The sequence below is a fragment of the Falco biarmicus genome, chromosome 1 (assembly GCF_023638135.1).
Source record: "Falco biarmicus isolate bFalBia1 chromosome 1, bFalBia1.pri, whole genome shotgun sequence".
NCBI lineage: Eukaryota > Metazoa > Chordata > Aves > Falconiformes > Falconidae > Falco > Falco biarmicus.
This window is the reverse complement of record NC_079288.1, coordinates 50,952,363-51,221,915: the sequence shown is the minus strand read 5'-3', so window position 1 is coordinate 51,221,915 and position 269,553 is coordinate 50,952,363. Positions and strand designations below refer to the sequence as shown.

Genomic DNA, 269,553 nt, shown 5'->3' with positions numbered 1-269,553 from the left:
TGAACATTTCAGATTTTTCAGTGAACATACATTTTTCAAAGAAGCCAAATAGCTCTCTACCTATACCTGAGGTGTCATCAGCACACACAAACATAACCGTGCACACCGATAATGCACGGGTACTCATACAGTAATTAGAGAGAGCTATTTTCAGATGCACAGAGGTTTATTACTAACAGTGGAAAATAAAATAAACAACTATTAAGAGTAAGAGCTCTATTAACTCCGCAGGAAATATTTGTCCTTTCTGACAGAATGATAGGTTTATACTAATGCTCAAGCCAGTCTTCTAATACAGTCATTTTGTTTCCACAGCTCATTTCCATGAAAATTTTAAGGCCAAAGTTTTGCTGCTTAGATGTCATTTTCTGGTGCATTCAACCCCATCCTTTGGGGCAGATGTGGGCGGCTCACGGGTTTGTAAAATTACAGAAGTGTTTAGGTGGGAAGGGTGCTCTAGGGGTGTCTCTGCTTCTCCTCTCCCCAACACCCTCACAGCCAGGTCAGGTCTGATAGTGGATGGTCCCCAAGGATGGAGATGCCACCATGCCTCTGGACCCTGATCCAGGGCTGCCCTGCTCTCCTGCGACAGATTTCTTTCCTCCTACCCCATCAGTGTTTGTCTTACTTTATGTCTTTGCCCTGATCTCAGCTGGCCTCTCGAGCATGGGCTGTTCCTTATTCTTCTAGATCAAACAGCTCTGGTTGGGCTGTCTACCACCTCCTTTCTCTTGGCTTTGGGGAGAGGAATTATGGGGTTGTCCTAGCACAAGAAAAGAAACAAGGAATGGCAGAGACACCACATTGAAATCTAGCGAGCAGTGTGAAGATCTGAACCTGAGATGCATTAAATGTTCCACTTGTATCCAGGCATACTGTATGTCCCATTTGGACAGCTCTGTATATAGCCTGATTTTTCTAGTATGTGAATCATCTAGGTATGCTCGTTAAAAATGAGGTCATTTAATTGAAATGCTAAATATGGCCTAGGATTCAATTTCTATTTTTACCACATCTGTGTTTAGCACAAATAACATTTTTCTCTTTCTTGACGGTGAGCAGAAAGGTGTTCAAGACATATCACATGGGAATTTTTCTGTCACTTAATAGTGAGCACTGATAGAAAATTCACCACATCAGTTTTGTGTAAGCTCTCCACTACTATGCTGGGGTTTTTTCAACATTTCAGGCACAGGATTCACGTTTGAATGTAAAAGAAACCAAATTGTATTATTAAAAAATAGAAGAGCACCTCAAACTGCATACAGTTGTGCACACTCCAACATGCCTGCTTGGCTGGACAGGTTGTACTTGGCAAATGGTGACTGAGGAATCTGTGAAACCCATGTTGGGAAAGGAAGTTTGGTGACTATTTTTATGTGACTCCTTTCTGGCGAACCCAGTGAAAACACAATGTTCTCCTGATGCAGAAAATCTGCCTTGCCATCAGGAACAGGTATTCATTGCTCACGTTTTAGGGATAGGCTCTGTGCCCGGGGAGGGGTGGATACCAGCTAGGCTAATGTCAGACGTGCTTGTTGGCTGGGTGGGACAAGTGCCTGCTGACTTTTAAGAAAGAACAAACAAGAGATCAATAAAAGCAACAGACATCTAACCTGGTGCACAAGGCGCATGGGGAGAGAAGGGTACTATCAAAATTAACATTTCCAGCCCAGATTCTCAGCACTTTACTGAGACATTTGAGATCTCTCTAGATCACTGGCAAGACCAAGACTCTGCCATAGCAGGTGCCAGGCTGGGATTAAAAACATTACCCTCCAGAAGGAGTTGGTCAACAGGGTCCTTCTGTCAGATACAGACAGATTTTGCATTCAGCAACAGGAGAGTCTTAAATTCAATGAAGGTCAAACCCAGACAGTGGCACTGGAGGAGTCACAGACCAAATGTTGGAGAGGGGCTTGCATAAAACTTAGTGTCTGGAGCATGTCCAGCTTGCTCCCGCAGCTGAATATTCTGGAATCAAACCAAGCTCTGTTACTCAGGTAACACCTGAGCATCTCATCTACTTGCTTCTGTGTGTCAGAGTGCAGACAGACAATGGAGGGGGATAAGACAATGTGGACTTCACTCCTGCCTGGGTCTGCAGGGTTGCTTCCCTTTAACCAGGCTAGTTCCCTCTGCTCTGCTCAACGGGGATCTCTCAGATAAAGGTGATTAAGAGAAGGTGCTAAGTAAAGAAACAGCTTGAATCGGTAGAAGGACTGAAAGACCAAAGTGTTGGAGATATCTTCTCAGGTTCTAGAAGTGACACGTGGGCACCCAATCTCATCATGACAAACCTCATCTCTTGTGCAGGAGCCATGATAAGCCCTCTTTTATGGAAAGAAGAGCCACAAAAACTGGATCATGATGCATTTCTTCTCATTCTCCTGCTCTGTGCATATTTATCCCTTATCTCTATACCCTGTCATCACAGGCATCTGTAAATGTGCAGATGCAGAGCAAATCCAGCCCTGCTGCAGGTAACAGGAATTTCCACCCCAACAACAGCAACTTAATATTAATTTGTGGAATCACATTGGCTCAGGATAAATTATGCAAACCATGATAGCGCACACGGGCTCTACGAGCTTGTTAGTGACTCATGTGTGTTTTAGCCCCTGGGAAGAAAAAATCAACAGGAGGCAGATGGTGCCTTCAAATCAGAGGGGCTGTTGAGGCAAAATGGCATAGCTTTCTTCTCTGCCTCCTCACATTAGCAACAGATCTTGCTCCTGAGGACTGCTCCCTAGGGTTCACAGATTTGGTCCAAAATAAGAAGAAAAGTGGTTTGGTTTTTTTTCTGGGAAGTTTTGTTTGTAGTCTTGCTTGAATATTGCTGCTTGGAGTTGAAGAGAATTTGCCTCATAGGCAGGAAGCTCTGTGCAGGTCTGTGCTATTCCCAGGTCAACATCCCATGGGCGCATATTGACGCCAGACCAGCAATACTCAGCTCATCCATCCTCTCTCTACTAAGGGCCAGGAAGAAAAATGCCCAACAAGAAGTAAAAGCATGTTCTGATACTACCCCAGGGTACTGTCCTGCCCTCCAGGCATGTGGGACCGAGGGAATTCCTGAAGCAGAGACTCTGTCTTTGCAATTAATAGACCTCAATGGATTTTTCTGTCATGAATTTGTCTAATTGCTCTTTGAACCTGTGTGAGCTTTTACCGTGCACAACATCCTGTGGTTCAGTGTGTCTATGCTTTACCTATGTACTGTGCAAAGACGTCTCTTCTTTGGAAACTGTCACTTCGTGTCAGTTGCTTCTTCCAGCCCCTGTGCCGCCCTGGCTTACCAACATGCAAGCCAGACAGCACAGCCTGGGTGCACTTCCCTCGGCGATGCTCCTCCTGCCCACTCTCCTTGAAGAAATTAACCACAAGCACACACAAAAGACAAGATGCTGGATCCAAAGCGGCAGGGAAAGTCAACGTATTTTTAGGACAATTGATCAGTTTTGCAGCTTGGAGCTGGACATCACTGTGGGTGTGATTCAGCCACGTGCTAAGAGTGTGCATGGCTCTGCGTCTAAAACTTTTCCTTTTGTAGTCCTACTGTCTAAGTCAGCTTTAGTAACAGCTTGTGGAATGAGCAAGTCCAGGATAGGATCACAGGAATATTCATAGATACTAGAGAAGACAATCTTTGAACCATGAAGGAAACTGAACTGCAATGAGACATTTTATTCAGAACAATCTCTTCTGAAGGGAGCCCAACTCCTGGCTCACGAGTCTGGGAGAGAGCCTTAGTAGGTTACTTCACTTACAACCTCCGTAACAATACCTGTAGCATCAGTCAGAGTCCTCACATCCAGGATTTGCTGATGGCAGATTGAAAAGGTACATGGTAGGTGATTGGAGATCACTGATAAGAGTAATGACTGTGGCTTAATCCTCTTTTTGCAAACTAAACCTCTCACCTTGTTGGTACCATCAGCTTCAAGCAACCCCCGTACACTAGCTGCAATGCACTGCATGGTAGTAATGGGGCAAGTGCAAAGCTGAGCTGCTGCAATACTCTGTCCTGTTCTCATCAGGTTAAGAGCAGGATCAGGCAAGGAGAAAGACTCACCTTAGAAGGACGTTTGTCAACAAGCCTAAATATCCATCCTCTTTAGAAAGGTGATTTTCTGGTGTAGTTAAAAACAATCAGCCTGGCTGAAGGTGGAATTTTTTCTGTTCCACAGGTAACCTTCATTAAATACACCGATGTCCTCCATGTCCCCGGCTTCCTTTCCACCTGGTTTCTCTGTCCTTTCATTATCTTATAAACTGTTGCATAGTTTTGCAGAAAACTTGTTGTAACTCCTAATCCATTTGGAGAATTCAGGAGGCTTTACCATGTTGCTGAAGGTGATTCATACATCAAATAAGCTTTTGGGGCTTTCTGGGGACACCTTCAAGGATCATGCCTATTGACCTGCACTGTTTATTTCTCTTATTTGTAGAGGAAAGAATGGACCACTTTTGCTGAATGTGTCTATAGTGGCTCCAAAGATCAATGTCTTGGAAGTGGCGCGAAACTTCTGTGATGTTTTCTAGCTGGCTGCATTATGTCTGTAGCAGCTTCTCTGCATTTTCTTCACATCCTGCATGGCCAATCTGACTTGCCTGCTAAATCTGATGCACTGAGGGCCCTTTACCAAAGTCTGAGAGAGCTGAGCAAGGATAACTGCATTTTGTGGGCTTGGATTTTAGGGGTTTAGGTTCTGTTTTTAATGATTCAGTTGTTTTTCCAATAGGTTTGCAAATGCTGTGCTGACTAAGCAATGTCACAGGTGGGATGAGCTATGCTAGGGAGAACAGGAGATGTTTTGGGATTACCTCTTCCTGTTCCCTGGCCAGGCTGGTGTGGCCACCTCAACCCGAGCTCCTGCCTAACTTCCACAGAAGTTCAAGAACAGGGTTTTGAAAAGTGTTCTTACTAAGGACAGGTCAAAGGACATTCCTCATGTGAGAACAGCCCTCAGCTTCTGTGCATTTCTGAAGCTGGAGCAGTTACCCTTATTGGACAGATGGGGAAAGTCAGGTAAAGTCATGACAAAAAAAAAGACTTACCTGAAATTACCCAACAAGCCAGAGTGCTGGCCTCAAACAAGCCAAGACTTCTCATTTGAGCCAGCTCTGGTTATTTATATTGGTGTCTGACCCAAAGCAACATAGACCAGTGGTAGAGGTGCTCCAGCTGTAGCCAAAGAAGCCAGTTCAATTGCATTAATAATGAACCTTCAAAGAAGACTTGCATGGAAAGCGAAGTGTTGGTTAATAGGGTGAGTTTTCTACTGGTCTGAAGAATGCTAAATTAGCCACCTCCTCCTTGTTTGTCTTCCCTGGCAGGCCACTGTGGCTTGTAACTTGAGTGACACCTCCAGCCTGGGTGCCATCCACAATGCAAGCCTCTTCGACTGAAGTGTGGTGGTGCTTAACAGTGACAGCTAAAGGCTAGCCTCCAGCTAAGGTGTTTAACATCACAAACCCACTGTCCCAGCCCAGGGCTCAACACCCTTACACTGGTGTGAAGGCCTGTGTGGAAGATCAAGTCTCAGTAGCTCCTCAGAGTCTTGGGTCAATCTAGACTTAATCTTGCTAAAGGTCTCACATGAGACGGGTAACACCAAAGAGCCAATGTCTCAAAGCAGGACAGCCAAAATCCTGTTGTGGCTGGTGCAGAGGAGCAGACATCTACATCAGATGATTCATCTGAAGTATCTTAGGAAGGATGAATCACTGGCTGGTGGTGGCTGGGTCTCTCTCTTGCCTATGACGTGTGAGATGGCAATCGCAGCCTGGGACTTCAATGTCCCCCATGTCTGCAGATGGACTTTCGCTCACCTCCTGGGACACAGGCTGAGCTACCTGTGCTTTGCTGTCCTGGGAGACAGCAGCAGCCTATGGGTCCCAGCCATGACTTATTTCTGGGTACTGCCTTGAGGAGATCTCTGCCCATGCTGGGTTTTCCATCCTAGGGTACAGAAGGATAGCACACCCCAGGATTTGAAGCGATGGAAGGATAAAACCAGAGAGGAATTGACCGCTGGATGAACAGCTCGTAGGATTGAGCGGGCTCTCTGTCCTGCAGACCTTTACCAGAGCCTGCACATCTCTAGACATGGTGAGCAGTCTTGCCATCACATGCCAAGTACTTCTCTGCCTCACTGGGGTAACAGGAGGCGTCCTGAGTGCTCTGAACAGAGGATGCCCTTCCTAAAGTACTGGTTATTTGCCAGTGATGGGTATTGTCTAGCAACAGCTGACATTTAATACCAAGGCTGAGCCACTGCCTGCCTGGGAAGTACAGAGCTGGGTTCCTGTCAGGTTGTGCTGGTTCTTTCAATTTTATTTTCCTTAATTAGGTGAGCAGTAAGTCTCCAGTGCCTTTTTCCTGATGTCTGAATTAATTACCTACACGTGTGTAAAAAGAGTGTCTTGCCTGAGTTTGATGAGTGGCTGGATGTAAGCAAACGTTGGTAGGAGCCCTGTCCCTTCACTCATTCACTCGTTTAGCTTTGAGTCAATGCCGTGGCAGGGTCTGACTCTGCCTGTGCTTGATCCTAAGCTGAATCAACTCATTTTATATTTCTTCATCACCTCCTCTTTCTTCTCTCTTCTTCCATCTTTCTTCTTAGCTTCACGCTCATCTGTGAAGAGTCATGCATCGTTTTGTGGCTCCATGCTGCATAAGGAGCTGGCAGATGCAGTCCTGGTTCATTTGGCCCATTATCTCATTACAGGTTCCTTTTATGGTCCTCATGTCATCTAGCCTACAGAGAAGCACTCCCATCATCTCGATGAGACGACAGTGACTAGCATACCGGTGATATTTATCATTACTCTTCAATTATTTTTCCTTGGATAGGAACGGCTGTGGCAGCAAATTCCTCTGAAAGCTCCGTTTCCTCCCTGTGCATGCATTTCGGGCACATCCTACCTTGTCATACCGGCACACCAGAGCCCAGTCTTCTGCATACAGGCCTGGCACTGGCATATTCAAGAAAGTTGTGAAGGCACGCCTGCAGCAAACAGCTCTGGGGGCTTAGACCACTTATGCTGCAAGGGTTTGGTGCTTATTGAAGGGCAGGATGAGGCAAAGTCAAAGGAAAATCAAACTTCCGTATCGTCCAGAGGAGGAGGAAGATGGAACACATAGAAAAGGAGGGTGTCAGAACACACTTTGGACCGTAACCTAGAGCAGCGATAGAAAACAGACTAAATACTATGGCACCTGGAAAAGAGTGCTTGTTTCACATTTTAAGTGACTCTTGAATAACATTACCAACACATCAGTGCAAAGGAAACTAGAAGCCACATCCAAGGGCTAGAGAGATGTTTGCGCTGTCTCATGACAGCAGTGCAGAGCAGTGAGCTGCAGCACTGTGTCAGCCCAGGTTCCCCCCTCACTTTCTCTCGGTTCGCCTCCATCTCTCTGCTCCAGTGCCTTGAGGTGCATTGTTTCAAAGGATGATTTAACTCTCAGTGTTTTTCTGCTTGCAAAAAGCACATCTTGTCTCCTCGGGTCAAAACAGACCCTTGCCTGTTGATGGTGAAGGTGTCAAGGTTACAAAGACATCTTATGTGTCAAGACAAGACAGGACAGGATGTCTCCATCTGACTTCAAAATGGGGTTGACTGTCAAAGGGAAGTGGCGACATAGGACACTTCGGCCTTTGAAGGGTGCAGTACACAAGGACACAGCATTGTGCAGGAGCATGAGTGCCATGTAACTCCTCTCAGTTCTCCCCTCTTCTCAGAACCTTTAAATCGGTTGCACATATCAATTAAGCACAGCTCCCACACCCTATGAGGCAACTAAGAGCTGTTTTACTTATTTTATTACAGATGGGGAAACAAATGTGTAGGAAGACCTTCTGACACGTGGCTTCAAAGCCTCTGGCAGGACAGTTTGCTCGCCTTTGCTGCATCCCCTGGGTTACCCCCGTCCCCTGTTGCTCCTCCAGGTGAGACAGGCTCAGTCCAGCACCTTCCCACTGCAGAAGTACCCATCTCCATGAGTGCTCTAGGTCCTTCTTACACAGCCCTGGCTGAGCTAAGGGTGAGCCCCGCACGGCTTGGGCACTGCTTTCCTCGGGCAGCAGAGCATCACGCACCGGCCCAGCAGCCTGTGCCTGGGTCTGCACCGGACCGTGAGGGCACCGGGCACACGGCTGTTATTGCTAGGGGCAGGATAATTGCTTGTACTGATTAACTCTGGGCCTAGTGGGGGTCACATATCAACAATAAACTGGAAATGCCAACTGGGCTGCCTTCGTGCTTGATTGATGTGGCTTGACTTAATTAACCCAGGCTTACATTTGAGCATTGCCCATTAGCACCTGGTATTAAAAACTCTCCAAACTGTCTGAGCTTAGCAGCTACCTTAAGAAAGTCATTTGACATCTATTCAGGAGATTTAATTGTGCCATTATGTGCCTATGTATGGTACCGAGTGCCATTTAGCCATTGCCCTTGCCAGTTGATTAATTACTAAGCCCGAGCGAATAAGTGTGAGAGCTCTCTGCGCGGCTGTCCGTGGCTGAAGCAGAGACAACACCACATCCAAGACAAACACCAGCCTGGCTGTGGCATGCAATGGATAAGTTGGGATCTGCAGGCAAAACCTGTTTGTTTTACTGGAGAGGCAGAAAGTATTAAGAACTGGCATAAGCCAGACAGCAGTGCATGCGGTAACCCAAGAAGCTTTCCAGCTCCAGGGCTTTTTGGAGAAAGAGGCCAGCACTTAAAATAGCTAATGCAAATTAATTTCAACACCAATAGACTATCCCCAGGGAGGGGGAACATTTTAAACCGCATACTATGGACGCCTGTGAGCCTTAGACTGTCAGGATGTCTCCTCCTCCTTTGCTTTCTAGTGCTGCGCTCCCAGGGCTAATGAGACAGCTTCATTCAGTGGCCACCGCTGGGACTGGAAGATGCTGTGGTGGCATCCCCACTTGGGGAGCCAGGCAGAGGCTTAGCGGGCATGGCCATGGCAGAGGGGCGCTCCAGCCTGCAAGCTGGGTGCTTTCTTAACAGCCAAGGCTGTTATTTCTGCAGGCAGTCCCGCTCTCTGTGTTTCACCCTTAAGCAATGCACCTGTAGGAGTCTGTCGAGGCGGTGACCTCGGCAGGTCTCCCGGCATCACCAGCTGACTGACGCCCACCGCAGGGCAGAACCAGCTCCCAAGCATCCCTGCCAAACGTGAGCAGGTCCTGCCCCGCGCACGTGGAGGAGCCCAGGCAGCTGCATGGGCTGTGGGCGACGGGTGGGAGTGGGGTGCAGCGCCTTGGGGCTGGGGCCAGCCGTGGAGGTGCTGGATGGCACTGAGAGCCTCCCTCTTTGGGAATCTGACCCAGCACCTAATGAAGGTGCACAGGCTGGAGTTGCCATGTGTACGATAGAGGCCTGAAATTTAGCAGGCTTCTGCAAAAGGAGGTACATGTGCACGTGCCTCTGCTGGGCTGGACAACTTCTGCCCATGTGCATTCAACTTTCCTCCTCAGATAACGTTACTCCTCTCTTAATTTTTCTGGAAGGAAGCAGATAGCAATTTGGCAGGTCACAAGAGAGCCCAGCATCTCTCCGAGCCCTCAGCAGCCCGTTTCCGGCTGCGGTTTGATCAGGTTTCTATATTCATCACTGTATTTCCTGTGGGGGCATTTCTGATAAGCTTTGCATTTTGCATCCTGTGGTCCCCCCCCTCGCCTCTGGTGCTCACAGGATGTTCGCTGCACTACGAGCAACTCGAGGCTCCTAAATAGGTTGCCAAAAATGAGTAATCGCTGGGTGCTATGGGCATTGTCCCAAGGATGGGGTGAGCTGAGGCACTGGCAGGCAGGGTGGGCTCCAGGGGCTGGGGGCTGGAGGCTGTGCTGAGGCAGTGCTGGGTACTTAACAGCTATGCCCTATGGACTGAGGAGGGTCCCAGGAAATGGTGACTTCAGCCCAGATTTTGCTCAGTCCCTCTTGGGTGTCCCTTTGACTTGTCTCTGCGGAGGCCCCCCGCTCCTGCTGCAATCAGGGACATGCTGAGCTGAAGGTTTCAACCCGGACTACCAATGTACAAAGGCAGAGGCGGAGAAGTGCAGGAAGCAGGGAAATAATGCAAAGAGAAGAATTACGACCACATTTTCAGATGAACCCCATTCTCTCCTGGCAGGTCCATATATCAGTGAATACCACTGACTTCCTCTCATTGCAATTCCAGCAGTGATATTTAACAGCGGAGCTAAAAGTCATCGCCAAAGGGAGATTTAGGGAATTGATGTGATTCCCAAATTGAAGACCGTGGAAAAGCATACTACTTGCTTAATTGACTTTCAGTACAAATTTTTATTCCTCACCACTGGAAAAACATCATCTTCCTTTGACACCTATTACATTTACATGGGATTTCCTTGACTTCTTTCTTTTTTAACCAAAGCCTGAATTCTGTTCTCTCATGCTGGTATAAGCCCAGGCAAGCTTCACCAGTGCTCCCAGACTTGGCTGAGTGCAGTGGCTTGTATGTCAGTGACGCTAGGCATGTCTGCACCCTCCTGCAAATACTTTGCGATGTACTTTCAGGGTCTGAAATGAGGAGTGGGTTTTATCTTTGTGAGACGGCTGGGAAGAAGTTTCCCAGATGGGGACCTTAGCAATGGGGTGCGGTGCTAGGCTGTCGGGAAGGAAATCTGGTCAGCAGTTTGGGTGCCCTGCTCTGGTGAGAAACGGAGCTTACTAGGATGGATGTGAGCAGACTCTGCCACGGGCTGCTCTCAAGGGCAGAGGAAAGGGCATGCAAAGGACCTGGCATTTTTTGTTTTATGAGGCTACACGTAGCTGCCGTCCATCATAGGTACTACGGTCATGGGCTCATAGGAGAAAAGTCATGTCAGACGTTGTAGTTCCCATTGAAAACGGAAGAAAAGCCTCATTAAACAGCTTCTAATTTGTCAGAGGAGATCAGGGGAAAAGCCAAATAAACAACCCCTGATTTCCAAACAAATGCAGTCTCCCACTTTTCCAGGGTGTAACGAATAGCTGTCACACCACCCAAAATCTTGGCGCAGAGAGCCAGGGACTTAGCAAGTGCCAAATATTGTAAGCATTTGTGGAGGAGTGCGCCTTGGCCAAGGGAGCCACCTCTTCGGATGGGAGCCAGGGTGTGACCAGCTCCAACACAGCCGTGACTGCGAGGGCTTAGCCACAGCCCTGCCTTCATCAGCATGTTCCCAGCCCAGGCAAACCCCTTGCACCCCAAACCTGCCCAAGATCTGGGAGGCAGGGCCTGGCATAACCCTCAGGCTGGCTCTGGGCAGGTTCCTGCTGGGCAGCATGACTCCGGTCCATGGGGTGGGGACACAGCTGGGCACGGGCAGAGGCTGGGTGCCTCACATGCCTGGAGCACGGGCACCTCACTGTCCTGCTGGACCCTGCCAGCTCTCCGGGCTGGGTCCCACACACCGGGCAGGTGTGCCCAGCCTTGCCTTCTGGCTTGCCCGCAGAGCATGGATTACTGCACAGACACCAGTAATTAGGGTCATGTGCACTGAAAACAAACAGCCCGTTTCATCAGCACCCGGCCCCCAGCCCTGGCTGTGGTCAGATGCCCAGGAAGCTGCTCGCTGGGATGCATGGCCTCCTTCTCCCACGTTTTACAGCCCATGGGCAGGGACCATGCTATTTGTTTCCTGGCTCCATTGCTCGCAGGGTTTGCCAGGCACTGCAGAGCCAAAAGGAGGTGCCACTTTACCACTGCCCTGCTGCAGCGGGCTGTGAGCATCTTTGGGGTACACAACGGGCAGTGCATGGACATGGACCTTGTACAGCTGTCGGCAGCCAGCTAGCAGAGGTTTTTAAGGTGAACACTATGTGTCCTCCATTCAGCACGAGTGGACCTGGAGCAAGGTCTGGGTTAACCTGGATGTTGCCCTGCATGAGGCAGGTACTGAGCCAAAGTGGGTTTTCGCAGCCCTAAATAGTCCTCGTACTTCTAGCAGCCAAAGAAGCGCAACCTTCCCCTTCTCTGCCCCTCTTCAGGAGTGAGTTTCTCCTGAGAATCCTGCGATGCCCTAGGGATACACTTGGGCTTTTTTGCTGCCCTACACCCAAGCCATGAGAGCCATAGCCACTGGCCTGAGGTGTTGAGACACTTATCTGAATTTGGGATCCTAAGCAAGAGACTGCAACAAAGCAGGCTTAAGCCAGGGACTGGCTGCAGGTGACAGAGGCCAGGCAAGGGCTCTTTCGGGCAGGCACAGAGATAATGATCCAGGAGCCAGAGAGTGAGGCGGGCACGCAGTTATAGCTGGGGACAGAAGAACAAGCCCTGCCTCACTGGCCAGCAAAGGGAGGTGAAAGCAAGGCATGGTCTGGTTGCAAGGCAAGTCCCCTGTAACATCCTTCAAGATGTGACGGCTGAGCAAATAGGAAATACAATGAGTTGGACATGGAAAATACAATTGGGATGGACATTTCACCTTGGGTGATGGAAAAAAACCCATGACACCACCATGCACAAAAAGGAGCAAGTGCGTGTCTATTTATGCTGCTGCCCAGGGCTGTTCCTGTGCCTGGGATGCCATTTCTGCTTTCTGCCACTAATCTGTGTTTCTCAGCTAACCGTTTCAACTGTGTTTCAAAACAGTGCTGTGCCTGGTTTTGGAAAAGACGAGGTCCATGCCAGCCATAGCACTGAAGAGGTGAACAGGCACCTGGTGGGCACAGTCATCTGAGCACCTCTGAGCAGGTTTTTCCTTTGGGCTTCGCTAGCATCCTGACTCATGGCAGTACCTTTCCACAGACAGGAGCGATGCAAATTAGGAGCAGCCTGCTGAAAACCATTAGCAGGCGAGCAGAACAAGCTGTCCCATCTGCTGTTTATTCCTTTCAGCTTCCCCAGGGGGAAACCTAACCATGGGATAATGGCTTCACAGCCCCGGACCCCCAGGCTCAGGCTGGAACTGCTGGGGGTCAAACCTCCCTGTAGCAGCTGCACAGAGTTCAGGCAAAACCCCCAGGGCCTTCCCACTGGAGCCTGGACGATGGTGGCCTGGGATGGTCATCATTTTGTGCCTTCAAGGGAAGCCCAGGGCTGAAAAGTTTCCCTGCTTCCAGGTTATTTCACACAGGAGAAGCCCAAAGCATCGCAGCTCCATAGCCGTGCGTATGTGCATCCTAGAAACAAAAGCTCTGCAGTCAGACAAGCCAAAAGTGGGTCAGGTGGAAATGCGGGAGACCAGTGACTCATCTTGTGGTTGACTGGGCAATTTGGGAGGAGGAAAAAGCGGATGCCTTTAGGAAATGGGAGCACATTTCCAGTCCTTTCTTTCCTCTGCCCCTAATCCTAACATCTCTTCCACCAACAAAATTATAAGGCTAGGGAGTCAGCTCTTAATGCCAAAGAGCACTGGCCCTCAGAGGGAGCATCTAAGGGCCCAAACATGGCAGCAAGGCTGAATGTCTGTTTGAGTGGAAGGGTCTGGGACCCCACCACCCCACACTTGAGTGAGATGGGCGTTAAATTGGTCTGGGTGGCTGAGTATCTGGGCTTAAACACATGCATCCCTACACCATCACATGCTGGGGGGATTTGAGAAGCATGCAATAGGCATAATAACTGCTCTAGCCCAGAAGTTGCAGGGCCAAGGGAAAAGGGCCACAGTGGCTGATGCAGCTCTGGAGAGCATCTCTGCTGGTCCCAGGTTGCAAGCACATGGAGTGGCAAGGAGGGAGACATCTGCCCTGACATTGCCTCTGTGCGTGGAAGCAGGGAGGGCACAAAGCCAGGAGATTACAGCTGCTTGTTAACACTATTTGCTCATTACATCGAGCAAGCAGCAGTCATTCCTGAGCCTGGCCAGCCTTCCCTGCTGGGACCTTGTGTCTCATGGCCAGTGGCCACAGCAGCTACCCAACCTCCCTGCCAGCACCTGCAGTCACGCCAGAAAACTTCCTGCTGAGCGATGGACAATGCAGGATGGCATGGTCTCTGGAGAAAGAAGGGACAAAGAGGACATTTTTCCTGCCAGGGATTTCAAACTAAGGAAGGGATGCTGTGGGAAGGCAAGTCTGCAGCCAGCATCGCTGGGCAGCGAGGAGCTGTCTGTGCTGCTGTGACAGTTAGATGAGGATGAAGAGGGTGTGTTGCAGACAGGACTGACGCTTGGCAGTGTAAAGGCAGGTTAAAAGCTTTAAGCAGATTGCCGTGGCAAAGTGGGCCCCCTCTGCTCCCTCCCCTCTGGCCCCGAGGCCCCCTTTACCGGGGACGGCTTTCAGAGAAGGGGATGTGGCCACCACCCACTTCTTCCTTCCCAAGTGGGTAGGAAACAACACTAATGCAAGACAAGTTTCTCCTGTGTCAGGGAAAAGGAAATGGGCTCATACAAAACCAATTCATGCCAGCTAAGCATGAATCGCTTTGCTCCCCGTGCAACAGGCACTGGCAATGCTCAGGCATGTGTGTGCCCCAGAATACTCAGCATTTAATGGGTAAGACTGTAGCAAAAATTCATGTGTACAATTAAAACCACTGGTTCATCCCAGCCCCTTTCCCCATGAGACCCTGACACGACGGGCACATGCACATCAGAGCTTGCCACATGCCCTGGTTGCACTTTCCTGGGGAGGAAGGATGCTCTGCCCTCACGGTTTTGGTGTTTCCATGCTCTTTACAGATCCCAGTGCTTTGGCATAGCTATTTTTTTCCCGCAGGCTCAATCAAGGAAGTTCAGAAAAAGAAAGCGTGGTACAAGAAATGGACTCTTTCCCCACCGCCCTTTCCTGGTGGACAGGATAGGGTAGGGTGAGATGGGACATCTCAGTGATGCAGGGTGGGCTTCCTCAGTTGTCCAGCAACAAAGCTGACAGGGACATGTGTAACACAGGGAGGGAAGGGTGAAAACTGTCACAACAGATTTGATGAGAATTAGAAAGCGCAGCTTTGTCCTGAGACCTCTGCGGTTTCCCCCAAGCACGCGGAAAGAGGCAGGCCAGCCTCACGCAAGGAAGCAAAAGCACATCCCTGCCTTCTGCAGAGCAGTTGTGTGGCCACATTTACAGACATTTTCCTTGCAGACAAAGCGAGCTTTTACACAAGGTGAAACAAATGCAATGGACAGCTCTGAAAAACCTTTCTGTTGGAAATTTTCCTTTCCTCTTCTGTCTTATACCACACACTTAAGCCCAGGAGAAGTTTTGGGTGGAACTGAAGCCAACGCGAGGTGCAAAGGGGGTGCAGGGACTGCCAGGGGTTGCAATTGCACCTCTGGCTTTGACCTCAGGGGGAGATCCCAGGCACTAACTCTGATTAACGAGGTTCCCTTAATGTGGTGGTAACTCTGTTGAGGTCCTTTCTGGGTATATTTTCTCAGTTTCCCTTCTTCAAACAAAGCCTCCTGTTGGCATCACTGATGCTGGCAGATGGGCCACCCCTCTCCCCTGCCACCAAAAATGTCTGTGAGCCCCTCTTTGTATTGGGATAGTCTCAAGGCTACTTCTGTTAAATAGTGTCTGGCCATCTTTTTAAGGCAGCATTTGGAATTGTAGTTCAGATTAACTTCTCTGAGAGGTGCGTTCACACTCAGGTCAGATCCACCAGTCCTCTATTCAGGAGAGCCCCACGGATGCTGAGAAGTTGTAGGATGCAAGGCAGCAGCTGGCGCTGACTTTCCCAGAAGGGGTGCCAGGTCCCTTCTCTGCATGGAGAAACCTAGCAAATATCGGGAAGGAGGTGGCCATACCCAGGGGAACAATGTGGCTATGACAGCCCCTCCCCCCCTTGCAGCACTGCGTGGGATCAGCGCTAGGCATATGGGGCTCAGGTTTGTGGTACTAGCAAGGGCAGTGCCTCCCGAAAAGACTCCCAGAGCTGGCACAGAAGGGCTGGAGCAGGCAGGTTGGGAGGGCCCCAGCCACCAGCTGGCCACACATTGCTGGATAACGCACTCTGGGGACTTGGACTTGCACACCTTCCCCAGGGGATGCCCAACTGACAGTTCTGCATTTTTTTTCTTCTGCTTCCTCTTTTGTGCACTTTGTCATCGTTGCTCTGCCCTTTTGAGAGCCTGCGGGGCTGCACCGTCTGCGCCCCTTCCTCCTCGCTGCATTTTCCTATGTCAGTCTTTCCTCATGCCCAGCACTGTTACTCACCATGCTCTCCCTCAGCCACTGAGTAATGGTCACACCATGGATACTGAAAGAGAGAGAAGGGGAAATGCTTCATTTTTCAAAAGAAAATAAAAAAGAAAACAACAACCCAAAGATCAAAACCGGGGAAAGTCCACCCAGAGAGAACAGGCCTACCATAGCTTCTCCTTGCTAAAATGCAGAGGTGAAAAGAGATGTCACCAGGGACCTCCCCTTGGAGCACAAGAGGGATGCGGCGTCCGGTGCTGTGGTGCCCACACGTCCTGTGCCTCTGACCGGGGCTGCAGGTGGCTTTCATCTGGCATGGCTGAAATTGCTTTTCTTAGCAAGTTTGGCGGTACGCTGGCTGCAAAGAAGGCAGACTATTCATGCTGGCCTCTGCTAGCTGCCAGCTGTCATGGCAAAACAGATGGCTTTGTCACTGGAGCTGTGTACTGGGGGCTTACAGCCAGAGATACTGAAAACAGGCAAGAGCAACCCCCTGATCTGACATACCTATTTGTGTGCGTGCGTGACATGTCCCACCCATACATTTTGCCTCCTATGCAAAGCTTGTGGAGACTGTTCATTCCTCTTTGCCTTCAGAGCTGGTTGTTTGACCACTTCTCCCTTTATGGTCAGCCACTGGTGAGCGTGTGCTGGCAGCGCAGACCAGCACGAATGTGTGTGAGCTCCCATGTCACGCCAAACTCTGCGAAAACACAGCTTCCTCTCTGCTAACCACGTTACACTCCATGAGCTCACTGAGCTGGAGCTCAGAACCCAGAACCACAGGGCCTGAATAGCCAGTAACCTGGGGAGCCCTCACCTCATAGAAAGACTTTCATTAATTGTTTTCACCCCCCTGAGAAGAGCATGGTGCTGAGGACGATCATCCTCAGAAGATGATGTCCTGACAAAATTACTTAGTGAGTTTTGATGGTGAAGAGCAGCCTACAAATGCTGAGTAGAAACTTATCTACACATCCTTTGTGTGACAAAGCAAATGAGCTGTGAGAAGGGCAATGTTTTCCTGAATTAGTTGGGCAGAATTACACCCTTCTCTTATTAGTTAATTCAGGGCAACACTGTTAGGTCCCCAAATAAAGCAGCAAGTAAGATGCCATTTCTTCTGCTCCCATAGCTGGAGGGAGATTGGTTTGAGATGACCACCTCTTCCAGGACAGACACGGAGAGGAGCAGTGAAACAAGGAGGTGGCAGGTTCAAAGCAAGCCCAAGGAAGTGGCTCTGGCATAATGAAGCAGTGGAACTCCTTGCTGCAGGATGCTGTAGATGCTGAACATTTGCATGAGTTCAAAAACCACCTGGGCCTATTCATGGAGCAAAAATCTCTCAGAGGTTATTAGGGGCACAAATCCCAGCGCTGGCTCAGGAAGTCCCCCAGGCACATTGCAGGAGACGGGAAGAGTCACCTGGGAAGCACTGGCTCACTCGCCCCAGGTTCATGCTGTTTCCAAGGTGCCTGAAGCAGGTTAGTTGCACTTGCAGCCAGGTCATTGATCTGGCTGGACCTTTTCCATCTCTGTATTATGGTTGGAGTACAAACATCCTCTGAGTGCTCCCAGTGCTGTTGGACTGGCTGGGATGTCTACTAAAAGCATCCAAATAGCACATAGTTTTACTTTTTCTGTTGTTCCCGCTGTTCTACTGTTTACTGGTTTTTTTCCTGATTTCTGCTGAGCCAGCACTGCTGGAGCTTGACACCACTTGTGAAGTTAAGCCCTCCAGTTTGGGGGTTGCTGCTTTGAGAGCCATCGGATCCGTGGTGGGCTTTGGCTGGCCTGTACATCAAGGAATCTTTGGAAGTGTTTCCTGTTCTGTTAGGGGTTTTCTTTTCCCTTTAATGAACAAACTCATTGGGCAAAGCGGAGTGCAGAAAGTGTGAGCTCCTGGGAGAGATTTTCAAGGGCATGAACTCCTGCCAGCCAGGCTGTGGTATGAGCCTACCCGTCTGCAAGCCAGCCGCTGCAGAGGTTGATTTCAGCTGCCCGAGCATCTGTTTGGCAGCAGCCTGAAAGTCTGAGGTCTCTGCTGCTTCCCTCTGTCCCTGCTGCAGTTACCAAGCGCCTTGTCATGGCTGCAAAGGCAGCAGAATCAGGCCTTTCTCAGACTGGATCTTTTTTTTTTGTGCAAGAGACCTCGCACTGGCGTCAGGAATCACTAAGAAGCAAACTGCAGGGGGCTGGGACAGTTGTCCAGCCTCGTTTCACGTTCCTGCAGAGACACAGGCCATTTGCCAGCAAAGGTCTCCCCTCCGCCTCCCCCCTGAAAGGTGGCCCAGCGTCAGGGCGCAGGGGGGGCGCTTGGGGCAGCGCCCAGGAACCCTTCACCAACACAACCGTCTGACGCATCTTGGGTGTGAGTCAACGCCTGATGCACCAGGACATGAGGTGAATCAGTCACAGGGCTCTGCTGGGGGTGTCTAGGAGAACACCACCGCGGCTGCCATCACTTCTGACCCCCTGGGCCATCCACACTTGACCCCACGTCTCCTTCATCTCTGGCGGGGGACAGCAGGGCCACATAACCCTGATGGATTTGTGTGATCAGGCCGCAGCAGGAGCTGAGATCATCTGGGAAGCAGGGAAGGAAGACTAGCTGGAGGCACAACGGAGCACCACAGGGATTTCAGAGTTTTTCTTCTTGCGGCAGCCTTGCGCAGACGGCTGTGATGCTCAGGTCTCTGGGGCCCATGGCTGCCGGCACAGGGGCCGTGAGAGGCACCCTGGGAGAAGCAGAGATGTGCAAGTGTTTGCCAGTTGCAATGAGACAGTGCCCAAGGCAGAGCTCAGACTGGGAGGCGATGGAGAAGCAAAAAGCCGGGCTTTAAACTTGAACCCGATTTGGGGTTTTATCTTGTCACAGTTATGATGACTGCTTCTCTGTGCCTCAGAGGTAGTTTCTGGGTTTGAATCTTCATTTGATTTCTTTTATATACAGTTACCATTGTCTTGATCCCAGGCAGGCATCAGGCCACGCCAGCCAAGTCAGACCCACACAGCTAGGGTCTGCATTCTGGTTCAGACCGCACTGCTCAGCAGCACCAATGGTGGGGACAGATATACAGAAGCAGGGCAAGTGTATGCCGTAAAGGTTCCCAGCTACACTTCTAGCCTCTGGACATTTCTGATTCACCAAACTCCTTGTGTTTAGTAACCCCTGATGAGCTTTGATTCCAGGAATTTAACATTTTGGTTTGGAAACCCTGTAAACTCTGAGCACAGACAGGGTCCTGCAGCACAGCGTTCCCCTGGTTAACAGTCCATGTGAGCTGGTGCTCCTGATGCTGGTTTGACCCTGCTAGCTGACACTTTCGGTTCCCTTGCCCTGACACCTGTCAGCACCTCCATGCCTCATAACAGGGCACAGTCCTGTAGAAAGAGCCAGCTCCCACCTGGCCCACTGCTTGAGGGACAAGAGCCCAGGCTCATCGCAGGAAAGGTGGGAGGTTTCCCTTCCTCTGCTCCCTGCCGTTTGGGCCTTGGGATCAGGAATAGGTGCAAGGGAGATCCCTGAAGCCAACTGCACCCACTGTGGCTGTATAAGAAGTGCCAGACACAAGCCACCCCTCCCTCAGTATAATCTGGAGGGGAGTCCCAGTTGCTGCTGACACAGAACAGCACGCATTTCCACTGCTGTTTCAAAATTCAGATAGGTACCACTGTTATATTCATAGAAATTAGTGGGAGATTTGTCATTCATAGCCTGATTGTATGAGTCTGACACGATGTATAAATAGGTTATAGTCACACTTATATAACACTGCCTTATTTATGATCTTAAGCCCAAGGGAGAAATGCCTCTTCCCCAGCCCTTTCTTCCAAGCAAAAAACGTCATTCAAAGCTCAGCTTCAATCCTATCACTGAAGCCGGATGCTTAACCAAACACTGGGAAATTCAAGTGAGGCATTTCTCTTTCAACTTGCAAACAGCAATGTCCCCAAAGGCAGCAGCTGCTAGGATCTGCATGCCTACGATTAAATACAGCACTGGGGCTTGAGAGCTTCCAGGGGTGGTCTCTGGCTTCACAACCATGTAGGACCCAGCGTGTGTTAGAGGCAAAACGTCACATGTTACGTTAAAGGTTAAAATGCCACATCCCTTACTGCCTTCAATCTAGTTTCCAAAGCAGAACCCTTACCCTGAGTCTGTCTTACAGCAAATGGAGAGGAGGCAATCAGCTTGCCTCCACAGATTCACTTCTCTGTCTCTGCTGCATCCCCAAATCCTGCAGCCAAAGATATTAATCTAATCCCCATGGCACTTGAAATTTGGGGATTAAGGGTCCCATGTGTTTGTTTTATCCGCCTCACTTACACATCTGCTTTATAATCCGTGGTTGTAATAACATGATCAGAGACCGTGTGTGTCCTGACACCCGGAGTGGGGAAAGTTTCTGGGCTTCTGAAGAAGGCAGAAGAGTGAAGGATACAAGGTAGTGATGGGATCTGGCAGCCAGCACAGCACCACAGTTGTATCAAAAATAACATAATGTCAAGGACAGCTCACATAGACTCTTATGTCAGGAAGCAGCTTACCAGTGTGGCTTGCCCTCGTCTGCCAAGGCTGTAGAAGCATTTGGCAATGACCTTGCATTCAGCTGGCCACCACTCAAGCTGGACACACGTGCTGGAAGATGCTCTGCCTATGGGACAGCCAGAGTGGTTTTGCACCTGCTGGGCCCCATGTCAGGGCTAGTCTCCGGTCCTGGTGATATCGAGGGGCAAGCCTGCCACATATATAGGGCCACTGGGCTCTTAAGTCCTTCAGAGCTGGAGAGATGCATCAGATCCGTGGGCCCTTACCCACCATATAGTCCTCGGAATGCCACCAGCAGCTGACCTCCAAACCCTGCCGTTTGTCCTCTCACACTTCCCCCCGAAAACCAGCCCGGTCAAAAAGAAACAGCCCCGGGAATTTTGGAGAGAGACCCTCTCTGTTTCCACAGGTGGCATTTAGGCCTGTTGCAGAACACCCCTCCCCACACGGCCAGCCCTAATTAACTGCCTGAGCTAACCACCTAGCAGAAGCCATAGATCTTACTAAAATCCTGATCACTGACCATCCTGGATCAGACCTCACATTTCTCTCCCAGTGTAGTTTGAGCCACATTGACTTTCACAGGCAGAGATGAGGCAGTGGCAGAAGGCAGGGGCATGAGAGAGAGAGGAAACCAAACCTGCAGCAGAAAATGGCCGGGCCACTTTGCATCCTGCTAATTTGAGTGGGTCCTGCCCCGATGACATTTGCATGAGCACAAAACAGCTGCAGCTCTTGAGGTCGGTGGAGTGCCCCATTGCTGTTCTGAAGAAGGGCTGCTTTGCTTTCAGGGATAAAGGCTGGTTTTCCCATCTCCTAATCTAGATCACATCAGGGGCCAGTAACTAGTCTCCTATCTAGTGATTTATACCTGATTTCCCCATGTCTATAAACCCTCGCTCTATCTGCTGTTGCAGGGCAAAAGCAACATATTATTTGTCCCTCTGGAGATAAAATCTGTAGGGCAGTCCACTGGAGTGGGGTTTATAAACTGAGGTCTCAGCAGATAGCAGAGAAAGCAGACCTGGCAAAGCTCCTGGCATCTTTCATGAGCTGCCAGAGGCTTTGGGGCTAGCCTGTGGGGCTGCTGGGGTTTGAGGCAACAAAGGTTCTGGCAGGGTTCAAGCATGTGCTGCAGTTACTTGCAGCCTGGTGTGAAGGAGTAGGGATGGGAAAGGGAGGTCCTTCAGCCCAGCCTGGGTCAAGTCTCCTTCCCTGGCTCCATTGCCCCCTGCACCAAACACAAGGGCTGCTGAAAAGCCCTGAGAGATCCTCTGCTGCAGATGAGTTATGGATGAACTGCTCTGCTGACAGGCCACCAAGAGCGACATTTCATCTGAATTTCTGGGAGGACGGCAATGATCTGGGACATGCTTGCTGAAATCCACTGTTGTGGCCCCGGGATTAACATAATGTCTGGGGCAATGTGAAGCTTAGCCGTGAGAAGCCAGCGCAGGAGGGATGCAGGTGGGTCTCTGAATAGCTACCTGCACTCAGGTACTCCCTTCTCTCCCAGGGTGTCCCAGGCTTGGCCATGCACTGCCCTGGGGCTCAGGGTGCTCACGTGCTTTTGCAGCTGAGGGGTTAGAAGACACTGGAAATGAACATTTTCCCCTCCTCCACCTTCTCAGCCAACCTTGCATAATTTTCCCTTTAGCCTCCCTAGACAGGTTCGTTACAATTCCCCTGCATTAATATGCAAATATGCCCTAGAGGAAAAGAGAGCCTGAATTTATTAACATGAATCTGTTAACTCTTTCACTGCCGCGCTGCCCTTCATGGACAAGAGGATGCTTTTCCCCAGCCTGGAAAGCTGTGAGAGAGATGCCATGAAAGCAGAACTGTAAGGTGCTGCATGAGGACAGGAGCAACGACCCTGCGGTACTCCAGGAAGGCCAGGTTTTGTGGCTAAGGGCAGACTTGCAAGTTGTTAAGACCTTGATTCTGCCTTTCATTTCTGCCAAAGGCTTCCTGCGCATGCCAGGGCAAATCACTCAACCCTTCAGCTAACTGCTGGGGGAAGGTGGCAGCATCCTTACACTGCAACCCCTGCCACGTGCTGAGAGCAGCGGGGGTACAGGTCTGTGCTTTGTCCATCTGCAGCCGTACAGCTGGCTGACCAGGAGGATGGAGGGAATCAAGCTTTTGGGAGAGCTCCAGCGTATCAAACCCTGGCCCGTGTTCCAGCACAGGTGGCACAGAGGCAGGCACATCTGCCAGGTAGTTGAGACCCGTGGCGTGACGCAGCACGCCAGGACCCCACATGTGCACGCCAGGGCCAGGAGCCGGGGAGAGCAGAGCCAGGAAAGCCTGGAGGAGCCCAGAGGGCTCGCTGAGCTCAGCAGTGTACCAGCTGCCCACGGCAGCCATTTGCCCACCCAGGGGGACTCGGGCATCTGCATTTCTTTGGGCAGGAAAAGCCTGTAGATAGGCAAACAAATCGGTATCTATCGGAAGCAAATTTACAGCCGGGCTCTAATTTGGTTTTTGTTGCCACAGTGAGACGAGGCGTAAATTCCTTTTCCTTAATTCAAGGTACATATTGACATTTAATCATCCAAATATGTGCCTTCTTTGACAATTCATTTCCCTCCAGCCTCATTCAACTATTGCCTCTTCTGGCCAGGGCCCTGTAAAAGACGATCCTTTGACTCTGTTGGGAAGGAAAGGAATGTCTCTTGCTCTCTCTCCCTTTTCCTTTGGCTGTTTGTTTTCCAGCAGGGTATACTTCAGTCTGTGCCATACGGATGCCGTTTGACAGGAATATTAGATTTCATGTTTCTCCAGGTTGCAAAGTCAGGCCATGAAGCCGTATGGCCTTCTCCCATCCCTCTCCCTTTCCCCAGTCCTTTCTGCAGCCCCTGCTCCACCACCCCAAGTAATTGCGTTGCTTCTTTTGGCTTGTGGCTTCTGCCACCATTTCAGGTGGCTCTCGCTTGTCCCGCCATAGCACCTCCACAGACAAATTTAACTTTTAAGCTCACTGCAGTGAGGGACATCCCTCTTCTCCTCCAGTGGTGGATCCTGGCTGGGCAGCATTTACTTGGACTGGTTTGGGCACTCTCACCTTCGGATTCAATTTCCCCACTGCCAGCTGTCTGTGAGCCACCATCCTCACCACAGCATCGGCTCCAGAAGTGACCAGCCGGGATCACAGCCGTGAGAATGGCTGGTGTGGGTGCGCAATGGCATTTCCAGCAGCCTGGCTGGGTGCAGTTTATTTTCCAGGAAAAAAGATCCAAGAACCTGCCACCTTCACACAGATTGCAGGAAGGGATGCACAGCATGGAGAGGAGGGTTCAGGCAGTGGAAACACTTGGAAATCTCTGTCAGATGCATGTATATGCACATCCATCCATGCTCCATCCTCAAATAATGTCCTCCGTCAATGCTCATGCAAACATCCAGGGACAGCAGCCCAAATCCCCGCTCCTGCACCCATGACAATGTTGCCTCACTCTTCCACCTCAGGCCGGTTTGGACCTGAAAGGGAAAAATTAGGATGTTAGGCCCTGCCTCCAAGAATATATAATCTGTGCCCTTGGTCATCCAGTTTTAGTGTAAACCCTGGAGTGAATAATGCAGAAAGCATTGAAGACGGCAGGCTAGCTCATCACTTGGTAGCGGCCAATACCTCCTGCCCAAGAAGAGCAAAGAAAATGGCTTATTTTGGCATCAGGTCTTGAGTAAAACTTCCTAAGATGTTTTTGATGCTCCAACTTGAGTTCAAGGTGTGCTGCTATGAGAGCATAATTTTAAATTAGCTTGACAGCAGATTCTCTGTTTGAGGTTTTTGGTGTCTGGCAGGATTCTGCAAAGGAAGAAAGCATGTCCCTGGCATGTTTCTGGCCAGCCAGCATCTGCTTTACTTCAAGTAGAAATAGGTTTTCTTCTTTCCTTGTGTCTGATGTAGTTTGGAACAGGAGAAAATCAGCCTTCTGTCCCTGTTATGTTAGGCAATAGGCACAAATACGTTTGTGTGTTACACAAATGGCAGCTGCGTTACCCCGATAGCTAACCTGATTCAGCTTGGCTGGCAAAGGGTTGGCACCGCAGACAAAAGCCAGTGATGCAAAGATCAGGCTGACGAAGACAGAGGGAAGAACCCAGCAGTGGCCAGAGAGCAGAGTGCAGGGGAGAGGCAGCGGCAGGACACAAGAGTGTCACCAGCTGTAGGCTTTGGACGTGGCAGGCAGGCACAGCAAGGTGTCACCCTGCCTTACCCAAACAAACGCCACAGCAAGGTGTCACCCTGCCTTACCCAAACAAACGGCTGCCAGGCACGCAGGGGAGGGGAGGACAGGCAACTGCAACCCCTGGCAGTCCCTGCACCCCCTTTGCACCTCGCGTTGGCTTCAGTTCCACCCAAAACTTCTCCTGGGCTTAAGTGTGTGGTATAAGACAGAAGAGGAAAGGAAAATTTCCAACAGAAAGGTTTTTCAGAGCTGTCCATTGCATTTGTTTCACCTTGTGTAAAAGCTCGCTTTGTCTGCAAGGAAAATGTCTGTAAATGTGGCCACACAACTGCTCTGCAGAAGGCAGGGATGTGCTTTTGCTTCCTTGCGTGAGGCTGGCCTGCCTCTTTCCGCGTGCTTGGGGGAAACCGCAGAGGTCTCAGGACAAAGCTGCGCTTTCTAATTCTCATCAAATCTGTTGTGGAAAGCAGTAGCTGGGGCAGGTGGGCTTGGGTGACCACTGAGCCCTTAAGCTTACTGCCACCATATCTGGGTCTCCAGTGGGGTGGCTGAGCACCCTGAGGCCCCTGAAGCAGAGTCACCCGGGGCCGGGCATCGCCCATTTGCAGGAGCTGCCCTGCCCTGAGCACACCTGCTGGCACCCGGGTTTGTGGCATTGCTTTAGTTGGAGAGCAGTCGAAAAGGGGACTTCTGGGGGAAATGGCGGCCTGGTGTTTGGGTGGTGGTTATGGGGAAACCCTCTCGGGGTCACTTCAGGACAGTGTGAATTTGCTCCTTCGGCTTTTAGCCGAAAAAGCCTTCCTCCACGTGAGGAACCAAACCGAGGAGCCTCCCAGGGGGCTGCTTCCCTGGCAGGGGGCTGTGGCGTTTGTAAGGCTCTGCGGCCAACGAGCTGTCACTCACCGACGGGGAGAACGTGGCGGCGGCGGCCGGGCCCCCGGAGGGACCCCGCGGAGCCCTCGGTACGCCCCGCTCCCGGCCCCGCTCCCGGCCCGAGCGGGCGCTCAGGGACAAAGGAGGGGGAGGAGCGCGTGCACGTGCGCGTGCCCGGTGGGGGGTGGGGGATGGGGGGCAGGGGTGCGCTCGACCGCGTACGGGTGTGTGCCCCGCAGCGGCCGGCTTGTGTGTATGCCGGTGCCCGCGCGGCGGGGGTGACACGGCGCCGGGGGGAGGGGGGGAGGCCGAGGCGCCGCCCGCCCGCCCGCCGCCCCATTCACGAGACGCTGCGAACATGGCCGGCCGGCGGCCAGGCCGGATTTTTTGTGAATGGAGGCGGTGACGTCGCCCGCGCCCGCCCGCCGCCTTCCGTCCATTCATGCGGCCGCGGCGCGGGATGAATGGGCGGGGCGGGGCGGGGGGCGGGGGCACGCGCCGGCCGCCGCCGGGTAGTAAAGGCGCCGCGGCGCGCGCGGGGGTGCGCGATCGGTACCGGCACCGGGGTCCGGCCCGGCCGCCTCCTCCTTCTCCTCTCCCCCGCCCGCCCCCGCCATGGTGGCCACCGAGGGGCTGCGGGAGATGGAGGGCAGCGCGCTGCGGCGCCTGGTGTGCCGCGACGAGGCCGGCGGCCCCGGGCGCTGCCTGGTGCTGGACTGCCGCCCCTTCCTGGCGCACAGCGCCGGCCACATCCGCGGGGCGCTCAACGTGCGCTGCAACACGATCGTGCGGCGGCGGGCTAAGGGCGCCGTCAGCCTGGAGCAGATCCTGCCGGCCGAGGGCGAGGTGCGGGCGCGGCTGCGCGCCGGGCTCTACGCCGCCGTGGTGGTGTACGACGAGCGCAGCCCGCGCGCCGAGGCCCTGCGCGACGACAGCACCGTGGCGCTGGTGGTGCGCGCGCTCCGCCGCGACACGGCGCGAGCCGACATCCGCCTCCTGGCAGGTACCGCCGGGGGGGAGGAGCGGGCGGGACGTGGCCGCGGGCAGCAACCCCCTCACCCCCCGGGGCTCCCGGCGGCGGGCGCCCCCGCCCGGGGCTGCGGTCTGGCCCCGCTGCGTCCCCGGCCCCGCTGCGCCCCTCCCGGCCGCCCGGGCAGCAGCTGGGAGCCGGCGGCGGGGCTGTGTCCCGGGGCGGGGGTCCTGGGGCGGCCGGCAGCGCCGAGGCTGGGCGGGGGGCGGGGGGGCCGCCCCTGTGCCCCGGGCCCGGCCGGGACACCTGGCGGCGCGAAGCCGGGGGGCAGCGGGGCAGGGACCCCCGCTCTGCGCCCGTGGTCACCCCCCGCCCCGCGGCGGCGACGGCTCGCTCGGGACCCCTTAGCCGCTGTCAGGCGGGTGCCCCGGTGCGGCGGGCGGGACCCCTGTGGTGCCCCGGTGCCGCTGTCGCGGCAGCCCCGGCTCGGCCGCCCCGCTCAGCCGTCGGCGGGTGTTAAAAGAGGCGCTGCGGGCGGCTGGGCCTGGGAAGGGCCGGGAGGTGATTTAGGGCGGCGGGATGCTCGGCTGGGGCTCCTGGATGCGCTCTGTGGGCTCTTCCTTTTTTTTTTTTTTTTTTTTTTTTTTTTATACAGCCCGAGAGTTAATTTATTCCTTGGTTTACTTACAGCAGGGGCGAGGATGCTTATGCAGAGTAGCAAATCCATTAAGGGGCTTGATAGATGGAGGAGCTAGCACTCCTGTTGTACTAGCTACAGTAAAAACAGCGGGAGCCGCTCCGAGGATGCGATAGATGCGATATGATGCTGCGCTGTGGGAGCACCCGCACAGTGAGGGCTCGCTCGGGAACGTGCGATCGGGTCCTTTGCCATGAGCCGTTGCGGTGCCGGGAGCTGCGGATGTGGCAGAAAATGCAGCTGTGCTGCAGGGGTGGCCTTTATCAGCAGCTGAGGGCTTCTGGTGCCCCTGTGGCTCTCGTGGGAGGTTGTTGGGGGTTTCCAGTCCCTTACTTCTAAGGAATGGGCTCCTGCGGACACAGTCTTGGCACTGGAGACTTTTTCCTCGCTTTACCACAGAGCTACTCAAATGGTTCGGCTCGCTCAGATTCCACAAGAGCCCTGCTAACCCAGCACTGTGCGTGTCCAAGTGCAAATGTAATGGCTGCAGGTCACGATGGAAGACCTGGCTCTGTTTTGTGCAGATGGGGCTGCTGCCAGGTTCCTGGCGAAATGGTTCGGCTGGGCGCCGCTTGGCGATGTCTCCTGCCCAGGCTGGCTCCCGTGCCAGGCCCTGCGCGCACAGCCAGGAGCCGCACAGCGCCGGATGGAGGTGCTGGATGTGGTGCTGGGCTGAGCAGGCGTTAGATCTGACGGGATACACTGAAGAGAAATGACTTTGACCGTTTGAAAGGGTTGATCCGCTTTGCCAAGGAGCGAGCCCGTTTCTGTGCATCACCCCGGGCAGCTTCTCCCTCTCAGGATGGCGTGATGGCCACCAGGGCGGGATGTGGTAGGTCCAGGGATTTTGGGATCAGACCTCCTGAAGATGTCTAACAGGCACTTTGTTTTGGGTGCTCTTCCAGATCAAACCGGTAGGACGCAAAGGGATGTCAGGCCCTGGAAACCACAGCCTCTGCAAACTGTCCTGCTCACGTGGGAGGGACAGTGCAAATCTAGCGATGTGTGTGCACGCTTCTGCATTGAGGTGTTAGAGCCCTTCCTTGCGTAGGAGAAGGAGACCATAAAGGATGCCTGAGATGCTGGCAATATTGGTCTCTAGCTGCCTATGGTTTCCTGAGCTGCTTTGCTGGAGGTGATGGCATCCACTGGTCTTTTGAACATCTAGCATTGTTCAGGGCAGCCTCAGAGCTAAGGCTGGATGAGGAATAGGTGTCCTGCTGTGTGTGCTCTGGCACAGCCAAATCTGCAGACACAGGTTGTGCAGCTGGGGCGAGTCTTCCAGGATAACTCCTGGAGTCAGGGCTTGGTCTACCTAGATTCCTGTGGTGGTAGTAAAAAACCCGATTTCTGTTGGTTTTAAGGTTCAAGGTCAGACTCTACAAGGACGTCGGGTTTGTTGATTTGATGTGAATGAGAGAAGGAAATCTCACCAGAAGTGTTTATGTGCAGCCAACACCTCGGTTTCCCTGTCTGGGAAGTTGATGGGGTTTGCTTTTCTTTTGCCTGCCACTAGAAAGACCTGAGGTCACCTTGGCTTGTCCTCCTGGCAGCAGGTCGGAGGAGCAAGCCACTTACCTCCACGTGCAGCTGAGACCCATGTCCTTGAGAAGCAGTGGACACCTCTCTCTGGAGAGCAGCTTTGCTGTGGGATTAGCTTCACTGTACCTGGCCAGTGCCAGGGCTTCCCTGGCCTGTTGTTTTGGGAGCTCTGGGTTGGGGGGTCAGGCTGGGAGAGTGGGAGACCACCCTGGGCTTTGTGGCAGGATGATGTGTGAGGAGGGAACCGAATGGTCTTTGGCCTGGGAGCAGCTTTTCCTGTTAAAGTCGAAGGATGCTGGCAACAAATCCTTTCTCCGTCATCTTAGAGAGCAACCTTGCCCTCGGTCCGGGGTTTTGGCTGACAGCGCGTAGGGGACTAAACCCTGGACCAGAGACTTTGGGCAGCCAATAGCGTTACAGAGGGTTTGCTCCAAGGGAGTGGTGGGAGCTCAAGGATCTCCCCTCTTGCTACCAGGAGCCTGGTTGCTCGTCCTGGGGCAGGAGACCACTCTTCATCACTGTAGCATCATCTAGTGGCGAAGGGCACAGTGAGATGCGTCAGCTCCAGCTATAGGTAGCCTGGCATAACGCTTTGTGCCTCTCCTCTTGCAGGAGGTTACGAGCGCTTCTCCTCGGAGTACCCTGAATTCTGTGCAAAAACCAAGTCCCTGAGCAACGTGTCGCCCCCCACCAGCGCCGAGCCCCTGGATTTGGGCTGCAGTTCCTGTGGGACCCCCCTTCATGACCAGGTACATCTAGAAGCCCAGTGCTCAGCTGTTTTTTTTGACCGCTTCTTCCAGCATTGCAACCTGCTCCTGCTGGAGTCTTTCCGCTGTCCCCTGGCTGAGGACTGCAGAGCCAGAGCCCTGCTTCCTTTCCTCTTGTGGGAGAGCACGGTGGTCCTCCTGGTCCCAGGGTCTCTGCGCTCCCTGGGGAGCAGACAAGCCCAAATCCTGTTAACTACACCTGCCTGTTCCTGCATGGGATGCAGGGGGGGGGACGGACGGACTGCTGAGATGGGTTGAACAGCTCCAAAAGGCAGCCTCTGCTCCCTCTTTTGAGGGCCCTGGATCAGCTGCCAGGTTCCTGCACTGCTCAGGGCATCCGAGCCATCTGTATTTGTGTCCTGCCTACTGCTGTCCCCTGGTCACCCCCATATCTGTTCTTTTTCTCTGGAACAGGGTGGCCCTGTGGAAATCCTCCCCTTCCTCTACCTTGGCAGTGCCTACCACGCTGCCCGGCGGGACATGCTTGATGCGCTGGGCATCACAGCCCTGCTGAACGTCTCCTCAGACTGCCCCAACCACTTTGAGGGGCACTACCAGTACAAGTGTATCCCCGTGGAGGATAACCACAAAGCTGACATCAGCTCCTGGTTCATGGAGGCAATTGAGTACATTGGTGAGTGCCTGAGCAGGGAGCTGCGTCCCTGCATGTTTCACTAGGTGGGGGGAAGCTTCCCCCCTCAAAGACCCAGAGCCTTTGACTCAGAGGGGATGGGGTCCCACAGGGGCCGGGGCTGTTTGTTGCACTGGTGGGAGGGAGGTCAGTCCCCACCAGTGGGTTTGGTGAGGGGTCAGCCTTTGCTGGAAGGGTGCCGGTCTCACGTCTCATCCCCTGTTGCCCTCCAGACTCTGTGAAGGAGTGTTGTGGCCGGGTCCTAGTCCACTGCCAGGCTGGGATCTCCCGCTCAGCCACCATCTGCTTGGCTTACCTGATGATGAAGAAGCGTGTCAAGCTGGAGGAGGCCTTTGAGTTTGTCAAGCAGCGCCGGAGCATCATCTCCCCTAACTTCAGCTTCATGGGGCAGCTGCTGCAGTTCGAGTCGCAGGTGTTGGCCACCTCCTACGCAGTGGAAGCTGTCAGCCCCTCGGGGACACTGCGGGAAAGGGGCAAGGCCACCTCCACCCCCACCTCCCAGTTCGTCTTCAGCTTCCCAGTCTCGGTTGGTGTCCATGCCACCCCCAGCAGCCTCCCATACCTGCACAGCCCCATCACCACGTCGCCCAGCTGTTAGCTCAGGGGCTGGGGCCAGCCAGGCAGCTAGTGCCAGGTGTGGAGGGAGCAGGCAGGCACGGAGCCCCGGTAAGTTAAGCAATAGTGCCGGACACTGCCATTCACCCTGGACTCAACATCTTTTTCGTAGAGAAATTTCTTACCTCATCTTGGGTTTTTTGCTTTTTAATTTTATGTTTTGAAAGCATGAAAGTTGTAAAAGCCACAAACCCTGACACTGTCCAGGCTCTTTGGGGGAGAAAAAAAATAATAGTATACTGGGTTTCCTCAAGTGCCTGGTCTTCATCTCTTTCCATTCCTGTATTATTGTCGTGTTTTTTAAAAAAACCCGCAAGATACACCTCCCCTTCTCCCTGTATTTCTGCCTCTAGCTCACCTGGGTTGAAAAGGGAGCATGCCCTGGGTTCATTGTGCAGCAGCCTTCCCCACGGGGAGGGTGTGGGGTGAGTGCTGCTTGCCTGAGCCCAGTTATGGGGGCCACCAGCAGAGCTGCAGGCAGGGCCTCGGGGCAAGCAGGACACTGCACAGGGCTGCCTGCACTCAGCCTCACCCTGCCACTGCCTGGGGAGGTGACACAGGAGCTGGGAGGTACCTGCCAAGTGACCAGCTGAGCCCATTCCGGGGTGGGGGGGGGGGGGGGGGGGGGGGGAGAGCAATCTCTGGCTGGGGAGATGCCATCCTAAATCCCCTTTTTCTTGCCCCCGTGGTTCCTGCAAAGCTTAGGTCCAACCTCCTGTGGCTTAAGAGAAAGAAGGGGTGGGGGCAGCAGTCCAGGCTGCTTTTGAGTACTCTGTTCAAGTTTTCTCTCCACCAGCCCAGGGCTGTTGCTCTTCCAGAAGGAGCAGGATGGGATGTGGGGGGGCTGTAATGGAAGAAAGCAGCAGTCGGGTGGAGGAGAGGCTGGCCCAAAGAGGTCATCTGCGTGATGCTGCTGCAGCTTTTCATCCAGGCCTAGAAAAGGCCTCATCATGGACATACCCGGAACCTTATTTCCCACCCTACCTCTCTCCTTCCCCCCAGTCCAATCCAACACACAAGATGCCTGTGTGGCTGATGTACATATGTATGGTTTTGTTCCTTTAATTTTTTATTTTTAGAAATTAACTTTTTATTTATTGCCTGAGGGAGGGAGAAAACAGATTGTTTGGAGAAAATAAAAAGAAACCTGTTTTCAACAGTTGTGGCTGCAGCAGGTTTGTCCTAAGACCAAGACGGAAGAGCAGGTTGTGCAAACACTCTCCCTTTCACAGAGCTACTGTTAAAAATGTATTTATTGAATTTTAAACTATTACAAGTATTGCAGATCAGACATTTAGCCAAGCACATTTATAGATCAAACTTGGTTGTTACAGAGATGTTACCTAAAGTCCACCGTGTAGGTAGGCTGAGAACCTGCCCATCATCATCTTTGAGAGAGAGAGGGTAAAGGAAGAAATAAATAAATGGTATTCCAGCTCCAGGTAATTGGCAACCAAGAGAGGAAACATACAGGGCTAGTTATGAAAACAAGTTACACAAAAAAAAGTCTAAAAAGTCAAACCCCAGGTACCTTGCCATCTGGGTTGGCAGAGAAAGCAATCAGGAGTGAAGATGCACAAGCTCACGGGACTGGCACAGAAAAAAATCCCCATTTCAATTTCCAAAGCTGAAGCAAGTTCTACAGATGTTAAGAAATTGTCAAAATCACCTTGTAATACAGAGACTCTTAACCATCTACATTACTAATTAATGTAACCATCACTAAAACTTGCCACCAACAGGTTCAGTAAGACAGAAATAGATCGATCAAAACCAGTCGGACAATAGAACCTGACAGGCATGTGTGTTAGTGTAATGGGAAATGCGTCTGCTTCTCGTGTTCCCTACTGATTCATGGGCTCTTCCACGTTGCTTCAGAAATTTTAATGTGCATATGCTGTCTCCCAAAGTGGGAACACTGCCATTCCATCTCTGCATGTGTCCTGCTGCCCTCTGACTGATCAGGAGAGCATGCCCTGGACTGTGCCGAAGCCACCACCTCTGATCATCCATGGATCCAAGTCTATGGAGGTTCACAAGGCACCCCCTACCTGAGGCTAGAACTGAATCTGCACTTTCCCATGCCTCCCCCAGCAGCACTGCAGCATAGCTTAAAGTGACTGAAGTATGCGTTAGATGCATCTCCTTTTAGATTTCTGTGCTAGATTTTCTGTGGCAAAGCGGCATGGAAAGGGAGAAATCCCACTAAAAATAATTCCACACATTTCCTGACCTTCAGCTTCTGAGAATCATTAGCGATGTTCAAAATAATCTGCTTTGGGGTTGGACTCTTCCTTTTACCCATCTTTTGAAAAAAATCCGTTTTAGGTAATTTCTGTTAACAGTCCCATATGAAAATTCTAGGTCGTGCATGCACTGTGTAGGAGCTCAGACTTCACTGCAGGGATGCAGGACTATTTTTGACAAGATCTGCCACCGTCCAAAGCAGTTCCCACAGGCCACACAGTGGCACAAAATGTTAGCATCCCTCAGCACTTCACACATTCACAGGGAACAGACATCTCTCACCTACAACAAGCTGTCAGATCAGCTGGTTTCCAGAGGTAAGGAAGCACCCTCCTTCAGGAGCTACTCTGACCACATGCCTCCTCTGTGCCTGCTGCCCACCAAAGCCAGCAGTGCAGAACATTTTGCAGGGCTTTCCTTTTGCTTCAGTACAGAATTTTGCTTTGTTATAAACAAGCAAAGTACAAAAGTTTGCAGGCAAAATAAATTCCTGCTGCATAATGCGGTAGGATACTATCGCATCACATGCCAACGTTCAAAACAGAGGTTAGAAAAACCACATTGCTTGTTCCTTGGACTACAGACCAATAGTGACTGCAAAATGGTGGAAGTAGTACAAGAGGTTTGTAACAGTCTCCATGGAGCTGGGATCAAAACGGATTGGCAGATAAAAACAAGGATGAGACAGTAAGACATACCTTATTAAGGTACTATACTCTACTTTTTATCCTAACAGAAGTTTTGTTGACAGCATTCAAGACTGCAATGTCACTCTGCACCAGGTACCTAATTCATCTGTCCCATGGAAACAATTTCCGCAATGGAGAGCAGAACCCTCCCTTCTTTGCTACATGGTAAAGTTTCTTTTTGTTTTGCCTATGAAGGTCATGTCGCAAACTGCGCAGACGTTTCAAAATGCTGCCTCAAAGGGACATGGACAAAAATCAACAGGCCTGACAGGCAACTGTCCCTTTCCCCAGCAGACACCACGTTGTGTCCCAGTGGGAATAGCTCTTTCTGGAGCCAGTGAGAGGCTCTGAACCTGAGGCAGCTCAGCCCAGTGTGTTGCATCCTCAGCTCCTACTGTGCTTCCATTGGTGACCCAATGCTGCAAAGGGGCATCCCATTATCAGGAGACTGCTCTTCGCAGGATGTTGAAAAGCGTCATTTCTCAGTAGGCAGCAGCTGCCTGGTTACGGGGGTGTGCTATTTTTTGAGGTCCCGTTCTCCAGAATTCAGAGGCATCAAGTTAACTCCCCCAGCTAAAGCAGCATCATCTGTACCGTTAACAACCTGCCAAATGCAGCTCTACCACCAAAACCACAACCAGCTTTTCATGGGTAACTTTAATATTGATGGGCAGATCCTCACTTGGTTTTAAACTGTAAGAGGAGCTACAACAACATACACCAGGAGAGGCAGACGCCACTCCTGCACAGGTTTCTACAACACACAGATGCATCATCATCATCAGGCCTGGGTATTCCTCTGTGTCTGGCCACAAATGGATACAAGATCACACCATCACGAGACAAAAACCACTGCAAAATGATTTCCTCACACAGCACCTTTACTCTGCACAGAACATCAGATACGTTAACACTGGCAGTTCAAAGATACCGGACAATCTTTTTTATCTTCTAGAAGTTCAAGGCTGCAGAAGAAATCCAGACTAGCCATGAGTTCAATCAGCACACAGGAAACAACAAGCAAGAACAGAATCTGGTGTGGGCTCGGTGGGGATTTTGGTTTTAGGTTTGTTCTTGTTTTTGAAAGATGTAAAACTTTTTAACTTCCACACCCACATTAACCATTTTGCTCACCTAAGCAGCACAACTGTTTTACCATTTAAAACTATGTCTAACTGGGGATGGTGAGCAACACTCACTCTCACTGCTATTTGAAACCCTAGTGTAGATAGGCACATCCCCCCGCTCTGTTATTAACTAAGCTAAAAACAAACGCCAAACTTAAATGATGAATACAAAGTTTCAAAGCCTAGTGGTGATCTTTGCAATCCTAACACTATTAAACAAGTAGCCAAAATACAAGCACCCAATTTTATCAATGAGATTTGATTAAAAGGACAACTAGGCTAGAGGCTGGCTTGGACTTTGAAGCTACATATTTAATCAGGTCACAAAATGAAGCAAGAACCATATATCCACTGCCAGCTCAAGAAAAATAAAACCCGACGTTCAAGATCTGTTGCAGTATTGCTATTTCTAAGGTTTTCTTTACAAAACAGATGATGTGCAGGTAGCCAGATTGCATCAAATGACTGATTTTACAGTGGGTGAAATTCCTCTGTGAGGATAACGTGCTTCAACATTAGTGTCTTAATGTTACAAATGAAAATGTTGTGTCTTAATGCTGAAAGTGAAAAGCTCTTCAGGTTTAAGTTTGTTTTATCCAAAGATGTCAGCAAAATCCCACTTTTGTGGGGAGCACATATAATTTTATATACTAAAAGCACACTATTCTGTCATTTCCTTGCTTTAAGGGGGATAAAATCTGAACGCATGAACTGCATCATCAGACACTAAATAGTGCTGATTGACAGGGAAATGTACAGCATGTTGTGTTGAAAGGAACATTATTTTTTTTTCCACATCTTTTTTTCTCCAGTCATTACATGCTCAGCACTGGAGCATATCTCCTGGTATTGGTTAATACCAACTACAACCATTTGCTGTAAAAAATCACCATGGTTCGATTTTCAACTTTCTCTGAAGCTGTAAAAAACCCACAAATCCTCCATGAGGGGGACTTGTGAAATTGTTTGATGTTGTGCCATAGTGTGCCATTCTCCTACCCACTGAAATAAAACTGGGAACTTGCAGGGAAGGGGAGTAGAGTGAATAAATCCTAACTTTGTTCTCTGGTATACCTGCAAACAAATCCATTGGCCAACTGATGTTTTAAAAGTTCATTCTCATCAAAATGTTGAATTGATATTTTAAAAAAATAGTATTATTTTTGTAAATCCCTTAAGCTCTTCAACTGTGATGCCACACACAAAGATGTGACATGAAACTGCTATAACACACTCTCCCTTACCAGTCTGAAACCCGTTTACTGGGTCTTGTATTACAGAGGGACATGAACCAGATATGCCCTCGTGTGTGCAATCTTCTGACTTTTCACCTGCTACCTCCCAGCAAAACCATATGCCACTGTAACCGGAGAACGTTTCACAAACTGCATGTACTTAATAGGAGCTTTATAAAAATGTTCTTTTAGAGATGCCAGCAGAGGGCATCGACCTGCTTTTTTAAGTTCTTCCAAGCACAGGACCTGGTTTTACCCTTGTGAACACCTCCTAGGGCTTCCCCCAGAAAACTCACACAGACAAAGCAGCAAACTGATGCAATTTGTTTCCACTCTAAAGTTACGCTCACTCATATTACCCTTTGCTCAGAGGTGTGCAAAAAACCCCTATATTGAAGAACTGGACCTAGCCCCTTCTCAGATGAAATTAATGTTGCATTGTTAATGATTTTAGTCAACTCGACTTTGTGCAAAATTCTTTAAGAAGGTTCTGGCTCAACTTCAGAATACAAAAGGAAAATAAATAGTTGGCTAAGATCTCTTGAAAACATTAAATGCATGGTGTATGCTGAAAAGGAAATTATGGGCTTAATGCAATTTATTTGCGAATAAAATAACTAGAATAGTAGTGTCTGAAATTTTAGCATGTGAGATGGCACTGAAAGATTTCTGTTTGCACAATAATGTTCCTGAAGTCTAGATCAAAACAACATTATTTTACATGTTAACTGCAGACACTAGGAGCCTGAGATATGTTATTAAAAGGCAGTCCCTTGTAAACTTCCCTCAAAAGGAACAGTAGCAGTTGAGTATGCAAGAGTTACTCATATCATATTCATGAAGACAGCAATGCTTTATAAAAGACATACAGCTTATTTCCAGGTTGTTAAGAATTTTATATGATACTGATTTTCTGAAACACATGTCCATCCAGTCCAAGATTAAAGTCACATCCTTCTTCACTGCTCTGTAGCTACTAGGTCTTTTGCTCTGCTGCTGTTGCTGTCTGTGAGGGAGCTTCTGGTTTCACAATCTGGTATGTAATGAGATATTCTGGGTATGCCTGAAAGTAAGTCAAGAAAAAAAAAACACATTGCTTTATGCAAGGGTATGCTTAGCAAGTTTACATTTTGGATTTCACTCAACAGTGACCAGAAAGGACAGTGCAAGAATCAGCTCTGTGTTCACAGAATGCAAAAGAAAAAGCAGATTTCAAACTTATCCAGCACTAATTAGAAACCGTTCGATATAATGAATACCTTCGTTAACAACTACTAGAAAGAAAGATGTTCATTCCATGCAGACACTGCCAGAAATTGTGTGCACAACAGGAATTCAGAGTTACCCTCCTTGTTAGCTAATCCCACAGATCAGCCAGTTATTAAAAAAAACCCCTCAGATGACCAGTGTAGCCTGACCCTAAAATGCTCACTGACTTGCCATGTGATCTGCAAATAATGCTTTTACTGGCAGTAAAATAACTTGGCACACCCAAAGCACATAACCCAGTGTTTTCCTGAGGACCGGTAGGAGGTTTCGTCCCAGAACAAAGCTAAAGTTGCTGGAGGGCAGGGGAACCCAGACAGATCAGAGGAGGCTGGGCTAAAAGAAGCCTAATGAAATCCAGCAAGAGCAAATGCACCTGGGCTGAATTCCTTGTAACACTGCAGGACAGGAAGCAGCTCCGCTGCCAAGGTGCTGGGGGTCCCTGGGTGATGGCAAGCTACAGCAGAATCAAGCATTCCCAGCAGCAATAAAGGCTACCAGCATCCTGTGGTACATCACCAGCAGTGCAGTTAACTGAGGACAGCAATGACTGCCGTTTATTCAATACTCACTCGACCGCATCTAGACAACCACATACAACTTTGGGGTCCTCAAATACAAGAATGATGCCAACAAGCTGAAGCCAAGTTCAGCAAAGGGCCACTAAGAACTGGGGGAGAGAACACAGGATAAACGGGAAGAGGCTGAGGGAGAAGGGCTTGTTCAGTTCAGAAAACAGAAGGCTTTGTGGAACCTCGTAGCAATTGTCCATTATGTATGGAAGGCTATCGAAAAAACAGAGCCAGACTCTTTTTCTGAGCTGCACAGCAGGAGAATGAAATTAATAAAAACAGAGGAATTTCCTATTGGATGCCAAGAATGTATCTTTTACTCTGGGGATAATTAAACGAAGGAGCAAGCTGCTGAAAGAGACTGTGAAGCATCATTCTCTGAGGCCTTCAAGACCTGCCTGGTCAAAGAAAGTCCTCAGCAATCTGGTCTGAATTCAGTGTGAACAAGAGGCTGGCCTAGGTGGCCTCCCCAAGGTTCCTTCCTTCCATCATGGACTTACTTTATAATCTTGGAGCCATCCAGCATAGTAAGCAAACCACTTTTCTAGAGTAAGGGTCTAGCTGAGTTACTCAGATTAAAAATCAACTCCTAAAGATTGCTGTGCTGCTTCAGCTGCCATTTAAGGGTAGTCTCTGGCAGACAGTTACACTGTCACTGTGGGGAATCTACAGGTAAAAAGCCCAGAATCCTCAACATGTACGAGAGCACCAGAAATGCATGTGTCCTTGTTACTGCAGTAATGTCAGTAAAATGCGAGGGAAGAAACAATGCCCACTGAGAGAAACAACAACTCTTAACAGACTCTAGCAATGCTGCACAGGGGGAATTAGGCAATTCTGCATGGTTTAAATCAGAGCAGCTCAGTGGATAGGAATAGCATTTGCTGGCTTGAAGCAGTTCACCGTTTATTTCTACATTTAAACAAAACAAAACAAAAAATGTGTCTGATCAACCAGGTTATCACAGCAGACTCTGTATGGAAGCCAGTCACATCTCTCCAGCTCTAAGCTCTGTCCTTCCAGAAAACCAGTCCTTGCTAACCCACATACCTGTTCTCCTCTATAGATAACATATTCAGCGTATGCGAGTCCATTCACGCTTGGCCTGCCAATAACAGAATGGTGCCCCGGAGGGGCATGAGCCATTTTCATTGTGCTGAACTGAAGAAAGGATTTTCCAAGGGTCACTCTACAGAAGAGCATTTGTCTAAAAGGAAGGAAAAAAAAAGTAACATAATTTTCAAATACCTTACTAGGAGTTGTATGCTTCCAGAATGATTTCAGACTTCTGGGTTTATTTTGTTACAATTAATTTCTTGAGGCTTTTTGGAGAAACACCTTTAGAAACTAGTTCTAAAACTGTACAAAACCTGTCACAAAAAAAAAGTAAAATCTTTCTTGGCATGCAGAAGGGAAAACACACACTTTGTTTAGCCCTCACATGGAGGCCTGTCCTAGTTCATTTTATATAAAGCTGTTGAAAGAAGCTGAAACTCTCTCTGTGTTCCTACCAGCAGGGTACAGACAGGTGTCAAAGTGCGAAAAGCACATTGATCTACTCCAGCACAAAACAAAGCCATGATTAAGTCCTGTTCATTACCTCCAAAATTATCTGATCCATAGTCCAACACTGTACTGCTGACCACCACTTTGCATTGCAGATTTGTTCTGATAGTGCCTGGAATTTAACTGCTATTTTCCCCTGACTCTCCATTTTCAAACTTGCTGTTTTAAGCCTCTTTCCTGAGCCACAATTACTTTGATTTATACTCACTGTATGCTTAGATGTAATTTTTGAGCTTTCTGTGGGACTCGCTGCATTTATATCCTTTTTTGTTCAGCCTTGAAAAATGGAAAACTGCATTTTTCCTGCCACAGCCAAGCTCAAGTGGGTATTCTTTCCCTGCAAATCATCCTGTGCCAGGATCGTAAAAAACAGGACAGCCAGAATTACACAGAGGGTACTCTGCTGGACTCATACCTGTGGCAGATATAACAGGACCTGTCTTTGTGTGTGGGACAGCCTGTTCCTCCTCCTATCCCATACACATATTGGTTGCTTTTTGAGGAGTTTTCAGCAAAGTAAATTCCAGCTCCAAACATTCCTCCAATGTATGCATGCCTTTCATCAAATCCTTTGTGAATGATAGCATTAATAAAAGGAGACCCTAGAACAGAATGACACAAAATTATACATACTTGTTAAGCTCTATAGTAATACAGGACTATGTCAAGAGGAGCTTGTCTGCCTCAGACAGACCATTAAATACCAGAAAGTGTGCTCAGTCAGCTGGAAGGGGGCGATACCCAGCAGGATGTAGTGATGTGTGGGATTTATCGTTATATACCAAGATCCTACGTGTGACTCATGTCTCTTACTCATTTCACAAATCTCATTAAATGGCTTTCCCCCCACTCACATTTCAGTGCAGTTTATCTTGTCAATGCACACCTTCTCCAGCAATCAGTATTGGTTAAGATGGGGCGAGATGTCAGGACAATCATACCCAAACCCAACTTCCTATGCATAATCATAGAAGGATCTAGGGCAGAAGGACCCTCAGGCAACTGTCATTTGTAGGCCCTTCTGGATGCTTCTAGAGAACACCTTGCTGAAACTCCTGGTTGGTTGTGGCTCCTTTCCCTGAGGATTGCCTGAAGCACGAGAGCAGAACACTGTGCTACTCCCCTGTTTCAGAAGATACTCTGTCTTTTTCACAGCTACGTAACATCCTCCCAGAAGCTTTACTGGAAATGACTAAGATACGGCTTAGCAAAAAAACCCTTTTTTTAAAAAAAAAATATTTTTTTTATCTACTGTAGCTTTTTGGATTGCAGTAACCACACAGACTAACTCCACCACCCTCACACACCTGCATTTCCAGTGTAGAAATAAAATTACTGTACAGGATGAAGACATAGCAACATTAACATTGCCTGTGGGTCCTTGTAAGCTTTTTTCTTTTTTTGTTAAAAATAGAGATCACTTCCTTACCATGAAACAACATGCGTTCATTGTGATGATTATGATTCTCCTCTGAGACCTCTTTCTGTCTGTGACAGAATCTCTCTCGCAACTTCTTGTTCACAACCTTTTGAATCTGCAGTGGTACAACAGGTCCAACCACACTTGAATTGGCATTGAAATAGAATACAGTTTCACAGAGTTTGCATAAATTGGACAGGGAAACTGAGAGTAAGGCATATGAATGGTATGAAGAAACCTCATGGCTGTTCTGTATGCGAGGCTGAAGTCTTTCAAACAAGCTGGTAGCACACACTTACAGATGGTTAAATTGCAGCTTAAGATCTCAGGTTTAAGGAAGACTTTCAGGTTTCTTCCCTCTGAGCTTGTAATACCACCAAGAACTACAAACTGGAACACCCTCCCTCTCTGCTTTGAGTTCTGTTGAAACAATCTGTGCTAGCTTTTTGAAGCTTGCTGTCTGGTTTAGGTTGAAATTTTATGAAAAGAAACAACTTCTGAGGAAAGAAATAAGATGATGTGCTGTTTAATCTATACTGAGATATCATTCCAGCCACATGCTCTAATATCACTGTGGCTTCTGTATAGGACTTCACCTTTGGTTGGGAGTAGGATGGAAGCAGAGTTTGCTTCAGGACATGTATCTACTGGGCCAAGTTGCAAAGGCTCTGCACAGGCTTACTTTTCCAACAGACAGGCTGCAGGGGTTTGCTGGAGCTCAGGAACAGAGTTCTGCTCTGATACCCTCCATTTCCTCCTCGCCCCTCCCCACCCCCCCCCCCCCCCACCCCCAAAAAAAAAGAATCAGAAAAGTGTACTTTCCCTCAGAAAGATGACACTCCATTTTCTGATACGCCAGAACCTGTAAAAGGTATTTTTCTAGTTGGCAGCATCAAAGAATGAGCTGTCAAGATCCAAAGCAGCATAGGGAGATAGAAACTTTTAATAAAAATTAATGCTCATCCTTTTCCCCTGCCAAAAATCCCCTTTCAAAAGGCAAGAAAAGACTAACACCAGGAAAAAGAAATCTGTGCTGCAAAATCAAATACAGAAGTTATAGACCTCTGAAATTAAATTGGGTTGTGAAACGTAAGTCAGGCTCTTCACCACCTCTGTCTTCAGTATCAGTTCTTCAGATTCCTTTAAGAACACAAGTGGACGCTTCTCCCTCATTGTGTGCAGTGCACATGATCAGTCTAATTTTAACATTTAGCACTTGCTTTAATTCTGTTCCTGAATACTATTTCAAGGAAGAACTTTAAATATAAAAGGATGATCCATTAAACCAATTCTGCCTGCTTGCATAAGTATCAACTTATTTTACCACATAGGATTAAGAGGTTTTAAAACTTACCCTGATGACATTGTACCTGTTGAAGATCCCACCAGCATTTCCACCATCCCGATGCTCCCGGATTGTACTTTGCATCTACATAAACGAACACAACCGAATGTTCAGCACACAAAGCTTGCTAGCAAGGCAAAGTATTCATGTAATATCTTAGCTTATCACTGGCAACAACAGACAGTCTTGATTGAAAATTAATTGTCAAAAAAACCCAAAATATCTCAATTTTAAAGTGAGATAACACTCTTATTTCTCAGGCACCCAACATGCTATGCTGCTCCCCACCAGAGAAGGTGGATGATACAATTATCCAATCTTGTAATAAAAACCTGCGCAGGAAAAAAAATAGTGGCACTTGCTACCAAAATTATACACAACTAGAAAACCTGCTTTAGATGAGAAAAAAACAATCTTTGAAAATGAATATACAAAACCATAATTTTGAAGTAATAACAAATGTGTTTCTAATGAGTACAGTTTGTATTTCTTAGTGACAGGAAAATGCTTGCACTGTAGATTTTCCTATGTCATTAGCAGCCCCTGAGAATTTCAATGGTTTCATTGTGTCTTTTCCAGAGTTGTTTATGGCTACAACAACAACATTTAGTAACAGCTCAAATAAATATCCCAATTTACTGTGGCAGACAAGTGACCCTTTCTGTCAGAAGTTTATTAAAACAATCTGCACAACCTCCAGTTCACAGCGTTAATAATAAAAAATATTCCAGGCTCAGCTGGCAGCAACCCTGAATATCTAGACTTTTTAAAGAAGTCTCCAAACACTTCTGTGCTACAGTGTGGGAACACTACACAAATAGCAAATGCACAGTAAAATGGAGTTTCTTCCCAACACAACTCTTCAGAAAGTCTCTGTTATGATTTTTCTTTCAAAATGGTATCTGCTTGTAGTTTACTTAAATAAAAGAGCATGTGTGTGTGGGAGGCAAAATTACAGTCAATTCTCAATTATCCGAGAGCTGTTTATCTGGGTTACAGATTAACTAAGCCACTGAGACAAGAGAAAACAAGCTGGTTCACATGCAGAAACAGCCCGAGCACAGAGAATGGCTCGCAAGGCCTCGGATCCTTGGTCTCCACTCACCGCCTTTGATTTTCACAGGTCCACCTATCTACGGAAAGCTGTGGCAACCCTTGCTATGAGATAACATCCAAGACACAAAACAAAGCAAAACTGGGATAACACTAAGCGAGCAAACATACTACTTATTAAAAAAAAATCGGCAGGACACAGCAAAATTATTTCCATCATTGCTCTATATAAAAAGACAAAGGAAGAGCCCTAAACGACATGTCAGATGTACGCAGTTTGTACACCTATGTGTTGCACGCTTTAGCTCTGAGGGGTTATAAGTGAAAAGAAAAACACACTGTCACCACAGCATCAAAAAAGGTACTTGCAATACCTCCTCTTCTACAGACTGATACTCCTTATCGTCAGGAGCAAGGTCAAGGAGAATAGTCCCCTGACTCACACAGTGGAAAGTTAAATAAGGATTGGTGCCTGCAAAGAGAAAGAAACAAAGAAGTGAAAATCAACAGGAGGAAACAACATCAGCTCTATTTGTATCCAGCACCCTCACTGTTCTTAAATAACCCCAGTATGGCAGGAAATGCAAAATTAACACAAGGCAGAAGCACAACCTTGAAAAAATAAAAGTGCTTTTGTTAGCAGCAGAGGCTTTAAAAGAGAAAAGGAAAACGCATGTGGGACATAATTGCATTTTATTGATTCTGCTTTCAAGAGAAGGATCTGAGAAGTGTGGGGCAGCAAAAAACTCCATCAGATTCACCCTTCAGGATACAACTGGCCTGCGGGCAGATACATAGGGCAAATCAATCTAAAAGCTCTTGCCTGGGTGAAAGAGTCCTGGGAAATGGGCACAGCTGTCTCAGGGGTGTCCACTCTCTGGAAAGGCAAGTGATCACTCAGTCCTGTATCTCCACAATATTTTCTTTTCATGTCATGACCCACCCAGCCACCACGTCTGCCAGCAAGTACATTTCCTTGATATCCAGATTCTTTCAAGTCCTGGTGACAATGTCTACATTTACAGAAGGTGACCTCTGGGAGCCTGCTGTATACAACATGTAAGATTAACCGTAAGCATCATATTTACCTTGCTGCCCTCCTAGAAGTCTCTCCACACCTTTTATTAATTTGTGACGGTGTCCATATGCATTGATCCCAATTTCTTTAAGCTCCTCATGCCCCATGTCTGCCAACACATCCAGGGTTATCTGGAAAGGTGAAAGACCACAAGAATCACTTGCCAAACCCAGCCTGATTCCCAAGGCTGAAGATCCATCAGTTTCAAAAAGGGAACATATTCATGGTGCAACCAAGAGTATGTATTTTTTTTTTTTATCTTTTGCTGCACTTCTAATTGCTGCCATCTTCTGGCAAGCCTCTCCCTACCACAGGACCATCCCCAGTGGCTACAGCCTGAAGCTGTGCAAAACTTTTACTTCTCTTACAGGACTCAACAAGAGTTGGTTCTCAAAAACATTTTTACTTTATGTAGGAGGAGGATGCATGGAAATGCTGGGACAAAGCTTGGAGTATTTTTAAAGCATTCCAAGTCTCACATTGCACACCATTGTGCAATTCATTGTTTTCATTACACAAACTGAAATGAATATTCTGTAAGCTTACTAATAAATGTTAAGTGTGTTTCCCATCAACATTATGCTGTGTGCTTATACTCTGTGTGTGTATCCATGTGTGCAATCAAACCAGTGGGTCAGCTATGCTAAGTCATGCTCAACCAACCCCCTATTTTTGGAAATAATTAACATTGTGAGGACACATACAACTAACTATTAGTTATTCATATTGCAATATATGAATACATCTACAATCACCTGACAAGGTTTTAAATCTCAAGCTCATGGAGATTACTAATGGAAGCAGAAAGGTAATAAAACATCATGTCAAATAATTTTTTTAAAAAACAGGAGATAAAGGCTAAATAAAGTACACATTTTTATTGCTATAAAGCAATTATGCACTGAGGTGATTCTGTGAAAAACAGAGATTTCATCTGGAGGTGATAATTACATAAAAATCTTATTTCCACATTTACACACTGAACTATAATGGGAAGCTCAGCAAATAATGGGAAACCATACAATTTGATTCAAAAGAAGCTGTATTGTTAGCACAACTGGACTTGCAGGTATGAAACTCCGTCTACTACAAACTGAATATCATTAATTCAAAAGAAAGCAACTCAAGCAAGGAATTAATGGCTACACTGAACATCTGTCCAACTGAGCAGAAAACAACCCTACTGGGATTGCTGTGGAAAAGCCACTGAAGACATCAATAATGTGCAGTGTGACATTAAAAAAAATACAGAGGAAACCCAGATATTATAAAGCATAAGGAGGAGGTAATACCCAAGGGGTTAAAAGTGCACATGAAAGTACTGCAGTGATTGGAAAAAGCAGCTTAAAACAATAAGCTTAAAGGAAGATGAGCTTGTTTTCACTAGAAAAACTTACAAGAGGAGCTAAACAGTTTCAAAATGATGAATGAATACAGTGAATCTGATCTGCATTATTAAATCTTATTAGCAGGGGAAGATCTTAAAAGCAGGTTAGGAGTTAAGGCAGCAAAAGCAGAAAAAAACCAGCATGGTAACAGGAAGGTGTGAAAAATAGTAAGACAAAAAGAAATGTGAATAGGATACACCTTGGTTTGAGATTGGTTTGCTGCTTATTAAGAAGCAGCTCTAAATTAAAGAAAAGAGCTTATGTTTCATATATAAGAAAGATTATACAGCATTTTAACTCTGGGGAGATACCTCCTGTAACATTTCATGGAAACAGCTGGAATTTTTTCTGTAAGCAACACATTATATTTCAAACATTTGTTTTCCTGACCACCCCTTATAAAAGATTAGCAGCAGAGGTCTGGGGAAAAAATAACCATCAAATCCCATCTGTTGCACTTGTACCTTTTACTTCCACCAATGTGCCCATCTCACGTGAACAAATAATCTATTTAACTTTATCACATTAAATTCAAGAAACAGTAGATAAAAAGTCTACAAATACATTAGAGGTACTTCTGATCTAAATAGTCATGTAAGCTTGAGAAGCTGTTAAAGTGGCAATATTCTTTTCATATATTGTGAACTAATGATAAGTCCATGGGATTTTTTCCCCCATCTCTCAATTCCATTTGAAACTCATTAGCCCTGCAAAACCCAATTAATGCTATAGTCCTAACCTACTAGGAAACAGTTTCTGCATTCTCTAATGTGACTACACCCTGGTAAACTACATTTTTATTTCAGCTTATAGTCAAACTGGAGGGTTTCCTAGATCTAACCAACGTATACGTGCAGCACTACAGGTGGTGAAAGGCTTGTTTAGATATCAGACGGCTGAAGGCCAAGTGCACGTGACAAACCTAACTTTGTTATAGCCATCATGTTCAAAGTTCACAGGGACCAATGTAACTCTCAGAATACAAGCCAAGTTGGCAATCATCATGTATGTATAAGAAAGTGAAAGACACTGGATATCTGAATCAAACAACAAAAGAGATTTTCAGATTCCTCAACTTCACCACGAAGTATCTGGCAACTCATATGCAGTTTTCCTGGTCATACTTGTCTTTCTGTACATGTGAAGTTGTAGTTTTTTGTTTCCCTTTTTCAATTAGAAAATGAAAAAGTCCCTCTAATTAGATTAGTTTATCTTTTAAGCATGCAAAGAAAAATGAGGCTTGCTACTTACCTGTTCTGTCTCAAAAATGTCTCGAAGGTGTTCAAGACCCAGGCTTTTCAGAAACTGGGTAATATTCATGTCAAGACCTGAGACTGTAAGAGAAAAAACAAGTCATTGTATCCTATGCACCCAAATTAAAAAAAACCAAACAACAAAACAAACCAAAAAAACACACGCAAACCTCTCTTAAAAAAAAAAAGTATAAATACCGCTGATTCTCTCAAAATTCCAAACTCTTGATTCTTTTTACAATCAATTTGTCTACGTCTATAATAAACAATCTAGTTCCATTGTGTGAAATATCATTGTAAAGTCCATCGCTGTTTCCTTCTCAGAATCAACTATTAAAAAGCATAAATGTTCTGTGGCAAACACAGGCTCATATTGCAAAGAGAAGGAAAGGAAGGGTGGGTGTATTTTTGCTATGGATGCTGACATAAAGCATGCATTCCAGATACTAATCAAAGAGTTTAAAAAGCCTTAGCAAAATCCCCCAGCCATCACAATCATAAGAATTCTCATTGGATTTTCTGTATAAAATCAACAATGAACATCTGGGCACCTAATCAGATCTGCCTTTTAGTCAGACCTAATCATACATTTGATAGCAAACATAAATGAAAAGCTAACAACGCTCCTAGGCAGAGCACATGAAAACAGAGCAAGCATCGGGCACTTTAAGATGCAGATAACAGTTCAAGCTCTATGACATTTTCTAGCTAGTCAGAAATGTTTTCCAGATAAAAGTAAGGCCTATTGTGATACTAAGCTACTGTACTTCTGGCAATGTAAACTTGTCCAGCAGCAAATGCACCTTCTCCTTCCTTCCTTTCAGTTCCTGCTGCTCCATCACCAGCATTTGATGCCCCTCCTACGGCTAGTTCTGCCAGTGGCCCAGTGAGGTTATCTATACTGCTGGCAGCGGAGAGGCAGGACGGCGTAGATGCTGGTGAGATCACAGAGGCACTAACGACAGTAGCTTGAGGCTTAAAGCACGTAGGCAAAGCTTCTGGAGGCATCGCATCTATCAGCAAAGCTCGGATATCATCAGCCTGAAAAACAGAAATAACATTCAACATGAGGTTCTATTATCACAAGTCACCGATCTCTGGAAAGAATGTTTCTTTGAATTAGTTTTAATTGATTGCTCCATTTCCCCATTAAAAAGAAACTGCCAAATTCTGGAACACAGAAGGTTGCAAGAACCTTCTGATTTAATGCTCAGGCACAGGTGAATGGGGTTCTCTGCATTTCTAAAAGTATTTGAGAAGGTACATCCAACTTCATTTTGTGGCAAAATGACTTTATGGATGTTAAAAGCCAGGAAGAGCGATGCAGCAACTTTATCTGACACAACCTAGGCCAGGCAATGGCACCTCGTAATTTCTGTCAGACAACTTCTAGTGAAGCATTTTGCACCGGATCAAGATTTCATGAAACACTACCACTGCCTTTGCTATAATCACATCTTGCCATATTACAATAGAGAAAAAAAAAACAGCAGCTACAGGAGAAGTATGAACTTTGCTAACAATTGGATTTAGCCTCTGTTCACTAAATCAATCAGGCCCCTCATTTTCAAGAATTTTCTCCTTGCATGTTCTTGTAGGACATGATTAAGACTTCCTTTTTTCCCCTCAGAGAAATTATATAGTTTTCATATCCCTCATCACAATGTAAGTTTTTAATAGCTCAGATTATTCTGGAGAATATTTCTTGAACTCTCCATAAATCAATCAGTAGCCTTAAAAGACACCCACACTATACAGACAGAGCATCCAATTTGGTTGCATTATCTATTCCATCAAGATTGGCTAACCTGGGACACAGAGGTTCTTGTAACCTTATTAGGCTTTTTTAACCAGCCACCACTGCCACCATTAACAAGAATGTTTCTGGATGCTAGTTTTAGAAAAAGTTTGATAGCCACCTGCAAATCTTAGAGTGTTGTTTTAGAGTTAGACTTAAAAGAACGAAGGTAATATGCAGGCACCGAGCATAATTATCCTATCCTCTAAATGATCCTGTTCCTCTAAAGGTCCATCTGATTTTCCTCCTAGGTTCAAAGAAATGGTCACTAACAGTACACAGGTTGATCATCGTCAAGGACGTTTCAGAGAGGTTTATTTCTGGCAATGAGGAGATTGATCCCAGAAGTGAATCCTTAAGCAGAAGGAAACCTTAAATCACAAGCCATGTTAAGTTCTCAGCCAAAGGAAAAAGCCTGGACCCACAGGTAAAACGTTACAAACGGGCACCCTGGAGATGCTCATCTCCCTCTACCTCAGCACAGAAAAAGCTGAGGACTGCTGATGCCATGGAGCCATAGAAAGTCATTTAATATGCAGAGCAAATCCTCCAGAGCAGCCCGTGGCTGGCATGCCAACACGAACTTACTGTTGCCAGGTCTAGTGGTGTCTGACCCTCTTGATTCTTCATGGTTGGATCTGCTCCATGAGCTAACAGCAGAGCACAGAGCTGCGTCCTTCCTTTTTGCGCAGCTTCATGCAGCGGTGTGAACGCCCATTTATCTGTTGCGTTTACGCATGTATTGTATTTGATCAACAGCGCTGCTATATCCACATGCTGGAAAACACAAGAACATCTTAATCAACATGACACTGGTAAAACAGATAACTCCTTTTCATGCCGGAGGTAATGGTGCTTAGAAACCCCTGAAATTTCTCTTTCCTTTAACTTACTTCTCTGCCTCCTGTGTCTACACAGCAGCACACCTCTTCAGATAGCACTTTACACTGCAGCTCCACAGTCAGATGATCCACCAGCACACGTATAACTTGGATCAGACACAGGATTATATTTCTGTCAAATCACCCCAAGTACATAGCACGAAGTCTGTGTCAGCTACAGGAGCAGCCATGATGCTTGATCCAGCATAAAACTGATAAGAGTTAACTATCAAAATATTTGTAGACAAATTTGAACTGGCGATATGAATTCACAGGGCTGCAACTTTTGTGATACAGTATTAGAAGTTCTAAAGACCAATGTGTTGTACTGCTGAGCCACCACTTAAATGTCTGTACACAGAAGTCTTTGTCATACTTTCATTGCTTTCTTTCAAGACTTTGAACCCATCCGTGCCAGAACAAATGTGCTCCTTCTCCAATGAGACAACTGTAATTGATAAAAAGCATTGAGTGTCATAAGGGACAACTGTTTTACATGGGCTATAAAAGCAATGATCTTCTATGCCCACACTTCCATCAATATCCCATCCTTGAAGTCTGCCAAGTTAAAAATAACAGAACAGAAAACTGGCAAAGAAATTTTTTGGCTGCCTCTGACCATATAGGTTACTTGTGCAATACAGCTAAGAAATAAAAAAGCTGGTAGTCAAAATGAGTAGGTAGGAGCATGAAACACTGAAACTGTAAGAAGTGCAAATATTTGCCAATAGATTTCATTTTTCCTCCTGATGGCAATTAAGTGACTCTCAGCACCTCTCGCCAAAGGGCCTGCTCTCTGAATAAGCATGGTTTGGAAAGGCTGCTGAGCTTACCTTTCCTCTCTGCCAAACTCTTAGAGCAATTGCTGTTTCTGTGACTTTTCTGCCACATGAAACCCTACCGAGGGACACGCAGCATGAAGTGCTAGCTGAAAGAACTGAAGACACTGTGAGGAAAAGGTTGAGCCCATGAAACCTGCCAGCTATGAACCTGTGAAACCAGCACTCATCTCCTCTTTACCTCCCATCACAGAGATCTGAACAGCCCGATGACAGCTCAGAGAGAAGCGTGGGCCATCACGGTAAAGTATACAACAAGTCTTAACTTATAAGCTGGTGGAAAAGCACCGAACAGTGCTCTGTCAACCTTCCCTAGAGAAAGTAAAGCAACCAGACTGGATTGACATTACAGTTTTTAGAAGTGATAATCAGCTTGAACCAATCTCTGACATTTTCCTGTGCCAGTAAGGAATGTTTGCCTTTGTGTAAAATGTGTGTTCTGGTTTCTCATGCTTGAAAAGAACAAATGCAATCTTTGCAGCAGAATATCTCTCTAGATTTAAGCAATGTCCTGGGAATTTAATGTTTATGGCAGATGCTGATGAATAATATTGCTTGGTATTAGGACCCAGTATCATTCAAGATTTCTGTGTTGCAATTATAAACAAATCCAACAGGATTTGGAGCTTTTTGCTCTTCAGGACACTGGGATCCCAGACTGACATAGAAAACCAATGTAAGCAATGCAGGTTGAGTGTCTCCTTAAAATCAAGGTGAACGCTGTACTAATTTCATTTCACTCTCAAACAAAAGCAATTGTGGTTCTATTATGAACACCTCTCCCAGATTTTGCTCTTCTTGTGCCAGGACCAGGCAGTACCAGACAAAACATATCATGAGACCATCAAAAATATTACTTCGAGTTTCATGTCCTCTGCCTGACCGTAAGCACACTGCTAGGAGCTTCTCAAGAACAGTCTCTGTACAACTATTTGCAGATTTCTTTCTCATCTCATCCACACTTAACAGCTGCTTATAAGCAATCAGGCACCTGTACAACTGGTATGCACACAGATGCTTCCTCCTACATGGAGGAAGGAGGGCCTGCCTCATCCAAAATGCTCTGAATCAGCCACTGCACCCCACTGCAGTAGATAGCTTGACCAGAAGGTCACCCATACTACAAACTCAGTAGCCCTCCAACACTTTAGCTTTAGCAATAGCTCCCTGCCAGAGACCAGCTGTAACAGACAACCACTTTCCTGTCATCACCTGGGATGACATCACCAGGGACATGACCCCCTGGTATTATTCTCTTCCTTCCATCCAAGTCTTTCAGCAAGAACTTGAGATCTTTTGTTTCAACAGTCGCCCCAAATTTAACACTGTTCAATACTGTGCCTCTGCTTACCTGCATAAAAGCTATGTTCTAGTGATTTTTCTAAAAACCGCAGCCTTTAACTGCTACAGCACACCCAAATCTGTGTCCTATTTAGATCTGTATGGCTGCAAACAGGACTCAACAGCAACTTAGCCCAACAAGTATTTCACGCCATGAAAACCTGATCTATGTTCACAGCAAGACAGCTGCAAAATAACTGGCTTTGGATATGACTAGGGAGTTTCTTGTTGGTCTATTCATGGCAAGAATGCCTGCACCTACCCCATAGGATGCTGCATTGTGCAGGGGGATTAATCCTCCTTTGTCCTGGGCATTAACATCAGCACCATGTTCCAGAAGGTATTCAGCTACTTCCAAGTTGTTGTAACCGGCTGTAGGAAAGGCACAGGAGAAGAGATCAGGTATTAGGAGAGCTAAAAATGAAGAAAAACTATTAGACAGAAAAGCTAAAGCAATTTTTTGACTGCAAAACCTCCTCTTTCCTAGCAACCGTACTACCTCCTGCAACACAGCTGCCATGGTTAACAACTCTCTGTACAGGACAATACTCTGTGAAACTCTTGCTATACGAATTCTGGTTTTAGCAATTAACTTATGCAGCCCTATCATAAAAAAAAGCCCTCAAAACCTCGTGAGTCACCTACCTGCAAGATGTAGTGGTGTTGAATTTCTTCCCTGGGTGTCTCTACAATTGATATTTTCTTGAGTACATAGCTTCTGCACTCGTGCCAGGCACCCCTTCTTGGCAGCATCTAGCAAGGCAGCATCTCCTCGCAATAAATCCTGAATATCTGTGTCTCCTTCTTTCACCAAATCTAGAGGAGTGTTCCCATCTCTATTCTTTTTTGTTGGATCAGCTCCGTGCTGCAAAGAGCAAAGCGGAATGCTACTGTCACAACCGTGAGCAGATCAGCGCGCGTAAGCGTGTCACTATTTTATAGCACAAGCTAGGCAATGGGCGATTTTGATGACCTGCCGTCATGAAGTAGCAACTGTATCGATTAGTAGGCACATGAGAATAAATCCAGGAGGCTGAGGCCTAAAGCACTAGTCTGCAACACAGCTACACGAATCTCAACTCCACAGGCAAGAACAGCTGGCCTCTGCAAGAGCTGCCACTGCTCTACTTGCAACTGAAGTAGGTTCAGGAACATATATCCTGCATATAGCTATACCCTACCGCCACAGCAGGTGCTAAAGAAAAGCCAACTGCAAATACCTTGCCAGCTAATCTTTCCCTTCTCCTGCAAACCAGAGGTGTTTCCTCAGCACACCTTTCTGAGCTGGTGAAACCAGGTCCCAAGTCTCACTAAATGCCACGCTGCTATTGAAAGACACCTGTTTCAGAAGGGAACTAGAAAAATACTCATTTCTACGCTTCCCAATAGGTAACAGCACCATCTTCAGCTGTTTACAGGTCCTGGAAAGCAGTAAAGAAAACATGTTGGTCAGAAAGTGGATTTGGATGACTGCTGGAGTGTATCTGTGCTGATAAAATACACAGATCAGCCAGCGATAAGAACAGAGCACAGCGTGAGGGAAACATATGTCTACATACAGCATACGGAGTGAGTCACGTCCACATCACAGCTTTGTGGGAGGACAGCTCCTTCCCTGTTCACTCTCAGCAGCGGCAGGAAAACAGAAAGATAGATAAGGCAGAGGCAGCTGCTGGCACTAGAGTTCTCTGCCTGGCCCCTTCAGATGAATCAAACGCAGCGGTCTAACCCCTGTCAGCATGCCTACCCCACCATTGCTCACTGGGGACACCGGCAAAGCTGCGTGAGCGTGAGCCGCAGGGAATGAGCTAGGCGTGGGGGGAGCAGAAGGAATTAACAGCCTTGTGTTTGGAAGCAGTACAGCAAAGCCCAGGGCGTAAAGGGTAAACAGCAAGGGACAGAGTATTGATTACACAGAACCAGTTCCACATCTGTGGGGCTTCTGTGAAGAGAGCATTCTTTGCACAAAACCTTTTAAACTGCAATCACTTCTCCAAGATATGACCTTAGATACCTTAATTTAAAACTCACAAAAACTGGAACTGTTCAGATAGTCTCCGGAATATCTAAATGAAGAGGCAGTGCCTTCTGAGACCCCTTCAAAGGCACAGAAACAAAATGAAGGAGGTAATTTTAAAGAAAGGTGATGAAAAAAAGAAGGTCTCTCCAAAATGCCTGTACATTTTTGCTTCTTCCTCCAAGCAGACCAGGATAGAAAGAGTGCAAGTCAGGAGTTGTCAAGCTCAACACCCATGGCTCAGCAGAACTGACAGCACTGCCAGCTGGCATAAGAGACACAGCAAGAGAAGCTGTGAGCAAACTGCAGTGTGAGCACATATCCACGGACACCCAGAGCCTCTACAAAACTGTGTCACCTTATGGGCCTATTTAGCTCTTGTGCAAGAGTATTTCAAAAAGACAGATTTCAGCCCTTTCCTATTTCCCGTTGTATGTCCATTCAGGATGGATGCAAAAAATGGCTACATTCCCAGTGGAATGATCAGAAAACTCCACAAACCTCCGGTGTCTATAAAGTAACAGTGTGCTTGAAAGATTACGAGTGCCTCTATAGCTTGAGCTAATATCTGTATTCAGGCATCACTACCAGGGCCATCATCATGCCTACTCTATAGACATGTCTGAACATCTTCTGGTTTCTACTGCAGATGTGTTTTGAACTGATGTGCTACCCCCTCTGAATGCTTTTTTGGTAATCAAGTGAAATAATAAGATAGGAGGGAAACAGCAGGGCTTTGCAGCAGCAAATTAAGAGAAGTGGACAGGGAAAAGCCTCATAACTTTTTAAGACTACCCATATTCTGATTTATTTTAAATGTTGTGCTTCAGCGGGACGTGAAGTAGGCAAGGCTAGAACAGGAAATCGGATTGGCAAGAAATTTCCCTCTAGCACAGCAGGATACGACCTTATGTCAAGAAGTCTCTCAAACTCATGTTTCTTACTGGAAACATGCTGGCATTACCTCATGCTTTTTACAGGTTCTTCCACTAATTATAATGAATATTTATTCCACAGTATATAAGCATTTTCTCCAGGCACTTGAAAAATTATACATTAATATAACAGTTTTAAATTTCTAACATGCCAGACCCATTTAGGATCCACCCTCAGTTATTGCTCTGTAACACACTCCTGTGTAAGTATTTACAAAGGTTTACCTAACTGTAGTAGCTGTTCCAGAAAGATATGAATAGGATAAGGTGGGTTTTTTAGTATTTTTACACAAATCCAGCTGCTTTTTCCAGTTGGAGAGTCTTGTTCTACTTGGCTAATAGTATTAACACACATACTGGAAAAAGTAATGATTCTTTGTAAGTGAACTGACATTACACAAGAAATCATCTGACAACTGTAAAAGGAAAATAGATTCAAAGGCACCATAAAGAATTCACTGAATGCAATTAACTTTGCATTAATTAATCTTCAGCAAAACCAAACATATACACATGTAAAGACACATCTGAACTCCAGCACATACTTTTAAAAGCAGCTTGCAGATTTCGTATTTTCCTTTTGCTGCTGCTTCATGTAGAGGAGTGAATTTCCACAGGTCTGCCACGTTGACAGAAGCACCGTGCCTCACTAAGAGTTCAGCTACTTCGTAGTGTCCGTAAGAACAAGCATTGTGCAGGGGTACTAAGCCACTAATCAAAGAGAAAGTATTAATAGCTACAGAAAATAAAATCCAATATGCAATCATACAAAGTTCCAGTAGATAAAGCTCCCACTTTCACCAGACATTATTGGTATCTTTCAGCCTTTCCAATTTTCACGGCTTTATTTCCCTGCTATTAAAACACCAATGAAAACTTCAGTTCACATCCAGGAGACTTTTAAATGCTTAGCCAGCACCAATGGTACTACTTCCAAAAGCAAGTAACTTCAATGCTGTTAGCAGTAGCCAAAAACTAAATTTTAAAAATCACTGACGGTCTGACTTTGCATATTTGAGTGTACATTTCAGAAAAGGTGTAATACTAGACAATGGGTTTGAAGTACAGTTATTAGTAAGCACTGCACACCTGATAGATACCGAAGGATACCCAAACATTTCTCTCAGGGGGAGCCTGAAAATTCAGTATCAGAAATGTTTTAGCATTGAAAATAAATTATCTCCCACCCTAAACCAATATATTGGAGTGAAGGATCAAAGATAATCATGCTATCCTGCATGACTGCTTTGCAAATAATGAAAAACCTGTAACTAGTTTGTACCATTTAACTGAATAAATAACTAACTTAATAATTAACAAACTTAGAAAAATGACCAGAGATAACCCTGGTATTTTACCCCATGCAATTCAAAACTAATTTTAGATCTTAAAGGCTGCTTTTAAGCACAAAGTCTCCAAAATGGGCAAGAGGAGGAGGAAAAGAAAGATCATGTATTACAGTGCCAGATACATACTTGACAACGGCTTTGCCAGAAAGCTAAGTATGCTTTAATGGCCTATAATCTCCCTACAGTGATGTCAGGAACAATGCAGAACAAAAAGAAGGAAAAGAGAAAAGTTTTCAAGAGAAAAAACATAATGGCTACTGAAATCTGAAACGTAATGAACAGAGGGGGGTAGAAGTCTCACACTAATGGAAAACATCAGAGTGTATCATGGAATGAAACGTACCCTTTATCTTTAGCATGCACATCTGCCCCATGGTGCAACAGATACTCCACCACTGATACACGGTTATATCCTGCAGCAAAGTGCAGTGGTGTTGAATGACGGCCTTCCAAATCTCTACAATTCACATTCTGAGGGCTGCAAAGTTGCTGCAAAAACAAAAGAAGAAACCAAAATTCTAGCATGGAACTAAACCAAGTAACACACACACAGACACACCCACCCCAAACCAAACACAACCACAACAACAGCAACACAAAAGAAAAGCCCCAAAATACCACCTCCAAACATCCCAGCACAAAACTTGATCCATTTACTATTATATACAAATGAAGTTAGGTTTCGGGAAATCATCTTCCTCTTAGGCAAAGTTAAAAAAACAGCTGCTCTGAATTTATGGCTGAAAGTACTTCTATAACTAACAATTTAAATGATGGAAGCAGTACGAAGACATTCCTAATGTATTAGAAAGGGTGAGCCTCTATATCATCAAGCACCAGGTTCAAAGCCACGTAACTTTCTCCAGACATTACCATTTCCAGCTTATGTTGCCTTCAGAAATCTAGAAATATTGAGCTTGGCAGTCAAAGGAGCTACTGGTGCCCAAAACTGCTGCTGTTTGAATATGAATAGGTATGATGTTGGAGTTCAAGGTGAGAATGCATGCAGAATGGTCTACCTCTCGGCTATTTTGCCTACAGACCAAGCCTGAAAGACAAGATCAAACCTTCCCATGATGCTGGGATTCCATGGCCTGACCCTTCACCTTCAGATTAAGGATGGCTTAAAATGTGACATATGCTACCTGTTAACAGTTTTGTTTGCATGCCTTCTGATTGACTCATGCACCTGAAGCTTGTTTCTACTAAACCGTTACTCTGAGGATCACAGCATCTGCTTCAAAGAATTATGGCTGCATCTGTGTCCACTGAAGACATGGCTATGTGAAGGACTGGGAGAACAAACAGCCAAAAACTCAAGCGAAACACCTCAGCACATCTTAATGCACTAGCTTCTAGAAAGAAGAAGGAGAAAAAAAGAAAAAAAAAAAAAAAAAAGAAAGAGATTTGCCTTCCCATTTCTTATGATTTACCATCCACTGGGCACCACTTCCACAAGTCTTGTAGCAAAGGCTTCCACAAGCCTTGCACAGCAAGGCAAAATGGAAAGTTAACATGAATTGCTCAAACCTACCTTCACAGTTTCCAAGTCTCCAGCTTTGGATGCTTCTAACAACCGGTAATCCACATCGGATGTGCGCACAGGTGTACTTTCTAAACAAGGAAAAAGATGGTTTAGGATTACTTAGTATTATTAAATTATATTAACTTGTGTCCAGCGTATTTTCCAAATCTGTGTGTGTTGTCATTTGTGAAAACACAGCTGGAGTTGTGATGTTCAAGTTCATATTGCCTGAACTGCTGAATGAAGAGCCTTAGTTTCAGTGTGCACCAGCCAGATTTAGACTCTAGAGCTGACATTATTCTGCCAAATGGAATTTCACTGCTTTGTTAATCCTACTGTACGGTAAAAATTACATTTTAAGAAACCTACATGCACCCTGGGACAAAATCAAAGTTTTGCTGAAGATTAAAAGCACTTTTCTCAACAATTTCATCAAACTGTATGAGGTGCCAGTGCACAGCCAGGGTTAAATGTGCCCAATTCTGCAGTGAATTAACAGCCTTCGCACTCTGCACTTGGGATGTGTCTCATACTACTAAGTAGTGACAAGGGGATGGGATTTTTAAGACGGCCCTGACCACATGGTGACTGCCTGCTTTATGATGCTCCAGCTGTGTACTGCATTTCACAGCAACTGTCCCTAGTTGCAGACATGGGGTGGTTAAAAATAGAATCCGAAAGATGACATAGTGATTAAAAGGAGATCTTTAGAGAGACACCATTTTTCCTCTTTAAATTAAGAATGACAAGTTTTGGCCTCAAAACTTTTCTTTTTAACCACGCTTCTCATCAGAAACATGGCTGTGAGAAAGCAAGCATGCTCCGAGGGAAGTAGTAGTAGTGGCTGGAAAGAAGCAGTGGATTAGTTGTCCCTACAGCTCTTCAGTCTTGCTCAAAAGGGACCTGAAAAGGCAGTCTTGATCACTTCTTTGTTCATACAAACTACTTTCTCTTGTAGAAGCCACTCCTCTCAAGTTCAAGGATTTATGGAACAGATGTTTTGGCAGCATGTTGCCTGATCAGCTGTCCTGAGTTCGGACGGAAATGACTGCCTAGTGCAAAACAAATGGGGCAAGAGGAACTCGGGAGTTGCAATCCTCTGTAAGAATGCTGTTAAGAAAGTCAGAGTGTTACAGCAGGCTAAACTCATTCTAGATGGGCATGCAAATTTATCAAAAAGTGGGTACACTTCAAAACAGTCCTTCCTTGCACTGCTGTAAAATGCCTCTCTCCTTTTTTTCACCTGTTTTAAGGCATCATTGTTGAAAACGCTGAAGGAAATGGAGCTTCAAGCTATCACAGGCCTTCTCATCTGTTTGGGTATCTGCCTTTCTTTGACTACATGCAGATCCCACTGAAAGATGCATTACTTGCTCTGTAGTAGCTATTGATGCAATTCTCCCTACTCGCAAAAATTCAAATGTAACATGAGGATATGCGAACCCTCAAGCACATACATGAAAAACAGTGGCATCCTCTTCAAACATCTATTCATCTTTTTAATGCAAGATATAAACAAACTTATCAACAGTATTCAGAGCATTTTCACAATAAAATCTTTGCTGGAGGAGCAAGATATTTGAAGTAAAAGTTCAAACAGTTTAGCAGTTATCAGTATTTTTCTGCCAATAACGCTCTGCTTGTGACTGCTGAAGTATGGAGTACCAAACAGGGTAGCTCATGAGAGGAAAAAGGTTTCTCACATGTTCAGCAATAATCCAGTTGCCTTGAGACTTGTTATCAAAAACCCCCAGCTTCCCACATCCATCCTCCTACAATCTCCCTGTGCAGCAGCATGCTCTAAATCCACAAGATGTTTATTTTCTTCACGATTTGCACAAAATCATTGAATTGAGCAGGGATTTGTTTTGCTTTGCTGTGGGGTTTTTTTGTAGGGTTTTTTTTTTTTTTTACCCTGAAAAGCATCACACTGCAGATGTGCACACATGATGGAGGTAGAGAGGGGTGAGAAAACTACTCTGAGCCTCTTGCACTGAAAAAGAAGATCTACAACTGTAAAGGGAGAAGCTGAAGTTCAAATGCACAAACCTTTATTTTTACCCACCACTTAGAATCTGTTGCACTGCTTCATTTCCCATCTGTGCTGCTGTGAAGCCTTGTAAAGAGATGATGGAGGGATCAGAGCCATAATTCAGCAAGAGCCGGCAGGTCTGCAAGTGACCTGCTAATGCAGCCCTGTGCAAAGCTGTTTGACCAAGTGTGTCCAGTGCATTCATCTGAAAAATCAGCAGCAATATAAAATAAAGCATTATTATAATTAAAAGCCTGCACGTGTCAGTGCTCTTAATAAGAGCAATAACAAGAATTTTCCAGCATACAAATTCATCTATTAATCCCTCTGCATTGCAACTAAACAAAACTAAATGACAAAACTGGTCAACATTCCAACGTAAAGACAATTTACTGCAGACACTTTCCTGTCTTTTAACAATGTAGGTTATTTGCTTGCATGCCTAAGAGACAACACAGGATCCCCCAAACCATACATAAAATAGCGATCAAACTTTTGACAAAGATCAACCTTGTGGCAAGAAAAGCAAAACTCTCACAGAAGAGCAGAAAGAGGTAAATAATTAACCAAACAGTTCTAAAATCTTCCAGCTCTAAGTAAATTACCATCTGTCATCCTCGGAAAGGGAATTAACTCAATTTTACTTACTACCAAGAATTAAAGCAAAACAAAGATGTCAGATTTGGAGTTGGGGGGGGGGCGGGGGTGTTGGATACAAACAGTCAATTTTCTCCTCATTTTTTGTACTCTTACAGAAATGTTAAGTATAACTGGATATAATTCTACTCAATACAAGACTGTATAAACAGGCAAAATGGAGTTTGCTTTCAAAGAGTATGATATAATGGAAACCCATCTGTCTGTCAGGATCGAACAGAGTATCTAAATAACTAGAAGCATCTCCACAGGTTCACTATCAGAGAACAGAAGAGAATAATAGAGAGCTTTAAAAAGAAAAAACCTTCATGAAAATAACCTTTCAATAAGATACTCCGCACCTAGCAGCGATTCATGACAAATTTATATGCAAATATCCAACAGCTTTTTTTTTACTGCTTTATGAAATACAGAACTGCTCAATATTCTCTGCAAGCAACTCAGAACCTGTTATCTGTTTCCAAGCCTACAGATTGCAGGCTGTGAACTGCATGCGTAACAGACGCTGTTACTGTAAAAACCCACCCTTTTACCTTCTCATAATCTTTGTGGTGGCAGTGAACAAAGGTTTTGCTTGTTATTTCCCACCTGAAATGCAACCTGCAAATCCTACTACCTTTCCATGAAAACTACTGAAAAAACTTTTTGGGTAAGACACATACGCTGTAACTAAATGAAATTTAATTAGGGTAACTATGTAGAAAATACCTACTACTAGATAGGGTGAAAAATAATTAAGTAAAATAGCTGCAATGCAACAAAACATCAAGCCACAGGAAAGAACAAAGAACCACCACATAAATAAGTGCAGCATGATTTGATAATGCCTAAATTTTTTCTATATCCCTGAACAATCCTACAGACTGATAAAGCAGGAATTTCTCAGATTACAAACCTCTCTTGCAGGAAGATGTAAAGGAGAACAGTTCTGCTTTCTTCTAACCGTACTCAGGCTCATGCCACTCCAACGGGATTTCCCTAGAAGTTTTGTTTTAAAAAAAACACTTTCTGCTATCATAAATATTAACTAGATGGTGAATGTCCCAAATCCATCATTTTGTTCAGATGACGATCCTAATCTGTTTCAGGACACCAGATACCTTTCACCACTGATAAGGACACAGAGAAAAGCAGAAGTCTGAGGCTATACAGGTTTAGTGATGGTAAAGGCAGAACGAAATGAGACTTATGGATTCTGGAAGTAGCTGATAAGATTCTGTTTGCCCAAGAAAGAGAATCATAACTAATGTCTTCTGTAACACTGAATTCCTGTGTTAAACAGGCCAGTACTGAACAAACTATTGAAGAACAGCAGGGAGGCATTCACAATTCCATACTGACTATGTACCTGGAAAAAATGTTAATATTCATTTGGAAAGAACACTGTCAGTGTCATCAGATCCATCATCTCATATGTCTTATGCAGGTCTCCTTTCACCTCCGAATCATTATCTGTGCCAACAATCAATACTTGTGGCAGAAGAATGCCAGCCATTTGAAGAACTGCCTGCTTACTTCTGGGAGAGGCTGTAACTGACAGAGGGATATAGGCACCAAATACGGCTGTTCCTCTTCTCAGAAGCAGAAATAGGTTTTGCAGGGCAATTTCACAGGGAATATGTTCACTTTGAGGCAAATCTGCTCTCACCAATCAAGCAGCACTTGTCTAAAACCAGCCCAAGAACGTACTGCACTAAGGCTGAAAGCCACAGGATTTATTTCCAAATGAAAATCAATTTGAGCACGACAAACTGAAATACAAACTGAGGTTAAACTCTCAAAAATCAGAACCTGGTAAGACATATGCCTGGGTTAACCACTGCTCAATACTAGGTCTAAAAACACATGCCCTTTCAAATTCAAAGCTAAAGTTTAAACTCTGTCTGACAAAATGTAGAACATCCAAGGTGTGCTGCCTTATTGGTGTGGTGAGAATGCAGATTGTTCCCAGCTGCACTAACAAAAAAAAAAAAAAAAAAAAAAAAGAGAAATATTCAGTTGGTCCCCTTTATAAGGGGTCTGAAACTAGAAGGCTGCAGCTCTGAATTACTTTACAGCCAAGTTTTCTGCAAGGAGTTTAAAATGACAGATTTGATGGCTTTTTTTTTTAATTTTATTCCACAGCACACTGGCTCTGGCTTCTTCACCTTTTAGTATGAAAGCAGTCACTCTACTGCTCAAACCGCAACCTAAAAGCAGAATGCAGTTATCAATTGAAAAGTATTTTTAAGGTTTTTCACGAAACGATATCATCCTATACAGTATTTCCCAATAAAGATTTCTTTCTGTTCTTTCCTTTTTCCTATCCTGGATAGATGCTGTAGAGAAACAGAAATGGTCATGTACCATCAGACACTGAAAAGATTTTTCCTCCCTGCACTCATGCTGTCTTGGAGCAGCCCACATCTACCGCAATACTCCTTTGGCTGCCAGTCACTTGTGGCAGGTCAACAGCTGGGACCTGTTAAAGAAACTTTTTTTGCAAGATTTCCTAAGCATAGCAGCTTTCTGTTACTATCAAATGCCCTTAAATATCCTCCTACTCCTTGATACTACAGCAGCACAAAATGCAATAGCTTCCAAGCACTTTGATTTTTGTTCTAAAAGAGGTACATTCTAAAACACACACATGAAACTCATACTCTGCCAGCAGTTCCAGCATCATATCCTTCCCTGCAATGCAAGTGTTCTAACTGCTCTCCTGCTGCATTTATTCTCAAGGCAACTTGCAGTAGGTCGTATGACTTTGTGCATCACTAACAATAAACATGATAGGAGCGAAGAGGTGCTGGTGGCAACTTCAAGCTCTGTCAGAAGAAAAAAAAAAACAAAACAGAAAATAGGTCTAGTTTCACTCTGAAAGCTCCTACATGATCCAGCCATATGTTCCACAGTTGTCCCTTTGCATAGAAGCTTAAGATTAATGTCACTACGTTTGGATGTCTAAGCAGTGAGAAAAGTTGAACCACGCAATTGCAACAGATCATACAGTTCTTCGTGTTGCCCACCACCATGGTCCAGAACCTGCTGCATTTCTGAAAGGATATTTCATTTTTCAATGCTTATTCTTTCCTGAGAAAATCATATATCTACCTGGAATGTTGGAAGCAAATGCATCACACAAGAAGGTTATTCACAACCATTTGAGTCTGTAGTGTGGACCTGGAGAAATGGTGATTATTTTCAAATCCATGATCACAAAAGGCTGGCAACATGCTACTCAGAAATAATTGTATTATGCAAAGATCATAAAGCAAGATCCTTTTAGCAGAGCAGAACAAAGACATTTCTGCTCCCATCGTCAATAGGCACTATCTGTCTAACATGACCTTAGAAAGGCTCATTTTCCCTTGCAGAAGAACAGCTTCAACAGTATGCTTTAGAAACTTAACACAGTTCAACAGCATTCACGACATCTCTACACTTGCCCAAGATACCAGTGAACTTGCATGCTTGCAGGTCTGTCATTCCAACAGTCATTCCAGTTCAGAAAAGACTTTAATCCTTCCCTTCTGCACTGCTAGAAAGCAGATTGTCTTTCTGAACATATTAAATTTCCCATGTATCTGTAAATTCAGACAAGGAGCTAGTTATAAGAGGTATCCAACTATCCAGCAATACAACAGAACAGGATGAAAGCCACTTTTCCATTAGTTCACCACCTTCAAATTATTTTCTTCTTAAACAAAGGATTTTGACCATTTTCAAAGATACAACAGTGGTATTTGAAGATTTGCTCATGGGTCTAATAAAAAAAAAAAAAGTTTAAGTTTGAGGATTCTTTAAAAGATGCTCCACTTTTATTTCTCCTAAGATACTTTGAGGATATTCAACACCAAATAAGCAGTGGCATGAAAATGCTGTTTCACGCTGCAGTTCAGACAAATAAGTAAAAACTGGGTATGGCATTTAAACCCAGAGATATTTATGATCAACAGTCTTGAAGAAAATTTTAAGAAACCCAAAGGTTTCTCACCTGTACTTTAGATGTATAGCTGACACTCAACTGCAAACTCAGGTAACAAGCTAATGAAAATATCTTCGCTAACCATGGAGTATTGCTTAGACAGAACATGCTGACATGCAAGTGATAGGCACCAAGGACTACTTCACAGTGTAAATTACAAATCTAGTCTGTGTTGTCAGGAAGGGCCAGCAAAGCACACCAAAATAAACAATTTCTGTATATGGCTTAACTCATGCCAATGCTAATTGTCTTAGATATATTTCTGTTAAGTAAATTTTAATCAAGCACAGGTTATTCAAGCGGTCCTTCACTGTTTATTATAATATAACATACTTACATTTACACAGTGATAAAATTAAGGATAATTAAATCCAGCTCCAAGACCACAAACCACTTTTTGTTCATGCCAAGCAAATTCCCTAAGGCATGCTTCAGGCCATTTCGCAAACCAAGCAAAGCCTACTCAAACCTAGGTACTTCATGTTACCTCACTTTTGTTGTCTGACACAGATCACGGCTGCTCCTCGTGAAAACAGCACTTTCCTCTCTGCTACTGAAACTATCACAAATGATTTTACATCTACAAAACTTTACATGGCTTTGTCTCCTAAATCCGTTACTGGATTATTATTATTATTATTTTTGTGGATCAGCTGTCTGCCTTTCGGCACTGTATTTCAGAAGAATAAAGTTCCACTTTCTTTGAAGCCCCAGTTACTCATCTTTTTCAAATTGTTACTCTCCTTATAATCAGTAGTGGTTTCCAGAAGGTAGATTAAAGCTGACTTATAGAGTACCTTCCCTTTGACAGAAGACATGGTTGCAAAGTAAAGAAAATATGGTCGGTGTCATCCATCCACACTTCAGTAAGCATTTGATATGGGACTACACAGGATATTTTTATGTATTTTATATGGAAAAATAGAGATTAGTTGAAGAACTGAACGTATTGAAAGAAGGAGGGCTGCTCAGGGATCAGCTGTGGGATAATTTTGTTTTAATATATTTTCATTATGATGTTGGCACAGGAGAACTGTGTTGAAGGGCATGAGCAAGAAAAAAATCAAGATTCTGTGTGTACTACAAGACTACAGAAAGGGTCTGAGTACTACTGTGTCCTGTTTATTAAAAAGGCAGACACAATCCCAGTATACTTTAGTCCAGAATTTACATTAGAGATATGGAAGTGCCATCGTGTACGTTGGTGGGGGAATTAATTCTGCTGTCATTGCCTGAGCTCCAAGATTTCCTCTGGTGCTAGTAAAGTGAAGGGTTATAAGGATTGATTAGGAAATGGCAATGTTCCCTTATGGGGAAGATTAAGTGTTTGAGGCTTTTAGCCTACCAAAACAAAGGCTAAGAAGAATCTTTTCACTGCAAATACCTCAGCAAAGGAAGCATCAAAATGGAAAAGAGGTGTTTAAATTGCAGGAGAGTGCTGATCGAAGAACAAATGGATATTCAACTGAGAGGCTGCTATTGCAGGGAGAACTAGATTCACCAGTTCAGGAAAACTCTCTCTTGTAAAATACGACTAGTCAGGATCAAAGAGCTTAGTACATCTGACTACGTCATATGAAGTAACTAAAATTCAAAACACACAAAGAGTAAACAGGAAGAAAAAGCTTCTAGAAAAACAACAAATGGGCGTGTATGTGTGTGAAAAACCTGTATCATGCTTCAGCAATTAAAGCTGCCATGTCCTGATAATCCAAAACAAAGAAATGGCAATGTTGAGTGTCTGATGAACTAAATGCCTACAGTCAAAGCATGAGCAAGAGGTCAAATGATAATACACAAGCAAGACAGAGTGATTAACTATACCTAGTTAACTAATTAATACTCTAGAGCATATCCCATCTGGGAACTTCAAAGTGCTTCATAAGCCTTAATGACCTATCTCTCTTGAAGAACCATGATTGCATTACTCACTGTTTTACAGCTAAGGAACTTTGGATACTGATAAAGAAGAACCTGATCCATTGCGGTATGGAAATACGTGCTTAATTTTAACTACGAGTGGTCTCCTGCCATGCAACTTAAGCGCTTTGCTAGATCACAAATGTGAACGACTATCCTCAGAATAACATAGCATGCATACACCAGGATACGAACAAAAAATGAGTTTTAACGATTACCATGTACCTCTATTTGCATACTGTCAGTAGAAAAAACAACCAAATACACCACTCAATCATTCTGTAGATAACTATGGGCCACTCATAACCATCACTCAGTCCACAAGTGACTCAGATCATGATTTAGGAACCCCTGCTTCAGGATATAGAAGAACCACAAGCTATCATCAGAATGTGCTACTGACACAAACTATAAAATTGGGCCATTCCAGTAAGGATGACAGCTTTGAGCTTACTCCTAACCTGGCTACACAGAGCTAGATTTTCAAGGGAGCATTAACTTAAATACCTACAGTATAGCAGCAAGCTTTCCAGACACCCTCAGCACACAGAAACTCTTTGTATTTCAAAGCAGGTAGTACTTGGGTATCAATACACCTGGAACTCCAGCACGTCCAGTTTGGTGCCTACCCAAAGACCATCAGTACTGAATTCCTGTGCAAACTCAGATCCATAAAGCCATGAAGTATCTATTCTTATGGCAAAATAATTTTTTTTCCCCACTTTCAGTGCATAGGTACACTACTAAGAGTGAATGTCAGAAAATAATAGTGGTTTTAATGCCTATAACTGAGACCTCTGGCCCTGCTTTCCCTTCCCCCAAGAAAATCTTGGTGTGTCATCACTGCATCAGGATTCACTAGTGCAATAAACTCTGTCATGGTATCATTGTTAAGCTATTTTATGATGCCATTAAGGTACCATGGAAGTGAATCAGACACTGAAATCTGGCAACGAGCTCTCATACAGGCTTATAAATTACAATTCACTGTTTGAAATGAAGATGACTTAGTATTAACTATGCATACAATTACATTGTTCGCACCTCCTAGCACATCAAGAGCGACACTGTAGATTGTTATTACAGGTATATTTCTTCATTTCTAGCTACCTGAATAAAGATGAAGATCCAAAGAGAACAACGTAAGCCCCCTTAAAAGCAAAAATAAAGAGATCATTTATATTTTAACCAATGCAAAGAAAATTCCCATCAGGAATGTTTCTGAGAAAATTAAGTAGCTAAGTATATAATAACTATGAATGTCAAGTAAAACGCAGAGAAAGATGACCATCCTGAAATACTTCTGAAAGATGCTTAAACCACTTCCTAAACAAAGCTATACTATCCTCTGCCTCTAACTAATAACTTGCTGAACCATGTGCTTCTAAGCAAGCTTCACCGTAGGCTCACAAATCACTTTGGTTAGCATATATCAGTGGCTAAAGGGCATGACAAAACAATCTGGCAAAGAAAATAAGCAGCAAACAAGGGCTAAGGGATGCCCAGCATTAGACTACTAAACTTGGTGTCAGCAAACTCAGGCATTGGATATTTTAAAATCAACAAGATAAAGCATCAAGAGGCACCTAGATGACCACAGCTGTTAGAAATTATAGCAAGATTCATTAAAAAAGAGTAAGCTGGACTCCTAAAGCCTGTATTCGGTTATCTGGAGAGAAGACCTGATTTTCAAATGGGATTCCTGAACATCCTGTACTGGTTTAAGATAAACACATTTAAGGTTAACCTGAGAAGCACAAGACGTACAGAAAAAAAAAAGCAACCACTATCATAAAAATTAACACTGTATTTAACCAATATAACCCTTCTTCTTGCCTCTGCCTTAAATAAAAGATATGTAAGTATATTTACCTTTGCTCCATGTTTATGCAGAACTTCCATGACATCGTTATGAGCTTTTTCAGCTGCAACATGCAAAGGTGTCATGAAACTGGGGGAGGGGGGGAGAAAGGAAGACATTAGTTTATAAGGAAGATATTAGTTTTATATTCCAAGTAGGACAGAGTCCTTTGGAAAACACAAAAATTTCAGAAACCTACTCTTTGTTTTTCTCATTAACATTTGCTCCCTTCCTGAGCAGTAGTTCCGTAACTTGCTTCCGCTTGGGATGCACAGCAGCCACAGCACAGTGCTGCAAAAAAGTAAATATAAATTATATTTCAACTACATAGATGATAGAGAGCTTTAAGATCCATGACTTCATCTCTTGATTACTCTGCTAAACATCAGGCTCCAAAACTTACTAACAGAATCCATCATATTTCTGCCAAAACATATAACATATTGAACAAAATACAAACTAGTGATCAATGATAAATTATTCTACTCATAAAAACAATTTTGATTTTAAGGCTATTCATCACACAAAAAGCAGTACGTTCCCAGCCACATTAACTATCAGCTGTCAGGATAAAACCAGCAGACAACGCAAGGAGGTAAAGACAAAGGGTTTGAAACAACCTTTCTACAGAGGGACTCCAAAGGGGTACATTAGGATCCTGCTGTGGTTGTCAGATTAATATGACTTTTGAACGTTGCTTAGTTTCTTTTATTTCAACATGTACTGAACTTTTTAACCTCACGGCAATTGTATTATACACCCAACTACCAATTAAGTAGGAAGCAAATGGGCTGTAAAGTTCTCTGAGAGTATCTTCTTTTCCACGCTATGAGAAAGATACATCTTTCGCACAGGGCTTTTCAAAGCTCAAGCCTGCCTGTGTGGGAACACCATACAGGCCTTTGCTAGTTGTAAGTATTTTCCTGAATGTGGTTGGGGTCTGCCTGCTGGTTTGTCTGTGGATTTGGCACCTAGAAGTGAGCACTTTGTTTCCCCCCTCTTTTTTCATTGATCCTCTGCAGAGCCTAGACTCAATTTGGCGTTTTCTCAACAGTGGATCTATCAATGCACCCCTGTGGCCTGAAATTACAAGCACAGTTCCAGATAAGCTGAACATCAGGCTTGACAGTCCGTCCAGAAATGCTTGTCTCAAGTTTCAATGTCTCAAGATGGCAGACTACCAGAAAGAAGAAATACTTCTGAAGTTTATAATGTTTACCCATGTTTTAAACCAGTAACACGTAAGAACCAGACAGTTGCCTGGATCAGACTTCTCAAAACTTTCCATTAGCAAAACAGTAGTAGCCTTTACAATGAGATAGGCCCCAAAAAGAATGCCAGTAACAACAGTACTGAAAAACATCTTTTGCTCAGTTTCAGCCTTCACTACGAAGTAACTGCCACTCAAGCTTCCGCACTGCTGTTAGCAGACCATGTCAAAGTTTTGCAAAGGGAAGCTTTGTAAATAAACATTAAGATCAATTTTGCTCCGAAGAGTGGCAGCATTTTTGAGGCTTTGCAGATAATAGCCTATCTGTATTTCCTGCCAATATGATAAACCAGCACTAGCAACACAAATACCAAAATATTGCCGAACCTCTGAGTAACACTGAGACATAGACCCGGTGAGGCAACAGGGCACAGACCCCAGTGCGCCATGGTGACAGATGCCATGCTTAGGACAGGAATAGCTCAGTTAGAGGGTACATAACCCCATCTGATCCTGGAAGCTAAGTCCTGCCACTTGGAAATCTCAAGTACAAGAGGCAAAACCTGAGAAATCACAGTCTGAACAGTGAACAAAACACTTCAATAGAGCTAAAATACCCCATTTCTTCTATCTGTCTCTGCTCCTCTCTGCCTGCTCGCTCTACAAAGAGCGCCACAGGACTACCAAATGATCATTACACAGCTGAAGAGATGCCACATATCAGCAGCTGATAAACTCAGGAAGACAAGGGTAACATCATTCCAAATTTCATACTGTCTTCATGTTCAGTCTCAAAGTATCTCTTCTCTGTCTTGCTTTGAAGTTCAGGCTAGGATGCAGAGTCCTCCATGGAGAGAACAGAGCATATGTATGCTCGGTACTTCACACGATGTTCTGATCACATTCACACTGTTTATAACACTAAAGATGCAGTTGTACGCCTGCAGCTCAGACCTACTACTGTGAAGAAAATGTTCCATTGGAATAAAGTATCATAACTATAATGGTTTTAATAATACCATCACTCCCTCTCAACTTCAAAATCTTTCTTCACTGCATCTGGATACCGGCTGTGTTCTTGGCCTTCACTATTTCTTCAAACAACGAAGAGCAGGAAACTGCCAAGAAAGTCTCAAAGACCCCTGTTTCCATAGCTAACGTGGCATTGTCAGTACAATTCCAATTCTGTAAGACCCTGTGATATACACCTAGCATCTATTTTCACCACAGTTTTACATACCCTATGAAGAAAATTTGCAATCCAAGCTTGCCCACATAAAACATGAAGGAAGAAGTGGGCCACTAAAATAGAATTTAACCTCAGAAAAAACTGCAACTGACCAACAGGGAAGGAGAAAAAAACCAAACAAAAAAAAGAGGGTGATGGGAAATAAGCAAAGGAGAAGTGCAAAATAAACATGTGAGGAGCGGCTGGAGGATTTCTGTAATCTACCAGGAAGAACAAACAAATTTATTTAAAAATTACAGTGTTTTTTCTACAATGGTGATTTAATATACAAAGTGTTTGATGGCAAATCCTCAGTCTCAGATGATTAATGTATTTTCATAGCGTAGAAATAAAACTCTCAACTAGCACTACACCACATTTATCATAAAACAAATGGATTGGCTGTATAATCTCACCAGTGCAGTCTCATGTGACTGTGGCTGCTTAAAATTAATGATCTCCAAAGCAAGTGTCTTTTTCACTTTGGCTAGGTCTGCCTCTCTGGCTGCTTGCAGTAAAGAGTGTCCTTTGAATTCATCTGTTAGAGGAAAAAGATGCATTTAATATTCAGCAACATCACATTTATAAATGTTATTGCAGAAAGGTAGCTATACTCAATTAAGAGGAAATAAGAGTATTTCTGTATGTCTTCAGAAAGTAGCTGACCTGGGACACAGAACATGAAACATGGTTTACTGAAATGAATAAAAGAGAGGGGAAGTGACTCACTGTGTAAAATTTTTATAGCTTTTCTGCATCTTATCCTCCACCCACCTGACATTAAAAGCCTATCTGACCTCTAAATTAGCTAGGTATGTGTTTAAGTGAGCAAAATGCTATTACATGCTCTTCAGAAAAAAGCATTACAGTTGCTCTTCAAGAACCTTATTGCATTTACAATGACAAATAATTCAAGGTAAAGCCTGAATAAATATAATTTATATATACAATTTATAATTTAAAGATAAAATATTAAACTATCAGTCTTAAAAGCTAACTGGCTAAGTATCTGAAGCTGGTCTGCAACAAAGATGAAAGAGGTTTTGATAGCAGCTATATCTTGTCAAGTGCGGAGAGGTAATTTTGTTTTTTTCAATGTCACATTTTGTTCAGTTCAGCAAACTAGTTTTAGTTTTAAATCCTTTTGAATTTGAAAAGGACTAAAAGTGTTTCTCTTAAAATGTACAAATGGAAGGTAGGTTAGCAAGAACGATGTGTGAGCCTGGAAACCAGAAAAGAAACTCAAACTCAGTAAATTTTTCTTTCATAAGCAAGTTTGAAATGCTGAGCTTGTTAAGAGGAGCTTTCTTCTCCCACTCTTGTTTTAATCTGGTGCATTTTTTTGATTTAGAAATAAAAATAAATAACAACTTAAGTTTTGATTTTAAATAGATTTAAAATTTCTTTGTAAACAAAGCATTACTCAAAGCACAATTTGTAATCACAAATAAATCTTGAAATAACAAATAAATGTATTATTCCTAAGGTATAAAACCAAAGAACTCAAGAGAATATACTAAATATGTTATTTTGGGTATGCAAATACAGAATGTCCCATCAAAGTACTGTTAAAATTTGCCATAATGCTCACATCTGTGTACACATGTCAGTGGATAGTAATGGACATGAATCTTTCCCCACTCCTCTCCAGGAACTATAAATACAGAAGTAAACCAAAGTTTAAATAGATTTTATTTTTTGCTTGCTAATTTAAACAAGTGGTAAATTAACCTGCCTCAAAGCCAGAAGCATCTCCAAAGTCAGCCCAGAATAGTGAAGTAACTAAAAGATACTAATGCGCCCCTCTTTTCTCCTAGAGCAAATTTTTATGCTGTATATGATCTCACCACCTTCACATGTAAAGAATAGTGACAGTAACAACCCGGCCAGCTGTGATTGAGTAGTGCAGGATTACATTCTTACCGCATCAGGGGGCTTCTGCTACCAGAACCTAGTTCTCAAGGAGTTTTCTGTAACTTCATAACGCTTTGTTTTCATACTTGTCTCATTTAAGTATCTTTCACAGTTTATAACAATGAGAAAACAAAACTCCAGAAGAGGATAAAGGAAAAAATTCAAATTAGAGCTGAAACATTGTTTTCTAAACAGCATAAGGACTGCAAAGACTACAAAAGAAGGTGCTGGAATTTCCATCTCCAAGTTTGCACACTGAAGCTACCCCAAGTGTGATACAGAGCCTCAGTATAGAGGCTCCTACGTGACTTAACTGGACTTCAAACATAAACCCCACCCCTCTCCCCGGTCACTGATTTAGCAGTGCCTTAAACATTTTACATGTCAGAAACCCAGGCAATACCACAGACAGTGTATTAGAGGTATCTGTGTACTTCCAAGTGAGAGGCAGAGCTGCAGTGACTCTGCTGCTTTGCATCGGCTTACGAAGTAGGCACCCTTTACACCCACCACCAACTGTTTCCAGCCTGAAAACACTCACAGGTCAGTCTCTCCCTCAGCTCAGGCGTCGGAGCCATATCGACAGCACTCTTGCCGTGACAGTTGACTAACGTGGGATCTGCACCGTGACTCAGCAGGAGGGAGCAAACCTCTACACGGTTCTTGGAAGCAGCCTCGTGCAAGGGGGTAAATTGCCAGAGGTCCATAGCATTCACACAGGCGCCATGCTAGCACAGCAAAGAAAGCCTTATATTAATAAGAAATCATCTTCAACAATTAAAAGCGTTAAAACTTTCATTTCATTATAAAAATTGGTTTCATTCTTTCATATACAAATACACACAAAATTAATTACAAAAACACCTGTATACACAAAAATACTGTTGAATCCTCAAAAAAAATAATTCTGTATGAGCTACTTTTTCAGTAGAACAGATTTTCCACAGAAAAATTCAAACAAGTGAAATGCTACTATCTGCCCAAAGAAATTAGGTGGGGGATAAAACCCACATATACTATACCACAAAAAGACTTAAAGTTGCAGGCTTCTGAAATGACAGACAGAATGTCTGAAACCTGTTACTACAGGAAAAAAAAAATAATCATCCTTTTCAACTCTGGCATAAACAGAGTTTATACCTAACATATCTAAACACCTAACGTATCTAAATCTACAGGAATTACTTTCTATCCTTCTGCTTACCTTAAGCAACAGCTCTGTAACCTCATAGTGTCCATACGAACATGCATTATGAAGAGGCACAAGACCACTGTATGAAAGAAGGCAAATGAAAAATTTATTTAACTAGCATTTTTAAAGGAGAAGGAACAATTTTCTCTCTACCGAGAGATGAACAAAGATCAAATTATATCTAAAATAACTTTAAAATATTCAAATATTTAAAAATTAACATTCACAAACTAATGGAAAAATCTAACCTTCCCAAACATGTTACTTAAGAGTAGCATTAAAACTTATTTTGTCCTAACAGGCCAAATGTGTTTAATCTGCCATTAAGATTAGCATTAATTGGCTTTGAAATTATCTGTCTTGAAGCTGGGCGGGGGGGGAAGTCCCATTCCACATTCAATTTGCTCAAGAGAAGTCAGTGTTCTGTTTCTGCCTAAATATGAACTCTTGTTTATTTAAAATACTATGTGAAAGGCAAAACTCCCCAGATAACACTACTGTAACGCCTGGGTATATTATGAAGATATACAAATATCCATAGAAAGCAGACTGAAATTGCTGCTCCAGACTGTGGAATGACCTGGGTTTACTCTATTTTTTTAGAGTAGAACCTATTTAAGCATGCAAGATACTTTGAAGAGAGTCCCTGTAATTTTTGTACAGCTATATTTCTGGAGACCATACTTAAAAATGACACTAGCCCAGTAAGTAACAGGTATCTAGTCATAAGCAAAAGCCATGCATTGAAAAGGAGATGCAAAGAGGACAATTATTACAGAGGACAAAATTAGTTTAATTCAAGCCAAGCAAGACAGGCTAGTTATGGCTCAACAAATCAGGATGCATAATACAATGAAAACAATAATTAACCCTTTACCATTTATGAAAAATTCATGGGATGATTCCCAGAATTGCAAAATCAACTCAAAGAGCGTTAGGACAACAAATGTTGTTGTACTACACAACAGGGTAAACTTAATTTTAAGGTAGATGTTCTCAGAAGCAGCATTGCACTTGTCACAGGAGAGGGAAATTTGTTTTGGGGAAATTTTTCAAACTGTTATTTTCCTTGTTACTTTTCTGAATTATAAATGATGGGTGTATGTGTGTGGCAGAGACAGCATTCAGTCCACAGAGCACTCAAAAAACCTTGCCCTCTCCCCAAATGCTGGTCATCTAAGAGGACTGAGGCCTTTCTTCAAGGTCTTATCAGCAAAGAGTCACCAAAGCAATCCACCTGGCCACTTCTGCAGCATACCCTCCCCTTCTCCTTTCCAGCAGGTTGTGACTTTGTACACAACAGTAGTAAGGCAAAGAAAGGACCGGTGGAAAAAGCTGCTTCCTTGGCTGTGGTTTTCTTTGGGAGGAACTAGAAGTGATGATCATTTTGAAGATGCAGCACAGTTCCTCAGGACTGTCTCTGAAGTGATCTCATTGAAGAGAACCTAACAGATCTATAAAATCAATACAACCTAATTTAGCCCCATAACTGATAAATTACATTTATTTTATAGCCTATTTACTTATAAATTATGTATAAATAAGAAACAGCAAGGAAAAAACCCACCACACTGTAAATGTGTGACGACGCTAAATGAAGTGGGAGCTTACTGGGATGTCAGACATTTCTGAGTATGTTTGGGTTGTTTTTAAATGTAATACAATGTAAGAGCATCACTTTTCTTTCCTTCCCCTCCCTCTTCCCTGCTCAAGTTTAACTTCATTACTTTTCACACTTTTCATACTTTCCAAGTAGATCATTCAAACCTCCTTAAAGCATCTACACTGGAATTTTCTACCAAGCGATACTGAAATTTTGGAAAGGTGTGAAACACCTAAAATTTGCTTAACAACGCTGGATCTACCTGAACAAGTATTGCATGCAACTCTACAGTAGGTTTTTTTGGACTTGCACAATTTGTCATCATACATTTCACAATTCTCATCAAAAAAAGTCATTAGGGTGAAATGTATAGACAACAGTACTATAATTAAGTCAATCTTCAAGAGTTTAAGTATGCTTGGAACTGGTTTTGGAATTTTTTTTTCTTTTAACACTAGGCTGGACTTAGCAGAAAATGAAGACACAGCAGGTGCCTCAAGTTTGCTGATGGAGACAGAACACGCACATTAGTATCTTACCTCGATGCACTTTGAATACAGAATGCAAGCCTTTAACCAGGGGACCAATTTCTACTACGTTAGGACTAAGCCTTCCTATCAGACTACTACAAGAATCATCACTTTAGATTCAGAAACATATGGCTAAGAACAACGTACAACATGTACCATTCCACATTTCTGACTGCTGCACACTTTTTGTTGGTACCTTATGTAACTACCCTCCTTATTGCAAAAACGGTAGTTCAGCTTCTACTATATCTCGATATTTGCTGGCAGCATCAATCAAGATAGATCTCTGAGGACCAATAGTTGTGAGCACATGAGTGATATTGGAATTACATCCATATATATTGCGACAAGATAATGAGACTATAGATACATTTTTCAATGCACATTTTTGCACTAAGCCCACATATCTTCTCCCCATCGTCTTCCCTAAAATAAAAATATCAGTCCCTAATTTCACAGAGTAGTTTGTGCATGGAAGTAAAGAACAGGTTCAGAAAAAATTTTTTAAAGGTGTAATAGAAGACTTCAAACAAGCACAATCACAGCTAATCTGTTACTGAGGCTCTAACAAAAGTTTATTTATGACAAACCACACTCAAGATTTTGGAAGCAAATGTTACATTCTCAGCCAACTACTTGAGATTATGCTGCAACATGAAACAGAAATAATTCTTCATCTTGATTAATACAAAACCACTGCTGCAGACAGATAATAAATAATTCATTTTACATACCCTTTGTCCTTTGCGTGCACGTCTGCACCATGCTGAAGCAGAAGTTGGACTATTCGAACTCTGTTGTAGCCTGCTGCTAGATGTAAAGGAGTGGACTGCAAAGTAAAACAAAACAAGATGAAGAATGGGCATCACATAAATTTTAAGTCCTGCACTTTCTGCTGTTTAAGAACTCTTTGTTTCTCTTATGCACTGGATCTTCCCTTCTGTAATTAGCCAAATTAACAAATACATAGCACATGTATGCCCTTCCTGTTGTCAAACCAAATAAATGTTCCTTAAGGTGGGGAAGAATCCAGGTTTCTCCTAAGGCAGTAACAAGCTTATCGTCTAAAAAATAACAGCCCAACTTCATTTTGTTTGAGGTTTTTTTTGTTGACTGGTTTTTTTCAATGCTATAATTAATTTTAAAACATTAGATGCTTTTTAAAATTCATGAGCAAATTTATGCAGTTCAGGCTGTATACTCAGGTTACAAAACTGCTTGCCTGTACACTTGTTGCAACAAGTGCACAAGAGGCGACCGCAGAACAAGAAAGAATGCATTTATCCCGTAGCAGGTATACTTGTCTTCAACTCCACACCAAAAAAATAACTATGTGTGTTCTCTGCTGTAGTCTCGTAAGAGATATGGAACAAACTATGCTATTTGTAGTTCCCTGCAAAATTCACATCTCTAGCAGTAACGCACCTTGCTGCGTAACAACTAACACCTCCACCATTTTCCAAAGCTACCTTGTATGAATTTTAACTGAAAGGTGAAGTTTACAACAGTAATTCCCCTCAAAGTTTATTTTAAAAACTTTCTATTATGAAACAAATGTTGTGTTCTGTCTCAGTCCAAAGGAACTGATTTCTTACAGGCATAAGTGATGCTGTTTCCTCCTTCCCAAGGCTGAGAAGCAGAGGATTTTAAAGTGATCTTTGGTGCAATTTATTTTGTGGCATGCGACCAAACAACACGATTTTATTACAGTAAAACCTCATACATAAACACATGGGAAGACTTACATGTCTCACAGCATTAAGCCAAGTACAAATTCACAGTCAGCATTAAAACATTATTATATGGTATTACAGGTGAGATGAGATTTCACTATTATCAAGATTTAAAACAAAAAAATCTAGACAAATGGTCTCATCTGTGGTGAACAGCAGCAGATGCCATATTTCCATAAACGGTACAGATTTCCAGGAATACATATTTAGTATGATCATAACTTGGAGTAGCCTGTATTATATTTTACCACAGTTTCAACACTTTGCTGCTGTGCTCCAGAAAGGGTAACTACTTTGACATCTACACCAAGAGTCCTACGTACCACAGAGAGAACACAGCTTGTACTGTCAGAAATGACAGCACAGGGCATCTCTAAGACAGACATCTGGGTAACTCAGTTTTAGGGAAGCAGTTATTCAAGTTTGTCTAAGACCCCGCTTTGGAATTATCTATAGTCAAGATATGGACCTCCAACATTCCTAACCTGAAGGTCCCTAAAGGGCCTGCAAAGTACAAAGTGCCACTGCCAACAAAATGGGTCACATTTTTTTAAGTGTTTGGCCATTCAAATCATTAAGATCTACTCTGTTTCAGAAAGGCTTCTACTACTGAATTACTAATTTGTACTGATCTAGAAGGTATTATATTCTTTTTGTATCTGCCCCTATTATAAAATAGCTGGCTTCTGCGTAAACTCTAATGAAAACATGGATAAAGATGCTGCTGCTATTAACATTAGCAGAATACTTCAGTACTGTTTATTCTGACAATTGCTTTCATTTGGTTACTAAATTCAGTTTTATCAACTGAATTAATAAACTCAGAAAACCTGAAAGCAATTTGAAATTAACTGTGGAAAAGTCAGTCTATTGAAAGGTCTAAACTCCAAAAGAAATTTGAGCAAACACTAAATCTCTGAACCCCTGCAGGATCCTTTAACCTTACTCAAACTACATCCATTCTTGTCTGCATGCTACTTCTAAAACAATGACTGCAAACTTCCAAGATTATGTTTCACTCACATTAAGCTTTAATAGGGATGTTCTCAATAAAGATACCTCAACCCTGAAGTCTTGTTCACAGCTTAAAATTAAAAGAACTCTTATGACTTAAGCTGGGACTGTGTATTTCGTGTTTCTAGGATTATGAGACTTACATATGCCAAATAACTTCATTAGAGAAAGAATCCAAAACATTTCAAGCTTATCGTTGCAAGACAAATGACGTAAGTGAAGCAAAACAGCGTCATCCCAAATCTTCACACAACTTATATCCCCACCGTTTCGAAAGATGAGCTACTTTCTTCTCCCCAAGCAAGGCCACACAGACACCACGGTCTCATGAACGACCACAGAACACCCCATCTTCCCCCAGCACACGAGGAATTAGTTATTTAGCTGCAGCCAGGTGCCTGATGTTTGCCATACTTGCTTTCTGATCCACAGCAGCTTCGAAGCTGTGTGCTGTGCTGCATGTGCATCTCCAAGAAGCAGCTGACTGTTGCATTCCTGGAAATAGGGCTGAGATCCCTGACAGCCTGCATGCTTCAACTCTGCCACTGAACCATGTCACCTGGAGGATGACAGTGCTGGAGACACAGGCAGTCAGACATGCAGAGAGGCCACTTGACTGAGGGGCAAAGAGAACTGAACACACAGCCAGGGCATGCAGCAGCAGTGATCTCCGAGGGCTGCTCCCCCGGTACGGTACCCAGGCTGGTGTATCAGAGTCCACAAGCTAGCACCAGCTGCTCTTTACTTTGGCTAGAAGATCCTTAGAAATACTGCGCTTACATATGCTTCAGGAAGGAGGAAGCAGGAGGGCCCTGCCTCAATGATTTTTTTTAAGGATTCGCGAATGCTTTTTCTCATGAGAAAGAACATTCATTAATGTTACAGACTTGATAGTTAAAAATACTAATCTGGCATTACAAACTTTCATGCTAATTACAGAAACTAAGTACCTAAAAGATAACGTTGTGCTACACGAAACATTCACTATATGGTATTATTAGCCCTCAAAAAAAAAAAAAAATCAACTGAATGATGGCAGTAAAGAGACTAACGTTTAAGATTAACACGCTGTTTATATAGCACTAAAAAAGTAGAAACTAGCTATCACAAACAGCAGTATTACAGACTGCACCTGCAAGGTATATCAAACTAATCACTTTAATATTAAGAAAAGACATTTAAATGAGCTATCAATTAACCCCTCCTCCCATGTCTTGCAATAACCAGCAAGAGACTTGCTAAGCAGAATCCCTAGAGGGCACTTACCTTCCAAGACTCACATTCACAGTTACCAATCCAATCACACTGCCTCACTTGCTAGTGTAATTAAAAACAGTGCAACTCCACTTTTCTTAAGCAAAGTAGACCCTCATGTGAGATGCTTACATTATTTTAAAGTTTTATGGCAGCTGTAACTGCGGCAAAGCAGGTACGATGCATTTCAAGGAAGATCACTGTACACAAGGTGGCAATCACTGTCAACCTGTATACCTACAATTTATACTAAAGCAAGAATTTTTGCCTGCAGCCTTTTTGAAAATGTGTTGCCAGGGAATACGAGAAATGCATTTTTTAGATTTAAAAACATACATACAGCAGTTTGATACTATTTTCATTGAGCCTTAGGTATTTTCACGCTGCTTTGTTTCCAACAGCTAATTTAATGATCTCTGTTCAAGGTCAGCCGCCTTGGACTTGCTGTTCCCTGTTCACCTGCATCGAAGAAAAGCTGCCCCAAGGAATTGCCAGAGCTGCAGGCTGCTGAGCTGCTTCTACTGAAACCAGAAAATTCGTTTTAACAAATTGTCCACAGGCAACAGGGGAGTGCTAGCTCCAAGCACCATCCGTTGCCCTTCCTTCCTACCTTGCTAAAGCGTCTTCAGCAGCTCTTACACGGCAACACTGCCACAGCCTCAGAAGAAAGCGGCATTTTCAGATTCAAACCATGAACTGCCCATTTTACAGGCAACTTTCAACTGTGGCATCTTATATTATGTATTATCTGCATGACCAGTAACAGCTGCAGGAACTGTTTTAAGAACTAATATTGCCTATTCTTGCTTTCTACTACCAAAATATCTCTATAATGCTATCTGTTAACAATCTTAACCAATGTGTTTCTCTCATTCTCAAGTTGTCCTCCCAAAGGCTATTAAATATCTAAGGACACTTGTATTTTATCGTCAACTCTCCTACAATACCCTGCTGACAAAGGATGTCAAAAACAAAAAAAAAAAAAAGGGGGGGGGGGGGGAAGGGAAGTTTCATGTAGACTTTAATATACAAGAGTTTTGTATCTTGTCTACAATTATCTTCAGGTTTGGTAGATTTGGAAATTGCAGGTATGCAGCAAACTTTCATCTAACTTTTGTCAAACAAAACCTTTATTCTAATCAAACCATACTGCCTACAGAGAGCAGGAGCAATAAAAATAATACCACTTTTATAGTTTGTCTTACAAGCTCCCTTCAAAACAGTGTTTCATCTCCTCTGAATTAAGGGAAGAGCAGAGAGATTTCCAATCACAGAAGGGACCATTGTTTCACAGTTTTGCATAAAACTGTTTTGAAAGATGTCCTGATTCCTGGCAAGATAAGTATTTGAATCTGGCATACTAAGGAAAAAACCCTCTAAGCAGGCAAACAACTCTCTCTTCACTGGGTTAGAATTTATGACTGAATTTTTCCTTCCAACTGCAAGTCTGTCTGCTTGATGCTGCTCTCTTACAGACTTCTCTAAAATGAACTGCATCAATTGTGAGCGCACATCAGGAAGACATTTCAGATGCAAGTGGAATACCTCCTGTCATCACTTTATTATTCTGATTAATGGGGTAAGAAAACAAGTTTCAACAGCCTGGAAGAGACATTCCTGAACTTTTCCCCTGTGGAAATGATCTGGCTTTTCCTTTGCTGCTCAGATACCAAGTTGCATTGTAATTTTAAGCAGTGTGTCCATCTTACACCTTTATTCTTAGACTCAGTTGTAAGATCCTTGGTAAAATCTCACTGATGTTTATTTGTACAGTGCCAAGACTAGACGTATCATCACTTACAAAAAAAATTCCTTCTAGAAACACATATTTCAAATAAAATAATTATTTTATATTCATGCTACAAAGCTCTTGCATACTAGGCTCTACAGAAATAAAGGTTCCTAACCTCAGCTAGAGAATGATGCTCTTCATGAGCAGGAAAGGGGCTGTCCTTCTGTTCATCAGCCACATGGCTTGTCAACTTCAGCCACCTAAATTATGCAGCTTCCTTGGTCATTTTACAGCAGCATTGAATTATTTAATTTCATGGTCAACAATTATGCTTTAGAGACAAACTTACAGATGGCTCCTCCAGGAAAACAAGTTATGACAGACTGCTGACTGTAGATGAGCTAGCTGCAACAAGTTTAAACCCTAGAGATAAATAAGCACAGAGATGAAGAGTTTAAACTACTTTTCTTATGTAGAAAACAAAACCTAAAAACACCCAAACCACAAAAAACAATTCCTAAGGACAAGGATTACAAGGTATGTAAGGAAGACATTTCTCACTTGACCGCATTTCCAGTGGTAATTTAACTGCTCCAACTTCAGAACACTTAACTGGACTGTTGAACAGGACACACTTATTAGAATAAAATTCAGAAAAACATCATGTCACAAATTTCATAGTGCTTTCTAACTAATGACAGGGAAAATTAACCTAAAAGCTCACCAATTTATAATCTGCAAGTCACACAGCATCTTAATTCAGAGCTCTAGTATATCAGATGATCTCTTTAAGGGAGGAAAAAAAATATCTACTGTTTCAAGCTGTAAACCAGCAAAGACAAAACCAGCTTAATTCCACATACACAGTAGTGCTAGGGCAGAGCATCATTGGGTCAGAGTGAGGTTTTCATGAAGAGCAAGAGAGAAATGCTTGCATTCCTTTTCATTCTGTCACTTGGCAGGAGAATAAAGAAGTAGTCTGCATGAAAAAAATCTTCCTTGTAACTGAATACCTTTCAGACATTTATTCAGGTATTGTACCACCAAAGTTATGGTATAAAGACCAGAGCAGGTCAGATATCAGGAATGGCATACCTCCTAGAAGCATTTAGAAATGTCTACCAGCTACGAAGCATTGCTTTGTGGATCACAGATCGAAGGAAAATTTCTCTCTGTATTCAACTGTGGTTTCTGCACAGTTAGAATGTTATTTTCAAATTAAGAGCTGGACACCTCCAGATCAGGCATAAACTGGAGGAAAAGTTAAGAACATAAATATAAAAGCGAAATGGAAAAATTAATAAAATGGCTGGAGTTAAAAAGAACAGGGAAAGCAGAATAAAAACACGGCAAAATACACTGACAGAATAAACCCTCATTTGGAAAAGGTTTACTTAGGTGACAGACAAGGACTCTTCTGCTCCTAATCCCTCTAATCTGTTCCTTCTCAGAGGGCTGTAATGTCCAATCTGGCCTTTGAGGGCCAATCCAAATTTCTGACCGTACCTCTGAATCTCAAGACTGCATGACAAGGTTTGGCATCAGTTCTACAGATTAACACAGTGACCCTGTTGTGTGGCAAGGTGGCTAAGTGTTGGCAAATAAGGCAGGAGATTTATGAGAGAAGAGCTTTTTCAATCACACAGATGCCTGGAACAGGGAAGGACAGAGAAGACAACAGCATCATCTTGCACAGGGGTAGAGAAAGAAACAACCAGAGAGTCTCTGTCTCTTAGAGGTTAAAAGAACGAAGAAAAGGAAATGAGTGTTTTCACATTTCTGCTCAGGAACTCCTCCTGCTAGTCTAGGAACAGTGCCACCACAGAGAAGGTAGGTACGTGGAGGCAAACAAGATATGCCCAAAAGCAGGAGATGGTAAAGGGCAAAAGATACCTTTTCTGACAGGACAGAAAATGTGCAAGCACTGCAGGATCACAGAAGAGAAGAACATTTTGTCTGCAGAGGCAAGCATAAGAGGGATTCTTGAAGATGACCATGCAAAAACTTTATTGAATCCCAGAAGAAAACCCCAGTCTACCTGCCCAGCAGGTTTTGCCAATGACACTTGCCTTTCAAAATTATGTACATTGTACCTTTGACACCAGGAAGACAAATCCTTAATCCACGTAGATAGCTCTGAAAGCTATTCTTTTAACAGTAGCTATATATAAAAAGAAAGTAACTAAAATTGATTACTTCAGAGAAAAGGAAACAAAGTCAAACCTGAAAGAGCATCATTACCTGGCAGAAAGAGAGCTAGAAGAAAGGCCAGAAGAAAAAGAGACACTGTGAGACAGAAGGCAAGCAACCATGTTTGGAATGAACTTTAAAAGCAAATACCAATCTGATTCCAAGAAAAAGCAGGTATGGCAAAAGGATAAAAGTGATCTCAGCTCCCCAGATACTAATTAGGAAGCTTAGTTCCCTAACTAAGTTGTTAAGTTCCATACTAAATTGCTGCAGCGACTGACCTAGAAGCAGAGACTAAGAGAGAAATGGTAAAGGGCTGGGAGAGACACGTAAATCTTTAAGTGGGAACACCACCTTGTCCTTTGATCTTAGGGTTTCACAAACAGTAGGTACCATAAACAGGGTACTAGTGATCCTTGACCTCTTCCTAACCAGGAATGAAAACACTACAGCCGCCCCAAACTCTTCCCTGTTTTACTTACATGTATCTTAACCTACCACCCATTTGGTAAAACAGTTCCACAGAGCATGTGTCAGAAAAGCTGAGCAGCATCCCTCAAAAAACTGTTCCTTACAAAAATCTCTTCCATTTCTACATGGAAGTGATGAAGGCTTGGCTAGGGGTGGAATTGCAATATGAAAAAGAAATTCTGGAGCTTCTACCATGAAGCAACATTTGCAGTTTTCCCAGATTCAGAAGCACAGACTAGATTAGATCTCTGGCAGCACTCTGACATGGAGATACAGACTCTGAGATGGATTATCAGAGAAGCAGGGGAGTATATGTTGTTTCTTTGGCTATAGATGCTGGCAGTTGAGGGAGCAGTGGGCTTGCTGAGCTACATAAAGATGAAATGACAGTAAAGACCCACTCTCTTCTCCTAAAGGAATGTTATTTAACACTGAAAGGAGATGTATATTGCCTTACAGATATGGCAGAACACTACAGAGGAATTACAGTATTATTGTGTCCAGGACGGCTATTTTTGTTGCTTCTTTCATCACCCGGAATCTGTCAGAAATACAAGTCAAAAATGGACAAGTCTAGGGTGAGGCACTGAAGCACGACCGGCTCTTGCGGAGGCAAAGGCAAGAAGAATAAACTGCTCTGCAATGCTGTTAACTGAAGTCAAAGGGTATTCAAACCTCCAGCACTCCAAGCAGCAGCTAGCAACCCCTGCTAGCTGGGCTGGTGGACTGAGCTCACAGGCACGCAGGATCTTCTCATGTCAACAGCTGGAACTTTTATTTGCTAAATCATGCAAGTTCAGCGCATGGGGAAGAATAGATGCTACCGTAGCTGTTGGTCTGAGCAACGGGGCACAGACAGCCAAGGTTCTGCGGTGTTCTTGAGAGCACCTCAGTGCCAAGCCAGCACAGTCTGCAGCCCAAATCTCAACCTGTCAATCCTGTCAAATTGCAAGCTGCAAACGCTTATCGCTCCAGGAAAGTAGGACAAGACAACTTTCTCCCCTCTTCCAGGACAGATACATACACTTTTATCTGTCCTGAAGGCCAGTGTCAGAAGCTATAGAATCCTGTTCTTTAATAATTTGCTCAGGCTGCTGTTCCTCTTTTCAATAAAATATTTTGGTGTTGCTCTGGCAGCACAAGTGTTAACAGTTAAGGCTCCTCTCCAACCAGTGGTGCCAGACAACTGGGGAAGGCCTGCATATAACATTAAAATAATTTGAAGAGGATGCAGACTGGAATAGAGAACCAAAGCTCCACTGTTTTGTTTTGGTTTTTTTTTGCTGTTTCAGTCTCTTTCCATTTGCTATCAAAATCTTGTTCCTACTACAGTCAACTAAATCTTTTACTCCCTTTTGATACCTCTTACTATTTTTACTACTTCTCCTACTCCATGTTCATATATTTACTTCGCTTCTCCTCCTTCCCCTTCCAACTAGAAACTTCCCAGGCTTTAGTTCTTAAGATTTTCACATTGAGAGAGAAGAAAAGGTTCTCTGAATATATTAATTTGACTGTTCCCTTTACTAACATGACATTCAAACCAGCACTTCACTCACTTTATTGAAAGTGGGGTCAAAAACTCTGTTAAGAGCAACACTTGCAAACCGATAGCATTTCAGCTCCAGTGCTTAGTGTGAAATAAATATTTATGCCTTATATTTTGGAATTAAATTAAAACATGAAATATAAAATAATTCATAAAATCAAATATACAAAATGGTTTTTTTGTATTACAGTCATAATTGGCAAATTTTAGAATTTAATGTCTTTATAATCCAGTCAAGAAGACTTCATTGTTCCTTTGAAGTAGAGCCTTGCAAAATACTGGAAAAAAGGCAGAAAATTTATCTTGTACTTCCTTTTAGTATGTTCCAAAATTGAAAAGTTATGGTTATTAGAATATGAATATTCTAAAAGAATTTCATCTGTAAGAAATAAGTCTTTTGTAAGTAGAAGTGTATTATATTACTTAGAAAAGATTAACCAAATAACCTCAGTTTTCTTGTTCATCAATGACATATCCGTCATCAATTACAACGCCCTATTTTGGCATTTTCCTCCCTTTTTATTGTGCATATGCTGCCTGCTCAGTCAACTTACACACCAGTTTTATAAATGGTTATGTAAATACACCTCTCCTTGCACGTAAGTATTTGTAGTCGCTTCCATTTAGAACTAAACCGATCACTAAATTACCCACATAACCTACGAAGTCAATGATGGGTTGTATTAGCAAGTGATAACTGATGTGCTGAGAGAAATCAAGAGGCAGCAAGGACAGAGAACAGAAGCGCTTTGGGTGACTTAACAGGTAAAATGTTTGGATGCTATCGGTGACTGTTGTACAGAGAAGTCGGCTAGGGAGGCCACAGGAGTAAATGCAGCTACTGAGCTAGTACCAAGTAACAAGAAATACCTGGTGCAAAAACCTCACAAAAACCTTGCAGCAGAAGATGCTCTTTAACAGTGACTGTAACATACTTGGTTTCAACTTATCTCCAGGGGAAATGCATAAATAATCCAGCACGACTGCGCTAACCTTCAGAGAGTGGAGCTATGAAAAAATTGGCAAGTTTTTTAATGATAAGGTAAAAGTGGTAGCTAAAAGAATTAAGCCCTTATAGACAGCATAAAGACTACTAAAGGAGACAGTAGGGGAAACGCTGTGCTAACGCATCTCTTCTGTTAGGAAGAGCCTGATGAAGTGAAAGAAGCCAGTGAGTATGACTACCAGCAAACTAAAAGATTAGAAATAAGAAGGCATCATTCAAAAAGCCAAATGTACAAGCTGAAGAAAACCACATGGACCATAAACTCCTGCAGGTTAGAGGTAAAAATACAGTTAGACAGGCAAAAACAGTTTAAGCAGTAACTAGTGAAAAGAATTCAAGCCAGCCACAAATCCTTCTTTCAACCCCCCAGAAGCACAAAAACCACCAGACAGTCCAGTGGGGCAAGGTGATACTAAAGCAAGAAATGGAGCTTTTGCAGGTGAGAATTCATTGTGGAGGAACTAAAAGGAACTCTTTGCATGGTATACATCTTAGAAGAAAGAAATAATTACCATACCAGGACCCTGACAAGTAAGCACATGCATATTTTAGAGCATGGTGAAACTTCACAAGAGATCTGTATGAAACCAAATTAAGCATAAAAGAGGTAGTGGTACCTGTAATCAAAATGAACATCAATAAGTTGTCAGAACAGGACCGCATTCACCCAAGAGAGCACTGGAGAATGGAACAGGTGAATTACTAGTGGTACCTGACCTTCACTTAAGGTTATCTTGGTACATGAAGACCTGAAAGTTGCAAACCAATCATTAAAACGTGTTTGGGGAAACTACAGGCTGTAATCTTGATATCTGCACCAGGAAAACAACAATCTAGTAAGCCAGAATTAGTTGGACACCTGGATAAACACGATCTGCTTGGGAAGAGCCAAACCGTGTTAAGGCAAGTTTCACTTGTAAAACTCTGGGGAGTTTTCTGAAGCAGTCAACAAGCACATGCATAAGGGTAATCCAGCTCACGCAGTCTCTGTGGCCACTCCACAGGTTTTTAACTAAATCCTCACCAATAGTTTTTAAGGAAGATGATGTTAGGACCTGAGACAGTTGCACCATAGCATGCAGAGATGGCAAACAGAGAATACAGCAAAGAATACAACTAAATGATAGGTCTAACAATAGAGGGAGGCCACAAAGTACCCTAGTATCACATTCAAAAATGAAAAGCAACAAGAAAGCAGAGTTGTTTAACCTCTCAGTATCTCTCATACTATTTTGAGATTTTGAGAGGGAAGTAACACCAAAGGATAGAAATAGCACCTACAGTATTCACTACAGTCAACCATGTAAAGAAATCAAATGCGTGTAGTTCACAGATTGAGTTGCAACATTTCAAATCAAACAGAACCTCAGCAAACTGTGGAGGAAAGGATTCCACTCAAGATCACAGCAGAAGAAACATTATCAGTACTTGACTTCTGGATGCTCTGTGAGCTAACAGAACCAAATCCAGACCACAGCATTTAGTTAATGTGCATAAAATATTAAATGGCAGTTCTGCCCAAATCTGCCAGTTTGACTTGTTTTCTCGTGACAGTAGATAGGTAATAGAGTAATGCAAGAAGCCATCCCCTGCGTGAAGCTAATCTTCAAGGAGAAACAGTTCAGGTATAAAAACCTCACACACCTTTAGTACATTTGAATGTTTCCTGAAGAGCACATTGATTAAGACCTAACAAATGAGATTTCCTGATTTTTAGAGAACAACACAGAGAGAATGACTACAGAGTAAACAATTCCTTTCCAGTCCTTCAAGAGCACAATTTCTATTTGTGGACAGGATAGACTTCACTTCAAATAATTTCTGAAGAAAATGAAAACAGGTGAAGGGATATTCCCTGAAACTTTTGGAGGAAAATATTTAAGAAGTCATAATAGAAACTTAGAGCGGGTAGATCAGTTTTACATTTTATTAAAAAGGTACCATCATTGGCTATAGAGGGTCTTAAGTGACACCAGGGACAGAAATTAAGCCAAGTCATCCATGCTGTACAAAGTCAGGGGAAGGATCAGGCTTGGCTGATGAAGTAAGATGGGAGCACAGCACAGGAAAGAGCTTAACCTGTCACCATTTCAGACATGCATGACTCAGAACTATCTCTTTAAACAAACAAAATGGTGTTTTAAAGGCAAAATTATGGCCATTTTTAAAATGTTCTCTTTATGTGTGTACTGCATTGGCCACTTCCACCCCAGACACATCACAGACATTATAGCATTTGCTTTGTAACTTTTTTGCAGTGTTGGAAATGTCATCTTCTTCACAGTGCTCCATTACCTAAATCCAGGAGAGACCTTTAATTTTGCATGCAGACTTCGATGTGAAGTATTTAACTCAATTACACAGAAGTATAGCTATAACTGAAAAGAGTACAAAAATGTCTGTATCCGATCTACAATACTTATCATGCCCACTGAGGCACGTATTAACTAAGGAAAGAGTTGCTTAGGAGGACTTTAGTCCATCTTCTTCCCTCCATGAGCCCTCCTAATTACAGCGCACACAGGGACAGGCTATAAGGTTGTCAAGCTCTTCATCCAAACCAAACCTGGGAGTATGGACCATACAAATACAGTACTGTGGGGCACCAAGGTATGAGCTCTGGAGATCAAACCCCAGCTGCTCTTTTTCACTCAGTTCACTCAGGTACTGTGAATGACTTCATATCTGAGGTGGGATAACAGCATATATAGGTCAGTTGCCATGGAGAAGCTGGCATCTGATGACAAGTTCTCCCATGACTGCATACAATGCCCATATCCATATGGGTCACCACTGAGGCTGCAGAATAACACAAATAATTGTAGCACCTGCAGAATGCAGCCGTCACGTGAACACAGCAAACAAGGATTTTAAATTTCAGATTTTTAAAACAATAAGCTCTCAGAATAACATTTTTGGTTTAAACAGGATTAGCTGTGCTTTCTGCCCTCCCTCAAAGCCCAGAAAATCAGCTTGCAGAAACAGGGGAGCGCTGACACATGTCTTCCCCTAGCCAAGTGCGTTAACTAGCTGTACCTTTGAGACAGACACATACAGACGTAAATATACACAGCTCGGTATATATAAAGGTAGTAGATGAATACATATGTAAGTATATATAGGCATATATATACACACCTATATACTTTTAAATTTATATATATATATATGCAAATATACATATTCACACCCCTAGATATACCTTTGATACACACGCGTTTCATGAAAAACATTCAAGATCAGTGTCAAAAACTACAGTATTTAGAAGCCATCAGACAGGGCCAACTTTATGTTAAAAAACATTAGCTAACAAAGCACACTGTTATTGCTTATTTTGATAACTGCAGTTTCAGAAAGCTGTTATCATGCATCATGAAACTTCTGGCTAATCTTTGCAGGACCACAAATGAAGAGCCCCAAATCCGCACTTTTCCTACCCACAAAAGTAGGTTTATATATGGTACTTCAAAACCAGACTAACATTCCATGCTAGAAAGTGGCAAGCAAGCACATTCAGCAAGGGCTTATTTCCCCAGTTATTCTGGAATAGCTGTTTTGGATTTACTCTAAGTGGAGCTGTCTTTTCCTGAAATAAAATGACATTTTCTAGTTAAACAATTCTTTATATTCTTTTATTTTAATTTTATTAGACTAATCAAAGAGAAAGCACTTGTTCTGAGCAAAGAGTATATGCAGTCAACTGTTAATCTGGTTTCAGTGTATGATTCCTTTGCTCTTCTCTGCACAAGTTATTTTTTGTTGTAGATAAGCCTTGAGACTAGAGACTTTTGATATATCTACAAATACCACAAACAAACAATGCATACCAGCAGAAAAAGCTCATAAAATTTTGTGGAAGATAAAATGCAAATTGTGACACTAGATAATATGAGTCCGCACTGAGATTCAGACATACCCTTGCAATGACAAAAATGCATCACTTATCTCTTCACCTCTATTGCTCAAATAGGCAGCTTTTGTCTGTAGAAAAGTACTTTCACAACACTTAAACACTTACTATATTTGAAAAAATTTCTTCAAAGATGTTCTATACTCATCTGAATATAATCTGTATGCCATAAATTTATAGAACAGACCTAAAGGTTTACGTGGTATTAGTTTTCATTTTTATTACTGTAGCACAAGAGAAATGCACAGAATTGTAAAGGTTTATATAGTGTCACTAGCACACAATTTGTTCACAAGTCTTGCAACACACAGCATTTTCTTCAACCCCCAGCTCCTAGAGCCAAGATGAGTACAAGAGAATCTAAACCTCTACTCAAGTTTGTAGGTTTAGTAACTGTAAAGAAAAAAACTTGTGAAAACATGGATTGATTGCTCCATAAAGACTCAGAAATTGAAAGGCATACCAATTTTCTTTTGAACTGCAAGAATTTTCATTAAAATGGTTGAGAACAACCAGAAATCTGGAACACAGGCTGGAAAATCCACTTACCAGCAGCAAATTGGAGACTCCCTGGTAAGAGAGAACATAACTCACCTCCTCTTGCTACAATTCAATTCCTGTATCTTACCCCTTTGTTTACAGGCTGACCCCTCAACAGAGAGAAAGAAGCAGAGGAAGCAAGAGAAGGCATCTGCAGCCCCATCCAACAGAATATTACTTAATTTACTTGGTATCAGGGATGTCCCCTAGCAGCGGGGCACAACACCCTCTCCACAACACGCACGCACGATCTTGTGCTGTGGTTGCTTCAGGCCAAGGATGCTGGTACTCAGCACTGCATTGCAGACCTTTGCAGAGTTGGATTTCTTACATGTTTATCCTGCATCCATGAATCTGGATGATGCTGTGCACAAGAAAAAAATGAATGTCTGTACGGGAGAAGAGAATGGGCTGAAGAAACAGCTTCAATCAAAACCAAGAGGCAAGTACGTCTCCTGCAACTCACAGTTTAATGCAAAGGCCTGCTGCTGGTATTCTGGATCCAGGGTTGTCTACATTTGGTTTGGAAAGGTGTAACAACAAAGGTGTAAGAGAGGCAGAATACCAAGTAATAAGGACTGTTACTGGGAGCTGTTAAGGACCAAAACATGGGAATAAACAAAGAAAGGGACACTAGGAGCCAGAAGACTACAGTGAAATAAAATGAAGTAGGACTGCATGCACGTTAGAAACTGTCTTTTAATAAATAATTGCCTGTTAGTTTTTTCCATGGCATCACTGCTTCATGCACAGTGCTGGACGGTCCTGCACTAGGAAAGGATGGAGGTACCTTGTTTGCAGGAACGCCTGTTCACCTCTTGTAGAAACTCCTGAGTTTCTAGTTTCTAAGGAGCAACACAGGGAGGGAAGGTGCAGGAAGGAAAACAATGTAGCTGTAGAGCAATTACATCCTGTGTTGCCCCCTGGTAGTAATTCTTGCTTGGTGTTGAACAAGTACCCAAGACCAAGCTGTCCACAGGTAATGCCATGGTATTCTCCATTTTTCATATGGTTCATAGAAAAATGTAAATACAAATGTAGCTGCAACAGATCAACGGAAACTATTTTCAACACATGAAGCATGTAATGAAGCATGCATTTTATTTTCCTGAAAAATAATTGTTCTGTGCTCCAAAGAGCTCAGAATCTCATATATGTGCTCTACTTTGAAAGAGACGAACCTTGAGAAAAGGAGCAAAACAAACTGGTTTTTGAGTAACTCCTGACCAGAGGAGTTGGGTTCCCTTGCATGAAGAAAAAGTTTTATTCAACTGACACCTGAGTATTTTAGCAGTGCCATGATCTGAGCATGTGTAATATAGTATAAGACCAGGATATTAGATGCCAGCAAAAATCCAACAGCAAAACAAAAATCGAACCTGCCATTGCTAATGGCTACCATGTCAGCTGGAAGCAGTTCACTTTGCAAAGCTGTCAAGAAGTGATGTGAGAAGTCAGACTTGCAGAGAAGAGTTCTCATCTGAATTACTAAACCCAATGCTTCCTTATTAGCTCAGATACTTCTGAATTTTAAAAATGGAGGCAACATCGATTTCTTCCTGAAACACCTTTGAAGCGTCCGCAGCAGCTTTCCAAAGGAAATGAGAGCCTAAGGGCTTCAACTCAACCTGCGACCATGATACGTTCTATTTTAAGCCTGTCTCTTGCCACTAACTACTGGATTTGGTAAACTGTGACTGTCATAAGTCAAAAATCCAGCTCCCGTGACAAAATTCAGCTGTAGCTTCCAGTAGCAGACAGCAACCTGTTGTTTTAATGCAGTTAAAAACATGTTTTGAAAATTCATCCACAACTGAGTACTGAAAAGGGCAACCCCACAAAAAAAAAAAAAGTTGAGGGAAAACAACAGAGGTTGCAAAGCAAGTCTCCAGAGCCTACTTAATTTACGTAAATAGACATGTAAATAGGTGGCTTGTCTTTTTAACAGTGTTAGAAGTTCAATACCACCTGTTAACTTCAGTACTGTAGCCTGTCTTCTTAAAGTCATTACTCCTATAGATTACATAAAGACCAAACAGCCTGGCAGAACTCAGAGGCTGGACACAGTGAAATCTCAGATCCATTGGGAATATGCAGGTGCCGTGCATTTTGTCTAAGTTCTGTTTTGACAGAGCAAATACTTTGCAAATCAGTCTAAACAGAAGTGATGTAACACATGAATTTTAGGTTACATACAACACTGCATCCTAACAATTCTGTGACTTGTCACTCTATTAAAAAAAAAAATCAAAGCAAGATTAATTGGCATGGAAAATCACTATTATATTTCATCTCAGGCATTGTTTTTTAAAAAACAAACAAACAGAGCAGTTTCCAAAAAAAACAATAAACAAAAAACCAATAAACAACCCCAACCACAAAAACAGTTCTTGTGAAATTTTACCCCTGTGTAACACTAACTTGCATACACTGCACCATATAGCTCTGCACTGTATAGTCACTACTTGTGCACTATTATTTGTGCCCTCATATATATTCAGCAGGCACATAAGCCAATATTTACTGAAAAATCAACCATTACTTAGCTCAATGAAATAGCTGTTTCTCTGAGATGTTATTGTTGATTTTCCTTGGTCATCAAAAAAACCTTCCCATAAGTTACCTAGATCCTTGGTATGCAGGAATGCTCTAGCTCCTGTAAAATTTGCTCTTTTGCACCAGTTCTTAATTTTTCACTCCAGAAAATAATTGCAAGACTAGCAACAGAGAATGACTTTCCTCTTCAGGCAACAGCTGAAGAGCTTCAGTAATGTGAACATTTCAACAGTGCTCATAATCTATATAAACTGTGAGCTGGAGGGGAAGAAGCAAGTTCAGCTCTTACTCCTATTCAGTCTTTGACCTCTAGGCTAAGTAAACAGATGGAGTGATGGTTATCAGCACCAGCTATAACTGTTGTAGCAGCATGGACTGCTGTCCAGTAAGAACCAGACTCTGGCTATCAATACTTTTCAAAAGGCTGCAAGCAGTGCACAGAATGCACCAAGTCTTTGTTATGTCCAACCAGACCTGGTTTCAAACCAGTGAGCTAATGCTGGCATTTTCCATCCTTTCTATCCGTTCTGTGAAGCACAATCCCACAGCAGATGTAGTGTTTGGGAAATCCAGGAACTCCAGATGTTAATATGCATGGGACACAGAAGAGATCCCCAGGAAAAAAGGAAAGTTAAACTGCATACAGCAATGAAATAAGCAATACTGTGATTCACAATTTCCTGACTACCCTGCTATTCAGTTCTAGTGCAATGGGTGTTAGATGACAACTGCTGGAAAGCCACACTCCAAAGCACGAAAAACACACTACTATCATCTGCTATACAGAAAAAATATAATTACCCATTCAGTACTGGGACTCTATTTCCTCATCTACAAAGCTAAATGTTTCTCTTATCAGAGCAGTGCTGGACATCTCAAACGTGCAAAGCCGAGGAATGCACAAACTGGAGAAACGCGTACACAAGAGTTTGTGGTTGTAGCTGTACTGCAGAGTACGAACGATGCTGACAATCTCAGGCTGCTCCGCAGAGCCTGCGCTTCCTGGCCCAGACAGCTGCATTAAGCCTGTGACCTTACACTGTGGTAAATTCGAAGCCTGAAAACTCAAAGCATCTGCAAAAAAAAAACAACCCACCCTACAAAAAGCATCGAGGAATGCAAAAATCACCTTCCAAAACGGACAAATTCTCAGCTAGCTTAAATCAGCATAGGTCAACTGGAGGCAGCTACACCAGCAGAGACTTTCATCTGCAAGAATGCTGTGCTGTAGGCTGAAAAGTTCACTTAATTTGCAGCACAGCTTCGAATAATTAAACTGCAAGTGATCTTGCACTAGTACAAGGACCTGAAAGCTTTGCATTACAAATGAAATACTTAAGTTATACAACACACTTACCTCACCTTGAACAATCTGTACACATATGGTGGTGGTGGGGAAAATACATCTGGTAGACATCATTAAAAAACTAATTAATACCAATGGCAAGCCATCTTAAAAGGAGTTTTAATAATCAGTGTGTTTACAAATATCCAAACACATGTATTATCAAAGCGTCCACATTTATTAGCTTTAACTGCCATATGCTTTCTGAGCTTTGGGCATAAATTTTCAAAATAATTCAGAGGCTGCAATAATACATAAATATTTTCTGCTAGCTTAAATTTAATTTTAATAGCTTTTCAATTTTTTAGTTTTTATTTTAGAGTGATTAATATTCTAGATAATGTATCTGCAAGGGTTTATTCCTCTCCCTATTGACAGAAATCACAGCTCTGCCTTTGGCCTTAAATCAATAGTGATGGGGACTCAATTACTCAGTAATGCACTGCTGTATACCACCATGCTTAATCATAAAACCACAGTGCACTATTAATACCTAAATACGATCTCACTTGAATGGTAAAGTCTTTTAAAAAAAAAGGGGGGGGCGGGGGGGGGGGGGGGGAACTAAAAACTATGGACAACGTATTTTATCTTAAAATATGGGGAGTATTTCATCAGTTCCAACACAGCTGAAAGAAATAAAGACCTTGTTCATTTGCCCATCCTAAGACCATAAAATCAGCTGTTTCAAAAACCTTGAAGATTCATAAACTACCTAATCAGTGTAAATGCAAATAAGTGAAAAACTGGCTGGGTTTTCTTTCACATAGTAGGTAACAGACATCACAACTGAGAAAATATTTTAAAATATGTATTAAAAATAGGAATGTTTTCACAATGGAGCTACATTTTTTTGTAATCAATATCATGTCTTTTAATGAAAAGGCAGTGTACACTGGCCTATCTCCATTGATTTCAGTGGAATGGCACTGCTTCACAACAGCTTCAGAATGGGCAGAGGTTTATACTACGCTCTACCACACTCCACCAAGATTAAAGAAAACTATAAAGGAAAACACTCCCATGCTTTCCTTTTCAGGAGTGAGACGTACTGTTACATGTGAGAGACATTTCTAAAAGATGCAGATTAAGAACATTCTAGTACACACTAAAAAAAACCCAAACCCAACGTTTGTAAATCCACTAGTCTAGACAGACCATCATTTTGGTGTCTAAAACATCAAAAAATCATAGGATCTACTTCTCACTCCGTATGTTCTTCCCTCCTCCAGTTTCAGCCTAATCCTTAGTTTAACTCAAACACTCCTGCCAGAGAAAGTCAGATGTCAAACTTAAAACGCAGAAGATATTAAGCATGTGAATACAGTGCCACTCTACATGGTCAAGCATTAGGACCTAAGCTGAATAACAACCACATCACACAGACAATGTCCAAATACAAATAACAACTTTCCTCCCTTAGTTATTTTATTCATCTGCAACTGTACATTTTGTTTTTCTTATGAAAGATCTTAAGATTTTGCTTTACACGTACACCAGTACACACAAAATGCATGTCTGCCAACTGCTGGTCCATCACAACTGCCACTGTCAAGTACTACATCATTTAATTTTATGGTGAAAAGATATCATGGGTTTCCCCCCCATACAGTCTCTTGGTTTATACATCTATGCTTCCTAGTATGGTTAAATGGGCCTTTCTTGAATAACAGAAATATAAAGCAGGTATTAACTTACCTTACGCCCATCACTTGCATGGCAGTTCACATTTAAAGGAGTCAATAAAGCCATCAGTTTTTCTTCATTACCACTCCTGTAAATGGAGAGGAGAGGATTACAGAAAGGGGGGAGAAAAGACAGAGCTCCTTGCAAAACATTTGCTAAGGAGCTGGGTGTATCAAAGTATAGTATATTGCAATCTGTACTCTGCTAGGGAGAATATCAGATAGCTAAAGGATCTTCTGAACATTTCAAAACCAAGGGTAAATACAGAAGATAATACCAATTTTGCAGTTAAGCATATTACAAACGATCACGCAAAACCACCTACTAATTTCTCTATTTAACCTCACCTTAGATTTCCTTTATCTAATTTTACAGATCCTCTAAAAGCCATCTGCCAAATTAAATACATTTTCCTAGCATATGGCCCATAACATTTGAAACAACCACGTAACAATATCCAGCAAATTTTTAGAAGGGTTAACAGTCTATATAAAATGGTCCTGTGACATCAGAGGAAAGGATGAAAGCATCTTCGGAATATATGACTGAAGTTTACACGTTTTGCATAGGCTTCCTTATGCTCTGTTCTGATAAAGCCTATTTTCAAAATGTATCTTAAGGTAGCAGTACAAATCGAAAGAAAACAGAAATTCCTGTATTTAAATTGCCCCTAAAAAGAACAGTCACAAAATGATAAAGAGGATTTAAGCAGCTTAAAGCAAAAACTCAATATTAACCTTATAACCACCATAGTAGGGGATTTCAATTACATAAACAGGCTTTTCCATTTGTACTAGACTGTAAAGTCCAAAGAGATTTATGCTAATGAAGTGGTTTGTTTGCATCATTTCGTGGAAAGGCAATGACAAAACATTACTGTTTTAAAATTCCCTTTTCCTCTACTCCTTCCACCCCCAAAATATGCTTTATATTCTAAGCAGCACTCACCTAGCAGCTTCCAGGAGTTCGTCCTTCTTGTATTCACCTAAATGATTGCAAAATATCATGCTGTTAGCATTTGGCAGAAGACAGATTAAGAAATGCAGTAGGAAGCAAATACAGAATTAAAACAGAGAAGAGGAGGAAAAAAGCCCACACCCCGCTGGGTGATGGAGCTGTGACGTTAGCCAGCTTGTGGAGGCAGCATCACCAGTACCTTGGAGACGGGCAGCAAATTGACGCATCTTCTTGTCCAATCCTCAGATGGAAAGGCTTTCTTCGGACAACCAATGACTGCGAAATCTTGTGTCCAGAAACACAGTCCCGCTGATAACAGCATGTCAGCTGAAGACAATGTCCCCACCCCCTGCCCTATTCAGTATGTCACATTATACTTGGGAAGCATAATAAATTCCGAGACAAAAGCGAGGCAGTGCGGCTTTTTAAAAGGTACAAATTACCAGTCTCCAAAGCTCTCACCTGTCTATTTGAATGGTAATTAGACTTCAGCAAGTTCTTCAGAAAAGCAGTGATTATTTTAAAAAATCCAAATATTATATCATCAGCCGCTTTCCAAGAAAATCCACATTTGAAATAAAAAGCGTAGACAAAAGAGCATGAACTCTCCGAGAGATTTTGTTACGAGACTCAGATCAGAGATAACCGCAAGTAATGTTAAAGCAACATTTACATTTGAAATTGAGTTACAATAGACAACTCAGAAGGGTTGTTGCATCACAGGGTTAAAATTACATGTGAATATCTTAAAAAGAGCATAGGACAAGACAACCTGTGGAAATCAGACTGTATTCTCAAAGCTGAATCGTGACAACATCGTGCAATACAAATAAGGGAATTTCAATTCAGAAATTAGAAAAGTGGCTTTTTAGCAGCTTTATAAAGTCACAGAGCAGAAGGTATCCTAAGACCCAAAAGATGCAGGGCTTGAAAAACATACTGTATACCACCTGCCAGAGAATTAAAGCCTCTAACCACAATGCTATAAGAAAAAAAAGAAAGATGAAGCTGTCCTGAAAAAAAAAAAAAAAAAAAACAACCAAAAAAACCCAAAAAAAACCAACCAACTAAAACCACACACACATCTTTGTGCTGCCTCCTATGTGTAGTTGTAATAAGTGTCCAGTGAAACTGTCATCAGAGGTGAGGAAAGCCATCGGGCCATGGGAAATACCAGGCTGGACTGCAGGTACACTGGAAGGTTCCTCTGGAAACAACATTGTTCAACAAAGAGCTTCTCTAGGCTGCAGAAGGAGAGTTACAGTCCTCATCCATCACATCTGATACTCCCCCCACCATAGCTCCTCCGGTTATCAGCAGAGGGGGACAAAATCCACAGCAAACTCAGCCCTTTCCAGGGCCTTAAGGAGCCCAGTTCAGTTGAGCATCCTGCCTTCACCAAGGGTAAGGAGGAAGAGGGTGAGCACACACCGACATGCACCCCCCATCCCATCCCCTTGGCTGCAGCTGAGAAATTCTCAAGGGCAGTACCTGCATCTCATCACACCGGCAAGTTTTCCTTTCACAAGTGTGTTTAATTGCTTTCTGAAGCACATTCAGCTTTGGGAATTCACAACACCCTGCAGCAAGGAGTTCCACCACGCAACTGCCTCTCAAATGATGGGTCTCTTAACAGAGGGGTCCTGTGTTGCTGAACCCTAGTGATGGAGCAGATGAGTTCAATGCCAAGACAAAGAAGTGAAATTGTTGTTTCAAATATAAGCCATGAAAGTTAATTCAGCTTTTGAAGAATTTATACAGCAGTCCTAAAAACTTGATCATGAAACAAGTCAAATGATAGAAAAATACGATCACCTTTGTCTTTACACTGCTCTCCAACTTCAGAGAGGGTTCCTGTCCACCGTAGGTGTCCACCTTTTCAAGCCAAGGCACGGCACATGTTCCCTCCACCTCACTCACCCATCCACCCTCTTTTTTTTTTTTTTTTTTTTTTTTTAAAGTGAAGATAATGGGTACAGTTGTGAGTGCTTCAAGTCAACACTGACTGAAAAGCTCTGGCCAAGAGGTGAGGAAGGAAAAAAAAAAAAGAAAAAGAAAAAAGAAAAACATTCACTTTATTACTTCTGCGTTATTTGTGCAACAATCTTAAACAGCTGGATTTCCTGCAGGAGAGTTACTGGCCTTTATTATATCAACACTTTAGACACCTAATCAGATTAAAAGACCTGTTTGCACATTCTGGTTTGGCAGTGCATCTAGCAGTCCTAACCAGGCTTTTGAATACTATTAGGTTAGACAAGCGTAATAATTTTCTGTTGTGCTCAGTAAGCTGGTACTTTAAAATGCAAAGGCCCTTTCCTCAAGTATCTTGATTAGCAAAAGCATTACTGACCAACAGAAATGGAAGGCTGTGGCTCTTGATTTAGAAACATCCCACTGTATGCCTAAGTAAATCAGTTACTTTTATTAAGTGGTACTTTGAAAAAAAGATATTTACAGACACCACTGAAATTCACACAAGTAATTTTGAAATTCATCACAGCTCTCCCACACTGTTATGGATTAGGAAAATATTACCTTGTAACTGGCTGACTTTATTATTCTCGAAGTGCCATTGTATTTTGCAAAGCATCACCTAAAATGAGACAGACACTTACAGCACACCATCAGGTTTGCTAAAAAAGGCCAAGTGCTCTTCACAGGGCTCTGCTCTCCCGGCTTGGGATGGGAAAGGGGAACCCCTCAGCCACCCAACAGCTGGTGGGATGCCACTGAGCCCAGGGAGGGCTGGCTGATAGCATTCAGGAGAAGTGGGTGGCACTGTCCACAGGACAGGCTGCTGCTGGCACAGGCTGTGCTCCCACCAGAGGGCTCTGCCAACACAGCTAAAGCCACTTGGCTACGAAGCGTATCAAAGGCCAGCCTGCAGCATTTGGCCACAGCCACCCAATAAAATATTCATTTGCAAAGCATTTGAAAACAAACCATGCGTGCTTGTGGCACGGATGAATTTCAAGTTCTGAGCTGAAATACAGGAATACGGGCCATCAACTTTCACATAATACTTCTGATCAAAGAATGTCAAACTGTTTTACTTGAACCAAGCTAATAACATCACTTAAAGAGCTCCTTTGGGCAGGTTAGGATTTATCGTTTTGCAAAAGGGCATCTGCAGAACAACACAGGCAACAGCCTGAATTTTCCAAATCTCTTAGCAGTTGCTAGCTTTGAGAGAAAAACATCTTTCCAATCGCAGCATCAATACAGAGGATTTTTGGCAGCAATATTTTGGACAGCACAAAGCCTGTCTGCCAGGGGTGTGAAACAGACCCTGCCACAGAAGACCAAAACTGAAATATGAGGTTGCAAACAATTTTCGTCTATTTGCTGTCCAGCCTTTCCACCGTATCTCAGCTCAACCCCTCCTTTCTGTATTTCATGGCAAGCCCAAACACACAGCCACACCACCAGACACATTCTGCCTCACTAGGTAGGTGAGAACTTGCCAGGCATGCCTCCCTTCTCCATACAAGAGAGCCAGAGCAACAGCCCCAGAAGTTTGCCACTTCTTGGTCCAGCAGCCCAGGAGGAGGGTACGGACTTGCTCACCTCTGCAGGCCTGAAGGTGAGGACAGAAAGGGTGTGAACTGAGAAGCAGAGAAAGCTATACCAAAGCAGTGTCCCTGTTCCTATCTTGTCAGACAAAAGCTGGTAGGTAAGCAGAAACTGCTCAGGGTCTGGTGTTCACTGCATCTGATCAAGTTCATTGCTTACAGCTTGCTCAGCATCCTCTAAACCACGAGGTTGCCTACTTGCTCCCAGCTCCAGATCACACCACTGCTTCTCCATTTATGCTGGAACTAGGTGGTCACCACCGATAAGCACAGATAACCAGTGTTTCAAAGTACAGCTACCACCAGGCAGCTAACTAGCCCTATCTCTGGCCCCTCCCAGGAGAAAACCAGTTACCTCCAAGACCTCTGGTCAGCTGCTACAAACTACAGTGACCACAGCTCCACATGCTATGTAGCCACTGCTGTACCTGGCCCCAGCTGCATTTTGCAGTAGCTGATTAGCAGCAAATGCTTATTAACTATGAGGCATCAAAGGCTGCTTGCACCCTGCGGTTAAGCAGATCAGTAGTTGGAAGCTCAACTGAGATCTCAGTGGAAGACCGGAGACCTTGCCTTGCGCTGAGACAACACGCTGATCAGCAGCCACTTTGAATCCAACGGCAGCAGATGAAAGTAACTGAAGAAGAGTACTGGACTGGAGATATACAGACATATAGAGGAACATTTTATTTGGGAGAATGACAGACAGGCATGCACCAACAGTGACAGGCCGATACCTTTATGGACTCCTAATGTACTCCCTTCGTTTGTGCTTTCCAGCTTAATGATAGAAGTTGCAGACAGTAAAGCACAACCAGCCTGTTGCACCTAGTCTCCAACAAACCCTCCTCTACCATCAACCTGTTCTTCCTGCTTACCATCTTCAGGGGTGCCACCTTCCTATTTTTGTGGTTATTCATGCCAGATGATTAGGTGGCGTTACACTGGGTCACGCTGGAAAGCTAAGTGTAGCATAAATCAATTCCGTTATTAAAGAGTTACAAGGAGTAACAGTCACTCCACTTCTAGCTTTAGCTGACTAAAAACCTTTATTTTAAACTTACTAGACGAGTCTGTGAAACACAACCATCATATATGCATGCGTTCGAGACAAAAGAAAAAATCTGAAATTCTGGAAAAAACTAACATAATGAAGCAATCCTACAGCATACTTTACAGACAAATAACCCTATTTCACCCTCCCCCAAAAGCGCTGAAATTTTATCTGAACACTGCAAGCTGAAAAACCTATCTGAATACATGGCATAAACTAACAGTGCTTTTTCAATGCATCTACACTAAGAAACAAGGTGAATTGCTCTCCTTTCTCTCTTTCCCCCCGTACACGTCAGGTAATACAGAAACCAGCCGGAGCTAAAGTATCAACTTGGACAAAGCATTTTTTTGCATCATCAAACTATCACGTGCCAGTTTTCCACAGTGAGGACAATTCCCTAAAAATTAATCCCACGCAGATCAAACCAAGCCATTATTATCCAAAATTAACAGCAGAAAATAATGGGCGGGAAATGGATGAAACTATTTGCTATCAAATCTAAAAACTAAAGAGGATTAACAAGTTGCACATCATACGGAATCACAGTTGCAATTTAAATCCCCAGACGACTGATAAACGGTGAAAAAAATTTACACTAGCCAACAGTACCCTGCTTCTGAGACATGGACAAAAGGATGTGGGCCTGATGAATGTTCAACTGTGGCCACAGGCTGGGGAGAGAAGATTCATGAGCATCACAAAATGGTTGAGGTTGAGAGGACCTCCAGAGGATCTTCTACTCAAGCAGAACCACCTAAAGCAGCCTGCCCAGAACTGTGTCCAGGCAGCTTCTGAATCTCTCCAAGGACAGACACTCTACAACCACTCTGGGCAAGCGTACCAGTGCTCAGTCCCACTGAGCTTGACTCACTTTCCAGGTGACAATCTCTTCAGGACATCCTGTTTCTTTCTTGGAAGCTGCAGGCCTAGCAGCACTGGAAGTCTGGGGTGAAAACCTGCTCCGTTACAAAACATGGCAGCTCTACATTTGACTTCGACCACAGACCACCTACCCTGAAAACCTGAAGTACCACTTCTGAAAATCAATGTCCCACACAAAGATTGACAAAGTACTTGTGAACAGCCCTGCAGATACTTTCCAAGTAAGTATTCAGAATTACCCAGCAACACAGTTGACATGGGCTCCCCAGAACAACAGCAGAAACAGTGGGTATCAGAATCTCTCCTTTTTCCTCATTTAAGTGTTTCTAGTGCCTTTGCAACTGGGTACTCTGTTAACACGGGAACGCATGGGTCTGCTGGGAAATCAGCATCAGAGCCCTGATGCAGCTGGGGGCACTGAGAACTTGTTTTTACATCAGATTCATTGCTTCATCCAGCTCAGCCTCTGGCCATCCACGCAGGTCCCCGAGAATGAAGAGCCTGGGCAAGATGGTGCAAAGAGGGAAGGGAAGCAGATTCTGCATTTGGGTTGGCACTGCTACAAAGAAAGCAACCTATGGCTCAGAATCCAGAGTTTACCAAAAAAATAAACATCATAGAAATAAATTCCAATATACCTTTTCTAAGACCCTCCAGGACTTCACAGATGTATGAGCAAGCAATGAGCGCACATCCACACATGCCATCCTTTTTAATGCACTGCGATCTTATTTAAGTATTTTAAAAAAATATTCAAGTTCTATTGCTTGTGGCAGAAGACTAGGGTTTGGGTTGGGGTGGGTTTTTTTGCAAGTGGTGTTTGAGGTTTTTGGTTTTGTTTTCTTTTTTGCTTGTTTTTTTAAACACACTTTTTTTTAAGCAAACTCAAATTTATTTTCAACGTGGCTGTTTTTGAAAGGGTCCAATCACACCATTAAAATACTCACCAGTTCCTTCTCATTTAGCTTCTAAGTAAAGCAACAGGTGAGCCTAAAACATGGAGTTAAATCAGAGCAAGGTACTTTTACCATACAAAAAGCACAAGGTTGTTGGAGTAACTGCCTGACAGCAAAAAAAATTCAACAATATAAAAAAGAAGTATGTTGAAATAATATCATTTGGGAAAAGGCATTTATACCTAAGAAGTACAACACATGAGAAGGATAAGGAACAAAAATAATAATTTCAGGTTTTATTATTATACTCCTTCCCACTTTTTTGGCTTTAATTTCTTTATGCCTCTTGCACTTCTCCACTCAGCTGTTTCTCTCAAGTGAATGGGCTGATTTTATAAACTGTCTTGACAAATAGGCTTGACCAGGAACACAGCAACACCCTAATTTTAAGCTCATCACAGATAAAAACCACCAAAGCAACTCTACTATATGCAAGAGTGACAGAAAACCAACTCAGGAGATTGTGTCTTCACTAACAAGTTGCAGACAAGGGGAAATGTTACCAAGGAGGAAAGGTTTGGTACCCTGCCTCTGCCTCTTCTCCTGAAGGTGAGTCATGGCTGTGCATGCAGATTCAAAGCAGTCATTTTGGTTTTGGCCACAACTCTACCAAACCAGAGAGCTAGCAGCATTCTACCTGGAATAACTTTCAGTTACGTGGACAGAGCTCAAATCCAGAGCATTCCTGATTTAGTCTTCTAGAAACGGAAAGCTGGATCTCTTCTAAGGCCTTGCAGGAAGCAGCACATCAGGAAAACTGCAGCTTTGTATAGCAGAGATTGGCAAAACCTCTGCTAATGTCTTAGTTGATGGAAAAGGTCCTTATCATCAACTCAAAGCATATATATTACATAAGTCTATATAAGATACAGTGACTATTAGATGCTGTTTTCATCTCTAAGTATATATTGCACACGTACATTATGGGGGTTTTGTCACTAGGAAGAATTAGGTGCTATATCAAAATGGGTCTTTGTTGCACATGCAATTATCACAGAATGATTAGGGTTGGAAGAGACCTCTGGAGATCATCTAGTCCAACCTCGTGCTAAAGCAGGTTCTCCTAGAGCAGGTTGCACAGGATCGTGTCCAGGTAGGTTCTGAATGTCTCCAGAGAAGGAGACGCCACAGCCTCCCTGGGCAGCCTGTGCCAGGGCTCTGTCACCCCCAAGGTAAAGACGTTTTCCCTCATATTCAGACGGAACTGCCTGTGCTGCAGTTTGTGCCCGTTGCCCCTTGTCCTGTCGCTGGGCACCTCTGAAAAGAGCCTGGCCCCGTCCTCTCGACACTCGCCCTTAAGGTATGTGTAGCCACCGATGAGATCCCTCTCAGCCTTCTCCAGGCTGAGCAGGCCCAGCTCCCTCAGCCCTTCCCCATAAGGGGGATGCCCCGGTCCCCTCATCGCCCTCGCAGCCTCCGCTGGGCCCTCTCCAGCAGTTCCCTGTCTCTCTTACTGGACCCAGTACTCCAGGTGCGGCCTCACCAGGGGGCAGGTAGAGGGGCAGGACAACCTCCCTCGACCTGCTGGCCACGCTCCTCCTAATGCACCCCAGGATGCCACTGGCACCTTGGCCACCAGGGCACCCTGCTGGCTCACGGGCAACTTGCTGCCCACCAGAACTCCCAGGTCCTTCTCCACAGAGCTGCCCCCCAGCAGGTCAGCCCCAGCCTGTACTGGCTGTACTTGCTGTCCAGGCTCTAGCCTGTCTAGGTCTCACCAAGTGGCAGTGCAACTTTCTGGTGTATCAGCCACTCCTCCCAGTTTTGTATCTTCAGCAAAGTTAACAGGGGTACCCTCTGTCCCTTCAGCCATGTCACTGATGATTAAGTTGAAGAGGATCGGACCCAGCACTGACCCCTGGGGAAGACCACCAGCTACAGGCCTCCAGCCAGACTCTGCGCCGCTGATCACAACCCTCCGAGCTCTGCCATTCAGCCAGTTCTCGATCCACCTCGCTGTCCACCCATCTAACCCACACCTCCTGAGCTTACCTGTGAGTATGTTATGGGAGATGGTGTCAAAAGCCTTGCTGAGGTCAAGGAGACAACACCCATGGCTCTCCCCTTGTCTACTCAGCCAGTCATTCCATCATAGAAGGCTATTAGGTTGGTCAGGCATGATTTCCCCTTGGTGAATCCATGTTGACCACTCCTGATAACCTTCTTTTCCTCCCCATGCTTTGAGATGACCTCCAGGATGAGCTGTTCCATCACCTTTCCAGGGATGGAGATGAGACCGATCAGCCTGTAGGTTCCTGGGTCCTCCTTTTTGCCCTTTTTGAAGGCTGGAGTGACACTGACTTTCCTCCAGTCCTCAGGCACCTGTCCCGTCCACCATGACCTTTCAAAGATGATGGAGAATGGCTTGGCAATAACATCTGCCAGCTCCCTCAGCACCCAGGGGTGCATCCCATTGGGACCCATGGATTTGTGGGTGTTAGGTTTGCCTAAATTATCTCTAACCTGAACCTCCTCAACCAAGGAAAAGTCTTCCTTTCTCCAGACTTCCTCTCTTGCCTCCAGGGTCTGGATTCCTGAGGACTGGCCTTAGCAGTAAAGACTGAAGCAAAGGAAGTATTCAGTAATTCAATTATAGCACCATTAAGTTTACAGTTGGCACATAACATACCTCTGTTTCTCAGAGGAGCTCTTTTCAGTGGTGCTGACCTATTTGTTAAAAAATGCTATCAGATTTCCTTCACCATACAGCAGCAGGAAAATGAAAAAGTCCCTTTGTCAGAGGGTTTCAAATGCCTTAACTCTTAAATTGTAAGATACAAAGATGAAGCTATGTCAGTCATAGCAGTCAAACAGGATTCTTCCTGAACGTGCAGGGAAAGGACAACACACAACACTGCAAGACCACAGCAACAGTAAAAAACCCCAACCCAATAAAGCAACAAAAAAACCCTAAAACCATCTATCATGTAGTGATCCATATAATAATCTTACCTTCAACAATACTACCATACCCTACAATATAATTTCTTCTGAAATAAATCTTGACAAATCTTCTAAAACTCATTCTCTTTAGTGTACCTGTACAAGTAGTTTCAATTTCTTCATATTAGTGCATTCTACCCATATAAACACCATGGACACATCCATTTCTTATTCGTAGTGTGAAAAACATTATTTTCAATACAACTGCTATTTCATAATACTGTACTTTTCTTGAGGGCATACCACCACTCTCATCTGTCATGTCTTCAGGCAGATTGGAAGAGGAAAAAGAATTGCAGAATTTCAAGAGACTGGGAAGAAAATCCAAACCTTCTGCACATCAAAACACACTGGTGAGGGGGAAAAACCAAAGGGCTTCAGGCTCATCTTTTCACCGAAGTTCAACACTCATGAGATCTCTTGTGAAATACATGTGGAAAAGGAAATTTGACTGTGTTTTTCCAGAGCTGTTGAGCCTTCCCCACCACTCACCCCTTTGTGCCTCATGCAAAGGAACATTCCTATGGCTCTCCCTCTTCCCTTCATTTCTTGTATTAATTCCAGTTATCAGCAAACAAACCTCCACTGCAATTCCCACTACTCCAGCCATGCTCTATATTAATAATGAATAAACTGTCCTATTCCATTTTTCCAGCAACTATCTCTTTCTCATTTCTGTGATATGTCTGCATATGTATTTTCTCCCCAAGATTTCTAGGAAATCTGTCCAGACAAAGACAAAGGACTAAGAAACTCTCTTTGTCAGAGACTTCAGTACAGTAGATGTGGACAGATAGCCAAGTAGTACATCCATAACTGAGCAGGAAAAATAAGCTGCTTTCAGATCGGTGCATCCTTTTCAAAAGCCAGCTCCCTCCCCTGTCTTTTCAAACAATCTCCTCAAACAAGGAAATTACTTGATTCCCCAGAATATTCTCCAAAAAGAAACCACAGAAATGCCTGTTTATAACTGACACAAAGCATGGAAGAAACCCAGCAGCAAATACATACATATAACCCTCAGGAAAGCCATATTGTACAAAAGCAAGCTCCAAAATTATTCTCCATCATCTAATCTTTCTCTGAAAAGAACTCCAGAGTGAACATGAGCAGACTAGCATTTGCAATGTCTCCAATTTTCCCCTTGTAGATATAACATGCTAGCAAGCTGAGGACACTGTCTGAAAATCTACAGCTGGATTCAAAACTGAAGCGTTTATTTTAACCAAAAAATCTATACTCTCTTAGATACAGCAAACACGATGGATTTTGTACTAACAATTTGTACAGATTTAAAGGAGTGGGTTTTTTTTAATGTTTGCTAGGAAATGAATACGAGAGACATAAAACGTACATATATGCCAAATCATTTTTTTACTGACTTACGGAGTTTTTTACTCAACAGTACAATCCCTCCTCTGTACACCTGAAGCTGCCCCATGTATTCAGACTTACTCTACAAGCCTGAGAAAACAGAGACTGCCACCTTGTAAAAACACACACATATTGCCACGCTTGCCCTGCAGCACATACCCTGGAAGGAACTCAAATCCAGTTAAATCACTTCTGTACCTCCTAGACAAAAACCCAAAACATTTCCTATGCCTCCTGGGCCACAGAGCTGTGAGCAGAAGCAAGGAACTCCTTTGAAACTGGAGGAAACACAGGGCAAACCTGTCAAACACACAGCAATGAAACCACCTAGCTGTATTTTGGAAGTTAAAGAAAATAATGCTGCAACATTGCTTTTACTATCAAGAGCAGACATATCACTAAAGGGAAGAGAGTTAACATATTTTTATGCAATGCTTAAAGTACAGCAAATAAACCCTTACTGAAAGTAAATAAAAGAAGACGTAATAGATCTTGTTATAATGAACAATTTTGTCATGCCAAACAGGAAACGAATCTGTCAATTCTGTTTAAATATTTTGAAAAGTATGCATTTCCCCACAACAAAAAAAAAGGTAACAAAATAACCCAACTGCTTTTCCACTTATATTAAATCCATAACTCGATTTTATCTCACTGTTGTGGGCAAATTTCCCCTCCCCATGGATTTTTATTTGCCAGTTAAGAGTCAAAAGACAGTTGGAAAATAAGGAAAAGCTTGGTACAATTTGAGCGAGAGAGGAGACAGTAGCATGGCTGGAAACAGGGTATGTGGATCGATATGAAAGACTTGTGCTAGCACCTGAGAGTAAAGAAAAGCTGTGTTTGACTTGCAACGTCCCTACCCTCCCTTATCCTTCCTATTAGGTCTTATGATACAGGGAATAGATACTTAAAAGCAATGGTTCCCTTTGTCTCACTTCTAAAAATTATCTTTAACTCTTTTTCTGAACACACATTTGCACTAGCAGCGATCAGTCACAGTAACTCTGCTCAAGCTTTGCCAGATCTAAGCAGTGGTGTGGTCTCTCTGTACCCACTTGGGCAAAGATCTCTGTGCCCCACATGGGGCTAGGGGTGTGCTGTTAAGAGGAAAGAAAGTTTGGATTTAACCAGAAGTGTTCAGAATTAAATCTGCAAACCGTTGTTCCTTACTAAAAAGTATCTATTAAAATACCAGCTGGGGGAAAATGAATTTGTTATTTACATTCAGGCAATTTTTGCTACTCCTATTGGAATAACATACCACAAGAAGGAAATATAGCAATAATATCTACTGCCAATATGCAGGAGGTCTACCTGTGAAGGGTTACATTATTTACCAACAACGAAAGAATAACAAACTACTACATACAGCTCAAGTTTTGTAAACATTTTCAGTCCCTTACATCCACCTCATTGTTTTAAATGCTTTGCTAGTCAAATGTCTGATAGAACAGTTCAGGTGGAAGGGACTGACAATAACCATGCAGTCCAACTGCTTGACAAGTTAAAGCACACTAAGGGCATTGCCCAAAAGCCTCAAACACTGACAGGCTTGGGGCATCAACCACCTCTCCAGGAAGCCAGTCTGCCTTTGACCACCCTCTTGGTAAAGAAATGCTTCCTAATGTCAGGTTTTCCCTGATGCAGCTTCGAGCCATTGCCGTGTGTCCTGTCACTGGATACCAGGGGGAAGAGCTCAGCATCTCTCCCTCTCCACCTCCCCCCCTCAGGGAGCTGCAGAGAGCAACGAGGTCGCCCCTCAGCCTCCTCTCCAAACCAGACAAGCCCAAAGTCCTCAGCTGCTCCTCATAGGCAACAGGATTACACATATGACTTCTTCAAAAATAACCCTCATTGCCACAAAATGACAATATAGTTCATTACAAAGACTAGAAACAGAATAGCACCGCAGAAAAAAACTAAGAAGGCTTATTGCAGGAAAGACATACTAACATTACTTAAAGACAATGAGAGCAGCCTGGGGAACTGAAGCTCTTATGTTTCATCTCCGAAGGAGAGTATTTGTTTTTCAATTTTTCATTTATGCACAGAAAGTTTCATCTGATGCAACAGAGGGCTGCCTGTTCAAGAGTTACCCTACACAAGCTGGCTCTACAGAAACCAGTCAGCAGTCATGTCCAGGTTGACACTGTTGACAGAACACGTGCGCTGTCACAGGTATGTCCATGAATAAAGCACCTTCCAAACCAGATGATCCCCCTTCATTGCAGGCCAGAATGGAAATATATAAATTGTGTGTACCCTCAGCACAACAGCTCTGCAGGTTTCTGTGCAATTAGACTACCTGAAAGGTAGTTTAATTACGTTCTGCATGAAGTAAGGCAAAATACTGCTTTCCATTCTCAGTTACTTCCAGTAATTCTCATTTTTAAAGACTCTGCTTACCTCAAATAGTTCAAAATATAATTGGCCAAAAAGTATTTCTGTATTCCTCATTCATCATAACCACTGATGATCTTAAATATCCCCAAGAAAATACATTTAAATGATCCTCTTAAAAGGTAATAGGATTACCAGCAGCTCCTAAAACAGCCTATTTTGCCAGTGGCTTTATTTCAAAGTTATTCTGAAGTATGCTTCATTTTTAACCTCCAAAAAAGTGGTATTTCAAACCTCCATTTGACCTAAAATAAAAAGAGGACCATGCAAGAATTAACACAGGTTTTCTCTACTATGTTCTAGGTGTATTAGTTCACCATGAGCTCAGTATTACCACTCCTTCCAGAAAGCGCGTACCATCAAGGAGAAATAATACTGTACTTTCCCCACCACTAGCTTAGAATTCTTGCTTATCATTTCTGTTAAAGCCTAGTTACTGATGCAGGAGATGGTGAGATCCATTACTGAGAGACGTTGCTTCCTGACATGGACTCCTTTTTGCCATCCTCCAAGCACATCTCAGCAGAACAGAGCAAAGACAGGTTATAAGAGAACTGGGTCAGTCCTCAGAGCACTGGACAATGAAAACTGCAGGGAGGACGAACAAAGTCCCAGAGAAAAGACAGTTCTCGCTAGATCACATTGTGCCATTAAAATAGTTCTCGCATATATATAAAGCATAACGACCTTTAGTACAATCAAAATGGGTTTGGATTTAGATGAAGGACGCAAGGCTGAAAAGAAACAGGTAACAGGTAAGGCAATATGCAAAGGGAGGGAGTAATAAAAGTTTTCATTTCCCTTTTTCTATTCAACAGTCACTCCAGCAGTCTTGACCCCTGGCAGTGAGCTACCTAGGAGTCACAAAACAGTCTAAGACATCCACCTCTGATTTTTGTCAAGACAGTTTTTACATTTACCATTTTGGTCCAAACAGAAGACTATGCTTACACACAGAGGCTGTCATCATCTTGAACACGCAGATGGTGCTTCACAAGAAAGTTCTGATCTAAGAATCAGTGGTGACCTCTGGCGACTTGAGCCATACTTGGAAGCATGATACTTTCAGCTTTTAGGGGGGGATTCTCAGCCAGCAGCTAAGCAGCAGGGTTTCAGCATTCACACTCCTCTTTCCCCCTTTTCTCACCTTTTTCAAGGTGCTGCTCCTAACCATAGCAAAGAGAGAATATCCTATATGGGAAGGTACAGCCACATATAGTAAGGAGCCACAATGCATACAAGTCGTAAATTATTTTCCCTCTGACTTGATAGCTCTGCAGGAGAAAAACCACTCATCTACCATGTTGCAGTAGTGCAGACAGACAAAAGTGCAGATTCTCAAGATAGAGCTACATTTTCCCTGCCAATGATCAGGAACAGGTTTCCCTGGATAGCTCAACGTTATTTCAAGAGGAAAAAATAATTCCATAAAAGGCAAGATTTACCAAGTAATTAGATGAACAATTTCTAGAACACTGATTAAAGTTCTCATCTAGCTCCCTGAAGATACTGCATCATTTGAAAAGTGAACACTTAGAATACCTGTCTTTTAGATTTGCAGGGAAGATCAACAATGCAAATGCAGAGATGTTATTCTCTCCATTCTTAGGCAAGTATCAGATTTAATACATTAACATGCTGCTGATTTTTTTAATGTGTGGTTTGTGGGGTTTTTTTTTTTTTTTTACATAGAAGAAAGATTGCCTTTTATCTACTGGAAACTGGAAAAGTTGTTCACAAAAGATTTTTTTGCTATGATTGTGTCCTGGTTTGGGCTGGGATAGAGTTAATTTTCTTCTTAGTAGCTGGTACAGCGCTGTGTGAGAATAGCGTTAATATCATACTTATGCTTTTAGTTGTTGTTAAGTAACATTTATACTATGTCAAGGACTTTTCAGTTTCTTGGGCCAGTGAGAGGGCTGAAGGGGCACAAGAAATTGGGAGCACAGTCAAAACCACTGACATGAACTAGCTAAAGGGATATTCCATGCCATTAAAAAAAATAAAAATTGGAGTAGTAATTATTATTACTACTATAATAAAGTAGCAAGAGTAATATGACCATCAAGAAAAGGCTTTTATAAAAATATTAGTAAAGGCTGGACATTATTTTTTTAAAAAACAGATTAAAATATAGTCAGTTCTTAGCTATTCACAGGGAAGGTTCTAAAGGCTCTGCTTTCCTTCACCACTGCTGGTAGGAACTGAGCTCTTGATGCAAAACGCGTATTTTACTGAGTCCACCTCTCTGCACAATTTATTCAAAAGCTTTTCAGAAATGAATAGCCCAATTTCCCTGGATTCAATGACATCCCATGTTTGCTTTTTGTTACTTCTGTCCCCTCCCACATTACCTTCCCACAAGCAAAAGCAGACTCCTTCTAGAAGCTTCATGGATTCTGCACAGAATCAGTCATTTGTCGTGAGAAGCAGCTGTTCTACGGCTGGCAGTGGTAGATGTGAGGATTGAGAGGTATTCAAAAGTAGTGACATGCATCACAGGGTTTTTTTCTGCTGTCTTCACAACAGTCATACTGACATGGTCCTCCACCTACAGTCATACTAGGCTTATTTCCCAGAACAGCTGGCAGCCTTGTCAGCCACTTGCATCATCTGGCTTGGCTTACATCAGACACAGAAGCATAGCAAGAGGTGATGATTTTGTCAAAGATGGCAGTCAGGTGAAAGCTGCTAGTAATGCTGCAACTCCGTGAGTCTGCTGCTGGTGTAAGGACAGAGCTACTTCCCTGCCCAAACTGAAAGAATAAACCGAATTCTGAATCTATGCAAAAATATTCTTGCCATTACACAAAATAAAGTTCAAACAGACAAGAACAACGTTGTATTCTTTAAAGGCAAGCAAAAACAAATATGCAGAGCACAGAAGGAGGTGGACCATAATGCTCTGTGGCCAATAAATAGTCAAATAAATTTATGTGCTGAAAATGCTACTGAAACAGCAGAAAACACAGAAGGTTTCATTTCAAAACACAAGAGAATGCCCTCTAAAGAGTAAAGCGCTCACTTCTTAGTGACCCAAGGAAAATATAACACCATAGAAAGGAAACATGCCATTCAAAAATCTGCACCCTACAGAGTAGGCAACTATTTCTAAACATGTTATGATGACAACACTTCAAAATACATGCTTGAAAGTGCTAGAGCAACAGTCCTCTTAATGCAGCATGCAGTGCAGTCCTGGACTATATATAGCTTCTATTCAAAGACAAAAAAGAATGTTATCTATGAATAACAGTCTCCTGGAGGTATTTTTCCAAGTACTTTTTTTGTTTGCAAGTTGTTTTAAATAGTCCTTATGTATTAAGACATTTATATTACCAATCCCCTTCCCTGAATCCTCCAAAAAGCCTCAAATCATCGCTTGTACTCCTTGCAAAGCAAAATTTTGTGCTTGTCTTTCCTCAACACCTGAAAAATGATACTGTTCTCTCTGGAATGTAACACTTGGCTCTTCTGCCAACAAAGAAGCTATCAACCACCAGTCAGTTTTTCAGCTTCTCTTGGCTCGTTCACTGACTCTAGGACTGGTACCTCACCATCTTAATTTCGCTCTTGAAAGATGCTACATCTGTGAAATACTACAGACATTTCATTGCTGCAGACAGCTAGCTGCAATTTATGGATAGAAAAGACAAGCTCCTTTGTAAAGAAATAATGTGTTTTTAATGTTTTACTGATTCTTGCCTTCAACGCTAGCTGAAGACAGAACACCCTTCTCCACTTGGCAGCACTGGTTTTCTTCCCACCAGCTTTGCCTCAGTTTTTAATCAGTTTAGCAATATAGAACATGGAGACAAAAGAAAGATAGCAGTAAGTATGTAAAAATGGAAACTGCACGTCATAGAAGGGAAACAAGAGCTGAATGTACTCTATCTGTGCACCATCCAAGAACGCTGATGGAAGAAGCACATGCTTTTTTTTTTTGAAGTTCTGGTAAGATATTGTCATAAACTTACCAAGATGGCTGGCACTGCTAGTTCAGGGCCTCCTTTTAAGGCGAGATCGATGCTTGACCTCAACAGCAAGTACAGGTCAAAAACAATTTGCAGGGAAAGATGACAGAACACAGTATGTGACAGCATCAGAAAGGTAAATTACCCCAAACAAATCTTTGATGCAATTACCGATGATTAAAAGAAAAACACAGGATACCTTATCCATACAGATACACAGGGAATTACTAGTTCAGGTATCGCAGCAATGCTGAAGAACCTGAAGAGAATACAAATCAGGTTATCCCTGAAAAGAAAACCACTGGGCTAGAAGTAGGGGGGCAGCCTGCCCTGTGGCTTGAATAATTTATTCCTAATACCTTCAGTTCAGTAGGAATACCTTCAATCCATGCAGTGATCTGGCAGGGTTGATCACTGCATTAGCCACAGCTGTGTCAAGGCTGCCATTCGACCGAATTACCAATTGAAATACAACAGCAAGGTTAAAAAAAACCTCATTATGATCCCAACCAAACCCCACAAAACTGTGACATGACAAAAGAGAGACAAATAATCCAGAACAACCAACATCCACATTGTCTGTCCCCATGGGACAAACTGAATGAGGCCAGAAAAGGTTAGGGGATTCTGCTCCAGTGGTCACATTACTGTAACATTAATTTTACTTCCAACACTGCAGCCTGTCAGGAAGCCTTTAATTGAAAAGCCACCTTCTTTCCCCTTACTGGACTTTCATCCTTAACTGTGCAACCCACTGCAATAGCAGTATGCCATTAACTCTGTGACTATTATTTGCACGTAATTTAAAAGAAAACAACCAAAAAACAATAAAACCAAGCACCATTTGTGATATGCTTTCACAAATTTTGCTGAACATTCAAGCTCAAGTTACAAGGTGAGGCATTTCGTATGCTCCCCTACTTTGACTCAAGGCCACTTATCACTTATCTGTCTTTATTTCACAGTCACATTTAAGCCTCCTTCTAAATCAGCGGAGAGAGAGAGAGGACTGGAAGATCTCTGTACATTAGGTGTCATTGCTGCCACTGGATCTAATAACCATTACATGGCCATGAATACCTTTAGGCTGGAAATACAAGTTCAAAGCTAGCACAGGAATGATTTCTGAACTGGGCTCTCAGCAGATTTTTGTTGTCCTCAGCACTCTTAACATCTGCATGCTAGAGCACGGTCTGTATATTAAGCAAATTATATATCATGATCATCTGTAACGACACAAGTCTTAGACTTGATGATACAGAAAGTTTCGTGGGGTTTAAACTCCTCTGCTTCGATTTTAAAAATTGTCCTTCATTTCCCCAGTTTCACAGATCCGATTCTCAAATGAACAAAGACTCATTTACTCTGCTCTGGCAGCGTAAAGCAATTTTGAAGGCCAGATCTGATGATCCTTTAGGCCACCAAAAGTAGTAACAAAGTAACTTTAAACAAATGAATGAATAATCAATTCACTCTGTATTTACTTACACATTTTATCTTCAGACTTTTAAGTTTAATTCAGCTTTCTTCATCTGAACTTCTCAAGATTTATGTATATTTTTCCACTACTGAGAAGCTGTGGATTATAAAATGCCTATTCCAAGTGCCAAAAATAGTATGGTTAGGGCACACTAAGCTATGTTTAACTTTAAGCATGCATGTGAGCAGCCCTACTGACCTTGATATTCTCATGTCTAATATGCTTTGTTGAACTGCAGCTCCAAGAAAGGCTATCACATTTCTTAAAAAAAAAAAATAAAATAAAAATCTCTTAGTCTCTTGCTCTTCAGCTCAAACCTGCACTGTAATGAATTCTGGCCTGCTGCCCTGCACTGTGCTGCCATGCTCCACTGCAAGCACACACCTATTTCAATAAACATCAGATTATCATTGCTCTCAAGGAAGACGGTACTACCTGCCTACAGTATCTCTAGAACTCTTTTTGCATAACCCTCTTGCTTTTTTCAGAATGAAGAAACCAAGTCAGTGTACTACTTCATTAATCTGTTGTTCAACTCATTTTGTCTTTTCAGCAAGGCTGACCGAGCAACAAATGCCAAATAAAAGACACCACTGCAGCCACATAATCAACTGTTCTACCTGATGCCATTATCACAGCCAACCTTCCTTCCTAAAATGATTTACATATGCACTGTGTAATGGTGTGGCAGCACAGTAATAATACTTACCAGTCTATCTAAAGCGCTCGGCACTCTATAGAAACAAAAGCAACTGTGAGTACTGAATTATGAAAATCTGGACATTGCATGGATTGCCAAATCTTCTTCAAGTCAGACAAGCTATGACAAGCACTTCTTTCAACCTCCACATGATGCAGACTCAACTCCGTTGGGCAGTTTCACTCTAAATCTCTCTAACCTCTCCTTGTTTGCCAAGCAGGAAGAGATGTACTTCAACCCTCTGGAGACTACTGGAAGAGGAGGAAAACACGGAAAAAATAAGGACTTGTTTCAGACATTACTCAAAGCACATAGGTACCCAGACACATAGAAAGAAGCCATTCTAGAGGTAAGTAGGACAAGCGGGGAAAAGAAACAGAACAGTTCAGAGACAGAGGTGGTGCAGGACAAGAGAAAGAAGGGTTACAGACAGGAATAATTTTAATATCGAAAGAGACATTAAGAATCCTCCAAGTGAATTAATGTGTACAAATATCTCCTTGGTGAGTAGCAAACCTCACTGACTACCACCTGCATATACACCAACAGAATAAAATAGTAAGCATAGTGACTTTGCATCCAAATTCATTCCAAACAACACTCTGGACTGTGTTCATAAAACATTTACCATTGGTAAGTGCATAATTACAGGTAAAGTTCTCCTACCTACCTTCACCAACAGTAAGACTGTGCTCAAAGCAGTCTTTCTCTCACAAGCCTCTATTTGAGAAGCAGGACTTTTAAACCCTATTGATCTGACTGCTATGATATATATAAACATATACTCATTTGGCAATGGCAACGTTACAAGGTGGTGTTGATGTATTTGGGATCTGGTGACATTCCTCAAAATCTCCACCTCTGTAAAGAATAACAAGATTCATTGCACCTGCGAGACTTTAAAAAACTGGAATTGTTCACAGGAGAGACAAAGGCTCTAAGACTTTGTATTTCCAAATCAGGGAACTGGACATCACTGTTGCTAAGTCTATTTGACAATATACAAATCCAGTATACTAAAAGCCTAACTTGAAAAAAACCAAATATAACAGAGGAGGAAATGGAAAGTATATGAAGGATGAAGGCACATGAATTAAGGAAAAAGTACAGAAAATAGATACCTGGTATGTTAATATGACAGCAATGACCATCTCTACACAAAGGAAGAGCTGTAATTGGAAACTTTTCGGTAAAGCAGCAACAAAAAGACATAAAGCTCTTTGGTATTTTATATAATCCCATCCTATAACAGAAACAGTTGCTTTCTTAGGAGAGGAGGCAAAAACTAAAATTTCACCCATATATAGAGGAGAGGGATGCTATTGCTTACTCAAGACCAGTTGTTCTGACATGCCCAAGTGGGCCAACAGCAAAGTATGCGAAGGGACTGTTTCAAATCTGTCTTCTAGTTAATCTTAGTTAATCCTAACTCTTAACCTTTATCCCACCTTCTTCCATGGTATACCTCCACTCAGCACATCAGAGAAGTCTGACAGTATTTAGCTGCCTTCCCTGCCCATTCCGATACAGTTCAACATGCCTCCTGGAGCAATCATTGAGAAGATAGTTATGCTTCCAAATACTGAAATAGCATTTCAAAATGGAAATGCCTGGGACAAAGGCAGGAGCCTTGGCATTGCAAAAACCTTTGTCAATACTGTATTTATTTAATCGGTTTGGTTACTTAAAAACAGAGTTGATGCTTCCCACCTTACATCTTATTCCTGCTGTATCTTAAATCAAAGTGCAAATCCTACAACTTACCATTCACCAGCTGACTTCTGCTCTAGATCTGATTCTACCCCAATGAAGATCTGCAGCTATAAGCATATTAGGAGCACCAATTACCGACTAGGACAGAAAAAAACCAACATCCCAGAGACCTGGGCTCAGGTTCCCCATACAACTTCAATTTTTAAATTTCTGATCACGTTCGTGTCCGACTTCCAGCCTTCATGTATTTCTACAATTTCCCCTCCCCACCCCCCCATCCCTACATGCACTTCCATAAGATTTTGATGTGGTTTAATTAAAGCAAAACTACAGGCAAACAGACACATTTTTGATCATACACTTTCCCAACAGCATTTCACTTGTGCTACAAGAAGTAGCACTCTTGGGTAAGTGCTACTAAATGCTGTGATTGACCAAACGTCATTTGCAAAATCTGGTGGTTTTCCTTGGTAAGTGGTAGAATCAAGAAATGGCACAAATGTATCAGCTTAGGTTTTTTTCAACAGAAAAGCTGCTAGCTGATGTCAGGGAAGAAATGCAAAGCAAATGCAACTAAACCACTGTTTGAGCCTAAACAGCACATGAAACAGTAACTTCAAATTAATTGCTTCCCTCATGTCAACTGAGCATCCCTCAGACAACAGCAAGTTTTTAGAAGTCATCCTTGTCAACTGTTTTAGTGCTCAAAGCACTTCACTAAAGATTACATAACTATTTACATTGAATGACAGCATATTTTGAACAAGTCTTTTAACAACTCATGGCCAAGCTGAAGCATTCCAATGCAATTTGCTTTCAAAAGTTTGGTAAACATCATTTAGGCTGAAAGCCTGTTGGTGTGTACTTGCATGGTTTCCTCAATCACTCACCATTTCCACACCTGGTAGCATAGTCTGGTGCTTAACTGGTACCTTAAGGAAGTAAACTGGAACAAATACTCCCTACTGGAAGTATCTAACTTTCAGCTGTAACCTGACAGCAAGTTCTTTGGAGGTTTTGCCACAGAAAACATTCAGAAACTTACAGTTTGGCCAAATTGGGGTGGACTTCCATAGGAGTAGCTAAAGGCACACCTCTGAACCAAGTGCAAATGCCTGCCAAAGTTGAAGTTCCTGCTTCAACTATGAAATATTTTGTTTCAGACACTGAGAAAATACTAGATGGGGATTTTTGGGGTTTTTTTTGGTTTTTTTTTTACCGTAAGGATGATCAAACACCAGATCAGGCTGCCCTGAGGAGTTGTGGAATCTCCATCCTTGGAGCTTTTCAAAACCTGACTGGACATGGTCCTGGGGCAATCTGCTCCAGCTGACCTTGCTTTGAGCAGGTGGGCTGGACTAGACTATCTCCAGAAGTCCCTTCCAACTTGAGAGCTTCTGCTATTCAGTGACACCAAACCAGTTTTTAATCTCAGGTCTCTAAACTGTAAAATGAAAAAAGACATAAATCCATTAATTTTGATGGTAGGCTTAAACAAAATGTCAATAAATGATTCTCAGACACTTCTGGTTCTCGGGCAGTTCAATTTCTATTTTAAATGCAAAGGCAAGTGACAAGAAGGAAGAAAGGAGATCAAGCAGAATTGTTGAACTAAATAATTTCAGTGCTTCTATTGAAGCACCGTTACCTGAACAGACCCACAGCTAATTCTGATTTAAAAAGCATGGCCTAAAGACACTTCCTTGCTTTTGCTATCAAGTATGGGAAACCAGGACAATCATTTATGGGGTCAACAATCAGAAAACACAATAAGAACGCTGCAGCAACAAGAAAGACAGGCTCAAATGGAGAAGACATTTTCCAGAAGCCTTTCAAAAACATATCTTTGTAGATCACATAGCATGCTGGCATGAATCTGATACAGCAGCTTCATGCCAAATAATGTCTTTTAGATGCCCACAATGTTCTCAGAAAGACCACCTTGGGCAAGAGTTAGCTCACCTAAGGCTCACTAAAAAAATTGACTCCAATTGTCTTGTAGCAAGTTTTCAAATGTACAGGTTTGCACAGCTGGCCTATAAAAATTACCTACAAGGCTAAAATATCTACACCTGGTGTATCTACACCAGGCTGTACAAGTCTTCTAGACTTAACGCTTTTGATTATCTTTGAAGTAAGTTTACCAGACTGAATACATGATGCATGGGATACTATTAACACAGAGGGGAAAAGAAGTGATCTACCGGTAACAGTATGCCACTCTGCAGAAAAAAAAGTGTAAGATACACTGGTGCAAAAGAAAAATATAAGCAGTAGCACCAGCCTGAGCCCCAGGAGTTAGACCTGCAAAATAAACCTCTTTCAGTAGTCTTGATGGTACCTCAAGGTACCATCAGAGGCACTTCAGAGGACAACTTGCTTCTCGGGTCAAGATGGATTTTAGCACACCAGTAACTATTAACTGGTCTCATCTCCGCTGCAAATACACTGGTGTCTGCTCCCTGCAATCTGGTTCCCTTCTTGCACCAGAAAAAGCCACAGGCAGCTCCCTCTGTGCTTTCTGCATCACAACATACACCCATTATGAATGGCTCTATAGAGCCTTTTTTTCAAGACCCCTCTTCTACTTTAAAAAACAGAACGGCCATGGAAGAGTCACAATCATAGATCAGAAACTACACACTTAGGAATTTGCCATGGAGAAAGAGGGAGCAGTGGGACATTTTAGAAGCATGTTCGTGGACTTCTAAATTATTATTCTGGCTGTGATGCCAAAATCCAAAAATTATTATCTAAAGTACTAGCTCTGAAGCCTCTGGAAAATGTTAGAGACTTATTAGGGCAGGAAGAACGCCAGGAAATAAAATTTCTGGTAAGCAGTCACACAGCATGACATTTTCCTTACCCATTAAATGCAGTACTTAATATCCTCAGTTTTATTTATGTTTGTACTATATGGAGGAGTAGATGCTTTCTTTAAAGTAGAAAGTGTTATGTTAATTAGCATAAAATTTTGGTTTTAACATTATAGAGGCTTTTGTCTAGATAAATACTAACCACCATCAGCGCTGCAATGCCAAGTAAAATCAACACACATTTTTTAAATGCTTACCTGACTTGTAGCCGGCACTGTAAAGCAAAATGCAATAGAAATGACTAAAATTCACAGCAGCCAACTATACCAAAAATGATACCTGCTCTTTATACAGACTAACAAATTACTACTACATTCTGCATTCATGTCATCTTTGAGGAGCAGGAAGATCATGCTAATTACAATGGCACAGACTTAGACTTTAATTACAGCTAAAACTCAAGCAAATCTTATTAATTACTACAGAAGTGAGATATTTAAATTTTTTAGATTAGTATACACTTCTTCCAAGGACAGATATGGCTTGAGAAAACAGTAGCATTACTCACAATCAGAAATAATTCTTTTGAGGGCTCAAATCACAAAATATTTTGATAATCTTTCATGTCTAACTTCCGAATGAACAAAATATTTTCCAGGATAGGTAACAATGTAAAACAGAAAATACAATATCCTCATTTTTAAAAAAACTACATGTAAAATGGGAAAAGGTAAGTTACACAGTTTTGAGCCAGAGCAGGTGTATTCATTTTTACACTGTCCCCAGTTATGGTAAGTTTCAATACAAAGATAGCCATTTGCAAATTCAGACTCTTTTACAGTGAGAAAAGAAAAAAAAAAAAAAAAAAAAAAGGGATGAAAACTTTTCTTCAGGTACAAGCATTTGTTTTTTTGGTTGGGGTTTTTTGTGGTGTTTTATTATGTTATTTTTAAAGGTGACAAATACACTGCAGACAAAATTGAATGTGGGATGAAGCAGAACAACTGATACATTCATACCATGGATCCAAAGGGCTTTCTAGTATGGGCAAAGTTAAATAACAGAGGTTAAACTCCAGACGCCTATATTTTCAAATTAGCCTGGCAGCACTGTATATGTGTGTATATATATATACATACATACACATACATATATATACATATACACACGGTACACAGCAGACATCAATCATTACAAGTGAGGCTCATTTTTGAGAGCTGAAGTTAACACTGCTTTTAACAAATTTGAGTTTCAGTGTGGCCCAAAGGCTACTTCATCTCTCCAGCTTTCAAGTGGGTGCAGAAGTTAAGGTTTTGGTAGCAGGAGGTGCTGCTGGGGTGGCCTGTGCTGGACACAGCCCCTTACAGCTGGCTCCAACAGATCCACCACTGGCCAAAGCTGAGCCCATCAGTGATGCCGGTGGTGACTCTGTGGTAACATACTTAAGAAAGGGTAAAAACCAGTGTGCAGCAGCTGTGAGAGAAGAGTGAGAAAATGTGAAGGCAACAGCCCTGCAGATACCCAGGCCAGTGAAGGAGGGGGAGGAGGTGCTCCAGCCACTGGAGCAAATATTCCCCCTGCAGCCCATGGAGGAGGCCACAGTGGCATGGGCTGTCCCCCTGCCAGTCCATGGAGGACCATGCCAGAACAGGTATCCACACTGCAGCCCATGGAGAGCCTGACACCATAGCAGGTGCCCTGAAGGAAGCTGCAGCCTATGGGGAGCCCACACAGAAGCAGATTTTCTGGCAGCTGTGGCCCACAGAGGATCCACACTGGAGCAGTCTGCTCCCAAAGGACTGTACCCTGTGGGGAGGAAACCCATGCTAAAGCAGTAAACAGGTTACTAAAGGATGACTAACGGGTCTTGGTCAATCTTTCAGATATGCAGGAAACACTGAAACAAAGAGCATCAACCCATAGCTACATACAAAGCTGAGGGTACTGGACCAATTCAACAATTCTCTTTAAAAAGGAGCATACCCAGTTCTTTTAGCCTCCTTTTAACTTTAGGATTAATAAACATCTAAATAGTTCACTAGCTACTACAACTCCACATCAAACAAACGTAAGACTTGATCTTCAAACCACTGGCAATACAAAGAAAAAAAAAAAAAAATCTACGCATCGGTTAGTGCTGTGTAGGTTTTCCTCAGGTCTACTACGTATTTGCATCTCTATTTCCAAAAAGACTCTTCGTTCACCATTCTGACAAACAGCACAGAATATATTAATTCCTGTGCTGGTTAATATAATTATTCAAGACAATACAGACTTTTTGATTGGTCAGAAGACCATCAAGTTTCCTATGTTCAATGGCGCACTCTTTTTTTCAGGAGCGTGGAGAATATTGTTTCTTTCTACCAGAAAAAGTGACTGTCTCTGTCTAAAATTGTATTTTTCTGAAACTTCAAGATAGCAGTAATGTCTAGCGATTCTCATTAAACCCGCCGCTACTTCGCTGTAAATAACATGCTCATCAAAACATGTACTTCATAAATCTTGGGCAAGACCCGTATTGTTCTCTTCTGGCTTGTCAGGTCTGCCTGCCTTTTCCATATGTCAGCAAATAAAATGAAAGAGACACCTCATTTTTAGAGGCACCTCATCCAGGAGCAAGGTGAATCAAATAGAACTGGGAGAAGAGAATAAGGAGGAGGAATGCAGGGAATAGCCTCAGGGCCCTCATGCCTTTTCCAACAAAGTCAAGTCTGTGGAAAGAATAAAGGCACTGCAGGGAAACAAGGAAGGTGCAGGAGGAGAGACCTGGTAACGTGAACTTTGCTGTCAGTTCACTGCTTGCATGGAGCCAACCACCCACGTCTTCCAAGGTCTGGACTTTGCTATTATGATCAAATGCTTGCAAGTTTTAATTACTGTGGGCATAACTTTTTAGTCACTACTGACAAGGAGAGCTTTGTAGAAACTTGCTTGAAATAACCGTATAAATTATAATTGACCTGAGGTTTTTAATAAGGGAAGTTTCAGTTGATTTGTGGAGGTGGACCATTACACCCATAGGTCTATTAAAACCCAGTGCCATTTTATTTCTACTTCTAGAGACTTTGTCCAGACTTAACACATACGACGCTGCCCTATGTTCTGTAGGGCCTAGGGCATCCCTCCCACACACCCGCGCTGTCCTAAACTCTCTCAACTACAGCTATATAAATTGCCATTTCCAAAGGAATAAGCTCCGGGATATGAAAACAAGTTCCCACAAAAAGTACTACAAGGAGACAGTTAAAAACAGCTTGTTCATCAACACAGTCCTCTTCAACCTGCAAAGCATCTATACATGCATAGAAGCAAGGGAAATCACAAGAGGAAAGAATTAACAGGTTTTCTTCCACATCCTCAAAAAGAGAGGGAAACTATTTTTGTGCTCCTTTTATCCACTTGGTAAATCTGAGGGGATTTATTTATTTTTTTAATAAAACAATTCTTGTCCACTGAGATAGCTCATGTTTCTTACTGCTAGTCTAGGCCCTAACTCTGCAACTTGCTTCTTGTGATCAGCCCTCAAAGATCAAATTCAGCTGACCACAGAATTTCTCCTACCACTAGTCAGCTCCTAAGTTGTTTAAAAGAACTAATGCATGCAACAATGAAAAATACATGAGTCATGTACAGCCTACAAGTTCTTAAAATTATGGTAACACTTTTATCACCCAAAGCAGCAAGATCTGGGGAGTCTGGAACAAAGCAGCAGAGAAATAAGCTTATCATCCGTGAAGAGGAAAGCCTAATCTTAAAACATTTCAGACTAATAAAATTCAGGGGCACAGCCTGCTTTTGTTATAAAAAGGAAATTATTAGACTACAGGAGTCACAACAGAGGATAAATCCTCTTTTGTCCGAGTTTTGGGCCTGTAAGCAGCTCCAAGGAAATGCAAAATGACACCAAATGTCTATGTATTATAATGTATCTGCACCAAGCCTCTGCTACATGGTCTCTAAATTAGCACTGAAAACTCTTTATTCCACTCTGAACAAAATGTAGCTACCTTTGTGGGGCAGAAGTAGAAAAAGCATCATGGTAAACACAAGTTTCTGGTACTTACTATTCATGAAAGATAATCAATAGCCTAGAATACACACATTCATACTTTATAGTCTACTGGTTTTTAATTCTGGTTCTCTAAGTGTTGCAACAAAACTGAGCGTGATTTATCAACGCATTTCCAAAGCACCAAAAGACTTTTGCTTAGTATATGTTATAGCATGCCAGATGCATGAGAATTTGCCATTAATAATGTGCTACTGATCCAAAATTTTGCATCTTCTTGCAAGATCAACAACAGGTTTACTATTATGTTAAAATTAGAAGCCATTCAATGCCACCAACCAAGTAAAGAACTTAATCTTATAGCTCTTTTAAGCATAAGAACAGTCCCATTGCACCACAGGGGAAAGTTATAAAACATATGATTAAATGCAACTAAATTAGGTACAAATCACAAAGATGTAATTTTAAAAGAACTCTAAAGCATACTGGAAACAAACAGGTTTGTGAGACATGGAAGGCTGAATCTTGCCAGAGTTTCTCTATCAAGTATGAAATAAGGAATGACGAAGACCACAGCTGATGTACTTTCAAAGGCATAGATGACTCCTTACCTCCCAATGAGGTCATGCTTTTTAATATCACCTCCAAATGGTTACATAGAGGTTTTGCATAAGATTTAATATAAAGTTAGGTTTTGCTGTATTATAAATAAGTCTTCAAACCTTCATGACAGATAAAAAGCCACGTACAAATGACATTCAATCTAATTTCAGAGAAAACTCTTATAGCCTGGAAGAGTCTCCACATAGTACATCCACAAGAGACTGACAATAGCTCTGGTACACAGTAAAATCCTTTTCCTCCCCTCCCCTCCCCTCAGAAAAGCAGTATAAACCAAAAAAACCCAAACCTAAAACCAAACAAAAAAGCAGCAATTTGCTATGGATGAATAGTAAAGTATGAGAAGAGTCCACCATCTAGAAAACACAACTCTAGTCATGAAATCAGAAGGGAAAAAAAAAAAAAGTGTTTAAGAAGAAAAAGCAAAAGGGGACCACAGATCCAGTTAGAAAAAAGGGTATCTTTCTGTCTCCCTTGTACTGCATGCAGTAAAAAAAATCAATGTAGGAAGATTTCCAAAGCTGCTTGTACGCTCTTGAATTACCAGAGGTTCCTATCAATGCCACCATGAAGAACCACATTCCAAAGTGGAAGACTGCACTGCAGCAACCTGCGGGAGAGCGCTACGGATCTGGTATCAATCCCAGGACTAAAGGCATTTGAACTGTGAGGCCCCATTTCTACCAAGAGCACCAAGACAGAATCTTGCAGCCAGGAATATGCTGGCCAGACACAAAAAGGGCTGACTCACACAGACACAGCAGGTTTGAAGGACAAGTCCTGCCTTTTCATAACTGAACACAAGAGTTTCATAAATAGCCATCAGGGACAGTGCTCAGAGAGTTACGAAAAACTTCAAATATTTAAAGAGAAAAAACCCACCTGTGTTCCCTTGTCCACGAATACAATAGAAAATGCAAAACAATGGGTCTACCTGATTATTACTGTGATGGGAAATACTGCTTTGACCAGTATTATTCCTTTATACCCACATATTATGCTTCTCCTAAAATAACTACATGCAGAAAAAAAAAAATACTTTAAACAAATTACTTGCTTTATTTCATAATATCTGGAACAAGGCTTTATTTGCCTACTCACAAGACGCAGACTACAGCCACCCACAGTACCCCAGAGCAGAACAGCACCCAGCCCCACCTTCATTGGAATGGCCTCCATCTTCGCTCTAGAGATGGTGAAAATTGTGGGCCCACTTCAGCAAACAACATTTAAATGTCTGAAGAAACCCCAGGCTAAACCCAGATCTTTCCTGAGTCACAAGGAGAGTGGCTCAGCATCTGGCAGGATTGAGCCCTAAGGACATAAGCAAAAGGAAATTAGCAATTTCAATTTAAATGCTAATACATATCCTTCCTAGTGAAAATTGAAGTATAACAAGTGATGTCTCATCATACAGAAACAGCCTTGATTGTTATTTAACGATCACAACAAACAGTTAGAAAGCATGAAATGAAGCTAATAAATCTTCTGTTGAGTCTGAAATTTTCAACAAACAGAAGTACTCAAAGTTCTCAAAAACAGTTCAGTCTGATTTTCTTCATCTTAAACAAAACTTGCCATGTTTTTCAGTCACAGACCCACATACTGCCACCACAATTAACTTTCAAAATTGAAACGCCCAGCTACAAATTTAAGGTTGGTTTGTTTGGGGTTTTTTTATTGCTACCTAAACAGTCTAAAACACATCATATTCTATGAAATTCAAGTTCATGCATCAGCAGTGTTCACCACAGGATCTGTCTGCCTTCCAGTGATAAATAAAGAAATAAGACAAACCCGATGGAAGTAGTTTTTCTCCTTTCTTACTCCAGCCTCCTGGGAGAATATAAATACAGTTTGATTTGTTTGGGGTTTAGCACATCTAAGGTATGTTTTGTTTTAAGTGAGGGCAAGTTCAGAATGATTTTTGACAAATAATTTTAACAATAATTAAACAATTTAGTAAATTCTTAAAAAACAGTCATCAAGACTGCTTCCCCCCCTCCCCAGCAAACAGATGAAACAAACAAGCTCACGAGACTCCAAACTCCAGGCCTTCTGAATCTGAGCAGTCAATACTTACATTATTTGTGATAGTTTGAATAAATTAGTCACCACTGAAATCACTACACAGTTTAGTAGAAACATTATTCAGAAACTCATAAGAGTAAAGTATCCATTCTAGAAGCCTCTTCACATACCAATGGAAAACAACACTTCTGACAGTAACTTCAGCTACGTAAAAACAATACTGTCATTACCTTAAATGTGAGAACTGTCTCATTTTTGTTCATAACGTACATGTGAATGTGTGTGTATGCATGAGAATTAAACGCTCATCACACACTACACCCCCAGTATAAGACAACATTCTCCATAATTAAAAAGCATGTGTAAAATAAAACAAAAGCAATGCAGTCCTATTTTGATCTTAGATGCCATATACTCTAAGTAGAGACACACGCACTAACCACATTCAGACTCCAAATGGTGCTACAGTCAACCGCAGAGGGACATCCGGATTATTTCTAGAAAGAAAACTGAGCCTCTTACAAACTCAAACTATTTTTTGCAACCTGTCCAATAAAGAAGAGGCTAGAGGTATTTGCTTTAGGTTACCTTCCTCCCCTTCTCCTCAGTTCACCGTCCCTTCAACAGAACAAGTCAGGTGGATGGCCTCAGTGGTTGGGTACTGAGCTGGTGTCAGGGCACAGAAGATGCACCACATCAGACCTGCGGCCCTTGGCCTGTCAATACAGGCCAGCCAAAGCAACAGCGCAAGTTACACGATATTAAGTATAAGCTTCTTCTATCTCCTCATTCATCTCTGGAGTGTTCGTACAGCACAAAGAACTAATCCATGGCCACACGAAACGTAAACTGCATCTGAGCCTGCTGCGTCAGATCACTTCAAATAAGTTAGGTGAGTTCCATTTCCATTACGTGTTTCTACAATTATAAAAGCCCCTATGCCATCGAGTTCATTTTAAAAGACTTCAAGGTGGGTGGCCTAAGCTCAGAAGGACATGAAAGCAAAACAAGCTGCATCCAAGAAATCTGACTCCTCAATATACTAATTGTAGACAGAGCTGGTAGCAATTCTGATAGCTGCTAGGAAACTAAAGGTTACTTCACTATGATTTAAAGACTAGTTTCCGCTGTAATTCTGCCAACTTTGAATCCTTCAGGCTGAAATCTTTCTTGCCTAGCTCAATGCAACTTTAAAAATTATACTAAAAGAACTATACCACATCTACAACACAGAGCGTTCACGCTGCCCACAAACTCATATATAACACTTCATATATTTGAACAAAACATAGAACCTCTTCTAATCTCTTTGAGAAGAAACTTTAATATCTAGATATTTCAGAGTGAAGACCTGAAATATGACAGAACATTTGGGTCATCCGAAGTTAGAAGAAATGACTAGCATGGCCAATCTGAAAAATCTAACCTCATTTGTTTAAACTGTAGGTTGCTGAAAACTGCAGCTTTGATTAAACAGGTCAGGGGGAAAGCAAGACGACACCTAGGCAAATCAGGGCCAGGAGAAAAGGAGAACGCTGGGCCAAGTCTGAAAAAGGTGACGCTGCAGGAGTATATTCAAACACACACCCCTTCAGTATCTGGTTGACTTCCTGTGCACACTAAACTCCGCTTGCACGTACATGCATTCTGCTGTGACCATACCACGCTCTCCCTCTCACAGGATCCCTGACTCGCACTCTACAGTCAGGATATGAGTAAGGACGGCACAACAAACTACATCTTACCTGAAGGACATCTGCTTTATTTACTGCATAAATGGGAAAGCACATAGGAACTGCTGGAAGCAGCAAACGCAGCAGAGTCCAGCGCACATCCCCGTTCAGTTGATGATCAAGCATCCCAGGGTGAAATGGGGTATCAGAGACAAACACACACGCTGTGCTTCAAACCCTGCTACCCTGAGAATGGCATCAGCAGCAAAAGGGCAACACAAAACCTGGGGCATGGAAGTTTCAAAGAGCTGCAAATACACTCACAGAGAATGGTCATAACCTTAGGTATAAATTGTCTAAAACAGAATTTTCAAACATATTGTTAAAAATGGATTCCCTATTACATGAGAGCAATCACAATCTTAAATCCTAATTTAATGAAGCCATAGGGACTTATAAATTGTCACAACAGTTTTAAAAGAAATAGAAGTTACACAAGCAGTAGATGAAGATATTTTTAAATAAATTCATACAAAAATTCTTTTAGACATTTAATGTCTCATAAAGAAACAATGGACACAAAAACCAATTTTATTTCTCCTTTCTAAACATTACCCTAAAAACACTAGACCATTTACATTAAAAAAATGTAAGTCAGAAAACCAAGTCCCTTTAAATTTCAGGAGTATTAACTACTTTTTAAAATCTTATCCTTGAACTCAAAATACATCTAGCACATGTGTAGTAAACTTGGGGCGGGGCGGAGCCTCTGACCCAGCCAGGCGCCCTGCGCTGCATAGAACTTGGGTGCACCCTGCACCCACCACTCACCAAAGCAGGAGCACTTCTCAGCTGGCAAGAATAAGCCCTCTCTCACCAGAACAAACCTGACACATCAGCTCTGTAGAAAAAGAGTGTCCAACACAGCCACAGCACATAAAAGCTCTCGGTTTGGTCACGTTGCTATTATAAGGGCTTACTTTCAGCTCTTTTTCACTTTGAAAGAACTGGAAGAAACCTTCCCCTAGGCTGACATATTCCTACCAATCAGAAAAACTTAGGGATTTACTTTGAGCGATATCATTAAATTTGGTATACATGCATAGAAAATCTTCCTTAAACGCATACTTTCAAGTCTGACAAAGCTTCTTACTAGAAGACCTCAGCTGAGTAAGGGCTTGCAAGTAGGGCACCAGAAACAGGCTTCTTACTGAGATTGTTGCAGTATGACCTTTCAAGCCACATGCATCTGGTTAGGTTGGTTATTTTAAAAGAAACAGATCCTGTAAAGTAAAATAATTTCAAATTTGCATCTCCTTCAAGCTCAAACATGGCTCCTGTGGAAATAAAGTAAGGAAAAATAGAAAGTGACAGGCCTCATAGAGGGAGGTTAGAAAGCTACAACAATTAACAATCTGAAACATAACGCAATCTCAACATAGTATTAAAATTCTTTTTAAATCTGGGCATTTATTAAACACTCCCAAAGGAGTTATTTTGCTGGCTCAGGAAAAGAAGAATAAAAGTCATACCAGAAACCGACTGGGAGTATGTAGGTAAAGGGAAGAAGAAGAGAATGAGATGTAGAGTCAGGAAGATAGCCAGACCGAGGGGGTGAAGTGATCCTGGATTCTATACGAAGAATTAGAAGACAACCAGGATTAGGAGCCATGGGGAAGAAAGAAAGAAAGGAAAAAAAAAAAAAAAAGAACACACAACCCCCCAAAACCCCCAACATACACCACAAAAAACCTACAGAGGTGGGATTTTTACTACAACCAAAGAGGCAGAATAAAGGATGGAGATCTGAAGTAAGGGGGGTGCATAGCATGCATGTGAATGTGTTGGCAGGAACTGGAGATAAAGATAAGAAGCTTAAGGAGGACAAGCCTGGGTGCTGGAACTGGCACCAGAAGTTGGATAGCATTGGGTATGAGCCTGAGCCCGTATCACCAAGTTTAGAAAGAACAGGGAAAACCACCTATTATTTCTACCACATGCTAGCTTTTATAACAGCGCGTCCTTGTCTGGGAGGCAGTTAAGCAACACAAGCCACTTCAAACCTATGTGCTTTATAGCAGGATGCAATGAATCTTTACTTGGTTGCTAACAGAGGAGAACTAGAGCAGCAAAAATCACTAGTTTTCAGCATGTTAGAATGACACTCCAGACAATGTGGAAATACTGGTCAGAATCAAGAAGAAAATCCTATTTCCAAAGGAAATATTTAGCTGCCCTAACCACATAATGCAACCTTTTCAACTGTCATGCACCATTCACTCTTGCTTTCAGCTTTTGCAGCAAATGAAGCAGGAGCCATACAGCCAACATTGTACTGCACTGTGCAGTCTTGATTCCTTCCTTGCACACAGCCATCCATCCTGTCGAAAAAGCCAGTGGGGAACAGTAAGCAGTCTCATAAGCAGTCCGTGTCCTAATATGTGCACAGAAAGGTAATATTAAGATTGCCTGCCTCTCCCACTTCCCATCAGTATATTTTCCTTACGCAACATCAACATTCTTTGATACTAATCTGTTCAGCCTAGAAAAGATAGTCTTAAATGTTTTGTCCACACATCCACAGACTCCACAGATTTCAGTTGTGACTTATCATTTTCAAAATTTATGTGTGGCTTCACTTTCAGAAGAAAGCAGCCCAAGTATAAAAAACTGTTCCTGAAGTTACAGTACAAGAGATAAAAGCAATGGCAGATTTTGTTTGCAGGAATTACCCAGATACCTAAAAAAATTTTTTTTCAAGGAAGTTCCATGCTTGCATACAGGCTAGATCACAAATTAGAATCAAAAATAATATGCAAAAATGACATTAAAATAGTTACAACTGCATCATGGCTATCCTACTCAGAAACAGAACCAAACAAATGAGAAGTTACATCATATAACATTCTCCATCCACTCATTCCTTACCGCTGCACCTTGGCTTACTATCCCATGCAGTATATATTGTAAAAAAGCTGTTTGGGTACAACAGTCCAGAAGAAAAGCTATCCATGGACAATGGAAAAATGTAGTAGAGATCAAAGTAGCATTTTGTCTCAAGACTGGCATAAATTGCTATTAATAACCCGAAATGTACAACATTGACTATGTAAAAAAAAAAAAATCCTGAACTTAAACAAAATTATCTAATCAACAGAGAGAAGAAAAGATTTCAGTGAAGTATAAGGTTGGTGAGTGCTCAAGGGAAAGAAACCAAAAAAAGGAGTGCTCTGATGCACTATGGAAATAGAAATGCTTATTTATTTCTGCAATTATTTTTCCTAGGGCAGCATGGAAAATACATTTTGGGGTCTTTACTTACAAGGTTTAGAGACCTTATCTGTTATTCTGTCCACCTGAATAACAACAAATCTTTGAAAGAAAAGTTTCTTTTGAGTTTGATATTGTTAAATTTTAGTGTGTAGTATAGGCTAAATAAATTTGTGTACATCCAGTTTCCAAAAGCTTTCAAAGCATCCAAAACTCTGCTATAGCAGAGCTGAGAATCAGAGAACTGTAAGACAACACTTAGGTGCTTCATATAAAAGCTTTGAAAGGATAATTCCTTTCACAAGTTAAGAGTTTGATTCCATTCAAACAGCTCTTATGAAATATTCCTAAATGGATATCACTGTAAAAAAGAAAGGTCAAAGAATGAAAAACCTGGCCAAGGGGATGGTATAAATCAAACCCATGCTTTTCTTAAAGGCATCAATCCTGAATCCCACGCTGCCCCTTCTTACTTGACTACCTACACAACAGATTACAGATTTTTATCTCCTGCCTAAATAAAGGATATGAACAAGAAGGAAAAGTCATCTGATCTTCCAGCCAGCCATGTTCCAAAGAAGCCACTTGAAGACACACAGCTAAGTTTAAACAAAAGATGAGGATGTCATTGCTGTCATGGCTGGTCTCTAAAATAAGGAGCAGGGGGAAAGAGAGGAGAACCTCTCATGATCCTAAAACTAAGCCCCATGAAACAAGCATCCAGAGCTAAATTTACACTAGGAAGAAGTCCAAGCCCATTAAGGCATGGAAATGGAAAATTTAGGCAGCAGAACATACATACCAGCTCACATAAATCCTTGCACAAGTCCTTCAGTAAGAGATTAAAGAAATTATGTAGTTACGGAATTAGAACCAGAGTACTTCCAAGCAGGAGTAACTTGTTTCCTTTACGATAAAATACACTGGCACTTGCGTTAAGTAATCTACCACATTGAAGGAAACATTTAAATTACTCAATTACCAGAGAAAACTGAAGAAATGAGAAGGACCCAAGACAAACAGCGCAATGGGCAATAAAATAGGTAGACCAAAGGAGTACTGACAAATTAAAACAATAATCATTGCATGCATAATATAAATCATCTGGAATTATACTGGAATCTAAGCCACAAACTCAAGAATTCAGAATTTCTTTACAGGCTCCCACAGAATAGTTAGCTTTTCCACCATCACTGAGGTAATAAAGAAAACACCAAACTTAGCCTGAATAAAACTTGAAATAAAAAAAATGCCATGAAAGCTATTAAATCATCATGACAGAAGTCAGCTGGACGTTAATACTAGAGCACAGTGCTCAAATCAAGATGTGCTATCTTGAAATAATAATGCAGTGCTGGGAAGTGGAAAAAGAATTGTGGCAGTGCCACCAAAGTGCAACTCTATTTTCACTGAAGTGAAACTTTTTATGTAGACAGTCTTAAAGAACAAGAACTGCTCTTCTTGAAGGGGAAACATAGAAGTGCACACAATGTGTGGCATGGCATCTAGAACAAAAAGAGGACTGTTTCTTCCTCTTTCTTCTCAATGTGAAAACAAGGAAATGAGAAATGCAACTGAAACGTGATCATGCCAGAACTGCAAAAGGAAAGCATTTCGCTCCTGGCCTGCCAAGCAACCTGTACACTTCCTTCAAAGAGGAAAGGGGGAACTAGACCACACACCAATTTATAATTGTAACTATCTTATTAGATTTGTAAATGTATACTTCTTAAAATTCTCATGTTCTCTAAAAACAGAAGATTTACATATTCGTATAGTTAGAGCTTCTAGATGAGGGCCACCTAAATGGTACACTTGACATTAGGTCTGTGCCACAAGGACATTTTGCCCGCATCTTTCCAAAGACTGGAAAAGCAATGCCCCAGCATTCCTGAAGATATGCTGATATTCCTCAGAGTTCTCCAGAAAGCAGATGTCAAGTGTCCCCATGGAGTCCAAACATAAAAGCATCACATGATATCCATACCACTGAACTGGGAAGGCTGTGGTAAAAATGAGGAGAGTAAACCTACCTGAACACTAAACAAGTCACAATCCCAAAAACATACATTCAAAGCACAAAAAAAGGGCTGGAAAAGGTCCTTCAGACCTCTTGGTTCAAGGCATGTGCCAACAGCCTATACATAATAAAGTTAAAGTCTTCTGCAGGGCAAGGATATTCCTCAGCTGCTGGATTTCTCTAAGGCAACATACCTTGGTGTCACCATCCAAAAGGACAAAGACCCAGATAAACAGATGGCTCAAGCCATTCTAGCAGCACCTGCCCTCCTTAACATTAAAACACTTCTCCTTTTGCACTGATTTTTATTATACTGTTCCTTAAAGACAGAAGCTACACCTTGTCCAAATGACCTGATTTCAGAGTAAACTATGTAAGAATTAGATGGTGCTTCCCAAAATGAAGTGCTAGTGTCTATCCAGAATGCCTTTAAAATCCTAAGAGTACCTGAAAGGAAATAATACCAGCTCAGAAGGAAAGAGTTTGGGATTAGAGACTGTCAAGCTGTAAAGGCACCACAGTACAAATAAAACTAACCCAAACTAAAACAGTTTCTTCACTTTCTGCCAATTTTAAAATGCATGAATTGTACCTAGGAACCATTTTGCATTCTGTAAAGTTCAGTACACTTTTTGTAGTAAAATATCAGATTTCTCCCTTCCTTGCAGGCAAATTATGCCTAGACGGCACTTCACTTTGAAATATATTTGCACAATTTTTTTTAATAAATGGACTATGTTCCCCACTTAAATTAAAAAGTTGACATGACAAAGAGATGAAAACATGAATCCTCATTAACACCTTTGGTAACCTCAGCCCAACTGTACTTTCACTCATCCAGCTGTCCTTCACATCCAAACTGTGAGAGCTGAGAAATGCTCAATAGGACCTAATCACTTTGTTTGTAAAAGACATCATTTCTATAGTAAGCAGAAAGATCAGAGTCTTGTTTAACTTTGAAAACCAATTCTATTAACAAACAAGACATTATTTTGTACCCAAGAAATCTTCCTTTAATCTGGAGATGCAGCAGACTTTTTCATTTTCACCTGTTTCAAGGGAGTAATTCTTGAAATCAACCAAAGTCAACCTTGCAAAACGGTGGCATGGAGTAGTCAAGATCATATCATCCAATGAAAGTGCCTTCAGCTCCTGCTAACAGCTTTGGAAACCGCTGAAGTACAAAGAATGACCATTAATCTAGAGAAAGCATCTCCAAATAGCAGATAACATGGGGAAGTGACAAAAAGCATCAGCATGTGAAAAATCAAAATAAATCTTTCACATAAATCATTAACAATACTGCTGGCTCTTCATACAGTGTACAGGAAAGATATAAAAAGATATTAATGTTTAAAGAGTCAATAAGCAGGATAAGAGAATAATGAAGACTAATATGACTTGTAGTGCAAAAGCTCCCAAAGGCCCTGTTCTGGACAGGAGTCCTACAGTGCTTTGTGTGGCAACAAAGATGAGTCCCCATCTCAGAAACCACACACCCCAAAGGCAATTCAACTAAAATAAAATTAACTAGGATAATCAATCTGATGTAACAGTTCTGGTTTTTAGATGCAATATGTTTTTGGAATCTGTACTACCACTTCAGCCTAGAGAGAGAGAAGATTACAATACGTTTCTGACAACCCATTCAGGAACAGTAAGGGATGCTAAGGAAGAAGAAACCAAAAATAATATTTACCCTCTCAATCATTAAGTGTTTGGATCACACAAATGCAAATGCTGCTTATTCTGCAGAAGGGGGGAAAAAAAAGACTGCTTTCCTGTTTAAATGATAAAAAACAGAACCCCCAATTACATAACCTTTTCTCTCTCTCTTTTTTTTTTTTTTTTTTTTTAAAGAAGCTGGAACTGGGTGTTTAATTTCTATAAAATTCACTTTAATCTCCAAAGAAATTTTCAACACCCATTTCCATCAAAATATTAGCCTTTCATTTGCATTATGTGTCCTTTATAAAACACACACTTTAAGAGAACATTGCAAGAAAATGGCTGGAAGTCATCCCAGAAACTACTGCATTATATATCCTTTCTGTAATTCAGGAGAAAAAGATACTATAAATTATTCTAGACTGGGAGACAGAAAAGAACGAATCATTGTGGAATCAGCATTTGCTGCCAGAACACCAGAAATGCTTTTTACCCAGCAGGAATGTCCCTTTCAAAACACATACTGGATTCTTTGTCAAATTAAAAGATTTAATCAATTACCAACAAGTTTTCTGTTCACTCTTGCTAAACTGGAGGTCAAAGAGAGACTATAATGACAGTTCATTCACAAAGCGATTAACATCAATGCATGAACTTATGCAAATACTTGGGTCAAAAAAGCAGTAAGAGGAGCCTTGTTCTCCAACAAGCAGTACAGCAGCAATGTGGAAAAGTATATTATGGTCATAGACACTGACAGAAAAAGGAACCCAAAATAACATTGCGAGAACAGCCTTGACATGCACGCTCTTTAAAAATGCAAATACATTAACAATTACAGATTGTGCTTTCAGGATCACTCCACTTTTAAAAGCTCTAAACACGAGCATTCTAAAATCCCATCATTCACCACTAAATACTGAAAACTAAGTTAATATATCCTACTCATCCTTAATCCAGTAATACCTTTAAGTTCTGATGCCCCTAATTGCAAAGCATTGCTGTAGCTAAAGATTATCCCAAGCCAGATAGAACCTAAGAAATCCCCTAAGCCCCCTTCTTCCAGAGGGATGAAGCAAGACCTGAAGGTAACAACATATGGAAAAATGCACCAGAATGTAGCAGCCTAACAGAGATAATAGAAAGCAGGGCAGCATCCAGAAAATTTAAGCTCTTAATAGAAAACTTCCATTTAAATGGCATCCAGTGTCATCTTTTTCACTTACTGTGCATCACACATCAGCTACAGCCTGATTCAAACCCGACTTACACAGCTTGGAGCTCAGGTGCACAGCACAGGGAGAGCCCAGCATAGCCAAGAGCCACCTTGAGGACAAAGCTGATAAAACCAGAAGCTGATTTTCTTGCTAGGAAGAATAAACACATACAAAAAATTGCGTCTTTTTATGAACAATAAAACACCTAAACAGCAGAAGTGGCTCTTGACATGTGCGTTTATATGTACAACCTGACAACATCCATGGTTGCAGAAGCTGGCAGTCACTGGATGCTTTTGTGTGAGGCATTAGGGGCGAGGCCAGGGACACAGGGTCTTGCTACACTGGACAGCACATTCTCAGAGGGCTGCTTCTAATCCATCTCCACTTGTTCACTATGACACATTGCCCCCTCAGTTCCCTAAGGCGCAAGGTGGTGATTTAGTGCCCAGAGAACTCAGTGTAACAGACACGAAGTTACCATCACAGACCTTCCTAAATCCTTTAATATCCTCTGAGGTTGATCTTCCAGCATAACCTGGAGAGCAGCTTGGAGCCTGGAAGCCCCAAGCTGTACGTATACCAGGTTCCCCATAACTAAATGCCAAATACTCATCAACACCTTTGAGGTACCTTGACTCCCTGGTGCCCTTTCCATCCTCAATGTCTGTACAACTGTACCCTTTAACAGCCAAATGTCAGATTAACCTGCTAGGAACAGCGAGCACTGTTAACACTGTCGGAACATGTTTAAATTTGACACTGAGTAATTAAACTAAATCATATGTATTTAAAGTGCACTGTTCCAAAGGCACTGCAAAGCTGTAGATAATTATGTATAGCAGTCAGCGCACTAGAAAAAGATGAGGAAATGTTCCTGACAAAGTGAAGGGAGCTGGTGTGCTCTGAACGGAATCTGGAGGAAGAATAACATTGTTGCATAGCACATAACCTACAAATTAAGCTGTCAATAAAAAGAGAGAAAGAATAGGGGAAATAAAGGCAAAAGAAGGAAAATAGCTATTTCTTCAAATGATGCTCAGCTGCTAAATCCCTTTTTATAAATCTAATTGTATGTATTTTAAAATCCAAGATTACTTTGTTCTAAACATTATTTCCTATATGTCAAAATCAGCACAGATGACCATGTATTTCTTGATACAGATTTGACAGGCTACTAATAATATACTTTCAATGCTTACTGGTACGCTACAATAGTTAATTTATAAAGACCAAAGCTGTGTAAAAACAAAGTTGTATCTGTAGAATATTTTCATGAAACATATTGTTTGGTAACTAATTGCCTCTAAAAAGGAAAAAAAAAAAAATTGTGGGCAAGAAAGTTCTACCTAAAATGACTAATGAGGAAGAGGAAAGAAAGGGTAGCATGGGAATCTGCAGCAAAATATAACGTAACTATTGATCTCTGCAATCGGTAGGTTGTCTTTCAGATCACAGGTACTTTTAGTTATACAAACGTCCTTGCTTGCTCAACAGTGAAGGTCTTAAAACAATTGACCTGATTTTTTTCTTCTTTTTTGCAGGGGTTAGGGGCTCCTATTCAATCTATATATTGAGTAGCATTTAAAAAGAAAAAAAAACCAACCAACCACTCACACAGTGAATAATGAATGATGTTAGAAAATTACAGCATTATTTTAAGTAGAATAAGCAAACCTATAGCATCACAGCAGATTAACGACAGTTACATCAATATGAAATCTGGTAAAAGACAGTTTTAAAATGCTCTTACACAACAGAAAATCTCAAAAGGCAGAAGGCTCTTATGATACTGAAGTTATACACACAAAATGAACTACAGGTAATGCTGCTGAGAGATGTATGCATCTTACCCGTGAGTACAGCTTTTGCTGAAGGGTCTGCCAGATCCAGCGCAGATTTCCCATCGGTGTTCCGAATGTTTGGATCAGCTCCGTGCTGCAGCAGCACTGTGCAGGGAAAGCAGAAACAGTATCTTAGCTCAGGTATACACAGATCATTCACTGTTAGGTGTCTCCTCGGCATGATGTAGGCATAAACACACATTGCACAATTTTCTTTATTTTTCCTTCTGCTTGCCCCCCCCCCCCCTTTTTTTTTTTTGTTAAGCACTGCAGCAAAGGATCTTCTCCTGAGTAAGGCTAAGTTGGCAAGTTAAGATATAGTAAGATCATGTGACTTCACATGATAAACATGAACCCTGAATCTCTTGCAATACTCAATTTTGGGTTCCTCCTGACTGCTAGCTGGGAAGCTGTGCATTCACTGACTCACGCTGGGAAATCAGCTGTGGAACCTGCTCCTGCCTTTACTACCACTACTGCTGCTTGTTACCACTCCTGTTCCTTTTCCTGCCGAATATCCCAAGTCACCCTGCCTCTGTAAATCAGCAATACTCCAGCCTTTCAGTGGCTCGGCACTTGCACACAAGATTTTAACCACAGAGCATACCAGCTTGCCTTCAAGAAGTGTAAGAAACAGGGCAAGGTGTGCAACCTGGTACCCTGCAGTCTGGACGTTGAGAGGCTATGATTCTCACTGGTATTTCTTTTCTCTACTAAGCCTATTAACATGAAAAAAATAAAGTACATGGGAATACTTAGAATGCATTATGCAATCACATGGTTACGAATGCATTGATACAGAAAATTGTCATCTAGGGAAGCTTATCAAAAAAAAGGAAAACACTATTTCACCTGTAAATTCTTTTGATCAGAAACAACATTATAACAATACAATTCAGACCACCCCCTCTCAAGATCAAGGCATTTTCTTTAGAATTGGAAAACAAAGCCCACAGCAATGTTAGAGATCTGACAAAAAGGACCCCAATTCTCCATTTCCCCAAATGATGGGCAAAATGAGCACAACATATTACAATTTCAGAGCAACAGTTACACACTTACTTTGCACAAGTGTGAACAAGAGAACAGCGTACAGAAGTGCACATACTCAGTATCAAGGAGGCCAATATTAAAAATTGGCAAATGTTTATGGTTGATTATGTAATCATGTCTGTTGAAATACAGCTGAACTGAAGGAGTCAAGGCAAAGAAATACAAACATTTTTTGTAATTAACAGTGCAAAAGTACTTCATAGACAGGATTCTTCAGGAAAAAAAACATAACCCAATCCTGAACAAGAGTAGTTACTGATATTATATTGCATGTATCGCTTTAACCAGCAAAAGACTTTTCAGAAATAGACTTTTTCTAAATTAAAATTTTAACTGGTAGTATTGGTTTTATTCAAATCTTTTTTACCTTATACAGTTCTGATTTAAAATGCTTTTAACATTGCCAAATTACATATATTTCAGCTTACAGGATGCTATGCTACATGCTTGCCCTAACAAGATTTTTTGCAGAAGTTTGGTGCTTTAATAAAGTAATTTGACTTATTTTATGCTTTGCCAAGAAGGTACAATTGTCCTGTGTTTTTGAAAGAAGGTTCAAGTAGGCAGATTGGGCTTTTCCTAGGGTTTTTTTGGTTTGATGGGGTGGAGGTTTCCCCCCTATGTCAAGACAAAGACACCAAAATAATAATAAAAAAAAAAAAAAAAAAAAGTTATTCAGCTAGCACGTGCTCACAGAAGCTTGTTAAGATCTGGCACCTATGATTCTGAAGATGCCATCTGTGCCATACATACTACCACCCCCTTAGAGATCTTACTCACAGACAGGTTTGACTCTGAGCCAGCCTCCCAAGCCAGTCAGGCACACTCCAGCAGGAAGCAGTATGTGGAAAAAAACCCAGGTCTTACTGCAGATTTGTTAACACAGTGGGCAGTACAGAAAGTAAGCATGGAGGGACACAGTGTGTCATGTCTCTGTTCTCTTAGATCCTGCTAATGATCTGTATTCCAGGAGAGGGAAGCTGCTTGTCCCAGTAGGCATCAGGGTAAAAGTGGGACCCTAAAAGAGGGAACCAGCAACTAAGCATCTATCAAGAGAAAGCAGGCAGTACAAAATGATGAAACAGCACGGACTGGATGAGAAGACAATGAAGGATTCACATAGCAAAATGCCTGGAACAAAGAGCCAGGAGACAAAACTGAACAGGAAGATGTGGCAGGGAAATAGATAACAACTCAGATAAGTCCAAGAAGAAAAACCAGGCGAGAGCAATGATTGGGATTTGACTGAAGTTTGGACTACCATGCAATGCCAGGCTGAGGCAGGTTAGGGTGCAAGAAAGGTGACTTTGAAAAATGAGAGGCAACAGGTGTAGAGATGTCAAAGGGATCTGCAACTATCTGAGCCAAATGTTAAAGCAGAAGCACAGATTTTTAAGTCTCTTAATTCTTTAGTCCTGTGCAAACAAACCAAGAGCACTTTTCCTGCTACTTCTGCCGGCGCACACAGAAGATGACACCACCGTACTGCCTTCAGCTCCTCTCCTGGCTAAAATGACAAAGGATTATGCAGCGTATCTAACCTGTTCAGTCATGCTAATGAACCATGAAGGGGTTTGGCATGGCTTACAACATACAATTACTATGTCAGGGTTTTAGTTTTTTAAAAATGTAGGGAAATACGTTAAAAATTTACTAACGGTGCTTAAGATAGTTGCCTGCAAAAATACCGAATTAGTGACTGGCTGTGGAACAAGCACTTGAAGTGGCCAAACCAGGCTCAGAAAAACCTGTCAGCACTCAATCGCTGTAACCATAAGACTTATCCTTGTCTCTGCAATCACTCATCCCGTTTGTCATAAACCTTTCAGCCTCTCTAACAGTCAAGGGTATGGTTCTGCAAATAGCTCCCTTACTCAGTCCTAGAAACTGATCTAGCCTGTGAAATGAATGCAGTAGCATCTTGGGAAAAGAAACCAATTATATAAATAAAGACTATATTAGAATACAGATGAATAAAGGAAGCAAATTCAGGTCACAAAGGCAATCTTATTCTTAATTTCCTCTATCGACTATTTGATTCTATCCTCTCCATACTTTTTTAGTACATATTCTCACAATAAGATATCCAAGTGAGCAATGTCGTCATCAATGTGAGTTAACAAAAGAAATCCAGCATTTGATGTTTAGCCTATCTACGTAATGTAGCTGTACTTTTATACCCAGCAAGCCACAGGCAGCTTCTAATTGAATGTTCTCCTGTTTGTTCAAAACCTTTAACACTTCAGCACAACACAATGTCTCTTCTAACCACAGGGTATTCAAGATCTAGACACAGTGTGTCTCTCTAAATTTCCTTGTCAGGGATGTGTAAAAGCGTCAAGATAGATCTCCTGTTTGAGGAAAAACATTCCCTTTATAATGAAACACAACAGAATAAGCCATTCTAGCTAACTGTAGCTATCTTGGATTTCAAACATTGCAATCAGTTTCAGAGGATGCTTTTCAAGTAGCCTGAAAAGGAAGCATTGCAATAGTTTCTGTCAAGAGACAAGTGTAAGGTTGGTGTGCTCATAAATTTACTCCTGGAACTTAGCATATTTTGATATGTTGGTTTATTTCCTCTGGACAGTGGGGACACTGGAGCATATTATTTTTCTGTACTGCAAACAGAGCCCTTAATCTAGTGATACCACTACCCGTTTACCCTTGCATCTCCTACAAACCATATTGTACAATGTAAAGAAGCTCTTGTTTTAATTGAATCTTCATGTTGTATATGGTTAAAGTCCCGTAAGCTTAACTATAGAACAAACATAGACCAATATGGAGTTATATTTTTACCCTCACTGCAACTGCTACAATATGTAAGTATCTGATCTTCACATACTACCTGAAATGCTTTATTTAACTACACTGCTATTACACCAGATCAATCCTAGAGATAAGAAAGGCCACATTCTTCCCACCAAATAAAAAAAGTTACAGCATGGCACAGAGCGTGAACTACAACCACTAATAATTTCAGATTACTGCCAACTTGCCACAGCAGGATGAATCCTAAAATTAAACACTTGGCACACAGCCTCCTGGCATAGGTATTTTGAACTGTGAGGCTATCCAACACTACCTCATTTGGCTATCAAATTAAAAAGCTACCAAGAACAAACATTTTTTTACTTTTCACAATTTCAGTCTTCACATTTGCACCACCAAGGGATGGCAAAAACTTCAGCAACAAGGGAGAAGTTTTGTTAGAAGAAAAAAAAAAGTGAGTTTCTCTACACACAAACCATCACCCATGTACTTAGTCCTTCCTCCTTCATATTGCCTCAGTTAAAAGTGCACCAAAGGAATTTACTTTTGATTGAAAGACAGAAATGCAATGTAAATAGAATGGGAATAAATATCAATTTGGTTGTTCTAATATTAGGCACAATCAAAGATCAGAATATTTCCATTATAGTTTGTCTAGGCCCAACACCCACAACCTTCCCCAGTATAGTTACAGAAATGCTGATGGGGGAGTTCACATTTGATTTCAAATTTGATGTACGTAAGTACAAAAAAAGGACACATCCAAACTTTTGACTGTTGAGTGAAAAATGCAAGAAACAGGCAGAGCTTCCAGAAGTATCTGTACTTAAAGCTGCCTACTGCTTTTAATTACATTTCCAGGGTTCCTCACAGGTCTACCGCTGCCTCCCCTCCCCACCAGTTTACCACCATGTCCCACTGCCTTGTGCTTGCAAATCCCTTCCAGCTACCCCAGCTTCAGTACGTATCCTTTCTTCCCCCTTTCAACTACACCTTCTGGAGATGATCTCCAAAGGCCCTTCCAAACCAAAGTAGCTTTACCTACTTACTCCCAAGTATCAAGGTACAGAGAAAACAACTTAAAAAGCTCTTTTTGACTCACAACATACTCATTATTGTTTATCTCTCTAAAGGAGATCTTTAAAGCTCATCAGTCTCTCTGTAACCTTAGATCCCAGGTACACACACACCTCAGTACTAGTCCCATGCAGGACACTTTTCCAAATTATATTTGACAAGAAACATAATGTGCTTATTTACCTCCACATTCTGAAAACATCTGGACAACAGACTGGAATCCAAACTATTAATTTTTTTCAGCCAATGCTAAATGCATCTTCTCCCCTAACTACTTCTACATGTAAATCAAACTACTGAGGTTTTGAAGCTTTTTTCATGTTATAAGAACAAGAAGTTCTTGCCTAGATCTCAATCACAGAAGTGTAATTTCTAATAATCTCATTTTGGCAATTTACCAGATACATAAGCCTTTTTGTTAAATGACCCCACATAATAAAACTTGTAGCACCCAAACACAGTTGATACAGCTAATAACATTAATCACAGCTGCATCACTGATTAAACTTCCACCTCTGTGAGCAATCCCAGTCTCGGCTGCATGATTAAGAGAAAGGCTATAATCATCAGCCATTGGAATTACAAGGTGAAAACATGAGAGGCAGTATCACTACAGAGGCTACACAGAGCTCTAAACGCTTGACTACTTGACCTGATGACATCCATGGCCTCAAACACCACGGCCAGCTCAGATAAAAGGAGTTAGAAAAAAGAAGCAGCGCAGGTCCTATGCCCTTGACTGCTCCTCTACAGTGAAAGCCATCAAAGCTGACCAAAGACAGGATTATGAAGCAGAGAGGCTAAGCACACCAAAGGATTTAGTTTGGACTCAGGTTAGGATAGAGGCAATAACCAGACATATCTGGGAGCACTGCAGGTGGTTCATTGGTAGGAATAGATGATAACCAGGTGGCAGTTCAGGGACAGGAATGCATTTGGTAGAAGACAGACAAACATGAAAGCATGCAGAAGCAGCAAAAAAGGAAGAATAAAAGCAGAGTAAGCAATTAAATCCCTAAGGGAATCCAAAGAGAAATACAGTAGAAGTCCCAACCTGTACCCGTGGGACAAGTAAGGAAAAGTTGCAGGAGACTAGAGCTCCAGCAACAAAGGTGTCTGCAAACAGTTCGCTGCTGAAGACTTTAAATACCTGCATTACTGCTGCTGCTTTGTAGGGTTTTATTGCTCAGATGGCAGACTGGAGAGAATTCTTCCAGGTTGAGAGTTGCTTTATCTCAGGCGAGGGCTAAGGACCTCACTAAGCTGAGAAATCATGTCCAGCCTGTCTCAACACACCGGGACTAAGGGGCCACGCAGACCAGTGCTTAGCTTGATGGGGAAAAGGGAAGGTCCAAACACCAAGCTCCAGTGGAATAAGGAACACCTCTAGTAGGATAAGACCAGACCACACTTCAAGGCAGAAAGTAGAAGAGCATGCAGCCTTTACCCCTTCTCCCAATTTAATAAATAATTTAAAAAAATACTAAATTTTTGAAGGACTGCAAAGATTTGTAAAGCTGACCTCTGCAAAACAGCACTATACCAGGCTACAGTTTCACCTAGACCAGGCTGGCAGAATCTCCCCCCCCAGCCCTATGCTGCCCACCCTGCTTTGGGTGGCTGCCCACATTTGGTCAGGCAACAGGGCAGATTAGTAAAGCAGTCACTTGCCCAATCCAGTTCATCAAGCAACAACATGACATGCTCTGGTTGGCACAAGAAAGGACAGTACAGGGACACGTGCCAGTGACAGGACTCGTAACTAGAACAACGAAATGATCCTTTGCGAGTATATCTAACATTACCAGCCAAAGTCCTGGTGGGTCTATGTCAGCTGCAAGCACTTCCCATCATTTTGCCTTCCCTACTGTCCTTGTACAGGACATGCCAGTTTCCCAGACAACGGTTTTATTCCCAATGAACCACCGTGTTGGTTTTGTTCTTTGTTGGGGACAGACAGAGCAAGAGACAAATATGCCAGCCACAGTAGTATGAAATAGATGAACAGCAGCTTACAAAAGCAACACGAGGCCCCGCTATGCTTAAACAGAAAATTGTAAAGGGAGGTAGAACAGTGCTCTCCAACAGCATAGACAGAAACAAGAGTTTTGACAGCAGGAGAAAGCAGCAGACAAGTAGCGCAGGGAAGTGATGGAGTTTTGAGCAACAGAGACAAGATGGGGACTGCTGACAAATTAGGAACCAATAGGGGAAACATCCGTGAAATGCCTTAAAGGAATTATGGCATGTTCCTCTAAAAAGGTGAAACAGTTGATGACCCAGCTAAAGTGCCTCTGTGCCAATGCAAACAGCAGGACTCGGAAGCCACTGTGCAGCTAGAAAGCTATGATCTAATCAACTGTCATGGAAATATCCTGGGAAGGATCACACAAGCTGCAAGTGATGACTAGAAACCATTTAGAAGGGACAGGCAAGGAAGGAGGAACAAGCAAAACAATGTATTGTAAAACAATAGACTGACTCCACAAAGCCACTTTGAAAAACAGCAATAAACAAGTTGAGAGCTTACGGGTAAAAATTAGGGGCCAAAACAACAAAGGAAACTTCATGGCTGGTGTTTACTACAGGCTGCCCAACTAAGGGGAGCTTGTTGATGAAGAGTTCCGACTCCAGCTACAGGAGGCATCATGCTCACAGACTATGATCCTCCTGAGGGACTTCAATCGCCTTGACATCTGCTGGAAAAGTGGTACAGCAAACTGTAAGCAGTCCAGGAGACTCTTGGAATGCACCAAGGATGATTATTATTCCAGATGACAGCACAGCCACAGGAGAAGTATTACTAGGCCTGTCACCTACCAACACAGATGAACTAATTAGGGGTGTCAAGACTAGTAGCAGCCTGAGCTGCAGTGGCCATACCCTGGTAGAATTCACAGTCTTGAAGGATATGGGCAGGGTAAAGAATAGAGTCAGGACTCTGAGTTTTAGGAAAGCAAACTTTCAGTTGTTTAAGGAATTAATGGATAGGAGCCCCTGGGAAACTGTCCTCCGGAACAAAGGAACCGAACAGAGCTGGCAACTCTTTAAGGACATTTTCCTTAGAGTGCAAGAGCTCTCAGTCCCTGCATGTAAGAAGTCAGGCAAGGAAGTCAGGAGACAAAACAAGGACCTCCTAGTCAAACTAAGTGTAAGAAGGAAATGCACAAGCAGTGGAAGCAGAGATGTGTATCCCGGGAAGAATACAGGGATGCTGCCTAGATGTGTAGGGATGGGACCAGGAAAGCTAAGGCACAGTTGGAACTGAATTTTGCACAGGATGCAAATAATAAGAAGGGCTTCTACAGAAACATTGGCTAGAAAACGAAGATTGAAGAAAACACACTCTCCCTTGCTAAGTAAGGCATGAGAACTAGTGATGACTGATATAAAGAAGGCTGAGGTACTCAACAATTTTTCTACCTCAGTTTTCAATGGTAATCTCTCTTCCCACATCTCTCAAGCCCCTGAACAATTCTGCAGTCCCTGCCTTGATAAGTCCCTCCCACTGCAGGTAAAGATCAGGTTCAAGACAACCCAGGGAATCTGAACATAGGTAAGTCCATGGGACCCTGTGAGATGTATCCCAGGGTCCTGGGGGAATTGGCTGATATAGTTGCCAAGTCATTCTCAATCATATTCAAAGAGTCATGGCAGTCAGGCAAATCACCAGTGACTAGGAAAAGGGAAACATTACACCCATTTTTAAAAAAGGTTAAAAAAAAAAAAAAAAAAAAAAGGACCCTGGGAATTGCCAGTCCTCACCTTATCAGCCTCACCTCTGTGCCCAGTAAGATCGTGGTACAGATCCTCCTGGAAGACATGTCAAAACACATGGAAGGCCAGGAGCAAATCAGAGATGCCAAGGGCAAATCATGCCTAACTTGGTAGCCTTCTACGATGGAGCGATTGCATTAGTCAAAGGAAAAGCTACAGACATCATCCACCCAAACTTCTTTGGGCAACCTGTTCCAGCCTTACAGATGTTGTGGATGCCCCATCACTGGAAGTATTCAAGGTCAGGTTGCACAGGGCTTTGAGCAGCCTCATCTAGTGAAAGCTATCCTTGCCCATGGCAGGGGAGTTGGACCATGATCTTTAAAGGTCCCTTCTAACTCAAACCATTCTATAATTATCATCCTGCAGGCCACTTCCTAGAGATATGAATTTTTAAATTTATATGAACACATGGTCTTAAACAGTTGGTTTCAAGTAAAAGAAAGCTACGTCTAGCAAAGAAGTCGTACTTTGGCCAAATGTGATGTAATCTTGATAACACAGTACCTGTTTGCATGTTTCTTTTACTACCTTGTCATTAGATAAGCAATAACAGCAACTGCTGGGGGTATCAATACATGCTAGGAGACTATACGTACAGAAAGCTTGGAGTATGGCTCTTAGCAGAGGCATTTCTTGCTTCACAGCTGAAATGACCATTCAGTCCATCAGAGACAGAGGACAGCCATATCAAACATCTCACTTTCCTAACACAGATCTGCTCTTTGAAAAGCAGGTTCTCATGCATCCATTCACTGCAGAAACTGCACCAGCTCCTACAGTAACAGGATGCAACTACCAAATTGAGCAGAGGCCCAGTTAAACATGGTATGGAAAACAATGCTTAGAGATCTGAGCTTCCTTTCACTTAGATGAACAATTCACAGAAAGAGGCTTCAAGGCAGCAATAAGAAATCAAAGCAGCAGCATGAACAAGGTCTCCCAGTATCTTTTGTTGTTGTTGTTTTAAGGGTAGGATCTAGATAAAAAGAATATTACAAAGCATTGCTTTAAAGGGACTTCAACTTATTTTCATGCAAGCTCTAGTTTTTCAGAAAGACGCTTTTGTCTCAGCCTTTTCATTGCTTGCCCCAGCAGTACTTTTGGACTTTGCTTAGTTAAGTTTCAACCTCTCAGCAAGACAGCCTGACTCCTGGTGTATATATACATACCATAAACCTCACTTCCCAAAGCACTACTTGATACTTCAGTGTATTCTAGAATTAAGTTTGTGCTAGATGTTCCAGAGATCAGATTTATCTAACCAAAGTAAGGTAGGGGAAAAGAATCTACACCAGACAATCAAAATCACCAACACTCCAACAGAAGTCTTGCAGCAGGGCAAGAAGATACCTTTCAAAAAGACTCCCTCCTCCCTCAGTGACTGCCCACAACTATTTCCTCATAAGCAGATGCATCTTATCTATGATTACTTTCCTATATGTAGAAAGCACTACAAAAAACACTCCCTGGTATGTCAGTTCTGCCTACCAGTGATTAAATACGCACAGGGAGAGAGAACAAGCAGAAAGTTCCAGAGGCTGTAGGCAGCACAGCAGGCTGATAATATCCTTCTGCCCTCACAGAAAGAGCCGGAATTGGTAGTTTGCTCAGCCTACTGGAACAGCAGTTCAGAGCCTTGATCTTGCCTGGACTTCAATGCAAGGAAATATTCCTGTTTCCTTTTTTTTGGATAGAATACTTTCCAAGCTAAGATTTTCCATTTCAGCTAACAGTGAGAAAACAGAAGTACACGCAGGTTATACAGAATACAGTCTTCTAGCAAGCAAACTCGAAACCTTACTGTCACTGCAGTTTGGTGGGGGGGGTGGGGGTGTTGCATCACGCAAGAGATGGCTCCATCATCCGAGAACACTCCTCCCCAGGCACACAATCTACATCAAAAGCTGCGTAAAGAAAGCTTTGAGGCTTCCACAATGAACCTGCAAAAACGTAAGAACTCTAGAAACTTAAGTTACAGGGGGGGAAAAGCAAAACAAAAAACAAACAAACAAAAAAAACCCCCAGAAAAACCAAAGCCACCTTTCTTTGAGCTAACAAGCAATAAAGGACAGTACACTAAGCATTTATTTAATTCTGTTTATTTGCAGTAATGCACATGCACTCCTTTTTCACAGAATGGTTGAGGTCAAAGGAACTTCTGTTGGTCACCTGAAACAGCCACCCAGCTAAAGCAAGGCCACCAACAGCCAGCTGCCCAGGACTGTGTTCAAATGGCTTTTCAGTATCTCCAAGGAAGGAGACTCCAAAACCTCTCTGGGCAACCTGTAGTGGTGGCTGGTCACCCTGACAGTAAGAAGTGTTTCCTGATATTCAGAGGGAACTTCCCACATTTCAGTTTGTCCCCATTTCACACAGGGACTTAAAAGATCACATTTAAGTGTGTTCCAGTAGTCATCTAGAACATATATGCTACTAGTGTACAAAATGGAATAGAAGACCATTCAATCAGAAGAGTTTTAAAAAAAAACATTTAGCCCATTTGTAGATGGTACACGCTGAGGTCTCACTATGCCACAACTAAATCACACCCCTTTTCCTTGTTGGAAGCAACAATTCTGCAACTACTTGGTTTCTAAGCATTTGTTTTATGGTTTTTTTTATTTTTAGTATATTATTGAACAGCCAGAAATCTTAACTGCTGCCCTACTGACTGAGCAATTTCTGTTTTCATCTGTATCCCAAGCTGAAAGCTGCTTTAAGGACAAGTCTTCATTGCTTGGTTCCAATTTCACTTTTCTCTGAAGAAATTCACTTTTCTACTTTAATTTTTATTTAAATAAATCTAGTCTCAGCTCTAATCCCGATATCCCACTTGACAGATTAAAAGCCCTGCTTTCAGTATTCTTGAAAAGCAAAAGCAGCCACTAAGGCAAATCAGGTCAACAAGTAGCATCCTAAGAGGAAAAGGAACTGAGGAGAGTTAAAAGAAACCCAAGACTAATGCCAGTTCCCTTCTGCATTTGCTGCTTATTTCTTCCAGATGAAGTTGGGGGAAAAAATAACACATGGTAGAAGTCAGGTGATAGATTGCATGTGGAATTAGCTATGTGGCTATCAGAATGGATTATTTGCCAGTGCACTAAAATCTAGCACAGCAACAAACTGAGGAGTCTTAGAAGTTTCCTAGAACCTGCCCTGGATCTACCATTTTTCTGAAACAGAAAGGGTGCATGCATACTCAAAAACAGTTTATCTTTTTAGCACCAGAAGAAATAGGTATTGAAGACATTCAAATCCTAGCAGCAGCTGCTCGGTGAGCATAAGGAAAACAAAAAAACGTGCCTTTTCCAGAGGTGAACTTCAGCGCCTACCAGCTTTCAACAGCATGCAACTTGGGGATGGTATCTTAAGTCACACACCCTATGGAACACCCAGAGTAACATTTTGATGTGATTAACAGCTGAAACTCTTAAGATTAAAGAGGCCCCAAAATAAAACTTGAAATTTGTGCCAATTTTGTAAACTTAACATTAGTCCACAGTATAGTTACCAAATATTTAAAAAAAACCACAAGTAGTACATGAATTCTTAGGAATATCAAACTGATCAGTCCATGCAATCATGGCTAAAGCTACAGGTTGGCCAGAAGACATGGGTATTCTCAAAAATTCTATTTCTGAAGTAAACATTAGGAAGCTAAGTTCAAGCAGATATATCAGTCTTGGAAACTTCCCTCGGCCACTATCTTAGATCACATTATTATGTAAAACAGTCACGCTGCTTTCCATTCTTAAAGGACAGAGCTATATCCATTTGTTCTCCAGTCCCAGAACTGCTCACTGCCATGCCCTGTTGATACAGAGCAGTGCAAGTCTTATCCTATTTAGCATTAGGTCCTTGACAAGCAAATACTCTACACTGAAAAAAAAAAAAAATCTCATAGTCTGTCAGGTAAGATAACATCACTATCATGGGGTCTCACGCTGGGGAAGGGTGCCTGTTAGATACATCTGAGGGGGTTCCTCTCCTGGGTCACAACTGTATCGTGTGCCATCCTTATATTACCCCAACCAAACCAGAAAATAAAAGCAAACTGTAGCAGCCAGATCTTCTTGGCTCCCTCGTCATGTAAGTTCAGTATCCACTACCATAGCTAGGTCAAGAACTCTGTGCCCAGCCAAGGAATTACTCAGTACTGCTTGCATGGACAAAGCATCAGCAAAACATGAAGACTACACACAGCAGCATGAACAGCAGGATTCAAATCAGAGATTTCAGCCTTCCCTAGAAAGGAATAGCTTTGTCCAAGCAGCATGGTGCATTCATATAAACGTGGAAAAATGATGTATTACTCGAACATGGGAGTCTGTGTTCATCATGAGCCCTAGCTGCATGGAAACTGAAGACCAGACAGCGCTTGCTTCTTGTTCTGTATTTTCACTAGGCTTCTATCACCCATAGTTCTTTTTGTATACTTGTTTTACACTGTGGAAAGACCAAGTCATTAAGAGACACCTTCCTTTGCTCACATTACATGACAAATATTTAATTGCCTGCACATTTTTACAAGCAAGACCTTTATAGCCTGTAGTAATACGTTAATCAATGTTCTCCAACTAGGCTAAGAAAACAGCCAAGAACTCTTCTAGAATTGGCCCCACTCATTCATGCCTAACAGCTACACATGATTGTTTTTAAACCAGGGATGAATTGCATTAAGACCATATGGTTGCTCTGAGAAGCTAAAAACAGATATTGCTACAGCAATCAGAAGCATAGTCCCATAAGATTAAATATTCCTGCAAGGTATTTAGAAAGCCACTGTAAACTGGGATTGGACATCTGAAAGTAGTTTCAGTGTCTGTTCCATTACTCAGTTCTGGATAATATACAACTTCCTCTTCCCCTCCCTCTCAATTTGCTAATAGTTAATGTCAGTACTTCTGAAAACCTTACTTCCCAGAAATGCCCTACAGCAGGTTTTCCAACAGTGTCTTGCTTACTATTGTACCACCTCCTTTGCTGCAAATAACCAGACTCCGATTTAAACAACACTTTTAAAGAAACATCAAAAAACAAATGACACTTCTTGTCCTCCACAAATCCTCCTATGCCAAGCAGCCCAACAAGGCAAAAAGACCAGTTTTCTTGAAACCTGAATTTTAGGAAAGAAGAGACAGAACTGGAAAAAAGTCTGAAGCCCACAGATGCATTGTAACATACTGTCAATACATTCCAAACCTAACAGAAAGACCAAGGGCTTCCAAAATACAGTGTATGAAACCCCAGACAAGGCAACCCTTCTCAGCCTATTTTCATGAAGTTGAATGTCAATCAACTTTTAGCAATACCAATACCATAATATAAACAATAGCCTTCAGAACTGTAAGCAACACAGTAACGTGACAGGTTTTACAAGCCTGCAACACCCCTGGTTCCAGATATGAAAACAAGAAGTCATTTTATTGGCATACTTATATTTAACACTGCATACAAGTCTTCCTCACCTGAAGTAAGGCTCATTTTCGCTTGATTTCTACAAAGCATCCGCCTCCGTGCTATCAAGTTTAGTGTTGATTTTGCTTCTGAAGAGGATTTAACCTCAGGATTAATCCAGCTCAATGCTTGGTCCTCTCCCAAAACCGTTGTGGCAGGGCACTTTGACCTTGCCTCAATGACCCACTCATTTCAAGGCTCCTGGCACTCCCCGACCTTTGCCAGGCACACATGGGTAACTGACACCGCTCTCAGCCATCTTCTTCATAAAGCATCGATCACAGCTACACATGCACAGATACAAAATGCCAACAGAAAGGATTCCCTGGAGCCCTCACAGCTAACAACCGCATCTCATTTTGGTAGCTTTTCCCATAAAAGTAACTCCTGTAGACTGCAGGACATTAACACGCCTGTCTGCACATAGTTCTGAAGAGGTATCCTTCATATACAAGAAATGATCATCAACCTCCCTCCTGTCCTTCTGCCAAAGCCCACCAGAGAGGACGGCAATTGTATATGCCACATAGAGTGCCCCAAACCATTTTCCATAGTCCCCTTTGACAAAAGCCCCCACGTCTTGCACAACAGTCCATTCTAACTATGACAAGAGTATTACAATGCCTCCAAATTACTGGTGTATGATTTCAACTATGGATTCCTCCACCACCACCAGCTCGCAGAAAGGCGGCCATATTCTCAGCTCCCTTTCAATAAGGGGAGTCTGAACTACAGATTTATGGGAAATGCAGTTAAGATTCAGCCCAAGGAGCTCTCATTTCTGTGATGAACATTAACGTTTAGAAGATGACACAGCTTAAACAAGTGGTTAGAAGACATGAAACATTTAAAACCACGAAAAAGTACTCCAGCAAGAAAGCAAAAGCATTCTTCCACTCAACCTAAAACATGGGGTTTTTTATCCTATGGTTGCTATCACACAAGGTTCATTTGAGAAAGACCTCATGAAGGACAAGGAGACAAGCATATTGGGTTTTTGAGCCACTATGTACGCACAAGACTTAGAATCATTTGCTACTCAAAGAAACAAGGTTCCACACACATGCTATCATTCACAGAGCAGAAACAGACCAGAATAATTCATAACCTGAACAGTCTGATGAGCCTAGCTCCACAATAAACAAACTGGCTTTGATCAGTTAGTATCTAAGTAATAAATACTAATAACAGCCAAGATTTCTCTTGCATTATCTGGACAAATAATAGATGCTGTTAATGAGGACTGCTTGGCCTTAAGCATGTCAAATCATGAGGTACCTTTGCTCTGTATGTCAACATTAACTACAACCAATAGGCAGGATAGCTCCCTCATGGTAGGAATTAACTTATGTCCTCCTAATGGAGCAAAACTCATGTTTCTGGTATACAAGGACAGGTTCTTTACACAGTCCTGCAGCTTAAAATTTTAAATACAAGTCACTGTCTTTCCACTGCACACTCAGCAGTCAGTACAAGTAGTACTTCAACTCTGTAGTTCAAAAGTCAAAGCAGGAATATTAACAATATTGAAGAACCTTATGATATAAACAGCACCAATAATTACACTTTTTACATAAAGTATTTGGAAGTACTCACTTGAAAGCATTTTCCAGTGATTTTGCAAGCCTCTGAACATCAGATTCCTGGGACATCTCTGTGAATCTAAGCTTCCCTCTAAAACACCAGTTCTCCAAGAGAATCTTTGGAAATTCATTACTCCTCTCCAACAAACAACAGGCATAACCAGCTCTCAATGCACCTCAATTACCAATATCCCCCTCTAACTTCTTAAAAAGCTACTATTCTTCTTACAAGCTTCTTCAGTCCAGTAGCTAAATCTATAATCCTTGTAATAATTTTTCAGTTAAGATGCTAAAGCTTCTCCCCTCACGCCACCCCCAAAAATAACTGGCTACTGCACAATTTTGCTCTTTGATAGCACTTTCTGAAAATTTTTAAAAATATATAAATCACAGGTAGTAAAATCAGACATAGCTTTAACTTTTAGAGAGTAATTTTAACAAACTTTTACGATTTAGTACAGTATTGAAGGGAGCTTTTCAGTAGCTAGAATTTTTTATTTCCCTAAAATTACTGAAGTACCCTGTATATTCAGAGCCATAAATCATGGCATCACCATAGAAGATGCTCATGGTTTGCATATTTGTGAAGGCTGCCCTCAAAAGCCAAGCAGGTGTATGACACCCGAGATCACTTTTAGGCTACCAACCCTGTAGTTCTCACAACAGCTAACTGGAAAACCACCCGAAAGGGGTGGGAAAAAAAAGAGCACAAGAAACTCTGCAGGAACAGCTACAGCCTCTGCAGAAACACACACAGTGGAGGACAAAGCAAGCCCAGACAGACTGCATAAGCACAGCTTCTCTAACCTTACTTTTAGCCTAGTTTTTTTTAAATAAAAAAGCTAAACAGCTGTGTGTTGCACACACGCAGTTCTAAAGCAACTGTTAACCACCCAGGAAATACCTTGGAGCTACTCCTATGCAGTGCTCAGCAACCACAAAACCAAAACAGAAAGAACATTAATTTACCATTTAAGTCTACTACACTCAGTTTTGATGTCTGTACCCCCCATACCAACCCCTCATCCTTAACAACAAAAAAAACACAACACACAAACAAAAAAACCCCTGCAAACAGACAAAAAGACTACGTTTTTCAACAACATTTGAAGGAAGAAAAGAGAGAAGTCTATAGAATCACAAAGAACATGCAGAGTGCAAATAGAAATTATTGTTGATTATTTCTCACAGAAGTCCTGAATGACTTACAGTAAAAGCCATCAAGAATAACATTTTAAAGAAAACAAAGGATTGTTTTCTTCCTGCAAGACTATTAAACTGTAAAATTTTCTTATTACAGACCAATTTCAAAGCCAAAAGGATACCAGCATTTAAGAAGTGATTAGATCTATCTTTCAAGGATTTTGTATACCAATGGCTATGAAACACAGTCCAGATGCAGCCTCTACTTTATCAAGTTCCTAAACTGCCAACTGCCATGACAAACCAGGATACACTCAAACCATGCATAGTCTCCGAGCATCTGCTACAAGTCATTGTTGGAGAATGGAGAGCTAAGTGGATCTTTGGTCTGACCACAGTATAGACTTAGTGATGAAGAAATACATCACCCTTTCTCCCCAGTCCAACTTGCAGAACAGTCATTACCCTGACGTTGCAGCGTTCCTCCAAACACACTTTGCAGAGTTCACCATTCATTCATTATTCCATGAGCCAATGCGACTAAGGAACAAACCCCATTTTTTGATTAACACTAGAAGCAGTCCAGACACTGAAAATCCATCTATGTGACAGATAAAAGCAATCCTAGAAGCCATAAATACTGGAGAACACTAACTAACAATTGGTTTTAATACTTCAATACATTTAGTCCAAAAATTGATTATATATATAGCAAGCAATGCTTTCAAGTGGATTTTATTACTTAGCAACTAAACAAATCTATAGTGGCTAAATATATTGTAAGAGATGGCCAGCAAGTCAGCTGAGCACTGCTTATCATCCTTCAAGATCTCCTACACTTCTAGAACCAGGACACAAAAGCAACTGCCACATAAAAGAGCCACAGTCCATATTCCTCCCAAACTCGGCACATCTGCATTATCTACCTTTAAGTTCCTACACTGTCCTATCGCTGTTAATATGCGACCGGTAAAACACAAGAACAAGAAACAGCACCAGTCATTTGCTGTCTTACAGTTTCCTGGAGCAGAAGTTTATGCACAGTCTGATGAGTTTTCATCTGTCTATGTACACTTCTTATTTCCACATAAGCTTCCCAGCGGCAGGGTTTGTACCTATTAGTCTGAACTCAGCTGTAGAGCTGCGCACTCACAGTGCTTTTAGCAGAGACACAACAGCATTCTATAGCTGCAGTGCAATCACTGCCTAGCTTTTGCTGGTCTTCCCACTCTGCTTCAATGCCCTGAGTTTTCCTCTGAAAAACCATTATTCACAAAAGTGCTGCACCTCCGCACTCTGTTCAATTATCACTTTGTCCCATTTTGACCTGTAAAGCAGCCAAAAGAACAGCATTCCATGCTAGATATGATAAAGAAAAGATGCAGACTGAGGTGGCACAAAAGAAGGGAAGGAAAAAAGATAAATTGGAAAATTCTCTCCCATTCCATCATTTGGAAGAAGGTGCCAAGAACTGGTAGCCAAAAGTGATGCTAGATGACTCATTCCTACACAGTCTATTGCTTTTCAGACAGTTATCTAAATTAGGCAATAAATCCTAGGTTATGCCAGGATTTCCAGAAACTGTTCTTCAATTAATGCTTTTTTAAGAAGCATGTCTTGCTTGTTTAAAAAGGAACATTCTAAGAATCTGATACTTTTTTTCCCTCCACAGACTAATTTCTTCCATCATATCTGCTGTTAACAGTCTACACTTAAGGTGTATATAACAGTATTGTACACTATATTCCCAGAAAGCTATTCAACTACTCCTAGTCAGAATTCATGCCCTAAGTACTCACTGTTCCTTATTTCTGTTTATGTGTTCTTCAAAAAACTTTGAGATAAAAGCTGAAGACCTTAATATAAAAACTATATATAAAACCATTGACAAGAAATGGGAACTTGCCAAAGACAGCAAAACATGTTAGCTCACTAGATAAAAATGGCAAACTCTCTGTAAACAAGAAATAATAGACTTACTTGTCTATACTTATGTCCTAGCAGTTTTATGGAATCAACTAAATCCCAAAGAAGCATCACACTACAGTACATATTTAATCTAGTGACCGGTGACATTGCCTTCGGTAATAACGCTCAAATCAAATATCTGACTGAAATATGATATACATGGATATCCGTAACTAAACCGAGCACAACAGCAATGTGCTTGCTGGTTTAATATAAAAAAATTTTTTACAAAAATTCCCAGGCTCCAACCTGCCTGCAAGTAGCATCATAAAGAGAACTGCATCTAGACCTGCAGCCTTGCTCAGTGCTTCCAAGGAACCCTACAACTGCAGAGGACAGCTGAAAAGATTTGGGATTTGATCAGTACTCAGAGCTGCCTATTTTTTATATATACATCATTCCCTTAGTCTAACAATTTAGTCACAGATCTAATCTGTGCATGGAACACAGAATGAAGTTCTGTCTAATACAAGCCTTAAATTTGACTCTGTACTTCCTTTCACAAAGCCCACAACTTCTTGCTGAATTAGAGTACACCTTTAAAGGTATCATCCATTCTTTGATTGTGGAAATTAGGTTTAAATGATCTCAAATTACTGCCAGCATTATAACATCAAAATTGGGGTACCACATAACCTACCACCTTGATCTAACCTGTTCAATCGCATTCAAGGAGTACCAGAGTCTTCAGACAGACCACCCAAAACGACACCATCCATACCACACCGCCAAAACCTAAAATCTTCTGCTGCAACCATCTTTCATCCTATCACCTATGACCACAAAAGGTGTGCTGCTGCACCACCCACCCACCCCCCGCTTTATAACAACGTTTTAAAAGACTGAGCAAAACCGATCTTTTCCAAAGCAAACAAACCCAGTCCTCCTTTATAGGTCACTTCTCAGCCTCTTACTGTTAACCTCCTATTTAATTTGTATTTTCAGTCAGCAGTTCCCAAAGCCAGGCAGACTTCAGCACTGAACAGACCAAAGTAATTACTTCCTTTAAGTCACATACAAAACCCCAGTTACTGACTGGAATTAAGCTTACTTGTCCATTCACCATTGTCACAATAGGCTGTTGTTGGCAACTACTGTATCAATGGATCCCTTCCCACAGTACTGCTATATAGTCAACTATACTCAGTTAACTTCTGTAGAATACTCTCCATATGTTTTACCTCACATGCAGAGATGAAATTAGTGAATACAGCACATCCCTCGTAAAAAGAAAAAATACACTGAAAAATTGTATTTTGGTGTTTCTTCCAATTTTCTTTCCCTCATTTTTTTGTGTTTTTTTAAGTCATTACATAAGTATTGCAATAAAGCTAATGCAAGAACTTCTCCTATAAGTTTTCCAGCAAAGAAAGCTGTAATTTTGTCTTTCAGCAAATAGACATTATAAGAAATTCTGAAATTTGTGTCTTATCTGGATAACATACAGAACAAATCTTATGTTCATAATCTTAGCTGCTGTTCCTATAAATCAAACTTAACTTTCCATGTTTGACAAAAAACACAATGTTGAGCAGACCATTTTATTCAAGTTAGGAGATGTGAAAAGAACCAGAATTGATAAGTAAGTTCAAGGAACTGATATGAGTGTAAAAAAAATAAAAATAGAAGTTCCCATTTAGAAAAAAGTAACACTAACTACACTGAGAAAAAAACATAAAAGTTAAAGACACCCGGACTGAAAAGCTCTTTGTATGTTCTAGACACATTTAAAATGACTGAAGTGTCCAATTTCATTTGAAATTGCTTTGGCTCCATTCTACAATACGCACACTGAAGATACACCCACTGTGAACAACCATGTTCTGTAACTTGTATGGAAAAGCTCCAAAGGACTATTAAGATGTTTTCCCATACTGTATAGAATGAAAGGTTAACCATCTTCCTAACCAACCTAAGACAACATATCAGCCCAAAAAGCAAAGACTTTACCTAGTAAATCTAGTCTTCTTGGGAGCATCCAAGACAAATTTCCATATTCAGATTTTGAATTCTGTAATTTAATGCGCGAGACTTCACCCAACCTCCCCAGGTTAGTTTTTCAGATCCAAGTTCAGCAAAGCTTGTATTATTACAGATCATAAAAAACAGTCTTAAATGACTATCACTACACCTATCTGCTAGTTTGAAAGAAGTTAGCTTTTAAGAACAAGCAATATCTTTAGTCTCAAGTCCAGCACATTAACAACTGCAATTGCACAAAACATATCTGGTAAAGTTTCAATATAAGAAGTGACAGACACTTACCAATACACACATCTATCTTGCCCTTGATAGCAGCTTCATGCAAAGGAGTGTAGTTCCAGTTGTCTCTAGCATTTGGGTCTGCCCCTTGACACAGTAACAGACTAACCACTTCAGCATGACCAAAAGAGCAGGCGTTGTGAAGGGGTATCAGCCCTCCATCGTCACGAGCATGAACGTTGGCTCCTGTCTGCAGCAAGTGCTCTACAACATCCTTCCTTCCAAAACCTGTAAGAAAACATATTTCTGTTCATTTGTCTGGTAAAACAACATGATTTAATATTTAAAACTTTTCACTTATTCCAATGTACAGACTTCAAATGCTATTAGTCACATCCCTCTTCCACTGCTTAGTTCATGTCACCATAAAATGAGACTATATTCACCTGCTCAAACAACAGTTAGAAGATTCACGTACAGTCACGACAGAGGTGAGCAGTGCTGTATTATAATTAGCCTGACTGGCTGCCACTGTTTCATGAAGAAGTTCTGCAAAAGACTTCCCATTTTTTTTCAAGAAAAACTTATTACGAATTTTAAATTTTTGAAATTTAAATGAATCTTAAACATTAAGTATAATCTGCACATACCTAAAGCAAACATCTTACATGCTACCTCTTGATATAGGTCTTCATCTTGGAGAAGACATCATATTAATAAACACTGAAGGACACTGTCAGTGGTCAAGCAGAACAACCTTATCTCAATCCAAACTACATTCTTGCTCTTTACAAGGATCCTGATTACCTCCAACTGACAAACTGATAGACTAAGTCACAGATAAGCAGAACTGAGACCTCAGCTGGAAAATAATGCCTCGGGAAGGTCTCAGCCTACAAACACAGCCTCTGTTACAGCCAGGGAAAATGTCACCATAAAGCCAGCATCATTAAACTAATACGCTTCAAAATCCTGCGTCAGCATGCCAGGCCCTAATATCTTTAGCTTGTTGTCCACAATGAACCCTGAAAGGTTTTAGTGCCCAAATGTACCTCCTATTGCTCCAAATACCTTACAGCAGTCTCCAAAATTTGACTGTGCACCCTGTCAATAAAAAAATTTTTGAGCATGCACCCCCAAATATATGTTTAAGTCATATACATGCACTACTATCTAGATTATAAAGCTACACAAAAATAGAAATTTAAAAAGGCTAAGATAAAAGATGAAATAAACACTGTTTTAACATTTCTATTTATTAATGGTACAAAACATATTTTATTCCTGCAGCCCAATGAAATATTTCGTACACCACTTCGGAGACCACTCCCTTAGAGGACAGGAACAGAAATCAGGCTTAAGAGGGACAGTTTGAAGTAAACCACAAGTGTTCATTTTTGTACAAGGTTGCATCTCAAAGGTTGGGTTGCATTTCTTAGAAACCTCAGGGTTAAAGGCAGTTATCACTAGAGGTTTTAAGAGACTGTCACTTCAAGTTATTATGTCTTCTGGTAATCATGGATACCAGCTAGCTTAAGTATGAAGAATTCCACGTACATGAACTATGTTTATCAAACAGCTGAATTAAATGCTGCAGCAAGTGAAATCCAATCACAGTTCTAATTCTCAGCTTATAGTGTTATTAACTCCACAGATCAAGGATCAAAAACATAACTAAAGACATTATTTCCCCTCTAGAAGGCAAATATAAAGCTCAAGGGAAGCAACAAAGACACTGTCAGCTCTCCTCCAGGTGATCATGTAACTTAGCTGCAGCAAAATGCTGCTGAAACAGTGACAGATGTGGTTCTCAAAGTCTGCACCCTCTACGGAGAGCAACAACTCACGCACAAAGACTTCTCACACCTCAAAGTTTTACCCGAGAGTTACAGTCCCTGGACAGGACCTTCATTTCAACGAATTAAGCCCCCTTTCTGCCAGAGTAGTGCACTACTTACAGCTATGCAGACTTACAGCATCAAATTAACATGCTTTTCCCAGACAGCCCGTACAGTGAGATCTCTAAGCCAGACCTAGCACCTTTCATCCACACCAGCTTATCCAATTAAGGCTAATGTACTAACTTGACATTCAGCCTTCAGTCAAGCTGCAGGCTAGTGTTCTGCAGGAATTTACACTGTCTCCTCAGTGGAGTCCTTAAACACCTTTTCTTGAACAACTTAAGTTTTCTAGAAACCAACTGATGCTATAGTTAAGGCAGGCAGGGCCAAAACAAAAAGCCCCTTCATCAAGGCTTACGATGGTCTGAGAGTTTGGATGACAGTTTAACAATATCTTTATTTCTGGCTGAAGTAGTATTCTTCTATGAGTCACAAGCAAGCAGGTGGAAGAACAAGCAGGTGGAGGAACATGAGACTGTAGCAGCTCACACCTAGGTTAATCCTGTACGGTAACACAGCTCAAGGGCTCCAGTTACCAACTACAGCCTGGTTCCTTTTGGATAGTTGTAAGGATTCCCCCATCCCCACCGCACAGAGCATTCACTGCTTGCAGCACAGGTGCTGGCCTGCTACAAATTACAAGTTAGTGTACTGAACAGGTACCAAAGTGGGTTTTCTTTAATACATGGGGCTAAACAGCAGTTCAACAGCTGCTCCACAAGCTGCCGAGTCATACCAGCTGCAGGAAGGGGCCCCCAGCCAGACTGGCACCCCACTCAGCAGTCCAATTCTAGTCCATCACTGCAGATGAGTCAACGCTTTCTGGTACATTATATACTGATCAGTTCACATTGGAGATTACACTACAGAAATGGAAGTGTGCAAATCAAAACTGGTATTATTAAGCGTGACACTCATTTGTCATGACAAAACTGCTACCAAAAGACACATTTTTATTAACTGAACTGTCAGCAAGGCCACTGCTACTGTAAATCACTGCAGCTTCCAGCATGAAAACAGATTTGTTTGTCTCCTTACAGAAGAGTCCAGGAACATCGCCTGTAAGTCTTCAAATAGAAAATGACAGCTTAAATGGGTACAACAGCAAATTAAGGGTATCTGGTCCCACAGCAAAGCTAACAGGCCTGCAGCACAAATACCAAGAAGTAAGCCCTCAAGGTTCCCACGTTTATATTGTTCATTTGACTGACAAAGGAAAATTGAGCAAAACAAGAATTAGAAAAGGATGCTTTCAACTAAACAGTAGATCAACAGATTTCATTAGCCTTTAGTTTTTATAGACAAAGCTACTAAAAACAGCGTTTAAACTTCATCAGTGTTCGCTTTACATGTACATCTCGTCTCTCAAGGAAAGACAACCTGACAGTGACTGAAACCTCAGGTTCCTTTTCAAATTATCCAGTCTTGTGATTTTCAGGACTACACACATACTTCAAGGTATTGCTGGATGTGAGGTCATTGAAACAGGTATCTTAAATATTTATGGCTGGCATTCCTAAACAGTTTTTGGTGAATTAGCTTTTCTGGTCAGTCCTCAAAAAGTTTAAACTGAAGAAACTGATGTGATGCCATTTAAGCTGACTTTAAAAATCCTACTCTTGTATATTTCCAGTACAACTTTAATTTACAAAGTTTAAGGAAGAGTTCCCAAGAAAGAGCCTGTAACCAAAGACCCCAAAAGACAATCAAATAGAAGGTTCCTACAGAAAATATCCAAACCCAAGGTAACTACGGAGGAATGCAACATGTAATGGCCCAGTATGCAAGCTTGCTTTGATGAGATTCACCTGCCAGCTTCCAAAGCATGCTCATGGGCAGAGTCCCTTACAAGCTTCGGCTTTACACAAGTAAAATGCACAAGCTTGGTCCTCATTTTAGCTTCTTTATGCAATTTAGAAGTTTCAGGCAAGTCACAGTACCTCAGAGAACATATTGTAGAGGAGTGAAAGGAAGCAGTAATCACATTACAAAAAGGCAGTAGCAAGAGAATGCCTGAAATGTAAGGGTGAAACATTTATCAGTCAGACCAAAGAAAAGGCAAAAATTCAGACTGACTGACAGGCTCTTCATTTCTCCAGTCATCTCACAGAAACAACTCAAGACTAAGGCTTGGCAAAAGCCAGGAGATGGACACAGTTGTGATAGCTTTACATAAATCAAAAGACAGGCAGTCAATTCAGAGAAAGTCCCACTTAACTAGTTCTTTGCCAATGACATATTCTTGCCTTTTTCCAATTTATACCTGTCACTTTAGGCTGAGAGTGAGAAGAAAGACTCTAGGTAGCAAACTGGCAGCCTGACAAGACAGTACACAGAGACACCACCAAATGCTTACTACTACTGCCAAGACCGCCTGTCCTACTCCCCGCTCACATCCTGCTCCCAGCCCACAAGCTTGTCCGTCCCATCTCTTCTTGTGGCATTGAGTCTAATTAACAAGAGGCAACAGGGTGAGCAGACTGAGTGACTGATGAGAAAGCAATGCAAGGAAAGCAACAGGAGCATCAGTGGATACCCTCTGTTACGTGCTCCAGTTAAGAGCTTCCACGTTAAACCTGTGTTCAGTTAGTCACAGACTTTCACACAGTAACAGTTTACAATTACTAACACTCCCAGAAGTCACATAATTCATTGCTCAATTTCAAGACTCATTCTCAGAAAATTTGGTAAAAAAACCCCCACCAAATAAATATATGGAGTTCCCACTAGAACTGGAAAAATGTTTTACCCTGTGAACGTAATACATCAAGCGGTCAGTTTGATCAGCTTAAGTACAGCTGTACGGTTCTAACTGCTGCCCAGTTAATGTCACTTGATCACAACATAGCATGAACTCCGACTTCTGCCAACTCCAACTTCTGCAAGGCTACTGTTAGGTGTAGAGTCTAATTTATCACATGGAGACTTCTAACTCACTAGGCATTTTTCTGCCTCCTTCCACTTGCTTGCTCTTAAGAACACATTGACTCCAAAAGGAGTTAAATTTTACAAAAGTGTATAATCACAGCTTAAGCACACCTGCAGGTATTACCCTGATCTTAGACAAGGCAGCAAAGATGCTCTTATTAAATGTAATCCACTTGTTAGTGCCCTAAACATAGCTTATATGATAATACAAGCCCTTGAAGTAGAGAAGCACATGTCTTAGGGACACACAACCTTTTGAGAATGTTTTAAACTGTAGGCAAAGGATGGAAGAAAGAAAGAAAGCTAAGTCACTGTACATGTCTTTGCTTTAGTACTGCACATTCTGGGACCAGGTTTTTCCCCAAGACAGGTCTTCCAAAAGCTACCAGCACTTCCCCCACTTCACTAGGCAGAACACAGTTGAACTGGGTGATTTAACTAAGTAAACTGAAGATCCTTCAAGCTGGGAAAACAGACACCTGGCTCAGTATTACTGAAGAGCTGAGATTTTGCATGTATATCCTCTTGTAAACTCCTTCAAAGGATTTTAAATGGGAAGGAGATAGAATCCATTGCACAAAGTACTGCAAGGCCACCAGAGAGAAGTAGTTAGCATTCACAAAGAAAGCACGCTGAAACTTCCTAGAAAGCCATACACTTGTGACAATAACAGAGTTCACGTACTATAAACGCTACCAAAAGAAAGAATTCCAAAGTCAAGGCCAGTAGTTTATCAATTCATCTTGTTACATAAAAAAAAGCCTGCATTTTGCAGTCTGGTAGCCTGTAAGGCTGTCAGGGTGTTTCTTCATTCACTACACAATCAGCACTCTTCATTCTATCCATGAATCCAGCAGAAAATTGTTATTACCCCTGCTTTAAGTTGCACAAGGCACAATTAATCAGTAACTTAGCATTCTTGAACTACTCCAACTCATTTTGTTGCAATTGTCCAATGTATCCTGGTCATAGAAGAGACAGCTTTATAAACAACCCTTTGAGTAAGCTCAGACATCTCAAGCAAGACTCTCCAGAACCATTTAAGCTAACTTACACCACAGGTGAAGTGGTTGATTCAGATGTCTCTGCATAGAGTGGAAGCGTGTAATAAGTTACCAACTACTTCTTCCCATTTCCTGGCTTTCCCTGAAGGAACATTCAGTAGCCAGTTATGTTGGTTCTCCCGTCTCAGTTCCTTATCTCGCTTACACATGTTGATGCAGCTTGCATTTTTATGATTAACAGCTTAATACTTGACAAATAAACTTGACCATCTCTCTTCTTAAACTCTGACCACTGACTGTTTTCCTAGCCAAGTGAAATCCCTTTGCCTTCAGGATTGAAGTTGTGTACTCCATAAATTTTCAAAAGAATAATTATATATGTGTAGCCTTCATAAAAAAATTGTCTTCCAACAGTTATTACTAATGATATCCAAAGCATGCTTACAGAAAACGACTTTCCCCAAACAGCTTTTTACCATTACTATAGACCCAAGCAGAAAGAAAACAAGGAGTATCACTGACATTCTAACAAGTCACCTTAAATCAGGTTTCTCCAAGCCTGAGTGTGGGCTAATACCAAGAGCACTTCACCCTGTGATCCTGACTTCATGTCTTCCAAAAGCCACTCTGAAACCTCTGCCTCACCTCTTCCTCAGTACAGAAGTGGGCATTAAGCTACAGTTAGCAGTTACTACTAGTACACTCCATACCCCTGGGTTAAACCTAGGAGTAACTGTAAAGCTACAAGAATGCAGTGCCTAAGAACTTGGGCTAGCTCCATAATCAAAAAACCAAGTTAAACTTAATGGGTGTCAAACTGGAAAAGCTTATGACTGTGGTTATACGAAGAAATCGGCTAGGACTCAGCTTATTTCTATCAGGTCCATCTACCCAGTAATTTTTGAAAGAGGTGCTATTACTAATGACTTACCAGCAACGACTAGGCCTAAAAACACGTGAATCTATGTATCCGCAGCAAATACATACATATCCTTCTGTAAGACTAGACCCTGTTTCAGAAGGGAAGCAGCAAATCTATTACCAAGCTGGTGCTTGTAAGTTGTAGCTAGCTCTGGGAAAAAGCTGGGATTTCAGACAAAAGGTCGCAACAGTCCTCCCCATCTAGGAATATTAAAGGTCAAAAAGTTTTGGAAAGCCAACCTTGGTATGCAAGTACTGTAAGTGGAAGATGAATATAAAAAAAAAAAAAAAAAAGCCATTCAAGTATCACTGCCAACATGCTTCAAACACGATGGACCAATACAGGCACACAACCACCACCACCACCCCCCACAACCACATCATGATTAACAGGAAAAATACGTAGGCTGACACACACACACCCACAAAGTATACCTAAGATGTGATAAGCTATCCCATAGACTGAAATCATCCAACCATTAAAAAAATAGTCAGTCAATAGCATACCCCAAAGAGGGAAAAAAAAAAAATAATCTACCTTTCACAGGCAGAACAATCAATGCATTTGGTTATGCTGGCAAAAAAGGTGCTTTGTCAACCATGTGACAACATCGCCAGATGCAGAACTATCAAGCCAATTTACATGAACAGACAGCACAGGCATAACAAAATTTTTCAACTAGTGAATGACTTACAATACAGTAAAGACATTCATTATCTGGTGTGGTGAAATCAACAACGACAATTAAGATCTTTCCCAAAGAAAAGAGGTAACACATCTTTAGATTGAAGGAGTGTAGTGGCAAGGTAAAGGAATGGAATAGTTTCTCTGTTTCAGTGCAGTCTGAAAAAGAGAAGCATTGGCAGAACACAGGATATTCCAGCGAAAACAGTGGGAAATACAGGAGGAAGCAAATTACTTTTAATACAAGTTACAGTCCAGTTTTTTAGTGAACTCCTTACTACAGGATGAGCTTCTACTAACATGTAGAAACTGTGTCTTGCTCAAATAGTTGCTGAGCTACAGGAACTGCAGGAAGAGTACTCTGAAATTATCATACAATAAAAGGGCAAGTGTGTAACTCTTTCCTAAACATTTGCTTTTTGCCACCAGTACAGATAAAACCTGGACCCAAACACATCTTTGTTTGTGCCTAGCACAGTTGCTTTTTCAGTTTGTTGGTGGGGTTTTTTAGTTATAAACAAGCTAGTTTTCATTGAAAAAAAAAATGAATGCAAAAGCTATGAATAGATTAATACTGCCACTTAATTTCTTTTTTGTATTTTAGTCAATGACTCTGAAGTCTTCAGAATCTGCTTCTTGGGTGCTGCTGGACAATATCCAAAGCCTGCACTGCTACCAAAGACCCAAATATCCTGCAATCCCCACAGCAGCTGAGAAACCACTGAGTTTTTCTCTTTCCAGTTATGTGTACCTCTATAGATGAATCCCTCAAAATCACTTGCAAAGGAAAAGCTGAACACCACACATCCTGAAAGACATTCAGAATTTCAAGAGATGCTCTGCTAGAGTAACAGTCCAGTTTGAGGATGAAAGGAAAACGATCCTTTGTTCAATATCTTCCTGCTTGCAAGAGAAGTCTCTATCACCCTGATATGGGCTCAGTATTAATCTTGGCTTTATTAACAGCTAACCAAAGCAGGTCAGATTTGTTCAGCGTACTAGATGACATTTCAACACAGAGCTGAAGAACTGATTCCCCTTCATTCAGATCAACTGACAATTCAAACATCTCAGATAAAAAAAGATCTGGATAACACTGTTGCTTCAACTTGATATGGTTGTGCACATTTTATGTGGAAGTGGATAACAGACAGATGACTGCAATTTCTAGAAACAGATTTAGAACTATCTCCAGCTTTTTCAATAATTGATTACAGAGATTTCAGTTCTTACCTTATCCCCAGCTTACATATGTGCTGAGGATTCTGAATGCCCTCAGAAGTCACTCCTTTTATCCTCCTTCTGCCATAAGAAAGGAGATAAAGGTGATCTTGAAACTAGAAACCTCAAAAAGCTTAAGGAAACATAAACCTAGTATTTTTTACAAGAAACTAGAACTAGGGAAATTGTACTTCTCTGTTACAGTAAAAGTACCTTAACTGCCTGGCATTGCTGCCAAAAAAAAACCCAACCAACCCCCCAAAAAAAGAGACACCTGCAAAACCCAGGCTGAGCTAGGGAGAAGTCAAGTACCAGGGCCTAGAGGGGGAAAGTGGGGTGCAGAAACCCAGCTATCCAAAATTGGGAAATGAAAAAATTAGAAGAATTCCTCTATCACAGATCACAAGGTCAGAAGTAGAACTCTCTCTCTTGTCATTTAAGAGTTTCGCTTCAAGAGGTTTGAAAAGAGCAGTTTAAAACACTGTATATTGCACTCTCCAACTCCCATTCTCCCATTCCCCTTGTGAAGGCCATACTATTCATGCTTAGGTATGACATGTAAAACGTGAGCTATTACCCGTAACACAACTTCATGTACGTAGCAGACTCCTATGCTCATAAGCAAACAAGTTTTATTTCTCCTTTTACCCACAAAGGAGAAGGAGATCAAGTCAACATACTACATCACTAGCAGATACACACTGCCTAAGATCAGTTGCATTCAAACATGCTCTTTTTTTTTTTTTTTTTTGATTACAGGCCTCTCCAAAATGCAAGACCCCAAGACCTCTCTAATAAGAAATCCACCTAATGCTATTATATGTCAAGTTACATGACCTACTGCAGTGATTTGAGACTGAGTACATATAGTAGCTAAGGAAAATCCTTAAATCTAGAAAAATAGATATAGGAATTTGTTAGGTACAAGAACTTCACCTGCTGTTTTCCTCATGCTACAAGAAAGCATCTTCCATTGCTATTACAGTAACATCACATTGACACTATCAACTTTCAAAGCCTTAAGTAAATTTTGTCCATTTCTTCTCTAACCAAAGTAGAACTTACCACCGCAGCTTCAGCACTAGTTTGTACTAGCACTGAAGTTACAACGTGAGATATCAGAGTTTAAGGGGAACATCAAGGTCTAATTTTGCATCTGAATCCAAAGCAAGCAGAGCAGACTTAAGATGAACCTTCCAAGACATTCAGAACTTTGTGCATGCACATGCATTTGTACCAGCATTATGTTCCACAGTTCACTAAAATCAAATCCAACTCCATACCCCAGAAGTTCACTATGCTTTAAAGCCCGCTTGCCTTAGGTGATGCTTTACTGGTAGAGCTCAGGGATCAGAGAAGAATGAAAAGGAAACAGCTCAGGGCCAAAATTTCACTTAGGTGAAATGCCACTTGTTCTTTGAAAATGAAAACAAACCCAGTACAGTCTCAGAGAGTATCATCTGACTGATAAATTGAACACCACTATTCAAGTTCCAGGCAACGTGGTGACATAAAACATTCATTTTTATTATCAATTTCAACACAGTGCTTTAGAGCCAAACTCCAACACTTAAATACTGACCGCTCAATACAGTCTCATTAATTACCTTAATTTATGTGCACTAGTGCACCACTTAAAGCTCAAACAAGTGCCCTTTACTACATAAGGACTGGTCCCGTAACACTGTGGCGTATGTCACAAAGTCCTCAGCCTGACCACAGACCTAACAATTGTGCAAGTCCTCAGTTAGGGCTGATGATTTAAAACATCTTCGTTTTACTCTTACGAGCTTCATGTACCCTGCACACCCAGTGAAGACTACAACCTGTACAAAATACTCTCTTTAGGGACTACTCTTAATCTGTAGCAGCTGTACTTGGCTAGAAGGTAACATTTACTTCCAGCTAACGTAAACTGTTGGACTTCAGTGTCATAAAAGCAGTTAACATCATTTCTGATCACAATGACATCTCTTCTCTGCACTAAGAAGCATATTCTCTCCTGGATATATCTGTAACTTCTGGTAAGTTCAGTGGTTCCACTTCACCTCTTTCCCCAGTCCACTCACAACCACAAGAGATGCAGAGATCAATCAGCAGCTACACACACCCCTCCCCCCAAAAAAAGTTACAAAGTACAAGGCATCGGCTTTGTTTCCTATCAAGTCTACACGCATCACAGGGGTCCCTGACTTTCAAGGGCTACTACAATACAGGTGAAATCCTTAACTTCAAGCCAGCTCTGTCCCGATTGCGTTTCTCACTTCCTAAGCACACATGCACAAGTACGCTGCAGCCCACGAGTCAAATACAGAGAAAAACGCCCATACATCTCCCTTACGCCTCCAGGATCTCCTCTCCCACTTGTTTCACCCAAAGGAAGGATCTTCTGTCATTTTATGAGGGGGGAAAAAAGGAGACTTAGCAGCTGTCCCCCCACAACCTGCAGCAAAAGGCCGCCAGGGAAGCGGGCTCACAAGCCTCCTCTCAGCTTAGGCTCGAGTTCTCCCGACCCACCGAGGTGCTGGAGGGCCGCTCCCCGAAGCCAGGGAAGCTACTCCTGGGGAGCCAGGCGGGGAGCTGTACCCTCCCTGTCCCGACGCACTCGCTGTCACTTGCCCTCGCCGGGAACAGGAGGCCGGACCTGACCCGGCCCCTCCCCGGTCCCGGGGCACCCACCGGCGGCGAAGTGGAGCGGCGTGGACTTGCGGCCCGCCATGTCCTTGGCGTTCACGTTGCCCGTGTCCACCAGGCGCTTCACGCGCGTCACGTCCCCATTGCGGCAGGCCTCCAGCAGCTCGCGGAAGGCCCCGTTCGCCGCGCCCGGGCCCGCCGCCTCGGGACTCTCCGCCGTCGGGCTCGACGCGACCGACGACGATGCGGACGAAGAGGAGGAGGAGCTGCTGGAGCTGCTGCCCGAGCCCGGCGGGGGACCCGGGGCGGCGGCGCCCGCACCCTCCGAGCACTCCAGGGCCGGAGGCCGCTCCACGTCGGGGGGAGCCTCGCCTTCGGGGCCGGCCAGGCTGTGGCGCTGCGCGGCAGGGGCGAGGTCGGCCGGTGCCAGGCTGGGGCTACGCGGCGGCGAGGCGGCGGCCGGTGGCGAGGCCGGCCCGGGCGGCGGCGGCGGGTGGTGATGGTGGTGATGGTGGTGGTGCTGGGAGCGACGCGGCGCCGCCATCTTCGCGCTCCGCCGCCACCCCCCCTCTCGGCCCCCGTCACTGCGGCAACGGCGGCAACCCCCGCCCACACTTCCGTCCGCACCCGGCCAATCCCAACGCGCGGGGCGCGGACGTGACGACACCGGCGGGGCGGGGCGGGGTGGGGCGGACGGGGGCGCGGCCTCACCGAGACGCGCCCCACGGCGGGGCAGCGGCTCGTGCCTGCCCCCTGGGGGCCGTCACTGCGGCCCTCGCCGGCACGGGGCGGGGAATTGGGCGGGGCACGAGGCAGGGAATGGGATGGGGAATGGGGCGGGGAATTGGGCGGGGCACGGGGCGGGGAATGGGATGTGAATGGGGCGGGGCGAGGGGCGGGGCGGGAACTGAAATTCCGCCGCGACTGCCGGTTCCGGGAGAGAGGCGTCTTGGGCTGGGCCAGCCGGGCCCCGGAGCCTCGGCTTCCCCCGGAGGTCTGGTCCCCCCGGAGTGCCCTGTTGCCGCCGGGAAGCGGCGGTGGGGCAGCCCTCTTCCGCCTCCGTGCACGGCGGGTGGCACAAGCCGGGCGTGCCCGCGGTCGTTGAGCTCTCGGCCTGGAGAGCCAGCACTCGCCCAGGCGCTCACCACCCCTGCAGCCTCGCCAGCAGGCAGTAGCGTGGCTTCATTCCAGTACAGCTTCTTTCCTAAAGCTCGAAAACGATGGAGCAAGACTGGCGGGAGAGCAAGGTGGTGGAGAAGCCTAAATCACGTCTGGTGGTTGTTTGACAGTTTCAGGGAGGAAAGCAGCTTTGACTCAGACTCCATTCTCCGGTGTAAGGCAGCCACAAGAAGAGAAGGCTGCTTCCATGAAAGTGGGGGATGCGCCCTCCGCATCAGAAATAGCAAAGTGCGGAGGAACAGGAGGTGGAAGGGCAGCAAGGAGGGGAGTGGCTGTTAGGGCTGGGGGTAAGAAAGAGAAACCCAGGGATGCCAGGGACAGAAACAGCCCCATAAGGCCCTCTGTGGAATAAGGAGATCCAAACTGCATGGGAGTGAGCAGGAGTATTTAAATAAGCATTTGGGTTTGGATTTGGAAAGCAGCGGGAAGGTGAGACCAAAGTGCTTCTGACTTAACAGTATGTAGGGGGGGATATTCACACCAATTGCAGATAAACTGCTTAAGTTGGAAAGCCCCAAGAGATCTCCAGTTCACTCACCTTAACTTCACTCTGCAAGCCCAGGGGAGATCCCATGGATGGGAAAGATATCAACAGCAACAATTCCTAGTGACTTCCTACTACACCAGGTACCAGGGCTCCCAGTGCTGGTGGGGCAGCAGCCGTAGGTCAGAATGGTAACAGCAATGAGGAATTCCCATTAAAGGGAGTAAATATGGCTAATGCCAGCCAGTCTCATCCTGGCAAACAGATCTGATGTAGTTATTTGGTAGGTAAGTGTTTGCATAGCTATGGGATGTGCTGGAGAAGCACGGACCAGGTCTAACGCTCGGAGCACAGGTAATCAGAAAACAGGAATTTAGAAGAAATCAGGATCTGGCCTAGTGCCTTTCTGCTGCTGAGGAGGAGGTAGGCATGACACCAATCCCCATGACTGCTGGAGCAGTAAATGAAGATCCACTTAAATGTGCCCAGTTCAATTCTCGTTCATGACTTTGAAGCCATGGGTCAAGACCAGGTACTGAGAGACCTTGCCAGGACTTCCTTGACATCTGAATTGAGATAGCTGCTGCTTCACAGCAGTCTTTTTTTCAATTCAGAACTCCCAAAAGGACTTTGCAAGCTAATTACAATATCCCCTTTGTCAGGCTCAAGATTTGCAAGACACAGAAGAGGTCAGAGCATCAGTATGCACTGGTTCAGCTTACCACTGCAGTCTATATTTCACCCAGACAGTTGCTTTTGGAGCATCAGTGGCAAACAAATCACATCCCTTTAACCCTCACTGTACTTCCCATAAACCTATGTTAGACAGCACCGCTTTCATGAAATGTATCAGTACACAAACATTTCTTCTAATTCTTGAAATATTTTCAAATATACAAGTAATATTTTTAAAGATTTGGGATTCACAGTGACCTTAAAAATCCTTTGTTGGTTGTAGGATTGAGTAAGAAATGCTGCACTCTGGGTCTGCCTTTCCTTAAAGCCCTGTGGAGAAGGACTTGAGGGTACTGGTAGATGAAAACTTGGATATGAACCAGAAATGTGCACTCGCAGCCCAGAAAGCCAGCCATATCCTGGGCTACATAAAATAAAGCACGGCCAGCAGCTCAAGGGAGGTGATTCTGCCCCTCTACTCCACTCTGATGAGACTTCACCTGGAGCACTATGTTCAGCTCTGGGGTCCTCAGTACAAGATGGACATGGACCTGTTGGAGTGGGTCCAGAGGAGGTCCACAAAAATGATCCAAGGGCTGGAGCATCTCTTCTATGAAGAAAGGCTGGAAGAGTCGGGGTTGTTCAGCCTGGAGAAGAAAAGGCTCCAGGGAGACCTTATTGAGGCCTTTCAATATTTAAAGAGGGCTTATAAGAAAGATGGAGAGAGACTTTTCACCAGGGCCTGTAGTGACAGGACAAGGGACGACGGTTTTAAACAGAAAGAGGGTAGGTTTGGATTGGACGGAAGGAAGAATTTTTTTACAATGAGGGTGGTGAGACACTGGAACAGGTTGCCCAGAGAAGTTCTGGATGCCTCATCATCAGAAGTGTTCAAGGTCAGGCTGGATGGGGCATTGATTAACCTGATCTAGTTGAAGATGTTCCTGCCCATGGCAAGGGGGTTGGACTGTATGGCCTTTAAAGGTGCCTTCCAACCCAAAGATTTCTGCAATCCAATGAAACCTGTGCCTGGGAAGGAACAAGTACAGGGATTAGGATTCACAGTACGAGACCTGCCCATGGGGAAGTGAGTCCTGGCCCCAGTTTTCACAGGGTGTTATACTAAGTAGCTCTGGGCATGCACCTCCTCTTCAGACCCCCACCTTTGGGTGGAGGTCCCTATCCCATTGCAGCCTGCAATTTCCCCAAGCCTCCACCTTCCTGCCCCACATGTACAGCAACACTGCTCCTCTCCAGAGAGATGAGGCAAGTAGCAGTACTGTCCACCCCAGCACGCCTAAAGCATGTCCAGGATCCCTTCGAAACAGGATCCCTTCAAGTGCTGCCCTCACCATTTCTGTATGGCTTGTGTGCCTTGAGGTAGATTCATATCACTCCTGCAGAAATGGTGGACAAAACAGTGATGGGAATGCAGTTCTGAGCAAAATTTCCTCATCCTTACAGGATCTCTGCTTAAGGTCAAGGATGAACGAGGAGGATCTTTGAAAGCATTCAGTCAACCCATTGCTTGTGCCTTGGCCAGCCACCCGAGCCCTTGGAAACATGGCTCCTTCAATTGCTGCCGAAGCGGGAACCTGGGTTTTTTACTGTCTGGGCTGTATGTCTGGTGGTGTGGAAGGCAAGCAGTCTCTCAATGGGATGCCAGCCTTGCTGGTGCCAGAGCCCATGAGATTTGCAGTGGCCCACAGTACTCTCGGCATTTTGCTGCAGCAGCTTGATGGTTCTGTTGAGCTGATTTAGATTCACATCCAGTCACAAGTGGCTGATTGCATTTGCACCTCCTGTCCCACAAAACCCAGAGTCAGGCTCTAAATACCTTTGATAACGCAGTGTGTTTTACCTGACCCAGGAGGGATGTGCTTTAGATAGAAATCTTATTAGTGATGCAGCTGCAGGGCTCAGTAAAGTGGAGGAACCTCAGATTTCAGCTGAATAATTAAACCCCATCAATAGAACTTTCCAGGGCCGCTATTTAAAATTAATAACTCCAAATGCAATTCTGGTATATAATGGAATCCACTAAAACAGGATTAATTTCTTTTTCTTTTTTTTTTTTTTTTAAAAAACAAAATGCCTTATAGTATTGCTGGCAATTTTACAGCCACCTGCTTCTCAGCCCTAGCTGCTGACAGCTAGGAGAGGGGCTTGAAGAGGGGGAGCGGGTTGTGTGTGTCTGAATATTTTTAAGTTCCAAAAAAGAAGAAATTACTCCAAACTCAGCATCCAGCATGCTGGTGCTCATGTTTAAGAGACTTCTAGTATGCTGGTAAGTAAATTGAGGAAGTCCTATTTGGAGAAACATATATCCCCTGCCTAAGCAGATGGGAAAATAAGGGATCGTCTAGGTCTGTAGCAAAAGCTATGTTTCTGAGAAACAAAACCTACTCTTTCCCCAGAAAGTACCTATCTCACTCACAACCGGCAGCCTTAACCATGGTGAAAGTGATGAAGAAGCCAAGAGACACCATCCCTGGCTGTTTGAAGTTACTCACAGATTTACACACCCATGCAGGTATAGTAGGATAAAATGTAAGGTCCATGGGAAAGCACGAGAGCTTTCCTCATTGGACAACCTCCAAGTAGCACTGGGGATGTCTTTATGGCAGCATGCTGTTCATCATGTTTTCTTCTGGCTTAATTTCGTTCACCGCCTACAGGAGCTCATCAAAGTCTGACTAGTGTTGCATGACTTTTCTCCCCTTCATCATTACCTTGGGGAGGCATTCAGCTCCTGCTGCTTTGCATATTTTGTGACAGTCAAAACTTTCCATGCTTAGGCCAGCTCATCCCTGGCTATCCTTGCATGGTGTCAGGAAGACATGTTTAATGCAGGCCATGACCTCTAATAGCGGGCAAACAGAGGTAAGTGCTTCCCTCCCTGGTATTTTTCAGCTGGCTGAATCAAGCAGCTGCTTGAAGCATCCCTGGTGGATTGGTTTGTCCAGTTTTCCTGTGGGAAGCAAGAGGAGAGTGCAGAGTGGAAACCTTTTGGGTTTCGCTTGCTGAAGATGATAGAGCAACTGGGAGCCTGCCCCAGCTTCAGAGAGGATCTGCAGTGCCCACGGGTGTCATGGGGTGGGTGGCTCCCGATAACAATGCCACTTTCTCTCTCTTTACCTCTTTACCTGCACAAGGCACAGGGAGGAAGAAAATTAGCTGTGAATTTGATGCCAGGGTTAATTTTCCCTCCAGAGATCTTTTCTTTCTAGAAGCATCATCTTAGTTCAAAAAAGTGATTTTGATGGCAACAGACTGAGCAGCTTTGGTGAGGGGAGTTGGAAATGAAACCATCCACTTGGTATCACAAGAGCAACTGGGCAAGAGGGTGGGAGAAGAAAATTACTCCTCCAGAAGGAATTGAATATGCTACTTTTGAAGTGGGGAAGGAGAGTGCTCCTTTCGGCACACAGAAAAGGGCTACTTCCCAAGCGATCTTCAGAAAAAGCAAAGACACAAAAACAGGGTTAGCCCAAATAAAAGATGTACGGAGCCAGTGCGGGGATGCTCTGAAAATAAACAAGTGCAAGCCTGGAAACTAGCTCTAGATGGCCACAGTTTAGCAAGAGGCCATGAAGCACCTCTGTTTCCCAGGGTCAGGATCTGACACCAGCCACGCAGGAAGGGTGGGAAGAGTTTTATCCCCAGGTTTAGTCCCTCTCAGCAGAGTCTCCTGGATCATGAGTATCCCTGCATAACCTGTTCCCCCCGAGGCTGAGTGGTGGCCCTGGAGCCAAACCACGGGCCCAGATGCCAGGACTGCCCCTGCTGCCTTTGGGAAGCTCCTGAACCCTGCTTGAAGCTGGGTCTTGCCTTCACACAGCCCTGCTTTCTCCCAGGTCTGTGGATTTTCCTCCTTGTCGTTCGCACCCAGTTTGGCTTTACCAGCCAACACTGCAGTTTTTTCCCCGCCCAGGGTGACCTCATGCTCAGAAAGGCATTTAGCAAAAACCTAGTGGTTTGTTAGGACTGAGAGGGCCTGAAAAGATGGTTTTCCCCTGCTTGCCTGTTACTGATGGAAAGATGGCAACCGAACCTAAGCCTTTGTGATCTGTAGTTTCAGTAATAAGTAAATTCAGTAATTCAGTGCAGTGACTATGGCTCTGCACCAGGTCGGTCCAGCTCTCTCCTCTCCAAGCGGGAGCACGCTTGGATGTGCGGCGTCATCCAAAAGAGAAGACATCGTTCTTCTGAGGGCTCTCCACAATAAAGAAGAGAAGAAAGGCTGTGAAACCAGTTGCCCTGTAGCCTGCTTTTCATTTCAAATGCTTTTCTTCATGCCCGTGGCTCTGAAGCCATAGCTTACCGGGTGCTTCAATGGCAGCTGTTAGGACATGACAAGGTGGGAGGAAGTGACAGTTCTCGAGCCCCTGAACACACGCTGGCACATTCAGTCCTGTACAAAGACGGTGACATTGTAAAACCTCTAAACCTTCGGGCACGGTGTGTCACCGGCATTTCTAAGGGTCACACAGCTCGGGAGATGGGGGTCCGCCAGCCTCGCGTTCCCGTGCCAAAAGGGTCCCTTTACCCCCTGCAGCATCGGTGGAAATTTCCAGGCCTGTTCCTCAGAGCCCGGGGAGCAAAGCTTGGCCGAGGATCCTCAAGAAGGCAGTGTTTCGGCTCTGGCCAGATGTATGCAGCAAAGGAAACAAAGCACGGCAGGAAGGTGGCAGAGCTGCTCTGACTAACCAGAGGCTCTGGGGCTCTCGCACCCCCCGACACGGAAACTCCCTATTTAACGGGGAGGGAGGTTAATCTCGCCTTCGTGCAGGCCTGGATGAAAAATCAGCCTTTGCCCGGCGCAGAAGTGACGCGGCCAGATCCCTCCGCTTTCGCGGTTACTCCGCGGGGGAGCCGAGCGGCTCCGACCCCCGCAGCAAGCCCCGGGGCAGGGTGGGACCCCGGGCCGGTGGCTGCTGTCGCGCCCCGGGGAAGCGCCGGCCGGGCACGGCTGGGCGCACCGCCGCCTGCCACCGCCACCCGGGGAGGGGTCGCTCTCCCGGCCGTGTCGGACGGTGCAGGGGGCAGGAGCCGCCGGCTGGGGGGCCCAGGCCGGAGGCGGGGACCCGTCGCCCCCGGGAGGAGCGGCGGGTGCCCGGCGGGCGGGGTGCCCGGCTCTCCCCGGCGTGGGGGCGGTGCGGCGCCGGCCGGGCAGGCTGCCCCCGCCGGCGGTGCGGAGCGGGGCGGGCCGGGCCCGCGTCCCGCCCCCGGCGGGGCGGTGGCAGCGGCGGCGGCGGTTACGTGCGCGGGGCGGCCGGCAGTGCCGGCGCGGAGCCGCGGGGAGCCCCGACCCCGCCGCGGTGGCGGCGACGCGCAGCGCGGCCGCGCCCATGGCGAGCAGCAGCGGCGGCGGCAGGTAGGGTCGGGCGGGGCGGGCCCGCTCCCCCGGCCATGGCGCAGACGGAGCCCCCGAAGGCGGTGCGGCTGTGGCGCGACGCCGCCTTGCGCGCACGGAAGCTGCGGGGCGGCCCCGGCGAGCCCGAGCCCGAGCCGGACGCGGGGCCGCCGGGGGGGCCGCCGCCGCCCCCCGCCGCCGCCTCGGCTCGCCGCCCGCCCCCGGCGGCGGCCCTGGGGGAGCTGGAGGCGCTGAACCTGAGCGGGCGGGGGCTGGAGGAGCTGCCCGAGGAGGTGGGCGCCGCCCTGAGCGGGCTGCGGGTGCTCAGCCTGCGGCGCAACCGGCTGGGCCGCCTGCCCGCCGCCGCCCTGCGCCACCTGGGCCGCCTGGCCGAGCTCGACCTCAGCCACAACCGGCTGCGGGGCCTGGGGGACGGCGCGGCGCTGGCGGGGCTGCGGGGCCTGCGCAAGCTGAGCCTCAGCCACAACGAGCTGGGCGCCGAGGGCCCGGGCCTGCCCCCCCGCCTCGCCGAGCTGGGCCGCCTCGAGGAGCTCGACCTCAGCTTCAACCGCCTGTGCTGCCTGCCCGAGGGGCTGGGTCGCCTGCGGCACCTCCGTGCCCTCGACGTCGACCACAACCTGCTGCCCTCCTTCCCCGCCCCGCTGCTGGAGCTGGGCGCCCTGGAGGAGCTGGACTGCTCCGGCAACCGACACCTCGGGGCCCTGCCCGAGGGCATCGCCGCCCTCCGCCGCCTCAAGATCCTCTGGCTGAGCGGGACAGGGCTGGCGGCCCTGCCCGAGGGCCTGTGCCAGCTGAGCGCCCTGGAGAGCCTCATGCTGGATGGCAACCGGCTGCAGGCCCTGCCCGCTGGCTTTGGCAGCCTGCAGCGTCTCAAGATGCTGAACCTCTCCTCCAATCTGCTGGGGGAGTTCCCCGCCGCCATCTTGGCGCTGCCCAGTCTGGAGGAGCTCTACCTGAGCCGCAACCAGCTCGCCCTGCTGCCCCCTCGCCTCTGCCAGCTCCGCCAGCTCCGCACCCTCTGGCTGGACAACAACCGCATCCGCTACCTGCCCGACTCCATTGTGCTCCTCCACAGCCTGGAGGAGCTGGTCCTGCAAGGCAACCAGATTGCCATCCTGCCCGAGGGCTTTGGGCAGCTTTCCCGCATCACTCTGTGGAAGATCAAAGACAACCCCCTCATCCAGCCCCCCTATGAGGTGTGCATGAAGGGCATCCCCTACATCGCAGCCTACCAGCAGGAGCTGGCCCACTCCCAGCCTGCCCTCAAACCCCGTCTCAAGCTTGTCCTCATGGGCTTAAAGGATGCGGGAAAGACACTGCTGCGACGATGCCTCATGGAGGAGGATGGGCAGAGGGAGGACGTGGGAAGTCTGGAGGCAGGGAGCACCCAACCCAGAGGGTGCCCTGGGCAGCAGCAGGACGTTAGGAGAATGCCAGTTGCATGTTGCCCCTTCCCGGAGCCTCAGGATGCTTGCTCGGCACGGGCACCTGTCATGCAGCAGCCAGAACATCTGCCCATTGATCGGCAGGACAGCCCTTCTCATGTGCCCTCTCACCGAGCCAAAGGGGAAACATCGTGTTCTGCGCTGCTGCTGCCACCGAATGCCCCCCATGTACCGTCAGGACTGGGACTGTTGGGAGGCAGCAAAGGCATTGAGGTGATGAACTGGACAGCAGATGCAGAGAGAGGCCTGACATTCATTGTGTACGAGCTGGCGGGGGACCCGAGCTATGATGTGATCCAGTCTTTCTTCCTGTCTCCCGGAGCCCTGTATGTGCTGGTGGTGAATTTGAGTGCCTACGTTCCTCAGCGCTTCTACCCCTCTGTGGGCTATTTCTTGCACTGGCTCGGTTCCAAGGTACCCCATGCCGTGGTATGCATGGTGGGAACCCATGCTGACCTCTGTGCAGAGCGGGAGTTGGAAGAGAAGTGCCTGGACATCCATCACCAGATTGCTCAGCAGGAGAAAAGGGATGCTGAGGGACTCCAGAGCTTGGTCCAGCAGGTGGATGAGGCTCTGGGACAGGACTTTGACCTGCGCTGCTCCAGCCCGCACGCTGCCTTTTATGGGGTCTCTGACAAGAATTTGCGGCGAAAGAAAGCCCAGTTTCAGTACCTTCTCAACCACCGCCCACAGATCCTCTCTCCAGTGCTGCCTTTTAGCTGCCGGGACCGTTGCCAGGTGCGTCGCCTGCGGGACAAGCTCCTCTCGGTGGCTGAGCACCGGGATATCTTCCCGAACCTGCACCGGGTATTGCCCAAATCCTGGCAAGTGCTGGAGGAGCTGCACTTCCAGCCACAGGCTCAGCAGCTGTGGCTTAGCTGGTGGGACTCAGCCCGGTTGGGCTTGCAGGCAGGCCTGACAGAGGATCGGCTCCAGAGCGCCCTGTCCTACCTGCACGAGAGTGGGAAGCTGCTCTACTTTGAGGAGCACCTCACCTTGCGGGAGTACGTGTTCCACAACCTGCCACGGCTCATTGACATCCTCAACGTCTTCTGCCAGCGGGATGCCACCGTGCTGCTCCAGAAACTGCTCAGCGACACCCAGATTGATGAATTGAGGGCCACTCAGCTCCATCATTACGTGGAGGGCTTCTTGCTGCACGGCCTCCTCCCTGCCCACGTTATACGTCTCCTTCTTAAGCCACACATCCAGAGCCGGGAGGATCTGCAGCTCATCCTGGAGCTGCTGGAGAAGATGGGGCTCTGTTACTGTGTCAACAAACCCAAATGCAAGCCCCTAAATGGGGCGGCTGCTTGGTATAAGTTTCCCTGCTACGTGAAAAACGAGGTGCCCCATGCAGAGGCGTGGATCAACGGCGCCAATCTGAGTGGACAGTCCTTTGTGGTTGAGCAGCTGCAGATTGAGTATAGCTTTCCATTCATTTTCCCACCCGGCTTGTTTGCACGCTACAGTGTCCAGATTAACAGCCATGTGGTTCAGCGGTCGGATGGCAAATATCAGATCTATGCCTACCGGGGAAAGGTGCCAGTGGTGGTGAGTTACCGGCCTGCCAGGGGAACTCTACAGCCAGATACTCTGTCTATCGCTAGTCACGCATCCCTACCAAATATCTGGACAGCTTGGCAAGCTATTACCCCTTTAGTGGAAGAACTGAATGTCCTGCTCCAGGAATGGCCAGGCCTGTACTACACTGTGCACGTCCTCTGTTCAAAGTGCCTTAAAAGAGGGTCACCCAACCCACACGCTTTTCCAGGTAAGGCACAGCCTAGCTTGCCTTTCATATCTTCTAGGGCTTTGCCCCTTCTAGAAGGGAGTCTGACTGTATTAGTCTTAGCTCTGTCTTTTCCACCCCCACCCCATCCCCCCGCTCTAACTGCTTTCCCTAGTGACTTGAGTCATAAGAGAAAATATTAGGGTAGCTCCAAGGAGACAGGCTTAAAATAACCCCATTCTGAGACTAGGGGAGTGTTATGTCCCCCTTTTGTCTGTGCCTTTTCTCTCTTGCTTTTTGGGTTTTGGCTCTGAGCATTGGCAGTGCCATTTTTGTAAAACCCTGACCTGTCCTTGTTTTGATTCTTTTGAATGGCACCTGGCGGTTTTTTTCCTAATTGCCTTTACCCTGCAGCTCCCCATTCCTTGGGGCTATTTGTAAATGTAGATGGAGATACCAAAAAGACCGCAGGTGTCTCCGATCTGCCCCCTTCAATCCTCCACCCCCTAAACCTGGCCTGTGCTGCAGCCTCTCTGAATGCTGGTAGGCAATGGGTGTGTTGGTCTCCATAGCCCTGCATATAAAGGGCTTTCTTGTGTCTGAGCCCTGTTTCTAGCTCAGACAATTTCTGAAGCTAATAGGAAGCATTTCTCTCTGAAAAGAGAGGGTTACTCCATCTTCTTTGTTTAAGTGTCTCACCTAGAAGTGATTCCCAGACTGTGTCTTTTGGAGCTATTCTTGAAAGCAATTATTTTTGTTCTTCTCTGCCCCTTCATCAAATGAAAAAAGCTTAATCTCTCTCTCTTCTGGAGTGTGACTAGTTGTGGTGCTTTTTAAAGCTGTCGCCTCTGAAGTCGTGATTTTATTGGTGGTGTTTTCCAGCAGCATCTGTTTTACTTTGTATGTATGCAGGTACTGCCTCCTACCCAATTTCCTCCGTGCTCCATTTGGGTTTGCTATAGGGCTTGTGGGGGCTGTGGGAAAGGTGCTTGGGTGTGTAAATATGCATGAAACTAAAACCATACTCTGGACTGTAAGCAGCACTCCAGAAATGTGCGGGTTTTTTATGCACACACCTCCTACCCATGTTGCAAGAATGTTGGAACATTTATTACAGGTAGCCTGAAATTGTGGGGGAAGTGGAATATGATTTGATTTAAAGGAAGCAGTGGTGCTGAATTGGTTCGTAGGCAAATGTGAATACTAAGATGTGTTTTGGGGGGTTGTTGGGGGGTGGTGGAGTTCTTATTTGTTGGGGTTTTTTTTCCTCTGGACCTTGAAAATAAGGAGATGCTGTTTGCTCCTCAGCCTGCTGTCCTGGCTCTGTCACTTGTGTCTCCCTCTAACTGTGCTAGCTTATGTAAGAGCCACTGGACTGGGGCGGCGGGGGGGGGACGGACAGTGAACCCATACTGTGTGAGTTGCTGAGTGATATCCCAATGCTGGGTCTTGCTGCAGACATGGTGCTTGGGACAGTGTGAGCTGCTTTCAAAAAAAAACCCCTGAAAACTAAAAAAAACCCAACAAACCAACAATAAAAAACACCAAAACCCCAACAAAACAAAAACCCTAAAAAAAAAAAACCCAAAACAAACAAAACAAAACCACCAAAATCAGCCAAGACAGCAAACTGCAGGTGTGATGAGTGGCTGGTGAAGGTTTAGCCTGTGAATAATTCAGGTCTGCAGTCACATGTCATCTGTTTTTTTCTTTTATGTGAATGTGTTGTGGCTGACCCCTTTTTCCCAGGTGAGTAGATGATGCTTTAAAAGTGAAATGCAAAGAGGAGCTCAGCTGTCTGCGGGCAATTGGCATCTTTGCTGACCAGTGACAGTCAGAGCAGGTCTGGAAGCATAAGGGGACATTGAAATTGAAGGGCCTTTTCCTTTGGATTTGTCTGTACCTTATATTATGCCTTATTTGGCTTATGCCTTGGTTTCCTTAGAGGTGCGAAAAGCTTGCTCTCACCTGGGAGCCAGGCTGGGTGTGCTGGGAAGGGGAGGCACAGGTAAGCACTGGGTTGCTGGGCGTAGGAGTGGTGCTGCTTGTGGAAAGGGGGTTGCAGTGTTCCTGTGCTCTCCAGGGGAAAAGCCAGGCCTTACTGCCAGGAGCACGGGGCTTAGCATCTGAAGTGACCCTGCCTTGGGTCAGGGAACGACTGTCCTGACCCAAATACTACGCGAGCCTAACTGGGGGAAGAGCATGTTCAGAAGACAGACCTGTTTCAGAGGCAGGGCTGCTCAGTGGAAGTGCTGAAGAGCGATTAAAGGCTGCAGTTTATCAAGAAACCTGCTTGTCATCTTAGATGGTACTTAAATCTAGCCCAGCTATGACCTGGATTGCATGAAAAATGTGAACCATGGTTTGGCTTGGGGAGGCCTGTATGTCTGCTTTTAATGTAATTTGCTGCGTATCTGGTCTATGAACAAAAGACTGTTTAGGAGCCCTTAAATGGCAATCGGGAAGATGAAAACTTTTTTTTCTTCCCCTCCTGATTTTGTTGATCAGGAGGTGTGTATGTTTAAAGTCACGCTGCCAAGCTTGCTTTCATGCAAGTGAATTATGGTTGGCATCATTTTTGACAGGGTGTAGGACAGAGATGGGTCTAATATTACAAAAATATGTAGTGAGGGAGATGGCTGTGTTTCTTTCCGAGCTCTTGCAGTGGAAATCCCTGGCAATTACAACACTGCTAATTCTTAAATAGGGCTGTGATCTTTTTAGGACTGCATTGAAGAACTGCTTTGCAGCCTGTTGACCTTAATAAGGGAAATACTTTTGTGGAGACACTGCCAAATTTGTGCTCAAAAATGGAAGTGCAGTCTGGATCTGTGTCTGGTTGCGCAATTTGTGTCGTCATTCATGAAACCAATGTTTCATTCTTTGGTCATCCAAAACTGTCATTGGAATCCCCTTCAAAGAGGGGAGTTGGTTGTTCATAAATTGAGGATTAATCCTGGCTTTTCCTCTCCATCCCTTCCCTCTCTGTCCTGCATGTGCACACTGTAACTTCCATTGGTAATACACACAGAAATTCTCTTAAGAACAAGCCAGTGTGCATAGAAATGTTAATAACAATTGAGATTCTTCATTAAATCTTCTGAGGGTTTATTGCAAACTGACAGTGAATGAAAGTGATATAAAAATGTCTTGATAGGGTCCTTTTAAGGAAGTTTTTGTGTTTGAAACTGTTTTGTAGCTGGTTGAAATAGTAACCGAATTGGCATCTGAGCTGGGATCTCAATGTGCTTTGAGGCTGCAGCCATCCACTCAGCTGATAAGTGGTGTGTTGATTTTTTTTTTTTTTTTTACATTTGCACTACATATAAATAAAAGCATCCCTGCTAGACTAAGAAAGGCATATCCCTGCTTGGAGTGACCAACAGGATTGGTTTCTCACTCCAAGATAATGAGACTTCAGTTGGGTTGTCACAGGCATTCTGAAATGCTGTGATTTTGTGTGTAATGTTCTTTCAGCCCCTGGACTGAAGGGCTTTTATGTTATTCATGTCCCATAAGCTATTAAATGTCTTTGGTTTGGGGGATGGAGGTGGTTTGCTGTCTGTCTGATAGCAGGTGTGTGCTTTGTTTGGATAAATGTGGCTGGATTTTCCAAGCTTGCCTTCACGTGCACCTGTGAACCGCTCTGCTGTTGTCTCTTGCCCTGTGCGACGCTGGGTCTGGGCCACCCTGGGCTCTGTGAGGCTGTGGTCTGCATGTGATGTCCTGATGTCCAATACATGATCTTTTTGGTGTTTGGGGTGGGGGGAATTGTGTTTGACCAGTGGTTTTCCTTTATTGCTGCCAGTGAAGTTGCCTGTATGAATGCAGACATAAGAAAGCCGGGGGCTGTGTCCGTTGCAGAAAATGGGCAAACTGCTGTCGAAAGCAAGACACGATGATCTGGGTTTTCACAGAATAAAAATGTGATGACAGAAGCTATGGGTGAAGATACTACGTGTGAGCTGAACAGGCCCTTTTCAGAAGGATGCTGCAAAGCTCTTGGGTTGGGGAGCTTTGAGAGATGCTGAAAGACTAGCAAGAGGTCTCCTGTGGAGAGGAAGTGCTTATCTTACTTCTGGCTTGCTGCTGCCTTCCACGGGTATCGGAACGGGGAGGGGATCACAAGCCTCTACTTTGCCAGTCTCCCAGATCAAAGGTGAGCAGAAGCAGGACTTATGTGCCAGACACCTTAAGGGGTACAGATGGAGGTATTATAGTGTAGTTTCTCTGTGAGACACTGCCATGCCCAGAGCAGGGCTGGCTTTAGGCCACTTTATGATGAGTGTGATTTAAAGGCAACCATGCTTACTGTCCCTGCACTGGAGTCAAAAGCAAGCATGAACTTCCTTGGTGGCTGGATGGAGTCAGGAGATGGAGAGGTGGAAGATCCCGTGATGTGTCATGCTGTCAAGTCACCTGTGCAAAGTGAGGTGGGAGCAGGTGGGGCTGGTTCTGTCAGAAGGGCTCAGAAGTTGCTCGAAAATCTGAGCTGCTTCTCATGAAAGACTGATGTCAGGTATCTAATTGTGCTTTGCAATTAAATTGTAAGTGGCTGGGGTGTTTTTTCACAGACAATTGCAATAGAGCAACACCTGCTTGTTATAGAGCCTGATGCTCCTATGATGCATTTGACAGCCTCTTATTTTCCCCATTTGAGGGTGGAGCCGTTTTTGCCTGACTTTGAAAGTAGATGCTGCAGCTGTTTTGAGACCGCTCTTCTGAAGGTTGTGGCTTCAGCAGAGTACTGTGGCATAATCAGATAGTGGGGCAAGACGTCAGCAGAGTGTGAGCACTGGGCATGGGTGATCTGGGTCGCAGGGTAAAGCTGAACGTGGCCCTGTGATTATGGATGAGGAGAGAACAGATTGGTTGTGGGTCTTGAGAAAGCCAGTGTGATTCTGTAGCTCTAGCACTGATTATTTAGTTTACCAACTAGAGCTGATTTCTGTGCTGCTGAAGCACCAACCTTGAGTGGTGTGACTTGCTGTACATAATGGTGTAGAAATACAGTTGATTTGCCACAAGGGATTTTTAGAGATTTCTTTCATGTTAAGATGTGTGTTGCTTGGTGAGTATTTGAGGTCCTCTTGCTTGGTGGCTGTGGTGGGGCATCCTCTAATTTAAAGAACACATTCAGGAAAGAGACAACAAATGTTTTGTCATCATGGAGGAGGCAGAAGAATTGCCAGAGGAAGAGTGTGGGGTGCAGTGTCAATAGCTGTCATGGGACCGTGCCTGGAGGGGTGTAGGTGTGGGAGCCAGTCCTTGGGACGAACTGGAGTAGCCAGTGCAGAGCTAGGCTCATGCCTGATGATCTGGCTCAGGAGGACACAGGAGCAGGAGGGACAAACTCAAATGTTGATGCCAGAAGAGAGGCTGAGGGTTTGAATTGCCTTCTGAAAGCTGTCCTGCTGCCTGCAGTGTCTGGTTACCTTGTATTGCTTGCGTTACTTTCTGTGTGTTTGGGGTTTTTTTGTTGTTTTTTAAGGCTTCTAATGCAGAACTTGCAAAGATTATTTGAAATTAGGATGACAACATGTATGTGTAACGCTGTTTAAAGGAATCCTCTTCTACATGCAGAAAGTTTCTGTGCATGTCTGCGAAAGGAGAAGTTTCCTGGTATGTCAGCTCTGGTACAAAAAAGCGCTTCTCATTTGTTCCTTAACAGCTTGTCTTGCCCTGCCCCATTCCCCATGGCAGTTTGCTCTGGCTTTGGGCCTCTGGACTTCCAGCTTCCTTCATTGAACCAGGGAAGCACGAGATTTGGTTGAGTGGATCTTTTTGGTTTGGTTAGTGAAGCAAGGCAGAGTTCTTGGCCTTCAGTGCATTACCTTTTTTTTGTTTGTTTGTTTGTGGTTTTTATTTTCACAGTCGCTGAAATTGGCCTTTGCAGAAAGTGACCTATAAAAGAGATGCTCAGTACCAAGTGATTCTTTGTTTCGTTGCATGAGAACCATTTAAAAGCTACTGACTGTGAGGGTGAGAAAAAAGGTTGATGTAGGTTTTCCCGTCTCTAGTCAGTTGGTTATATGAAGACTGATTTGTGCTCTGCTTCAGCATGCTGTGGGCACAGATGTCATGAAATGTGCTTTACTTCCTGCTGTGTGCACAGGCTTCTGGTAGCGTGGTGCCTCTTTCTAAAAGCACTGAAGTGTGAAAAGTTTTCTCATCTAAGTTTGGTTGAGACGTATCATGTGCATGATCCACATGCAGATATATTCTAAGGTCTTACTCCTTTTGCATCTCAGGAGAGGATGGTGGGAAATCACCAACAGAGTTGAATCTCTGACGTCCTTTGGTGATGTTTTGAACATGTTACTTGACATTGGGATAGAGCTGTGAAAAAACAAGTTATCAATTTAAAAGCAAAATATGGGTGCATATGGTAGGTAATTCTGTATGCTGTGGTGTCTTGTTGCATTTGCAGTATTAATCAGGTAACTGTTGTAGACTAGCATGCTCTCCAACTAGTGAATCGCTAATAATAGTGCCAGCTACTTTTAGCTCTTGAAAAAAAATTTCCAGGGGAAAAGGGAAAAAACATATTTAATGAAAAATTTGATGTCAGTTTTGGATTCTTGGAAGCCAGCAAAATACATTTTTTTTTTTTTCCCCTCTTCATTTTCCCCTGGCCTGAGTCAAGGAACAATAGCCTCTTGAGATGAGTAAAGAAAACTGTGGTCTGGGGGGTGAATACATGATAATCAGTTACGTCCCTTTTATCTTCCCTCTCCTTGTTTGTGATACTTGCGCTGGCTGCACAGATGTGGATGACACTGAGAGTAAGCAAGTTGGCTGGTGCTGAATAAGGTCACTTCTTCTCAGGTGAGCTTGTGGGATGCCAAATTAAGGATGTGCTATTTCAGGAAGCATCTTGTAGTGATGAGGAATGAGGAGGCAGTGCTTAAAAGTACCGTGTCAATTATAACAACCAAACTCCTGCTGCTGCAAACAAAATTTGTTGGTGCTTTTTGTTAGCTAAGGACATATCTGGGGCTGAGGAGGCAATGCAGCTGGGTTGTAGAGTCTCAGCCTGCCTTCTTGGAGCTATAGCAATCTCTTTGCCTACAGCAGGAGAGGTGATGGGATTCTGGTGACCATAGTGTGAAGGAGCTGCGTCTCATACAGACGGTGCCTTGGTGTTTTTAGAAGCAGATGAGTGGATGCAGTTTACAGCCTGTAATGGGAAGATCACCTGTGTGGATGTGGCCTTTGTTCAGCTGAGGAGCTGGGAGAGGTTTTTCCTCTAATGGTTTCTTTCTTGGAAGCCAGATGTAAGAACTGGAGCTGGGGGGTTCAAGACCCGTAAAACAACTGGCTGGTTGGCTTTGGGGGAAATTTACTTTGGGGTGTTCTGCTGGACCGTTTTTGAGGGCTTATGGTTCTGCCCCAGCAAGCTTCTGGAGGCTGAAGTCATACTGTGTTTTGGGTATTTTCCTGGCTAAAGCTTGGTCCTGAACGCACTGATTGGGTTGCCAGCATGGTCAGTGGCAGTGTGGTTTAGGACTGATGCAGGCTCCGTGGTTAGGAGTGACTTGTCTGTGGCCAGTGGATGGAGGCTGTGTTCAGACTGAGCTGTGACTGCTTGAGTTGGTTGTGGTTTAAAGTGAAACCTTAATTTCAGATTTGGTTTTTTCCCAGTGGTCATTTTCAAGAGCTCTTTGCTTCTTCCAAAGGTGTACTGAGTACGCTTACTTAGTAGTTTTAGTTGTGGCTAGGTTGGACTCTTGGGGGCGGGTGTGAAACTGGCCTAGGACTTACAAATTTTACGAGGTAGCATTAATTTTGAATTGACAGTTCAGCATGGCACGCTCTGCATGAACCAGACGACAGCTTTGAGGTGAGCTAGGCGCTTCTGTGGGGACGTTCATTAAACTTAAAGCTTTGTGAGGATCAGACTAAACTGAACTGTGGAGGCAAGTAACCTTCAGAGTAAAACAAAGCTGCATCTCAAATCCTGTTCAGACCTGCCCTGTTTTGCCACATGCTGACTTGGAGGTGATGCTTGAATACTCCAGGAAGGAGCTGTATTGTTGCTGATTTAGGTTTCGTTGAATTGTGCTTATGAGATGACTGGAGTCTTCTGCTGGGGTTTTGTTGGCAATTTCACAAGCTTGGCAAAGTGTGCCTCTGTAAGGCCTTTTATGAAAGCAATACCAAGTTATCTTCCCCTTTGCCTGGTTTTAGGGTGATGCTTGCCAAGCATCCAGTTTAGATAAGCATTTTTATTTGTGTTACATGAGAGGGAACCCACATGTCCCAGATCAGTTCTGGGAGAGGTCCCCCCTCCTTTGCATTATACCCATCACTTTCTGTAGCGTTTTCAGGGTCTCCCTGTTCTGGTATAACAGGAAGGAAACAAAGGTACAACAATGCTAGGAGAGGGATTTGTGGGCCTTATGCTGTGACTGATGATAAAATCAATATTGTAGGTTTTTGTCCTAGCAGAATGCGAGGTCATGGCGTGTTTCACTCAAGACTTGTCTCTTGAATGATCTGTGCGTAGTAACTCTCCAGTTTCTGTGTTGAATTCCTCTTGGAGCACGTTCTCTGCATTTTTAGCAGGTGTTTTCCTCTGCAGCAATACAGTGAGCAGTGGCCTGTGACAAGGGACAGATCCTGCCCTCTAACAGGGTAGCATTGTTGATGAGCTTCCTAAAAAACGAGTTTGCTGTAGTTTCCACTGCACCAAAATCTCCAGGGTTTGGCTTGAGACAGAGGTACTTGACCTAATTTGCTTCCAGTGTATCTAGCTGCTGTTTCTGCCACATGAAACCACACAGTGGAAAAATACTGAAGGTGAACGCAGTGATTGGGTCTTGCTTGATGTTGAGAGACATGTGCAGCACATCTGGTGCCTTTGTATTGGTGCAAAGCTGGCAGCAGAGGGCTGCTAGAGAGGCTGATTTGTCCCAAACCTACCCCAAAACAAGTGTCCTCACATCTAATAAGGCCCTCTGCCATGTGGTCAACAAGCAGAGGGTGAGCTTCTCGCAGTAGATGATGTGTGTCTGTCATGTGGCCTCTGAAACATTATGGTAGACACAGCAGAACTGCAAAATTGTCCTGCAGCACAGACCATGAGTGCTGCATGTTGCAGCAACACCCTGCTGCATCTCTAGCTGTTGGTGTGGAGCTCTGTTGCTGGCCATTTAATACCTTTCTCCCCTCACTGTGGCCCGTTTCTTAGATGCAGCAGCTGGGTATGGATGGCAAGCAATTTTTCTCTGAACAGATAAAATTAGAAAGCAAAGACTTAGCGATGTGCAGAGCTGAAATGCACAGGTACAGGATGTACAGTATAGAGGATGGAGAGAGAGGAACCTCTCAGGCTGGCTGCCTGACGTTAGTCTTCTACTGTAAGTAAAACACTGTTGCCTGTGTCTGAACAGTCACATTTTCATCTCTCATTAAAATTCTTGGATAAATCAAGATCAATCAAGAATGAAGGACCCAAAAATGGGGTAATGGCTGGGGCTAGTGATGGGTTCTGAAAAGCAGTCATCTCATTGACCATCCTGATATTTGCTTTTGTATCTTTCCACCCTCTCTCTGTGTTTATACTGTGGATAGCTTCACTAGTCTGTACACATGTTCTCCTCTGCCACGTTATGGGGAAAAATAGCATAATTGTCTGTCAGATTGCTAACCTTTGCACTTTTCATTATTACATCCTCAACAGATAGTGAGATGCAGCTGTATTTATTGCAGTGTGTGATAGGGAATGTTTTATTTCCTTGAAAATTGCTGAGCAGCTGGGCCCTGTCTATATGGGAGCAAAAGGGACTTGGGGCAGCTACATAAATTAGGTGTCCCCTTCCTCATCCTTTTCTCTATTTGTGTAGCAAGGAGAGGCTTATAGGAGCAATGACCTTCCTTAGCAGGGAGTTTTAGTCATGCTGGGACTCGCAGGAGGAGAGGAGATGGTAAGGAGGCAGCTGAGCTGTGCAGCACATGTCTGTCAGAAGCTATGTAACTTGGAAAGAGTTCTGCAAATTGCAGACTCACCTGGGAGTTGCCCAAGGGCATGGGGAATTGTAAATCCAGACAAACTGGTGTCAGACTGAGCAACAACTGTATGGTGCCAAACTTTTTCTTAATGATGGGGAGCTGTTCTTGGGCCTGAACTGGTTTCAAAGAGCACTGTAGGTTGGGGGTACAGCTGCTGGCTTGGCCTCCACTGTGTTAATGTGGGCTCAGAGGTAGCCAGTCTCTGTCCCACCATTATCCATTTTGGATGACTCCATCTTGCACTGTCATACTGCTGAGCCACCCAACCAGGAGCAAGCAGTGAGAGCTGGGATAATCAGTGCTTGCTCAAAGTAATCACTCAGCAGTCCTCCGGATGGGTTGACTTTCCTGGGGAAGCGTGGTGTGGGCTGTATCTTCAGGAAGCCAGCATGCTGTGTCCAGAGAGGAGCAAGCAGGTGGGCGTCTCTCCATGCTGCTGGGGCATCCCAGGTGGGGAGGGAGCCACAGACTTACCCTGTTGCTAAGTCTGTGCTGCTGCAATGAGAGGAGGAGATGGAGGGTTTTACGTGTGTTTCTTCTCCTGGTCTGCATGGTGCTTCTTGCCCCCTTGCTGTGTGTGGCTGTATTTTTTGTATTGGTTTTGCATGGCAGAGTTTTGGTAGTGGCAGGGCTATAGGAGTGGCTTCTGTAAGAAGCTGCTAGAAGCTTCCTCTGTGTCTGATAGACCCAATTCCAGCTGGTTCCGAGTCAGACCTGTGGCTGCATAAGGTCAAGCCAACAAGCGATGGCAGTAGCACCTTTAGAGTAACATATTTAAGAAGGAGGGGGAAAACCAAACTAACAAACCCTGTACAACAGCAGTTGCAGCCAGAGTAGGTGGATGCCCAAAGGAGGCCGTGACCCCATGAGAAGCCCATGCTGGAGCAACTCCTGGCAGGACCTGTGACCCCATGGAGAGAAGCCCTGGAGCAGGTTTGCTGGCAGGACTTGTGACCCTGTAGGGGACCCGTGCTGGAGCAGTCCATTCCTGGACTGCACCCTGCGGAAGGGATCCATGCTGGAGCAGTTTGTGAAGAACTGCAGCCTGTGGGAAGGGCTCACATTGGACAAGTTAATGAAGGACTGTCTGCCTTGGGAGGGACCCATTCTGAAGCAGGGGAAGAGTGTGAGGAGCCCTCCCTCTGAGGAGGAAGGAGCAGCAGAAACAACATGTGATGAACTGATCACAACCCCCATTCTCCGTCCCCCTGCAGTGCTCAGGGGGAGGAGGTTGAGCAAATAAGGAGTAAAGTTAAGCCCAGGAAGAATAGAGGCGGGGGGGGAAGTGTTTTAAGATTTGGTTTTATTTCTCATTACCCTTCTATGATTTAATTGGTAATAAATTAAACTTTTGCCCATGACAGCAGTTGGTGAGTGATCTCTCTCTGTCCTTATCTTGGCCCATGAGCCTTTAGTTGTATCTTTTCTCCCCTGTCCAGCTGAGGAGGGGAGTGATAGAGCAGCTTTGGTGGGCACCTGGCATCCAGCCAGGGTCAACCCACCACAATGTTACAGGCAGAACTGCTGGATGAGGTTGAATGTGCTGAAGCAGAGGGTGCTTGGTGGCAGGTTTCCAAACCAGGGAGTCGGCAGCAAGCACCAGCCCTACTTACATGCATTGCATAACCGGATGAGTTTTCAGCTCCCTGTGCATTTCTCTAAATCTTCCTTTTGAGCGGGCTCTTTCTTTGTCTGAGAGAGATTTTCATGCTTTTAGTTCACATAACGATGCACACGCTGGGAAAGTCTCATGTGCATATGACTGGCTTATCAAAGTGGCTAAATTCAGGAAATCTATTAAAGAAGAGCTTCCCCTTCCTGTGATCTGACATAGCATTTCTTGGTCACCATTGTTTTTACTATGAAACAGCTTAAATCTATTTTGGTTGGGCACTAAGTGATGGCTACGGTGTGAAAGGAGAAAATTGTTTTGGTGAAGTAAGACGGCCGTGCTGCAGCTTCAGGGCTCTCGGGGCTGGCTGCTCACACGGAGCTCATGCCAGCGCTGGGTCAGGGCCCCCCAGCATTCCTGCACAGCTCTCGGAGCCCTGTCCCCTTGGCAGAGGGTCGCTGGGCCTCCCCACCTTGCTCTGGGCTAAGAGCTGTTGAAAAAGGTAGCTGTAAGCACTTCACTCTGATACCAGTTAAATACACACATGTCATCATCGTGTCCCTGTCCTCCCCCTGCAAATTCTAGGAGGACAGCTTAGGGAAGATGGTTCCACTGGGGCCAAAGTAGGGATACAGCTGCATGCAGTGGGAGTTCATGTGGGAACCAGTCATGCCTCTGGTTTCACAGGTCTCTTCAGTACGTGGACTTTCTTTTGCTGTACCCTGTTAGGGACCAGGGCTGAGCAATCCCAGGCTTGAAAATGCATTGCTGGAATCATGCCCTGCAGAGGCACCTTGAGCTCTTGGTGTGAGGAATATATAATTTGAGCTTTCAAACCTTTTTACTGTGTGTGTTTGTTTGTTTGTTTTAAGCTAGCTCCTTTGTTAAAACTAGCTCTGTGGAACTTTAGCTCATATTTTAATATAGCTGACTGCTCTGCTTCCGCTGCCTTCTGACTTGTTTCCGAACATCCCACGCCTGCTTTCCCATTGAGATGGGAGTGAAGACAGATAACTGGGACATTGCAAAGACGTGGCATTGCTTGCTGACTGCCATATCCCTGAGGTCTGCTGAGCAAGAATTTATTGCTTACTATTTTTTTTTTTAAGCTTCTGGTGGACAGTTGTGCAGAAACATTCAGTGGCTGAAAATGGAGGCAATGTGAGTCTTGCTTTGGAATTTTGGTCATCTCTAGGTGCTTTTGCTCAGTTCTGATGGGGCCAGAGACTATGTAGGGAATGAAGCTCCTGTATGCTTTCTCCTCACTAACAGGTCCAGTCAGGTCTGTGTACCTGAACCTGTACTGTCAGGGGTTTGGGGCAAGGAGTCTTGCTCATGCTGGTGAAGAAGCTTGTGACCTACCATTGGTGATGTTTTCATGCCAGCTTTAGTAAGGAGAGAAGTTTGTCATTTCCCAGAGGAGCGTGCGTATGCCCAGAGGGAGCCCATTGGACTCTGAGGGGATCATTACTGGATTTTGGCAAGATCTTAACCAGTGCTTGCATGGACAAATAATTCAGCGAGTGGCTGCTGTGGTCAGCTTGGAGCCTTCCTAGGATGAGATGCTGAAATGATTTAAGAGTTGAGTCTTGCGTGTGTCTTTTCCCAAGCAATGTATTTGTGCCTCAAAGGCTCAGCCAAAGTAAAGACTTTTTTGGATGAAAGGGAAGTTTGAGAACCCTCCGTTGGGACTTGGGGGGGGGAAGTAGCTTTTTCTTTCTTTTGTAACGGAAAGCTACCACAAAGCTTTTGAAGCTGCCTATTGTTTTTAACTTGTTCCGTGTCCTTCTTTGAAATAAATCATATCTTTCTTCTGCACCAAAAGAGAGCCTAGCATGTTACGTAAATACACACATACACATCTTTGAGTGCCTGCAGTGAAGCTAAGCACTGTGTTAAGATGATGTTGCCAAACAAGGCAAGACCATGCTCAAGTTGGTGATTCACACGGGGATCGGAGTTTTTTAAAAAAAACAAACACCAGCCCACAACAAAAAAACCAACCCAGAAGAGGGTGAGAGGAGAGGAGGTGCTTGATGGGTGGGTTTGGGGAGTGCAGTAGGCTGACTGAATCTGTGACTTGGATTTCTGCCACACACTTTGCAGGTGCTAAAAATGTGCTTCATGTTAAAAGCTGGCAGTTGCAAGTGTGGCTGAGTGTCTTCAGCCAGGGGAAGCTGAGCAGCGTGGCTGTTCGCTTAGTGCATGGCTGCTCATCCCCCGGGGTACCAGGGTGGATGCTGGCAGGGTGGGTGCTGGCAACGTGGTCCTTGTAGGGAGATCGGGCAGCTTGAGTGCAGTTCTTGCCCAGCCTTTAGTTTGTTGCCAATAAGGCGTGACAAGTTGCTGTGTTTTATGGCAGACCCGTGGCCAGGCTCCAGGTCAGAGGCTTGTCACCCTTACCTGCATTTCCTGAAGTATTTAATGGCAGTGTTCCCCTGAGACAGCACCTCTGGTTGAAAGCCATGTTGCAAATCAGCCTCTGCAGCTGCTGTGTCATATAAGTCTTGCACATTATTCTGCTTCTGTGGGATATACCAGGTGTGCCCAGGCCCACCTAAGCCTTGCAGGTGACTGTTTGAGCTGGGAGCTGCCCACAAAGTTGTGGCTCTGTTGGAGATGACGTTTTTGCTGCTTGCTCTGTGCTGCTTTATCCCCAGTTGCATAGTGCAGCGTGATGTGGATAATCCGGTCATCATTACAAAAGGATTTTAAACTCCTTTTTAATCAGAAGTCATTTTTAATAAAGCTTTGCCTTGCTTGGAGGACTGTTCTCTTGGCTTGTGTGTTTAAGGAAAATGCAGGAGGCTGAGGGAGGTGGGAGGGAACGCTATTAGGGAGACACATATGTGGGACACAGGTGCCTCTGGCTTCCAGGTGGCTGCTGGTGAAGTCCAAAGCTGTGGGACACATTTCCACTAGCATCAAGCATACAAAATCCTTACATGTGCAGATAGAAGCGGTCAGTAGGTCTGTGCTTTCTCTGAATTTTTCCCTCACAGAGCAAAGTTTTAGTGGTGATGAAGGGAAGAAAGGCTTTTTCTAGTCCGGTCTGGCTCATGCTGCCCCTTTAAACTTTGTATGTCCGAAACACTAGTGGTCCTCCAGTGCCTCTTGCATCTCAGAACAAACTGGGATCCTGGATGATGTGCAATGAGTAGGGGATGCTCTTTGCTTCTCTTGTAATGGCCTTTTGTGTGAGTTTCTTGTAATTGATCTTATTTCTTTGGCTGTTGCTCTGCCATTGTCTTGTGGAAAGTGCATTGTATAAAATAACATGTGATCTCTGAGTAGCTCGGAAATGTGCAGTCTTCTCCAGTATGCCAGTGTCCTGCCAGTTTTTCGGGCAGAAGCCATCTCATGAGCTGCTACATCAGCTTCAGCTCCCCTCAGAGCAAGCCTGGCTGGAGCCTGAACTCAGTGCGAATAGAGTTTGAGAGTGAGCATCCTGCTGGTTCCTGTTTTGCAGTCCTCCTCACTCTTGAGGTATCTTGACCATATGCTTAAGATCTCCTTGAGTCTCTCCTCTTTGATAAGTACAAGTAAATGTCTGGGAAGTTTTAAGGTTATTTCTTCCTGAGGCAGATCCCTCTGAGGGGATCGGTGCTGGGCACATCCAGAGGAGAGCCAGCTAGCTTGCAGTTCAGGTTGGCTAGAGAAACGTCTGAAGGAGGGGGGGCCACAGCTGTGTTATAATGACACTGGTGAGTTAACCTCAGTTATCCACCTGTTGGAAAGCTGCCTGTAGAAAATCTGAAAGAAAGACAGGTTTGCAGCACATATAGGGGACCAGGAAGGAGCTGAGCTTTGTCCCGGAGTCCCATGGTGGAGCAGGCAGCTCCTGGAAAGGTGCAGAGGAGACTGCGATGTGAAATGTTCTCCTGGCAATGGTGCTGCCTCCCCGGGAGGATGATGAGTTCTTTACAGCCCCCAGCGCTCCTGCCTGTTTCTGTAGCAAACGTAACTGCCATAGAAGCAATTTTTAAACGGCAAAGACTGATGCTGCAGTTTATTTTTGGGCACTGAGAATCCCAGACCAGATGGCATTTAGCAGGCAATGAACTCTGCAGGAGTTAAGTAGCAAAGCTATTGTTTATGAACTCGCATGACTTACCGTTGGAAGGCGTTCCAGTGGCAGAACAAAAAGTATTAAGGATTTGTTTCAGCAGCAGTAGTAAAACAATCAATAATGTTAAGTCCATAAAAAAATCACTTTCCCTTGGCGAAAAGGTGTTCGTAAGCAAAAGCTAGATATTGCCTTGATTTACAGCTGTTATTTGTCACCTGTTTGGGTATTAGGGAATGAGAGGGTTCAAAGAAGAATGGTTAAATGATTGGAAATGATGAGGAATCACCACCAAAAAAAAAAAAAAAAAAAAAAAGATTTGAAAGATTCATTCTCATCCTCTCTGGAAAAGGGGACAAGTGAAAGCTCTTAATAGTAAAAGGACAGACAGAGCTTTGTTCTTGACCATTGAACAGTGCTAAGCCAGCAGCTCACTCAGACTTCAAAGACAGCAATTTTGGTAATTACAAAAGTACAAAAGTAAACCAACAAATGGAGAAGATTTGAGACAGAATCAGTTCTCCACCTCTGCTGGCATAAGGAAACTAATGCTCTGAGCCCTGTGGAGTGCTGCTTGGGCACTGCCATGTGCACCAGCAATGCTTTTATAGAGAACACCAGCCTTAGTCATGAGACCAAGAGGAGAGGTAGCCACTGGTCCTGGTGCTCTGCTCCTCTGATTTCAATCATATAGCTTCATGCAAATCTACATCACACTCATGTCTGTCAAGGAACAAACACTTGACCTAAGGATGTACTCATGAAACTTAAGTGTAAAGGAAAAAAATACATGCAGAGAAGCAAGTTAGATCTGATGCCCTTGTAGATAAGGAAACTTCTGTGATCCTTCAGGTTCCTACTCAGCTAAAGCTATACCTGTCGTCAGCATGTAGCGTGGTGTTAGTTATTAACTAGCAGGAAGAAGGTAGCTTTGTAGGATAAGCACCAAGGAAGCATTTTTCTCCAATTAAGTGTGAGCCTAGAATAAATTCTGTGATGTAGATGCATAGACTGAATTCCACAGTAAAGTGGCTTCAATACAAGGTCACGTTAATACATTAAAACAGGAATGAGTTCAGGTTGGTTCAATTAAGAGGTAAAACATTTACTTGATTTAACATTTGAGCCTGAGTGGGACTTAGAGTGTTTAGACTTTGCTCCTTAGATCAGTCAGTGATGAAGGGAAAAAAAAAATTTGTTCCTTTCCTTAAGTGGGTTCTGTGGTTGTCCTGCTGAACAGCAAGGGGTTTAGAGTGACCAAAATCTGTTTACAGAGGAGTATTGCACATGCATCTCACCTTAAATGAGCTGGAAGAGAGTACTTACCATGCAGGTTTGAAAATACAGCTCCCTCCGACTCAGTTTGCAGAACACACTGAAGCCTTGGAATGGCCCTCAGGCAACAGCAACTCATGGAGGCAAGTTACTTTTACCCAGGAAGGAGTTTATTTAATCTCAGGGAAAACTGTTGGGCAGCACATGTACATGCATGTCTTGCGTGTGTGTTTTGATTTATACTTTTTCTTGGCTGGCAAAAGGCAGGTAAATTGAAAAAAAGAAAAAAGAGGGTTGTGGCAGAATGTAAAAGGCTACTACAAGGGAAACGGCAGGTCTTTTACTCCCCAGCTGGACTTTGCTGAACTTGCAGAAGAGGGGCTGCACAGCCTACCTTCAGCCATGGCATGCATGGGTGTCTTATGGGGAAGGAGCAAGCCAAATGGGGAAAAAATCTCATTCCAAGTGCTCTCCCAGCCTTTGTCTATCTTCAGCACAGGGATTCGTCTCTTTAGTAATGCTTAAAGGCACCTTGTTGGTCTCTTTGTGAACCCTTGTGAGCTTCTTGAATTTACAGCCTGCTGCGGGAGGGAGTTCTGCAGCCTGTGTCAGGTGCTCAGCTGCTTTCTTTGGTTTTCTTCAAGTGCACCTTGCAGTACCCACATTGAGGCTTCCTCGTTTTTTCATTGGAGCAGGCAGAAAAACAATCATCCAGTTCTGGGTGCAGTACTGTAGCCAAACTATTGTGAGGAAAAATGTCTTGCAGGCTTGCCTAATTCTCTAAATTTAGCAGAAGGACAGGCTGAGACTTGGCCCTGCCTCATCAGTTGCATAAGGCTGGAAGTCCATGGGACTGAGTCTTGTAAGCCCCACTCCAGAGGGCTGGCTTTTCACATGGCCAGCTATTAACGTGTTGCGACCCAAACACAGAGAGACAGAACTAGCAGGATGCTAATCAGTCCTGATAGCTCCCTGCAGACTTCAGTGAACCCTGCCTGTTAACTTTATTATATCATAGCAATGGCTTTGGGAACTCCTTTAGACTCCTTTTTTTTTCCTTTAGTGGGACCTGCAGCAGTAATGGAGCCAGTTAGAAGGCTCAGCATCTCCTCTGTGATGGGCCTGTAATAGCTTTGGAACTACTGATTGGAAAGGTGGGCTCACAGCTGGTGGGAATGTTATCATTTGGACTGGCTGCGGCTGGTGGTGTCTAGCGTTCTGGTGGATGCTCTGCATGCAGTCGTGCCTTGCTGTTACTGGGTGAGGACAGACAGGTTGGGGCTGGCTGCAGCTTTCTCTCCAGCTGGTGCCTTCCTTGCCTTGGCAGAATGCAAAAGTGCTCATGACAGATAGGTCTGAAGGGGTGGAATTAAAAATAACCAAAAGGTAGATTCTGGGCTTGGTTACTCAGTGACAGCCCTGTTTCTATTCTGGGACGAGGATAATTCGCACTGAGCTCATTACACCATGACTCTGCCTTAAAATGCCTTGACAGTCAATTTTGTTCCAGCTAATAAGGTTCTAAAATGTTAATGAAGCAAATCAATTCTTCATGGCTTTATATTGCAGTCATCTGAAATTGCTGTGTTGCAACCTGCCAATTCAAGGAGCTTTTTAGATATTAGAAGGGCAGCAAAATACTCATCAATTTGGAGGATGCTTTGTTTCCTATTTCAGCTTTTCCCCAGTGCCCCCTCATTTTCCTAAGCCTTTATGCTGTGCTGTTTATTTGTACCCTTTGGTCGCTTCCTTTCTCCAGTGTCTGCTCTGGTCAGTCACATGCAGAGGTGGCTTGCTCCCACCTTCCCCATTGCACAAGGAGAAGGATGGACTGCCCAACAGGACAGGCAGAGATGAAGCTGGACAAGGGAGGCTACTCATGCTGAAATACTATTTGAAATAGATTGAGTTTGACAGGACAGAGTGGAGAAATGGCATCATGTTCACACACCCACCTCATCTTTTTGGAGGGGGCAATGGTGTCAAAAGTCACAGCCTTCTCTCCTCATGCCGAGTCTCTTGCTGCCACGTCAGTGTTACCTGGCATAAAGTCTCTCTGTGCTCAGTATTTCATGATTTGCAGAAATAGGAGAGAGATGTTGCATGTATCATGTAGCCGCACTGATGGTAGACCAGTTACCTGCACTGGCTTAGGAATATATTAGATATCAACCCTCCTTTATTTCTCTGAGCTGTTTATTTCATACTGTGAGAAGGAAACAGAAGGGTTCAAACCTTCATGACTACTGCTGGCGTTATTTTGATGGAGCTGTTTTGATGAGTTCCTACTCTTTCCGTCCTGGTTTATGGGTGTGGAGATAGGAAGTACCAAATCATGTGGTTTGGGGAACATGTGGGTTTTTTTGTTTTGCTTTTAATTGAATTCCAGTTCTAACCATAGTTAGCATCTGTGTGCCCGAGAAAAAGATAACTAATGTTTTGGAAACCTTGTACTGCCACACTGGTAAGGGATGATCTCAAATAACTCATGTTGGGGAAATTAGTGGGTGAGATGTAAATTGGCGTTTTGAATAATTACCCTCCTGTAGCTGCCGAGTTGAGCATCCAGCATGCTTTCCACTCAAGTTGTCCACCCAGAGGTATGCTCCGTCCAGTGCCAAAGGCCTCCCCAGAGCTTTTGTAACCACTGAGGTGTGTCAATGTCCTCTTCTGCTGTGGCAGTGAGGGGTTATAAGCTAGCTGACTCTGTCGACTGGGGAAGGAGGAGGGTATTTAACCCCGTTAAGCCTTCCAGTCTCTAGCTGGTGTTTGTGTGACGTCTCCCCTTCCCCGAGTGGCTAAATTTAGAGACAGTGGTTGCCAGTATGTGTCTCCCTGTGTCTCCTGGGCAGGCCTTGCAGACCACCTTACCCTTTGGGATGTCCCCTGGCTTCCTGCCAGGGTGAGGAGCTCGGTAGCTCCTTGGGCAAGAAGTAATGTGCAGGGTGATATCAGCTGCGTGGGGGAAGCTGCTGGGGCTTGAGCTCAGCAGAGCACAGCTTCTGCAGAGGGTCTGGCGTTCCTGGCCCAGGGGTCTGCAGCTTTAGGTCCTGAAGCTTGACCCAGACCTATCAGCTCCAAGCTGCAAAGCACTCCTGCCTGTTTCCAGAGATCTATCACGGAGGTCGTTTCATGTTTCTGTCATGTGGCATGAATTAAGAGCCTTGGAAAAACATTCTCCTGTGCAGCCAGCTGGGGGAAATACTCAGGGTGAGCCATACACATGTCCACAGCGAGAGCTGTGAGGCTAGAGATGAGGTGCTGGTTCAAGAGGCAGCTGGTGCTGTGAATGCAGAAGCTGGAAAGCTCTGTGGTGCTTGGGTCAGCCAGCAGCCCCAAGGCTGAGCCAGCCTCTCTGGCACTTGCGATGCTCCGGAGCAGAGCTGAGCACCCACAAAAGACTACTCTGTGTTCAAGGAAGGTGTCACTGCTGACATTTTTAGTCTTGAACCTTTCAAAGGAGAAATGGCAAATTGCTGTCTGTTCCTTTTGCATATTTCGCAAAAAAACGTTTTCCATTGCTCTCCACATCCTTTTTTCTGTGCTCTCAGCTTCTGGTCTTGGGGACTCACCTTTGCAGGATGGTCCTTTGCCTTGCAACTGACCACCTTTCCCATTCCACCTTTCCAGAGCAATCTTTGCTTTTTGTTTTCAAGCCTTCCTTTTCTCTTTTTAACTATATCTTTTTAACTATCTCAGGCAGATGTGTTCCTGAGCATGTGCTGTACCTGATGCGTGGCTCTGCTGACAAGCTTGCTGTTGTGATTGGTGCTTAGTAACAGATTTTTCTTCTCTGTTGCTTTTTTCCACAGAGATCTCTCCCACTGGGGCCCTCTTACAGGCCGGGATTTTTGTTGGGGTTTTTTGCTAGTTTTAAGCTTCTTTAATCGGGACTGCAATGTGAGGCTCATGAAACTTCCGTTCATAATGTGGATTTCACCCTGGTCTGCTCCCTTTTGTAATGTCTCTGCTTTCAGCTTCTTTAATTTTGTTGTTTGCAGCCAGAATAGCCTCCAGTGAGAAAAAATTAAGTTCGAACTTGAAGGTCTCTATCCCACACATCACCTCAAGCAGGCCAGGTAGATAAGGTCACTCAGGACTTCAGAAATAAATCAAAGGAAGTGCAGAGTTGTAACTTTCTGGGTAATATTTTTGTGCGTGACATGCAGGCAGTGCTGTGAGGAGCATATTAAAAATTCATACCGATACAGAGCAGTATTTTCTGTGTGCAGTGCTTGAGAATAAGCTTGTGCATCATACACAGCAACATTTGCAGGAAGCAACTAATTCATTTCATCCAAGCAGGGAGTGGTGAAGACAAGATTTAAATGGCATGGAGTAGGAGCAGGCTTGGTGTGAGACACCATCTCCTTCCCCCTCTTTCTGCCTCCTGTCAGATTTCTCGTCTACTGTAGAGCTGGCTGCAAAGTCCCAGTGTATGAGAGTGTTGCCTGTGCTTACAGCAGAGGGGGAAATCTCTGCATGTGGCTATTCAACTCATCCTGCCTCTGTGATGGGTTTGATCTAATTGTGTAAGTACTCCAGCTGTTGAATCTCAAAACAGCTAACAGCCAGGCAGAGAAGCTGTAGCTTCTCCAACCCCAATCTCTTTGCAGTTGTATGGGTGAAAGGGGGTAGGACTGCATGTGAAGCAGAGGGGTGTTCTGGGACCTGAGGCTCTCTTGTGAGCTCTGCTTTGTGACTACTGTTGGAAACCGAGAATGGGACATGTGCTTTTGGTATGCAGGCAGTGCTGAAGTGTTCTATTCTCTAATTTTCTGAAGGCATGACTGCTAGGTGCTGTGCTGAGAGATCTCAGCAAGCAAGGATTGGTCAAGGGAGGCTTGACAGAGAAGCAGTTGAGGCTGAGATGTGAACTGTATCTCCTGCCAACGCCACTTGCAGTGGTTGGTGTCTGAAGACCTTCAAGCAAGCAGGAAGAGCGAGAATGGGTTTGGGTTAGGAGAGCAAATGAGCAGTGGGGCTGGGAAAAACAGCAGCTCTGGGGAATGGGGTGGAGTGAGTGGGTCAGTGCTGAGGCTGGGCAGGATGTAGATGCAGCTTGGTTTTGGCTGTCTGGTGCCCCTGTCATGAAGCATGGGTGATGTATCTTCAAGGTCCCAAGCAGACTGAAGAGAGAGAAGCAGCACCAGAGCCAGGGCCAGGGTCCTGCTCATCCACTGCTGGCTGGTTGTGCCAATGGAACCCAGACCCTGACAGCAGGAATGACAGCATGAAAGTGCGAAACACCATCAGGCTGGAACTTTGCAAATGTGTTCTCTTGGGAGCTCTGAGAGAAAGGAGATGGCATGGCAGGCTGGAGCAGAGTCTCTCACCCCTGTGCCCTTGCTGCTTATTGTTGACACATGCACAGGGAACCTTGTGCCGCTTAGCACCGCTGTGGCAGTGGGAACTGTGTGAAGGCAAATGGTCCGGGTGGGATTTTCCTCCTTGCATGCAAACCCCTTCTCTCTGTTAGGCAGCCAGGTAGGCTTACAGCTGGCCTTGTCTGGCTGCCAGAGTGGAGTAATCGAACACTCCAGCAAGTACTTGCTTTTCTTGCTGTCAGCCTCCCTCCTAGCTCTCTGATTTGTCATGAGTATCTGGCATTTCATGGGTATTTCCTAAAGGCCAGTGAAGTGTGCTTTGCAGCATGCCTGGGTCTGATCACTGGCATGGGTTCCAAGGGAGGCATCCCTCCCCAAATCAATGCAAAGAAATAACATGAATAACTGTACCTGACCAAAAAATGTACACTGGTGCTTTTTCTGTGTTCCTGGGCATGTATGGCAGTAGAAATGTCTTCCTTGTGCACTGAGTGTCGATACATGGTTGAGCTCAATCTGGCACATGCAGTTATCCTCACAGGCTGCAGGTGTTGGCCTGGCCCAGGAACCCAGCACAAGTGGCTCAGAGCTGGTCATGCCTGTGTCTGTTCTGGGATAAAACAGTGGCAGTGAAGACGATCTTGCTGACATAGAAATACTTGCTTTGGGTGAGGTGGCTAGGACTGGGAGGAAACAGGCCTTTCTGGTAGAGCTTTGGGCATTGCTGAAGGTTTGTTCCTACCTTTACCTGTGACTGACTGTGTGTGTAGCAGGTTTCTTTTAAATGGTGTGGGGCAGCATGACTGGCTCATCCCATCTGCCTGGAGGAGTTTACAAACCGGCTTAATGCTGCAGCCAAAACCGACCATGGTAGTTTCATGACAGGGTCTCTGTTTGTGTCTCAGCCTTAGCTTGCTGTACAGCACATTTTTCCCAGTTGTGGAGACCCGTTTCTGTGTCAAAATGCCAGGATGGTGGCCATGGGACAGATGCAACTTCTTTGCATCATTTGTGCCATTGTAAATGGAGAGGCAGCAAAGAAGCATCTTCTGTCTTGTTTGCAGGTGCTTTTAACCAGACTTGGTGGGCGCCTGTCTGCTGTCAGCTGCACTGGGACTTAGACACATCTAAAAATCAGGCCTTGGTCAGCAGGTACCCAGCATTAAAGTGCTTTTGCAATAGGGCTCATGTGTCTAAATCAGCTGAATTATCTTAGTGATGCTCATTTGTCTCGTGGAAGATGGGATTGTACTTCAAAAACTGTGTTAGTCTTTAGCCTTAAGACAAAGTAGTTGGAGTTTTGGTTAAAACCTTAGTGGCTTCGGTGGAAGTTAGCGTCAAAACCAAGGCCACGTCAAGACTAAGCTTTGTGGTTTGTGTGTGTGCTATTGCAGGGCAAGCTTTCAGAGGGGGCAGGCAGAACTGAGGTTTCCAGGAAAATTTGTGACATGCTTATGAAGGAATGTGCAATCAAAATACAGACTGGCTGGTCTGTATGTAGGGGCAGAACAAGCACTGCAGATAGGGGCAGCTCCAGCTACATTTAAACTTAACAGTTAAACCAAGGAAACACCACTGCACGCCAGGCACTTGGCTTTTTTGTTTTGCATGAGTGCAATACTTCATTTGATCTCTTTCCCACCCTGCCGCAGCCTTGAAGACTTTTATTTCTGATCTCTTGCAGTTTGGATAATTTCTGAATAGAAACATGAGATTCTGGGGGGGGGGAGTTGCGTCCAAGCAGTGTCTCAATTCTAGTTTGTTACAGCTCTGAAAAATGCGTGTTGCAGTGAGATTTGCACAGGCTTGTATTTAGCAGTCATGTGAAGCATGGTTTAGATAGTTACGCCTGGTTTAGTACTGTGATGAGTTTGTGCAGCAAAGATGAGCCGTTTGCAAAGACAAGGGGACAAGGATGCTATGGTGGGAAGGCAGCAGGACACCCCTTAGGTGAGAGCGGGAGGAATAGGAAGGATGCCCAGGTGACCTTCTGGCCACTTGGTGTGTGATGTATCTCATGCAGTAACTGAGTAACTCTGAGAAAATTCTTTCTTCTGGGGAGCAGCCTGTATGTCAGCAGGACATGGGAATAGGGCTGGAGAAGGTGTGGATGGGGCTGGGGACAGAGTGAGGTGACCTTTAGCCCAGAGGCAGCCCTGAGGGGAGGGTAAAGCCATAAAGAAAAGGAGCCTTGACTGAAGAGCTGTGGGAAGGGGTTTGCCTGCAAATCAGGCATCTGTTTTATCCTGCAGCAATCTCCTCTGTTTTAGAAATCTCCATCTAAGGATTCCTGAAGTGGAGAGATGGAAATGGGGATGAAGGCTCAGGCAGACAGACCAGTCTTACTGTGCTCCTCTGGTTTAAGATCTAATGGATATTAGCCCTGTTGTTAAAGCGCATAATGGTGCACTGATTTTATGACTCATCTTTCAGAACCAGTGTTTTCAGTAATTTTAGCAATACCACAGTTTGGAAGTCAGCCTGGGGTTTGAAACCTGGGAATCATGGTGACACGGAGCCCTGTGGCATACGTGCTTGATGGGATGCTATGCTGCTTTCAGTGTGTGACAGCTCACGTAATTGAGGATGCTGCCTTGCAGATATAACTTTGAATTGCAAATACCATCACGATTCTTCTGTTTTGGGAGACATGTCTGTGTGGCTTAAAAGCTGCTCTGCCACTTCAGGTTTGAGTGTGGGTGTGAGACAAGGGTAAATATTCAAATTGAATGTGAATTCAAATTGTGAACCATGGGGGCAAACTGGAATTACGAGCCCCTGAGAGTGGAGTATTTTTGCAGAGGAACTGTGTGTATATGTGTATGTTCCCTGCTAAGCCCTCACCTCTGCTTTCATGATACCAAATGATGTGTTCTTGCTTTGGAAAAAACAAGGGGGTTTAGACCTGCTTTTTCATGAAAGTGAGAAAACAGCATGGGGAGGAGAGGAAGGAAGAGGCATGTAGCAGGCTTCAGGTATGGTGGAATTGACTGTTGTGCCATTGCTACACAGGTTGGGCAGTAGTTCTGCAAAGCATGGTTTCTTTTCCAGTTTTCCTGGGGTGTCTGGCCATCGCAGCTAGGCACAGGGAAACATTTTTCTGATGTTCTTTATTGTAACAGCAGAGGAAGTTATTGCAAGTGTATTTCAAATAAGGGAGTCCAAGGAGTGTCTGTCTTGAGTGTTTTAGTGGAAGTGGGAACAGCTCACCGTGGCTGCTTGATTGATGGGTACAGAGAATTTTGTGTGGACCTGTGACAGCAGCCTCCTTACAGGCAGCCTGCCTCTGTAGAAGAAGTCACTGATCTAGCTGGCACAAGCCAGTTGTGGCCTGGTGCCTCTGCCTCAGGTAGGTCTGTTCAGCACCAATGTGGGCTTGCTCAGCAGAAGAATTGAGCCCCTGCTGCGCATGGATGCTGCCATCCCATACTGCCTTTGAGAGCAGAGCCTGCCTGCCAGCCTGTTAGCAAGAGGTGCTTCTGGTGCTCTTGGGTGTCTAAGCTGTGGCTGGACTACGCTGAGGAGATGGCATGCTGATGGCTGGGGAATCTGTCCTCCTGGAGCCAGTCATGTGTGGAGCAGAGCCAGGAGGAAACTTGTCTTGCTCTGAGCAAGCTGCTGGGGAAGCGTTCCTCAGAGCTGGGCACATCTCGGCACCTGGCTTTCCCCCCTCACTGTGCTGACCTGCATCTTGCCCTGGACTACATGCTGCAAGGGTGCCAGCAGCGGGGAGCTGCCAACTTGGCATTTGAACAGTGGAGCTGACGTAACTCATTTAGCAGAGGGATACCATGCAGTGTGAGAGCCCCACGCTGCTACTGACTCAGTGCAGAGCTGGTATTGCCTCCGTTAGGGAAGAGCTAACGGCTGGGAGTTGTGATCTGCATGCTCAGCAGAGTGCAGTGTGGCCCAGAGCCCTGACAGGACACTGCAGCGGTCCCCATGGCGGCTGTGGCAAGTACACCCAGGGAGAGGGGCATTAGGGAATCCTCTTTCAGTATTTCTGCCTGCTTCTAAATATCGTCTGGCAGCTGGGAGAGGCACCCCACAGTTGACCAACCATCACAGAACAGCTGGGTTTCTGCAGCTCCTGGGCAGCTCCAGCTTAGAAATTGCAGTACTGGAGCAACAGCTAGACAGCTGCAATGGTCAGGGTTGCTCAGGGAAAGAACAGGAGGTGACATACATGTTCAGGAAAGGTCAAGCACACTTACCTGGTTGGTTTGAGGGCCCCCCCTAGAATTTCTTAGAGGAGAAACACTGAAGTGATGCAAATATCATATCTGTGGCAGTTCTTTCAAACCGTCTTTCTGGTTCATACTAAAGGTGGTGGTCTTGGCAGGGTCCTTGTAGCATCATTCTGCTTGAACTGAAAGACAGCTGCTTTTTTGGGTAGCTTTGTGGGTGTGGATGGCTGTAGTATGCAGATGTGAATAATAAGGCTTGTATCTGTAGCTTTCTCTGTCTGCCAATTTCCTGCTGATGCTACAGGTCAGCTTCCTCTCTTTCATGAAGATTGAAGGTAAACTTCTGGATCCCATCTGCCTCCAAAGCCTAATTAAGAAACCTGCAGCTCATTAGGCTCCGTCTAGAGGCTGTGAGTCCCTAAGGAGCCTTCAAGTCTGTGTGCAGTGATTCAAAGCAGGGACAGGAAAGATGGCAGATGTTACATTTGTGTGGAGCAGCACGTCTTCAAGCTGTATTCACCAGGATGTTCGCCATGGTTACAGGAATAAGACCTGCTTGGGTTGCAGGACCAGTAAGCCCTCTTACAGTGCTCACTTGCATCGGTCATGGATGTTTACTTGGTGACGGGGAGTGGAAAGGCATGCTAAAAGAAAAAATTGCAAAAACTGCCTTGCTAATGCTTCAATGTTTTAATTGTTTTCCTTTATTCACAGGAGAACTGCTGAGTCAGCCGAGACCAGAGGGACTGACGGAGATCATCTGTCCCAAGAATGGCAGCGAGCGAGTTAATGTTGCCTTGGTTTACCCCCCAACTCCTACTGTGATCAGCCCTTGTTCCAAGTGAGACCTGAAAGTAGACCCCCATTCCCCTGTCCGTAGACATCAGAAAGCCTACGTAAAACATGCCCTGACTAAGCATTTTTTCTGGAAGGTAGCAGCCCCACAGCCTGGATACTGTTCTAATTATTTGTGGGTATAGGCAGCCCACTCTAAGGATAAGAGGTACAGTAAAAAGGGTTGAAGTGTTCCCTGATCTGTGTTGTGGCAGATGCAAGACATATAGTGGGCAGGACAGATCAGGAGATAATAGAATCATGGGCAGGTTTAGGTAGCACAGGACCTCAGGAGGTCTCTGTTCACCCCCTGCTCCAAGCAGAGCCACCCTTACAGCTGAGTCAGGTTGCTTGGGACTTTGTATAGGCGAGGGTTGATGACTGCCAAGGATGGAGGTGCCACCACCTCTCTGAACTCTAGAGTTACACTGTTCTCCTGGGACAGAACTTCTTTCCTTCTGTCCCATCTGAGTCTCCCTTATTGCAGCTTGGCTTTCATTGCCATGAAGATGCACTGCTGGCTTGTGTTCAACATGTTCTCCACCAGATCCCAAGCCAACTGGGCCCCAGGCTACGGTGGTGCATGGGGTTGTCCTGTTCCAGGTGTAGGGCTATGCACTTGTCCTTGTTGAATTTCACAACACTATTGTTGACCCAATCCTCTAACTTGGTGAGGTCCCTCTGGACAGAAGCCCTGCACCCTGCACTCGTGTATCCGTAGCCTATATGTCCTTCACTCCACAGAGTGGGGATGTGCTTGGAGAACATAGCTCTGTTGTGGTGGGAACAAATGTGGGACAACACTCACAAGAACAGCCTTGGCTTTTTGATGCATAGGTTTTCTTGCAGAACAGAAATGTAGCCGTGGTCTGCTCTCCTTGGAGCGGTGCAAGGGAATTTGGCAGGGAGCTTAGAGGAGCAGGCCAAATATATTGCCTGCTGCCTCTGCTGTGCTGCGTGTGAATGCCTGTTACTTTCACTTCAGTATCTGAAAGTAGGTTTGGATGCTGTTCTCCCTGTTCAGTGCCCTTCCACCCCAAAATACACTCATCCTGCTGGAGAATAGCTTTGGTGATGGGTGGCTGTTGACCTGTGTGTGAAATTGAAGTGCCCACCTGGGGCAGCAAACAAGGTAGCCGCCCTGATACTGAGCCACAGGTCACCACTGTCTTCATTTGGTCCTCCTCTGTGTGTACTTGGCACAGTACATTTCTAACCTGAGGCTGCAATTTTTGTTGTACTGTACTGTCCAGCTGTGCCTGTGCACTTGTCCTCATGTCCTCCAGCATACCTTCTACAACATCTGACAGCTGAGTCCCAGTTTCACAGTCACTCTGCTGGCAGGGAACTTGGGTTCTTAAAAAGGCCTGTGTTACATTTAAAAGACCCCACCCTCCTTATTTAGAAACCTAGAGAAAATTGTGTGTCTTAGGTCATTCATTACAAGCACTGTGAACCCTGCTGCTTATGTGACATCACTTTTTCTTTATCCTTTCCTCTTCTAGATAAATCGTCAGTGCTGGTGCCAAAGGTTTTCCACCGGGCAGAACATGGCTGATGCTCTGCAGTGCTCCCATCTCTCCAGTTGTGGAGTTGCATGCTGACAGGGATCGATGAGACTATGGACTCTGAAACGCTGTGGGGCGGGGGCAGCTCCCAGGTGGGGCCTCACGGCTGGAGTGGATGCGGTCACCTGGAGGTTGGGGACGACAACAAGGCATGAAGCAAAATGATTGCTGCAGATGGCAGGGCACTGGCCAGAGGGAAAGCACTGGGGATAGGATTCTGTGGACCCATTGATCACTTGTTGAAAACCCATTTGGATCTCATGATGAATGTAAAAATGTTCTTGGTACCATTTAATTCAGACCTGCTTGGAGGAAAGTCTCTTGAAATGAGCTGTAGCGGGATTCCCTGGATTTGTTCCTGGACAAGTGAGTTTTGTGGCAGTTGGCCAAGGCTTTGTTGGGGAGGGGGTTGATGCTGTGAAGCCTTTAAAATTGCTCCATTGTAAAACAGTTTGCTGTGTCCCACACAGCAGGCTTGGGCAGTGGCTGGCAGAGTGGGAGGAGCAGGCTGGGAAATGTTTCCTGCCTTGTGTGTTCAATTGCCCTGTGCCATGAAGTGGTAAGAATGTGCTGTAGTCACGCAGGGATGGGAGAAGGGCAGTCAGTGCGGCCCCAGCGCTGGCCATTTCTTCCCTATGGTCTGCCATGTCTGCATGCTGCGGAGTTGCCATTGCAGTACTCTACGTGCACTGCAGCCGCTAGAGCAGTAGAAATCTAGATCTGGGTCTTCCTCCTAGCAAAGCCACTCATCCTCGTGCAGAGATCTAGTGGAACAGTGTGTGGATGTGTTGTACAAACTGCCCTGATCCCCTTGGGCTCACCCTGGCAGCCATGCTTCATGAGTAGCCATTCTCCCTGGGCCAGATGTCAGGAAGGGCAGGTCGAGCACTGGCACCACAGTGCTGGTTTCAGTCCTGACTAGGTGGTTTTGAGGACTTCTAAGGTGCTGCTGTCAGTTTGTGCCCTGCAGCTGAGCCCTGATAACTGGGCTGTATGAGTCCTGCTCCATGCAATACTAGATTTTGTTTAAATCAAATAGGAGACTGGCATTTCCAGAGCCAGGATCCCAGGGTGGAGGTCTGTGAGAGAGGGCCTTAGAATGCTTAAATTAACGTAACTCTCTTAACCCTTCTGGCTGTGATGGCAGACATGGGATGGGTGATACTGGTCGGCAGGCTGTCTCCACCGGGATGCAGGCTGGCCAGGCCTGCAACTAGTGCAAGACAGTGATGTGCATCCTACTGGGACCTGATGCTGTTGTATGGGTGACGGTTCCCCTGGCTTCTGGGCCTTCAAATACCAGCCTTGTGTACAGGGCTGCAAATATCCCATTGGCAGGAACTTGACACTGGGAAATGCAGGGCAGAATCCACTCTAGCAGGAGATTGTGGAGGCCAGGTGGAAGAAATTAAGCCACTGTGTCTCACTTCATGGGGGGGAGAGCTGCCAAATAAAAGCTGGCAGCTCAGTCAGCTCCGCATTTCTTCAGGGTATCATTCCAGCTGGGCAGAGAGCATGGCTCAGATTTCATGTGTTGACCTGTCATCTCTGGCAGTGGGCATTTGAACCTTTCATATGTCAGTGAGAAGCATTAATTGATTGTGCTTCTGGATCGCTGTAGATAAATTGGGGACTAGAAATTGCCTATGGTGGCTGGAAGGAGTGAAAGGGCGGTGAGATTTTTGAGTGGTGTCAGGAGTAGCGCTGGGAAACTCCCTTGTCCTGAGTCTTGCTGCCCATGAGTCATGAAGGGCCCTGATACAGTCAGAACTTGTGTTAGAGCATTCCCTACTGTCACCTCCCATGCTGGGCGGCCTTCTCTCTTTGCTGCTACTCACCTCTCTCTTTTTCCATTCTCCATAGGAAGAAACTAGCAATTTGTTGCTGTGACGTTGCGTGGAAACTACATTGTAAAGAAACCACAAACTGGAATCCTTTTCCAGCCTAAGGCCTGTTTCCCAGTGCACCCATCTGGTCTGGGATGCATGAGCATTGAAGGAGTGAGAGGACAGAGAAGATGTCTTACAGCCTGCTCCTTGGGACCGCAGCCCTCCTGCTGGGGCATGTCACCTCAGCGCGTACCTGGCCTTTGCAGGCACTCGGTCTGCTCTGTGCACTGAAGCCGTAATGCTGGGAGTGTGGCAGTATGGAGATCAATCTAGTTGGGTCTATTTAATATGAAATGGTGGTCACTCATCCGCCCACTGTTTAGTAACTGGTGTAACTGTGTTTTCATCTGTATTTTTTTAATATGCAAAAGCCATTTAATTTTCTATGCAGTTCAGAAACATCTCCTCTTTGCAACTGCCAGGTGGGAGATCTGTGCAGGAGAACCAAGCCAAGTGGCTGATAGTCGTTTTGATTTTGCTGTCGCTCTCTTTTAAGGATGCATCCTGGAATCCTCTGCACACAGTGTCCCTTTGCTGAGCTCCTGCCTCTTAGACCCCATTTAATATCCCTGAGCCCCAGGGATGAGGGCCTTGTATTTTTGAAGGATATGTAATTTTTCATGAGTCAAGCCACAAGGAAAGAGGGCTTGAAGGCAGTGCCCTAAGAGCAGAGGTAACTGAGTTCAGAGCATGTATTATATTCCTGTTCTTTTCCCTGCTTGGAGAGTTACTGAACTGTTAGAAATGACTAAGACCTCTGCAGAGCACCCTGCAACCTTTACTTGAAAGTGTGTTATGAAGAGGGCAGAGAGGACTGGGGCATCGGTTGTCTCCCTGTGGAGCTGACAGTGCATTTAACCCCTTTGGAACAGGAGGAGAATCTCCTGGTACTACATGCCTACTTCACACAAGAGGACTGTGCTGGTTTTGCTCATTGGTTTGCAGACCCCTTACTTGTTGACCAGTTGATTTCCTGCTGAAACAGGTGCAGACAGGTTTGGAAGCAGAGCTGGCAAGTTGCTGTGCACTGCAGGACTTTCAGCAGCTGGAACATGTCCTGGAATACCTTGTATTATGCTCTGAAGCAAAGCCTGGGATTCAAACCTGCATCCGTCCAAGTGAAACTCCCAGGAGAGCAGCTTTGCCTTCTGCTGGGTCTGTGTAACGTGACAAATTGCACGTCCCTAAGCAGCACACAAATCTGTTGAGGTAGAGGGAGACCGATGGGTGATGCTAGCTCATCCTGGGGCTTGCAGGGGTACTTGGAGGCCTCTGGCAACTGCAGAGGCTCCTGGGTGATGGGACATCTCTGCTTTAACTGTGCCAAAGGCAGAAAGCTCAGAGAAGTAAGATTGTTTCCAGCCTGCCACAAGGCCAGGATGCATTTGACTAGTCTTTTGTGGCAATGCTGTTCTTTCTGCATTGTCTCTGCTCTGAGCTTGGGGAATTCAGCTTTAAAGTTAAACAGTAATAGAGGCCAGACTGGGATTTAACCTGCCTTGTGGTCTCTCGAGTCAGATGGAAGAGGCTGGGGGCTGCAGAAGCACGGGTCATTTCCCTTGCAGCATCCCCCATGCTACAGTTCCATGGTGGCTGTGGAAACTCAGTAGCGTATTTGGGTGCTGCTTTCCCAGGAACCCAAGACACGCTTGGCTGTGCTGTAGTACCAGAGCTTACATGGGGTCCATGTTCTCTTCCCTTTGTACCTCTGAGGTAGTTGAAGTTTGTCAGAGCAGTAGGGGCTCCTCACTGTGAGGAGACATTTATGGTTGCGTTAAAGGGAACTGCAAATGGTATTTAAGAGCTCACTAAGTGAGGTGAAAACCCACCGGCTCACTCCTGCAGAGCCAGATCCTGGAGCTCAGCTCCTCCTGCACCCTTTGGATGGGATCTTGGGCTGGCGTCCTTGGAATGGCAGTGCGGGGAGGTGGAGATGCTGCACTGCAGTAAGCACAAGAAGAGGCTAGCAAGTGGGCCTCAGTGTAGCACCCATCACGCACTTCATGGCTCAGTTCATGGACTGTAATTGCAGGTATTCATATAATCTACATCACTGGGCAGGACTCTGCGCACACACACATGCATGCCCAGACGTACGCGCACCACACCCACACTTGCCCACACATCCTCGCCAAAACAACTGAAAATAAAAGTGATCTCGATCTCAAGGAGAGGCCTGGCTGTTTGATTTGTTTTTCCTCTTCCAGTGCCTCCTTGGGACCTGCCTCTGGAAGGGGCTGCGCTTAACCATAGATCCGGGGTTTTCTAAATCCAGGAGCCAGAGTTTTTAGGAGCAGTTAGCAGATGACTCACAAAATGGTCAAGATTTGGCATTGAGTGAATCTGAGTGTGCAGCCCCTTGTTTGCACCAATATCTGTGAACCATTGCCCAATCCAGTAAGACAGATGATTTCTGGGAAACAGCATTTTCCCTACTGTGTTTAGGGTGTTTTGTGGGTTTGTGAGGCCAGCTCAGTGGTTCTTACTGGTACCATGTTTGCTTTCTTGTCAAGCTTGGTTCCCTGTGAACTCTGCTCAAGCGCCATGTTGTTCACAGGAGAGTGCAGTCAGGCAGATGGCCCTCTGCATGCCAACATGGGTGTTAGTGCCAGGAGGGTGAACTAAAAGTAGGGAGCAAGTCCCCTTCCACACAGCCCTGAGTAGCTGTGTAACCCCATTTCCATCACCACTCTTGTCTGGAGGAGCAGACAAGACAGACCCCCATGGCAGCCCCGCTGAGCACAGCGATTGTGCTGTGCTCAATTCCTAGGAGAAGGAATGGCAGCATCTGCAACAAGACGGGAGGCAAGGCTGAGTGCAGGTGGCTGGGCCCTGGCCACGGCAGGGCAGTCGAGAAGATGCCAGGCTGTTACGTGGCTGGCCGATGTGGAGGTGTTGGGGTGGTTGCATCAGTCAGGTGGGTGCCATGTATGTGTTGGCCTCCATCACTGAGGGACAGAAGGGAAATTTCTGAGGATGTGCCTGGACTGTGCGCCAGGGCTTTGGGAAGCACCAGCAGAAAATTAACTGGCCCCGGATGGACAGAGGCCCTCCTCGCTTTAGCCTGTGCCTGCTGGCTGAGGTGACCCGCAGGGCTCACAGGTGTCTGGGGGCATCCAGCCCTCCCCGCCTGGGTGCCGCACTAAGGGATCAGGGAAGGGTGTGGGGGGGCAGCTTCCCGGGGCAGGGAGGGACAGGCGGCTGCATGGCCCCAGCTGGCTCGGGTGGGCTGCATGGCCCCGGTGGGCTGCATGGTCCGGCCGGCTGCAGGGCCCCGGAGGGCTGCAGGGCCCCGGAAGGCTGCAGGGGCCCGGAGGGCTGCAGGGGCCCGGAGGGCTGCAGGGGCCCGGAAGGCTGCAGGGGCCCGGAGGGCTGCAGGGGCCCGGAAGGCTGCAGGGGCCCGGAGGGCTGCAGGGGCCCGGCCCCCGCCTGCCCCCGCGGGGCCGTGCGTAGGGAGCCCTGCGCGCTCAGCCTTCTCCCACAAGGTGGCTGCCCGGTGCGGTTCCCACATAACGCGGCCAGAGCTTCCAGAGCGCTGCCGTGACCCGGCGGGAGGCTGCAAGCCCCGGCGGGAAGGGGCAGGACCGGGCCCCGGGGCTGCCGTGAGCCCGCCGGCACGGGCAGGGGCGAGGCGGCGCGGGCACCTGCAGCATCGCCATACCCCGCGGAGGGCAGGCGGCAGCCGGCGCCCGGCGGCACCGGAGCCCCCAGCAGCGCAGCGGCCCGCCGAGGGGGCAGGCGGCGGTGGCCGGGCCGCCCTCCGCCCAGGGGCGGGCCCCGCGCTCTCCCCGCCCCCCGAGGGGCCGCCGTTCCTGCCGCCGCCGCCATGGAGGAGCAGAAGGAGAACCGCCCGCAGGCTGCCCCCTACGAGGCGCCGGCGCCGCCCGCCCCCGCCGCCTGCCCGCCGGTGAGTACGCCGCGGCGGCGGGAGGCGCCAGGCGGCCGAGCCGGAGCCGGAGCCGGGCGGCGGTGGCCGCGCCAGGCATGCGCCAGCGCCCCCGGCCCGCCGCCGCCTCCTCCCCGCGCATGCGCAGGGCCCGCCCGCGGCGCCCATGGCGGCCCGGAGCCCGCGCTGCTGGGGCCGCGCCTCGCCCCCGCCCTGCCCCGGGCTCGGCGGTTCCCGGTGCGGGGGCGGGGGGCCACAGGCCCTTCCGTCTGCGCCCCGGGCCGGGGGGGACGCGGCGGCGGGCCCGGGGTGGGGGGGCCGGGCTGGGCCGCCGTGCGCTCGCCCCGCCAATGCTGCGAGTAACCGTTTAGCGCCAGAGCGCCCGTGGGTTTTCCTCTTCCTGTTCTTTGCTCTACGCGTGTTGGGCGTCTGTCCGTGTGTGTGTGTCAGAATCGGTACCGATTTGCGTTAACGAACGTGTCGAGAGAAATCTTGGCACTGGTCAAGGCCCTGCCAACTCAGACCAGACAGCTTCCCCGTGGCAACGGGGACACACGTTCGGTTTTTGTCTCAGAGCCGCTGTTTGGCGTGACTTGGGGTGTGTGTGCTTGTACCCCCTTTAGTCTGTCTCGATTTTTGGGAAAACCGTGTTCCAGGGCAGGCTGCGGCAGGCATTTGCTTACGCAGCTCTACCCCGGTTTGCTCAGTTTGGTCACCAGATGTGATGCTTCACTGCGTTTTGGTGCCGAAAAAATGTGTACGTTTTAATGCTCTGGCTTCTTGTTTTGACCTTCTTAAATGACTTCCAGATTTCTCTTTTTAGGGTAGGCAGCATTGTAGAATCGGTGATCAAGAAACTAATGGGAAAAACTCAACTGCCGGTTCGCATGACTTCAGTGATCCAGTTTACAAAGAAATTGCCATAACCAATGGTTGTATCAACAGAATGACCAGAGATGAGCTCAGAAGTAAACTTGCAGAGTTCAAGCTTGAAACCAGGTTAGGCTTATTTGTAAACCTTCTGATTTATTTTTGAGAGCAGTAGAGCCGTAAGGGATGATTAGTTTAAAATTCCAATGCACACGCCAAACCAAAAAGCAGATACGCCATCAAATGCCAGTTGTTTTATGTTGGGCTTTTGTTGTAGGATTAGTGCATGTGATACTGGTTAATGTGTCATCAGAAATGTATCAGAAATGTTACCAGAAGTGCTGTCTCAACTGGTAGCACAAAGAAACAAAATAGTGTGTGACTGTAGGGTGCTTCTCCACATGTTTTTGGTCAAGGGGGGGAAAAAACTGCTTGGGTTCTCGGGCGGTGTTGCAGACCTTCGGTGTACAGAAACTCGCTTCAGGACATAGGTATTTTTATTTACTGTATCCAGTGCAGGTTGGATATGGGCCAGAACCCCTATGGTGATAGGGCTCAGAATTTAATTAATGCAGAGGACAGGTACCTTTAGATGGGAGAGTTTGTTAATCTGAACGGATGTGATAGAATAATATGAACAGGTGAGTGTATTATAAACTGGATTTGTGCTCACTGAGTAGGAAGGTGCTAGGAATATAGAGAGTGGCTCCTGCTCTACCAGAAATGACCTGCAAGACCTTTAGATATTGCTGCGGCCAGACAAATTTGAGATGTTGAGAAGAAAGTCAGTTGGGAAGAATAAAGCGTGGTGTTTCTGTTGGAAGTAGCAGTGGCAGGGAGTTACCAAAGTGAGAAGCTACCGCTCTGGAAGAAGCGGGAACATGAAAGGTGAGACGGAGTCTGAAAGGAGAAATATATCTTTCTAGAGAAGACTGCTGTAGGAGAGAGGATGTTCAGAGCGGGGGAAAAAAAAGAAAGGAACAAAGATTCATTTGAACAGAATGAAATAAAAAAAAGAAATTGAGGGTAGGAAGTGCAGCCTGCTACCTCCGCCTCATCTGTCTGTATAGTTAATTCCTCCTCTGGTTCAATGAATTTAGCTCCTCGGGAAGAAAAAGTTTTATCATTGCCCAATAAAATTTTTGGTAAAAGAGGTTAGATTTGTACAGCTATGCAGCAGTAACTGATTTAAAAATAAAAAGCAAAATTCAAATAGTAAATGATGTGTGTTTGTGGCTTTTTCCTAGGTTATTAATTTTCTATTTGTGTTTTTTATTCCGCTGTGAATGCAGAAAGCTTTAAACTTTTTTTTTTTTTTAAGCTAAGCTAGACTTTTGTCAATGTATTCAGTGAAGTTGGTCGGAATATGCCTCACGTGTAAACAAATAGTGCATTGCCTCTAATGTAGTGACTTGAGCAGATTGCTACACACCGCCCTTTCTCTTGGTTATTTTGATAGCAAGTCATCTCCTCTTTCAACTTCTGTTAGAGGTTTGATGAAGAAAAAGGTGATTTTCCCCTCTATCAGCTCCCATACTGTCTCAACTTTGAATGAACTGGTCATTGAATTAAACTAGATTAATAAACCAGAGTGAAAAAGTTGTCTGTGTTTGCAGAAGAAAGTGATACTCTCAAATGCAGGCTTAGCAGCCTGATACCAGTTTTTCCTTGTGGATCAGTGGGCTGCTTTTCTGATAATGCAATTTGGTACAGGTAGCTCTTACGGCTCATGTGATTTCATTTGCAATGTGTAATTTAAAAAGTAACTTCCTTCAAAGAGGAAATTATCCTTGTTTATTCAGCTCTGGTTTGGTACGTAGCGGTTCTGGCACCTGTACTTGCATATGGTAAAGTTTGTATTAAAAAGATGCTGAGAGTAACTTGCCTCTGTGAATTTGTTAGCCACAAACCTCCTGAAAAGCAGGATCTTGATGAGGAAGTTCTTCTGACAACTGAAATCTCTAGTACTTTAATGGAGATATTCAAGATAAATTTTAAATTTAGACTAATTTTAAATGTGGGCGTTTCAGCTGGATTCTGCATTATCTGTGCCACTGATGCAGAAATACTGCGGGCATCAGTCACTTCAGGCAGAGGGCACAGGGAAATACAGGTAAAGCAGTACTGATTCCAGGGACAGAGGTCATCTAGGAGCAATCTACAGGACTGGCCTTTGCAAAGGCTTTGGCTACTGGGCCTTGCAGAGCTGGAGGTGACTGCAGAGTGTCTCTGCGCTGTGCTTCCCAGTCAGTCCCCAAATACGATATTATCTAGATGTGTTAGTTGTCAGGGGCTATCCCGGCCTCTGCATCATCCCAGATAATGGACCATGAACTCTATGGTAAAGTTCAATCCAGACTTCGTAAGTGCTGGTGTTCAAAATGAGATTAATAAATTATGAACTTTAAAATGTTAAATACAGCTTCAGTTCTACAATGGTGAAATAATTAAAGGAGAGTGTGATCTTTGTCACTTTCCTTATCTCTTTAGAGGAGTGAAAGATGTGCTGAGAAAGAGACTGAAAAACTATTACAAGAAACAGAAGCTGATGCAGAAGGAACCTATTAATGGAGGCAGCTGCTATGACTACATCTGTGTTGTTGACTTTGAAGCAACATGTGAAGAAGGAAACCCACCTGAGTTCATACATGAAATAATTGAGTTTCCTATTGTCTTACTAAACACACGTACCTTGGAAATAGTAAGTAATCTAATGACCGTGTTGGTATGCTGTTCTCCACTGTCTTTGCTTTAGAAAGTCTAGATTAGTTTTTAGGTAGATTTTGAACTTCACTTAAAAACAGCTTTGCTTTTTTTTCCATAAAGACCTATCCTCTGTGCCTCTTACATACAAACAAAACTTTTTTTCTATTCTTAAAGCATCTGGAATAGATGATGCTCCTGCTGTTGACTCCCTCTGCTGATATGAGGGACTTTTAGTTTCTCAGTCATCCTTCACACACACGCCCCACTTCTTTCCTTGCTTTAAGATCCACAGAGCTATTTCTAGGACTCTAGGGACTCATCATAAACAAGGATTAGCAAATTCTGTAGTCCTGTGTGAGGCAGTCTAGAAGAGACTAATGCAGGGCCCTAGAAAGTAAGGTTAAGTGAACTCTGCTTCTTGGCAGGCTAGACTATTTCCACAACATACTTGACAGATTGACAGCCGTGTAACCTGATTTTAAACGTACTTAGTAGGCATTTGGCAGCCTCAAGTGCTCTGTTCCCGTACAGCTTTCCTTTAGGAAGAACTACATGCTGTCTAACTGAAACTGAGTGACTCAGCGCACACACCTCTGACTAATGGTTCATTTATGAAGAACTTTTAAGAGGAGGAGGGTTTCCAGTAATCGCTGTGGTGCTACATTAGACTGTAGCTGCATGTGTGACTAATGCAGAAAGAGGATTGTGCAGATTACCAAGGCTGGTTTATGACCTTTAGAGTAGTAGGAAACAGTGTGGGTTTTTTCCTCTACCCAAAGGGGTTTGTATAGCAGCAGGTATTTGGGACTTTCTTTTTTCCATGGAACTTGCATGTAGTTTTCACTCTTGTACTGCTCAGTTTCCCAGAGTGAGGTTATTCTGTTTATTGCTGGCTGGCTGGCATCCAGAGGTGTATGACTTGCATGCAGCCTCTGAGATGTGCAGCCGGTTGCCATCCTTGAATTACAGGTGAGCCTTCAGAGACACCACCTAAAAACCATCAGGCTTTGCTCGTGCCCCTCACTTCTGTTTTCTCTTTACTCATCCTCTCCTTTTCCCAGATCCTCCCCTTCATTGTAGTCTGTCCTTCTCCCCTCTTACATCTGCCTCTCTGCTCTTTGGTGCCTACTGGCTGAGAGGAAGGATGTGTTCTGGTTGGAAAGCCATCCACGCATCCCACTGGGAATCTCATGATGGCCAATGCGGAGGATCATAGTGGCTCAGGAGGTACACACTCCTTTTGCCTCCAGCTGGACAAGTAGCCGCTATTGCCTTTTGGCTATGGGCAAGCCAAAGAAGTTGCCTGGTGGGCTACATAGTGTGCTGCTGCTGAGTGTTTAATTCTTTTATTACAGGAGGATACCTTTCAGCAATACGTCAAGCCAGAGATTAATCCCAAGCTTTCAAAATTCTGTATCAGTCTGACAGGAATCACCCAGGTAATTTGCACTTTTGTTTGTTCAGGAAAAATGTCAAAAAAAAAAAAAAAAAAAAGAAATGTGGTGTTGATGTTTTCAGGCTGGTAATCTTTCATGGCAATTTTTCTGTAAGGCTTGTTCTCTTAATCTTGTTTTTTTTCCCCCTCCCAGTTATCAGAATTGATTTCACTAAATTAGTCATTTAGGTGTCTGTAAGGAGCTGTAGGGAAAAGGATTCACTTTGTAATCCATGTGTAGAAGCATAATCTTTAGCAGAGGAAAGCACCTTTTGAATTGCATCAGTTCCTCTTCCAAGATCTTTATTCTAATTTAGAGTCTTACGACGGGAACGGTTTGTGATTAAGTGACTTGAGCCAGGAGCCTGGGAAACAAGCTCAAAGGTTTTAATCCAAGTTCAACAGCTGACTAACCTCGTTACCTTCATAGTTGCCGTTTGGAGGCTGGCTCTTTTAGTAGTGCTTTTGTGGTGCCTTTTTTTTTTTTTCTTTCTTCCCCAGTGTAGAAAAATCTGTCCAATTGTCTGCTTATTTTAATGTGTAATCTATTTCTAAAGATTTTTGTGAAGCCAACTTTGTGAATGATCTAGTGAGTGCCTATATACCAATATAATTCTTACACTTCATGCTGGGTGTTTTTTCTGACAAAATGTTCCTCACTTCTGGTTTTTTTGGTTCTCTTAGGACATTGTTGATAAAGCTGATACATTTCCTCAAGTTCTGCAGAACGTCATAGAGTGGATGAGACAGCGTGAACTGGGAACAAAGTATAGCTATTGCATGTTAACAGATGGGTATGTCCTTATGCAACCTACAGCACAATCTAAAACGGCAAAACAGTGTTTAATCTTTGTGAGAGTATTTTTAAAGGTGGATCACGACGCTGTCATTTTGCCACTTTATTACAATTTTAGCTTTTGGGAAAATTGGAAAAGCTGAACTAAACAATTTGAAACGAAGCTTAAATCCATTAGAGGGCACTGTTTCTTTCCTGGCGCGCTTTATGCAACTAAATGATGTTAAAACAGGCTTTTTATCCTTTGTTGTTGTAATTCTCTGTTTACATCTAGCTTTCATATAGAACACCATACCTGAAAATAGTCTTGTGCAATTTCAGTTCTAAGCAACTCCTGTGCTGTCCTGAATCTGAGGTTTCAGAGATGTGTGGTGGTTGTGTTGTATCCTAAGTGTATTAGTGTTACTGTTAATACACCCGGCATATTTTGCCAGAAAGCAACAATGGATTATGCTGTTTGTCAAGCAAGGAGCAATGGCTGGCACAGAAAGCTCTCTGCTTTGGCTTAGAGGACTGTGGAACTGGTGGGTCCCACCTTTGGCGAGCTTTGTGTGTGAGAGACTGACTAGTCCTTGCACTGCGACCTGACTTTGCTCACTCACAAGGTCTGCGTGGAAAATGAAATCCCCTAATGACTGCAGAGCGAGCAGATCTTGAGATCTAGATACATCTGTGATGCAGCATTGTTCTTGTGATCTTAGCTTTGTTATATGATGAAAGATAACTGTTTGAACCTTATCTTATGTTGCACTGGCCAGAGAATTTTTCTCTGGGTGATGTTTGCCTTTTAGCTGTGAAACATTACTATTCTGTTAACATGTCTGCTTTCGTCCTTCTCTTGGAATGAGGGATTTCAGTAGGAGAGGGAGTATTTAACATTAGCTGTGTGGAGGTGAATGATGCATTTTCGTGTTGCTATGCCTGTTGTTTACCTGGAGTAGGTCTTCTGCTGTGCTGGATTAAAAAAATGCAACCCTGTGCTGCTCTTTACGATGACTGTGTTGAACCAAAGAGAGATGAACCCCAAAATAAAACTGGAGTTTATGAAAAAAGAGCACGGGGGGTCTTTAGCATGACTTCCTGACACTTCTGTTAAGTAAAACACGTAAATGTTCTAGTGTATAATATGAGTGGTTTGAAAAATAATGGTCATAGGAGATGACCGGATACATAGCAAAAGCATTTTTTTAACTAACCCAACTTAGCAAGTGGGCCAATTGTTTTGGCCATGAGACTTTTTCTTCTCAAAATTCCTGAAGATTTGGATGACGACTATAAATCACAGGTGTTTCTGGTGAAGAACCCATATAATTGAATTGTGGTTGTGTCCAATGTGAACAGTGAAGCCATTTGAAAGCTGTCACACAAGACCTGAGGTGTACAGTTTAGCTCTGTGTACACCTTAAAAATACGGAGTTAAAATAATCACATTCCAACTTTAAGTTAAGGAACTGTGGTAAATACTGCTATTTCACTAATTTTTTACCTATGATTAAGTTTCTATCTTTGGAAGCAACAGTGAATTAAAAAAAGATACTGCTAAAGCAAAACTGGTGCAGGATTGGTTGTATTGAGCCTAGAATGTGCCTGGAATTCCCCTCCAGATGAATCCCTTCAATGAAATTCCTCAAGGAAAATAGGTGCAGTGAAATCTCTGTCATACGGGTGAGATTGTGTAGACAGCTGCCAGAGGAGGGAAAAAAGGCTTTATTTTAGCTTGAAGCTTACAAACTCGTTGGGGTGGTTCCTTTCAGGAAGGTAGGCAAGAAGTATATAGGGTTCTGCTTTCATTTTCTTTCCATAAAGATCTCTTTCCTCCTAAAACTAAGCACAGTCTTGTTTCAATAACCTCCTTTAAGTAGAGAGATGTATGTGCATCCAAGTAATCAGGAAAATTTAAGGTGTTGCTTGCTCTGCCAAGGGCTGTATAAGCATCTAGTTTATCGGCAGGTTTTGGAGTAGATGTGGTAAGTGGAGAAGTTAGCATGCTATTATTAACCATCCTGGACCTGAAACCATCCTAGTGAAAATCTTGCTCGTGTCATTATTTGTTTTCCCCATGATTAAAAAATGCATATTAAAAAATTCTTTACCATGACTATAGCAAAAGCGCTTTTCCTAAACTGTTTTCCTTCTACTGGTCACCAAAGACAAGAGAGCTTTTTGTGCTACAGCTGTGCAATATGGAGAATGCAGGGCATCTGAATTACGTATTGCTAATGTTTTTCTCTTTTGACTTTTTAAGATCTTGGGATATGAGTAAATTTTTGAACATCCAGTGCCGCATTAGCCATATCAAATACCCTTCCTTTGCCAAAAAGTGGATCAATATTCGCAAATCATATGGGAACTTCTATAAGGTTTGTACAAATCGTTGTTTCTCTTGTCAGAAAACTTGGTTTAAAAGTCCAGAATGACCTGTTGTACTTGTCATCTTTACTTCTATAGTATAGAATTATAGTAGCTAAACTAGTTGCCTGGGGCCTGATTTTCAAATGTGCTTCATGCCCAGATCTCACTTTACTCATTGAAGATTATATAATCTACAGCATTTAGATTTCAATCTTGGTTTTAGGAATTAGGAGATGCTCCATGAAGGTTTGTGTAAAAATGTTATACCAGCGCTCTTAGTTCAACTGTGACTTGGAGTGGTTCAGCTGGAAAGGCTGTATTGACTTTTTTCTATCGTTTTTCCCTATTTTCATGTAATACACTACAAAACTAATTTATACCACTACCCTCAGAGAGCTCCGCTTTTGACAGTGTAGTGGGGACAGAGAAAGATTAGGACATACCTACAGTGGAATCAAATTGTCAAGAGAAAAGTAGTACCAGGTTCAGTGCTGGCCCTTATTGCTGCTTTCTTTCACTGTCGGGTTACCGTACACTGGGTTATTGGAAATGGCACTGAATTTCTACTCAGTCTACACTAAATGGTTTGTTTGAATGTGATTTCAGCCTAGTGATGATCTTCTTTTGAAGGATTTTTTTCATACTAAACTAGGAAGAAAGAGGTTAAGATTTAGTAAGAGAAGACCTTTACTTTGTGCTGGGCAAATATTACAGGGTTACTCCATTTCTCCCTCTGTTGTGCCTTCTCTGCATGACTGTTCCTGTTGGAAACGCTAGAGCGCAGAACAGTCTTGTTAGTCCTGTAGCTTTAACCTAGACACATTCTTTTTTCCTACTCTGTTGAGCAGTGAGTGCTTTTTCATCAAAGGCAAAGAAGATTGTAACTTAAAAAGAATCAGTTTGGGGTTTTTTGGTAATTTTTTTTTTTTAATTATTAAATGCAAATGTAGCGTTTTTAGTCGTTCAGTGCTTCTGCTTGGCTATTGTGCTGCTATTGAGTCTGTTGTTAAGTAAAAGTAATAGATAAAACTAATGTCAAGGAATTGTAACTTTCCTGTGGAATATCCCACAACCTGCAGTGTGTCTCTGCTGCCCTGTGTGTGGATGTTGTTGGAGTTGCGTATTGCCAGCTTTTGGCTACCGCGTTGTCACCATTCTGCCTATTAAATCCAGCAGCATGGTGCGGTATCCTGGAATTTGTGATGTTCTGTGTTCCCTCACCCCAACCACCCCAAGTGAGACAGCAAACTGAAGTTTTCCTCTAACATTACCCTTCTGTTTTTCTTTGACCTTTCCAAAGAATAAATGTATATTTAGTGGTTAATCAAGACAGGACTTGGGGCTTTTGCTGGTGTAGCAGTTTGCATGGCTAAGTCAGTTAAGCTTCCTTGTCTGTTAATGCTGTTGGTCATCCGTGTAGATGTGGGCTGCTGTAGGTGTTGCTGATCTGTTCCCCTGGTGTTCGGAGGCATTCAGAAGCTTGATGTCGGAATCAGGAGCCTGGTGCTTCTTTAATCGCCTAGCATTTAAAAGGAAAACCAAAATCTAATTCCCTTTGCAATGCCACTTTGGGTGGTAATTCCTTTTTATAAGGCTTATTAAACCTAGCTAGGCCATGGCTTCCGCTGTTGCCAGCGCTGGCGCATCTTGGGCTGGTGCTGGTTATGGCGAGAGGCTCTTGACGTTACCCTGAGTCTAGACAAGCTCCTGTTGACTGTGTCTCTTCTGTAAAAATGAGTGTCTGTCTCACCGAGGTGCTTTGAAGTTAAACTGTTGGTGATCTGACAGACGGCAACATGAAAGTAGTATGTGACTTACGTAGACTTAAATTCTGCATATGTTTCTCCTGCACTGTGTTAGGTTAAAAGGACTTGGTACAGAACCTAATTCTTGAATGTGGTTCACTTTCTCCATCAGGTTCCTAGGAACCAGACCAAGCTGACAATCATGCTTGAAAAGCTGGGCATGAATTACGATGGGAGACCTCACAGTGGACTTGATGACTCTAAGAACATTGCAAGGATAGCTATAAGGATGCTACAGGATGGCTGTGAACTGCGGGTGAACGAGAGAATGCATGCTGGACAGCTTATGACAGTCTCCTCCTCAGCCCCCTTAGAGGGAGCCCCTGCTCCACAAATGCCCCGCTACAGAAACTAGCAGCTCAGGGGTTCTGCCTTCGCAGCTGCTCTCAGATACCCGCTGAAGACTGCTATGAGCTTATTAAACAGCCACCTCTGCCAACCTGTCTGCAATGCAGAATCTGAAAGCACCTTAACTAATAGTCTCTTGAAATAAAGAGGAGCGTGGAAGCTTTTTGCTCTTTGAAGCCTGTGTTACAGCATCGGGGTTTTTTTATATACTGATGGTTTTGTTGTTGTTGTTTGCAACCTTTCATGCAGTAAGGTTGATATGTGGAATCCAGGCATAGTGTTTAGCCTTTAAAAACATGTAATTTAAACATGCAAAGATTGATTGGGCCTGTGCGCTGCTGTTCCACCCCAGCCTGTGGGTAGTATTTATTCACTATGCCATACTCTAATGATATCTAGCATCTGATTATTCATTGCACACAAGTAAGACATTGCTGGAAGAACTGAAATAGCAAGCAGCTGGGCTGGCCTGTCCTGATTAGGCACTCTTCTAGGAGTTCCTGCTAGTAATTTTGGTTGGGGTTTTTTTTGGTGGGTTGATTTTTTTATGAAGTCTAGGAAAAATGGGAGCACATTCAATTCTAAAGCAGTAGAGAAGTACTGTGTTGTTTGGGGTTTGGGTTTTTTGGTTTTGTTTAAGGGATATGTTTGGTTCCACATCAAATAGAAGAGATGTTTATTGAATAAAAATTCCATTAATGCAGTATGATAGTAATTTTTTTTTAACCTGTATATAAAAAGAGAAGGAGGTTTGTTACCTCCTATTTCTGCTACACACATAGCTGCGCTTCATTTAATGTGGCTTTTAGACATTGTCAGCCATTTGGACTTAAAAATAAGTGAAGTAACAAAACGTGCCAGATCCTTAAAAGTTTGTGCTATGTGGTGGTTATGTAAAACAAAACAAGAAGCTTCTAGTTCATAATTAAAAGCACGCTCAACTGTTTTGGTACCTTCCCATGCCTCTGCCACCACGAAACTGTGCCTTTATCTCAAAATCTAACATTGGAAGATTAATATGATTTTCTTAGTAAAGGCCACATCTAATTATTAACAATTTCTGCTTTCTTCCTAGGCCCCAGATAAGATGGTACTCAAAAGAGGCCAAAGTGTTAATTTGCTTTGTCTCTGTGGGCTGTTACAAACTACATTAATGTGATCAGCTTTGCATTAAATAGCTTGTTCTGAAAAGTGATGTACTTTGATTGCTCTTAGTCCAAAAAAAGTTAGTTTGTTAATCCCTGTGTTATAATTCATTCATTCTTTCTTACAACTTACGTTATACAACAAAATAACCAGTTTGTAATAAAGCTTTGTTGAGAACATTCACTGCTTGGCTAATCAAAATCCATCCAGCTCCCCTTGCTCTTCTGACTGTTAAATCCGACCAATGGAAACATGAAAACTTTATTTTAAATTCACGTAAAAGAGCAAAGTATTGGTCAATTCTCACTTCCTTCATATGTAGGAAGGAAGCAGTTTTCTTTCTAGAGTCGCAGATTTGGATAGCCACAAGTACTTTAGAACGACGTTCCTTTTCCTTCTGAAAGTAAATACTTGTCTACTTGTAGAATCTTGTTGAACTTCACAGTTTCCTTTCTTTCTTAGCAATAATTGATGTATTTTCAGAAGGTTAAAATCCAAATCTCTGATATGCTTACTCCGAAAATACCATTTATTTGTCAGCCCATATTTTGTGCAAATTATTATGTTATTTGCTTTTTGCTGTGACACCCTTAGTATCCTCTTTTCTGAAGAACCATGGCAATCTACTTTTTTTGTCTTTGAGTTACTGTCATGCAGGTTTCTATGATAAAACTGAGTCTAGCTCAGCAGATCTCCCCTTGAGGTGCCGGCAGGATCACAGACTTTGTCACTAGTCTTTTATTTACAGGTCTGTAAGTAGGCTCACAGCCCTTATTTGTTACAGATTATACTACAAGTTTCTTAAGTGAAGAGCTGTTGTAATTTTAAATCATATAAGTATGGAGTTGTTTCTTTGTGTTAAATATCTTCAACAATATATTTTGAGCTAAGGGTTAAATAGTAATTGTTTTCTGTTTACTGCTTGAGTATTTTTTTTTATCAATGAGTTGCAGAAATCAGTAGAATCGGTTCCAGATACTATTTTATCTAAGTTGGACTAATGTCAAGCTGTAAGCTGTAACTTGCCTCACAGAATGTTTGATTCTGTGCTTTTCAGATTAAGTGAATTTTATCAGTGTTGGTTTACTTGAAATGTAAACAAACTGACTGAAATAAGTTGGTATTTATTAACATGTCAGGTACTGTATGCACTCTATAAGCATGAGATTACTTCAGCAGCCCATGATTAGTCTTCTGTGGTGGACTAGCAGCATTGCCTTGGCTAGGTAGCTTAAATCTCATGACTAGTTCACAAGTGCTCAGTAAAGAGATTAATTTTCCTGGATGCTGTATCTAAAGGGGAAGGGGACATCTGAGGGAAAAAATAGGTGATTTCAGGAGTGATGCTTGTGTTCAGTCAAACAATGTTTTTCTTGTTTGTTCATCCAGAGAACCTTACTGAGTGGATCTCTGCTGTAATGATTTATTTTTTTTTTAATAGAGGAGTCATCATCCCATGCTGGAAAAATTCATAGACAACTATGTAAGAAACGATCTTCTTTTTATGCAGAAAAAAACCCAACCATACAGACATTATCCTGCTGATATAGCAAGAGGCCGTGTTTTGTTGGGGGTTTTTTATTTCACCTTTCAGGAGCTGTACTTGAGCAATTCTGCTGCTACTGCAAACACTAGCAAACTTTAAGCAGAGGAGTTGCAGACAAATTTCAACATGAGTCCTTTCAAGTAGCTTTCTTAATATGTATTTATGTGAATGCAAGAGGGATTCATAGAATCTTGGGGTTGTGTTAGATGGGAAGAAAGGTTTCTTGGGCAAGTTAAAAAGCAATAATAACCTCTCTGTCTCAATGAGCAAATGTCTGAGCAAATGTTGCTAGCTGTATGGGGAAGAAGTCACAACAGTTTGTGGTTTCCTATCAACCTCCTAGTGAGGCATGGCTGCAGGGGCAAGTGTCGTTTGTCCATAGGAACTGCTTCTGTTTGTGCTTGTCTTACTATAAAGTAATAATTCAGTTTAACAAGGTAGCTGTTGTTGCTTCCATATTCTGTTGAAAATTAACAATGCAGTGAGGAGGGGGCTGCTCCCAGCAGTGGAAATAAGTAAAAAAAAAACAACCCTCGGTTCACCTTGAGCTGAGGCTGTCATGCCCTTGGAGTGCTCTCAGTGCTTCACTGCAGGCCTTCACTGCTCTTTGGTGACCTTATGGAAGCAGCGTTCTTTCACCACAGCTTTGCTAAGAGACAATTAGTTTCTCTCACCCAGTGGTTCCCCAGGCTGTTTTTTAAGTCCTACCCTTCCCTTTTTCTTCCGTTGGTGAAGTTTTGCCTCCCCTGGAAAGAAGTTGGTGCTAGGCAAGATCTTTGTATGCTCTTTTTAATCTGGGGGACGACAACGACAGCCCTTTAAAAAGAAATTGGAAGTCTTGCCTGTAGAGATGTCAAGAGACCCAGTTGCTGGCTGGAGGCTTTGAAATGGGCTCAATGTATAGAACATCATTCTGTCACAAGCAAGACCATCCATGGCCCCTCAGGGTCTTTGTGTTTGACAGCCCTGTGGGTGACGGTGAGAGCTTACCAGGGTTCCCCTAATGGTGATCAGTGAAGTAGCCAGGTGATGGTCAGTCCATGCTTCTGCTGTGGCTTGTATTGAGCTGTGGCCGAGCCGAACAGCCACGGTAGGGAGCAGGGAACACTTCGTTTTAGAAGACCTTCCTGCTCATCCCATGGAGAATGCGGTGCTGATCTGCAAGTATGGATGCAGACGAGGCTTTGCAGGAGGATAAGTTGCTTCTCTCTTGGGTTCCTTCTAAGTTTGGTCTTTGCACGTTCACAGCCTCCAGCACTGACTTGTCTTTTGCCCTCTTTAAATTGGAGAGCTCTGTGGGAGAAAAGCCCAAGGTAGCTTCAGGGTTGTGCTTCTTAAAGGAGTGTGACTGCTTTGCACCAAGTGGCCTCACATCACACGGAGGAAGAGCTTTTTTGAATGAATGAATTACAGGAGCCTGGGACACCTCTTAATGGCAGAGGTGACCTCTGGGCATGCTCTGATTAGGCACGTGGTTGTATGGCTCAGCTGGCTGTGGCCGCTGTGGCCTCTGTGGCCACTCAATTCAGGGGTGCCCTGTGAGTCGTACGTACCATGCTCCCGTGATCTTAACTTGGTGTCGTCATGACCACACATGCTAATTGTAAATCTTGTGACACTGCTTGTAGATACATGGTGAGGGGGTTTTGCCAACTTTCCTGGCTAAGTTATCGCTAATCATGGTTTTTTGCTGTTTGAAGTGAATGGTAGTAATGATTTTGCATTGGTAAGGTAGTTGCAGGTGATTCTGACCTTCTTTATGCTCCCTGTTTCAGCGATGTTGACTTTTAAAGAGCACACGTAGCCAAATGGATCTCTGTGAGCCAGAGATGTCCCAATAAGCAGGAATTGCTTCATCGTGCTTGTGTCCAGCGTTGGGGTGCTGCGCAGGTGCTGGGCTGCAGGCTGGCCACGAAGCGTGACACACCTACCCACCTACCCACACAGTTACATGCTCAGCAAAACACCCTGCTTGGGCATCGCTGATTTTTACTTATGACTGCAATCAGTGTGATCTGGAGGTCTCCTTGCTGTGATCCTTTCTTTATTTTATAATAATTCATAGTTTGAATGGATAAGTAGTTGAAGACCTATGCTCTAGGCAGCATGGAAGTGCTTTATATGTCATTTAGAGACAGGTGTAGCAGCCAGCAGTATGAGACTCAAAGTGCCTCCCTTTCTCATTTGAAAATACTTGAATGTTTGTGATTGATTTCCACGCGTGCAGATATGGACTGAGATGATAGAAACCTAACAAGAAGGGAGAAGTGGCGTTATGAGCTGATCTAGGCAGGGTAGGCCAGGTGTGTGCTTCTAGCTATCCATATAATCTCAGTGTTTAATACAGTTGGTGACCTTTGGGAACAGGCTTTTTGGGATGCCTGATGCCATGTCCTGAGAGGGTACCTGACTGCTTCTGCACTGCTTGGCTGGATTTAAGCACGATCTGAGGAACAGTATGGCCATGTACTGCTGTCCCACACAGAGAGGGAAGGTGGAGCCATCACCCGGACCTCACGTTCGTGATAGCTCTGCTCCGAATGGGCAGCTGGAGGAAAGACCTTGCCACTTTCTTTCCAGACAACACTGCTCTGGTTCTGTGAAAACCAGTCAAGGAGGAAAACAAGCTGTAGATTGTCCAGCAGTCTTAGCCTGCTGCTGGGATCACTTAGTTAAACTGGGAATTTTCCATGTGTGTTTGGCCACAGACAGCACGTTCAGACCAGCTGTACTCTTCAGAGGACTCTGTTCCTTGTTACTGCTAGAGAGCTCTTCTTTCCTACCAACGCAGTGTCTTGCGGTGTATTAGTTCAGAAAGTTAAGGCACGTCCTGCGAAGAGTGGTGTCAATAAAGCAAGTCACTGCACTTGGCAGCCTTGGAGTGGACAGGCAGTGGGCAGGCAGCCCTGTAGGTAAGGGGTGTTTATTTGAGTTGAGAAGCCTGGATGGGGCATGGCTGAAAAAGAAGTCAGGCATCCTTAGCCGGCATCAGAGGGAATTGCTGCGGTGCCTGCAGAGCCCATCTGTTAGTGTGCTAGAGACCTTTGGGAGCAGTTTCCTTCGGCTATGCTGGTGCTTTGTTTTCCCCTGTTCATCTGCAGATTCAGACAACACGTTTTTTCTTCAGACCCTTTTCAGACCCGTTACATTTGCTGGGTTTTGGGGCTGCTTCTCGGGACTTTACTGGCTCGCTCCTTGTTCTCGCTTGTTTTGCTTACGTGAAGTAGTCCTTCCCTGACCCCACTTGTACCGATTTTCTAACAAGCCATGTCTGGAAGCGGCTGTACTCCGTGCTGTAACCTTGACTGTGCGGCTGGCCAAACTGTTACGAACAGGTTTTACAGAACCCTTATCAGATCACGGACTGCTGCCTTGTTAGGAGCTTGTATAGCGCGGTGTTGTGGCTCCCAAATGCTGCAGCCATTTGACAGACACTAACGGTAGGGAGGACAGTATAAGTAAGTGGAGAATCTCTCTGCTTCCTTCACAAGTCATGGCAAAAAGCTTGTGGCAAATTTTCATGGCTGAATGGCGCTTTCATTCATGTACACTAGCGCATGCACATCTCCTCTGGGGCTGCTGCCACCGTTAGAGATTAAAAACTGTGGCAAGGACAGGGTCACTTTGAAACTGAACGCAATTTAAGTTAGATGTGTGACGTGTATTTGTGTGATGGGTATTTCTTTCTGCACTAGAGCTGCATCGCTAAGTGTAGCATCATGTGGAAGAGGTGCAGTGATGCTTTGCTAGATTCAGCAAGTAAGCCTGTTGAAATGCCTTTGATTTTTCTGACAGATTGTCAGACTTCAAGCATGGAAAACTTGTGCTGGCCTTGAAAGAGGAAAATAATGTTTTCAAACATAAAAATCTTTTAAAAGTTTGTACTTGGGGGATCGGGAAGATGAAAAGATCTACATGTGGTTTCAGGAGGACTGGAAGAAACGATGTTGAGAAAGTGGTTTTGTGCTGTCGAGTACAGGATCTTGTGACAAACAATAGATTTTGTTTGGAGCAAGATGCTCTTGTGATAGTTGTGCAGCATTTAACATTGTGTAGCTGTTTAACACTTCAGAGTGTGGCACCATGGAACTCTGGAGGACCTGAATCAGCCTTTCTGGCTGTTTTTGTGGAGCAATCCCAGCAGGGGTGCAGCTTTTAGCACAGAGCAAGGTATTCCTAGGCTGAGATGGTGGCAGCTCCATAGAGGAAGTCAATTGTATTATAAACACTATGCCGCAACATATGGGCAAGATGTTTTCCTCCATAGTTTACTCTGGGAGATGGTGATGTTCTTGTAAGCATTGGATCAAGACTTCCAAAATGAATGATTCTTAGACAATGCCCTTTCACTATAAAAACCATCTCTGTTAACAGCCTCTGATTTTGCTGCCTTTCAGGCAGAAGAGAGAGATGTCTCCTTCCTGTCCTCCAGCCAAGAGACCTGCCCACCTTGGTGGATACTGATTGACACAGACATGGGAATTTTTTGTTTGTTTAAGGGCGTGATTTGGCAGAGAGTGAATGAATTTCTTTGCTTGGCTGATTCTGTCCGTGCATGAAACCAGTTCTGTAGAGGTTGCAGTGCATGTGTCGTAGTGGATGGAGCTTCTGTCGTGAACTGAGGTAGTCATGCTCAAGGCTGCTGAACTTCTTTCCTGAGCCAAGAGACCACAGACCTAATTCAGGTCCTTGCTGGTAGCTGTGGTAGTGAGCAAAATACTCTGTGATGGAAACATCAGCTTTTGTGTCTGAGAGGTGAAGAACATAGAGCTTGGCTGTGTGCCACTGGGTATATAGTAAGCTTGTCCAACTGTGTTCATGCTGTATGTCAACAGGCTTCACAGCTTAACACCTTGCCATTGCTGTGGGGAACTTTCCATCTGTTCCTCCTCCTCTTTTCTGCCATCTGTATAATCTTGTAAAAATTGCACAGAATCTCCTCAAGCGCATCCTGCAGCTCAGCCAATTCCTTATGCTCTAGAGCTCTTTGTACCTACAGTGGTCTCTCTTTTAGACTATAAATGTGTCAAAAGTGCTTCCCCTGCCCCATTCTTTGAGTTCTGGAGCCCGTGTAGAATGGGCTGAACTGTCTGCATGTACTCTAGATAACCTCTGTTCCTCCATCTGCACCAACCACCCTTCAGCCTCGCAGTCAACCACTGTTCTGTTTATTTGTGGGGTTTTTGGCAGGACTAAGTGTAACATACCTTGAAGCACAACTGACTGCTTTCTGTCCCCCTTTTGATTTCCTGTTCAAGCTTTCCACTGTCCTGCACCGGCTGTGCTGTGTGTGGCTGGGCTAAGGCTTACCTTTTATTTTCCCCTTTCTCCCTCTTATTTTCTTTTCCCTGTGCTGTGGTCCATCTTGTATCATAGTTCAGCAGCCCCTCCATATCAAGAATATAATCTCCCAAAGTATGTGCAGTTGGGCTGAGCCCTGTGCTTGCTTTAAGGAGAGGGACAAGCATGGTAAGTTTTATGCAACTTTACAGTGAAGTTATTAGCCTGTTCTACAGAGAATGAAATTCAGGCAGAGCACTAAATTGCTGTTCAAGTTTATACAGTGAGCAAGGATAGTGCTAGAAACGGAAATCAGCTGCCTTGTCTCCTTAGTTGCTGTCTCCCCAAAACCCTCGACTGCTGCTTTCCAGTAGACACCTCTGAGGCTGTGCAACTGCTCTTGTCATTTTGACTGAGCTCTTTTTGGAGACAGGCCTTTGCCTGAATGAATTCTACTCAACCTCCTGATCTCCAAAGCAGCTGGCTCTGCACCTCGCCTCTGGACATGCAGGATGTATCTTCTGCAAATGCTTTATCAGGCAATGGGATTGTAGTCTGCCTGGCCTTGCTGTAGTGCTGAGACTTCCAAGAGCTCTGAGTGCATGCAGTCACTTGGACTGACGGCATAAAACCCTGTAGCCTGTGTTTGTGATGACTGCAGAGGAGCATCAGCAGTCGCTCTTCGGCTCTTTCACGCTATCAGGAGTTCGTGGGATTTGAATTAGACACATTGATATGAATGGAGAAGCAATGGAAGTGTCTAAGAACCACCAGAAGGAAGGTGTTAGAGGTGTATGAGAACGACAGGTGCTGATGGCACGTGTGTTAGCAGGTCATCAAAATCACAGCATGCCTACAGCTCCTTGGGATACCTAGATGGAATGAACAAGGGGCAGCCTAAACCAAGACAAGACCAATCTGAAATCCCAAAGCATAAAAATATGCTGGTTGGATGATAAAAGAATGAGATTGGAACTTATTATGAGTTATTGAGGTAAGGAAACAAAGGAGAGCAAGCGTGTCCTAATGATTCACAGAGGTAGGACAAGATGATCCTAATCACAGGTTGGACTCCTACAGGTACAAAGAGCACATCCAAAACAGGCATATGCTCACCAGCCTGAGAGTTCAGGAGGGTGGGGGGACATGGCTGGCATCTTTTTTCTACCCTGTCATTGCAAGTAATCCTGGCAAGACCATGGATCCTTGATGCTTGCACGCTGGAAACATGTCATAGCACTTGTGATTATAGGTATGTGAGTATGCATGAATGTAATCAGTTTGGGTCTTTTTTAAACAAAATCCCTTTCTGTAGTCGCACCCTGAACTTTACTGCGTTGTTGCTGTAGTGTGGCTGCAAGAGGAGACATCCATCATTGCATAGGCAGTGCTGGAATGCAAAGTGTTGATTCTTCATCCAGTGTTTTTTGGGGAAAGTCACCTTTTCATGTCACCTTCTTCAGCTGTGTTTTCTCTTTCACTTACAGCTTGATTTTGCTGCTTTAAAAGCAAGCTCCAACACTGTTTTCTGCTCCTTGAGTTCCTGAAACAGGCTGTCTCACTCTTGAAAGCTTTCTGGGAACCAATAGCTGCCAGTGGTTTTAGCGGTAGCACTAGAATGTCTCGCCAAGATTCTCTATTGATCCATGTTGATGGATTTATTTTGGCTTCATGCAAGTGTGAAAAGCTGTCTTGGAGGACTGTTAAGCACACCACTAAGGCACCAATGACTTCCTCGCCTGTTGGGATCCCATGCAGCGTAGAGAGCAATCTGGCTGTGCTTGGAGCCATTCTTTCAGGATCTACCAATATAAGGGCAAACACAAAGGATGGCAGGGACTGCAGCGTCCCACTACAAAACAGCTTTGGCGATCCATTCGGAAGGCTACAACCTCAAATGACAGGCCTTGAAATGGAAAAGGAGTATGTGAGTCTTTCCAGACATAGTCTACAGAACATCTCAAGGAAACATGGTGAACTGAGCATTTTGGCAGAGTTTAATGAGCAAATGGAGCCAGCCAGAAGCTTGTTTTCTCGAGGAGACAGAAGGATGCCTGTTAATTAAAAATGTTTCCCACTTGCTGGGTTTGCCATAGATCTGTAGTTTTCACTCTAGTCCTGTTTCCAATTCCACTTTATTTCTTCCTCTCAGAAAAGCGTGGCACGAGCAGCGCATAATTCACTCTATCTTAAGCTCATTAAGAACTAGACCTATAGGGCCTGCTAGGGGAAAGATTTAGTTACCTAAACATAGCTGTCTGGTGCCCTCTGGTATCTGAGCTGTCTGCACAAAGCTCGCAGATACTGTATGGGACCTGCAGGAGTCCTGTCTTCCGAAGCAGCAGCTGGAGGCCAGACTGGAGACCCGAGATCTCTCCAGTAGCAGTATCGCTCATACCTCTGTGTGGGCACTGGAATGGTGGCCCTGGAGCAAGCGCATGGCTCAGTCAGCTTAAAAGGAAGAGGCAATACCTCCAGAGGATGGATTGTCCCGTTGGTCTTTGTTGCCTTTTAATATGACTTGGCTGGAAGGTAGAAGCTGTGCTGTTGCTGCAGCATACAATTTCCACAGACCCTTTGCAAGAGAGATGGGGATTTCAGGCAGCCAGGGGAGGGAATGCAACTGTGAGGCTGAGACGTCATCTCCTAAACACCAAAGGCTTTGGGAAATGAGGATGTGTTTCTTTTTGGCTCACTCTCTAGCCTTCCCAAAAAGCAAGGGAGGAAGACAGGTAGATTGGGATTTGGTTGTTTTGTTTCTGCACTTCAGCGAGAATGAGTAACGACAGCTGCTGTGCAATTGTTAGGGCTGGGATCTTTTCTGTTATACTGCCTGTTTGCACAGGAGTGGCGGAGGAGCTGGTCTTTGTGGAAACCAATTATTTGCCAAGGTCCTCGGTTGCAGATTGGGGTGCTTAGCCTTCGGCCTTTAGGAAGTCTTGAACTGATTCGAAGTTGGGAAGAGTCTCTGAAGCACTTGGTGAAGTGAGGAAAGAGCGATGCTTATTTTTTGGTAGTGGTTTGGTGCAAGTATTTAAGCTGGGATGAAGGGATTTCAGCTTTTCAGTTTCTTAGAACAAATTGCTGCATTTGGGATGCCTTATCTTGTTGCTTTCAGGGTTAGGTGTCACTCCCTCTCAGGGCAGCTTTTGCCTCCCAGACTCTCTCTTGGCTGTCTGCACAAACCACAGAGCCTGAGACTGTTGTCTCTTTGCTGCTGGCAGAATGTGAAAAGGCATTTTTTGCGTGGGCAGGACAGAGCTGCTTTCTGTGCAACTGCATCAGAGCAAGTGGAGCAAACTAGAGTGCTAGGCAGTGAGCTCAGCCTTGCAAGACATTGAGATGTAGCAGACTATAGGTGAAAGGGGCTGGCAAGAGAACGGGCCCTCCCCTGCAAAAAGAATGCCTAAAAAAAGAGAAGGGGGGGGAGGGAAGACAAAAAATAAAGGAGTGGTCTTGCACTTTATTTTTCCTTTTGTAAGTTTGGAGCAGCCAGTCTTTCTGAGCTGCCTTCAGCCCCATCCTTCCTCTTCCCCAAAAGCGGTTTGCTGTGCTGAAGACCATCTCTGGTAACGGAGCTCTGCCTCTGGAAAGGGTGGTGCAAGGCTTCAAAGGCATGTTCCTGCAACACTGATAGCACAGCGCTAACTTTTTCCACAAGCACGGGAGTGCCTTGGTTTTGATTATTTAGCCAGGAGAGCTGGAAATTGCTTTGAGACTGTTGAAGACGGAAAGGGACAGAGCGCTGGCTGCAAACAGAGAGACAGCAGTGGGAGAAGTGCATCTAATGACGGACTTGGCACAGTCCCCAGTTTGGTCCCTCAGGCAAAAATCCCCCCTGGAGGAAGAGGATAATCTCTAGAGGAAAACAAGAAAGAGTGGAAAATGGATACAAGCAAATACATGCGTAAGCATCTGCAAAAAAGGAAGGTGAAATCTACCCACAAGCTTCACACACAGCATCCTCCTCCTCCCTGGGCTGTGTCTCTCTTCTGCTTACGGGTAGGACTTAACAGGTACTACAGGGAGCAAGGGATACGTACTGCTCTGCCATCTGCAGCGCAGCTCATGGGCGGGGAGTTGCAGAAGTAAAGGGCTGGCAGACAGCTCCTAGGCTGAAATGTGTTTTGCATGAACAGTTCGTCCGCTTCTACATAACAAACACCTGTAAACAGCAAGGCGGTTTGCCTGCAGCCTGTTAACAGGTAGCAGTGCTGAGGCTGGCCAGAGAGTTTGCGTGTTTGCTTGCCGTGGATAATTCAACCGGTCCTGCACCCCTTACATTGAGGTCATAGTGCTGCAGTCAAAGGCTTTTGGAATTTGGCAGCTAACGCTATTGTGGGCTTGTCTCCGTGCTTAGCCTGGGGCCTGCCCTGTTTCACAGGTGACTTTGACCTTGTGTGACAGCATCATAAACTGGTCCCCTTTTGCCTGGCAAATCAGGCACAAATTCTCTCACCGGTTTGCCAGTGCCAAACTTGCAAAGCAGCCGATGTTAGTCTAGAGGAGAAAGAAAACAGGGGGGTGGGGGGTTGCCGGCTTCAGGTCACCATCTGAAACCCCTTCCCAGAGTTCAGCCTGATGGCACTTTTCATACCCCGTCACCACCATAACCAATGGCAGTGGTATTCATTCAGGGTCCAGCGAGAACTTAGTTGGCACCCATTTCTCTGACTCCTCTCAAGATTTCTGTAGGTGCCATCTCCCCTCTTGACCTTTCTGACAACTGTAGAACACCCTCTGTCCACAAAGCTATAGGTTTCATTCCATTTCATCTTAACTCCAGTACTGGCAGGCTCAGGAGAAAAAGGAGTGCTAAGGAACTCAGGGAAACGAGATTGCACAAGATGGAAAAGAAAGGGACTTCTGAACAGGTAACATGCAAATGTAATTCTAGCATAAACTTAACACCCAGGTGCACTGTTGCCATGGGCTTAGCCTCTTCTGCAGCCCATGTTTGGTGGAGTTTGGTGTCTGCAAGAACACTCTCTTTCCTAGCTGCTGCCCTGACCTCTGCAGAGGTTGCCAGCTCTGAGATGCAGCAGTCTCTCATTCAGAATAACCACACCTCTAAGCACAGTTTCAGACAGTGCTCATCCAGCTTCATTCCGATGTTTGGACAAGCCAAAAAATATCCTTGATGTTCTGGACCTACCTCTGTGTCTTCTGTTCTCAGTGGTGACTTCTCCTGCCTAGCTCATACCCAGGTGACAGGAGCAGGGGATATGCTTGGTTTCCCTCTGCTTGGGGTTTGTAGGCTTGTATCAGAAGCATGGTGTCCAGTTTGAGGACCTTCAAAAGAAGGATGTCAACAAATTGGAGTGAGCTAGGCAGTGATTGTGTGTAAACAGGCCCCAAAAAATAATAAGTTGGCAGAAAACCACACTCCTCACTGGTAAGGCGGGAACAGTCCTTGGACAAAGTGGGTTTGGTTATAAATGGTGTACGTGTGACGGACAGAGACATGCCTTTCCCCTGAGCCGTGACTGTCGGGGAGGAGCAGGGTGTGGGGAAATCGTGCTGCTCCCGTCTTCTGCTGAAGGTACTTCTGAGCTCGTGACAGCTGGAGAAATGTCACGTCAGGCAGGGAGGCTCTGAATGTGCTCAGAGAGAGGCAGGACTGAGGAAAGGGTCAAGGCAAGATGTGGAACTTAATGGTTTTGCTTAGTGCCTATAGCTGGCCCTTTTGGGTGTCCAAGGTGACCCCAAGTACATTTCCAAGGTCACCCAACAAGGAATCAGAGGTGAGAAGGAGAGGTGAGAGTCTTTCAAGCCTTGGCCAGTGCTAGTAGCCAGTTCTGCAGAAAAAAGGGGTGGGGGTGGGGGTGGGGGTAGGGGAGGGTGTTGCCATAAGCGTTACTTGAGATGCTCAGACCAATTTTATCTTCTAGCCTTTCCAGAGGATCCTAAAAACCCACCAGTTTTTCCCGAGTTGCTAGTGTGTTTTTCTGCCAGCCCTAGGTTCCTTTCTAAACTTTTCACTGTTTGATACCACAGGCTTTTGATTTATCTGTAGAGCACTCAAACGGAGAATTCTTGCTTTATTAATAACATAAAGTCTTTTGATCTGTAGCGAAGAAAACAGAAAAAAGGTGCCAAAGTAGTATTTACCCTACACATTATTCCAGCATTCAGGTATTTGCTGTCCCCTGAAATGTACTGGTTTTGCAGAGGCATTGTGTTCTTGCTTGTTTACTTTAAAAGAATCAGCTGAAGATAAATTTCCACATTGTGCATGCTCAAAATGTCAAATATCTGAATATGTCCCTGGGGTGGTGAGGGTCTCATCTTGAGAAAGGCCATTGCCTTTTCAGATGTCCTCTTTTCCAGCTCTAACTGAAGCAAAATGTTGGCCAGGTGAGTTCAGACGACCTTTTGTGGAGAGGCAAGCGCAACAAGTAGTGGGAGATGAAAAACACCGATGTATCTGAGGGCAGTAACATCCAGAAAATAGGTCTCACTTGGATGCTTGCACCATTGTAGGCATTTTCACAATGGTTGTCCATCGCTTAAGCCAGCTGCAATAGTTTCTACTCGCACCACTGAAAACACTGTCAGTATAAGGATTGTGCTTAACAGAGAATAACATCCAAGAAGAAAGCTCTGAGTTTCACGGTTGTTGAGAAATTCAGGGCCAGTCCCTCGTCTGTGGTTGTCCAGTACCAAGTCTTCTCCTCTGAATTTCTTTTCTCGGTGTTGCCACACAAGGCTGTAGGGCTCTAGATATTTTTGAACACTTTTGAGAGCCTTTTCTGCTTGAGAAGGCCTTCCAGTTGCTGGTGAGCTGCTCGCATTCTGGGTTCTGCTTAACATGGTCTACTCAGAGGTGGTCTGTACTCTGCTGGTCTTCAGAGCAACATAGAAAAGGTCTCTGAGCGGGAAAACAGAGCGAGGTCACCTTGCTCAGCTGCTCAGAGTTGAGAGTGGACAGCACTTACTCTGCCAGAGGCAAGTCATTGCTCCTACAGCTGGGACACGTGGTCATGCGTCCATAGCTCCTTCTCAGGGGGTTCATGTTAGGCAATCCTAGTGCCCTATGGTGGCCGTAGGCCTGACCACAGCAGCCCAGCTGTGTCCCACACTGGCATGCTTGCATGTGGTGTTGCTAGCCAGGGTTCACCTACAGCCACTGCGGAGCTCTGGCACTAGGTCACGTCACCTCAGATTTCGCACTGGGACTTCCCTGTCCTGTCCCGTTCCCAGGAATGGGCTGAAAGCTGCTGCCGTGGGCTGTCTGGGTGCCCAGTGGCACAGAGCAACATGGGCATCCTAGTCCTCTGTACTTCCAGCCTGGCTTTTCTGCTCTCTGGAGCCAGCAGCGACAGGGAGTCTCTCCCCACCAGGGGTCCTGCACCAAGTCCCATGAAGTGTGAAGCCCTCAGAGGAGGATTCCCACTGCTGGTATGTTCAGCCTTGATTTTTGCTTTGGAGAAGGAGTTGCATGGATGTTTGCTGCTGCAGCAGATTGAAAGCCTACTGCAGCAGTTCCCTCCTTCCTGCAGACCTCTGACCTTCCTAGGAGCCATGTCTGACCCAAGGCAGATCTGACTGACAGAAAGACTACAGACGGCTCAGTCAGCTGTGCAGTTCCTCTCCCACAGTATCACAGGCTGAGAAACTACCCAGACCTCATGTCCCTGTGCTGCTAGAGGGAGAAGGGAAGGAGAGCTAAGCACAAGTGACCACACTGCATGCTTCTGTCTTCTCTTGGTTGCTTCTGTAAACATAAATTCATGGGAGGCAGTGCTTCTGCAGAAGCAGTGACTGTGAGGGGTTTTTTTCTCATTAATTTTGCAAATGCTGGCTTTGTTCCCATGTTTGCATACTTGTCTCTCTCTCCTAAAGTGCACGTAACTCAAACATACAGGGACGAATCAAACATGGACCGCTGGCTTTTGCTCTTTTGGATGGCAAAGATTTTTTTTGAAGGAAATGCAGTATGCTCACTTAAAAAAAAAAAAAAGTGCAAAGATGTCAGATTTCAGTTAGCTCAGTACTAGTCTACTTAATGACTTTGGGGGCCAAATAATTAAAAAGCATTTGTCTCATTTGGAAGGCACTGGCTGAGAAAGCAACATTCTTGAATGGAGGAGGGGTAATTTTGCAGACATTTTTACTTCTCCTGAGGTCACTGGCTTTCTGCGCTCCAGTTTTGTGGTCTTTTGGTATACACAACTCATGACAAGACTGTTTTGGATAGCAACTGTTCATATGGCTTTCACTAGGGGAGGCTGAACTCAGAAACATCCTATTTTTAAACAGGATTTAGAAATGCAGGAGGGAGGGAGTGACACAAGATTTGATTCCCTGTGTAGAAGGCAATGAGGTTCTGGCTCCAGTGCAGGTCCCTCAGATGACTTCACAGGGAAATTTCCATGTCTGGAAACTGTGTCAACAGGTTTAAAACCTGGTAATCATCACCAAAATGTCCACCTTGGCCTTCATGTCATGTGATTGCCTTTTGCTTTGCAGCATTCCTCTGCAGTCATGTTCAGGTCCATCAGTGTGAACTGGGCTGGGAGCCTGTCACATACTTCCTGCTGCATCATTGACAGTTATCTAAGGAAGCCCTTCTTAACCTACCCTACAAGCAACCTGGAGAAAACTTTGTCTTTCTTTTGGGGTGTTTCCCATGGGCCATCCTTCTGGAGTTGCATATGCTTTAGTAAATTAATTTCAGAGCAATGGGGTTTGGCTCAGCTAAGCCACAAGGTTATTTTGCAGTTTTGTGACCACTGATGTGACTGTGCTGGCTTCTGGTCAGGGTGTGACACACATTTTTCTCCTCCTTTCCTCAGGGGAATCTGCTGGGCAGAGCTGCTTGCTGGGTGGACAAGAAATGCGCATCTTGCCTCACCTTGAGGTGTCCTTGTCTGTGGTTGCTGCTGTGTCTTGGGCAGAGGAGTGACCTCTCAGTAGCTACTCACTCTCCTTGACTGTGGAGCACAGTGGTGGAGTAGGATGGCTGTGGTGAGCCTGGGGAACCTTGCTGTCCTTCCTCAGACCTGTGAAGGCACGCAGTGCGAACAGAAAAGGCTTTACACTGCCATCGCCTTTAGTCTCGGTCTCCTGTCATTGCCATTTGGTGGTGCTAGGGCATCTCCGCCTGCCTTTCTGGCATTGGGGCTCCATCTCCAGGTCCCTCCTTCCTCCTCCATCCCAAAGGCACACCCTCTCACCGACTGACAGCTGCTTTCCTGGTGGTTTGTGTTGGAAGTGGCAGGAGGCGAGAGCAAAGCCACGGAGGAGGAACAGGGTGGTGGGATTTCTCCACCTTTCCCTATCAGCCTTCTCCAGCTTCTCCCAGGTTGCCCTTCCCGTCCCTCTGCACGGCTGGCCGTTCCTCCCACATCACTGGCCTCTCTCCATCCCCTCTCCATAAAGGGGGAGGTATTTAGCTGTGCCCTGAGGTGTCTGCCCTGCAGCAGAGTACCTTGTCTCAGCAGGGTGGACACATGGATGGAGTCACCCCTGAGGCCATCCCTGCTCTTGCTCTAACACCAGGGCATGGCTCACCTGTGTGGCCAGGGTCCTTGCTGGCCTCTGCCCCTTGGATGGAGAGACCTGACAGTACTGGGGAGTGAGCAGCACTGGAAGCTGTCCTGGAAGATGGTTCCCATGTGGGCAGTGGGGCTTTCCCTGGGGGCTACTCCATGAAAAGTGAGAGGCTGGCTCTCTGTGCAGATGTGTTTGGTCTGAAGGCAGCCTGGCCACCAGCAGATATGCCCCGCTCTTGTTTAACTGTGCCGTGCTCTTCAGCTCTTCAGCTGCGTGCCAAACACCTCTTCAAGTAGATGAAACTAGAGCAGCATCTTCCTCCTGTTCCTGGTCATACCGAAACGTGGGAAGGGAGGATATTTTGGCAAATACTGTGAAATAATTTCACTTCCTAGTAACACAGTGAAATAGAGATCTGCTTTTACTGCTGTAAAGCAGAAGCTAGTTGTGGTTTGCAGAAGAGAAAATACTGCTGAGAAGGAACAGGTCGTTGTCTCTGCATGGTGCTGGCAGGAAAGGGAGACACTTGGACTCCATGGAAGAATGGTTTGTGCTGGGTATAGAATCACCAGAGGTCTGTGAGGTGTTGGATACCAGGCTGGATCCCACAGAAAGAGGGCTGTGGTCTGTGTGCAGAAGTGAGGGTTGTGTAAAGGGGAGTTTGAGACTGCACATCTCATTGGCAGGTGAGGGTGCTCACTTGCAATAACTTTCCAGGATTTTGGATGTGGCATGAAATAACAACCCAAGTTACCCTAGAAAAATTAGGAAGGTGGCCAGAAAACCAGGCAAGGAAAATCCTTGAGGTGCTACCAATAAATGCAGTATATTCTGAGAAAAAAGCATCTGGATCTGCAGTCCTGAGGATGGAGGGAGTTCCACAACAGCGAGGAGCTGCAGGGGAGGGACAGGCAGGTTGCCAGCCTAACACATTGTGTCTACCACGTCCGAGACCCACATGCTGCAGAGGGAAGCCTGACTTGCTGTCTGCTGGATTTGCTGCCTGCTTTGCCCAGTCACGCAGCCTCCGTGTGCTCCTGTAGCACCCCGCAGCATGAGCTGCAACGGAGCCATCGGGAGAGCAATTGCCCAGAGTGAGTCAAAGGCTCTTTTAGTCTGTGTCTAGATGTGGCAGCTCAGCTAAGTGAGGATTAAATACGATGCCTGCCCATCGTGGCATCTTCTGCAGTGGTAGGAGATGGGCACAGGACCAAGTCAAAGCCATTCATAGAATGGAGGAACACTCCTGGGGGTCCTGAGGCATTTCCCAAGAACATCACAAAGCACTGGGATATCCAATGTAAAGGCTGAGTAGCTGCAGGACCGCAGGAGTGAGGGTTACATTTGCCTCCTCGTGAAGGCACGTTGAGTTGCACATACCACACGATGGCCTCACCATCAGGCCCTGTGACATGTGGCATGCAGGTCATGTCCTGCCTGTTATTAATAGCCCCGTCTTGATGTCTCTCCATGATACTCTTGCAAACAATTTTTTTCTCCTCCTTCTTCAAGCCAATTATCGGGCAAGAAGCCAAGCCCTTGAGCAGCGTGGCTGTCACGTTTCTCACGTCACAGCGTGGCTTGCTGCTCAGCCTGCAGGTGCAGCAGGAGCATCCAGATGCTCGGGTACCACTTAGCTGTGGACATCTCAGTAGACACCTGGGGTATGGCTTGGCCCTGACAGAAGTGACTATGATATGATGGGCTCCTCTATCAGCAGTGGGTTTCCAGAGGGAAACTGAGGTAGGGATAGGAGAGCAGGAGGGGAATGTGACACTTGAAATGGGTGTTTATCAGGGTAGCACAAGGCAAGGGGAAGAAAGGAGCATGAGAGAGTGGCCTGGGAGAGGCAGAGATGACCTGAGTTTCTGTCTGGCCAGGAAAGGATTTGTCTTTACCCTGCAAACCTGTCCCTGTCATAGTGCCCTTTAAACGTTCGATTTATTTTTAGGCATGTGCGTTTTCAGTGCCAAACCAGATCAAAAGAAAACAGAATCACACACACTCTCTCTCTCTCTCTCTCTGCTTCCCCTTCAGCTTGATCCCTTCCAATAGACAGGTAGCAGTGACCTTCACCCTCTTGCTCGTCTTTTCATGGAAGGGTGTTAAGCCATATGTCATGCCTGTCAACTTAAAATGTAAATAAGGCTAAGATAAGGGGAAAATTATAGAATCTAGGTCTGACGAAGGACATTGAACCTACCCTTGGAAGTAGGTGATTTTTCCAGCCTCCCAGTGATAAGGCACTGGGTGGAACTCTGTTAATAATTCACCCTGTAGATATTAAATAGTGATATCAGGTTACATTAGAAAGTCAGGTACTGCCAGCTTTTTGTTCCTACATTAATGGACTTTGGCTCCAGTGCAAACTATGCATTGCCTTGTCAAATGCTTTGGGACAGAAATGGTTGTGGCTGTCTCTGCTTCCTGCCAGACTAATTTGCCGAAAACTCATGGTCGTCTTGGGAGATAGAGGCTCTGTCCTTAGCCTTTGCTGGTTAGAAACGTTATCGTCTTACTGCTTAAGCAGTTCTGTGCTAGGAATTATTCGACAGCGTTGTCAGGCCTGGTTTATTACGGGCTGCTCTGGACAACTTGTAAGACCTACAGGGGAGATGGGGAGTTAGGTACCAAAAGGCCTTTGTAGATCAAAAATCACCTACATATAAAAGAGAGTCAGTGAGGAGACCCATGTCATGCCACTCTTTTTGGAGAACTTCCTGCCATACCTGCAGATGGAGATCTTGATCTTAAATTTTTGGCTGCTAATCAGCATGAGCTGGGTCAGAACCTGCACTGGGCTGTGAAACTCCAGCTTGTAATTTCTTTTTCACCCTTGCTTATAATCAAGTTTCTCAGCTCCAGCCAAGCTGTGCTCTGCCAGTGATGACCTTTTGGCTAGATACTCTGGTTTGCACATGCAGAGCTGATATAGGAAATTAGAAAATCACCCAGAATAAAACACCTGCTCTCTTTGCTGGACTGGTTCTTCGTGGATTCAGAGGAGTATCAAGCAATAAGCCCATATGAGAGCCACTAGCCTCAGCAGATCTGGCTTAGATCTCACACAGGGAATTTAATACGTCAGCAAATATAGTTTCACAAAGTAATTTCTCAGAGCTTTAACTTTAAACTGCTTTAACTTTAAACCAGCAGAAAAGCAATTCGAGATTAGAGAAGAGAAAGGGAAGGGAAGAGGGGGGAGGCTACGGAGTAAAGATAAAATTGCTTCCAACAATTCACATAGCTTTGAAACACAAACAGTGAGATAAAATTCATGTTGACATTGCAGAAAATAGCATGATTAACTTCATTGGGTGGGTCAGAGCTTGTATTGCTGCCTGAAGGTACCGGGGAGAGGCAGGCACTCGCTGCCCTGTCTGCTTCAGGTTACTCATCAGCGTGAGGTCAGCAAGTCTCCAAGTAGCTCATCATGCAGATGTCTTGTCCTGGGTGAATTTCTGTCCTTAAGGAGAGTGCCACTCAAAAATATGCTTTAATCTCCGTTGGCTTGGCCTTTGTTCAAAACCAGAGGTACAAATGTGCTCCCTCAGATACCCTCCTTCAGCACGTGGATCGGCCAGGCTCCGGCGTGCCTGTTTGGCTCCATGATCCCAGGTGGGCTGCCGGCACCTCGGCCCTCCCGGCTGCTGTGTGGGCGCTGCAGCAGGAGATTCAGGAATGGTTTGTGCATGTGGCAACGAAAAATGAACGTGGTGCGACCCAGAAGGCCCATGCCCACCACAGGGCCTTGCTTAGTGGTTGTCTCCAACACATGAGTGTTTTGGAGGGGCAGCCAGAAGCAGGGAGACCCCTAGGCCCCATTTTCCATGCGGAGTGTTGATACATGAACACCAGGCCTTTGTGCCATGGGTCTTTCCCTTGACTCTTCCTCCCCTTTTTTCATTGAGTGGATGCTGAAGCTGTTTTCCAGCACTCCAGGAGAGAAGTAATAATTTCCATGTAGGCCGCTGTGCCGGGAGCGTGCTTAGCGCTGGCTTACTCCATCCATCTCTTCTGGGAGTGCTGTAGGCTGGCTGTGCAGGACATACTAAGAAAGCAATTCCAGGAAAATTGGAGTCATCATCAGAGAAAGATGCTCACAAAACTGCATCTTGGCAAGCTAACCAGAGCAGGGAGGGCTGCCTGGCAGGTTAGCCACGAAGTGCTGAGAAGAGAGCTACAGCCCAGGGGACAAGGAGCGGTCAAACAATGGAGCTTTTGCTAACTCTGTGGTGTGGGGCTTGTGGCACCAAGTTGGGGAGAGGTCGGTGAGCCACAATAGAGAAAACAGAAACTGTCCCAAATCTGCTGAATAGGGAAATGCCATCCCAACCATTCAGCAAAGAAAAAAGGAATGAGAAAAGAAATTGGAAGTGCTTTCAGAGTAGCACAATGCTAGAGAAAGCTAGTCCAGAAGGGTCCCAGAGATCTAATTATAGCCTGCAATCAATGCTGCTCTTATCTGTGCTGCTAATGAACACAGGCGAGGCGAGCAGTTTTGCTGCTCTAGGGCTTCTCGCAGTAGAACTAGCAGCTTGGTAATAACTAGCCGCCTTGCTTGATTAGTGCTCGCTTTGCCTTCTCCCGGTTTCCCAGCCTTTGGTGCATGCCCTCTGGAGATGTGGGAGCTGTAGCCAAGGCTGTTGGGGATGGGGTAACCAGGCCAGAGCATCGGGGGGGTTCCGGTACATGCACGTGTGGCTCCATTACTGGCACACAGAGAGCTGGATGATGAGGGACAGGCTGCCCACAGAGGTGGAAAATGCCATCTTTCAGGATGTGAAAGGACCCCAGATTCCCAGAAACTAATTGCACAGTTGAAGAACCCCTTTCAGGTCCCAAGTTGTGTCCGATAGCTTCTCCATGGTAAGAAAAAGTCAAAGATCGCCCTGCTTCTTCAGGGGATGAAGCACAGAGAAGGGGGGCCAGCACCTCTGTGTTATCAGATCAGCTGTTAAAGTAGATAGCAAAGTGTTTTCTGACATGGGCTGTGCCAGGCAACTGCTTCTCTTTGCATGCTCGACAGAAAATAGATCCTGCATCTATGGCTCTGGTCCAGACAACACCTGCCAAGCGGAAGGAGAGGCTGCTGCTGCCGTGGGGGAGTTGCCTTCATGCACAGATGGGGGAGGCCAGAGGCAGTTCTCCAGCATCTGTTTTTTTCTGCCGTTCATGTTTTTTTCCAAACAAACAAAGCACAAGCTCTGCCTTGGCCTTGAAGGACTTGCAGTCTTTCACTAGGTCGTACAGAAAAGTCGGCACTGGCTGCAGTGGAAATAATGACCAGGGTTGGGAAAGTCCCTGGGACCAGAAGAGGAGGGATTGCTGTGCCAGGGTCTGACCTGGGGACCAGCCTTAAACTCACTCCAGCTTTGTCAAGCACACTTCTCTCAACATCCTAGAAGCATATGGTCTCAATTTTCACATGGTTGGTGACATTTCTTCCCTGCATTGCCTGGAGAAAGCTATTTGGATGATTATTCATCCCCACAGCTCAATAATTACACCAGTTTGGAGTAGTCTGGTTCCCTGGGACTGGGTTTACTGCTTGGTCTGCTGGGCTGTGTAGCGGCTCCGTACCAAACAGCTGAACCTCTGAGAGGGGATCACTCTTTCTAAGATTTGCCAGCCTTGTCTTTTGTCAGGGTCTATACTGCAGCTGGGAGCTCCCCTTGGTCACTGCTCACCCCTTGCTCTTGCTGGGTCATCTGCACCTTGGAAAAATCCAGCTACTAATTCAGGTTCAGATGGGTTTGAGGCTCCTGGCTGTTCTCAGGGTCCCCTTGGTGCAAGATCCTGTAAACTGCATCCTCACTTTTCCTGTAAGACCATATCCAAACTTCTTCAACATTTTTATGGAAACAAAGGCAATCCACCACTGGAATTTGGAAAGGATGAAGCAGCCAAGCATGAACACAAGCAGCAGAACTGAAAAGCAACAGCAGAGCTGAAAATACAGCTCCCAGCTAGCTTATGCCCTCCTGTGTATTTCAGAAGAAAAGAGCCTTTGCTTTTGTCTGGCGGCAGCTAGAGCTGGGTGGAACTTTATTTAGATGAAGCTGTACAGAGCTGGCTTACCAGTCTCTGTATGCAGCTGATGCTGGAAATGTATTCTTTCAAACAGGCAGACTGAATGTCAGAAATGCAAATTCCCTGAGGGTGGAGCTGCAGGGTCCTGCCAGATGGGCACTTTTGCCAGACTTTGGCATATCTCTCATTCTGTTAATTAGAAAGCTGAGCTGAGGTTTTCTTTCTCCCTTGCTTTTCCTACCCGTGGTGGGGGAAGATGCTTGCCATCCCTGGGTGTTGAGCTTCATTGCGATGCCCTGAAGCCATGGCTTCCCACATCCCATTGTTTTGCTTGGGTGGGGGGTTATATGGTTATTTGGAGGTTGGTTGATGCAGCCTCTGGCTTGGCACCCATGAGTCAGTCTAGCAAGCCGTCTTGATAAGAAGGACTGTTTTGACAATTGTAGCTGGTGCTGCTGCTGGACCAGGGGGACCATATGAGAATTACAGCTTCTGCTGAAAGGACCCCGCTGGATTCATCATGCTTTCTGAGACACATCCTACAAGACAGCAACACAGCAGTAAGACAAATTGCAACAAGCACTCAGAAGTAATGCCCTATCTGGTAGACATCCGCAGGTGAATAATCCAGGCTGCAGGAAGGTGAAGGGTTGGCTCTACCACACAGCATGGAGTCAGCCTGGGGAACAGCACAAGACCTGCTAGGGAGGATGTGCACAACATGAAGCACACCAGCCTGAGAGTAACTTCAGCACTGCTTTCTGCCTGTCTGGTTCTGCCTGGCTTTTGGGAGCCGGGTCAATGCTCTGCTTTGGGGACAGGGGACATTCTTGGAGAGGAACAGGCAGTGTTGCTCCCGCATTACCTGAGACCTGATCTGGCATGGAAGGGGACAGGCAGGCTTGGGGGACCACTCTTATATGGTAGCTGCTGGCAGGTAGCACGGGAGCAAGTTACATAGGTCTCATGTAACGAGCTGGTTGCCCCCACAGCCTTAAAAGAGCACCCTGGTTTTAATATAAGCTCACTCACTGGTCATCGGTGTGAATTCCTGTGCCTTCCTTGTGTGACTTCCGCATGATAAGCATGGGCTCTGGTGTCCTCAGCAAGGAAGCTGACAGCAAGTGGTGAGGACGGGGGTATGGGCTGTCCCCTGTCCCCTGCCAGGGCACCTCTGTGCCCTACGGCCATGTGGGCCAACAGGTGCCAAAGGAACTGACCACCAGGCTCCTGTCCCCCAACCTGAGAAATTGCTCCAGGAAGAGGAGAGGACAGGCAAGCAACAAAGGTAGCTGAAGTGGGCAGTGTTCTGCTTCCCCATCCAGTCACCTTAAGGCCAAGCATGGACTTGTCCCAGTACAGCTGAGCTGCTCCATGTTGCCAGTGTGCCAGAGAAGGATTGCCAATGCAAGCTCCTGGTGCCCCAGGGGACAGCTGCATCCTACAGGCATTACTGTGGCCAAGACAAGGCCCTCGGAGACCTTCTTTCCTTGCTAGCATATATTGCTCTGATTTCGGAGGTGGATAACTCTGCTTTCCTTCCCAGCTTCTCCAAGGGAACCTGAGTTGCCAGCTGGAGCCATCTCACGTGGTGCCCAGCTCTAAAGATAGCCCTGGCTTCTGAAGGTTCTAAGCAGCCTGAGGCTGCCATGGGTTTCCCAGGTCTCAGCGTGGGCCACAGCGTCATGTGTGCAGTGCCTGTGTTTGTTGAGCTAAGTGGTTAAACACTAAATCCAGTTTGCTGCAGATAAGTAATGACAAAAGCTTTTTGTACTGAACTGTTAATAAATACACGATTTTAGACTAAAATAGGATACCTATTAGCAGAAATAATAGTCACAAGACAGCTTGCCTGAACAAAAGCCATGTTTCGTCGCAGTAAGACCAAAACTAAAAAAGGGAAAACTGAGTAAAATGCTCAGTCATCCTGCTATTAACCCCCAGGGAGTGCATCCCCGCTGGCTTTACAGCTCACTGTTTACCAGCACTGGGCTGTTATTGCAGGGCATTTACAAGCACTGCAAGATTTGTGCGTAGATTCATTGGTTGTCTAAGAAATTTTATTGAACACCAACTTAAAAGTTAGTGCGTGTCTGCTATAATTGCTTGCATGGCTATAAAGCATTCAACTGATAATTGTTCTGGTCTCTGAAGTGAAGTTCTCCTGCAGAAGACACCGTGGAGGAGTGGAGGGTTCGATAGGTTTATTTATTTGTAGTTTGCCTCCTATTATGAGTTGATCTGCTTGGAGACAGCTTCTTGGAGAAAGTAAAGCTGGGCTGTGACAGTCCTCAGCCCAAGAGGGAGACCTGTTCCAGCATCCCCTATCCTAGTGACCACGTGTGCTGTCGAGCGAGAGGTGGAAGATCTTTGTCACCACAACACATATAGCTCCCCTGAACCCTGGCTTGCAATGCCATCAAGGACACAGTCAGCTGAGCTGATAGACAAGGAAACACTCTGGATTTCTGATGGCTACCTAGATCAAAGAAATCACAGCAAGTAGGGAAATGCAGGAGACGCAACACCTGCCAGGTGTCCAGGGGAACACTGTGTGAAAACGGAATGGTCGTAAAACCCTGAGTTGAGCTGAAGAGGGCCATTATATTTCTTCCTATAAAAGCCTGTCTCCACAGTCCTGAGTGTCACCACACAAACACTGAGGAATTACACTCCTGATAATGCTCCAGTTTTGTTCTGGCAGGGGCCATAAGGATGGAAAGCAGGTGCAGGAGATCGTGAGTTCCCTACTGCTGAATATTGAGTACTGGGAAGGAAACAGGTCTGGTTTACTGAGACTGACCTTGATTGGTATCATTGAAAGGTGGGCTGTAGGTCAATTTAGGTCTTCAACTCTTGGCAGCAGGGTTTTCCAACAATTGTATTGGGAATATGGCTCTACACTTTACTGCAGGATGTACATCTTGGTGGATGGCCAGTATCTTGCTGCATGCAAACAGCAGTTGCTCCTTTGCCCCAAACTACACATTGGTTAGGACTTGCCAGCCCTGAAATACTTTTGTCCTGCGGCCACTTACCTTGTCCCCTCACATCCATATGTCCTAAATCTGGCCAGGAGCTGGAACAAACAGGGTGTTTCAGCAAGACTGCAACATTGCTTAGAGCTTCTTTGATTCCTGAAGACTGTGCCTTTTCCCTAGGAGAGCAGTGCAGCCCTTAGGGTACAGAGATGTGGTGGCATCTTCGTACTTGAGGTTATCAGCATCCACATGGATGAGGCCTTGAGTGACCTCAGCTAGGTGTGAGAGTGGTCCTGCTTGGAGCAGACATCTAGAGATCTCTTCCCACTTGAACCTGTCTAGGATTCATTAAATATAAAGACAGGCATCACCATGGTCTCAAGAAGACTCCCACACCAGAAATAGCTGGAAGCTATAAAAGCATTTATGGAGATATCCTGAATGTTTCACCCTCTTCTTATGCTCTTTTGGGGAAACTTCTCCTAGTTATGAAGTTTGAGCCTTCCCTCCCCCCAAGACTACATGGCTGCATTGGAGCAGAGGAGATCTGTGACTAATGCATTGGCTGAAAGAGCTTGCCTGTATCCCTGTTCCAGGAGCCAAAGTACTTAACGTGGTGACTGCTCTGACTTATATGTACCAAAGGAACATGCCAGCTGCAATTATTTTTCAACAAAGGCACCCTTTTTCTTTTTTAAGCCTTGTGTAAATGTCAATAGCAAGTCTTTAAGGACAGCTAACTGTCTGGCGCAGAACCCCTCCAAGGGGGAGGATAAAGACAGGCTGGGCAGCTTCTCTGGCTGCAGCATGGCAGAACCTTGCTGAGCCAGAGCAGCTGGTTTAAAGCCTAGTTCCATCAAAAAGAGACAAGGACGTAAATATGTTTTATTGCAATAGTTTAGAGCCAGACAAACTGCCCAGTAGGAGCAAGTCTGTGGAAATACTAGGGGAGTTTGGGAGCATCGCAACCCAGCCCCATGCTGCTGGCTTTATGGCAAAGCTCTGTGCTGTTCCCAGGGGCGCAGGGTGCCCTCAGTGCTGCTGAGAGCTGCGTCCTTAGCGCAGCCCCCTCCCACCGCACCCAAGTGCCCTTCCTGCCCCTAGACCACATGCAAGCTTGCGGAAGGCATTGTGAAACCAAGTTCACACTTGACTTCGTGATGGTTACGCTGGCAGCCATGGAAACAGCGTCATGGTGTGTAAGAGAGAGGAGAAAAGGGCAATGCCCTGCTGTAGAGCCCGAGGGAGGTACTACAGAGCAAGAGGAAGCCCCATGGTACGTGACAAAAAGCAAGCACTGCTTGCAGACAAGAGACACACCCCCAAAGACCCAGTCTCTCAATGAGGCTCATTTGTGGAGGGGAAACCAAAGAAGAAACACTGTGGTTAGGAAATGATGCACTCCGTCTTCCCCCTGCTTACGCTCCTGCTGCCCCCCGTTAGCCAGGCAAACACATCTTCCACAGGTCATTCTCCACTTTGAGTGCCTGTAAGAACTACATTTAACACCAGAGATAAATTTGCTCCAGCAGCAAAGCACTAGCTGGATTTACACTCCCATGGTTTGGCAGAGAGATTTTTCCCACCCTCTGTATCATATCCTGCTTGCAGGCAGTTTTTCACCGGAGCATCCCCCATGCTCAGTCTGGCCTGGCAAATATCTAAAGCAAGGATGTGAGGTGCTCATACAGCACCTGTACAGAGACAGATGGTAGGCTGAACCATCCCTGTGGGGCTTGAAAGCAGTCAGCTTCTCTTGGATTTCCCACATTTTTGGTCATCAACTCCCCGCGTTCAGGCTCGTGGCTCAATTGTAGCTCTGCTCACACTGCTGTCTGGTGCTCGGTTAGAAACTGAGCCTCACTTTCTGATTAAGTGTTGAAACCCAAACTCTAGGATCTTCTTCAATACACGAGCAGCCTCAGAATGAACTTTTTCAGCGTGTCACCAGCCCTGCTCTGGAAGCTGGACAAGGCTGGGAACAACTCCGGCTGCCCATATTCCCTAGCAAGAACCCTCTTAGCAAGCATGAGAATGGGAGGAGAGCTGCAAACGCTCACCGGTGCTCTTCCTGGGGCACTTAGATCTACTTTTAGCAAACTTCATGAATATTTTTGACCCTGTTCTGCCAGGATGTGGGTGCAGGGAGCCCACATCCTGCCGTTGTCACAGCATCCAGGACTTGCAATCCAGTGTGCTCTAGATGAGGCTGCCATGGTGGCAGTGGTTCAGCAGAGCTGCTCCCCTGTAGGATACCACCCCTGGGCCAGCGGGAGATTGTGCTTGGCAAAAGGAGCTGGGGATGGATGGACCAGGGGAACGCTGGCCGCCCTCCCCTTTACAGAGCTGTCCGTGGAGGACAGACTTAGGAAACTTGAACCTCCAAATAACCTCGGCAACAGATCAATATGACATCCCAGCTTAATTATCTCTGCCAAGAGGTGGCACCAAAAACCCTCAGGATACAGAGGTTTGGGAACCTCAGAGCAAAGGCTGGGAGGGGATGCCAGGAGCACTCTAAGAAATCTTTGTATACTGAACAGCACGTGCTCATATCTGCCACCAAGGGCTTTATAAATGCAAAAATTGCACGGCCTGCATGCTCTAGCAAGTAACACCGGGGCATTAGGAGAAACCCAAGAACTCTCTTAGCCCTTCTAATGCTTGCACGTCTCCTTGGCTGCCCTGGATGCGAACAGGCTTTGCTTGGACTTCCTTATCTCTCAAACAGAAGCTGTCATCACACAAGGTTTTCAGCCACAAAACTGTTACAGTAAATGTCTGACTGCAGCTGTCTCACTCATGAGCTTGGGCCAGTGTTCAAATGTGAAAGCAGCCCAGGCCAAGCCACCAAAGTCATCTGAGGATGTGCTGGGGCACAAATAGCTTTTAAAGATAGTTATTTTCCCCACTCACCCCAAACCAGAACAATAATCAGATGGCTTTTTTCTTTTTTTTAAGAGACCTGTGTTGCGTGTTTGATTAAAAGAACAGTAGTAAAAAAAGATAATAAACCTGAAGCATTTTTAATAGTGCTCAACAGCAGTTGGTTAGATGTAGAAATGACAAAGAACCTGGGGAGAAAAGGGAGTGGTAGATGGTTGCCAAGAAAGTGAAGCCCTTTGCCTCATGCTACTAGTTACAGCATAACTGCTGTCAGGCAAGGGATTACAGGCAGGGTTTCTCTTACCCACCTGCATGTGAAAAATCACACACATATAACTTCCACCTCTAGGCCAATCTGCCACCCCTTGAAGAATCCCACAGCAAAGACACCACCAGAAGGGCCTCTGTGCAGAAACAGCAGTGGGTGACAACCAACGCAGGCTCCCCTGAGCCACGGGGGAGGAAAACATCACAGGCCAGCAAGAACCACCATGCAATACCCTTTTCCCAGGTGCATGCAGATCCCATACTACCTTACCCAGCTGCTGCTGAAAGCAAGACACCCTGGAAAGAGTTCATCTTATGAAAGCGAGAGACTCAGAAATAGCCACAGTCAGAAGGTGCTCAGTTTCATTTCTTTATAAAGCAAAGGCCAAGCTCACTCTCTGCAAGGCTTTGTAGCAGCATGGGAAGTACTGCCTGCATAGCCCCTCAGGCCAGCCCACACAAAGACCATCTTCAAAGACAGTCTTGAGCATTTCCCCCGCCCTCTTCCCAGCTTCCCTTCTTACCTTATCTGTAAGTGGCAAAACCCACCCAGCTCAGTAGCTGATTGTTAGAAATACAACACCTTCAGGCCATCACCAAGTCCTGGTCTTTGCGGTCAAAGCCAGGTCAAATCCTGTAACTGGCCCTTGCTGGCATTTACACCAGAGTTGTTCCCCTTCTGCAAAGGGGCATGTTTCCTGCAAGTGCTTTTTAGTGCAGTGACAACAGGAACAAGCAGTGTGAGGTAAAGCAGGGTCTAACATTCACTTGATCCTGGTATTAGAAAAGAGCCTGACCCTTTTACTGCATCACCACTCCTAGCATCTACCACATCCCAGCACCCAGGCAGAGAGAAAGCATTGATTCCAGATCAAGCCAGGTGCAGGGGGAGAACTGAGACTGACCTGAAACAAATGCAGAAAAACCTGAAAAGGCTGTTCCTGGCACTGCAAGCAGGAGAAGAGTGAAGAGTAGCTCAGGAACACAGTGGTTAGTGGAGAAACCTAAAAGCACAGAGACATGAGCCTGGCTCCTCTCCTTCCCACCATGCAGAGGCTCTGGAAGCATCTGTGTTCACAGAAAGGCAGCAGGAATAGGCTGAAATTTCCTGTTTCAAGCAGCAGATTCCTCCACAGATGCGTGCTCCTCCCTGCTAACAGCCACTTGCAGGAAACCAATCCCATGTCTAAATCACCTCCCCAGCCCCATGGGTGTTTAAATAAGATGACTACAAGATACACAGCCAACATTTTGTTCCACCTTTATTTTAACAATCAGATAAAAACAGAACCATAGTTTTAAAAGTCATTACACAGCAATTATAAAGTGCATTTTCCACTTGAATATTGTGTACAAAAATATCTTTTAAAAAACAAACATGCAAAACACCCCACAAGGCACTTCCAGGCATAGAGCAAGGAAAGCAACCCCTCGCTTCTATGTTCACATTAGCAATGGAAAAGGGAAAAAGGGAAAGGCCACAAGTAGTATTTTTAAACCGCTATTGGTCAAATAGTCAGTTCCCATCCTAGCTTTTACTTATGGCATTGCTCTAGCTAATCTTCCACGTTCCTTCCTAAACACACCCCATCCACAACCTAAAACCAAACAGGCTCCATAAGGAGATACCACCATCCACAGTACCCCAGACATACATGCCTTGATTCAGCTCACAAACAACTCTCCATAGGCTTGAGAACATGCTAGGAGAACATGACTTCTCTACAGTCAGTATCTTACAGTATTAACACCATAAACTTCTTAAAAAAAAAAGTGTCACTCAAGCTTGCTTAAAGTTTAAAACCAGGTTTAAGCCAAGCTAGGCAACAGTCCCTTCAAGAGTGACCAGATGCAGGTTATAAGGGCTGATTCAGGAAGCTGTTTGAACGGAGGAACCAAGCGTGGTGAGCTCTGGACTAGCAAGCAGATTTACCACCTTGACTAAGTGATCAAGCACAGTTATGACATGCATTGGTGTTAGGTTTTTGGAAAAGGAGCAGTTGAAGGGAAGCTATTCTCTCTGGAAGCTCTTGCTCCTTTCAGCATCCAACAGTGATCACAGTATCCTTTCTAAGTTCGGGTAAAATAGTTTTTAAGTATTTTATACAGTAGTCTCCAGAATTAAAAGCTAAGTTTAAGAAGTTAGGTAGGCTAGCCCATTGCTTCTCTCCAGCCCATCCAAAGGCCATTATCAATGCACAAAAAATTATATAAAGCTTATGCACTAGAAAAAAGTAAGATTCCCTTGACTTCTATTTCTACAAACTATTCAGCACTCTCCCTTTGAGCCAAGGGAGTAAGTTACTCTGCTCAGCTGGCACCCAAGCAGCTTTGTGAGGCTGTTCGGCACTGCACAAGCTGGCCACCTCACCTCAGGCCTAGAAGACAAGCTGCCTCTTTGAAGATGGGGATGCTTCACATCTATGATTTGTTTCACATCCAGGTGTCAGGATGACCCATCTCACACTTCTTATGGCTAGTTCTTTGCACAGGTGGAGTGAGCCGCTTCTTATGGACACAGAGATGCAAAGTTCGGGCATTTACAGGTTGAGATGGCAGCTACTGCCACAACAGTGAGGCAGGCCCAGCACATTGATGTTCATCCAGTACAGCCACAGCATCCTCACAGGTGAGGACTGCCATGCCATTAGCTGCCAAGCAGTCCAGGGCACCCAGTAACAAACCATTAGGAGATCTTTTTTAAAAGCAATGTTATTTCCAAAGCCTGTTTATCCCAAAGCATTGCTGGGATTGCATGTTACCACCCCTTCCTCAGTCAAGGCACTTCCACTGCAGCAGGTACACAACAGTCACCTTCTTGTAACAGACACAGCACAGAGCAGCCATGCGGTCCATTTGTATTTAGCTCCTGTAACACCTGAGCACAGCCTCCTGCACAGGACTCTAGGCCCCAGCTGGACAAAACCCTGGTTTACAGTCCATAGGAGGAAGAACTGCATTTTCAGGGCCCAGCACGGCCAACAGCTGACTTCAAATGTCCATTAAGGGGAAAAAAGCATCACCCATCACTTGTGATTAAAGAAATAGGAAGGTTCTGAAGAAGGCAGTCAAGGCTGTTGACCCATGGCTGTGTTACAAGCACCACACAGCTACAGCTAATCTCTATTTTTGGTAACACCAAGGATATAATGAGAGTTTTTTTAAGATCAGCTGATAAAACAACTGGTGACTAAGCAGATCAGATCCTCTTGCACAGGCACACGTCTCCTAATATGGCAGGCTGCAGGGCCATATTTCCTGTCATCACAGTCGCATTCTTTGTCTCCAAAACACCCTTTCTGCCTCCAGCAGGAAGGGCCTCACACTACAAGGATGCGTGCAAGGAGAGGACCCCGTTCCCCACAAGCCCCCTACTATTACCAGACAGGCATGGGCCAGCTTTGTAAGGACAGCCCACTAAATATAATACTAGAACATTCTGAAAAAGCCTTTTAACACTAGGCAAGCAATACAAACCAGCCACCACTACGCAGCTTCAACAGACGATATAAGCACTGTAGCGTTCCCCTGGAGACTAGCAGCTTTATAGAAGAGGAAGGAGTAGCAGCACTGAGGAGATGCATGAGCAACAGCTCCTGGTCCTCTGAGCATCCAGAGAGCCAGTTATCTGAGCTGGGGCAGGAAAGGCAGCCCGTTTTGCCAGGGACGCTTCCCTGACTACAAGCCCACTGCCAGCAGAGCACTGCACATCTGGTTTTGCTGTGAGGCTTATGCAAAGCTACGTGGAGCCATACTTCTTCCACCTTTCCATACACTCCACCTTCAGACTGGCTTTCAGGCCTGCTGACGCGCCAGCAACAGTCAATCAGGACTTTGTCCTTGGGTCAATAGTAAGGCCCTAGCTTCTCGTAGCCAGAATAGCTGGGCCACTCAGGAATGAGGCCGTAGGAGCATCGAGGGCTCCCAAACTGGTCAAAAGCACTGCCAAAGTCAGGGCCCTGTGGGGGGCTGACAGCTTCCTGGGCAGATTTCAGTTCTGAACGTACAATCCTGTAATTTGTGCCCCTGTTGCTGTCCCAGTACACCTTTCCATTGCACTCAAAGGAGATGGCAAACTCTACTCTTTCATGGGATTGAATTCCCTCAGGCAAGCTGATGTCAAAGGAAAATGTGTCCCGATCTGACCCTCCATACGTATCCTTGACATACTGGCATGGGTGATCCACAAAGTTTTTCCAGGTGTCAAACGTCATCCTGATCTTCACAGTCTTTTCAAAAGCAAGGTTCTTCACCTTCACTGTTCCCACAATGGATCGCTCCTTCAGCATACAGTTTTCGAGGCAGACGCAGTCTGCCTGGAGGCGGTTTCTGAAGTCCAGGTAGTCCACAGAGGGCTGAACAAAATCCAGGACAAAGCTGTCCCTCTCCACTGTTGTCAGACCCACGATGTTGTCTATCAGCTCAGTGATGTTGAAAGGAATATCTAGCGGGTCATCAAACTCCGAGAACACCTTCACCATTGTCAGAGCAAAGCCTCTGCTATCTGCAAAGGACACCCTCTTCTTCACTTTGTTGTGTGTGAAGGTGTTTGCTGCCTCTTCTGGTCCATTCAGTGTAGTCTTGCTACTCAGCTGGATGCAGGGCCGCAGTGGCTTGCTTGGCTTTGGAGCAATTTTGCAGGCACACTTCTCTCTTCGCAGGGGTGAGGAGCACAGGTATAACTGCATTGCTACATCCACAGCCATTGCTTGTTTGTGAGGAAAATAGTCTAGTACTCTAGAAGATAAGAAAGGTCAGTTGATATTAGAAAAGCATTTAAATATGAATTTTATCAGACAATTACTACACCACTTCTCAGCCATCCCAAAGAAACTTGCTTCCACCAACCCCACAAGTCCCTCAAGCTTAAAGGCAGGTACTTGCATGGTGCGATTTACAGACGTGGTGAGAAACTTGCTACATCAGATGTGACAGGACCAGAACCTGTTGTGCTCTTGAACAAGAGGTCTTAAAATTGCTACAGGGACAGAGCCACCATTTGAAAACACACACAAGCACTGCCCTACTAGGCTAGCAACAGCAGGCTCCAGAGCATTTCTGGCCCAAAGCAAAGCCCATGGCTCAATCCTGCTGGTGTCAACAAAACCCAGAGATTATCAAATGTCAATGCTACATAAAGCAGTATTCCTGCTGCACTCACCTCAGAGCATCGGATGCTTTTGTAGGAGCAGGAACTCAGTTTGTCACAAGCTGCTGTATGCAACTGACCTCACCTTTCATAAAACCCCAAAGGTCTGGTATTTTTAGAGGCTAAAAAGCCTCGTTTGGTTGAGCTACAGGTATCGCTCATCACTGCCTCCCTTAACTGCTCCATCTGAAATACCTGCAAGTGGCATTGTAAGGATAGCAACAGTCTGGTACAGCAGCAGGGTAGAGACTCAGCTGACATTGCTCTGCACCGAGAGGAGCCCCTTTCCCCTACTGCACTTTAAAACAGACGTCAGCTCAGATGGCCCAGAAAGTTTTACCTCCAGCACAGAGCTCACACATCAAGCCTCCATCATGCTAGCACCGAGCCCCTCGGAAACACCTACATAGCCACAGGGCTCTGCCAAACACAACCCACCTACTCAAGGCTGACAGAGCCTTTGGAAACAGCCTGTGCCTTTTGGGGCAAGGACTTGTGTGCCCCTCTACCACGGGCTCCCCTCCTCCAGTGCCCAGCCTGTTCTCCAGGGATGTAACACTGTCCGTCTCTGTGCACCCACTCTAGGGAAGCTCCCACCCAGCACCTTGCCAGATGTAGCCCTGGAGTTGCCTCCGCAGCCAGGCAGCTCCCAGAACATCATACCTATCGCTCCTGCCCTTACACCAAGGTTAGGCTAGATGCTTTTGGCAGACTTTTTGGCCTGGCTCTGGATAAACCACTGGACAGATTTATCACACTCATCCCCCCTTAAGTCAACTGCATTGCAGCTGACCTTAAACACAAAGTATTACCTTAATAAAAATCCCATCTGGCTGCAAGCCAGGCTCCAAAGCTGCTCCCACCACACAGAATAGGACAAGCCAGGAGCAGTAGCAGCAGCCACTGGCCATGTGATGCAGCACAGCTCCAGCTGCCAAAGCCACGCACAGCCAGCTCTAGTACTCGATTGCTGCCCCCATGCCAAGAAAAAGCGAGAGCTATGCTCTCCAATTCAGTGCTTTAACTCCCCACCCTGCAACACCAACAGAGCAGCTCTGAGCAGGCTTCCACAGCATCCATTCAGCAAGGGCATCTGTTTATTGATAGCACATGTGCCAAAGCTTGCTTCCCAACACAACTCCTTCTGCATTGCCTCCTTCCAGCTCAAGGGCAGCTGTACAAGACAGACAGTAGATCCACCTGTCCACTAATGCCATTCCGCTCATCTCTACCTGGTTTTGCCAAGTTTTTAATTCACACACACTTTATATAGGTCATTTCTTCCTTTAAATTAATGCAGCCTCCAACACCTCTCTCTTACTTGGGCCAGTTTTATCTGCATTACATCTTTTCCCAGGGAAATTTATTCAGCTGAATCCCCACAACTGCTGAAAAGTCAGGTTTCTTAGTAAGCCTTGGTTAGTCACATTTTTATAACAAAGAGGCATGAAATAGCCAGCCTGATTTGCATTACTTGGAGCTTTTTTCAAGCTAAGAACTATAGTAAGTGCTTTTCATACCCACTATCAGGCCATGCTCTGTGCTTTTACAAACTTTTTCAGCCGATTTGATACCCCAGACATACCCTTCTGCACTTGAGAGCCTGCTGATGCCCAACTCACAGCCAACAGAGGAAGGTTTGCCTTTTGGGGCTGGTGTTGGCCATCTTAAACTTCAGATGCTTTGAAGGTGGGAGCAGGGAAATCATTACAGGAGCTTACACAGGAAAGGGAGCTGCAGTAAGCGAGCAGCACAAGGCTGACAGCCCTGCGTGGGTACAGGGGCTGAGCCCTTCCCCCTGCCCCTCCAAAGGCCAGCAGAGCAGATTCTGCCTCCAGACACTTTCCTGCAGCTTGGCCCTCTCCAGAGGGGAACGTCACCACTCTCTCCTCCCTCCCTTATTCCTAGGAAGGAGATGCAAGTCAGAGGAAAGGAATTATTTACCCCTACATTTAACAAAACCCTTCGATTGCCTCCATCCTGCTCCCAGGGCTGGGTAACCCTCTTGCAGTGGGCTCGACGTGCGGCAGCTGCTACGCCCGAAGTTTTCAGAGGCGACAGGCTGCTGGACGGAGCACGCTCGGGCTCCCTGCCCCCTTCTCCTCCCCGGTTCGGGCCGCTCCCAGGGCACAGCCCAGCTCCCACCGGCATGGGGGACCCCGAGGCCGTAACCCCGCTACCACCCGCCCCCCCCTGCGGAGCCCAGCAAAGGCAAGCCGCACGCCCAGCCCCGCCGGCGCTCCGGGGGGCGCAGCAGGGCGACGCCCGGCGGGGGGCACCGCGCCCGGCTCCCCCGGGGGGGGGCCGCAGGAGCCCAGCCGGGAGGATCCCGCCCTCCCCAGCGGCAGCACCGCGGCGGGGAGCGCTGGTACAGCTTCCGCGCACCCGCGGGGTCTGCGGTCCCGCGCCGGGGGGCACGGCGGGCACCCGGGGAGCACGGCGGCGGGGCGGGAGCATACCTGGCGCACTGCATGAGACCGGCCCCGGCACCCCAACTCGCCCGGCCCCGCCGGGCCCGCAGCCTTAAGGCCGCCCGCCCCGCCCGCCCGGCCCACGCCGCAGCCAATGAGCGCGCTCCCAGCGCGGCGGGCGGCCAATAGGCCGGCGGGGGGAGCCCGCGGGGGGCGCGCGGCGGCTCCTGAGGAGCCGGGGCGGGAGGGGCGGCAGCTCGCTGGGCGTTCGGGGCGAAGGGGCCCGCTCCGTCGTGGAGGTGCCTTGCGAGGTGGGCTCCTCTTCCCTCGACCGGGGCTGCCTTGTCTTGGTAGAAGGCAGAGCTCTGTGGCAGGCGTTGGATGCCCCAGTGCCTCCCTGTCCCGCTGCAGTGCGTGGCTGCTGCGCCGCGGTGCCCTCCCTGCCGGCCCGCAAGGGCAGCGTGGGGCTCTGTGGTGGTCGCAAACGGGCAGAGAAGGGCTAAACCTCCAGGTTCCTTCAGGAACGTGTTCTCGAGGCAGGAAAGGCTTTTTGGGGCGCTGCTGGGCTGGGCCGGGGTGCCTGGGTGCTGAGGGGAGGGTTACTCAATACCCCACGTCTTGCGGCCGCTGCTCGGGGCCACGGGTCTGTGGTGGCACTGGGTAGAAACCTCCAGAGGATACTGCAGAAACTCCTCTTTTTGGGCAACGTTGTGGAAAAAATTACTTTCTCATAGAGGTGACTGACAGTAGGAAGAATCACCTGCGGGCCCCAACCAGCACAGAGGCCCACACCATGGGAGTCCCTGCCCGGGAACATGCGCAGAGCTGTGAAGTGTTTCCGACCCCCTGAAAACACCTGCCAGGCAAATGGATGCCCTGGCATAGACCCCCACTGGTCTGCAGGGCCAGCTGGGCCAAGGGGTCTTCCCAGCTGCCCTCCTGCTGCCAGCTCCTGCCTCTGCTCCCTGGGGGTGCTCCTGAGTTCGCTTTGGCACAGAGCCTGATGTCCTCAACGATGTAAAAAGTGTGTGTGGAGCTAGCCACCCTGGCAGGGAAGCGGCTCTGGGGACAAATGCCATGTCCATGAGCAAGCAAAGCCTGCTTTGAGGTGGGCATGGTGCATCCACTTTCTCCCTATGGTAACAGTGGGATAATAGTATTTGCCTCTTTTTGTGCCACATCTGGCTTCTAACTGCGGAACTGTGAGCAATGCTGCACTCCCTCTCCTCCTTTACAGAGCATAAAAGCAGGATTGAAGTGTCACCATTTGTTTTCAATTAACTTGTGGAAACACACACAGCTATTGTTAAAGCCAGAGACTTCCTGCTAGAAGCTGCCATTTCATAAACTTATTACTCTGCAAGGAAAAAGGGCATTGTTGAGGGAAAAAGTCTACATTGTTTCTTGGTTTATAAACCCTTTTTAGATAAAGGCAGTGGTAAGATTTAAAGTCGGGGAGAGAGAGCTGAAAGATGTGCCCACTGCAGGAGTCTTTCAGACTTTACACTACAATTTCGTGTGCTGAGGTGTGGTGGGACTTCAACACATTCTACGGAGTGACGGGGTTTACATCGGGGATGAGAGGAGCCGTGTTCAGATTAGCCTGGGAGCAACACACAGAGACCCAGTAAGGTGGTCACAGCTCATGGGCCCTCTCCACTGCTGTGTCCCCTTCTCCTGGCAGGGCCACCACAGCCTGGCTCAGCGTTGCTGATCTTGGGACACTGGAGAGATTCAGGTGTAAGTAAACTCACCAGAGTTTAATGGGATGAGCCAAAAACCTGGGAAATCCCAACCTGACTGGCACTTGTCACTCTGCTCTGCCGCAGATTTCTCCTGGCTGTTGCTGGCTGCTCAACACCATGGAGGTGCTGAGGGAGGTGTTGGTTAGCCTTTGAGCTGTGTGGGTTTTGGCCAGCCAGCGCCGGGGAAGGAATGCATGTGAAGTGGCTTCGGGTGCATTTCTGCCCCATGATACAAGCCCTGTTTGCCATGAGCCGGGCAGGCTGTTTCACAACTGCCACTTGATGTTTGCTCCTGAAGCAAAGGTAGGTGGAAGTCAGGGCAGGGTGTTGTGCTGGGCTGTGGACACAGGCTGTTATCTTCAGGGAGCTGAGATAGTGGCTATATTTAGGTCTGTGCAAGGCCCTTGCACAGTGGTCTTTGTGATTTCCCCACAGCTTTCCACCCCTCCCACCTTGCTGAGGGATGAGGCAGAGCTTGCTCCCTGGCATGGGGAAGAGGCTCCGTAGGTGTTTCTACCTGGGGGAGCATTGTAGAACCAGTCCCATCTATGACAGAGATCTCTGGAACGAGGGTCCCGCTCTCCCATCAGGTCTCACCTGGGGGTTGTTCCTGGTTTAGCTGGAGGATTTAGTCCAGGGCCCCTGGGACAGGACATAGTGGCTCCCGCACCCCTGGGGTGCAGCCCTGCTGGCTTGCTGCGGGAGGAGAGGCAGAGTTTTTCTGTTCCTCCTGTGGGGCAGCCCTCCTTCCCCCACCACAGTCCTTCAAGAACCACCTCTACCAGCAGGCTTGAGTAGGTCCTTGGGTACCCTTCCTGGTCTTGCCACCTCCCTTGGTGCCCTCCTAGAGGCAGGGGTGGATGGAGCATCTTCTCCCTGTCTGGAACTGGCAGGCTGCTGTGCCAGCTTGGCCTCCCAGCAGCTGGCCACTGGGCAGCCCCGGCGGGGAAGGGGAGTGGGGACAGGGGTGTTGTGCAACCTGTCTGCACCGCAGCAGGCTGCAGAGCCAAGGTTCAAGGGCGAGTGTTGTAAACTGGTGGAGCAGCTGATGTAACAGCGCTACCCAGGGAGCTGTGCTGGGGCTGCCACCATGGGGCACCCCATCCCACACCTCGTGCCCTCTCCCAGATCAGCAGCCCACTCCTGATACCTTCTTCTCCCTGCTACCCCAGCTGCCATCCCCTCTTACTGCCAATGGGCACAGGGGCTCCAGTCCCCTGCACCTTTGCACCCAACTGCGGCCCCAGCCTGGCTGGGGGTGCCCGGCAGTGCAGTTGATGGGAGGTCTCCATCCCTGGTGCTGGCAGTCCTCAGGGTGGCAGCAAAGGTGCCACGCTCCTTGTGCTCACCACGGCAGCCCACTGAGGCAGATGGTGCCACCGTGGTAGTGCAGTTGCTGTTGCAGTGCTGGTGCTTGCCAGCAATTTCCAAATCGGCAGCACTGAGGAACTGCTGTCTTTCAGCCGGGCCGTGACGCTTGCACCAAGCGGAGGAGGGCTTTTGTTAAAGTCCACCTGCCTGCCTGTGATAAGGCTGTGAGGGTAACTCTGAAGTAATCGTAATTAGATGTTGTCTCATATCAAAATGCTATGAGCGAAACTAATTTTGGAGTAATTTTGGACAGCACTGGGGCACTGTGGGAGAGTTGGCCAGGCCAGTGCAGAGTCAGTCCCAGGAGCAGTGGCCGTCGGCAGCATGACATGCCATCCTCCAGAGAGGACATACCCGTGGCTGAGCTGGGTGGCTGGCTGGCTGTCGGTCCTCCTCCATCCCCTCCAGATGTACTGCTGGGTGTCAGCCACACTTGATGGTGGAGTGGGAAGCTAACGCATCACTTCTAAGTTTTGTGAGAATCAACAGCTGGTGGGGAGAGACCCAGCGAGCATTCTGGGCTTGGCTGCAGTGGCCTGCTGGCCAGTCAGTGTCTCCACCAGGTGGCCAGCCAGCACTGACAGCCCCTTGGCCAGCTATAGTACGTGTCATGGGGCTGTTCATGGAGTGGTGGAAAAAGCTGAGGTAAAGAAAGTGGGACAGAGGGACAACATGACAGAAATCTGCAGGAAACATGTCTTCTATTGTTCTATGTTTCACCATCAACTTGGTCTTAGCTGCAACTGTGTCTGAGGCCTGATGTGTTGCTTGGGCGCACCTTGTGGTCCCAGGCCCCTGTCCAGCTCCTGAAAGGTCACAGCAAACACAGCTCCACCAAAGAAAACAGTTGAGAAGTCTTGTC

General features: G+C 44.7%; 5 protein-coding genes across 14 annotated transcripts; 3 read left to right on the top strand and 2 right to left on the bottom strand.

The window, feature by feature from the left end:
* The first annotated feature begins 26,119 nt into the window (after positions 1-26,119).
* Positions 26,120-31,592, top strand: DUSP4 (dual specificity phosphatase 4). Its single transcript, XM_056322265.1, has 4 exons — positions 26,120-26,737; positions 29,556-29,692; positions 30,125-30,344; positions 30,575-31,592. The coding sequence occupies exons 1-4, from the start codon at positions 26,350-26,352 to the stop codon at positions 30,958-30,960; spliced, it is 1,131 nt and encodes a 376-aa protein (XP_056178240.1). The 5' UTR covers positions 26,120-26,349; the 3' UTR covers positions 30,961-31,592.
* A 620-nt stretch (positions 31,593-32,212) lies between these two features.
* On the bottom strand, positions 32,213-173,116 carry TNKS (tankyrase). 3 transcript variants are annotated; one of them, XM_056321965.1, is made up of 27 exons: positions 172,562-173,113; positions 161,286-161,510; positions 140,194-140,289; positions 97,950-97,986; positions 97,014-97,089; positions 76,750-76,844; positions 73,895-73,961; positions 73,232-73,418; positions 71,193-71,314; positions 68,538-68,629; positions 68,350-68,428; positions 59,967-60,138; positions 57,911-57,990; positions 56,720-56,865; positions 55,573-55,738; positions 52,721-52,940; positions 52,338-52,447; positions 49,603-49,791; positions 47,984-48,257; positions 47,215-47,297; positions 44,586-44,706; positions 43,872-43,969; positions 42,454-42,528; positions 41,109-41,214; positions 40,095-40,281; positions 39,164-39,320; positions 32,213-37,338 (listed from the first exon to the last, which is right to left on the bottom strand). In XM_056321965.1, exons 1-27 carry the CDS (start codon positions 173,058-173,060, stop codon positions 37,252-37,254), a joined length of 3,846 nt encoding a protein of 1,281 aa, XP_056177940.1. In that variant the 5' UTR covers positions 173,061-173,113; the 3' UTR covers positions 32,213-37,251. The 3 variants fall into 3 exon arrangements, with proteins under 3 accessions (XP_056177940.1, XP_056178019.1, XP_056178110.1); XM_056322044.1 differs by having other exon boundaries at positions 48,020-48,257; positions 172,562-173,112; XM_056322135.1 differs by lacking the exons at positions 32,213-37,338; positions 39,164-39,320; positions 40,095-40,281; positions 41,109-41,214; positions 42,454-42,528 and adding an exon at positions 44,321-44,374 and having other exon boundaries at positions 172,562-173,116.
* Positions 173,117-179,608: 6,492 nt separating this feature from the next.
* On the top strand, positions 179,609-216,346 carry MFHAS1 (multifunctional ROCO family signaling regulator 1). 2 transcript variants are annotated; one of them, XR_008823005.1, is made up of 4 exons: positions 179,609-183,450; positions 210,604-210,730; positions 212,229-212,657; positions 214,155-216,346. XR_008823005.1 is itself a non-coding variant. In XM_056346366.1 (3 exons), exons 1-3 carry the CDS (start codon positions 180,267-180,269, stop codon positions 212,230-212,232), a joined length of 3,315 nt encoding a protein of 1,104 aa, XP_056202341.1. In that variant the 5' UTR covers positions 179,634-180,266; the 3' UTR covers positions 212,233-212,658. The 2 variants fall into 2 exon arrangements, 1 of the variants encoding a protein (XP_056202341.1); XM_056346366.1 differs by lacking the exon at positions 214,155-216,346 and having other exon boundaries at positions 179,634-183,450; positions 212,229-212,658.
* A 1,593-nt stretch (positions 216,347-217,939) lies between these two features.
* On the top strand, positions 217,940-229,707 carry ERI1 (exoribonuclease 1). 5 transcript variants are annotated; one of them, XM_056351880.1, is made up of 7 exons: positions 217,940-218,087; positions 218,890-219,065; positions 221,427-221,637; positions 222,998-223,081; positions 223,762-223,871; positions 226,119-226,233; positions 228,143-229,707. In XM_056351880.1, the coding sequence occupies exons 1-7, from the start codon at positions 218,007-218,009 to the stop codon at positions 228,383-228,385; spliced, it is 1,020 nt and encodes a 339-aa protein (XP_056207855.1). In that variant the 5' UTR covers positions 217,940-218,006; the 3' UTR covers positions 228,386-229,707. The 5 variants fall into 5 exon arrangements, with proteins under 5 accessions (XP_056207855.1, XP_056207881.1, XP_056207889.1 ...); XM_056351906.1 differs by having other exon boundaries at positions 217,967-218,087; positions 218,895-219,065; XM_056351888.1 differs by lacking the exon at positions 217,940-218,087 and adding an exon at positions 218,313-218,450.
* A 29,552-nt stretch (positions 229,708-259,259) lies between these two features.
* On the bottom strand, positions 259,260-265,692 carry PPP1R3B (protein phosphatase 1 regulatory subunit 3B). 3 transcript variants are annotated; one of them, XM_056351971.1, is made up of 3 exons: positions 265,624-265,673; positions 264,750-265,068; positions 259,260-262,752 (listed from the first exon to the last, which is right to left on the bottom strand). In XM_056351971.1, exon 3 carries the CDS (start codon positions 262,719-262,721, stop codon positions 261,861-261,863), a length of 861 nt encoding a protein of 286 aa, XP_056207946.1. In that variant the 5' UTR covers positions 262,722-262,752; positions 264,750-265,068; positions 265,624-265,673; the 3' UTR covers positions 259,260-261,860. The 3 variants fall into 3 exon arrangements, with proteins under 3 accessions (XP_056207946.1, XP_056207928.1, XP_056207936.1); XM_056351953.1 differs by lacking the exon at positions 264,750-265,068 and having other exon boundaries at positions 265,624-265,692; XM_056351961.1 differs by lacking the exons at positions 264,750-265,068; positions 265,624-265,673 and adding an exon at positions 263,177-264,742.
* Between the last annotated feature and the right edge of the window lie 3,861 nt (positions 265,693-269,553).

Coding starts and splice junctions, on each gene's coding strand:
- TNKS (XM_056321965.1), bottom strand. CDS start 173,060: ATGGCGGCGCCGCGTCGCTCCCAGCACCACCACCATCACCACCATCAC. Junction 97,987..140,193: donor AGCAAAAGCTGTACTCACGG/GTAAGATGCATA, acceptor GCAATCATTTAG/GTGAATACAAGAAGGACGAA. Junction 48,258..49,602: donor CACCACTAGACCTGGCAACA/GTAAGTTCGTGT, acceptor TCTGTTTTTCAG/GCTGATGATATCCGAGCTTT.
- MFHAS1 (XM_056346366.1), top strand. CDS start 180,267: ATGGCGCAGACGGAGCCCCCGAAGGCGGTGCGGCTGTGGCGCGACGCC. Junction 183,451..210,603: donor CAACCCACACGCTTTTCCAG/GTAAGGCACAGC, acceptor CTTTATTCACAG/GAGAACTGCTGAGTCAGCCG.
- ERI1 (XM_056351880.1), top strand. CDS start 218,007: ATGGAGGAGCAGAAGGAGAACCGCCCGCAGGCTGCCCCCTACGAGGCG. Junction 223,082..223,761: donor GTCTGACAGGAATCACCCAG/GTAATTTGCACT, acceptor TGGTTCTCTTAG/GACATTGTTGATAAAGCTGA. Junction 226,234..228,142: donor CATATGGGAACTTCTATAAG/GTTTGTACAAAT, acceptor TTTCTCCATCAG/GTTCCTAGGAACCAGACCAA.
- DUSP4 (XM_056322265.1), top strand. CDS start 26,350: ATGGTGGCCACCGAGGGGCTGCGGGAGATGGAGGGCAGCGCGCTGCGG. Junction 29,693..30,124: donor GGACCCCCCTTCATGACCAG/GTACATCTAGAA, acceptor TCTCTGGAACAG/GGTGGCCCTGTGGAAATCCT. Junction 30,345..30,574: donor GGAGGCAATTGAGTACATTG/GTGAGTGCCTGA, acceptor GTTGCCCTCCAG/ACTCTGTGAAGGAGTGTTGT.